General features: G+C 44.9%; 6 protein-coding genes across 10 annotated transcripts; 2 read left to right on the top strand and 4 right to left on the bottom strand.

Moving 5' to 3' along the window:
* Positions 1–855: 855 nt before the first annotated feature.
* On the bottom strand, positions 856–14,296 carry RABGGTB (Rab geranylgeranyltransferase subunit beta). Of its 2 annotated transcripts, none has more exons than XM_080622448.1 (9): positions 14,285–14,296; positions 13,683–13,790; positions 12,442–12,639; positions 10,216–10,321; positions 8,860–8,912; positions 8,630–8,740; positions 6,874–6,999; positions 5,866–6,015; positions 856–2,971 (listed from the first exon to the last, which is right to left on the bottom strand). In XM_080622448.1, the coding sequence occupies exons 1-9, from the start codon at positions 14,285–14,287 to the stop codon at positions 2,831–2,833; spliced, it is 996 nt and encodes a 331-aa protein (XP_080478574.1). In that variant the 5' UTR covers positions 14,288–14,296; the 3' UTR covers positions 856–2,830. The 2 variants fall into 2 exon arrangements, with proteins under 2 accessions (XP_080478574.1, XP_080478575.1); XM_080622449.1 differs by having other exon boundaries at positions 14,147–14,291.
* A 2,001-nt stretch (positions 14,297–16,297) lies between these two features.
* On the bottom strand, positions 16,298–30,390 carry ACADM (acyl-CoA dehydrogenase medium chain). Of its 2 annotated transcripts, none has more exons than XM_080623831.1 (12): positions 30,355–30,390; positions 26,900–26,999; positions 26,031–26,128; positions 25,853–25,922; positions 23,501–23,601; positions 23,334–23,414; positions 22,331–22,461; positions 21,127–21,235; positions 20,191–20,331; positions 20,017–20,112; positions 19,158–19,406; positions 16,298–16,737 (listed from the first exon to the last, which is right to left on the bottom strand). In XM_080623831.1, the coding sequence occupies exons 1-12, from the start codon at positions 30,376–30,378 to the stop codon at positions 16,666–16,668; spliced, it is 1,272 nt and encodes a 423-aa protein (XP_080479957.1). In that variant the 5' UTR covers positions 30,379–30,390; the 3' UTR covers positions 16,298–16,665. The 2 variants fall into 2 exon arrangements, with proteins under 2 accessions (XP_080479957.1, XP_080479958.1); XM_080623832.1 differs by having other exon boundaries at positions 16,298–19,053.
* A 14,812-nt stretch (positions 30,391–45,202) lies between these two features.
* On the top strand, positions 45,203–139,370 carry SLC44A5 (solute carrier family 44 member 5; the record flags this gene model as incomplete). Its single annotated transcript, XM_080624062.1, has 22 exons — positions 45,203–45,239; positions 92,642–92,690; positions 102,923–102,996; positions 107,496–107,580; positions 110,626–110,710; positions 113,442–113,570; positions 114,344–114,404; positions 116,004–116,127; positions 118,491–118,574; positions 120,835–120,947; positions 121,384–121,515; positions 123,886–123,985; positions 127,150–127,242; positions 128,168–128,255; positions 129,491–129,753; positions 130,985–131,079; positions 131,461–131,564; positions 132,808–132,881; positions 134,646–134,716; positions 136,559–136,647; positions 137,185–137,269; positions 139,258–139,370. The coding sequence occupies 22 exons, from the start codon at positions 45,203–45,205 to the stop codon at positions 139,368–139,370; spliced, it is 2,148 nt and encodes a 715-aa protein (XP_080480188.1).
* Positions 139,371–156,176: 16,806 nt separating this feature from the next.
* LHX8 (LIM homeobox 8) lies at positions 156,177–165,906 on the bottom strand (the record flags this gene model as incomplete). Its single annotated transcript, XM_080622933.1, has 8 exons — positions 156,177–156,253; positions 157,060–157,243; positions 158,211–158,306; positions 160,498–160,601; positions 161,051–161,271; positions 162,724–162,845; positions 165,504–165,662; positions 165,826–165,906. 8 exons carry the CDS (start codon positions 165,904–165,906, stop codon positions 156,177–156,179), a joined length of 1,044 nt encoding a protein of 347 aa, XP_080479059.1.
* Positions 165,907–235,570: 69,664 nt separating this feature from the next.
* TYW3 (tRNA-yW synthesizing protein 3 homolog) lies at positions 235,571–242,337 on the bottom strand. Of its 3 annotated transcripts, none has more exons than XM_080623578.1 (6): positions 242,161–242,337; positions 241,905–241,985; positions 237,930–238,028; positions 237,102–237,173; positions 236,691–236,824; positions 235,571–235,845 (listed from the first exon to the last, which is right to left on the bottom strand). In XM_080623578.1, exons 1-6 carry the CDS (start codon positions 242,332–242,334, stop codon positions 235,626–235,628), a joined length of 780 nt encoding a protein of 259 aa, XP_080479704.1. In that variant the 5' UTR covers positions 242,335–242,337; the 3' UTR covers positions 235,571–235,625. The 3 variants fall into 3 exon arrangements, with proteins under 3 accessions (XP_080479704.1, XP_080479703.1, XP_080479705.1); XM_080623577.1 differs by having other exon boundaries at positions 241,905–242,058; XM_080623579.1 differs by having other exon boundaries at positions 235,843–235,979; positions 241,905–242,058.
* Positions 242,338–242,600: 263 nt separating this feature from the next.
* CRYZ (crystallin zeta) lies at positions 242,601–250,735 on the top strand. Its single transcript, XM_080623725.1, has 9 exons — positions 242,601–242,654; positions 244,440–244,564; positions 244,896–245,048; positions 246,207–246,370; positions 247,135–247,186; positions 247,871–248,020; positions 248,436–248,537; positions 248,624–248,719; positions 249,336–250,735. Exons 2-9 carry the CDS (start codon positions 244,454–244,456, stop codon positions 249,495–249,497), a joined length of 990 nt encoding a protein of 329 aa, XP_080479851.1. The 5' UTR covers positions 242,601–242,654; positions 244,440–244,453; the 3' UTR covers positions 249,498–250,735.
* Positions 250,736–287,060: the final 36,325 nt, after the last annotated feature.

Genomic DNA, 287,060 nt, shown 5'->3' on the forward strand with positions numbered 1-287,060 from the left:
TAGCCAAAGAGGTATTCCATACCACAGCATGTCATGGCCACTATATGAACTGGGGGCAATTACCTGGACAGGTTAGATCACTGCTCAGGTCAGGCTGGGTATCGGTTGGCGGGTGGTGAGCGGTTGTATTCTCTCCCCTTATTATTTCCCTTATTATTATTGGTGGTAGCAGCAGTGATTTGTGTTATACCTTAGTTACTGGACTGTTCTTATCTCAACCCGTGGGAGTTCCATTCTTTCGATTCTCCTCCCCATCACTCCGGGAGCAGGGGGAGGAAGGGGGGGAGTGAGAGAGCGGCTGCGTGGTTCTGGGTTGCCAGCTGGGCTTAAACCACGACACCTTTCCATCAATTCAGAGTGCATTCAGACTCCTGCAGCTGGTATTAGACCTTTCTGCTCTTCTCTGACAGAAATCCAAGCATATGACAAGAAAGGCAGAAACAAAAGCAAAGTCCATCTTCCACCTTCCTTCCTTCTGTATGGTCACAGATCACAAGGCTGAATTGTCTTAACCAAGTTGGTGGTGAGCCTTAAGAAAACTGAGAAAAATCATCTTTGGAATAAAGCACATACCTCTGAACTTGGACCATGTTCTTAAAGGCAACAGAATGGCTGTTGATCCCTCTTCCCTCCTCATTTTCTTTGAATAAGCATATCTACAGCCACACAATTTTATGTACCCAGATTATTCACTCAGATTATTCTCTCACGAATTCTCATACAGTATCTTGCAATATTTATTGCTGGGAATACTGGCTATGCTACAGTACTTAAGTACTGATATAACGTTGGGATCTTTCCATATGAATATTTCCATGGGAAAAAAAAAAAAAGGTTATGAAAGTACGTATTTCTGAAAGCCTTTAATAAAGGACCAGTAACCAAGGACTGAAAACAGCTGATTAATTACTGCAAAGTTAGCTACATAAGCTCAGAAAAGAAAAATCTTATTATTATTTTTAACAAAATAGAGGTAGACAGTAACAATGGATTTCGCACCAAAATGACATAAGACATAACCCAGACACACCGGGAAACTGATTTTTTCACTGGACATTTAACAGAAAACATGACTTTCTTTGTGTAAGAAAAATTGTGATGACTTCTGCAAATACAGTGTTTTAAAGAACTGATGTAAAGAATCGAAGAATATTCTTAAGAAGGCAGTTTGTGCACATACTCACCTCTTTTTTAACCTACAACCTTTTAAGATCTTTACAAGTAACAGCTGACTTAGGAAATGAAGTTGACCAGACCTTCTTCAGAAAAAAAACTCCCATATATTAACCGGATTTCAACCTACAGTTAAATGTTCTACACTGCCATGCAGTGTCACCCACATACTAATTTTCAGGGTGTCTCAGTCTATACTGGACTAGAAATTCTGAAGATGATTCTATTCTGTCTACACAACATGGAAAAATGGCAAATTCCTATGTACTGAACAATGTTTCATTAGATGAAAAGAAGTGGCACTTGCAAAAGTAACCTGGAATAAGAAAAAAATAACTTAAAATTTTCTGTTACACCTTATAGTTGGATAAAACCTGATCAGTGTTCTCACTCCCTCAAGCTCAACACAAAGCCTACTGTAACTTTTTGTCAAACCTTGAGAAGGAAATTAATTCATCAGGCAACTGGACAGTTTAAGACGAGCAGGGTTCTTACCTTATCTAAAAAAGCCTGTAGAGAAAACTTAAAACATTTATTAGAAATACTTCAGCATTCAAATGCACATTCTCTCTTTGAAATTCTCTACAAGTAAAGGTCTACCAAAAAGTCCAGTTATACCTTACACTCTACTAACATGAACAGGCTGGATAAAACTAACCAGATGGCTTTTAGAAGTGTCTGAAACAAATGTAGACCTTAAGTACAGACAGTAGCAAAGACTTTCTCCCCTTCACAATTACCATTTATTATGTATTTCACTCTTAGCCAGGATGTGAGGAATGTAAATTAAAAGGCAATTTTAGGGCTTCTGTGAAGACAAAGAGGACTTAATCCTTCAGAGAACAAGTATTTTCCATGCCTAGTTTTATTCTCATTACACCATTATCAAGTGCTGGCAATTACTGTCTTAAAAGCTACAAAAACAGGATTTCAACTCAGCAACAAATTTAGCATCAACTCTATATTCAGTTAGAAGTTACTGTCCTATAGACCTTCTCTAGAATGCTTAATGTTAGCAAATTTCACTACAGATACTCAAGGTATGCTCTATCTCAAATATCAGAGAAATTCTGCCTAAGGGACTCATCAATAAGTGAAGATATTTATATGCTTAATGGAACAATAATTTTTGTTTTCACTGGAATCAATTACTATCAGAAGAAAAACTTGCTTCTCAGTATATAAAAGTGATGGCAAATGTGAACAGGAACAATCACATACACAAGTGCACAGCAGTAAGTGCATGGCTTAAGTAGGGTTTTGTTTGCAGGTTGGGTTGTTTTTTTTTTTCATACTCTTTTAAAGTGCTTTCTGTGATCCACCATCAAAACACGCTTGTTGAAGGACAGATGTGAGCATGGTTGATATCACAAGAACACAAAAATTAAACATTCACGATACTGCTTTGACTTAGATACACATTGGAAGTGTTTCTACATCTCTTATATACAACCAAGGAACATGTTACACTCAGATTATTAGAAGCAGCCTGTTCTGATACATTTTACGAAGTGACACAGCCAACAGTAAAGCTATTGCTTTACTTTTGCAATGTAAACATCTCAAAGAAGAATATGCTAACAGTTTCAGAGATGAGATTACTTAAATCAGTAGAACCAAAGCAAGTGGGCATATCAACCTTTTGTGTCTATGAGGCTTAGTTCAGAAGCTCAGGCTGTACATTTATTCTTTGAAGGACATCTTCTGGCATACAAAAGACAGGATTGACTGCCTTGATTTGTTCTTCTCCTAATAAAGATAGTCCAGCAATTCCAAATAGGGTGTGAAATGGATCCACCTAGGGAAAAAGGAAAAGAGTTTGTGTCTGTTTCCAAATATGTTCATGTCCAAATGTTCATTCATATAAGCTTTTCATTTGTATGGAATGAAGCTTCTGTTTGCTAGGAAGAGACTGAAAATCCCCATGGCTGAAGGAGACAATGCAACTGAATAAAACTTTCATTTGTGCTGACAGGCAAGACAGCTTCCACAGCATGTATTTACAATACTATGATTTACTCAGAGATGCTTGCCAATTGTCTCTTAACACAATTTTCAACTCTGAATTTGGCAGGAAGCACTCGTTTGCCTCCATTACCATTAAATGTCACAGGGTAGCAGAAGCAAAGAAGAGATTTTAAAAGTAAGTTTGATCATCTCTAAGTATCACTTCCATAAATTCCCCATTTGCTCTTCAGCAACCTTATAATGGTCTTCAGCTCCTTAATCGTCTCTGAATACAGAGCTGTGCTGAAAAATCTTCAAAGGGGAGAAGCAACCTACTGGAAGGAAAAAATACAAGAAAAAACCCAGAAGAGACAGGAGCAGTGATCTGGTATCCAAGTATTCCTTCACTGTACAAAACTTCCCTAAAAGCACCTATCACCACATAACTGCAGCAGATTATGAAGTCTCATTACAAGCATCCTGTCAATGGAGTTAATCAGCCATTCTACAAAAACCTATGCAAAAGTCCCTGTGCTGTCTGGTGCAGCATACATCCTGTTTGCTTTAGTGGAACTTCTGGATCTTGCTGCAAAGGTTCTATACTGCAGTAAACTAAGCCAAATTACCATGCTGCAGCCATATACAGGATTCTCAACCACTGATCACAGCCTAGAAGGTTCAAACTACACTACCACAGCAAGTCTTGCTCCTCAATGGTTTGGCAACCACATGATTGCTGCAGTCAAAGCTTAGACTTATACATACTTGCTCCTTCCCAGAACTGAGTATATGGCCATTAGAGGAGGGGTAAAATAAATAAGCAGCAAAATAATAATAATGAACAGTACACTTTAGGAATGGCAAGACAGATGGACAGGCCCAGAAGGGGAGATGGTCCCCAATGGGAAGCGTGCAAGTGAAGTCACAGATTCAATCTGCTGATGAACAATATGTGTGTTCAGGGAAACTGAAATTCCTAGAAGATACATCTACTGCCATCTGCTCCTTTCTGCGGTCTTCTTTGAAGCAAGTAACAAGGAAACACCTGCCGAATGACAACCAAGAGCTAATAAGCACAGCTACAGAAGTTATTGTGAATTAGCTGCTTGGAACTTGAAAAAAAAAATTAAAAAAATGACAGAGCTGTCTTCTGTGAAGTGGTTCAAAACCTGCAGTACAATCACAACATCAAATCAAGACTGGAGCCTAGAACTAATTAAAAACAAAACTAAAAAAACACCAAACCAAAACCCCCACCACACTAACCCCCCCAAATAAACAAACAAACACCCCCATCCTAACCAAAACAAACATCCTCAAACAAACCAACCCCACCCCACAAGCCTCCAAAACAATGGGTCTGTTAGGAATGAGTTTTTACAGGAATGAATCAAAAACCTGTAGGTGTCAACATTTCTATGGCAGCACCCATTTGAACAATGGATAACAGGTAAAAATAATATGAAATGACCACTAACATAACACACAAAAACTCTCCCAATGGTGCCTGCATTAGATATGGAGGAAAGGCTCTGCAAAGTTGCTCTTCTAGCAAGACAAAAGTAGTTCAATAGCTCAAATTTAATCTTGAAGCCAGAAAAGCATAAAGATTTTAAGTGTCACGCTTCTCAGGGAGAATTCTGAAAAAGGAAAAAAGTCTTTCTGTGAGCTCTTTAGAAATACAAAAGCCTTCCAATTTTAAGAACACCAAAATACTTTCCAAATGACAGATCAGAATAAGGAGATTTCTCCCCCTCCCCCAAGTGGAAATAATTTATCAGCTTGCAAAGAAACAGAAAGCTACTTCAGTTTTTAAGGCATTTGTGAAGAAAGGAGAAGACATGGTCAGCTGCAATAAAATGAGCAATAAAACGAGGTCCCCTTTGTGACCTTTGACAAATAAGCAGCCAAGTGCTTTATAGAAATTGCACTTAAGTCTCAGAATACTTTTAATTTTATCTGTCCAGCATCCTTGAAAGATAAGGAAAATGGCTTTATTTGCCATTTTACCTGGGCAATCTCCATTATTTCTTCTTGAAACCAGAGAGCACAGATCAGCTAAACCATAACTGCTCTCTGAAAAAAGCAGAAAATTTGTGCCAACACGTTCTTCATAATGTTATCACAAAAGCTTATTGCTTCCTAGACAAATGCCAGTGAGAGGCAGTTGCTGGGCTGGCACAGAACAAAAGTTAACATATAAGGATTCTTAATAAAAACTTACAGCTCATTTAGATCAGGCAAAACCATGAAGAGAGTCGAGGACTACTTCACCTGCACTGGACTCTAGGTTGCATATCGTTTTACAGAACAAATCAAACCCCTAAAACTCCACACATCCCCCCTGCCAAAAACAAAAAAAATCCAAAAACCAAACAAACAAACCAAACCAACCAACCAAAAAAACCCAACAAAACACCAGACACAGTACTTTTACAGAGATCTTCCAAGTGGTCTTGTGAGAAACAATTTGTGCAGTATGTGTTATGAGAACCAAGTCAGAATTTGTAAGGAAGGGCAACTGACTTCAGTGGGGAGTATCACAGTGCAGGTGCGATATAAAATATGTGCTGCCCAAGCAAGCCTTCAAAAGCAACTCTACCCTAATCTTTCCTTCAAAGCAAACTGCAGGCTCTGCAGAATGCTTACACCTGGATTACAAGTTGAGTTACACTCAAATGAGAAAATTTACCTTCCCAGTTGGAATTTTCAGTTAAGTGTCTCATGTAGTAAAGGGTTATTTACCATATCTCCTGGTCTGTCAGCAAATCCTCCAGTCTCCTCATCCTGGCAAGCCAAAATAAAGCAGCGCAGCTTCTCTCTGTCAATCCAATGTAATCTACCAATCATCTTCAGAGATGCTAGCACCCACCATGAATAACATACATCAGGTAACTGGCAAGCAGAGAAGCAGATTATTATTTGATTTTGTTTTAAGCATGACACTGCAAATTTTATTGGCAATTCTTCAAATTACTAAGTGTGCTGTCACAATAATGTTGCAGAGAAACAACACTTGAAGAGCTTACTTCGACTAAAAGACAAGAAAGTTCCTGGATGCAGTCTCTTTTCAGAGGACTTTCCTTTTTCAGGAAGGGAAAGTCTCTCAAACTTCTTTTCTTCAGGAAACAAAACCACAAGCATGTGATTTTGAAGTGCTCTACACCTTCTGTGGGAGAGGCTAGAAAACCACAGCCCCTTTTTCAGGAGTAGGAAGTACAAAGAACTTCATATCAATTACTTTTTGGTTGTTTGGTTTTGTTTTTTTCCATGGTGAGGGGGGAGGCAATGGACGGGGAAGGGGTTGGACAGAGCAGGGGAAGCATTTTTAATTGGTTATCTATTTATCAGTTGAGATTATTCGAGGTCACACAATTCCCTAGTGTGATGAAGAACACTATTATACCCAGGATCTACATCCAGGAAAACAGTAATTTTTGCACAAATTCTACAGAAGAGATCGTTCCTGATGTCAGAAAACATTAAAGCCCTGATTTAACAGGATACTGGTTAAAGTAGTCAGCAAGACACACTTCCATACGTGTACATTCCTAACCTGAGTACTCAGACTAAGCGTAACTAAGGACTGCATGACAGATGTTAGTGACAAAATTAAGAGGCAAAATGAAGTCCTGACTTCTTTGAAAGTTTATTAAATATTTCATAGAAGTCATGATGTTTTCCAGAAGTACTTCACTTTAGAAAAAATAATCTCTACTGAGGTTTGAGCCAACAAAAAAAGCCACCTAATACCTTCTCTGGTCGTCCGTTGAGACCCCCGGAAGGTAACTGACGTTCACAAAGCCACCAACCCAGCAAGTCAACATTTATTTGATGCAACTGGTCTGTTATAGCCAGGAATCCTGTGCAACAATAGATCTAAAATTACAGACATAAATTGGTTGTGTATTTAAAGACTATAGTTAGCAGACTAAATGCAGGAAGATCTCAAAGCAGGAGTACAGTCATGCAAACAATACAAAATAAGCACACATTTTAACTTTTGGTCTTACTTTTCCATTAGACAAGTACGTTATTGATACTGTTGCATTGTATAAAAGTACCAGCTATACGATGTAATTACAGAACAGTAAGATTTTACTAATACAAGAAATTAATGCATTTGGAGAAAAATTCTAAAAGATCAGGCAGAACCCTCCAGTTTTATTTTAAAAAAATGGACTCTGAAGCCAGAGAAGCCAAACCGATTTTTGCAGGCAGGATATGGCCTATATGAAAATTCTGCATCCAGCATGTGGTTTATTCCTGTATGTGCCTCTTACCCAACGGCTTGCGGGCAGCAAACTAAAGACCAACCACATTCTCTAGAAACAGGTTAACCCTGACCTTTAACTATCCTGACAATCTCACATATATCTAGCCATGTCAGGCTTGCTGCCAATGTGCCATGTAACATATGTGCATTGATAAATCCGTGTTTACTTTTTTCTGGGAAATAACATTTACAGTGCAACAGCATACAAGGAAGTTGTGAATGCTCCATCCCTGGTGGTGTTCAAGGCCAGGCTGGACAGAGCCTTGGGTGACATGGTGTAGTGTGAGGTGCCCCTGCCCATGGCAGGGGGGTTGGAACTGGATGATCTTCAGGTCCTTTCCAACCCTAACTATTCTATGGTTCTATGATACTCTGGTCACCTTTCATGAAGTCACTAGGAAAGCAGCCAAAGCACAAACCACAAGAGACCAAAACCTCAACTGAAGACTGCTCATAATCACCTTTTCCTAATTGAAACACACACCCAAAATGACAACAACGAAAAACAACAACAAAAGCACACATCAACAGGGATGTGCCTATCCGAGAACAGTAAAAAAGTAAATGTTATATTCCCAGAAAACTTTTGAACTACTGTGCAGGCAAACGAGTTGCGCTTTACAGCACTTCAAGGACTATGTGAATATGCACAACAGATCTAATCCTTCCTGGAAACGCCAGCTGCGAAGAGAGTGCGTTCAGCTACTTAACCTGACTTCCTTGAACAGCAGAACACAGTCCAGCCATCTAGACCATATAGGCAACCCTGTATCAGTTGTTTTGAGTTTATTTTTCCCCCTCCCCTTGAGAAGGTTCACATCTCATTTTTATTTGAGTTCAGCAGCTGGTAAGTGTCAAACATAATACACAACAATTGACCTTTATGTTTCATGATTTGTGGCACAGTGTACAACATCTCTATTAATACCAATTTCAAATTCTCTAAAAAAATCCTTATGCTAACTATTTCAAAATCACTACGTGAAGACTGAAATACAGTCCTCTAGGTTGTTCTCTTATGAAATTCATCACACACACACACTGTAATGTCCCAAATCTCTCAGATTTATCTAGCTATTTGCTTGTTTATTTTAACTAAAGTACTAGAATCAGGCATTTTGGAAACAAGAAAGGTTTATCAGTTGACATCTTTGATAGATACTGTAAAGAAATGCTGAAGGCAGTATGTGATGCTTGCAATTTTAAAACATTTCCATATGAAGCAAAACTCACCTGTCCTGCATGTGATTCGGAACCTGGTCTACAACCAAATCCTCCATCAAAGTTCATACAGGACAAAACAAATTCTACTGCTTTTCCCACATCAATAGCATCCAGCCTTCCCTGCAAGTCAGAAAAGCAACTAATGCACTTTATATACGATCAGGCTCGTTATGTTCAGAAACTTCAGCAGTACCAAACAGAAGATTTTGCACTTGTGCACATAATGATTTAGGACTTACCAGAAGTGCAAGAGTTGCTGCAGCACAGAATGAGAATCTTGTATCTATTTCTCCTAGAAAGCAGGGGTAGGGAATGAAATAAGAGTATTTTTATTAACAACAACAAAAATACATTTAAAACACCACTAAAAGCATGGAACAGTATGTTAAAGTACTACGTTTTACACAGGACAAAAATCAGCCAAAACCTACTATTGTACTATTTCCTTTTCCAGCCCATGAATTATTCCTCACTAATTTAGAAAGTGTACATTAAAACTGTTTTGTTTACTGCACATAAAAGCAAACAGTTTATAATGAGCTGGTGTACAGTCAGATATCCAAATCAATTCAACTAGTGGTAATTTACAAATAACTACATAATTTTAGAGTTTCTGAAGTGTAGATAATCACAGAGCAGTAGACTCAAAAATACTCGGACATGACTCTTCATCTGCCTTAAATCCAGGCAGAAGTAGAAGCCACTTTTGTTTTTAGAGTAAGACTGATAAAAGTTGCATACATAATCTGGAAACTAAATCAGAAAGGCAACATCTATAGCAGAATGATTGCTCAGGAAGTCCATACCGATGTAACTCTCCTCACACAAACTCCAAGCAATTAATACTTGAAGTCAAAATTTAAAATTGAACCCATCCACAATCAATTTTTTTTTTTGGTTAAACTGATACAAGACTTTTCTTCTTCATCAATTTACAGGCTGATAAATACAAAACAAACCTTTGCTGTTCTGTCCTACATCAGGTACCACATTCCTTCAGTTGCACTGTTAACTTCCTTTCAGAAATAACAATCCATTGTGCATTCGCTATGTTTCAGTACTTTAATTTTATTCAAATGTAAGCGTTCCATGGGGTATTTTCCATGGGACTAAATATTTATGCTACAGTGTAAAAATATCATCTTTGCTCAGAAAGAATTTATGTGCAGAAGCAAAATCAGTATTAAGAGAAGTTCATTAGTACAAACCCAATTTTTCTCACTCCCATATAGTGAAAGACGCTTTCACAGCTGACATGCATAAAGATTACAACTGACTGCCATTAAATAACATGCAATTTTATATCCTTTATGAAGTAGCTTATCTGGTGTATCAAAGCACTGTCAAGTTACAAATGCTCAAAAGTTTTCTTCTTTCAGAGCTGGCCACTTTTAATACAAGAATAAACCTGAAGTTTAGAATGTTTATGAAAGGAATGAAATATATCTCTGCACTTCACAAAATCTCCTTTTTCATAACTCAGAAATAAGTGTTCACATACAAAACATAAGCAAAAAGACCATCCAAGGAAACATAAGCTCACAGACTTAATACGTGTCAACCAAGCCACTAAATTTTAAAGATCTAAAAGTTACCCCATTTGTCTCCAGCAAATGATCCATCCTCTTTTTGCAAGCTCTGTATATATTCAACAATTTTATTTACATCAACAACATGCAGACTATCATATAAGATAAGAATCTGGGGAAAAAAAAAAAAAAAGACACAGTAACAGTCAGAGGCCAAAATTTAAAAAAAAATCTATTTATTTAAAAAACCCTAAAAATCCTGGATTTATAAAAGACTTCAGTTAACTGTGAATGCTACCTGATAAGGTTTATTAAAGTAAAATGTCATTCACTGCAGTTCATCTATCTCTGTCTAGAAACTATTAAGACACTCTTACTGTTAAGAAACACTTGAGTGCAAATACAGGCAATTCAAGCTGAACTCTTTTGTGCTACTCTTTCGCAGTAACTTAAGTATGAACAATATGAGTAGACACTGACTGTACAGTCAATATATTCTGGGAAAAAAACAGATGTCATAGGGAATATAAAGTTCACTGAGCTAGCACTGATCTGAGCCAGTAAATCCATACGACAAAGCAATACTGTTTCTGAGCCCCAGCCAGCTTCCTGGTTTTACTCATAACTTGCATAATATGTAATGAGAGTAATTAAGAATTTATTGTAAATAGTGTAATAGAAAGAACAGTTTAAACTAAGCAGTATTACAGCGCCAAGCCTGAAAAATACCAACAAGCATGACTTCGAACACCCAGAGTTAGCTGGAATCTTCCAATTGTTAGCTAAAATTTAAGTCTTAAGGAAACGAAAAAAAAAAGAACATACAACTCCAATAGAAAACATATAATCATAGCATACTCCTTAAAAAGCAAATCTGAACAATTTACTATTAATAGTCATCAAAGGAAGATGTGACATGACTCTTTACACATTCTAGGTATGTTTGTTCGCTAAGAACATGCATTATCATTAAGACATGGTGTTTTAATGAACAAAAGTGTTACATCAGCACTTGCTAACACTTCTCAACTTTGCACAACTACAGCTGCATTCAGTTAGAACGAAAACATCCTCTAGTAACATCAAGTATTTACTTAAGAACAAACATCTCTAACAATCTCAGACTGTACCTGCTTCTTATATTGCATTAGAATTTGTGAATGGAATTTGACTTGGCAGTTTGGAACAGCTCAGATGTCACAGCCTAAAGAAACTTTAGTTTCTGGTTCTCACAGTACTCGAGTAATTCTAGAGCTAAACTGGTGATAAATACCAACTTCAGAAAAGATAATACATGCCAGCACTTGTCACTAACCCAAGAAAAGAGCACTCTTCTGTCCTACCTAAGGCTTTCAAATCAAACACCTTAAATCCAACACACTTTCTTCCTAAAACAGGAGATCTTATTTATTTTTAACACCATTTAAATATTTCTTCCGTAGGACTGGACCAGAGAGAAGTTATGCAGCAATAAAACAACAGTTCAGAAACATCTGAACCTTTTTGGTATTTTTTTCCACAACATGAGTTTTCATGAGAAGAACAAAAGCAAAACAAACAAACAAAAACCCATAACAAAACAAACAAGAGGAGAGCGAGAAATTAAATCTACAGTGGAGATGATTGCAGTAAAAAAAAAGTAGGTTGAGAATTACTCTTTCTCAGGGAAAGAGTACACACCATACAAATAGAATGCTCAGGAGACTGGTATCATTTTTAAGTTATACACAAAAAAGCAGATTCGCGGAACACCACAAGAATCAAGTACTACAGTGGGGTTTTTTGTACAGTACTAACATCTAAACACACTATGCATACTAACATCTATACACCATGTATAATTATTATACATACTACATAGTTTAGATATATAATTATTTGTTAATACATTATAATATCAATCATAATCTACAGTAATGCAAATGTGAAAAAATAAAATCCAAAACTTTACTCTTATTCTGGTCACACTTATCTATAAAGATTTTATAAAATCTAAATTTTATCTATCAAAAGCTCGAGCAAAGCCTGTAGCTAAGAAGTATTTAAAAACAACTGCAGTAAAATTATCAAGAATGCGTTAAATTATCATTAAGAAACAGCCTTCCAAAATCTGACCATTTTGTAGGAAACAATACAGCCAAATGCTAAAGCTTTTTCTGTTTGATTTTTTTTTTTTTTAAGGAACTGAAATGGTTTTTCCATTGGCATCCCACCGGACCTGGTTCGTCAGTCTGCAATCATCAAAAGTAGTAAATGCAATGGTTTCTTGTAAAATTACCCAGTTACGTTTACCTGGACAGCACTGAGGGTATAGAGAAGATGAGGATCATGACCTATGCTGGCACTTATTCCACCACATTCATGTTGACATGATTCGATGAATTCCAGAATTTCTTCTTTATTCATTCGGTGCAGCTGCCCCATGAGATCCATTGCTGTCAGCCCCCAGTAAACACCACTCATCCTCAAATACTCCGACATACAGTATTCCTAAGTAGTGCATTATTTTAGTTCTTCATCAGATAAGCACATAATCAGTAGAGAACAATGAAAATACTACAGACTGTAAATGTTAACTAGTGTATGCCAACCATCTTTCATCCCATTAACAACTTACTACATAGCAGCCCCTCACACATACTCTGCAGATAATGCATTTGTGCACATACACACGCATACATACAGGCACATGTATGTGCATGTATCTACATGTACTACATTCCCTTCCTCCCCTGTATTGTCTAGTTCAAAGTATCAAGCTCAGTATCAAATTAAAAAGCATACAAGTAGTTTAGCACCAGCTCAGTTATTACCTTGGCATTCGAACTACCACTCAAATTACCACTCCAGCTAGTCTCAAAAATAACAAACCTATCATATAATGAAGCCTACTGCCAAGTGCCAAAACTGCCACAATCTCAAGTTGCACTAGGAAATGAAATTTCATGCTGAATTCTCTTCCACCCATCACATCACCCGCACCACCCACAAACATTGTTTTCTACTTTCTGAGCACAAGAACAATCATAAGCAATAGTGCTTAGAGTTCTTTTGTGGACAGTAAAGGTAACCACGTGTTTTCTTCAGACACAAGCACTTACTGACATCTTTCATCTGCTGGGACTGGAATACTGTGTGGGCCTGATAGCCCAAGGCTATAAAACTGTTGCTTGTTAAAGTGTTTCTCAAACACAGGAAGCATAGGGCAGTACTGTGGTGGGATTCAGCATGCTGTCCCATCAAAAGAGCAACGTGTAAATGTAGCTATAGTCCTTGTGCATTCTAGCAGGTGAAGATGCAACAAGCAGCTCATTTCTCAGGTCTCAGAGTAATTCTAGAGCTAAACTGATAATCTTCAAATTTACACTCAGATAATACATGCCAAAACTCATCACAGACCTCCAGATATAAACAAAGACGTCCTTCTTTTGTACTTGGGATTGTAGAGCGAGAATGAACTGGCTTGTGAACAAGTAAATGGGGGTATTATGACTATTAACATCACAGCTGTACTGACACGAGTCGATACCTACATAATCATCTTTCTTTGTTCCATATGAAGCTATATAGTCCGCGTGTTTCTCCGACAGCAACGTGCTTGGGGCATCGGGTTTTATCACAACATCCTTTTGGGGTGTTCCCTGTAAGAAGTACCAACAAAACGCCGGTTGTGCGTTCAGCTCAGGCTGTGGCACCTCGGCGTAATTCAGCCGCCACCAGGACACCGACAAACCGACACGTCTCTGTTGTGAACACGGGCTGACCCCGTACCCCCAGCGTTCCCTTCCCAGTCGGGCTACGGCCACCGTCGCCTTCCCTAGCGAACACAGCGAGCGGAACCCTCCCGTAAAGCTTAGCGGAACCGCCCTTCTCCAGGAAGAACCCGAAACACCGGGAACCGCGGAGCCCTTCTCCACCGCCAAGGGGCCGGACCGGGTCACCACGCCGCCATCCCCGGGCCAGGCCCGCTCTGGCCCCGCAGCGCCAAGAACCACACCTGGGGCCGCCCCCAGCCCGTCAAGCGAAGCGGACTGCTGCTGGAAGCCTGCGCTTCACGCGGAGGCGAAGGCGCGGGCTCGGCCTACCCACCAGCCCCGGTCTAATCCCTCTCGCCGGCGCACGCAGCGATACCCACCATCTTCGCCGCCTGCACCGGAAGGAGTGTGGCGCTGCGGGGCGGAGCAAGAGGGGGCGGAGGCGGCAGGGCCTCGCTATGGCTGCTCCAGGGCTACCCGAAGGCAGCTGCGGTTACGCCGCGAGACCGCGCCAGGCGAGGCGGGAGCCCGAGGTATCGCCAGCGGGGCCTGCCGGGCTGAGCGGAGCCTAAAGCAACCTGTGCTGCCCAGCCGCCATCGCCTCCCGGTGCGTGGTCCTACCGCGGGCGGCTGCGCTCCCAACCGAGGAGAGGAGGGACCGGTCGGGTCGTTCGGGTCTGCCTCCTCTGGGCCGCGCTGCTCGGCTGACGCCCGTCCCGCTCGGCGCCGGGAGCCGCGGGAGAGGCCACCCTGGGGCCTCGGGGGCGCACGAGCAGTTTTGCACAACTAAGGGTCACCTGGAGACGGGAGAAGAGGGTGAATTTACATACACTTGACTCCAGCTGCGCGCTTTCCTGTGTCGCAGCCCATTTAGACATAGGTCCGGTTTTGTGACCTCAGTTCCCAAATCCCAAGATTTTAGCTACAGAGAAGGCAGAGATAACTTTACTTCAAAACCACCCTTTGCTACCTGATTAAAACTGCACAGGATGATTATGTGTTGATGGCCAACACCTGATGCTGCCAGGTGTTCCCCCAGAGAGCTGTGCCAGGCAGGAGCACCCCTGCAATTCCATAAGGAAGTATGATGTGCAATGCTTGCTTGCAAAGAACAGTCAAAATTAAGGTCTATTTTTACATATATCAAATACTTAGAAAGGATGTTGCATCATCAGTCTTCCTGCAGGTAAGGAAGTTGGTTTATAGCGATTAATCACTTTACTTAATGAACTAATTTCCTAGGTGGCCTACCTGAGAAATAAGCATTGCAAAACTGATAGCAGCGTGGACGCAGGTACTTGTATTGCCCTTCACTGCATTCAGGTGATGGATGAAAGACCACGGTGAGGCAAGGACAAGTTGGTGAGACATTGCAAAGAATTCATAGGATGATTGCAGTTTGAAGGGACTTCTTGAGACTGTTGAGTGTGACCCACCTGCCCAAGCAGGGTCAGCTAGATCAGGCTGTCCAGGACTGTCTCCAGGTGAACTCAACAGACAGAGACTCCACCAGCTCTGCCTGTGTGTGACATCTCTCACAATAAAAAAATAAATTAAAAAAAAGCACATTTTCTCGTGTTGCAGAGGAATATCCTGTGTTTTAATTTTTGCCCTCTGCCTCTTATCAGGTCCGTGAGCACTACTGAGGAGAGCCTGGCTCCTTGCTGTTTGTTGCATCCCATCAGGTATCTATGCACATATGTAAAACTACCCCGAGCCTTCTCTCATCCACCCTGGAGAGTCTCGGCCTCTCCCTGCATGACAGATGCCCCAGTCCCTTAACCATCTTTGTGGCCCTGTGCTGAGCTCCCTCTAGTTAAGTCTATGTTTCCTGTAGTGGGGAGCATAGAACTGGATGCAGTACTGCAGGTAGGGCATCACAAATGCCAAGTAATCTGTTCTACAAGTCCGGGGGATGTCCATCCTGCCAGCACTGCCACGACAATCTATCCAAGGTTTAAAAAAAGTACATCTTGCAACATTTCCTTCTTCTCAGCTGTTCTTCAGTTACACACTGATGGAAAGGAATCGTAGGTTTAAATACACTTGATTTGAAATAAACAGAATTGCGTAAGACGGTCTGAAGGAAAGCTACACGTGTTCGCTTGAAGTGACTTATCCTAATTGAACATATACTTGCTTAAGGAGTGTAGAGTAGTGCCAAAGGCCACATTCTCTCTGGCTGGTATTGTTACTACTGGAGAATGTTGAAATCCTCAGAGCAGACACAGTGCAGATAACAGCAATGCCAGCTTTCACCCTGCTGAGCTTGGGGTGGTGCTCAGCTGCTGTGGGCTGTAACCTAGTGGGAACTGGACTGCTTTTAACATCTTTATGACACTGGACAACTTACCCAAAATACTGTTTAAGTGATGAACAAAAAACAACCACACTACTCTTAAAAAAATATTTATTAGAATGCAGCAATGACTGTCCGAAGTAACATTCTGATCATCTAATTTTACAGCAAGGAAGCATTGTGAGGTTCTCATTCCTTGCCCATTTGATATTTCAACAACCAATCATTTTGGAATTCAGAATGTTTAGAAAACATCAGCTTTGGTAGTCAGGAGTGCAGTGAGGGACTGAACAGAGAGAATATAAGTAGTGCTTAATAACACAGAGAATAAAAAGATTTTGAAGGCAAGTGTGTTTTTTTTTTAATCCAGGCCTCTTTAGTTCTATTGAGAAATGCACTAAAATCTTCTTCCACGAGAACACAGAACACTGCAGTGGCACCAGACACACTTTATACGTTTCTTTAAGCCTTAAACTTGCCAACATGTTCACGAGCTATAATCATCCTTTGAATCTGAGCAGTTCCCTCATAAATCTGAAACGAAGAAATAATATTAGCTGATGATTTTTTACAAGGTTTTAACACACCTACACTTTTAAACCTTCAGGGCACTAATCCAGCGTGGATTAGGATGTACAGAAAGACAGAGAAAGCTGAGAAAATTTCAGTGCGACAGAGCACCTTAAGTGGGCTAAATGGAATAAATTACATACAAGATCATGTGAGACAGTCTTTTTTCTCTCAGTTGCTCTCACCTAAACTCACTACGGTTCTCGTGAAAATAGACATGGCAGGTGAAGAAGGATGAAGAAAATTGCTTAGGTGAGGCAGAAAATGTATAATTTAGTTTTTTACAAAACAAGATTTAGAACACCAGGTGGAGCGGAGGAGATGACTTGTGCTGAAGTGTTGTATTTTCTTTGACTGGCCTTTCAAGTTCATACCAAATGTTCTCTTTGATCCATCCATTTATTTCCATTGCTTCTTGTTAACTGGTACTCTCCCTCATACAGTTTTATTTGGGTTTTGTTTTGTTGTTTAGGGTTGGTCAAAGATAGACAACAAAGCATATATGAAGCTGTAATGCCAGAGGAGGCAAAATGCTCCCCAGGCATACTGCAATGTAATGCAAGGGCTGAGACAACACAGTTCAGGGCTTTAAATGTTTCAGCTCCCAGTTCTGCCAGAACCTGATTTGGCAAATTGCTCAAATTCATGCAAATTCCATTTCTCATCTACTTAGATTAATCTTCCCCAGAACCTTCCAAAGCTTTTTGAAAATAAAGATACTATAATCTGTGTTCACATTAGTTTTTTGATTCAGAAGAATCTGTTCACTCCCAAAGTGAATTCTCTGACTGCTGCTGCTCACCACGTGTTGATCCAGTTCATAGAACAGGCTGTGTTCTGTGGATACTAGGTACCTTTGTAGCAAACTGAAGTGGCAGCTCTGCTTTCTGTGTATACCAAATACCCACCAATCCCTCATTAAGACCTAACGTCCAAGCCTACAACTGAGCCTTTACAGTTACATGCATGCTGGTGACATATAGTCCGAGACCAGACAGGCTTGCTATGAACACAGCCTGTCCAGACTGCTGACAGTGTAGCTGCTGAGGCCTCAGCACCTATTCCTGCAGTCTACTCATCTACTCCTATAGCACTTAATGACTTGCAGATGAACACAGCCATGGGACTCATGTAAAGACATCAAAACTCACAATCTTCTTAAGTAAGGTTTTGGTTTATAAGCCGATAAAAAATAGTTTCATAGAATCATAGCATCATAGAATAGTTAGGGTTGGAAAGGACCTTAAGATCATCCAGTTCCAACCCCCCTGCCATGGGCAGGGACACCTCACACTAAACCATATCACCCAAGGCCTCATCCAACCTGGCCTTGAACACCGCCAAGGATGGAGCATTCACAACCTCCCTGGGCAACCCATTCCAGCGCCTCACCACCCTCAAAGTAAAGAATTTCTTCCTTAGATCCAATCTAAACTTCCCTTGTTTTAAGTTTGAACCCGTTACCCCTTGTCCTGTCACTACAGTCCCTCATGAATAGTCCATCCCCAGCATCCTTGTAGAATCATTGACAATTAAAGAAGGGAAGCTTTCCAAATTTGAGTAAGGAAACTAAGATTTTCTACCAGAGTAGTGAAGATTTGTAGCAAGACAAACCTAGAGCAGAGTAAGGACATGTAAAAATGTTACCAGTAAACACAGTGTTAGGATTGTGTGATACTGAAGGAGATCAAATATATAGAAAAAAAGTTGGAAACCCAAGGTTTTGTACATGAAACATTGCCAAAAGCACATACCACCTGGAATCGGGCAGCAATACAGTAAAGCACAGTGAAGTGCAAGGTATAATCAAGAGACACAGACGAAATAATTGTAAAGCCAACAACTTACGAGGAAAAAGGTGAAGAAGTTGCTTTAGTGTTCAGGCAGAGAGGAAAGCTGAACTACAAGGCAGGCACCAATCCAGGATACATACGTAAGGTCAGAAGATTTCCATCACTTTAGGTTTTTAAGAACAGCATTAGATGTAAACTATCTCGACTGCCAGAACACCAAAGACAGTGTTGGTATTCTGATTGCTCTTTTCTACTACTTTTTGGGGTTTTTTCCCTTAAAAATTCAAAAGCTTCAAAATTAAGAATCCAAGAATTTCAAAGAATTACCTCACTGGGAAAAAAATAAAAATAGAAAAACCATAATGTATTTCTCTTACCTGAGCTGAGTTTTGATCCAGTGCAGTGACTCCTGTGTGCAAGAATTTGCCTGATTTGAATGAATCTTTCTTTAAATTGAAGGGTCACTGCTTTCATTTGAAACTTTCTTCTGTTTTGAATATGCATATATTGTGATTTGAAATAACGGCCATTACTCTATTTTATATGAAATGTATGCATTACTATAAAGGTCACATCCTCTGTTTTACTTACCTGGTAGATTTTAGCATCTCTCATCAGTTTTTCTACAGGATATTCAGTATTAAATCCATTTCCTCCAAAAATTTGTACTGCATCTGTAGCTACTTGGTTTGCAATGTCACCAGCAAATGCCTTTGCAATAGAAGCGTAGTAGGTATTCCTACGACCAACATCAACTTCCCAAGCAGCTCTCTGGTAAGCCATCCTAGCCAGTTCCACTTTCATTGCCATTTCAGCAAGCAAGAAAGACACTGCTTGGTGCTGTAAACAATGAAATAAACCAGGTTAACACTGCCTGCTTAACACCCCAAGAAAAACATAATCCTAATACAGTGATCTCTTCAACAAACTCAGTAAATTGTACTACACTTCTACAGAATATGGATCAGGCTCTCAGCATTGTATGTTCAATTAGACTTTTAAGTTTTTAATTCTCAAATCCATTTAGTCATAGGGATTAAATACTGAATTATGAGGTTGTTCTTTACTATTTATGAGATTGGCATTTACCTTGCTTTTTATTCATATTTCTTTAAAACCGGTAAGCAGTGTGATAGACAGTATATTCTATTAGTATTAATGTTGTATGTCATTCCATGTACCTTAAGAGTTTTTTCCCTTTCCTGAAAATCACGGTTTATTAGTGTTGAAGACCTTAAGTATGTCCTGTACATGAGTTTCAGGTTTTTGGGCAAAGTTTAGTTTCTGCTTTTACTATAATCACTGATAAATTATGGAAAGTTACCACACAGCTAAGTTTACTGAAATGGTTCTGGGCTATATACTCAGAAACCCTAAAATGGCAGAGATACCATATAAAAATTAATAAAACAAAGCTTCTACTTATACTCCGCAGCCCCCCCTCACTTACTTCAACAATTGGTTTTCCAAACGTTTTTCTCTCCAAAGTGTATTTAGTAGCTTCATCAAGTGCTCTTTTTGCTAATCCAACAGCACCAGCTGCTACCTGAGTTGAAAACAGCACAGACTAAAAAAATCAGGGATTCCTGCTATACTTTATAATTAAGTTATTTCTGATACTTACACATGGTCTGGTCTTATCAAAAGCTCCCATTGCTATTTTAAAGCCAGCTCCTTCAGCTATTAGTACATTTTCTTTTGGGACTCTCACATCTTCAAAGACAATACCTCTTGTATCAGAGCAGCGTTGACCCATATTAATTTCCTGAAATGGGAAATTTATAGAGGTACAAATAAATTGGATTATGCAAAGGAACAATACGCTTTGTTTTTCCCAAAACACTTCATCCAAAAATTACCCTATACATGACAAATACTAGTTTTGCACTTGCAGACCAGCATGCCCTTAACTTGTCTAAGATGAGCAAGTTACCTTCTCCTTATATGTAAACAGTCTGTAGCTGTCATCAGTCTTGTTGTCTTTCTCTAGTTCACCATATCCTTTGAGATGGGAGCGAGAAAAGTAAAGAATCTAATATGCAGGCAGTACAGGGGTACTACAGGTAAATAGACAAGCTTTTCAAGTCTTTGGATTCCTTTCCTAATGTCCAACATCCAATTTTGCTTACTACAAAAAAACCAGTACTTTTTAAAGAGAAATGGCACTACTGTCTCCAAGGCCTCTTCGTCAACCATCAGTAACTAAAATTAAAGCTCACTTGGCTAAAGCTGTCAAACTTGCTTCTTATTCTTTCGGGGCATACTACTTCTCATTTATTGGCACTTGTCAGTAAAATAGTTCTCAAAGATTCTTTTGCAGCTGTTCAAAGTCATCTTGCTTTAGACAGTTCTGAATAATCCCTTATCTGAATTAATAACTTTATAATTGTGTCTTATAAATAGTTCCTGTATATTGTGAAACTGAAAAGACTGTTGTACATGAGTATATAAAATGCGCAGTTGCATAACAGCCTTTTTTTCTTTAATGGTAATTTGTTGCATTATCAGTTTAGAACTGAATGTAATTCCTGGCTTGTCAAACGAGAGATACAGTCTTCACCTTTCTTCCAACTTGGATTCCAGGGCTATCTGCTTCCACAATGAATCCAGTAAAGGCTTTGCTTGCAGGAACTTTTGGATCTGGATTGGTACGAGCTAGCAAAAAATACCTAGTGTAAAACAAAGAAGAGGGATGCAGTTTATCCTCACAATTAACAACCAGATACTTTTCTAGCTAACATTTTAAATGTTTTTGTGTGCATCTCTATGATATAATAAATTCTATCTGTAAGTTAAAAATTCCTTTTTCTTGTCCCCTGCAAAAATAAACAGAGAGCGTGAGGAAGTTTCAGAGAATCAACATTTCATAAAATTTAATAAAATTACTTCAGATAAACATGCAAAGATTCTCCACCTTTTCCATGTACTGTAAGTCTTTGTGATATTATCAGCTTCACGAATAGTACAAAATAAACCTATTCACAGCACATACATAAAAATTAATGTTTTGGAAATATGTTCTTACATGCAAAATATTATCACCTAATTTCAAAGATCTTAATTTTATTCTTCTAAGTGTAGGTTGTAAATAAGTATTTCTCTTAGAAATTAAACAGTTGTAAATCACATACATGGTGTTCAGTACTGTCAAAAGACATCCGGTAGATTGCCTTTGATAGATCTGCCTTGAACAAGGAAATAACTAACTAGAAAATTCAGCTTTTGGATAAACGTATAAAGTTTTTTACTTGAATTAAGAAGAATTTATGTGCTGTGGATCAGCATGATGTGAGACATAACCAAAGAGGTTTATACTGTAAAGCACGCTCCATACGCACCACAGCAATAATGCTTCCAGCTTCACTAGAAGTGAGAGGTGTTTTGAGTAGAATCACTGATCTCAGTCACCATAACTATAAAGCAATGTGGCCAGCAATATGAGCCTCTTGAGTACTTTGCAAGTTAAATCAAACTGGTGCTGTCCTGCCCTGAAGAAAAAGCAGAACTGATTTCCTTTGACAGCAGAAAGATTCAAGAAGCCTTTTTGAGTGAGGAGTTGTCATATCAAGCCTCATTTTCCTTTTTAGGCTTTGCACAGCGCTGAGACTACATTCTTGTATCCTACACAGATAAACTGGTCAGAGATTAAAGCGTGTGTGTTGAAACACAACAAAGATTTAGATTTCTAACAAATCTTTAAAGAACTTAACTTTGAGGGTGGAAAGCCACTATATAACATAAACACGAGTTAACAGTTAACACACCAGTTTGCTTTCCCACCGTTTGTGATCCACATCTTCTGACCATTAATAACATATTCATCTCCTTTCTTCTCAGCCTTTGTTTTTATACCAGCCACATCGGAGCCTGCTCCAGGCTCTGTTACACAGTAAGCCTAAAAGAAAATATGCAAAATCTTGAGGAATGAAAGTTCTGTTTTTAGGCAACCACAACCTATTGAAGGCTACATTCATCCTGCTGATCTGTAAAAGGTTTAAGTGAACTGCATGGTAAACCCCAAAATATACTACTACTACTACTATGACGACGACTACTACTACTACTACTATTACTACTAGTAATACCCACAAACCAACCCAACTACTCAAAAACACCCAACAGCTAGATTCTTCACTAGAATCTGAACATATATGGGTTAGTTTTCTTTATAAATCCATAATAATACATAAAATTATCTTTTAATCAAACAATCATTCTCTCATTACTTCCTCAGGCTTTACAAACTGATGTGAAAGATGAGGATCTTTGAAATGTGAAAATAAGGGCACTGAGTAACATTTTATGTTTACTGTGTCCTCCATGAGGCTTAATTGTTCACATTTTAATGCACTGCACATGAATGTTTACTTCTTTCTATGTAACAAGTACTGCTTATATAATATTTAATATCACATATAGTTTAATTCCCACGTAAGCTAAGTTTCTCTTTATACAAACCTTGCATTTTTCTTAAAATGTCTACATATGCTCTCAAAAGGGAAATAAAAGGCATTAACTTTTTGTAAGTGACTTAGGATGGGTGTAATTTGCCAAGTTATAACTTCTATGTGAGTATTTAATGTACCTCATTAGCTATTCCCTGACTTTCAGTAAATGCCACCATTTATTTACAAACAAACATAGGCCAAGTTTTAAGTTGTGAGTTTTCTGGGAGAAAAAATAAAGAAAAAAAAAAATAAAAATAAAAAAGAGGTAATACTATTAATCTGGTTTAGGAACATTCTACAAGGATGCAGTTATACTTACACACATCATTGGTTCCTCTGTCATTCTTCCTAAGTACTTTTTCTGCTGCTGCTCATTTCCTGCAATGATTACTGGCATTTGCTGAAAGAAAATACTTAGACCATTAATCCCTCTTTTTAAAACACAGAGATTCTAGTTTAAAGAACATAAGAAAAGGCAGAACTTACCCCCAGGGAATTTGCTTCAATGGCAGTCTGAACCCCTGTACATCCATAAGCTAACTCTTCCGTAATAAGGCATGCTTCAAAACTGCCAAGGCCAAGACCACCTACATTGAAGGTGAAGTTGAAATACTTCATTTATTAAAATGGGTTTAAATTGTAACATATTAGTGATTTACACAAATTAATTAACAACAACACATTCCCCCACATTCATCTGCTTGTGTACCACGCTTGGCAAGCCACTCTCACACAAGCTTTTTAAAAAAAGTTTTGTCAGAAGAGTAACGTGATTTGAAAATTAGGAATTACAGTTGCAGGGTTACTGTGTGATTCATGTGGGACAAGGTGCACAAAGTGGTAAGAATATATCACTCCAAGTTTTTTACTACTTTACATTTGAGAATTAAAAGAGTTCTCAGGAAGCAGAAAAAGGGCTCCTGAGCTACCACTCAGGAAAGCACAGCACTTAGGGGAAAGCAAAAAGAAAAGTGTCCATAGTAGTCAAACAACCAGCTCAGTAATCAGTTTATGACAGGAGCCAACACTTTGGGAAGTAAATACAAATACAATAACAATGCAACTTTACTTCCTTAAAATTATTTTCCTGAGCCTTCAGCTGACTTCCTCAGCCAAAGAGATGCCTCTTTTTGGCATCTTTGTTATACTTAACCCTTGACAGATATTTCTTGTGTGAATTTGCCCAGTCTCTTTTTGAATCTGTATAAAATTTTAGCATCAATATCATCTGGGACAATGAGTTTCCCAAACTAACTACACACTGCATGTAGAACCATCTTCTTTCATTTATTTTAACCCTGCCATCTGCTGACTTAATTTGATGCCTTCTAATTATACTGAAAGGGACAGTGAATTATTAATCTCTTTTCACACTCTCCATGACACTGACATTTTAGTCATTTCTCATATAGAAGCTACATCTCACACAGAATATGCATCTTTTATAATCTTTGTCATCCTTTTAGGAACCTTTTCCATTTCCACAATACTCTTCTAAGATAGAAGGATCTGACTACATAATGAATTAGAGGCAAGTGCAATTTAGATTCAGGCAGCAGCATAATTATGTCAGCTGCTTTTTCCCTCATTCCCTTAAAGGTCCCTTCTGACCTTAAATTTTACAGTTCTGACCACTTCTGAGCATTATGCTGACATTCACGTAATCACATATTATAAACCCCTAAATATCTTTTTTGAAAGGCGGTAACTAGTTCAGAAGATACTGTTTCTCTATGAAGTTCAGATCACTTCTTTCCCTTCGCATGTGCATCCCTCCTCCTTTTCTGAATTGCATTTGCAATTTTAACAGTTGCTCAGTTTCATGACCTTCTCCTGCACCTCTCATCTTTTCTACACTGAATAACTTAGTATGATCAATTAACTCTATCACCTCAGTATTGACCCCCTTTTACAGTTTATTTATAGACATTCCAAGTAGCACAAGACTCAGCAAGGCTATGCTGCTAATTTTTCCACTATGAAACCTGATGATTTTTAAAACTCATTTTGGAAGTTCAAGCATTCTGTATCAACCAGGCAAGGCATCCCCTTGTTCACACACTTACTAGCTACTTCAGAGAACTCCAGTGATTTTACGAGGCATGATTTCCTTTCACAAAACCCCTTCTCTAGCATACCATGTTTATCTCTTGTCTACTATTTCTGTACTTCACCTTACGTACTCTTAATTTCCATGGTGTATGAGGCTCACTAGTATGTATTTTCCCAGATCTCCCTTGGAGACTTTTTAAAGCAATGGTGTCCAATTTGCTCCTTGTAATTTTTCATTTAATAATCAGGTGATTATACTGCAGTAGTTCAGCTATTTCAGCCTTTAGTTTCTCTAGAATTTGTGGCTGAATAAATCCAGTTCTCACAACTGTTCCTTTTGTCTCTTTGTTCCTTAACCTCCATGGTTACTCACATTCATAAACACTGCCAAAGCACTGCTGTACTGCACCTATTCGAAACTGAAAAAATGTCCTTCTGGAATAAACTCTCTAATTGCTCCAGCCTGTGTCAGAGACTAGAACAAAATATGACCTTCTAATTTCTCTGCCTAATCAGCTGACACAGTGCACCAGGAGAACATTAGGCACTTGTAATCACGTTAGAAAAATCTGGTTGTAAATTACTAAATCATAATCCGTCTAATTTATCTCCTGATTACATCCACACCTAGCAACACTTGTATGTGTCAACCTGCCTACTGATTAAATTTAGATTATCCAAGTAGGCAACTGTTTGTTTTATACAGAACCTATAATTACACACATAAATCTCATCTAATGCCTTTTCTTTGTTTCATTTTACACATTAAAAAGAATGTTTACTTACCACAGCTTTCTGGTATGTGTGAATTTATAAGACCAAGTTCCCAAGCCCGTTTTATAAGTGGAAGAGGATACTGAAATAGACGTAAAAATCACCTTCTGATTCACCACAATCAACATCTTAATTTTTATGCAGGTTAAGATAAAAGTCTACTTTTCCCCTTACACTAAGGTAGACTTACCTCTCCAGTTCTGTCATATTGTGCAGCAACTGGAATAATTTCCTCCAGAGCAAATTTACGTGCAGTAGCTTGGAACTCTTTCTGTTCATCAGTAAGTTCTATTTAAAAACCAAACAAAGGTCATAAATTCTCTACTATTTTTAATTCTGCCAGTTGCCAGACTATGAGGAAAAAGAAAACAAGAGTGTCCTTCCATGACAACCCAAACCACCACTTCTTGGGCTTCTCAAGGAAGCAAAAAAGCTTGGCTTCCCCATCTTCCTGGGAGAAAACCTCCACTGTTCTCTCATCAACACCTACAACACACTCACTCCGCATGAAATTATCCACAAAATACTGAAAATGGAGTAGAGAGGACTGTGTAAAATAAAATGTATTACCAAAAGAAAGAAGAAGAATGCTGTACTCATTAAATGGAGGAAGAGGAGGTAGATGCTGCCCAAAGATCCTGGCTATTCAGTTTCAAACATCTAGCTGCTGACCCATTAAATTTGCTTTACGTCTATAGCATGCCAAGACGAGGATGAATTTCCTTAACATTTCTTTGCAACTATGTTCAACTATGACAATGTTTAGTTACTTTAACATTGTAATATTCAAAGCTAAGACACTTTGGCAATAAAAAAGCTTAAACCAGACATGAGTCTGAAGAAGAAAATCTTACAAACATTATGCACATACCCGACTTGCCTGAGCTGAGAAGAAAGTAATTTTGGTTTTCAAACTTTTTTTTTTTTAAAGAATAGAAATGTATTTCAAATGAACACCTTGACTTTTAATTCATGTTAAACTGCAATATATTATTTTTTCTTTTACCTCTGCAATTTGCCCTTAATTGCTGTATTTCTTTCAAAAACTGCAATGCTTACCGAAGCTAAAGCCAGCTCCAGGTTTGCCTATATGTGTACTTTGAGCAGGTTTGCTAGAATGTGACCTCCATCCATGCCCTGCAATGGTCTGAAGTATCTGCTAAAGAGGAAAAGAACACAGGTTGTCAGGTTTTTACAGCTCCAGTCCCCTAAAGCTACCAGCCTGACTGCAGCACAATTTTAAATGTAGAATCCCTCTGTAGAAACAACATCACATCAAGTAGAATACAATTACTGCAGTGATAAAAAATTCTTGGCTACCCTCAAGTTTTGTTCCTGTGGCAAGCAGAGCACACATGAACTTACAGCTATTCCAGGAATCCCAGGTTTTAACAGCACTGAGGTGAGCGAACTGCTGTATCCATTTGCGAGTGTTGCACAACTAATTATTTAAAAATAATTAAGTGCAATTAAAATTTATGTTCACAGAGACATAGCAATATCTATCATTTATACACACTCATCAAACCTGATTTTCTTGACCAGTAGTGAATATTTGATCTATCCAATGTTTACCATCTACATGCAGATTTAGTAAGACTTCAAAAACAACCTATTAACCAAGATCTATAAGCATACTTTGATAACATTCCAGACTCATGTCTGCTTTCTGTTACTAAACTGCTTCCGCAGACACTTAGTGATTATTTCACTCCAAATAGGACAGAACTCAGCAGAATATCTGAGGTTGGTTATTTTTTCCTAATACCACAGATTTATTGTTTTTTCAGTGTGTTTGCTTTGGGTTTGGTTCTGTTTGTTTGAGTTTGGTGGATTTTGGTTTTGGTGGTGGGTTTTTGTTGGTTGGTTTGTTTGGGTTTTTTTTAATTTAGTACCCACAAATATTCCTGCTACAGCTACTTTCAGAATGCCTTAATTCTGTGCAAAAATATGTCTCAATTTGATTTTAAATAGTTGTTTTACCCTCTTTCATCCTTCAGTAGCTCTGAATCTCCGAAATGTTTGGACAAAAAGTGAAAAATATTCAATTGAATAAATTTCTAGAAGGACCCAAATCAATACTGTGCGAAACCAAACCAGCCTAAACACGGAGAAAAGCCTTGTTCTTGATTTTACTATCTGCAAATGTAGGTGGGAGCGGGAGGGGAAGCGTTATCAGACCAGTCACTTATTATGTAACATTTAAAAAAAAAATCAGTGCAAAAAAAGTACAGAAATTTTCCTGGCAGATGTAGAAGAAAGGACATTCCAAAAGTTACACAGCTGGCGAGGCAACAAGTAGCTTCAAAATAAAGTTGTGGTAGACAAACATGCTTTTAAAAATAAGAATGCAACACAGAGATGGTTACAAAGTCACATCACAAGACCCGGGAGAACACAGGCAATAGTAGGTGTCAACACAGCATAGAAAGTATTTCCAGAGGATACTGACAACATGTATAAATCTGAAAGGTGAAGAAATGCAGAAAGACCACTGCCAGGCACAGGAGCTGGGGAGGACATGGCTGGATATAGACTGTCAAGTCAGTTTGTTAATAGTTCAGTACAGCATTTTCCACTAGGCAATGTATTATTCAGTTCAAGTTTTCACAAGCCACAGACACTGCAAAATGGTATCTTCTTAACTTCTGTGTTACTACTGCCAGTCCTACACAGAAAAACAAACCAAGTAAGATCAACTAACATTTATCTTGAAAAACCTCAACCCTTCAGAATGTGTTATACCTTAATTCATCTGGAAAAAGACAAGATGAGGTTGAAAAAAAGCCAGATGATTCTAATAGGGTTTATTTTCCTTCCTTTCTTTTCCTTCCTTTTCTTTTCCTTCCCTTCCCCTTCTGTTCAGGAACAGCCTTTGACAGACTCATATATAGCTTTTCCATCAAAAATGTTCCACCTGCACCAGAAAAAGTACTGAATGCAAAGTAATGCTAAGTGACACACTACATGAAAGAAGCTGTCAAATTTATACTAGAGAACTTATGTCTATTGCGGGTTGTGTACCAGAGTAGTATGCAAGCCAACACTGAAGGCTGCTCTGGAAAAAATGAACACTCCCCCCACAAACAGAAATAGGAATTGGTCAGGTGGGATTCATACCTGGAAGTTGCATAAATGATCAAGTGACAAAGGATCACAGCTTGCTACATGTAAGAATTTGGATGCCCATCTACCTACTCTCTCAAGTTTCCTATTGGCTGACTCAAAGGAACAGTGAGATTCAGTAACAAGCTACTGCCAATGATGCTCCAATGCAACGTCTGCTGCATTTGCATGCACTATTCTGTAAACTGTCACAATTAGAAATATTATCATTAGAATGGCAAGACTAACACTGAAATAACCTGCTCTCAGGAAAAGGGCATGACACGGATACACATGGAAGTGATACATATTATTGCCTTAATACTTAAACAGCTACAGAACCTATCTGAAAAGCTGCACATCACAGAAGAAGATGGACAAGCAGCTAACCTTGACTCTGCATCAGGACAAAAATGAAGACAGTTGTCAAGAGCAGTTTGTTGCTGGGGTACTGTGTCAGCAGGCTGAACTAGAAATACCCATGCCCTATGATGGGCATTAATAACTGCCCGTTCCCCCTGCCTAACGCATGGGTTATGATCTGTGAAACACTGGCTGGCTGCAGATGAAACTTCTTCCTCCACGGACCCTGTCAGAGCAGCACCCTGAGGCACACCGTGGCTGCTTCCAGGCAGCTATGGCAACATGCCCTTCCACTAGGTCAGTGAGTGAGTGCCTCTGGAAGGCGGGATGCCAGAGGAACGCCTGGAAATGCTATAGACAAGGTACTGTTTTGGTTTCTGTTCAAGGTACGAACTTTGAATAACTGTTGCTTTCTAGTTTGACGCTAGGACGTCACAGCTGGCTCAGCACAGCAGAACATTAGCTCAGAAAAACAACTACGGTACTTCACACACACTTTCAAGAAGCAGCACAGGCAATGCTGGTCGGTGAACTGCTCTGTATAAACACCCCGAGCTATGAGCCCCGATGTGCTGGAGCGGTCTCCACTGGGAAACAGGGGCCGCACAAGTACCCGCGGCTTTCCCGCAGTCTCATCGCACGACCTTTGACACACAAAGCGGCCCGCGGTTGTGCAACAGCTCCGCAGCAGGCGGGCGGCACCGGGCCGACAACGGGGATTCGCCCAAGACCTCGCCGGTAATCAGGAGTAGCGAGTGGCCATCGGCTCCGCGCGGCCCTACCCTCCGGGGTAGCCGTCGGCTCCCAGCTCTTACCGACAGGACGGGGCGGCCGCGGCAGCGGAAGCCGGGCCTGCCCCGCTCCGGTCACCCTCCCTCCATGGCCCTGGGGCCGCCGGAGCTTTCTGCCTTGGGGCCGCCGGAGCTTTCTGCCTTTGCTCCGCGGAGCCTCCTCGCCCCGCGGCCCTTCCCCGCCACCGCAACGCCCCGCCCCACGTCCCGGGCCCGGGCCCAGGCCCCGGCCCCGGCCCCAGCCCGGCCGCTCACCCGGGTGCCCCGCAGCGCAGACATCTTGGCGGGAGTGCCGGCGGCCAGGGAGACTCTGGCCGAGCCCGGAGAGGCGGGGCGCTGGGGCAGCGGGGCGGTGCCGCGCGAGCTGCCCGTTACGCCGAGGTGGGGCCCGGAGGGGTTTAACACCCGCGAGGGTCGCCCCGCGCCGCTGCAGAGAATCTGGGCCAGCCGCTGTCCTGGCTCCGCGGTGAGCAAGAGGCGGGAGAAGCGGCAAAGCGCGCTCTGGGGCTCGGAGTAAGCAGGCAAGGCTGCGCGGCTCGGCGAATGGCTGTTGCCTCCCGTCCACCTGCAGAGAACTTCATTCAATACGTTTGCTGCTTGCTCCCAAGCCAGGGGAAGGCCCTGACTGTTGATGCCGCCGAGGTAGCGCTGCTGCTCCGCAGATACCCACTCAGCGCCCGCTCATACCGGGAAAGGAGGTTTGGCTAAGGCTTGGCCAGTACGCTTTTCGTATAGCGACTCTTTTGGGATGTCTCCAGCCCCGCACAACTTTCCTTCCCTTTCCCCCCGCCCCCGTAGAAGAAAAACCGCCGTGACCCGTTGTGTTTTTACAAGAGAGGCATTGAGGTGCTGGAGCCGGAGACGGCCCAGAGAAGGGCAACGGGGCTGGTGCAGGGCCTGAAGCACAAGTATGATGGGGAACGGCTGAGGGACTGGAGCGAGGTTTAGTCTGGAGAAGAGAAAGCTCAGGGGGGACCTTACCGCTCCCTACAACTGCCTGACAGGAGGATGGAGCCAGGAGGGGCTGGGCTCTGCTCTCAAGGAACAAGGGATGGGACAAGAGGAAACGGCCTCAAGCTGAACCAGGGCAGGTTTAGATGGAGCTGAGGAACAATTCCTTCCCCAAAGGGTGCTCAGGCATTGGAACAGGCTGCCCAGGGCAGGGCTGCAGTCACCGTCCCTGCAAGTGTTCGCACACCGTGGAGACGAGGCCTCGGTGCCATGGGTTAGTGGTGGCTGTGACAGTGTTGGGGTGATGGTTGGACTGGATGAGCTTAAAGGTCTTTTCCAACCTGTTGATTCTAGGATTTTAATACCATTCTTAATTTGAGGTCTCATAGCGATGTGTACTGTGTTGATAGTTTTGTAAAATACACTTATAAATGCTCTCAATTCTGGCCACATGCTAAAGCAGAAGCTTTTATTTTATACATTATGTGCACTGCACAAAATATATTCTTTTGAATATGATTTTTCAATGTCATAAAGCAGTGTTATTTAAGGGTTTATTAAAACAACTCTTTAAAGACAAATAGCCACTTCGATTTGTCTGTGAATGACTTTTTTATGGCAAGAGATTTTAACAGAATTACCAAAACATAAAGCAATTTCCTGGAAGCTGGATTTTGGATATCATTTAATTTTGCGTAACAATTCAAAGTAAGATGTCCCAAATACTTTTAGGACAGTTATTGACTTGGTATGTTTAGTTCTTCATTGCTTGGTTTGTTTCTGACAGTTGAGAGTACTGATTTTGTATTTAGTACCAAAGAATTGCTTAAGTAGGATGCTAACTGTGTAAGAGCTATTTCTTATCTACGACGGCTGATTAAAAAGAAGCTGATGATAGTGTTGTGTAGGCTTTATCCTGGCATGACTCCAGGTGTTCACCTAACTCAGTCACAGGCTGGTGATTAACTTCAATACCAGTAGATTCCTCACTCCCCACCCTGCCCTGTACTGTAAAGGTAGTTGAGTAAAAGACAGAAGCATAATTTATAACTTTGTTACCCAAGTATTTAATGAAGAATTTTGTATGTTCTTCCTGTTGTAAATCTGGTTTCAAGTACATCATACCACTGGATTGTATGGCTGCAGGGCTTTTAAATATCAAGTCTGCATTTTGTGTTCTATTTTATATAGGGCTCTGTTCTGTAGGTCATGTTTCTGATTATGGTGTGGAAGTTTAATTACTGAGCAGTCCATTTTCTGTTGATAAATTGTTTGGTTTGTGTATACATAGTATCTGTATTCCTCAGCTGATTTATCATCACAACAGCCCTTGTTGTGACGAGGTATAGGGGAAAATATTAATCTCATTTTAATGTTGTAAAAGTTTAATTTTAGGTATGCAGCATGTATTCTAACGAGGATTACACACACACAGAATTCTAAAGATGGGTTGCTGGGTTCAGAATCTGTATGAAAAGCTGGTGTCACAGGTAGTATGACTGAGTCAAGTGCTGGGGAAGGGGGGCATCGTTCCATCCCAACACCCAGTCAGTTGCCACCACCTATAATGAATGCTTGGAGATATTCCAGCCGCTCCAGCCAATGAGCTGGCTTCATTTGGAGCTCGGCACAGATGCCTCTGTACAAACACCCGTAGCATGGGGAGCAAACGAGGAATTAGAGATGTGTGCACAACTACGGGGTATGATATAGTAGGCATCACAGAAACATGGTGGGATGGCTCCTATGACTGGAGTGTTGGATTGGAAGGTTACAGGCTCTTTAGAAAAGACAGGCCTGGCAGATAGGGAGGGGGAGTTGCTATTTATGTTAGGGATAGGCTAAAGAGTATGGAACTCTTGTCTGGGGACGGGTGAGCAGTCGACAGACAGTTTGTGAGTCAGGGTTAAAGGGAGAACAGTGATGGGAGACATTACTGTGGGGATCTGTTACAGACTGCCTGATCAAGAGGAATCTGCCTATGAAGCGGTCTACAGATAGGAAAAGCCTCACGCTTGCAGGCCCTTCTTCTCATGGGGAACTTCAACCACCCTGATATCTGTTGGAGTGACGGTATAGCCCGGCACAGGCAATCCAGGAGGTTCCTTGATTGTGTGGAAGACAACTTCCTTCTGCAAGTAATAGAGGAGCCGACAAGGAGAGGTGCCATGCTTGACCTCATACTCACCAACAGGAAAGGGCTGGTTGGAAATGTGATGCTCCAGGGCAGCCTTGGATGCAGCAATCATGAGATGGTCGAATTCAAGATCCTCAGGACAGTGAGAAGAGCGTGCAGCAAGCTCACTGCCCTGGACTTCAAGAGAGCAGACTTTGGCCTCTTCAGGCACCTGCTTAGTAAGGTTCCATGGAATATAGCCGTAGAGGGCCCAAGACTGTTGGTTGTTATTCAAGGATCACCTGCTCCAAGATCAGGAGTGTTGCATCCCAACTAGAAGGAAGTGCAGCAGGAGGGCCAGGAGACCTCCTTGTATGGATAAGGAGCTTCTGAGGAAACTTTGAGGGGAAAAAAGAGGCTTATAGAAGGTGGAAGCAAGGACAGGCAGCCTGGGAAGAATACAGGGATGTTGTCCGGGAAGCTAGGGACCAGGTTAGGAAAGCTAAGGCCCAGTTAGAATTAAATTTGGCTAGGGATGTGAAAGATAACAGGAAGAGATTCTATAGTTACACTGCAAATAAAAGGCAGACTGAGGACAGCGTGGGCCCCCTCCGGAAGCTATCGGGAGAACTGGCTACCCTGGATTTGGAGAAGACTGAGGTTCTTAATGACTTCTTTGCCTCAGTCTTCACTGGCAAAGGCTCTGATCGCACCACCCAAGTCTTGGAAAGCAGACGCAGGGGCTGTGAGAATGAAGACCCTAGGCCCACTGTAGGAGAGGATCTGGTTCGAGACCATCTTAAAAACCTAAACGTGCACAAGTCTATGGGACCTGGTGAAATCCATCCATGGGTCCTGAAGGAGCTGGCGGATGAAGTTGCTAAGCCAGTGGCCATCATATTTGAAAAATCATGGCAGTCAGGTGCAGTTCCCGATGACTGGAAGAAGAGAAGTATAACTTCCATTTTCAAGAAGGGGAAAATGGATGACCCGGGGAATTACAGACCAGTCAGTCTCACCTATGTGCCTGGCAAACTCTTGGAGCAGATTCTCCTGGAAGGCATGCTAAGGCACATGAAAAACAAGGAGGTGGTTGGTGAGAGCCAGCATGGCTTCACTAAGGCAAAATCCTGCCTGACCAATTTGGTGGCCTTCTATGATGGGGCTACGAAACTGATGGACAGGGGCAGAGCAGTTGACATCATCTTCCTGGACTTGTGCAAAGCGTTTGACACTGTCCCACATGACATCCTTGTCTCTACATTGGAGAGACATCAATTTGATGGGTGGACCACTCGGTGGATAAAGAACTGGTTGGATGGCCGCACGCAAAGAGTTGTGGTCAATGGCTCGATGTCCGGCTGGAGACCGGTAACAAGTGGTGTCCCTCAGGGATGGGTGTTGGGACTGGTCTTGTTCAACATCTTTGTCGGTGACATGGACAGTGGGATTGAGTGTGCCCTCAGCAAGTTTGCCGATGACACCAAGCTGTGTGGTTCGGTTGATACGCCGGAGGGAAGGGATGCCATCCAGAGGGACTTCGACACGCTTGTGAGGTGGGCTGATGCCAACCTTATGAAGTTTAACCATGCCAAGAGCAGCCCTGCGGAGAAGGACTTGTGGGTGCTGGTCGATGAAAAAATGAACATGAGCCGGCAATGTGCGCTCGCAGCCCAGAAAGCAACCGTATCCTGGGCTGCATCCAGAGGAGTGTGACCAGCAGGTCGCAGGAGGAGATCCTGCCCCTCTACTCTGCTCTCGTGAGACCTCACTTGGAGTATTGTGTGCAGTTCTGGTGTCCTCAACATAAAAAGGACATGGAACTGTTGGAACAAGTCCAGAGGAGGCCACGATTATGATCAGGGGACTGGAGCACCTCCTGTATGAAGACAGGCTGAGAAAGTTGGGGCTGTTCAGCCTGGAGAAGAGAAGGCTGCGTGGAGACCTCATAGCAGCCTTCCAGTATCTGAAGGGGGCCTACAAGGATGCTGGGGATGGACTCTTCATCAAGGACTGACAGGACCAGGGGTAATGTGTTCAAACTTAAAACAAGGGAAGTTTAGATTGGATCTAAGGAAGAAATTCTTTACTGTGAGGGTGGTGAAGCACTGGAATGGGTTGCCCAGGGAAGCTGTGAATGCTCCATCCGTGGTGGTGTTCAAGGCCAGGTTGGATGAGGCCTTGGGTGACATGGTTTAGTGTGAGGCGTCCCTGCCCATGGCAGGGGGGTTGGAACTGGATGACCTTAAGGTCCTTTCCAACCCTAACTATTCTGTGTTTCTATGATTCTATGAATACCTGTAAGGATGTTAGACACTGAGCATATTTGCTAGCTGCAGGAAGAGATTTAAATACTGTGGTGCTCAGACTTGAGGCCTTATTTCTAGATGCCTTTGAGATTAGGATCTGTAACCTTTCAGTAAGTAAATAAGCTCTTTTTTGCACTGTGGTGAAGAGATGACTTGGAATGGGGCTGAGGACATCTGTAAAGCTGAGAGACTGAATAAATCAGTCCACTGAGGGAATATTGACATTAGGAAGTAATGCAGACCAATACTGTTGGGTTTATAGTGTGAAATGCTTGTATTCAAGATGTTATAAGTTTTTTGTAGGATTTTTGCTTTGAGCTAGACAAAATACCCACTAGTGAGTTGTTGGGGCACATTAGGTGCACTCCTAGATCAGGTCTTCGAGATAGTTTAATCCAAAATTCAGGTAATATGCTTTGAAATCTTTCTGTGATTGAAATAATGTTCAGTAAGTGGGAAAAATTGGGAGATTCCCCTCAGAACTACACTCTTTACCTGAACTGTTTGTGTAGATGGAACCTGGGAAGATAGTTATCTGAAGCTGTCCAGCTGAGGAAAATGAGCCAGGAACGAACTGGAACATTTGCTGTTCTCCAGGCTTACCTTGCACTAGAAGTACCTTTGCATGTGAAGTTTGCTGCTTGCCTCTGAAGACAGGTGTCTATGTACTTTCTGGATGCAAGCCTCTCTATTAAAAAGCTCATAACTATCTGTTATCTCCTGCAGTTTTGTAGAGGTTAAAGAAAGAAGAAGGGAAAGAGTGCATGGAGCCAAGATTGGTATTCAAGGGCATTTCTGCTAATTGACAGGAGAAACTGCAATAAGGTACTAGAACCAAGTCTTGATTAAGGTCAGTAGTTAACGCAGCTAATGAAGCCATACCCTTGCTCACATTTCTTCACTCCCTTCAGTCATTTTTGCACTACCTCTCTTCACATTTCCTTGGGTAGATGAATGAGATTTTTTTTTGACAATGTCTTGCCAACAGAGCTTTTATCAAGCTAGTCAGGACAGAAAATTAAAAGCACAGGTGACCTCCACCCAGTGGTCCATGTCTGGGAAGAAAGGGGTATGAAAGATGGCAAGGTTCTCTGTCAAAGCCTGAACCACTTCAGCTTTGAGGCTCAGAGTTATTTACGTAAGGAGTGACAATAGATCAAAGTTCCTGTTAAGTGTATCCGGCATTTTTAGCCTTTCTCAGAGAAGGAAGAAATACAGCATCTGTATTTTTATCTTCTCAAAACTTTAGTACTCTGTCACATTTCTTACTCCTCTGATCACTTTTACTACAGTAAAAATTGTGTAATGCACCGTTTATTGCATTAACCTATAGTATTCTTTTATACTAACCACCAGAATACATGACGTTTATTGCTGAAATGTATATATTAGCAAGTAAATACAGTAAGAATATTACTTTAGAGAATACAGCTCATTCTTTAAAGTTATTATCTGTATTTGAGGCTGAAGTGTTACTTTTTTTTAATAGTTGTTATAAATGGTTTAGTTTATTTTTGTAATTGCTAACAACAAACTATTTTAACATTTGCTAATGAACTTTCATTTTGAAAATGGAGAGCAACTTGAATTTTCTACAGTGATCTATGTAATGCAAGTTACTGAAGCTACTGCAGTAAATGTGCCTTGTAAAATTTCGTGTGTAGGTCCTGAATTCATGTTCTACAGAGTAGAATCCTTTTCAGTGTGGTCCAATGTGAGAAGCATGGCAACTTCTTCTTCATAAACTGCTGAAATACTTTTTGTTTTTCTTTGATCCCTCCTACAATAGTAATTTGAAACATCTTACACCAAATACTTTTTTCTTAAACTTCTGTTACAAGCTTATGTAAATTTTGTAGTTTGTCTTTTTGGGTTTGGGGTTTTTTTTGGGTTGTTTTTTTTGGGGGTTGGGGTTTTTTTTGGTTGGTTGTTTTGTTGGGGTTTTTTTAGCTTTTTTAAGGTTTTTAAAGCAATAAATGTAGCTGGGAAAGGGGGAAAAACAAAAAAAAAAAAGAAAGATGCCTATATGGGAAGCTTTGAATTACCTAAAAAGGAAGATAATATGATGTTTGAATTAAAACATCTTCAAGTATATTTTTAGCTTGTTTGATTCCTGCATATCACAAACATAATTTCAAATTTTCAATCTTTTTCATTACAAAGCCATATCTGCTCAAAGTCTTGGAGGCTTTTATTTTGACTATTATATGTAAACATATCAAGTATTTTCTCTTTAAATGGACTATAAATAAAAAGAAGGCATGGGTATACAGAGCCTGAGAACAAATAAAAACCGTTCAGTTGCATCTTGTAATGATTTTGGCCTCTGAAGACACAAAAGGTCAGCGGAGAGCTCAGAAGGTGGCTTTTGAACCATGCCTTAAAGATCACCTGTCCTATCTTTTTCAAAGTATGTTGAAATTTCGTTTAGAATTTTTCAGGACTAACTACTTTACCCAAACAGCGATGGCTTTCACTTGTGTGAAATAGAAACAAGTTCGTCATTAAAAAGATAAAGTGAGGTAAGGCCTGTCTGTGTGGGAAAAAAAAGAAGAGTCTAGGCCATTTTAGCACTAAATCAATTATAATTATCGTATTGAAATATGCTGCAGCAGGCACTTTAGCAGCTAAAAATATCTTGAGGCTATGTGGTTTGGTACATTTCTCCTTGTTGAATCATATATTAATAAATGCCCAGTTGCAATCTCCTAAACGTATTTACGCTTGTATGTTACATACTAGAGCAGTCAAATAATTAAAAAGGTTTTGCCGAAGCAGTGTGTGTGTCTCTGGCAAACCCCCTCTGATGTAACGGCAAGTTCCACATAAGCAGAGCTTTAATGGCACAGTGACAGGAGGGGGCGCCGCAGACAGACCTTTGTGGGCTGGATTTTAATAAACATTTGTATCACAAAATGTCAGTTGTCACTATGCAAGGCCATACCAATGCTAACATTTAATGACATATAAGAACTTAACCATGTAAATGGGTATCGATGTAAGGTACAGTATAGACATTAATTTTATAGTAAAACCTATATAATTATTTTTAGCAAGTGCAGCAAATGACAAAATGCAAAGTAAGTTCTGTCTTAAATGACAAGAGTTCAATTTCCATACCAACTGACAGAACTTGTGCCCACATACTGAATACAGAATTCAATGATCACAGAATCTCAGCCACTTTGGTTGGAAGGGACCTTAAAGCTCACCCAGTTCCAATCCCCTGCCAAGGGCATGGGCACCTTCCGTTAGAGCAGCTTGCTCCAACCCCTGTCCAACCTGGCCTTGAACACTGCCAGGGATGGTTCAGTCACAGCTTCTCTGGGCACCCTGTGCCAGCGCCTCAGCACCCTCACAGTGAAGAGCTTCTTCCTTATATCTAACCTGATTAAGATAGGTATAAGTTTGAACCCATTGCCCCTTGTCCTATCATTACAGTCCCTGATGAAGAGTCCCTCTCCAGCATCCTTGTAGCCCCCTTCAGACACTGGAAAGCTGCTATGAGGTCTCCACGCAGCCTTCTCTTCTCCAGGCTGAACAGCCCCAACTTTCTCAACCTGTCTTCATAAAGGAGGTGCTCCAGCCCCTGATCATCCTCGTGGCCTCCTCTGGACTTGCTCTAACAGCTTCATGTCCCTCTTGTTTGGGGACACTAGAACTGCAATGAAGAATGCTTAGGGAAGGCATCAAGATCATAGCTTTTATCAATAATATAGTGATTTCCTCTCGCCTTTCCCTTTTCCCCTTTTCCCATCCCTTTCCCTTTCCCTTTCCCTTTTCCTTTCCCTTTCCCTTTTCCTTTCCCCTTCCCTTTGCCTTTCACCTCCCCTTTCCCCTCCCTTTTCCCCTTCCCTTTCCCATTCCCCTTCCCTTTCCCTTTTCCTTTCCCTTTCCCTTTTCCTTTCCCCTTCCCTTTGCCTTTCACCTCCCCTTTCCCCTCCCTTTTCCCCTTCCCTTTCCCTTTCCCCTTTCCCTTTTTCCTTTCCCCTTTCCCTTTCCCCTTTCCTTTTCTCTTTCCCCTTTCCCTTCCTCTTTCCGCTCTCCTCTGCTCCCCCCCCTCCCCTTCTCTTCCCTCTTTTTCCCCAATTTTTTTTCTACCCTCTAAAAATTTTCCAGTTTAGGAGTTTCCTGAGCTGGAGGTGATGCTCTTGTATTTCATAATGCTTCATGGATGTCTCTTCCATTAACTTGACCAGCTGCTTTTTGAATGTTTTGGGAACCACAGCTTAGTTTCTTACATTACGAAGAAACACTTCGGGTTGCTTGTTTTCTATCTGCCATCTACTACATTCATTTGTGTTCCTACTGCTTGAATTGGAAGAGGCACTGGACCATCAGTCCCTAACCATCCTCTTTGTGTCAGTGATTTAAAAGAAAAATGTTTTGATATCCCCATAACTATTTCTTTTCCAAGCTGAATAAGCCTCTTTGGGTACTCTCTACAATGTCATTGTTTTGTGGCAAAATAATCAGAATCATAAAGTGGCTCATGTTCTTGCATAAACATGAGAGTATTAGTTCTGTTCTCCTTTTCTGTTACTTTCTTTTTTTCTGATACTTTTTGGGGTTCTTTACTACCTCTGAATACTGAAATGAAAATTTTCGTATATTATCCATAATAACAAAATACAATTCCTGGGTTGTAATGGTCAACTCAAAGCTCATATTTGTGTATGAGTGTTTTTCTGCACCCCTTGTCTGTATCGTTTTACATTTATCTACCTGACCTTATCTGTAATTATTTCAGTCCCACAAACATTGGCAGCAAAATTTCCCACTCCAGTGTTCCTCTCATTTATCAGATGACTGGTGAGTACCTGGAACAGCAACGATCCTGGCACATTAGTCTTTGAGATTCCCAGGGGGACCCCATCACTGTAACACAGTATTGTTTAGTCTTGATTTTTTTCTGAAAGATTTCTGTAAAGGGGTGTGGAAGTGTCTGCCCCTTTGGGGGTATCTGGTCAAGAACCTTCTCAAGGCAAAATGGGAGAAGAAGAACAGGAGGAAGCCATAAACAAGAACATAAAGAGACACAGACACGACTGACAAATGGTAAGGTAGGCAGAGATGACATATAAACCCGCTCAGTCGCACTAATGGATATAGGGACATTTATTTCAGTAGGACTATCTGACCAAGTTTCTTGTCAAATGGCATAGCAAGAAAAAGTGGGAAGCTATAACCAAAACATGGAGACACAAACTTGACAGGCAAACACAACACTGACAAAGACAAGAAACAAACTGGCTCTCAATAAACTATAGGCAAGCTGAGACTTTGCAACTGATGAGGATGAAAACCTGAGGGTCCAGAATGTTGGAAAGGGATCCCTGGAGCTATGAAAACTAATGAAGGAATGTGCAGGGGAAGGGCATCTGGAGGAGCAAAGGAGGAATAGGCAGAATGGGGCATAAAAGGGACCATGGACGTGCACATGTGCTCGTGCATCTGGAGAGCCTTGTGTGTGTGCCTGCACCAGTGATCTGTCTCTGCCAGCCCAAGAGGAGCTTCCAGTTCTTGTGTGTGATGTGGGTCCTGTGTGTAGATACCATTGAAAGCAATGCTTCACCTGTGGAAGTGCCTGTGACTGGCCAAGTCAGTGTCCTGTGCGGGTCACTAGGACATGTGCTCACCTTTGCTGCTGGCCTGCACATGAGAAGGTACTATCTCTTCCTGGACAGGTACACTGGGTCCCCAGGCACAGGCCTGAGCTCCAGCAGCCAGGCAGGGGTCCTGGGCTGGAGCTGCAAGTGGTGACAGCCACTCCTAACATCCCTTAACATTTTTTAGCCATAAAAAGCCGCCTTCTTTTCTCTCTATGGTGGCTCAATTTATTTAAGACTTTTTGATGAGGCACCTTGTTTTCAAAAATGTTTTCAGAAATCCAAACAACCTGAAGACCAGCTGTATTCCCGCACCTTCACACCTGCTGACTCGCTGGGATATCTCCGGTAGTTCTGTGAGCCCTGACTTCTCTTTACAAAAAACATACTTCCCAATATATCATATATTCCAAACCTGTCTGCGTGATTGTAGCTTCCTGTTTGCAGCATGCAGAGGGGAGGTTTATCAGTCTGCACTTTTCTGGATTTTCATCAGAAACATGTTCAAAAATTTCAAAAATGTCTATCGCCCTCAAGCCTGTATGTGCATAGGAGGCTTAAGGGGAATACCAGATCTGCCCTGCATATGCTCTTCCTTCTCTTGACTTTTAAAAAGAGGATTATTTTTAGTGTCCGCACTTCTTGCAAATTAACGCTCAAACTCTTTTTTGGCCTGCCTTAGTGTGCTTTCACATTTAACCTGCCAACTTGTGTCATCCTTTATAATTTACTCATTTGAACACAGCTTTAACTTACCAAATGATTCCTCCAACTGCCCTTTTCATTCTGCCTGGACATGCTGGCTTCCTTTCACCATTTCTCAGGCCCTTCAGAAAAACATGAATATGCAAAGATGCTATGTCTCGAAGCGGTGTCTTTACATAGCCTTCTATCTACCAGAAATACTCTAACTCATGTATTTTTAGCACTATTCTAACCTATTAAATTCTTATTAGCAAGTTCTTTCTTTCTTAGTGTATTCCTTGGTTCTGATGGTTAGAACCAAGTCAAAAGATACTTCTTATCCTGGAGGATTCCACACTAACTTCTTAATATTATGTATGATTTTATTCTTTTAAAAAATCTAAGAATCCTAATTTTATATTGGCCTATAAACACTAGTGAAAAGAAAAACAAATTTGCTTGAGTGCATGTGAGGCTTTTCTCTCCCTAGAACTTAGAAGTGCTGAGTAAGTAAAAGCTCATTTCTGGTTGTTAGCCATAGCCCATATATATGCAGAACATATATGTTCTGTTATATATAACGCATATAACATATGCATATGTTCTATATAGCATATATGTTAAATATAACATATGTTGCATACAATATATAATATAAATACTGTATTACATAGTATGTATAATACTATATAAACGCAAAAATATATACACACACAATAGAGGCAACATATAGTGTATGCTGTATGTTATATATGCTACTTACGATATATGATAGATATATATATAGTTTATATATGTATTGGTAGGACTGGCTATATAAACTCTATTACGTATGGCTTTTATTGTTTAGTTTGTTGAGATTCCAATGTCCGTTCTTGAAAGTAGGCTGTATGCAGATACTGCTCTGCACCAAGGGAACGGAGTAGTACTGAGCTGTGGAATAGTCCTGATGCTTCCCTGAGAATTCGGCTTCAGCTCTCACCAGCAAATCCCATCCTGCCCTGCTGTAAGGTTGCAGTGCCTCATCAGAATGAGCCAGAAGACATTAACCCACCACCCTGCTGCTTACAGAGCTGTCCTATGCAGCTTTTCTCCTGTTTGACTCAGTCTCTAACACAAGAAGCTCTTCTTTCTGTAGGTAAGATTGTCTGAATTGTCATCAACACTGAGATGAAATAAGGTTTTCTTTAGATAGTGTCCTGGGTTCAGCAGCAGCAGTCAGTTTTTCTCCTTCTTAGTAGCTGGTGCAGTGCTGTGGTTTTGACTTTCGGCCTGGGAATAATACTGATAAAGCCGATGTTTTCAGTTACTGGTCAGAATGTTTACCCTGACCAAGGACTTTGTGAGTCTCATGCTCTGCCAGGGAGGAGGAGAAGCTGGGAGGAAGCAGGGACAGGACACCTGATCCAAACTAGCCAAAGAGGTATTCCATACCACAGCACGTCATGCCCAGGATGTAGAACGGAGAGTTTCTGGAAGGGCTGGATCACTGCAGGGTGGGGGTGAGGTACCGGTCGGTGAGCGGCTGTATTCTCTTCCTTGTTATTTCCTTTATCATTATTATTATTGGTGGTAGCAGTAGTGATTTGTGTTATACCTTAGTTATTAAACTGTTCTTATCTCAACCAGTGGGAGATGGATTCTTTTGATTCTCCTCCCCGTCCCTCCAGGAGCGGAGGGAAGAAAGGTGTTGGGGGGGGGAAGTAGACTGCGTGGTTCTAATTTACGGCCTGGGCTTAAACCACGACAATAGCAAAGTATGTCATGCCTTTGATACAGGAGGTGTTTGCTCTTTGGATCTTTTTCCCAGAACAATGACAGGTATCTTGGGTAGCTAGAGCATGGAAATGGCTTAAGAGGGTAGGTGGACTAGGTTTAGGAAAGAACTCCGGTTTACCTTTGTGGACCACCATGGATGCGCAGAATGCATTAACCTCTGCCTGGGTAGTATTCTGATTAAATGGGGTAGCTGGAAGAAGCAACTACTCATTTTAAAAGTTATAGAGACAAATAAATCCTCCCAATTGAATGCAGAAGGGCAATAACTTCCCCCAGTACTTCCAGTACTAGCAGACAAAGCTGCATATGTGAACTTAAGTAAGTATGAGAGCAGTTGGTCTGAACTGAGACCTCTGCGGGAATGGATAAGGTGTGACATGTGCCTGGTTTGGTTTCCTTAAACCCAGCAAAGGCAGCTGGCTCTGCAAAACCTGGTGTTGCACTGACTGGATGAGGCACACACCCTCACTGCCTCTGATGTATGTGTGATTGGTTCATGTTTCAGTACCAGCATATTAACATCTTTCATGATCTATGCATATTAATTTAGTCATAAATAAAATACTTGCCAACTTTTGAAAGGTTACCTTTATTTGCAAGACTTGGAGTACCTTTCTCTCAAATTGCTCCTGTGTAAATATGTAAATGATGGCCTACATCTTCTGTTAAGAATTACAAGGGGTTAGTTCGAATTTTTTTTTCAATACAAGATTTTGCATCTTGTGTTGGACTTTCTGATGTTTCCCCAACAACGGACTAAGAGATGAATCACAGTACAACATCTGAATATAGTGTCCTTTTGCTGCAGCAGTGATTTGGGCCGTCACTGTCAGCAAGCAGACTAACTGCACCCCACTGGGAGGCGGATGACAACTCAAGTTTATAGCCAGCATCTGTATTTGTCAGCACCGAACGTGTACTTTGGCGAGATCATGGGAATGCCCCTACCAAGCCTGGACCAAAGTGTTGCCGTTCCTCCTGGTGAAGGGGGGGACGGAAATCCAGCTCTGTTGGGGGGATCCGGAGTGCTTTGCCAGCCGAGCAGCCCCCGGGCCCTTCACCGCAGCGGAGCTCGGCTCGGCTCGGCTCAGCACGGGCGGCCCGGACAGCTCCGCCGGCGGCGGGGCCCGGCCGGGTGGCGAAGGGCTTCGGGACCGGCTGCCTGCTCCCGACCAGCCGCAGAGCCTCGGGGCGCGGGCGGGGACGGAGAGAAAGTTCCCCCTGACGGAGTCACGGAACCGGGGCCGCTCCGGCTGCTGGCGGTCACGTTCCGAGGGGCAGCGACCGGAATGGAGGCGTCCCCGTCGCGGAGCCCGCCAGGCACGGTACGGCGCCCGCCGCCGGCAGCTGCCGGCGTTGTGTCCCGTGCCGACCCGCGCCCGTCCCGTCCCGTCCCCCTCCCCGCCCCCGGCGCGATCCCGCTGCCCCCTCCCACACCCCACAGCTCGGGCACCGCCCCCGTGGGCTTGGCGCAGGCGTCAGCTGCGGAGCCGCCGGGACGGGCAGGTCAGCGCGGGCGGTGTTCTGAGCCGAGCCGAGCGGAGCCTGCCCGGCTGCTGCCGCCTCTCATGCCTTCACGGCAACAAAAGGAGCTCTGAGCGGCGGGCGACGGCGCCGGGCCCCTCGTCGTGCCGGCGCGGGGGCACCAGGAGACGATGGCCAGGAAAGGAGAAGCCTCCGCGCCTCTCTACGGTGAGCGCCCGGCGCGGGGGCAAGGCGGGACGGGTGACGGTGACGGCGGGCGGGGGCCGCGGGCCCCAGTGCCTCGCTCCGGCCTGGTTGCGCTGTGGATCCAGCCGGAGCTCGCCGGCGGCAGAGTTTGTGTCCCTCAGCGGCTGCTGGGGAGTGGTGGGCGCAGGGACCCCTAGCAGGCGGGAGCTCCTACAGCCCGGGACGGCCGGGAGAGGAGGGAGCCAGCGGCAAAGGGATGGGGGCGGGCATGGCGAGGACCTTCGCCAGCCCCGCGGCCTCGGGAGCAGGTACGTTGCGGCCGCTTTGTCCGAGCCGTGAGGCGGAGAGGGCTGCGGGGCCCGACGCCGGGAGGGAGGGCAGGAGGGGAGGCCGCCGGGCGGCAGGTGCACGGCGGCGGCAGGGCCGTGCCGGCCGTTAGTCGCGCGAGGGGTTCGGCGGGGCCAGGCCAGGCCGCAGCGGCCGTTGTGCAGGGCGGGGGCCGTGCCGCGGTGCTCGCGGGGTGCACGGCTGCGCGCACCGGGGTCCCTGCTCCCCGGCTGGGTCCAGGGAAGGTCACCGGGGCAGGGCTTCATCTCGGCGGGCGCTCCGTGGAAGCCGGTGCGCTTGCGGCACCGGGCACGGGGCTTGCGGAGCTCCCGGCCGTGTGTGAAGGTGTCGGTACAAAACCGATTTGCTCTTGCAGCGTGCGCGAGATTTCCATGGCAAAGCAAACCTGCGGAGTGAGCAGCCCTCCGGGAGCAGGGGAGCCAGGGAAGGAGGGAACGAGGCAGCTCCTCTGGGCGTTTCGGGGACCCTGGTAACCGGCCCGGTGACACGCGGGCGAGACTGCTCGGCAGAGCAGCCTCTGCCTTTTGGTGCCACGGGCACGCACTGTGCTGTGTTTACAGCTCGTGGAAAACTGTGTTTTATAATTCACCTCTGTGGTTTGAGCCTTGGTCTGGCTAAAGGGAAATTCACAGTTTGGCTTCCTCACGAAAAGGGAAAAGGGAAAAAATGCCTTCAGGGGCAAGCCATAAAGAAAGTGGGGTGTTTCAAAGGTGAAATCTAAACAGGTGAGTCTGTGGTGGTTTAACTTCAGAGAGAACCTGTGCCTACCCCTGTGGAATTCAAATGGGTTTGCAGGTTACTGCAGAGGCAGTAGGCCTTGGACCACAGAAACTCATGGTCTGATGATAGAAGGAGGCATGGAAGGATCCTCCTGAAAGAAGAGCAGGAACACAGGATTCAGGAAGGGAAAATACATTTTGAATAGAGTTCACTCAGTACTGTGTATGCTTCCAGACTTGCCATTTGTAAGTATGGACGCTCTAGTAAGAAAGTCGTGGCAGGAAGTACCTAGTGTTGTAACATCATAATACAATTATTTTTGGACTTCATTTTTCAAAGCATGCTACTTGGGTAAGAAAGGGTGATCCTCTATTTATCCAACTTAAGGGAGGAGGATGATGTGTCTGGAATGTAGCTGACTAGGATTCCTGCTGTTCTGTAGCATCAGTGTGTTTACTTCTCTTTATCTCGTTTGCACTTGTGGATTTTGTTTGTGGTAGCATGTGTTGTGTTACTACATCTCAAGCACTTGCTCTGGTCTTGTACTAGAAGGCAGAGTTTGAATTCAGTTTTTTTTTCCCTATTAGATCACATAATGGTAAGGACTTACAGAAGGGAAGTACAGCATTTCCAAATTCAGCATACGTAATGAGGTTTTCCTTTCCTTACTCGCTTGCTGTTATTCTCCTGACTCTTGACTGTTGTTTCTGCCAGTAATTGGTTATTTATTAGCACACAGGTGTATTTTTCTGAGGTGTGTTAAACTTTTCTTCTTGGAATCTGAAGGATTCCTCAGAGGTTCAGCATTTATAAGTTACAAAGGCAAATTCTTCTCCAGAGTTTTGGTCTTTTAACTTGTGGCATCAGTCTGGTTTTTCAGAAGAGATGAGTCAAGCCCATGGCTGACGAAAGGCTCTGTGAACAGTTTTGTAACTACCTCAGATTTCCCTGTGAGTACCAAGTATCCCATTGGATGACTGTTCCTTGCGAGTTGGACTGTGCTGGCAGCCGGACATAGTGGACGGGGTGACTGACTGCTTGAGTGATCTGGCTCTGAGGAAGGTTTTGGTAAGCTCATAGCATTTGGAGGTAAACCCTCTCAGTTTTAGTTCCTCTGTCTGCATGCATGTGTGAGAAGGATCATAAATTCATCTTTGAAAACAAGCTTTTGGGTGTTTCCTGAGGTTTGGTCTTTATCAGGATGGCTGTAGGCTGGATCCAGGACTTGCATCAGGTTTTTCCTTAACATAGGTAAAATAGGAAGATTTTGTCAAGAGCAATGACATTTACTTTATTGAGGCTTCTCTCTTTAGCAGGGGACTTCCAAATGAGAAAAACCAAAGCTCTTTCTCAACCGTAAAGTTGCCACTGAAGCTAAGGGGGCAAAGTAATTATTTCTTTTTCTCATTATAGCTGATTATGTGAGAGATGTTTTTTTTTTTTAACCAACGTAGTGTTTTCATTCATGTAGCTGCAATACTGAGGACTGTCATGTGACTGTTGAAATAAATGGTAAATTTCCTTTTGACTTCATTGCAGAATCAGGCTGTTAGCAGTAATTGTACCATAAGCAATTTTCTATAGCAGTGAACCACAGTCCAGTTGTTAGATTACAAATCGCCGAAGTCCAAACGGGTGATGATGTTGTCTTTAAAGAAAGCTTTTATCACTATTTTAAGAAACATTATTACATATATACAAGTGCCACATTTTATTACTTTCAACTCAAATTTAGCTAGCTTACTTTTTTTTTTTATTTGCATATTTAGGTCCTCTGTAGGAAGAGCTGCTTTCTTGTGATTTCTTCTGCCAGTAGTGGGTGCAACCAAAACTTGAATCTATAACTGGGATTCTTAATCACTCCTGTGAAGTGATCATGTCACTTATTTATTTTACTAAAATGAATTCTCATTGTTTATTTTCTCAAGATGGGGAGGTTCTTCTGTTTTCCTTGGAAGGGCTTTTGATGAACTGTGAAACTTCCCATCAAGACATGTTATTTCTTTTAACTTGGCCTGTGTTTCCCAGTCGTAATTTCATCCAGTTACACATATGTACCATGCAGGAAGGACATCCTCCATCCAAAGAGAATGGGCTGTTCAGCCATAGCCGTGCTGTATGATGTGGAGGCTATTTGCTGCAGGTAAAGCCTCCTTGGCTCCTGCTGGTAAATCCTTGCCTATCGTATTAGGTAATTTATGAGGTTCAAATTTCATACCAGTGGGGTACATTTATAGGGGATGACTTGGACTTATAAAGCTAGCCATATTCTAAGTTTTTGCAAGGGGTCTTCAACAGCTGATGGATGAAATGCAAACAACAGCTCAGTTAAATTTACACACATCTGCTTTGGTACAACAGTAAGTGCTTACTTTATTAATATAAGTAGCTGAGTTGGATTCAGTGTATCTTCTTAAAATATGAACAGGACTGCATACCAGAAACAGTTAGGTCAGCAAGTGAATAGCCAATAAACCCAGTAGGATTTAATCAATACAAATTGCATATCTAGTGGTCTGGTACTTCTTTATATGTCTTGAGCCAAATTAATTAATACAGTTTTTAGTCCAATTAAGATTTTAGAGTATGTGAAAGCATTCACGCTTTGATTTGTCATCCTTTAGAGCTATGAGTATTGTACTTCTTTTAGCTTATTGACTTAAGCTGAGCCGTTCTTGGGAGTGAGGTATTGCTCAGCCATGAACAAGGATGATGCAATAAGAGCATCTTTATGTAAGAAGATTAACTGTTATGCATAGCTGTGCACTGTTCAGTGATTATTTATTGCTGAGTGATATGACTGTCACTGACCATTACCCAAAAAGAAATAGTTCAGTAAGCTAGGTTTCTTTGTGACCACATACGTTTTTAACCAGCAGAATGTTAATGCATAGTTGAAGGGAAATTCTCTCTGCTACCATACAATTTAGCACTAAAATGAAATCTAACATTCATAGAGTCCTCTGTCAGATGGATTGGATCAGTTTCTATGTGATACAAATTTTCTTTGGGATACAAAGGAAAGTGTGATTGTGTAATGGAATTGTCAAGCAGATGATGATAAAGCTCAGCCTCCCTGCTTTTAGTAGAACTTCCTGTGTTACCGAAACAAGGCTTTACATACATGTACCATAACTTCATAGTTTTGTCAGAGTTGGTGAATCCTTCTGCTTAGGAATACATTGAAATTTCTCTGCATCAGGGTGCCAAGAGCACAAATAAGTCATTGTTGCCCTGACCAGTCTCTGTTTGGGCTTCCACCCCTGTCATCTGACCAAGGGGTCCATATAAGCTCAGGCTGGTGCCTTTCATTCCCCTGGGTGTGTGCACCTAGGGGTGTCTGTCCCTTGTCCTGTTTCTGAGGTACTACATGGAATCCCTGGGTGGACCTGGCCTGCTGTCCTTTCCTGCCTGGTGAGCACTGAGCTGTCGGTAGGACATGTTGCTGTTGCTGCTTTGTATGCCTGTCTCTGGTGCAACAGGTGTGACGACATTGTAAAGCCTGTGCTTTAGGCATCCTGGAGTCCAGACTTGCCTTCCCTTAGTCCTGCTCTTGCTGTTCCTTGGCACTCTGGAGTCTGTCTCCACATCGTTTTGCCTTCTCAATATGACTGTCAAACACTAAAAAAAGTTGATCCTTTTTGGATTAATTGACATTTTGTGCATTTACCACAAAGCAGTTGTTTTCACAACTCAAGTTGATAAAAAGAAATTAAAGAAACCTCTTTATATCAAATGCGGTGACACTAACGGTTGTGTGAAAGTGAGACTTGGCGCTTTTCTCATGCCTCTTTGACATGTTTATGCTCTGGTGTGCTGGCAGTTACATATCCTCAGGTATTCCATCTCTTTCCAAACTTCTCTCACTTTCAAAATCAGGTTCAGTCTTACATGTAAAATAAAGCCAAAATGAAATGTAGTTCTGCCTGTTTTTCTCTCATGTGCACACTTGTTTATATATCTGCAGAAGCCCAGTGGAAATCTCAAAGACAGGAGAGGAGGCTGACAAACAGACAGTACCTTGAACTTGTCCGGCTGCAGCTGCACAAGCAGCTTGGATGTCTGGTGGTCCTGGCAAATGAAAAAAATGCTCCAGCTTTTTAGTAGTTTCTTCCCTCAAGACCAAGCCAGCTTCCTGCCTTTGGTCCCCAGGCAATCCAGGTTTTTTGTGCTAAGGACTTCCAATCCCTTCTCCACTTGCATTCCCCCAAGCCATAGCTTATCTGCGCTCCCAGCCTTTCATGGCAAAACAACAAGTCTTAGGCTTTAGAGAGCACCTTAGGTTGCTGGGGGTTGGAGTTTTGTTTGCTTTTTAGTACCTATGTCGTTGATGCTGTTTTGCTGCTTTTAAAACAGTATTGCGAGAGATGAAAGAAACAAGGTCCTCAATATTTTTGCATGTTGAATCATAGAATCATATAACAGTTAGGGTTGGAAAGGACCTCAAGATCATCCAGTTCCAACCCCCCTGCCATGGGCAGGGACACCTCACACTAAACCATGCCACCCAAGGCTTCAGCCAACCTGGCCTTGAACACCACCACGGATGGAGCATTCACAGCTTCCCTGGGCAACCCATTCCAGTGCCTCACCACCCTCACAGTAAAGAATTTCTTCCTTAGATCCAATCTAAACTTCCCCTGTTTAAGTTTGAACCCGTTACCCCTTGTCCTGTCACTACAGTCCCTGATGAAGAGTCCCTCCCCAGCATCCTTGTAGGCCCCCTTCAGATACTGGAAGGCTGCTCTGAGGTCTCCACGCAGCCTTCTCTTCTCCAGGCTGAACAGCCCCAACTTTCTCAGCCTGTCTTCATACGGGAGGTGCTCCAGCCCCTGATCATCCTCGTGGCCTCCTCTGGACTTGTTCCAACAGTTCCATGTCCTTTTTATGTTGAGGACACCAGAACTGCACACAATGCTCCAAGTGAGGTCTCACGAGAGCAGAGTAGAGGGGCAGGATTTCCTCCTGCGACCTGCTGGTCACGCTCCTTTTGATGCAGCCCAGGATACGGTTGGCTTTCTGGACCACGAATGTGGTCTTTATGCCACAAAATGTATCTCTGGTATAGTAGCAAATTTCAGGCCTAGTTAACCAGAACTTGCTCGGAAGCCAGAGCTTTGAAGCATATTCCAGGACTTGCTTGGCTTCTTTGCTGTGGTTGGGCTTCTGCCTGCTGTCCACCATCTAGGACTTCTCACAGGCTTTGACAGGAAGGGTGCACTCCTGTGCTTGGGAAGGAAGGTGTGTACTTACAGACACATGAAGTTATTTCTTACCAGCATCAGTACAAATTAAAAAATATGGTTTTTTTTCTCCAACCTCTGCAGACCTTTGATGTTTAGTAGAAATTCTTAAAGACATCCCTCTAAATTGGTAGATGCATTTGTGGTGGTGTTTGTTTTTTCCTGTGTAGCTTCTCTTTGGCATACTGTTTTTCATAATGTTATTGGAACAATAAAATAGAGTATCAATATAAGTATTTTCATGCTTACATTGCCTGGGTAGAGTGTCATCTCAAATCTGGTGTAGCAAATTTGTCAGAGTTTCTCAATGTACACCAGTGAAGCTGAGACAGTTTTTATAATTATTTGGTTTCTTAGGGGTGAGTGAAGGGACAAGAAATCAGGAAAAGTTGGTGTCTTATATTGCAGTTGAGCTGTAGTAGGAGAATTTAGCATCTGTGCTGAGCTGAAAATCTTGTTTGTGGGCAAATGGGAAATACATCTTATATATACAACCAAGAATTTTATTGTTAGAATAATTAGGATTTTAACAGTCTAACCCAGTGATCTTTATTGGTTCAAATCTAGTTATTACAGAAGAAAAAAGAATACCTCTATACAGAAAAATTCTTGAAACCAGTTCCAGTTAAATGGAGATAAAATTGTTACATTGGTGATTCTTAGTTTCTATCCCCTTTCTCTCTTGTCTAGTGACACAAGGTTTGTCCTTTTGTCTGTTACAGTAACACCTACCCAGCACCAGCCTGAAGCCACTAACTTTAGGACCTGGAGCAGTGGTGGAAGGTTCATCCTTCCATCCTTCCATCACTGCTCCAGGTCCTGAGGTTGGCAGCTTCAGTCTGGTGCTGGGTGGGTGTTACTGTGAGTTGTCAGCATCTGGAGGCCCTTGCCAGGAGGAGTATGGTGTTGATATGGATGTTTTCTTCCTCGCTCTAGGATCCACTTCAGGACCTTTTTATGTTTGTTAACACACTTGTGTACCTTGCTCTTCACTGGCCTACAGCTTCAAATTACATCCAAACTCACTATATATGATGTTTTACATAGGTTAAATACTTGCTCTTTGTTCTCTTTTGTTATCCTTGAAAAGCAGCATTTTCCAACTGCAGCGCTGTATTTCTTAACTGTTCATTGTGAGCTGTTTGTAGTCATAGGGACTCCAGACCTATGCCTGTGCCTTGTCTTTTGTCATTTGATGCCTGTATGCTTTATCTTATGCCTACACTTCTCAAGGTCCTGTATTTTTCTACACTGCATCCTTATGTAAGAGACATAAATATCTTGCTCTGCACAGACTAATTAGGTGTTTCTATTACCTGTAAAACCATGGTCACACCACAGCGTGATAAGCAAAAATGAAACAAATTAGTCATAATCATCTGGTCAGAAAGAGAATTGCTGTTGTAGTTAATCAAAAGCAAACCTGGAGGTGATTCAGTAAATTTAGTAACTGATTTTCACTTGGATGTGAAAAAACTGGTTTGCTGTGCACTCACTCCTGAAGTGCAGAAACACATAACGTTCACAGTTGGTTAATTGTGTTTTCTATTTGTCTTGTCTGTTACCAGTACCTGCCTCGGAGGCAGTCAGATTTAAGAAATCTGCTAGTGTGAGTACATCATTTTTCATCACCCATCTGGGTGTTGTGTCAAGGAAACAGTGTCTTGCTAATTACTCTTAGCCTAATGCCATAGTACGGAAACACCTAGCAGGATAACATAAAGTAAGCTAATTTAGAGCTCTTAAAGCACGTAAACATAAGAGCTTTCCTGTGAGGTTAGGAGCAAAGTGTGTTTGAAATACGACTGCTTTGTTTAATACAATGAAGATAAACACATCCCTAAATTTGTTAACCACCTTGTTTTGTTACAGTGAAGGCTAACCAAAACATGATGGTTGTGCATTGTACAACATATATGCAAGCCTGGGCATTTATGTTTTTGCATGTAGTCTCTTCCTGCTGAACTTGTACTGATTCCTTTGGGAATTTGAAGAAGCTCTTTCATTTGAGGAAGCAGCGCAGAAGTACCCAAGAAAATCCTGGAAGAAGACAAACAGAATAACCTGTCACAGTTCCTTCCAACTTTATTTTCTGTGATCACTTATCTGGGAGGTGGCTGAGTCTCAGCAAGTTTGAGAGCCAGAAGACTCAATAAAAAGCAGCGTTTGGGATGCCTCTATCCCTGTTACCTTTTGCAGTGTTTTTAGCAGCCTCTGGTCAAGTGTCCACTGGACACAGTGGACAGCGTTTGGCCTAGGGTCAATTGTTGCTTAAAAATTCATTCCTTGTTTCCTCTTGGATAAAGGAAGTAGTAGGCAAGGTAGGTTCATAATACTCATTGGACTGTGCTGACTTAGATGAACTAATGGGATCTCCGTCAGGTGGTCTGATACAGAAGGCATAAACTCCATGAAGGTGGTGCGAAAGCAGTGGCAAGCTTAATAAGTAATTACTGGGAAAAAATAGCTTTATTGTATACTTATATTTTAATTTTGCTAGGATGACAAGAAATAAATGTATGGCAGCCACTAGAGTTAGATGAATGTCTTAGACATCCAAATTTTCTTAGGCAGCCCATCCATCCCTGCAGTACCTGATTGTAATTTTAGACTACAGACCTCCACAACTTCAGCTTGGTCCTAATGTTTTCATTTTTTCTTTTCTTATATTTCCCTCCCCTTCCCCCCCCATGTTGTTCAGTCAGAATTCATTGTTGCCAAGCTTTTGTGGTCCTGAAATTCCAGTCTCTGGAATTCACCTTTATCTAGGTATAGGTACAAATGCCTTTATACATGTCATTCTCAATAATAACTGAGCTGTAATCCATATGAAACATCAGGTGTTTGGGGTTTTTTCAAATCATGTTACTCTGCAGGCGCACTTCACAGCACCTGGGCTGCTATGAGCACCCATAAATAAAAGTAGCCAGGAGGAAATCTCTCCAGCTTGTGGGATAATGTGTATAGCTTCCCATTGATGTAGAAATTCAGTGCTGTCCACATGCACCTACAAATGATGGGGAATTTTTACAGGCAGGGATGGGATGCCTTTGATCCTTCCTTCTAAGGAAGGAAAGGCTACACAGCAATGTTTGCACATTTCCAACCTCTATCCACATAAGTGAAATCGTCCTTTCCCTCCTAGGTTATGCTAAAGAGACTTCCAGTAACCGACTGTCCTCCTTAAGTGCTGGACTCAATCAAAGCTCCTTCATTGTACTAAAACCTGAAACCCTGCCTTTGATTGGCCTCTGACAGCTGCCTAGACAAGGAAGTTTGGCCCAAAGCGGACCTCTCCCTGAAGAGAACCAGTGACTGAGGTTCTCACAAAATGTCTGGTGGGTTACTTGTCCATCAGGAAGTCCCATGTTTGTACCTGTTTCTTAATCCAGGAGATAATCAGTTAAAATATATGGTCTAGCGTGTGCTTTTGGTGTTGTGAGGATGGGAACCTGCTTCTGCCTTATGAGCATGTGTAAGCAGAAAAAGGAGGTCTAACACACAAGTGGGTCAGGATTCTGCTTAATATCTCTTCTGCACAGCTGATGATATGTAGAAGAAAGTAAGTTTCTTTTTCAGGTTAACGGATTCCTGCTGGCCAATTGCATGCAGAGCATCTAGACTCATACAAACTGATGTGCCATGAAAACTGGTAGCTGAATTAGTGTCCTTCATAATCAATGTACTTTGAAATAAATGAATATGCTGAATAATAGCCCTGGTACTTATTTAAGATTTGTTGTACTGGATGTTACAGTAAAACTAATTGTTGTCTTCATCACTTCTATTTTTCTGCAGGAGTTTGAATGTCTTGGACGTGATCAGGTTGCTAAAAACCAGCTGACTAACAGTTTAGCAAAATACAGTACTTATTTTTAGATTTTTTTCCCCCAGCAGAATGATGAATAGTTCCTATGCTGTTGCTTTGCTCTGACAAAAGGCAATGAGCTGTATCTGTGAATACCCCTTTTTGTTGGTTTCAGTACAATGCAAGAGCTGTGCTAACATCTAGACAACTGCTATAAACAGGAAAATGATAATAAGTGCTGGGTGCCTGTAACCAGTGCTCTTGAACTCTTGTAATATTTACCCCCATAAGTAATCTAAAGGTTTGAGTGGGATTTGTGAGATAATAAAATGCTTATATACATACAGAATCATAGAATCATAGAATAGTTAGGGTTGGAAAGGACCTTAGGATCATCTAGCTCTAATCCCCCCTGTATTTAGGAAAATAGGTATATAATACGAAGATACATATATATATATATATATATATATTTCCTTGCTAGCATTTTTCTAGCAGCTGTCCAGGTCTCTACAGCCCCCAGACAAAACAGCAATAACAGAATTGTTATAGCTATTAATACCTAATTTCATTTGGAAAGCACGTATGTGCATGCATTGTATTTCTATTTATGTGGATCATTGTGAGTAGACCCTTCCTAATTCATGCTGGTGGGCTCTTCACAAATGACTAAGAGTTGTGACAAGAGGAATGAAACACTTGTCAGCATCTTGCCACAGGCTGGAGATGAGCCACCGCTTTGGGACCAGTCCCCCAGTCTGAAGGAGAATGTCTATCTCCACAGCTGTTTTGAAGCTTATTTTGTGATTGTAGAGAAAATAGTAAAATGAGCTTACCTACTGGAAACTGCTGGCTTTTTCTTTTGATCCCTCCATAATGAAAGGTTTCCCATTCAATTCAGGGAATCAAAAAATCTGTAAGTAGTGAATGAGTTAGTTTGGGGTACTGAAAAACAAAACAGGAAAAAATGGAAGTTTCTTAACAAAACCAGCCCAACCCCAAAACAAGTTAATCTGTAACTGAGGATAGTAAACAACTAAACAAACAAACCCACTAGAATTCTGGGCCATAAGCTGTCAATGAAGTTGTATATTACAACTGGAAAAGTGGCTTTGCAAGCAGAAGGAAATAAACCCCTCGGCTGCTAAGAGCTCCCTCTCATGTGCACCGTAACCACTGCCAGAAAAGATACACGATAAAACCTATGGCTGTTGTGTATTTATGCTCTATCTCACACAAAGGTGTAAGGAAAATACAATAAGAAAGGACAACACAGTAAAGAAGCGGTTTTGTTTCTTCCTGGATGATGACTTCCATTTGTTGACAATAGCAACTGCTTGTAACAAAGGTGTGTTTGCAGGTCAAGATGAGAGCTTTTATCCATGCAAGTACTAAAGTGGAGTTAATACATTTCCTCTGACACTGTCAGAACATGCTAGCACTTGGTGTAATGTCCAAGTATAAACACGAGCCTTAGGAAACTTCTGCAGCCTCCTGGAGCAATCTTAAGGTGATGCTGGAATTGAGCTAGGATAGGGGCTTACAGAAACGCTGGAGCTAGTTCATATCCCCTCCTGCTTTACTTGCCTATCTCACAAAGTACACGGATTGGGAGGAAATCACCCTTGTCCTTATAGATGACTTTAACTTCCCAGGTGTCAGCTGAGAGATCATACAGTGGACACAAACAGGCTCATGTAGTTCCTGGAGCATACTGGAGGGAACTTCTTGGTGCAGGTACTAAGGGAGCTGACTAGGAAAAGTGCCTTCCTAGATCTGTTGTTTGTAAAGAGAGAGCGGCTCATGGCCCATGTGGTGTTTGGTGGTTGGCTTGGTCTCAGTGACCATGAAGTAGTTGTTTCAAATTCTTGGTGACAGGAGAAAAACTGCCAGCAAAACTTCTTCCCTGAGCATGGGAAGAGCAAACTCGGGGCTGCAGAAGGAGCTGGTTAGTCAGGTCCCCTGGGAGTCTGCTTCTGAAGGTAGTGGGTGCTGATTGATTTTTAAAGCCATCTCTTAAGAGTGCAGGAGCAGACAACTCTAAAGCGTGGGAAGGCAAGCAAGAGGTAGAGGGCTGGCTTGACTGAGCAGGGATCTTCTAGAACTTAAGTGGAAAAGTGTACAGTCATTGGGAGCAAGGACAGGTGACATGGGAGGACTACAGGGACACTGTGCAGCACTTTAGGGGAAAAACTAGTGCAGCCAGAGCTTGATTAGGATCTCTCTATGTTCTACCTGTCTTTCTGTTACAAAATAGTAATTTTGCTAGGAAGCACTGCTTTAGTCGATCACTTGTGCCTTAATTGTTTTCTTTTGTTTTAGAGGAATTTTGTGAATTTTCCTCCCCATCCTGACTGTTCTGGTTTCAACACTACAGATCTGACCTACAGCAAAGTGAAAGTGAGTGAGAGGACGTTTTCTTCTGTGATACATTTGCATTTCATGTCACCATCAGAAATTTTAATTTTTTTAAAGATAATTTCAGGTGACCAAACTATAATCATATTTAGAATATAAGTTTCCAATCAGGATGAATTTGTACTTGACTTCCAGCTGTGAATTCTCTCTAATGCATGATTTTTCCCTGTAAGGAAAATTGCCATTTTCTTTTCATAGAATCATAGAATGGTTTGGGTTGGAAAGGACCTTAAGATCGTCCAGTTCCAACCCCCCTACCAGGGACACCACACACTAAACCATGTCACCTAAGACTCCGTCGAGTCTGGCCTTGAACACTGCCAGGGATGGAGCATGCACAACCTCTCTGGGCAACTTGTTCCAGGGCCTCACTGCCATCACTTCTTCCATATATCTAACTATATCTAAAGAACTTCTTCCATATATCTAACCTGAAGTTTCCCTGTTTAAGTTTGAACCTGTTATCTCTTGTCCTATCACTACAGTCCCTGATTAAGAGTCCCTCTCCAGCATCCTTGTAGCTCCCTTCAGACACTGGAAGCTGCTCTGAGGTCTCCACGCAGCTTCCCTTCTCCAGGGTGAACAGCCCCAGTGTTCTCAGCCTGTCTTTGTACGGGAGGTGCTCCAGCCTCTGATCATCCTCGTAGCCTACCCTGGACTTCTTCCGCAAAACCTCAGTAGTGATAAACAGTGATCAGCAAGTTGTTGGAGGTGATTTTGTTCATTTGTTTTGTGGCTTTCTGGAACTAGGTGGAAAGCACATCACAGCAGATTGTCTGTACAGCTGAAAGTCAGTTGCAAGTCTTTTCCAAGTCTTCGGGTGCATTAAAATGCTAAATCTGTAATAATTACTTTGGCTGTGAGAAAATCTTCCCCTGAAAGCCCCGAGTATGAGGCATGTTGTCATGGACTTTCACGTTAGGAAAAGATCAGGATATATTTAACAGGTAAAGGAAGCCTCTAATTTTCATCAGTTAAGTTTTAATGACTCATGTGTTGCTCAAGACAGGAAAATAGTAGAATGTGTGAAAAGAAGCTGACAACTTCAGCACCATTTTTTCCAGTCACTTTTCTTTAGTGAGTATCCACCCAAAGCAATTGCAAATGCAACTGTACAGACACAGCTCTGACAAAGTATTACAGTACCCCAGAAATAATAGGTCTTAATACCTAATGATCAGAACTCGGTTTGGCTGGATGCACTTACTTCTGGCGATGCGCTTTGCAGAACAACTGAAACACTTCTAACACTGGCAATATGAGTAGGATGGAATGTGAATCATGGGATAGATTTTCACTTGAATTCTCTAGTGAGTGGGAAGTATTTGAAGAAAATGCCATCTCTTCTTTTATTTTTCTTTAAGTCTGAATGGCAGCATTTATTCATATGATGGTTTTTATGTGTATTGTAAAAACACACAATTGCTTCAGTGTTCCAGCACGAGCTGGATAATGACTAAAGTAGGGCTTAGCGGGATACGTATCAAGATCATAGTGAAGGAAATGGGGACCATGTCTTGACATGAAAGAATTGGCAACACATAGCTAAAAACATGTTGCAAGATGATAAAGGTCACTGGGAAGCTGACTTCACTTTTGTTTTTCCAGATCTGAGTGCAGCAGTCCACAGCTATAAGAGATTTTTCTCCTTTTTTTTAGTCTCTAGTGAAGCAGGAACACTGGGGATAGTGATTGGTACGTCTAAAAAGCCTGGGATTGGAAAACATTGGCCTCCATCCTTAGAATAGAATAGTAACTTGTAACGGCCTTCTGGCATGTGATCTTAGAAAGTCTGTCTTCTGTGTCCCAGTAGTCCCAGCTTGTCATGTTTAATCTATATTGATTTTCTGAGTTATTATAGAAGCTCTGATTAGGTTTAGTGATTGAGATCTCATATACAAGGTGCTCCAAGAGGGAAACCGTTTGTTACCCTTCGTTTTGTCTGTTAATAATAGGAAAATACATGGTTGTGATTCAGGTAATATTTTTTTTTTCCTTCAAGCAAGTTTGTTATTGCGTTTCCTAAAGCATTCAGAATATAGATGTATTATCATCTTAGACAGCGTTTTGCAGTACATGCTCATTATCTATATGGTTCTGTGAAGAAATCATATGGGCCTTACTGTGTGCTTTTGTAAGAATTCAGGAATCATTTCATTAAAGTATTATTCAGAAGTCAAAACCAAGTAGTAACATATTATAACTATCAAATTCTCACTTTACACAGTTTACTAGGGTTATAATTTGACTTACTTGGATTCAGTTGATGGGAATGTGCTGTTCAGTTAGAAAATGCTTAGGTGCTTTAGGAGAAATTATTGCTGATGCTTAAAAATGAAGTTGTATTAGGGCTTGCAAAGAATTGTATCTTGAAAGCGAGCTTGGATTTGATCTTCCTTCCTTCCAGCTCACACCATTCTTAATTAAAATACTGCTATGCTTTACATTCAGAATTCTGACATAATGCCCTTACATTGCCTACTAAATGTAACTTGTGGTAGATTTGAGTTTAGTGAAGAACATATGGAGAAGCCTGCTGCTGTTGTCAGAGACCTGATCGGTTTGTAAACTGTTCTCCACCCTCGCACCCCTGTATCCCTGAACCCCCTGCCTGCCTGATGGGGTGTTTCCAGTTCCACTTGCTTTGAAGTTCTCCCAGCTTTCTGCTTTTGGCTTTTTTTTTCTTTTTTACTCCTCCAGAGCAATTTTTGTTCCCATGACTTGAGCTCCAGGAATTCCAGTTTAGATGAAGACCCGGGATCTGGTGGTGTATCTTTTAGTGAGTTGTTCTGCAAAGTCAGAAAGAGCAGTATTGTTTTTCCCAGGGGGGGAAAAAGGGGAATTGCAGACAGTCAGAACGTGTAATGACGCAGCGCAGTAATACCCTGATGACTTCCTTGCGTAAGGCAGCAGCTTCAGTGTCACAGTGACTGTGCAGGAAACTTGCTCAAGCATTGGAACCTTCCCGCAGTTAAAGTAATTGTAGTTTCCTCAGATTAAATTGTATTTCCTACTTCCAAGTCATTACCTGCTTTATGGTCTATTTAGCAAAGAACTATACTGTCCCTTCCTGTAGTCTTATCCTGGTCTTGATGTCAATTCAGCAGAATTTTTCTAGCTTTTTGATAATGTTGACTGCAATTTAACATTTATTCACTATGAGAGGAATAATTGCGTGAGATTCAAATGAAAAATTAAAATTTATATAAACTTGCCTTCTCCCGCGAAATGATTCAGGCAAATTGCATTTCTAGATAAACACTAAAAATTGCTGATCATTCAGAATTTTTCCTTCTCTATGAATATAAGGTAAAGCAATGGGTAAATTATAGCAGAGACAGAAATGTGATATCGGCTGAAGCATCAGTGGAACTAGGTGATACTCACTTTCCTGCATCTTCAGGACTACTTCCAAAGGGTAGTACGCCAAAGTGTGATTCCTCTTTCTTGGAAGGAGCACAGGTCCTCTGGACAAGCTGGTTTTATCCTGTTCTCTGCATTTTTTTTCTATACTGCATCTCAGAAAATAGGTATTTCTGATAAATTTTGCTACTGCTGCAGAAATGTTTTGTCTCATCTGGTCCCTAGAAGTGTGAGGAAGAGATTTCTGGCAAAATATATCAGGGTTATGCTTCAGTGATCCATGTGCTTTAATAAGGCACTCTAATGTGAAAAGGATGTCAAAGGAAAGCTCAAAAGAAACATTGAAGTGAACTGGTAAACGTGTCCTCAAAGGCTGGTTATGCAGACCTCGACTGAGCATAGGGGAAGCATAACCTCAGTCTCCCCTCAGTCTCCTTTAAGGTCTGCCTGTCCTGTTTCCAGGAATGGGAAAACCACCTTGGTAACAGGCAGTTTCACCAGGATTCCTATACTGTTAAAGTGTTGTGAGCAGCTGAGGACAGTGTGGAAGGAAAAGAGAAAAATCAAATGATGCGGAACAGAGAAAGAACATTAAAAAGTAAAAAGAAATCATTCAAAGATAATGTATGGTTGCCAAAGGCAATAGCAATAATCGAGATCTTAAAGTCCAATATGATGAATCAAACAGTAAAAAAAAAAAAAAAATAGTAATGATATGGCCTAAGAAATAACCAAAGGTATTGCAAGAAAGCTGAGGGGACAAAAACAAAGAGAAATTAAGTACTCACAGAACCACAGACCGGCTGAGGTTGGAAGAGGCCTCTGTACATCACCTGCTCCAGCCCCCTGCTCAGGCAGGGCTACCCAGAGCTGGTAGCCCAGAGCCATGTCTGGCTGAGCAGCCCCAGCTCCCCTGCCCTCTTCTCGTAGCAGAGATGCTCCGAGTCCTGCAGCACCTGGGTGGCCCCTCGCTGGGCTCTCTGCAGTGTGGAGATTTGGGAATTCGACAGCCAGTGTGCATTTAAGATGCCGTGTGGCAAATAAGGTTTAGGTACCAAGCCCTGAATTTCAAATCACAATTAACTGTATGCTGAAAGGAAAGTATATACTTAAAATTAAGCCCACTTTTAAATGCTTTCCTGAATGAGGCCATATATAAGAGGAGCGAAGAAATATTACAGTGGATGGAATGTGAATATCATGATGTATCTACTAAGAGACCCAGTTTTACTTACACAAAGAAGAGGTTGGATAAAGTCTGAAAGGTAACATTAATGCTAACATTTATTAATATTTGAGATCTTGTCATTTTAGTATTAACTGTATATATTTGCAGGGTCTGTCGCAGCCTTTGGCTTACTTGATCTGTGCCCTCGATGCATGTATACCCTTATAACATATTAACAAAAAAAATGTTGGGCTTTTTGATTAGTAATTCTTATTTTGTGAAGTGTCACTTCTAGATGCAACCAGATGGATTTACTGGAATAGGCCATGTCTTATAAGCTGAGGCATCTGACTGAAGCAACAAGTGATGGGCAAAGTGACTTCTGTTTAACAGGACTTTTAACTTGATAAATTCAGTGACTGGTCTACTAGGAGACTTCATAACATGTAGAGCTCACTGGCAGTATAAACTCACATACAGGGGATTTTGCTAAAGCATAGGTTTAATGCCTCTAAAAAATAACAAATAATATATAGTCAAATGTGCAACCCCAGTGTTGCCTATAATCTCAATGTTATGTGTGATTGTGAATGTGTTGAATGTGAATGAATGTGAAAATGTATAAAGAAAAACATAAATCAGTGGAGAAGAAAATAGTTCAAATATGAGCAATGAGTTACAGTTACCATAGAAAAAGTGCTCTCTCTTAGCAGCTTCGCAGAATTAGTAAGTGACAGATAGAGCAGATGTTCTCTCTTTGTTTCTCCATGTTTATATTTGTAGTTCTAAATTGAAACAGTGTTTGAATAGAGTTTGAACACATTTTGGAAATAGAAATCAAATTCTGTCATATCAGAGTCTCAGTAAAAAAGAATAAATGTTTTAGGGGAGTGTGTATTGATTGTCTTTAAAACATACCAAACAAATCCCAAAAATACATTTTTGCGCAGTAATTAGTCTTGAAACTGGATGAAAATATAAGCCAACATCCACTGCCCTACAAAAGTTCTGGCAGCAAGCATGTAGCCTCAATGGCAACAGAAGAATCTAGGGAAGCAGAAAAGAATATGGTGTTACCGTTGTCTTCAGAGTTACCCTCATGACCAAATGGTTGCAGAATTAGGTCCGTGATACAACAGATGTAGCGATATGTCTGTGTATTTCTATCAGAATTGGCCCATAACATTCATCCATTGATCTCCAACCTCGCTTACACAACCTCTGTACTTAGGCTGTGGTGCTGTGATTCATGCTTGTGTGCTCCTGCCTTCTCTTGTGCCATGGCACATCTTGGTGGGGCCCTGCAGTGAAGCTGAGCCACATGCTTTACTTGGAGGTGGTTTTCAGTCTTGTCAGAACTGGGCTGTTACCATCAACCTGCAAAAAAGCTGCTGTTGGCACAAGGGAGAGGACCAAGCTCTTGAGTTTCAACCAGTCCTTAAGCTGACCAGCCAGGTGCTTTACTTAATCTTGAAAAGCAAATCATGTGCTGAGGAGTACAATACAGAATTTCAAGCTGCTCAACTCTTCCTCTTGTGAGGAAAAATGGAGCTACAGCTTTGGAGTTTGTTTTCTCAGGTTGAAAAGTTTTGTGGGTTTGGTTTTGTTTGTGGTTTTGTTTTGTTTTTGTACAGTTTAGTTTATCGATTAACTAATAGTCTGCAAATATTAAGGGGATCTTCATTCAAGTTGGAATTTGCCCTGCATGTGTTTGTTGTGATTTACTATCTTAATACTTAAGAAGCAAACACATTTATTTACCATTTCTGTCAATACTTATGGCTCATTTTCTTTAACCCCTCATTTCAGACATAAAATGCAATGTCTCAGTGACTGGCCTGTCACCCCTCGTTTCAAAGCACCCCATGCTTTGAATGCAGGTATAATTACTGTGCTGCACCCACAAGTGGTCTGTTTCCTGAAAGAAGAACACCACAGGGCAAATGTGTGGTACGGTCCTTTCTAACACATTTAAACGAAGGCAATTTCTCTGAATTCTCTGAACATACGAAGTGTATGTTGTCTTATGAGTTTGGTGAGGTGTCAAATAAGTTACCTAAACCCAGGCAGATAAGCTGCAAATATTTGTAACAAAAATTCAATTTGGCTGAGTGTGGGATACTTTTATAGCTGGCTGACAAGAAATAGTAGGACTAGGATATGTCTGGATTGCTGTTGTGATTCAGAATTCATGGAACTTAATTGTGAGCTTACACCACTTGGAGCTGTTTTGCAAAGATCTCAGAAGAGCTTTCTGCTGCCTGTAAGATGTCAGCAAAGGGGGTCCCATGTGGGGATGCTCTGGCTGAAGACTAAGGAAAGTCCTGAATGAAGTGCCCTCGTTTAGGGTCAATTGGCATAGTCTAGACAAGAGCCCGAATCACTAGGTTGTAGGCTAGGCTGGATAGTAATTGTTTCTCCATTCTCAGGCAGGGCATGAGGCAGAATGCAAAGCAGGATTCATGGCAATAAAACCTCATGGGAGCATGATGAAGACCCAAGTGGGAAAGTTATTAGCACGAGGACCTGAATTCAAGTCTCTGCAGTAGAATTATCGGGTGGGGGTGTGTTGTTATTATTATTTTCATTTGTTTGGCTTGGCTGTGAGCTGTTCCATATAAAGTCATCGCTCTCACAGACTGGAAACCGAGCCTTCCCCAGCAAGCATGTGTATCTCTCTACCAGTCCCATTTTCCCATTGGCTTACTATGATCTCACAACCTTTGCATTACTGTCCGTGTAGTGATCTGCTTGTAACGAGATCCTTCAAGTCTACCTAGTTTCTTTTTTTTAGGCCTCTAATTCAGTTTATAGACCTCTCACTTCACCAGCTTATTCTGGATTACTACAGTGGAGAAAACCTCTTTGAAAATAGTAAAAGGCCAGTCAGGAAGCTTCTGATTCTTATCTTTGGCATCTTTTTTGCTTGCATAATGTCTGCTGCTTAAAACATTATATAAACTCAGACTTCTGCTATTTTCAGTGCAAAAGCTTATAGCTTTTCATGGAATCGCTGCTGTGTGTAGTGATCGCAGCACGAATTCAAGTTGCTCTTTAAGAACTCCATCTGTCTTTAAAAAAAAAAAAATTGAAGACAGAATTTCAATGCGGTAGAGGGAGATGAAGTTTCTGAGGCTCCTATCCTGTGGAACTGATGGAGAAACCTGTCCTTTTAACTGAGGGAGTTATAAAGGATTTGCAAATGTAACTGTAGAATACTTAATAAATGCACATATAAACAGTGTTCACATTAACAATATGTGTTAGAAAATACATTCGTGCCCATGGGAAGACTAATATCTATACCTCTGAAGTCCAGATGCTATGGTGACGTGTGCTGGTATTCAGTGTTGAAGTTTAGAGCTACGTACTTCCAGCTTGCTGATGAGCGGGTGCTTCAAGCTGAAGCCGTAACACCACCATTGGCACTCAAATGTGTCTGCAACCCAGAGCCTCATGAAAGAGCACATCTCCATCAGCGCAGTTTCCATTACTCCTGTGAAGTGGATAACTGTGAGGTGTTGAACTTTAAGTTCACGACTCTTCTTTTAAAAAGCGCTGGCTATGAAATGACAGGATTTATGTAAACGTGTGAGTATAAAAGGATATTTACGTTATTTAGTCTTTGTAGCTGTGGTGATCCTAGCTGGAAGGCCATAGGACATCAAGGAGCTAGTAATGCCCTGACAGCTCACCTTTTCAGACCCTGTTCTTGCTGTGCTGTGTGAATAGCTTCAGTCTCCAGGCCTGTGATGTGCAGCACGTGTCCTCCAGCTGCAGGGTGGTCTTGGCTGGCTGGTTGGAATGAAGGAGCAACCACCTGCATGGCTGTGGCTTTATCTTAGACTGAAGCAGCATGTTCAATATGAACATCGTTTTGTTTGACGGTAGAGATGATAGATAGAGTTGTTTTCTTCCAAGAAAATCCTCAAAGACCCTTACAGACCAAAATGCTGGTGAACTTCTCCACAGATGACAGCGTGCTGTGCTCTGATCTGAGGTCTGTGGCCAACGCTGTGCAGCTCAAGGTTCCTGGCATGTGAAGGAACATCTTGCTATCCTCTTTTTCCTTCTAGTTTTAGTGCCAGTAAATGGTATTTTAATCACTATCAGCAGTATTATAATTTTCTTGTCTGTTTGTTATTAACAGATTGTACTTGTTAATAATACAAAATGGCTTATCAGCTTGTCTGGGATACCAAGGACTTTCTTTGCTGGTTTTGAAGAAGCATATAGTGTTAGTGTCTTGATTGACTATAAACATTCTTTTTTGCCTTCTGTAGCTCATAAGAGCTTAGTTGGAACCAGTTCTGCAATGCTGCATGTTAAAAATAAAAACCAACAAAACACCTTAATGGAAATTAAACACAGTATTTCAAAATGTTGCACCAGGTTCCTAGAGAAAATCACTAGTTTAATCCCAGGATTATATGCAACACCTCATTCATTTGGACCTCCAACTTAATTTCAGTTTTGAGACTTTTCTATAATGATGTGTAGTAGCTTAGTAGACAACAGAAATGTCTGAAGAGGGTGCTGGCTGTTGCAACATTCTCATTTTACTTAAGCATTAGTTACATCTGTCAGTGATGTTGCATTAGTTCTTAAAACACATGTTACTGTGGTTTTGTAACATCTGGTTTTTGCTCTATATGCTTCTTTGAGCTGGTAAACAGCCTGTGTAAGAAAAGTATTGGTGTTATTTGTGGGTAGCCAGGGTCTGGTGGCCGGAAGATACCGCGCTGTACGGAAAGATAGGGCCCCTCTCCTGATAGCCAATAGCGTTTAGTTTATGATGTAAGCAGATGGAAGTGACTTTATAAACCCAAGCTATATAATGCCATGTCATTAAGCAATAAATGCCATTTGCCGTCCACCACATTGGTGTCTGCGAGCTAATGGTCCAGTCGGCCAGGGGTGGGCCGTTGCACCGTTCCTGAACCAGGTCGCCACGCCCTCTAGAGGCAACAGTTATTCACGCAAAGTGGCAGTGAACCCACCTCCGTTTTTGACAATACACTTTTTAATACAAAACCTGAGAAAGTCTGTGATCACTATTTCTCTTGAGAAAGGAATTTTTTTTTTTGCAGTCTGTTCATGTGTCACCACAGAAGCCTAATGAAGCCTATGGGAGCTGCATAGAACAAACCAAGCAAGTCAGGACACAGATCCATTTCAGCTAAACAAACTAAAAACTGTAGCAAGTCAAGTGAAGTTACTGATTTACTGTGCGTTTATACTATTTTATTTAGACCAGAATATGGCTGATACTCTTGTAAAATTAGAAATGGAATTAAATTGCTGAGTATGAAGGTCCTCTCAGACTTGACTTTTGATATAATCTCAAAACTTGGTCATGTGCTAGTTGAAACAAAGGTGTTGACATGCCTAATAATGGAAGCAATATCTTCAGAAGTCTTGTTTCTAAAACAGAATTAAGCCTCTCTGTTGGTCTGACTACTCTCAGAATTCCCTCTTGTTATAACAGTTCTTGTTGAACACCAAGATTCTCACAATGTTGTAACATTTATCCTAACAGTGAGGAAATAAGGTAGAGGTTCAGAAGATGATTGGAAATGTTGTTCTCCACCTTTAGACAGAAATGTGAACAAACCTGATGAAGTTTCATTGATAATTTCAATCTTTATTTCACTGAGATACTCTCTTGAATATTTGTTAGTCTTTGCACTTTCTTAAGGAACTCAGCTTTGGCCTCTCCTCTGCGGAACTCAACAGGAATTTCCGTGATAGAATTAGAGTGACCCCAAAAGCTTTTGAAAATGAAACTAGATAATATACCATTGGCTTTAGAATCACAACTGTCGAATTCATAATGCTGAATTGCACACAGGAAAGGAATGAAGTCAAAATGAGTCATTCTTTTCTTGTATCATAAACAGTCCTTTCTTGACATGTCCTTTCATTAATCTCTTTGCCAACACAGGGCTATTTCTACAGAATAGCTCTCTCTTTTCAAATTAGTTTCTGATTATCTTACCTAATTTGCAACAGTGTTTGTTTAGCTCTTTCCAGCTATTTTCTGTGATAGGCTGCCAAGCAGAATGTCTCTTGTGGCAAAATATCTTAGGGAACATGAAGAGCTGCTTTTGTTTTAATGGAGGATGGTACAACGTAAAGGACACCAATTCAGAGGATATTAGGCTGATGCTACTGCTCACTGAGATATTTAATTAGTACAGAGAGGTGTGGGGGTTTTCTGGTTTGGGTTTTCTTTCTTTTGAATTAACCAATTGGACCTTTTAAAATGTGTTTCTTACACTGCAGTGTTTTTCTTCTTTTCATGATGTGCAATGGACTGTTGCAGGATAATTTTTTAAAATACTTTTATGTGACATTATCCCACTGACATTTTTCAGATTTTATATTAATTGAAAAAGAATATCCTGAAGGAAACGTATTCTTCAACAACCTGTATAATCTCTTGTTCTTCCTCCTGTATCTTTCTCTATATGTTACTGATAAACATCCTTGAAATTCATATTCTTGATTCAACTGATGTAATGGTTGTTTCATTTATAACATACAGGCAGTTTGTAAAGATCACTACAATTAGTAATTAAATTTTTAAATTTAAGTAGTGGAATTTTCAAGAGGAAAATATAAAGCTTAAAAAAAAATAATCTGTGAGTGGAAGCTGTATTAACTGTTGAAAGAACCGTACTTGCACAAGTCCATGGGACCTGATGGAATCCATCCATGGGTCCTGAAAGAGCTGGCGGATGAAGTTGCTAAGCCAGTGGCCATCATATTTGAAAAATCACGGCAGTCAGGTGAAGTTCCTGATGACTGGAAGAAGGGAAATATAACCCCCATTTTCAAGAAGGGGAAAATGGATGACCCGGGGAATTACAGACCAGTCAGTCTCACCTCTGTGCCTGGCAAACTCTTGGAGCAGATTCTCCTGGAAGGCATGCTAAGGCACATGAAAAACAAGGAGGTGGTTGGTGAGAGCCAGCATGGCTTCACTAAGGCAAAATCCTGCCTGACCAATTTGGTGGCCTTCTATGATGGGGCTACGAAACTGATGGACAGGGGCAGAGCAGTTGACATCATCTTCCTGGACTTGTGCAAAGCGTTTGACACTGTCCCACATGACATCCTTGTCTCTACATTGGAGAGACATCAATTTGATGGGTGGACCACTCGGTGGAAAAAGAACTGGCTGGATGTCTGCACGCAAAGAGTTGTGGTCAATGGCTCAATGTCCGGCTGGAGACCGGTAACGAGTGGTGTCCCTCAGGGATGGGTGTTGGGACTGGTCTTGTTCAACATCTTTGTCGGTGACACGGACAGTGGGATTGAGTGTGCCCTCAGCAAGTTTGCTGATGGCACCAAGCTGTGTGGTTCGGTTGATACGCCGGAGGGAAGGGATGCCATCCAGAGGGACTTCGACACGCTTGTGAGGTGGGCTGATGCCAACCTTATGAAGTTTAACCATGCCAAGTGCCAGGTCCTACACCTGGGTCGGAGCAATCCCAGGCACAGCTTGGGGGTGTTGGTGGAGGAGAAAATCAACATGAGCCGGCTTCAGTGTGCGCTCGCAGCCCAGAAAGCAACCGTATCCTGGGCTGCATCCAGAGGAGTGTGACCAGCAGGTCAAAGGAGGTGATCCTGCCCCTCTACTCTGCTCTCGTGAGACCTCACTTGGATTATTGCGTGCAGTTCTGGTGTCCTCAACATAAAAAGGACATGGAGCTGTTGGAACAAGTCCAGAGGAGGCCACGAGGATGATCAGGGGCTGGAGCACCTCCCGTATGAAGACAGGCTGAGAAAGTTGGGGCTGTTCAGCCTGGAGAAGAGAAGGCTGCGTGGAGACCTCAGAGCAGCCTTCCAGTATCTGAAGGGGGCCTGCAAGGATGCTGGAGAGGGACTCTTCCTTAGGGACTGTAGTGATAGGACCAGGGTAATGGGTTCAAACTTAAACAGGGGAAGTTTAGATTGGATCTAAGGAAGAAATTCTTTACTGAGAGGGTGGTGAGGCCCTGGAACAGGTTGCCCAGAGAAGTGGTAAATGCTCCATCCTTGGCGGTGTTCAAGGCCAGGTTGGACAGAGCCTTGGGTGGCATGGTTTAGTGTGAGGTGTCCCTGCCCATGGCAGGGGGATGGAACTGGATGATCTTAAGGTCCTTTCCATCCCAAACTATTCTATGAATCTATGAACTCCACACGATGTTTTTGATGAGGTTAAAGCAGTTAATGTCATAGGCTTATAGTTACTTTGACCAGTGGTCTGGTGAAATGCCCAATTACCTTTTCTGGTTTTCCATCTCCCTCAACCTGTTTAATCAAAGCAATACCTTTTCCTAAAAGTTCCACATCTTTTGTATCTTTATATCTTTGGGCTATAACACAGCGACTAGCGTGGATTTTCAGAAGAGAAAGAATTGAATTAAAGTGAAACTCAGGGTTTTCAACAGCAGACATGGATCAGACGTATAAAGACTGGAATGTTATCATGCAATAACACATGGACACATGTCGCCCTGGAGTGTTAAAATGTTGCATTTCAGAGTTGTATGGAGAAAATCCTTCCAATTACAATTTTAAATTTCTCCATATGTTTGCTTATAGGCACACACAAATAAATTGTAGGTAAAATGCAATCATTGCAAAATTACTCATTAATAGTGTTGGGGTTTTTTTGTTGTTTTTTTTTTTTTTTGCTTCTCCAGAGATTTGGAATATCTAGTGAGTGCTGGTGATAGATGAATGGATTTCACATTTGTATGTAGCATAGGACAGATAAAGTGTCTTTCTCCTCATTTTCTTTTTTTGAAGAGATGAGTGTGTTAACAGAATGCTAAGGAAAAAGAAGGGTATAAGCGTGTGGTGTGAAATCTTCCCTTCACACACTGACAGTTTAGTTTTGCGATACCTTTTGTTCATACCAACCAGAGGCTCATCAGAATGAATACTGTGGTGTGGTGGTTCACTGCAGAAAGCAAATTCAGACTGCAGACCATGAAATTTATGTTGATGCACAATTCCCTCAAGGTCTCAAGAGCTTAGATTAATATACATGGGTAATGCATTCTGTAACTAATTTAAACATGGCCATGAAGAGAGTGCTGTGACCTGCCCTGTCTGCAAGAAATTGTGTCCTGAGTGTGTTCTACCAGTGTACCACTGGGACAGAATAGAACTCTACATGGCACCAGTAGCAGTTACTAGCCACAGAAACTTGCCTTACTGCTATAGACTTCCATGTAAGAAAGCATGTTAGCAGCACCTTCATGGCTGAATGATAGGCTTATGTGCTTTGCAGCACTTGGCAAGAGTCAAACACCGGACTGTAGTTCAGTGTCCTGGGTTCAGCAGTAGCAGTCATTTTTCTCCTTGTTAGTAGCTGGTGCAGTGCTGTGGTTTTGACTTTCAGCTTGGGAACAGTGCTGATAACACCGATGTTTTTAGTTACTGCTCAGTAATGTTTACTCTGACCAAGGACTTTGTGAGTCTCATGCTCTGCCAGGGAGGAGGAGAAGCCGGGATGAAGCAGAGACAGGACACCTGACCCAAACTAGCCAAAGAGGTATTCTATACCACAGCACGTCATGGCCAGGATGTAAAACTGGGGGCAGTTACCCGGAAGGGCTAGATCGCTGCTCGGGTCGGGCTGGGTATCGGTTGGCGAGCGGTTGTATTCTCTCCCCTTATTGTTTCCCTTATCATTATTATTATATATAATATAGTCATATATATATATAATATATATATATAATATATATATAATATATATATGTATAATAGAGTCAGTCAGCTGATCGGAGCTAGCACTGCTAGAGCCGGAGCCGGCACGCTTCAGAGACCACGAGGTTCAGAAGAGATTAGGAAAATCAGAGGGGATATCGCAGAGACATCGCAATTCCCGACAGCTCCCGATCCCAGAAGCCCCAGCAGCCCTTGCGAGAGAGCGGCTGACGTGGCAGGGGGCGTTCCCGTGGTAACGGCGGCCGCACCCCTGCCCCTCACCTTGAAAAAGCCTTTGGGAGGGCAGCGACCGGTCGCTGCCCACCAGGTGCAGGGAGGAACAAGCAGGTCGTGTTGCGGACCCTGTTGCTGGTGTCCCAGACTGCTGACCAATATGGTTGCCTCCAGAAGGAGAGCTTGCAGTAAGGAGACTGTAGAAACTCAGAGACCCCATCCCAAACCGTGGCTGTTCAGGTCTCTGGCTGCAGGGAGTGCCAGAGCCTGCTGCTGCTGAGGGAGGGAGGCCAGCATTCCACCTGTGTGAGGTGTGAGCAGGTAGAAGATCTGCTTAGATTGGTGGCAGAACTTAAGGAGGAGGTCGAGATGCTGAGGACCATCAGGGAGTGTGAAAGGGAGATCGACTGGTGGAGTAACTCCCTGGCGTGCCAGCAGGAACGGTTCCAGGGAGATACCTCCCAAAAGGGGATGGACCCCCTGCCCTCTCAAACAGAGGGGGATGACCCGAGACAGCCCCTGCCCTGTAGCTGTCGCGCAGAGGTAAGGGACCAAAAAGACGATGAGGGCTGGAAGCAAGTTCCAGTTCGGAACCGTGGGCAACCTTCCTCCCTTCCTGCCCTGCTTCCCCAGGTGCCCCTCCGTAATAGGTTTGAGGCCCTGGATCTTGATGGAGAGGTAGGTGAGGATGTGATGCAAGGCCAGAATACAAGGTCACATAGGAAAAGGCGGTCGACTTCGCACCTCAAGACTGCCTCTGACAAGAAAGAAAGAAAGGTCATTGTTGTAGGCGATTCCCTTCTGAGAGGAACAGAGGGCCCGATATGCAGAGTTGACCCTCGTCATAGGGAAGTGTGTAGTCTGCCTGGAGCCCGGATCAGGGATATCACCAGGGCGCTCCCCAACCTGGTGCACCCGACAGACTACTACCCGCTGCTGGTCTTCCAGACAGGTGAGGGGGAAGCTGCTTCCCGCAGTCTGAGGGGGATGAAGAAAGACTACAGGGCCTTGGGGCGGATGGTGAAAGAGTCTGGGGCTCAAGTGATCTTCTCCTCAGTTCTTCCATCTTCCAGTGATGATGTGGGACGGAATGGGAAAATTCAGTCCATAAACAATTGGCTACGAGACTGGTGCTTTAGGCAGGGCTTTGGGTTCTTTGATAACAGCTGGTTTTATAAGGCTCCAGTCCGGATGATGGCACGTGGGAAAGGTTTAACTCACAGAGGCAAAAGGATGCTGGGGTATGAATTAGCAGGGCTCATTTGGAGAGCTTTAAACTAGATTTGAAGGGGGATGGGGTTGTAACTGGGCTTGCCCCCGCGGGGCAGCACTCTAGGATTGAAGAAGACTGGGAGGCCTCCTATAATGCTAGGGTGAAATCGGTGAGCTCAGCTCCCTCCTTGAAATGCCTGTACACCAATGCACGCAGCATGGGAAATAAGCAGGAGGAGTTGGAGACCTGTGTTAAGTCAGGAGATTATGATCTGGTGGCAATTACAGAGACGTGGTGGGACAGCTCACATGACTGGAATATAGTCATGGAGGGCTATGTACTTTTCAGGAAAGACAGGCCAGCCAGGCGGGGTGGTGGGGTTGCTCTTTATGTGAGAGAGCAGCTGCAATGTCCTGAGTTCTGTCCAGGGACAGGGGACGAGCGAGTCGAGAGTCTGTGGGTGAGAATTAAGGGGCAGGCTGGCAGGGGTGATACTGTTGTGGGTGTCTGTTACAGGCCACCAGATCAGGGTGAGGAAGTTGACGAGGCCTTCTACAGGCAGCTGAGAGCGGCCTCAGTCACAGGCCGTGGTCGTCGTGGGGGATTTTAATTTCCCTGATGTTTGCTGGAAGGACTACTCAGCAACCCAGGCACAGTCCAGGAGGTTCCTCCAGTGTATGGATGATAACTTCCTCATCCAAATGGTGGATGAGCCAACCAGGAGAGGAGCCCTGCTGGATCTCATCCTCACTAACAAGGAGGGTCTGGTCGAAGCAGTAAAGGTTGAGGGCTGCCTTCGTTGCAGCGACCATGAGATGGTGGAATTCAGGATCTTGTGTGGTAGGACCAGTACAATAGCAAGTAGAATTGCAACCCTGGACTTTAGCAGGGCAAACTTTGGCCTTTTCAAGCAATTGCTAGGGGAAATCCCATGGGCAAGGCTGCTTGAAGGTAAAGGGGCCCAAGATAGTTGGTTGACATTCAAGAATTGCTTATTCCGAGCTCAAGAGCAGAGCATCCCGACACGTAGGAAGTCAAGGAAGAGGGCCAGGAGACCTGCGTGGCTAAATAAGGAACTGCTGGGTATGCTCAAGTGGAAGAGGAGGGTTTACAGGTCATGGAAGGAGGGGCTGGCCACTCGGGAGGAATATAAGGCTGCTGCTAGAGGATGTAGGAAGGCAGCTAGGATGGCTAAGGCCTCCTTAGAATTAAATCTGGCGAGAGGGGTCAAGGACAGCAGAAAGAGCTTTTTCAAATACATGGCTGATAAAACTAACACCAGAGGCAAGGTTGGCCCACTGGTGAACGGGATGGGTGCCCTGGTGACAAAAGATACAGAGATGGCAGAGTTATTGAACGCCTTCTTTGTCTCTGTCTACTCTGCCGGAGGCAGTTCTGAAGAGCCCTGTACTCCTGAGACCTCAGATGAAGTCAGGTCACTGGAGCAGTTTGCCTTAGTCGACGAGGAATGGGTTAGGGACCAGTTGAGCAATCTGGACATCCATAAATCCATGGGTCCAGATGGGATGCACCCACGGGTGCTGAGGGAACTGGCGGAAGTCATTGCTGGACCACTCTCCATCATCTTTACCAAGTCTTGGGAAACGGGAGAGGTGCCTGAGGACTGGAGGAAAGCAAATGTCACTCCAGTCTTCAAAAAGGGCAAGAAGGAGGACCCGGGTAACTATAGACCGGTCAGCCTCACCTCCATCCCTGGGAAAGTGATGGAGCACCTTATCCTTGATGCCATCTTAAGGCACGTCAAGGATAAGAGGGTTATGAGGGGCAGTCAACATGGCTTTACCAAGGGGAAGTCATGCTTGACCAACCTCATAGCCTTTTATGAGGAAATAACACGGTGGATGGATGATGGCAGAGCAGTGGATGTGGTCTACCTTGACTTCAGCAAAGCATTTGACACAGTCTCCCACAGCATCCTCATAGCTAAACTGTGGAAGTGTGGTCTGGATGATCAGGTAGTGAGGTGAACTGCAAACTGGCTGAAGGAGAGAAGCCAGAGAGTTGTAGTCTATGGGGCGGAGTCCAGTTGGAGGCCTGTATCTAGTGGAGTGCCTCAAGGGTCAGTACTGGGACCAGTATTATTTAATATATTCATCAATGATTTAGATGAGGGAATTGAGTGTACTGTCAGCAAGTTTGCTGATGACACTAAGCTGGGAGGAGTGGCTGACACACCAGAAGGCTGTGCTGCCATCCAGCGGGACCTGGACAGGCTGGAGAGTTGGGCAGGGAGAAACTTGATGAAATATAACAAGGGAAAGTGTAGAGTCCTGCATCTGGGCAGGAACAACCCCAGGTTCCAATATAGGTTGGGGAATGACCTGTTAGAGAGCAGTGTAGGGGAGAGGGACCTGGGGGTCCTAGTGGATGGCAGGATGACCATGAGCCAACACTGCGCCCTTGTGGCCAAGAAGGCCAATGGCATCCTGGGGTGTATTAGAAGGGGGGTGGTCAGTAGGTCGAGAGAGGTCCTCCTTCCCCTCTACTCTGCCCTGGAGAGACCGCACCTGGAATATTGTGTTCAGTTCTGGGCCCCTCAGTTCAAGAAGGACAGGGACCTGCTGGAGAGAGTCCAGCGCAGGGCAACTAAGATGATGAAGGGAGTGGAGCATCTCCCTTATGAGGAAAGGCTGAGGGAGCTGGGTCTCTATAGTTTGGAGAAGAGGAGACTGAGGGGTGACCTTATTAGTGTATATAAATATATAAAGGGGGAGTGTCACGAGGATGGAGCCAGGCTCTTCTCAGTGGCAAACAATGATAGGACAAGGGGTAATGGGTATAAACCGGAACACAAGAGGTTCCACTTAAACTTGAGAAGAAACTTCTTCTCAGTGAGGGTGACAGAACACTGGAACAGGCTGCCCAGGGAGGTTGTGGAGTCTCCTCTGGAGACATTCAAAACCCGCCTGGACACATTCCTGTGTAACCTTATCTAGGTGTTCCTGCTCTGGCAGGGGGATTGGACTAGATGATCTTTTGAGGTCCCTTCCAATCTCTAACATACTGTGATACTGTGATACTGTGATTATTGGTGGTAGCAGAAGTGGTTTGTGTTATACCTTAGTTACTGGACTGTTCTTATCTCAACCTATGGGAGTTACACTCTTTCGACTCTCCTCCCCATCCCTTCTGGAGCATGGGGAGGAAGAAGATGGAGCGGAAGTCTTGACTGTACTTTTCAGTGCCATATACCTCTAATAGAAAAATGAACTGCAGCGGATTCAGCAGCAAAATGTAACACTAAAGGCTCAACTTTCAGGATTTACTTTGCTTAAAATTCCTACAATTTCACAGTTTTCACAGGATGTTACAACTTTGTCCCAGTAGTCTTTTATAAGAGCAGGAACTCTTGTTTCCAGTTATAATCTATGCACTTACTAATATTTACCAAATATAAGATACCAATTTATAGGAATACATTGGAGATTAAACTAGAGACTAGCTTTTAGGCATCTAGGCCTAATATTAATCATTTTAAGCTGAGAAAATAGTACCAGAACTTACAGTCAGCAAGTTCTTATATCCATTATGCTCTTACTGCTTACTGTTCTTAGAATGTTAAGGGACATCTGTGGTGCATAAAGCTGAGCCTGAAACTGTAAAAGTGCTCCTTTCTCTGTGACACTAAAGAAGATGAGGCAAGTTTCACTTCTGGGGCTGGGAGGGAATTTTCTGATCTCTCAGTGGAGCAGAACAAATCCTTATTTTTATGGCTTTCATCTTTTATGTTTTTGCAGGTCTAAGAAACACTTTCTCAGGGTTGCTGAGATTGATACGTGCTCTGAGAATCTCCACAAACCATATGTTACCTCCTACTTTGGTTTTGGTTTCTTCTACATGAGTTACTTGTCTGTTAAACACACACGTGAAATATTTGTGTCACAGTGGGCTGGGATTTTCTTTTTTTTTTCTTTTTTTTTTTATTTCTTTTCCCCAGGAGCTGGAGTCCACTTTTCATGTCATTTGTGTATGAACTGGGAGCAGTAGCCTGAAGCTGCTACAAAGCCTATAAGAGTACCTCTTCCCATTTAGGTAACAGGGATGATCTGAACCAGCATCTACATTTGACAAAATGCCCAGATACTGAACAGTCTCTTCTTAAGATGCTACTAAGGCCCATGTTAACATTGCTATAATGAAAACAGACGTTGGGCTGAGTTAGCATTGAGTAGCCTTTCTTTTGAACAATGTTGTTTAGACTGTAGAAAGCATTGTAGAAATGTTCCTATGTGTTTTATCTTTTGTAATCACCTCTTCACTAATTCCACATACCTTATGGCTGGTCCACATGTAATGATTCTTATGTATGGGTTTTACTCCTATAATAATTTCAGACTAGACTGAGCATTCAGGACTTACTTATGCCATTGTGTCCATGAGTTATATTCTGGACATTGAATCCAGAATTATATTCTTCACCCCGTTTGGTTCTAAGTTGATACACCATCAGCAATAGAAAATGTGTTCCTAATTGCTTCACAAACTGGGAAATCTGCAAACCTGTTATAATAAACTGGGTCTTACACATTTAGCACATCATGCGTTTTGTTAATGAAATGGAGGGGGAAATCTGAGCCAGCTTTATGTGCTTAGAAAGTAACTTGGCACCTGCTTATGCAGGAACAGGTTGTTTCATAGAAAGACTTTTCTCATAATGCACAGTGCTCTCTCTCTACAGAGGATTGGGGATGCACATCTGTAGAATATGGTTGCAAGTTAGCCTGTGTACAGGTTAAAGAGTTTTGCCTAGCTGTCTAACCAATCTGAAGATTTTCATATTTAATCTTCTTACATTCAAAATCATTCAGACAATTTTCAGATGATGATTCAAGTAGTATTTGTTGTTTTTATTGTGGCACTGATGATTAGATGCACGGTGACATTTTCTGCATTAGTGTAACAGTATCTCATTAATTGTGTATGTCGGAAATGCTGACAAGTTTGTTTTAGGAACAAAACCCTTTAACTAATGTTGGATTACTTAATTACAAACAGTCTTATTAGCAAGGAATAGAACCTGGCTCAGTGCATGCAGACCAACTTAGCTTAACATGTTGTGCTTTTTGGGGTCAATAGAGACAAAAAACATCAGTAGTCACAGTCCACTTCTTTTGTCTAAGAACACATTTGGCTTTATTTAAATTCAAGCTTTTGATTCCAGAGGATTTTTTTATGAAGGCAAAATAAAGAATATAGTGGAAGTCTGTTTTTTATTAATAAAAGCAGAAAGAACTTGGAAAGAAGGTTCACTTCTGACCATTTCTGAGCAACTGTAAGGGATTGATTTGCTCAGATAAATTCTTAAAATCTTCCTGTGTTATTGTTGCGTGAATATATTCACTGTTCCAGATACACAGAGCCATTGTTAACACCGGTAAGACTGGGGAGCGCATCCTAGAGTAAATGGCAGCAGTCTCAGAAACGAAGGCAGAATAAATGAAAATGTGGCTGCCTATTAAAATACTGCATCTAATTAACATAATCTTACAAACTCCACTTGTAACTGTATATCTAACGGTTCAAAAACAGCCATGGAGAGCTGGTGCTTTGTTCATTATACCAGACAGTGTGCCGTACATAGACTGCTTTCAGAAAGGCAGGCATTCATCATAATGCATCTTATGTGCAGTGTTATACAGACATAAATTTTAACCTCTGTTAAAGCAGCAGTAGTCACAAGTCACAAATCTCCATCTGAATGGTTTTCTTTATATCATTTTTATATCATTCTTAGCATTTTTTTTGCATTCTTCTTCTTTCCTTTTTTTTTTCCTTTTTTGTCCTAAGAATATCTCTAAAAGGTGTGTGTGTCTGTACAGAGAACACAGTGAATGAGCAAGTGTCTAATGATAAGGTTTTTTCATCTTATCTGTGAGCCACTCATTTTCTGGACAAATCTGTTGTTTGCCTAATATAATCAGTCTAAAGCATAACTGGCTATTTTTGTATTCAAATATCATACCAGCTCAGTACCCAAGTGCAGAAATCATTCATGCAATTAGGCAGTTAGGCTTTCACACGAAACTGTGTGCACATGGTTCAAAAAAACCCTTTGGAAGGGAAAATAAAACATTTTGTAGCTTTTGGAAATGCTTTAAACTATCAGCATACTTGTGGTATGTTGAACTGTCCAGACTAATGCAGTGTAATTTATCATATGCTGCTCTGCATACACGTTTTGATGATATTTTAGGAATGTTTGCGTAAAACAGCCCTTCAGATCTTCCTGGAGGATATTCTCTTAAGAGAAAATACCAATGTTAAATATGCTTGAGTTTCTGATACATTGCCTTTGAGGAAAATTAAGTGGCCACTCTTCATGTGCATCGTCTTGTGGTCAGGGCAGGGTTTGCTCTGGGGGGCTGGGGCTGTCCCCAGACACTCAGGCGAGGCCGGCATGGCCAGGGACCAGGAGTGAACCCAGGACTGAGAGGGTGACTATTTGTATATGCTGTTGAAAAACAAGGGCTGAGAGACAGGAGTTTGTGGAGTGAATCATGACGGCTGGGTTGAAATTTCAGAAATTACTGTAATTTCCTAATGTTATTCAAGACGGTGGAACCATGGGTATGCTGCTGTCAGTAGATTACACCCTGATAGCATTTCTCTTGTTCTGAGCTGACCAAAACTACAAAGATCTTATTCAAATGCTTCTACTCACATAGAAGGAAAACATAATTCGTAATGCTACTTCAAATACTCTGTTTACATCTCAAAGAAACTTTGATTTCCCTGCCCATGGCAGGGGGGTTGGAACTAGATGATCTTAAGGTCTTTTCCAACCCCCTAACTATTCTATGATTCTATGATTTTGCTAAATAAGTTTTAACTTGAAGGTACTGTATAGATACAAGAGTTATTTTCTAGTGGATACTTGATAGTATAAAAATACAATAGGGAATACGAGCCGATTTTGAATTAGTATTTTATCTCAGTTCTTAAGGGAATGTCTGTGAATTGTCTCCATTTTGAAGTCATTAATCACATAGGACCAAGCTTCCATCTCATAGAAAGTTGCAGTCATTATCAAAGGTCAGAGTCCACTGGAGTGCTAAACATTTAGTGGAATAAATTTTGTTAGTCCTAAAAACATATTGTAGAGGAGTATGAATAGTGTAAATTTTCCCTTGTTACAACTTGTTCTAGAGCTGAAAGTTATCTTACATATTTGATGCCTTCCTTTTGATGTCAGTATCAGGCTTATTTAGTCTGTAGTAATAGTGATGGGGTTTTTATTGTTCTTATCTCAGAAACCCAGAAGATTGTTTTCAAATTCCTATGTTCACCTACAGGAATACAGTTCCTCCTAAAAGTGGGGTCCTAGTTGTAAAAGTGAACTTGCCAGTAGCTGAATGTGCTCAGCAGGCACGTTGCCAGAGGGCTGCTGAAATGGGAGAGTAGTACACATGTACCACACTAGGAGCAGGGTAGCACACATATACTGCACCAGGACCAGGGTAGCACACATGTACCGCACCAGGAGCACCAGAACCAGGGTAGCACACGTAGCACACTAGGAGCAGGGTAGCACACATATACCACACCAGGAGCAGGGTAGCACACATATACCGCACCAGGACCAGGGTAGCACACATGTACCGCACCAGGACCACCAGGACTAGGGTAGCACACATAGCACACTAGGAGCTGGACAGTACACACTAAGAGTGGAGTCTCAAAGGCATGAAGAGCCAAACAGTGGAGGTAAAACTGAGGCAACTGTCTTTAAAATTTGGACACTTGATATATTGTTTTCAAGGCAAGAGCTTCATTTTAAAATGTTAAATAAAAAGGAGGAGGGGTAGAAAGGATGGAACTTTGTCATACTGTTTTGCTTCATGAGAACTAGGTAAGTAATCATGACTAAAAATTTAAACATTAGTTACATTTGAAGTTGTGGAACAACATGAGACATGTGGTAGGTATGTACATTTTATGTTGGATGTTCTAACAACATGTTACATTAGGGTTCCTGATGTCTAATTTTCACAGAGAATGGTAGCTCACTAGACAAACTCAGCTAACCAAAACTAGGCAAACTGCCCACTCCTAGTTTAAATCAGCAGCCTTTGGAAGAGGCCTGGTATACAGAGGAGGACAGATCTTCAAAACCATGCGTTGCTGTTAAGGCTTTGATTATTGTGGTTTCAAGATGGCTTTTGTGAGTTAGACACTGGTTTATTCAGAAAGTTGTGGGTTTGACTGTCCCCTTGCTTGCAAAGTTACTGGATTCATTTATACAAATAAAACATATTTGTGTATGGCATATAGATGATGTACACAGTCCAGAATAATCCAGCTTTTGTTTTCCTTCACCTGACATTTTTGTATCTCAAAAATGTGTATAATTGTACTTCCTTTCCCAGTAGAAACAGTGCAGTGGTTTGTTTATTAATGGTAAATGCTGATGGATAATACCCTCCTTCTGAGCTTATGAAGGTATTATTTCAGTGTTATTTTAATGACTTACAGAAAAGGTCTTAGATGGTATGGTATCTGCATGCAGCGTTTTACAGCATAGGACAAACTAGAAAAGGTTGCAGTGGTGTGTAAGGGTGTGTAAAGAGTCTGGGGCTAGAGACTCGGCTAGGAGAAAAAAATACTTGGCTGAGGTCTGTTGTCCCTGATCAACTGGAGTAAAGCAGCCTAGAAAGGGAAACCTCTGGTGTTTTCTCGTCCTGGATAGGAAGCATCTGATTATTTCAAACCACCACTTTTTCCAGTTAAACCATCTTCAAAGACTATATTTCTGAATATAGTCTTCATATAGAAGAAAAGATGATGTTTTTTTCTAAAGCATGAGAGTATGTTTCAAGACCAAGTACCCTTCCTAGATGGATTAATAAGTTAAAATGTTGGGAAAATGAGATGTTTAATAAAACAGTTACATCAAGCATGACTGTGTGATAACAGCTTGCTTTTCTCTAGAGTTCACCCAGTCTTCTGGGCCCAATCCCTGTCTGACGAAACGTCTCACGGGCTCATAGAATAGTTGAGGTTGCACTCGTCCTACCACACTTGATCCATTTCGGAAGCATTTTGGTGTCTGTGGCTTTGCTTGGAAATTCCAGAAGAAATTGTGGCTGCAATATCCCAGAACAAGAATAAGAACTGGAAGCTGGGAGGCAAAAGAACAGACAGTATGTAATCTCCAAAGAATAATTTTGGGGAACAGCTAATAAGCCCACAGGAATGGAAGCCTTAATGGAGCTGTGTAGGTGATGCAAACTGCCAGCAAACTTGCTGTTTGATCTTTAGGGAAGTGTGAAACCTCCCCTAGCTCTTAACATTCTTGATCATATGCTAGAATTGCAGTTTAGTGATGAATTCAGTTGTAGTATACTAACCCTATATGTTTTCAATCACCTTTCTGTGTATAGTTGTTTGACAACAGGTGTATTTCAAAATCTGCCCAACCGCCAGTGTTATCACTGGTAACAGGAGAATGTTAGCTGTGGACCTTTGAAACATGATCATACCATGCTGGTCAAAGGATTTCAGTGTTCTATCTAATGTTAAGTGAACATGGCAACATGTTGATTGTACAGGCATGCTCTCAGGAAAAGAAACATTGCACAATTCTTGGACAGACTGATAGTCAGCTGGTGTATGATGTGTTGTCACTCACTTTGTCTTGTGGCTGTGACATGGAGAACATGCTTCCACAGATACATGGCTAATTAGGACAATGCAGTAACATTCTTTTTAAAACCTGTGATTCTTGGAGCCTAGTTCAGTGCTTGGTTTTCTTACCATCCTGGAAAATAAGGTCAGCCTTCTCCGCTGGAGTGTCACAGGCCTCAGGATTTCCAGGCAAGTTTCTTTATGATATGCACATACATAGTGCCTGTGGCCTGGACTCTGCATCATGGGTAAAAAGGTCACAGAATGCATAGTACTTCAGTCTTGAAACTTCCTTCAACCCTTGTCTTTCACTGTGTTGTATTTTCTGTCCTTTTCTTTTGTCATGTCCCTCAGTGAGACTATGGAGGTGACACTTGATTTATGAGTGGTGCTGGATGCTCTCAGCTCCACTGTAGTCAGTGGCAGTCATTTTTGAAACTCAGACCAAGTGTGGATGGGAAGCTGTGACTTACCTGTGAAGATGTGTCCTTGCAGCTGCTTAAAGGAAAGGACACTTAGGTGATGAGGTGACCCATTTGTCTCACCTGCCACCTCCTCTTCCCCTCTAAATTCTTTCAAGTCATGAGCCAGTGTCAGTAATACAAAGGCAGTACTGGCTGCAAATATCATTTGGGTTTCAGCACTTTGCCTAGCTCGTGAGCATGCCCTGCATGACCACTGTCTCCCTAGTCAGCCCCTTGAACATCCAGAGTGGTGGCTGTCCACAGACAAATAACGTGAGCACAGTGGTCAGCCAGTGATTGCAATGTCATTCAGAAGTACTTATTGCATATGCTTTTGCCTTTCCAGAAAAACGGAATGTTAGTGGAAAGATGGAGGAGAACTGCAGGAGGAAAGGAATGCGTGGCCATGGAAATGAACTGGAAGAATTGTGTGGGGGTGGTTAGAGAATGTACAAGACTACATTGCAACTAGTCTTGTTTGTTCTGCTGTTGAACCACAACCTTTTTTTCCCCTTTTATTTCGGAAAATTCCAGAGAGGGAATGAATTTACACTAGTCTAATGCAGAGGCAAGTATATAGCACCATGAAGGGTTGTTCCCTTGGCTGTGTAGCTTATTGGAGGATTTACTGCACTGTACATTAATACAAATATGCCTGTCCTGGCTGCTGTTTGTTACTGCAGTTCCTGTTCTTTGAGTTGATCAAAACCCTCTTGCAGAATAATTTGCTTTGAAATCTGGATGATTGCCATATGATAGAGCAGGTGCTTTTTCTTTACTTTGACTAACTTTCCTTTTGCATTATTATTACCACTGCAGTGCCAGTCACCAGTTAGATCTTTTTAAAACCTACATTCTGGGAATTTCTGGTAAGATGAATGGTAAGTGTAGTGTTGGCATCTGGCAGAAAATAACCTGACTTCTGTGTCATAGCATAGTAAGAATCATAGAATAGTTAGGGTTGGAAAGGACCTTAAGATCATCCAGTTCCAACCCCCCTGCTATGGGCAGGGACACCTCACACTAAACCATGGCACCCAAATTTTGATTAAACCATTTAAAGGAAGGAAAAAATAATTCTTTTCATATTGTAAAGAAAGAACGTACTGATCTGGCTGTGTATTAAATATTGGAGTAGGGACAGGTTTAGTGTGAGGTGTCCCTGCCCATGGCAGGGGGGTTGGAACTAGATGATCTCGAGGTCCTTTCCAACCCTAACTATTCTATGGTTCTATGATTCTATGATTCTTGGTTGGATCCTTGGACCCACTGTGAACTATGGAACATCTACATAATTGTGTCCTTTCTGACAGTACCTCTGACAGCACGTGGTGCCTTTCTGTTCATGCCTAAGGGAGTGTCTGCAGCCTGCTGTTCCTCAGCGTGGTTCTGAATTTAGATCTCGTTCATCTTCAGTTGGAGTGCTCTATTTGTTCAGTGGGAGACAGGCACCATCGTCTCTTCTGGCATGTGGTTTTAGGGAAAGAATGCCTCATTTGGTTTTTTTTTGATAGAATCTCCAGAGAAGGGGGCAGGGATGTGTATTTTGCCCAGAATCAGGTACACAAGAGCCTGTAGAGAACTGAGCTGAAGTTGCACTTATTTATTCAATGTTTTCCTACTGGCTAGTTAATCAGCCCTTGCCCCAGCGTGCTGGATACTGCTATCCTCTTCTGATAGATTTCTATTTCACTGTTAGATGCCCGAAGTAAGACAGAGCTGTGGGTTGCACTGTAAGAACCCAGAGTACCTGTTTAGCCCTGACTTTAATCACCTAATATTGCTATTTCTTACGTTATTGTCCCCAGTCACTTCTACTTGTACTATTTTGTTCAACCTAAATTAATGTTTCACATGCAAATATTTTACTGAGTTTTTGGATATTTATTTTATTAATTTGTAATGCTGAAGGTACCAGAGCTCATATGCACATGTGGCCATGTGAAGGACAGCCAAGGGGATCTCTCCTGGCATGCAAGGTTTCCAACAAACATGGTATTCATAATCTAGCCTGTGATTTAGTATAAGATCAAGACATTAAAACTCTAGTACAATTCTTAAATGTAGTAATATTGCTGACTCACATTTTGATGTCTGGCATCCATTCACTGAGACTTTTACACTGAATTCTCAACTTTTAAAAGATATTCACATTTAATTGCTCTGGTAGAAATCTGTCAGTGTGAATCATAGAATCATAGAATAGTTAGGGTTGGAAAGGACCTTAAGATCATGCAGTTCCAACCCCCCTGCCATGGGCAGGGACACCCCACACTAAACCACGGCACCCAAGGCCTCATCCAACCTGGCCTTGAACACTGCCACGGATGGAGCATTCACAACCTCCCTGGGCAACCCATTCCAGTGCCTCACCACCCTCTCAGTAAAGAATTTCTTCCTTAGATCCAATCTAAACTTCCCCTGTTTCAGTTTGAACCCGTTACCCCTTGTCCTGTCACTACAGTCCCTGATGAAGAGTCCATCCCCAGCATCCTTGTAGGCCCTCTTCAGATACTGGAAGGCTGCTATGAGGTCTCCACGCAGCCTTCTCTTCTCCAGGCTGAACAGCCCCAACTTTCTCAGCCTATCTTCATACAGGAGGTGCTCCAGTCCCCTGATCGTCCTCGTGGCCTCCTCTGGACTTGTTCCAACAGCTCCATGTCCTTTTTATGTCGAGGACACCAGAACTGCACGCAATAATCCAAGTGAGGTCTCACGAGCGCAGAGTAGAGGGGCAGGATCACCTCCATGACCTGCTGGTCACACTCCTCTTGATGCAGCCCAGGATACAGTTGGCTTTCTGGGCTGCGAGCGCACACTGCAGCCGGCTCATGTTGATTTTCTCATCGACCAGCACCCCCAAGTCCTTCTCTGCAGGGCTGCTCTGAATCTCTTCTCTGCCCAACCTGTAGCTGTGCCTGGGATTGCTCCGACCCAGGTGTCGGACCTTGCTCTTGGCATGGTTAAACTTCATAAGGTTGGCATCAGCCCACCTCACAAGCGTGTCGAGGTCCCTCTGGATGGCATCCCTTCCCTCCGGCGTATCAACCGAACCACACAGCTTGGTGTCATCGGCAAACTTGCTGAGGGCGCACTCAATCCCACTGTCCGTGTCACCGACAAAGATGTTGAACAAGACTGGTCCCAACACTGATCCCTGAGGGACACCACCCGTTACTGGTCTCCAGCCAGACATCGAGCCATTGACCACAACTCTTTGCGTGCAGACATCCAGCCAGTTCTTTATCCACCAAACGAAAATATCCACTGAAAATAAAAACTCCACAGCCCCAAGTCAGGTTAAGTTTGTTGTCTTTGAGGTTTAAAAATGGAATTCAGGGTGAGTTGAAGTCATCTCCTCATTAGCTTTTCTGGCTGAAGCAGCAGAAAACAGGGAGACTCATACTCTACAATGAAAGAAATTTCAAAGGCAGCTACTGTTTAGTATGATTTATTACACAGGAGAGGAATCATAAATGTGCTTCTATTATAATTGGAATTTATGTGTGTGTCAGTGTATGATCTCGTAACAAACAAGTTCTACCTAAATCTTCCAATGAGAAAAGAAAACCTGTGTGTGCCTGTAGAACAGGTACAGAGCTTATTGGAAGAGCTGTTTTTATACTGATGTCAACCTTTTGAATTCATATACTGCTAGACATTTGAGTCCTACAGTAAGAATGCATTACTTTATATTACTAGGATCATTAGGCTGTTTCTGTATAAGGAACTTTACATGTGATTTACAATGTTGCTTAAGATTGCCTAAAAAAACCAAAGTAATCTTTAAGTGAAATAAAATGGACTGCTACTAAACAGCAGTACATCTCAAAACAGTCATTTGAATTCTCTGCAAAATGAGACAGTAGCCTTGCAAAGGCTAGGCTTTCAGATGGTACAAGAAGACTCTGCTTCTGAAAGGGGTAGATGAATTGAGCAAGAACTTGTGTTATTTTGGTTTTTCCTACTCCTACCCACAAAAGGCAGGCAGAAGTGTCTGAATTTTCATATGATTTTTTAGAGAAACATCAAATAGGATGAATCTCGCTCAATCCTGACACACCCCGAGCATTTCCTAGCGACCCAATTTGTTGGTCTGTGCTCTTGTATCTTTGAGTATTGCTCAGATTGATACACTTGTCCTAAAGGAGTCATTACTGTTGCTGAGGCATTATTATTGGAATACTATGGATTACTTGAAGGTACCGATTTACTCCAGCAGAGGGAAGCAGCACATACACATACAGCTCCAACACCTTTCCAGTAAAAGTTACTGGTTAGTAGAAGACCATGCCATTTCTAGGCACGGGCACGTGCAATAGTTGACCAAACACCAAGAAAGAAACCTGATGAAACTGGTAGTTATTAAAGCAGAAAGAGCATTTTATTAGAGTTGGGTGATACACTGCTGGCCAAATGCCATGTTAGTTAGCGTACATCTGTGCTTAGCACTGTTCAAGGCCTTCTGTTACTGTGCTATATCAGGATTCTTTGAAGCAGCCTTTGACAGAGGTGCAAACTTGAGTAGGAGCGCAGTGCCATCAGTCACTTGGCTTCCCTGCTTTTCTTTGTATTTGTCTACGGATAGCAGGAAGTCTAGTGAAGTATGAGAGTTCAGTCAAGGGTTAATATTTTAATAAATTATGAATATTAAAATGAAATATATATATATTAATAAGGCATCCTCATGTTATTTTTACCATCAGTTGCCAATAGTGGTTGTACTAAATATCTCACCTGATAAACATTTAAACATAGCTGTTATGTTCTGTAATAGCAAAATGGGCTGTGGCTTCATGTCACAGACATCATTTGTGAACTGTAATAGGAGATCATTCTTCTTTGTGCTTGTGTACTACACAGTGACAGGGTTAACTTAAAAACGTTACTTCTGTTGTTCCTGCATGTAGTTCAGCCCTGTCTTGTAAAGCTACTGTAGGAATGCATATACATGTGTATGTGTTTCTCATTACAGAATTCTACTATAGGTGTTTTGGTCATCTTCTATAGAGAACAGAGGTTTCCTGCTGGTCAGGATGGCCACACAGGGATTCTGTTCCTTTGTGTCTTAAAGGAGAGGTTGGTTGCTTTTCCTTTTTTCTTTTTTTTTAATGGCTTCAGGCTTTCAGATTCACATTCTGTGATGCCATGTAGTTCCTTTCACCATGTAAGCGTTACAGTATCAAAAGTAACAATGCTAAGACTTTCTAACACCAACTCCGCTGTTCTGCACTTTCGTGTTGTGTAGAATTGCAAAATGTAAATTTTACTAAGAAAATAAGTTAGTAAATTAGGACTCCTCCTACAGAGAAATGTTCCACTTGACAGGAACAAAAGTTTATTTACACAGACAGCGTACACTTTAGACTAGAACATGTCAGAGTAAATCTTACTTTCCCTACTTGCATGGCTGTATTTTGGGGCAGCTTGTCGCATGTGTACAGGAAGAAAGATGTGGCCAGCTGTGACGTGTGAAGACTTTTCTCTTGCAGCAGCACAGTCTACAAAAGCACAATAAGTACCAACTGTGATACCTTATTCCCAGCAAAACATCAGTGGTTTTTTTCGGTTGTATTGACTTCTATAGGATTATTTTACAAATGCTATTCAGGTGCACACGTTTCCCTTTCTGCTTATACCCTGTACGTTGTACAAGCTGATAAGAGTCATTCCTCCTCATTCACGCTATCAGACTGGCTTGCAGAAGGTAGGCAAGGCACTGAATGGTAACTTCCTGCTCACAGCCAGTCTTACCTACGCTGGGACTTGCCATTCTCATTGGAGAGTCCCTGACACTCAGCTTTATTTTAAAATCTATTTAAATAGTATTTTGATGTATCTGTGCTTGCTGGGGGCAGTGTGCTAACAGCACAGGAGCCTGCGGGCAGTATCTTCCAAAAGATAGCTTGCTACAGTCATCCAGATACAGCAACATGGATAGAGATGAGGAGAACTACTATGGAAAACACGGTAATTCATCTGCTTTCTTACAACAGTTTATAAGTGCCTGGTCTAAGTCTCACTTATTTCAACTGTGTTATTTTGATTTAGTTTAATGGGCTTGGATCCAGTCCCACATGGTTTTCTGTAACTTCTTCAGTTATTAGCAATATCCTATTTTTTTCCAGCATGGTATTTGCAAGTTTATTCAGATCACAGATCAAAGGTAAACTTTCCATATATACATTGCTAATTTTTGTTTGAGATAAGTAATTTAGATTTGCTTTTTAAAATTATTATAGTGATGAAGTGCAACAACTAAATTCATATGCTGTTTGGAGTCGGGATTGGAAAATGAAATATTTTGTGAAATATTTCTTATAATGATATTATAATTAAATGTATAAATGTCTCCTGTTATAAGTCAGCCTGTGAAATAGACCCCTCATCTCCAAAGAGTGAATGTAATCTCTTTTTTTTAATCATAGCAAAAAAATAAGTCGTTATCCCACAGAAATGCTTTCTTCTTTGTGCTTACCAAACTCCTATGGCTCAGAATTTGCTTTCTAAATACATTTGGGCTTTTATGGCAAAGGAAGTGACTTGCTTTTACCAGGAGTTATGTAAATACTAATAACATCAGTTATTAATATTCCCACCTAATTGCCACCTCACCCCCAAATTGGTAATTAAGTAGGGAATATGAGAATGTCACAGTGATGCTACAGACTGCTTCTGTCAGGGGATTTTAGTGTCTTTTTAACTCAGCATAGAGTTATAATCTCATAGCACCCCTCCTCTTGCCTGATGAAGATGAAAGTCTCTATCTGAATCAGGGCTCCTTTTCTGGAGTGTTTTGGGTTCATTTTCTTGCCTGTTAGTTAGTGGATGTTAGTTTTCATTGTAGCAGTATTGTGGAGTTCACCTACTATGCTTGAATATGCTCCATAAATACGTGTATCTTTTCATGTGCATTTTCTTTGTTCCATTTCATAAGCATGCAGGCATGACATAAATAACAAAACTTGAGCTATTTACAATTTACTCTGTTAATAATGATCATATGGAGAGGAAGACACTTGCGGAAACACATTGCATCTGGCCCAGATGATTACATTATAGAACTATTCTATTTGATGGAGATATCCTGGATATTCAAGAGAATATCAACAAGCTTTCTCAGTACGACACAGACTGACTTGAGAAACATCTATAAGCAGAATCTAAGTGTATGGCTTCCCTGCTGAAAGCCTATCATGGTTTTGAAAATCTGGCTGCTTGCTGTGAATGGAGTTTGTCACTTTCATCAGTTTACAAAAATCCCGTTTGAATTTTTAAATCGTTCATCAAAATCCCTTTGGTTCTGCCCCCAGAAATATTTTAACACTTGTCACCTGCACAGCTTCAAAGTGTTCATTCTACTTCATTGTTGAAACCATCAAGGAAATACTGAATAGCTTTGGCGGACAGGTTCCTCTGGTCATGGGAGCAAGCTGACTACTAACATTGAGGAATGTGGACTTGGGGTCTCAATAGATGGCTCAGTGGAAGTAGACTGTAAGAAAGAATTATTAGGCATGGACTGAGATCAAACAGAAAAAGTCATTTTATGATTCTATAAATCACAGCCAATATTTGTGTTGAATATCCCATGCAGTTCTGGCCCTTCCCTTTCCAGTGCTATCTAGTGGCACTGGAAAAGGTACAGAAAAGGAACAGAAGTATGACTAAAAGTATAGAATGGCTTACTTGCGAGAAATGAGTGAAGAGAAGACAAGTAAAGAGGAATAACCTGTACAATATTTAGCTTTCCCAGTCTCTCCTGTGTTAAAATGCATTTGTTTTAGGAGCTTGGTAAGGTGGACCTAAACACCTCAGATGAAGGGCAAATAGAATTTTATTATCTGCTCTGTTTATTGTACTGGCCTGTGTGTATTTTGATAAGGTTTTTCTGATAGAAACCAAGAACAAAGTTTGGTATTTAGTTAATAAGTAAGTTCTGCTTTTGAGTATTTGCTGAATTCTTCTCTAGTTGAAGAAATATTTTTTCTGTGGGCAGGGGAAAGCTTAGGCTGGTTACACCCTTCAATACCAGGTATATTCAGAGGAGGAGATCCTTAAGGAGGCAGTGAGAAGGCACTCTGAAACATTAATTTGTATTGTATTGACATTTGAATGAAGAAGTAATTTTTCATTGCACAAAGTTTGTTTCAGTAAATCTCTATTGCTACTGAACTTGGAAAAAAACCCATGAAACTGAACAGTTAGCTTCAAAAGGAAAAATCCCAACCCTGGTTTGTTGGATGAAGGATGAAGTTGCTTCTCTCTCTTCATACAGCAGCTTTAAAGTTGCAAATTTAAATTCTGTGATAAATTTGTGTTAACTCTTTCCTAAGTGAAATCATGCTGTAATTCACTGTCTTCAAGTCCATTTGGAGCACACAGTGGTGGGTTGGTATTTGGCAGTTTCTTAATATAGTTTGGTAAGGAATATTACTAGAATATAAGCCAGAGCAGTTACACTACCAAGCAGAGCTGCGTAGAGAGAGCAAGGTCAGCCCAGAATTTCTGCAGTCTCCAGCCATGCTTCATCATCTCATAATCCCAGTGCAAAAAGGGCAAACCTGCAGCTCTGTGTGTATGTAGTCCTGCAACCAAAGCAGTGTGAAGTGCAAATAACTCTGCAAGGCTGTAAGTAGAACATTAGATACTGGTATGACTCGAAACTCTTTTAAATCAAAACCAGAAGGGTTTAGCCTGCAGCTCCAGAGAGGTAGATTCACTTTCTGCCAAACACACTTAATGTGACTGCAAGATATAATCCTTATCTCTCAAATATCAGCAACTTTCTACTGTGAGCACTGTGCAGAGGTATATTGATAGAATGTACGTTGAGGTAATTTATTGTGTGGGAAATGTGAGGCCCACAAAGTTTTTAAGATAGAAGAAACAAAGCTTTGATCTCATCTACAAAAAGTAGGTCATTGTATTGGTGGATTACTGATATTGCCTACTTGAAATGATTTTAACAGAACTGATTAAATAGGAATATATGGAAGATGTTCTTCAAAGATTGCTGCTAACATCTCCCTCTCTATAGATCTTATTTTAAATAAGGACATATTTTTATACTCTTTTATTTTAAATGCAGGTGAACCAAGGAAATTTGACCCAAAGTTCAGAGGACCTATCCATAACAGGTAAATAGCTTAACTCATTCATTTAATACTTTCAGTTTTGCAGTGAATGGGGTAAATAACTTTGTTAACAAAACTTGTGAAACTAATTCTGCAAATCTTTTAAATCCAGAAGACAATCCTTACCACCTAGGGGGATGTGTGATTACTGGGGAATATTTAACTGTATGCTCTTTAGTTCTTTCTATTTGAATACCAATTCTGTACACTTCATTCTGTCTAGTACCTGCTGAATTACATTGTGATGACATAAGTGGGAACATTTGAGGTGTTGTCATGTTCTGAGCTGCAAGACTGTGTGATGCACTCTGGTTTCATACAGCACAGGACTGGAACCCTCACACACTGTTCTGCAGCCGGTTTTCCTGCTTCCAAAGTCACCTCATTAAGGGACTGCCCTAGTTCTCTCCAGAGCATGTGCTGGGTGTGCACCATTCCTTTTGTACCCGAGCTGGCAAGCGGGGTAAATCCCTGGCAGACAATGGGTAGTGCTTGGACAGTGGCAGGAGCACTGCCAGTGATGGGGCTGACTGCTGGAGCCACCCAGCCCGGAAACCCTTGCTGGAGTGGACAGCTATTATGTGTGTGGAGAGTCTCTCTGGTGAGTGAGACTACCTATGGTGCTGTGGGCTGCAGAGCTGGATCCTAAGATACTGCAATTTAATGGTATTTTTGAGCAGTCTATTACTGTGTGTGAGGAGTGGTGAAGCTCTGGTGCTGGTGTGCCAGGAGGACTCCTCTCGTTTTTACTGTTACTGTGTGATACCATTGGTAAAAACTGGTTTTGCACTGTGGGTTGCTGTTACAGCTGTGTGGTTGCTGTGACAGCTTCTGCAATTCCAGGTGTGTGTATACTATATGTGCGATTCTAACTGTACATTCCACAGTAGCTTCTTAAAAAACAACCAAATGACTACAGTGCAACACCACTATACCACGTATGTTCAGTGCATTTTATAATGCTTTGGTGAGATAGTATGATTGGAAGCAACGTAACAAAGATCAGTTCCCTAAATGTGAAGGGTATGACTTTATTGTACAGCAGGCCGTAAGGCAGTGATAGCTGCATTGGTTCTTACTGAGTATCTTTGCAATGAGGTGCACTTGAATTTAGATTCAACATACTATTTCTGCAAGATACCCAAATGACTTTCCAAAATTCCATCCCTGAAGATATGGTATATGATGTATTCATATCTCTGGCAGTGTTCAAGGCCAGGCTGGATGGGGCATGGAGCAGCCTGATCTAGTGAAAGGCGTCCCTGCCCGTGGCATGGAAGTTGCAACTGGCTGATCTTGGAAGGTCCCTTCCAACCCAAGCCATTCTGTGATTCTGTGACTTGCCTGACCTTCTGGGGTCATCAGTGCATGATGCATTTTTGGAGGTCCTGCAGAGTAGAAATGATGTTTTGAAGTTGGCGAGCACCAAGCTATTCCCCAAACCACTAAAAGCCTGAAAAACTGTGGAATTGAAAGCCAAGTCTTAATAATGGTGTTTTAATGTCCAATAAGAATGGATCACTCCCACAATTTTTGTCAGATGCATTCTTTGCAAGGAGATTCAGTTATCTGAACTTGTTTGTTTGTTTGTGTTATAAAACAGAGCTGTTGCCAGTGGTTATATGTTGAACAATGGCGGGTAAGAGGAGTTATCAGCAAGGCAATGTGTATAGTGCTTTGCTGGTACCATCATTCTCAAGGAGGTTGTTTGTGGAGTTTGGTATATTTAATGCAAATATCTTTTTATTAAAAACAATTAAAATGCAATGTCCATGGTGTTGATTGACTCTAAGCCAACCAGCTCATGAAAATCCAAAATGATGTTATCAAGATGATGTCTTTGGTATGACTACATCCTGCAGTTCTTTCAGGTTTTTCCATTCTCGTTCTGCACCATTCAGGACTATCTGCCTCTGTTCTCCGTAGAAATGTTCGTGTACAGTGAAATATGCGTTGAAAATGTGGATTGTGTCTAACCTAAAAGTAGCTCTGAAACATACTTCTTTGTTACAAAGCCTCCTAGCAGAACCATCTGGATTGACTTCACTCCATAGTGGGTGGTGCAGATAAAAGCATGTCTGTTACCACTTTGAAGGTTCAGTAGTTTACAAGTGAAATTGCTCAGAAAGCATCTAAGAAATCATGGGCAACTTCTCAGAGCATCTTTGTCTGTCTTGTATGAGAGAACTGCAGCTTTATAGTACCCTCATTTGAACACACGCACACTGTTCTTGTCTATGCAACATGTATTTCTTCTTTTCCTTTCTGAAAGCTAATAATTTTAGAAATAAATGAAAACGTTTGTTTAGAGAACGTCCTTATGATACTGCCAGTATCATGATACTGCACTGTGTACAGCAATGAATTTAAGTGATAGTTTAGGAATGTTATTAAGCATTCACCTATGTGCATTTCTACCAGAAAATGCTTGTAAGGAGGTTTGTATATTGCATCCACCCTGTGAGCAGTAGCTCAGCCTTTTCTCAACTCAGAATTATGCAGCAGGATTCCTGTAGACAAATTCCTTGAGGAAAAGACAAACTCCTGGTGTTCTTGTCAGTCTGAGCTGGAGGCATGCACCTTCCTCACACCAGATCTGATGATCAGCTTAACTGAATGCACACAAGACAAAATCTAGCACATCATATTTTAAGTCTAAGCTATCTCTGATTCCTCAAAGGCAGAAATTTCCTCCAAGCCATCTGTCCCTGCCCCAAGAGGTTCACCCCTTGGAGTGGAGTGAGTTGGGCACCTCTCCGTTACCGGATGTATGGACACTTGTCTGGTGTCACAACCCTAAAGCTAGCTAGCTGTCTGTCTGTCTCTCCCATTGGCACTGAAATGATCTCTCATACTGGACTTCAGGCAGATTTGTCACGTGAGAGGAGGGCTCTGTTGCATGGTCTCAGTGTTTCATGCCAATGCCAGGCAAAGGGGGAATGCTATGGAGAAGGCTTGCCATTAATAAGAAATCTAGAGAGAGTGTGTTATGCTTCTGTAAGAATAAAAAAGCATTTCTTCCAGCAACATCATCATAAGATATCTTACATATGTTTGTGGATAAATCAGTCAGGTACCATCATACAGGGGGGAAACAAGCTTCTCCTTTTTCCTAGTGCAGTGATACTATGAGTATGAAGTCAACTGTCTTCCTCCACTTAGATTTTCCCTAAATTTCAGCAAAGGAATTTATAGAGTCAATACAATCGTGGCATCTTTTTCTAAACTGCTTTGGCAAAATCAAATGAGTAAATCATGCTTCTGACTTACCTCCAATTTTGTGGAGTTTGTCTTAACTCTTTCCCTTGTCCCTTGTTATTTTTCTCCCTCTTCTATGTATTCTTCTCTTGGCCTTTTCTCGTCTTCCTCTTGCTGGTTAGACACACTGTAGATTTGTTTTTCTTGTTATATTTTACGAACTCCTGACACCTCCTGGGCTATCTTTAATTTTTCAACATCTTTCTAGAAATTCAGTGTTCTTGTTAAGATGAAGATCACCTTTTTCTCTGTGATTAGAAAATATCGTTAGTGGGTTCTCAGGTGAATTGAATACCAGTAAGTGACCATAAGCATTGAGTTATCTTTAGGAGTTTGGAAAAAACCTAATAAAAATTGCTGACTGTAACTAGCAATACAAACTTCACTTTCTCGTAAATACAAGTGTGTCACTTATAGATGTCTCCATGCACATCGCTTGATACTGTGGTCAATATTGAAATAATAAACAAATTTTGACCTTTAAATTATCCTTTATGCTTTTTAGACTAAATAGCCTGCTAAAGATGAAAGTCTGCTGTAGATAAATGCTGGTAGAATATAACATTACTTCTCTTGCTGCTGGTATTTTATTGGTCCGTCTATGTTCCATTGCGTGGTGTTGTCTGTATCAACATAACGTGCCACGTACTCACTAATATGTATGGGGAAGCCTACATTTTATTTTGAATTCTTGTTTGATGTTCCTGGATTGGGGCATTCCGTGTCTACAGATGTTGAGCATTTCCAGATATTGAAATCTGGGTGTTCTAGAGCTAAACAATACTTGATAAAGCACTGTACCTGTAACTAAGACATCTCAACTTAGTAAGTCCATGCAAGTCAGTGCAGATCAATCATACTCATTAAGAAAATGCAGAATTCAAGTTGACAGAAAACAGCTTGTGGTGAAAACTTGCATAAATACCTTTTTCCATGTGTTTTGGCCTTCTCGGTAGAAGTAGCAATTCTGGGGGGATTTGAAAGGAACTTTCTCTGCAGATATTTAGTTTATGGGCACCCTGCACATTTATTCAGCTGTGCAGGATGATGCCTTCAGTGCCACTGTGCTGATAGAAATGCCCATTTGTACAGCAGATTTTGTTTCTCAGTTCAGCCCCAGTGGAGAAAGGGGTCTTCAGAGCTATTAAAGGCGTTGGGTTGCACAGTGTAACACCACCTTGACACAGCGTGGTTTAGGGAAGTCTCAGGACACAAGCTGTCAGTCAAGCAGGGAAGAGGAATTCAGAAGCAAGGACACTAGTGGTCACCTTAATGTGTCAGCAGAGTTGAAAGTGATAACCTGAAACTCACACTGTGGACATCTTGAGCCTTGTTTTCTCTGCAGATGGACAGTGCCAGGCTCAGGGCTATTTGTAGGTGCTAATATCTGCTCGTGCTGCTTCCCTAATGAATGTCGTAGTTTCTTACTAGTGCAGCATCTTGAGCGAAATTGCACTTGTGACAGATTGGGCATGAAACTGCCGAACAGAGAGAGGTTCTAGACAGTCATTAACAATGAAATGCATGAACTGTCAATGAATAAATGGCTTTTAGGCACTAATCTGTGTGGACAATTTTATCTTTGCATTCATTTATTTGCTGGGATGCCATGCACAAAGTATTCTTTGTGTGCGCTGCCACATGTAACCCGGCAAGAGAAGCCAAGGAGCGTGACCAGCAGGTCAAAGGAAGTGATCCTGCCCCTCTACTCTGCTCTCGTGAGACCTCACTTGGAACATTGTGTGCAGTTCTGGTGTCCTCGACATAAAAAGGACATGGAGCTGTTGGAACAAGTCCAGAGGAGGCCACGAGGATGATCAGGGGACTGGAGCACCTCCTGTATGAAGACAGGCTGAGAAAGTTGGGGCTGTTCAGCCTGGAGAAGAGAAGGCTGCGTGGAGACCTCATAGCAGCTTCCAGTATCTGAAGGGGGCCTACAAGGATGCTGGGGAGGGACTCTTCATTAGGGACTGTAGTGACAGGACAAGGGGTAACGGGTTAAAACTTAAACAGGGGAAGTTCAGCTTAGATGTAAGGAAGAAGTTCTTTACTGTGAGGGTGGTGAGGCACTGCAGTGGGTTGCCCAGAGAAGTAAATGCTCCATCCCTGGTGGTATTCAAGGCCAGGTTGGATGAGGCCTTGGGTGACATGGTTTAGTGTGAGGTGTCCCTGCCCATGGCAGGGGGATGGAACTGGATGATCTTAAGGTCTTTTCCAACCCTAACTATTCTATGATTCTATGGTATGTTTCTGAGAGATGGTGGAAAGCAAAGGAGGCTCCATAAATTAAGCTAAATGACAGCAGTAAGCAGTAAAATGTGATGCAGGAGGCTGAACCATGCACTTAACCAAATGAAGGGCTTTCATGACATCACCTGAAAATGATGAATTGGATGGTTTTATCAGCAGTTTATTTCTGTCTTCAAACACAGACTCACTGTGGTTTGGCTCAGATTATGGAATTTGGTTATCTCAGAAGTACCAAGACCCATCACAATTTCCAATATTGCCCGTTAGCAAAAGCACTTTGAATGTTTTCATCATCTCTGCCATAAGAAATGTGAAATGTTTTTTATCATTAATCTTTGAATGTTTACACATCATTATTACAGAAAAGTTTGATCACACTATCTGTAAGCAAGATCCTAGAGCCCATATGATGAGCAGTATTCTCGGTTCCTATTCTCATAATCCTGTTTTCATTAATCCATCTTCCTTGGGGTTCAGTTTAACAGTTCAGTCTCCCGAATAATTTTACCCTGCCTCATTAGCCTGAAACAAAGTGAAAAAGCAGATTTGCCGTAACAGGCCACCTTCTTAGTTTGGAAAAAAGAATATAAAATCTATTTTTAGTCGAAGTATGGCTGGAGAATTTCTGATTAGGTTTCAGTAGTAAGCATGGGCTTCCAGTATTTCCTGTTTTGAAGCAATTCCCATCATTCCAGTTCCTGCACCTCTGGAAACTGCCAGAATCTTCACGGTATAACCTTGTGTCTTTACAAAATTATCCTGATTTATTCATTTAGGTTGTTTTACATTTTTCTTCCTCTCCTGTGGAGCCCTTGGTCTATGAGGTAGTACTATGATCTCACTGAAAGTGAGCTCCTTGAGCTGACAACAGAGTTCAACAGAGCCAGGGTCTCACCCATATAGTATCTTGTAAAATAAGCCATTATTTCACGTGAACAACATTTAGTCTTGTGAACTGTTTCACATTTTTCTTAAGCCACCCAAAAGAGGATTTATGTACTTCTCATATAATTTAAAATACCAATATAACAGCAATACTTTTGTGCTTTACGCAGAACTGAGGATCCTGTGTTCTGGTAAAGCGTTGGTGGATACTTGTTTGTGATGGCTCTGAAAACCCTTAAAAGGGAGCTTTAGCACAAATGGTGTAACCTCTAATTACATTTAGTATCATAAAATGAGACCTATGAGAATTGGACTGGCAGAGGTCTTTGAGACTATAGGAGTTGTAATTAAAGTCTTTTGTGGTGCCATATTTCTCCTGAGACATCTTGAATTAAATATCGTACCTCTTAGAAATGGCTCTGATGGGGCGAGAGCCAAGCTTGAGTTGCTGAGGTGAGCAGCTCGAGAGAGGACGCCTTCAACACCTGAGCCGGGGGGAGATCAGCGTCCAGGAGCCTCAACTCCGAGCGGCAACAGCCACCGAGGGAGCCTCAGGTCCTCGCCAGGCCTTGCCCAGCAGCCGGCAGCTCCGCTGAGGCGAGCAGGGACTCACAGGGGGCGGAGCCAGGAGGAGCGGCACCAGCCCTGAGGGGTTAAAAACGTGCCCCAGGGAGGGCGAGCGAGCAGGAGTGCGGCGAACAAGGCGGGTGGAGGCAGTTCGCGCGGGCAGGCGAGCGGGATGGTGATCACGCACCGTGTGACCAGGGCCCGCTCTGGGAGCTCTGCTCTGGCTGCCCTGGCGGTGGCCAGCGTAGGCACCCAGACAGAGCCGATGAGAGGGGAGGCTGCAGCGCAGAGCTCGTAGTGTAGAGAGTGCCTGCACTGGTCTCCTGAGGGGAGGGTGCGCAATGGGCAGAGCTGCACTCGGTGCGCTTTGGTGGAGGTCCTGCTGCAGCAGGGGCTGAGCTGCGGGATGCTGTTAGTAGGCTGCAGGATGTCAGCAGCTGAGAGGAAGCAGCACTGCTTGCTCCAGGCCCAACCTGTGCAGGGGCCTCAAGCATCACTGTAGCTCATGGAGGAAAGAAGGAGGCCATTAACCCAGGAAGCTGGGAAACAGTAACGAAGAAAACCAACAAAAAAAGAAGGAAGAGGACAATTAAAAGCAAGGGGCTTCCTCCTAAGTCTGTTATCCTCACGCAGAACCGCTTTGCTGTCCTGCAGGGGGCTAAGGAGGAAACGCACTCGCACCAGAAACAACCAGGTGGTGCACTGGTAAGGAAGATCTCTACTGGTGCTGCTAGGAAAAAGAGACGGGTCGTAGTGGTAGGGGACTCTACTTTGAAAGGGACAGAGGCACTCATCTGTCAGCCGGACCCTTCTCAAGGAAGGTGTCTTGCCTACCAGGAGCTCGGATCAGGGATGTTGCAGAGAGGCTGCCTGCTCTAGTAAGCCCCACTGACTATTACCCAGTTCTAGTGATCCATGTGGGGGCTAGTGATATAGATAGCAGTAGGCTGGAGAACATAAAGAAGGACTACAGAGCCCTGGGAGAGGTGGTTAGGGGCTCTTTAGCTCAGATTGTCTTTTCATCAATTCTCCAGGATACACAGAGGAGGACCTTAAAAGAGCTAAGAGGATTGGCCAGGTTAATAAATGGTTAGAACAGTGGTGCCACAGTCAGGGATTTGGGTATTTAGAACATGGGACTCGATTTGGGAGGCCAGGTTTGCTGGGGGCTGGTGGAGCTGGTCTGACAATGAAGGGGAAGAGCTGTTTTGGTAGGAGGCTTGCCAGGCTGGTAAAGGAACCTTTAAACTAGATGTGCTGGGGAAGGGGGCATTGTTTCATCCCAACACACCCAGTCAGATGCCAGCACCTACAATAAATGCTCAGAGCGATGCAGAGATATTCCAGCCACTCCAGCCAATGAGCCAGCTTCATTTGAAGCTTGGCTCAGATGCCTCTATACAAACGCCCGTAGCATGGGGAACAAACAAGAAGAATTAGAGATGTGTGCATGTCTATGGGGGTATGATATAGTAGGCATCACAGAAACATGGTGGGATGGCTCCTACAACTGGAGTGTTGGAATGGAAGGTTACAGGCTCTTTAGAAAAGACAGGCCTGGCAGATGGGGAGGGGGAGTTGCTATTTATGTTAGGGATAGGCTAAAGAGTATGGAACTCTGTCTGGGAACAGGTGAGCAGTCAATTAATATGCTCTTTTCCATGTCCTTTTTATGTTGAGGAAACCAGAACTGCACACAATGCTCCAAGTGAGGTCTCACGAGAGCAGAGGGGCAGGATCACCTCCTTCGACCTGCTGGTCACGCTCCTCTTGATGCAGCCCAGGATACGGTTGCTTTCTGGGCTGCGAGCGCACACTGCAGCCGGCTCATGTTCATTTCTCATCGACCAACACCCCCAAGTCCTTCTCTGCAGGGCTGCTCTGAATCTCTTCTCTGCCCAACCTGTAGCTGTGCCTGGGATTGCTCCGACCCAGGTGTCGGACCTTGCACTTGGCATGGTTAAACTTCATAAGGTTGGCATCAGCCCACCTCACAAACGTGTCGAAGTCCCTCTGGATGGCATCCCTTCCCTCCGGCGTATCAACCGAACCACACAGCTTGGTGCCATCAGCAAACTTGCTGAGGGCACACTCAATCCCACTGTTTGAATTGGAGTTTGGATTCTAAGGTTTCTTTTACGGTGAAATTCAGCCTCTTGCATGGAGTCGCAAGCAGAGATGAACAGCAGCACTCTTGTAACCTTCAGGTTGTACAAGGCATTCTTCACCAAAGCTGTGTCAGACAAGCAGGATATGGTAAATAACAACAGTGACTGAAATCTTTCAGATAAGGAGGTTCTGGGCGGCACGCGCTTTTAGACGTAATTCACTCCTTTGTTAATTAAACCCTGGTGAGACCTGTTCAGCTGCAACTGTTTCTTAAGCAGTGAAGCCTGCAGAAGCCTGTGAGGTGGCAGTGGTTTTGCTTCCACACATCTTTAGAAACCAGGGCTTGTGAAGTTGGCTTCACCCAGCAGAGTCCTTGGAGTGTATACTGACCTCCTCCTGCTTGCCTGGGAGCATCGTACTTCATGTTAATTACAGTCCTGGAGCTGCTCTGATTGAGGTCAGACACTGAAGAAAGATAAGTCTCAGCAGTCACACCTCCACTCCTCTGCCTGCATGACCTTAATATGCAGAGCAATAAGTCAAAGACAGTAATTTAACTGAATATTCACAGTTTACTCGTTGGCTCAGTTTTCAGACAGGAGAGTGTTGTTCTTTGTTTCTCTGTAAAAGAAGTTATGACTCTCCATGGTTTGCTAGGGATTTTTGTCCTCTCTGTAGAACTTTATTTTGGTTGCATTAAATGAGGTCAAACAGCTGAGTTGCAATCTTGTGCAGAGATTAGGGGTAGTTGCAGATAGGCCTTTTTTTCATTTCATGCCGTTATGTTTCCATTCATAAGCTACCTTTACAATACAGGTGAGTTGTGCTGAATCTTTCTTTCATCACATTGTCTGCAATATCTGATACCAGTGTTAGGGCAGATGTCCTGTAGGAGCTTCTACCATACATGATCTCATAGATTCAGTGTTGTAAGGTATTGTTTTAAGAATGTTTAAATCTGTTGTTCAGTATGTTCTTATTGCTGTCTACAGCATGAAGGGCATACACAGTTACTTGCTTACACCTCAAATGTGATCTTGTAAGACTTGCGCTTAGTGCAGATGCGGACATCTTCTTCAGGTGTTAAAACACCCTGTGACGTGCAGTGTTCTCAAAGGGTTCTACTAGACACCTTGTTTTTAAAAAGTGTTTCTTTCTGTTCCTAGGCACTGTACAGACATCGTGTGCTGTGTGATCTTCATAGTCGTCATTCTGGGTTACATTGCATTAGGAGTTGTGGGTAAGTACAGCAGGTGCAGTGCTGCCAGTTCCTTAGTATCTGTCCTCTCAGACATCGTGGTTATGGTGATGTGAGACAATGAAGTGGTATTATTCCCTCCTCTGCACATGCAGTGGTTTCCTGCTGGACACAGGGCATCTGAGCAGCCTTCTCTTGCAAACCTTATGAAATGCTGCTGACAGCTAGATCCTGGAACCAGATATTGAATTTGTAGCTGGTTACTTTCTCTACCTTTCTTACAGAGAAGATGTGAACTTTCAATCTAGAAATATTTAGTCCAGCTCGAGATCCACATGGTCCCTGCTTTTCATCTTTCCTTGTACTGTGCTTCAGCTATTCTTTTTCCTCTAATTTATTTCTAAGTAAAAGATGAGATCAGCTTTGGCCCAGTTCAGGGGCCAGCCATGTACAAAATACGTGAGAGTCAACGAAGTTCACATTAAGAGAAAATAGATTCTGAATCAATTCTTACTCAATAATTATGCTTTATTATAGAAAGGAAAAGTAGATTTCTATTATTTCTTGAAAATGTGTGAATGCTGCTTTGGATCCCTGTTGAATTTGGCTTGAGAAGTAAGCAATAAACGCAGCTTCATCACACAACTGCTATGGCTGAAAATCTGAGTCAAAATTTGCCCTCAGTAATGTGTGTATAGCTCACATGTGTGTTTTTGTAGAAAGCAGTGGAATATTTGGTGTTTCTGTGGGCTGGGATGTAGTCTGAGTAAAAGGTAACCAACTCTCCTTGAAAGATGAAACTGAATTGATTTTTGCTACTGGCTGTGCTTAGTTCTGCTTCAGTGGTGGCTGCTGTTGAGTGACTGTACTGAATAGAAGTTGTTACTCTATGATTTACTTTCTCATTCTTTTAACTTTACAGATGAGCTAATAGTGCTAATTTAACATTCCATGTCATTTTTCCTTCCTGTCAAACTGACTTAACTTTCACATATATTCCAGAGACATTAGGCTTATCCAGGTGATACTTTATAAATGTTTAGCATCTTAATTTAAGATTATTTTAATTCAGCAAAGTGCATGTAAAAGGCAGCAAATAAGGTATCCTGGAAAAAAGCCTCACATCAAAGGACAGATTAATTTAAACTAATGACTCTTGCTGTATTACTCTGATACAACAAGGGATGCTTCTACAATACCAGTGTTAGGCACATGGATTTACAAATTCTGTATCACGTATTCTGTTACCTTTTTCAATTGTGTTGTGTTAAAAAGCTGTAAGAACAATTTGGCAGGTCAGTTTCTTCATACACTAAAACATGTAAAATATACCCTTAAGGGAAACAAAATAAGAAAAGACTGGCCTTTCAGAAATACACAGGAGAGGGAATGAGACAGAATGTATAACCAGATAGATTTGCATTTTTTTTTTATCACAAGATGCCATTGCTCTACTCACATTTTCTCCTCGACACAGAGCTTTGCAGTCTTTACAGCCACTGACATAGCCCACAAAGCACAGAAAAAGGAGTGCATCAGGCAGGCATTGAGTGACAGACATTGGCTGTTTTTGATACTGTCCATGTGTGTTGGCTCCACATAACTGCAGGCCTTCGGAAAACGCTATTCTAGTGTCATAGAACATCATGTTGCCACTCTGAGGGCTGAGTCAACTGTGCAATATGGTTCAGCTGTTCTTTAGTTTTCGCCCAGGTGTTTGTTCCAGGACTCAGGCTGCAGCCTCATGAGCATCAGAGCACGTTGGAATCAGGATTGTATGTGGCTGGATTCCTTTTCGTTTAGTCACCAGCGGTGCAGCACAACATGCAGAACGTGATGCTGCTCCGTCAGGCTATTTCTTGCAACAACCTCCTTTTCAGTGAGAACTGCTGAATTCTGACTAGAAATTGTTTATTTGTCACCTGTATTCTTTCACTGTTATTGCTGAAAGTTTGCAAGGAAGGCAACAGAGGATTAAGTTTATTAATCTCGATGTTAGCCCCTGGCACAGGCAATGAAAGCAGCTGTGTATTTTTTCTTCTATGGGTCATTTTCCTTCTCTTTCTGCTGCAGAGTTAATGAAATGCTAAATATATATGTTGTAAATCAGACACAATTAGTTTTCATTTTGCTTTGGAATTTAGCTGAGAGATGACTTCCTCCATCCCCCAGCTGATCCCAGTGATGGAATTTCACAAAGTATGCTAAATCTGCTGTTCAAAAAGCAGACTCTTTTTCATACTGTTTTATTGAAAACATGACTGAAGCCTTAGGCACACGGGAGAACTACTGCCAAGGACAGCTTTAGACAATCTGATAATGGCAAAGCAGGTATGGTTTGCAGTCTCCTAATTTCTACTAGTAATTGAGAAAAAACACTGCAAAAGATGAGTGGTTAAATTTGAGACCGAGGATTCATACAAACCCAGCAAAACCAAGGGAACCTTTTGAAATACTTGAGCAGACTTTGCATTAGAACTGAAAAGAGAGTGAGGAGAATGCTCTGCTCTGCCCATTCAATGAGCTGAACTTTGTTCTTGTTGGCTGTGTTAGTCCACCCAAGCAGACTGGAGGAAGTAAGCCTGGCTCATGTGGGCCCTTCCTAAGGAAAGATCCTTAATAAGACTGCGATAGCCAAAAAAAATAATCAGTTCCACCACCATTATGTTGCAGCATTTATCTCCTTTCTCCCAGGTTTGTCTGAGGAGTGAAAAAGAATTCTAGGTTTAATATGAAAGGGATATTGTTGGCAGTAGCAACAACTTCTGGATTACAGAAGCAAAGTCATATTAAAGCAGAAAGAAAAACTCCCTCTTGTCAGTCATGATGGAATAGAGTGCACATGGCAGAACATAGAGACTTTGCAGTCACCAGAGAGCCTTCTACTTTCTAATATCATGTGCACACATGAGTTATCAGCTGACTGTAAGAATTCCTAAGACAGAGTTGATGCCTCCTAAATGTTCCTGTTAAGCAGCACTACTGAAACAGGCCAGTGGGGGCTAACAAATGAAAAAGGGAGTGGTGCTTAACACTGTACACCACAGTTATTCTGAAATGCATCTGATTGGAAAGTTCAGAAAGTGTTTGATACCAAGAAGCAGGTTGATTTCCAGACTCCAAAGCACAGGAAAACTAACGTAGGTTAAAAGAACTGGCAGATTCATTTTAGTAACCTGAAAGTGTTCAGGTGAAAGGCAGCATTACAGATTCTGTCAGTGTTTGCAAGTCATTGAAGATGCTGTGTATCTGTCCTGAGCGTTTCAATAAATTTACACTCCGCTGCTCTGAGATCTTACATAGGTTCTGTCTCTACTGCACATGTCGTTGTTAAGCGCTGTTGTTCTTACCAAAGTGACCTTGAGGAAAATGACAGTTGCACAAATGACTAAATATAATGTCACAAAGTTGAGAGAAAATGGGATAATTACAGAGAAGCAAGTTCAAGGTGGTTTGCATAGATCAAAGCCTCAAGTGTATGCTAAGTGAGCTCCTGACATTTAGTATATAGTGTGGATGGGGAACATTGGGATTGGAAGCTTTGTAATGCTTGTAATCTTTCACACATAATACAAGCACAAGGAGGTGTTTGGGAGAAGATCCAATTTCTAACAGCTCTTTAGCAACCTGATTTTAGGGTGTCATCTCAGGGTAGTGATAGGGAATTCTATTCTGGTATTACATCTTCCTTTCAGATGATACTTAAAAATAAATGCAAGTTCCATTCCTTGGGGTCAGATAAGCAGTTAGTCAGGAGAGTTCAAAGGTTGGACTTCAGCTAGTCATGAAGGAAGCTGAGTCAGGTCTGCACACTACAGCTTAGGAATGGTGATAGTAGTAGTGACAGCTGGTGTGTGCTTGATCCGTAAGAGGAAGTCATGGTGCAGGTGGAAATAGCTTGGAGAAGAAATCCTGCTTCAAAGTGAAGAAAAGTTTAAAAGTTCAATATAAACCCCTTCCCATTCAGTACCATGGTTGTGGCTAGTCCATAGAATACACAAGTTGCCAGATGCAGACCTAATAACTGAAAAATGGGAAAGTGGCTAAGTGAGAGGTCAGGAAATGTTTTAATGTACAAAGTGAGTTTTTTTCCGTTCATTGTGCAAATGGAGTCCATTAGATTTGGTCACACCTTGTGTGTATCCATCACACCCCCACTTAATCCCATTAATTTCAATGCCATTGAAATGCTGTCCACACTCAGATTTGTCTACATAGTTAAGTCCTCTTCTTTCTCCTTTTGATAACCATCAGTTTTTAAGTCCATTATGCCATATTTTGGATACAGTCCTGATACACATGCCCTGAAGGTAAAAAGTGAACTGGTTTGCTTTCTTCCTGGTTTATCCATATCTTAGTTCAGTTTAGTTTGGTTTATGTTTTGGAGTTTCATTAGGAACTCTACAAATCAATACTCTTCAGTGGTGATCAACAGAGATTAAATGGTACATTAGAAGTGATACATATTCATGCTGGTCTGCTTCAACTATTAACTGTGTGCACTTGAATAACATGCTAAAAGATGATGTGTATGTTTACAGCTTGGGTGCACGGCGACCCCAGGAAAGTGATTTATCCAACTGACAGCTACGGGCAGTTCTGCGGTCAGAAAGACACCCCCAATGAGTGAGTAGTTGATGCATTCACATACCTCTATTACTCATGCAGTGTGAATAAGGTGTGAGGTTTCAAGTTTCTCTATCTGCTGGGGCTTCTCTTGGGAAGCTGAAGAAACAGTGACACTCTTACTGTATTTTTATACCACATAAAGGTCAGAAATAGATGAGTTGCTCGGTGCATGTGTAGATCCAAATTATTACTAGAATGCAGTTGTTTTCATCATTCAGAGAATCTTTTTGGTATAGGATCAACATAGCTTAAAGATGGCATCACTAACTACATAGCAAGTATTAGCTGGCAGAGCTTTTAACTATCCAAGTTTGGATAGTTAATTATTTTATTCACCTTGGAGCAAGAGTAGTCCTAAAGCATCATTGCCTGGTTCTTAGTTTTTCTCAACATGCACCAAATAACAGAAAAGACCATCAGGAGAAGCTCTTGGGGCTTTTTTTCTGGTGTTTACCCAGTGCCAGTAGAGAAGAGAATGAGGGGCCTGGGAGGCAGGCAGCTGTAAGCAAACCTTCCCTGGAATACCTGCCAAGCAGCTTGCTTTGCTTGTCTCTGTTTCCCAGTGGTTTTAAATCCTGAATTGTGAGAGTTAAATGAATCCGTTGATCTCAACAGAGCATGTCTGCATGGAAATAGCTGCTCAGGAAGGAAAGATGTCGCATTGATGTTTCCTCTGAAAAATCTAAGTGCTTTATGAAACAGAATTGTAAAGACAGTTTGTTTTTTTCCCCCTCTAATTCTCACTTTTAAAAAGTATTAGACACCCTTTATGCCCTTGTAAAGAAGGTCGAGGCTCTGCAGGAAGCAAACCAGAAGCTAATGTTTGGTAACAGCTCTTTGCTGCTTCTCTGTTTTCCCATTTAGTTTTCTAATGGGGAAAAACCATGAGGAAGCTGCTGTCCAAAGGGCATTGAGAAGGGAAGGAGCAGGAGATGGGGAGTGCAACAGAGGCAGAGCTAGGACTTCATATCCTCACAAGTTTTTGTTAGAGAGGAAACAGACTAAATGGTGTAAGAAGACCTGTTCCACCCTCTGAGATTCTTCTCAGCAGTTTTTGGAGAGGCCAACTTCCTGAAGAGGAAAAACTAGGAGCAAAAGTTGTTGTGTTGTGTGTTCCCCTCACTGCACCCCTTCTCTGCTCCCCTTCTCACTACCAATTTGCCCTTGTGTCCTAAGGTCAGTACGAAGCAGTGGGCAAGTGGGTTTGGGAGCCTCAGACACACAGTGTCCGTGTACTGTGTGGTGTGTAGCCAGATGTGCATCTCTGTTATCATCCACTCCCATTCCTTCTTCTGCTTTGTTGCACTCCCATTCCTTTTTTCTCTGTTAATCAAGACTTTCCTTTGGTTATTTTTTACAATGTGATTTCCAGTTCCTATCCACAAATGTCCCTCCATATATATGATTGCTGGAGAATAAATACAGCTGCTAGAACTGCATATTGGCACTTACTGGCCACATTGAGGAGTTTCTTATAAAAATATAAGCCAAAAGACACATAACGCAACCTGCTGGGAAAGCAGGAGTGTTCAGTGGCAGTAGGCCAGGAGGCCTCTCTGAACAAGTCCCTCTAGTCCCTAAAAAGTGGAGGTGTGGGATGTGCTCATCATGCCTTCACCAATGCCATTGTCAGGTTTTTCTGCTGCCCTGAAAGTGAGCACTGTGAAGGGCTAACCCAGGACTATGGTTTTCCTGAGTCCCTAAGGCCTTAATCTGAGACGCTTTCCTTGGAAAGTGATCACAGTCTGTGTGTTTTTGAGTCTTGTGCTTGGAACAAGCATTCACAGCAATCTCATTGAGGAGCAGAAAAGAGAAGCTAAAAACCAAGCCAGCACTCACAGCTCATGCAAAAACCCATTTGGACTCCAGTGAATTTCTTGCAGTCAAGTTAATTCTACCTTGTGCTGTCATGCAAGTCTTAGGCCTCTTTGTGCCTACATGTAATCCATCCATTAATCTCCATGTAATCTGTAATCTTGTTTTGCCTCCTGCAGGGCACAGTGTAATCATGGAATACAGCATAATTTCATTATAAAGAACACAGACCTAGTTCTCAGTGGCTGTTTTCTTATGTCACACACATATTTAAACTTTCTTTCCTGCTGTTAAAACCAGCAAGTGGCTAAGTCCTAAGGAGAAAAGTGATTCCATTAATGGCTTCAAGCAGCTCATGGATTATGAGCACTGTCAAGGAGCTGTTGAAGAGCGATGGCATTTCAGTCCAAAAGTTTGCTCTGTGGATTTTCAGAAATCACAGCTAATGTTAGTGAAACTGGTTTTGCCAGGATGCGTGGTTTGTTACCAGTGCACCTCAGAACGTACCTTGGTGAAAACAATTTAACCATGTAAAATGTCAGGCAGTTGAGCTAATCCCAGTTTTAAAGGGAGCTTGAATGTGCAGTGAAATTCCAGAAGCTGTAAAGTGTGAGGATTCTGGGGTGCAGAGTCCTCAGACTGTCCCTTCTTTGCATCACAGGAGGTTTATCAGGGTTATGAGCTGATGCTATTACTATCATTCTGGTTCCTGGCCAGCTGCTTTCGGGTTTCAGCCGTAAAAAGCTTTTGATTGATTTTGGTGCCACCTTCTGATCAGGCAGAAATAGGCAGCTTTCACAGTGTAGCGTTTGCCGGTAGTGATTTTGCACGCAGTGCACACACAGTATGTTCAGTGCAAGCAGAGGGACCACAGAGGTTTTGCAGGGGTATTTTACAGACCTCACTTCTCAGAGGCAGGACTAGAGATGCCTGTAACGGTGCCTGGGTTGTTTCAGCTTAAAACAGTGCTGTGAAAAAGCCTTCTCAAAAGTTAGCATTCTTTAGCTCACATAGTTCTTTAGACCAAATGCTTCTGGTTTTGGCGCTGTCTTGACATGAAACACCCAGGGTTTGCTTGGGATTTTTTTGGGGGGTTTTTTTGCTTTGTATTTGCAGTATGACCAATCACAATAATAGAATTTAAATACCAATATGTGCTGTCAGGCTTTGAATGGTAGGATGTGCAAGCACCCATAATTATAATATTACTTATGTCCACTTCCATAGGAACAAGACCATTTTGTTTTACTTCAACATTCTGAAGTGTGCCAGCCCCGTGGTGTTAATAAACCTACAGTGCCCTACAACACAGGTGAGTGAAATACAAAGATAACATATTTTTCCTGCCTCTTAGTCATGGTGCTTAAGAAATAGATACATTTGTTTGATTTAAAAATTCATATCCTTCAAAATGTAACATGGTTGGTTTATAGATGACCTGTAGCACACCTTCTCTGTAGCCTATGGTGGTCAGAAAAAATAAACAGAAATGCAGAAGACTGAGTATTTTGGATAAGGGTTGACAAAAAAAAGGTCTGTTTAGCTGAATGCAGCAATTTGTAACTTACGAATTCATCACAAGCAGATGATGAGTAGTAATCAGTGCATGCAGAAAATACTTCTGATTGACATCTAGGGTTTTCCAAAGTAGACATGTTCAAGAAGATGTGCATCTCCCCAGTGACAGAAGTATCTGGGTATGGTGAGAGCCTGTGGCACTTTGAAAAGTGAAGATCTTGAAAGCTTGTTCTTGCCTTGTGCCACAATTCGTACTCCCTTGGCTGTGCTACATCATCTTGTGAAGTTATGAAATAAACCCAGGCACTGAGCTTGTGTGGGTTAACATCATCCTCCTGATGTTTTTTACATGAGACCATTTCACTGACCTGCTTTGTTGAACAATTGCACAGTTATGCTCATCTGTTCCATCTTTTAAGGCAACAACTTATGGCATGGGGTAGGTCAGAGGACTTAGGTGAAGGGCTGCTCTGATCCAGCTTTGCTGCCAAAGTATTTGTACTGTGTAACTAAGCTGCAGGTGACCGAGTATGGTCTTGGCCATCTTGACAGTACTCAGTGAGGTTCAGTATTAATTTGGATGAGGGTTGTTACATGGTCACCAATTTACTGATTCTGAATGTTAATTGTCTTTATTTAACTATCATTTAAAAATGCTTCCCATTTCAGCTTGCCCTTACTCCTGATCCCTGTCCTTGATAGATGTTTCTGGCCTATCAGTTAGTGTGACCATATGGACTATTTGACACAGCTGAAGAGATGGAAATCTCCAGCAAAGAATAGCAAAAGCCCTCTTAACACTGACCAGCTGCTGTTGGAATGGAAACTTTCTCTGTCAGCAGCAGGTTTGCTCCAGGTATCCCAGTCTGTTCACATACAGACACTGACACTGTTACTCTGCAGTCTTTAGACTGTTACTGGAACAGTGCAGCCTGTTGAGAAATCCTGAGGTCATTGTGTGGGATGTGACTGGGGCTGTGGGCAAGTTGGCAGTGGTCATGAATCGAGTAAGGTGAAATACTTGTTGAAGGAGGGTTTGGGAGAGCAGAGTAGTTATTTTGTTTATTTCCAAACATACAATATCTCCAAAGCAGAGAATGGTTTTGGTTGTTTGCTCCTGCAGATGATTAACTCTCTGGTCTCTTGTGAAAACGCTCATTTGATAATTCCTCTTTTGAACTGCAAGCAAGGTCTTTCATTCCTGTCCCATTCATATCAAACAGCAGGAGGAAAAAAACCAAGAACTGGTATGGGAAGAGCTTCAGTTCTTGTGTAAGACACTGATTTGCAAACTGTTATTGCAGTTCACTGGATCCATAGACAGCGTGTTTCGTTGCCTGTTTCATAGGTGGGAAGCCGAGGTTAGAGTAAAGTGTATACTTGTTAGTTACCTGTTGTCCCAGCAAGACAAAACTCTTCTTTGTTCCTTGGCCTGTGGGTAGTGTGCAAGACTATAGCACTCGTGTAGAAAGACCTCTTGCAGCATCCGCCCTGTTCTGAGGATTAGTACAAGATCTTTTCACAAAAGTCCCTCAGGTGAATCATGTATGATGGAATCCCTTGAGGTGAAGCAAAGCTTCCTGCATGATGTCCTCTGGTACTTGGATAGCAGATCTTTGCAAAGGATGTTTGGTTAGCACAGCTCTGGAAACAGTGAACAGCCTTCTGGAAAAGGCTGAAACTTGCTAAACAGATGGACTTCAGACTATGCGGGAGTGTTTAGGAGCACTGAGGAGTCAGACCATACACTTGCATGGTTCCAGAGCCTAGCAGAGTCTTCAGGAGCAATGGAGCAACTGCTTCTCCATTCCATGAATCCTAACTTCTGAGTGGACGCTTCCATCAAACTGCAGTCCTTGCCTCATTTCTCACATAAATCTGATTTATAATGGCTGTACCTCAAGTGCTGAGAATTTATGTACACCCTTCCTGCTTTGTAACTGGGGGAGATTCATCATTAGTCAGTAGTAAAGTCACTTCTGAGTGATTGACACAAAACCACAGAGCTGTGTTTGACTGAAGAGACTGCATAGAAGGGTTGAACAATTTTAGCTGCACGAGGCCTTTTCTGAGTAAAGTTTTCCTTACAAATGTGCCAGAAGGACATGAGGTGTGAACTGTGAAAGCAGAGACTGTACTGCCTCACACAGGACATGGCTGCTGAGGGGAGCAGAGGAGGACCTGACAGATGTTTTTTTCCTGCTGTTAAAAAACAGTTGGGTTTTTTCCCCAGCAAACTGGAAGCTCTGCAGATCCACCGGAATGTGTGGAGCCAATGGATGTACAGGCAGTGCTAGATGTGCCGGGGAAAGGGAGAGACTTTGAAAGTATTTACTGAAGAGTTTGAGAAGTACTCGCCTAGGAAATCAGGAGTGCATTGTGTCCCTTTCCAAATGCTGCAGTAAACATTACTGAAGGCAATTCCATAAAACAGGGCACTTTTACAGGTGGCCTTTTTTCTTGCTTTTTGATTGCACTCACTTTCTTACCCTTCTCTATCCTCAGTGTGTCTTCTTTTCTTGCAGCTTTGTGTCTCAAAGTGCCCAGACAGGTTTGTGACCTACATTGATGTTCAGGCTTCCTACAGATACAAACCCGATCAGTGGAATTACTTCAAGCAGTTCTGCAAACCTGGTTTTAACAGTCCTCGCAAGGTCTGTATGTATCAGGAGGTGATGGACTACTTTATTTTTTCTTCAAGCAATGTGTAATGCGCATGATTTTACTGAGCTACAGCAAGCTTTGAATTATTCTGATTTCACCATATAAGGAGTTGTCCCATACATGTGCTTTGACAGTGATTTGATCACGGATGGTCTTGTATGCACATCAAATCCCTAACTATTTAAGTAATTACTGTTTGCGTAAAGAGTATCTGCAGCTACCCATGTGGTTGTGGTACTGTGGCAAGTATCCTTTAGTACTTAAGTACTTCACAGCAGTAGAGCAGAGTGTCTCAAACCAGTTCTTAAGGCTCTTGAGTTATGTAGAGCTCCTCAGTAATTCAGCTAGGAAGTCTGTCTTTCATGGAACTGATTTTGTACTCAAACGTACTGTGTTATTTCTCCAATCTCTAAACCACCTTGCAATTCAACTGTGTTAGTTGTGTTAAATTCTTACTCTTCTTTAAGATAAAAGTAAGGGGGAGGCAAAGAAACACTCGCCCAGTCATTACTGCCTCACCTGCTGATCCAAAGTGAAGAGGTCTTTTCTTTTTTGTCACTAGAAAAGTAAAGAATAGTCTTTTCCCAAATCACACTGAGAGGTTGGATTCTCACATCATGAATGTGTCTTGCAGCTCCACCAGTCAAGGTTGGGGAGGAGGCTACAGAGTCCAGTTTGGGGCACTTTTTCAGAGTGGATGAGAAACAAACCCCACATAGTTATTCTGCTATGTATTGAGCATTCCTGTTTTTCCCCTTTTTAGTCTGTTGCCCAAGTCCTACGTGATGAAGACTGTCCTTCGATGATCATTCCAAGCAGGCCTTGTGAGTGGTTCTATTTCTTACACACATCTTAGCAGATTGTAAGTGTTCACATGAAAGCACAGCTCCAGTCTGAAAAGTGTTTTGTGGCAAGATCACAAGGAGCTGACTGTTACCTGACAGTGGCATCTCTTCAGTTTTAAACATTTTGAAAGTATAAAGATTTAGTATTATTTTTCCTAGAGTGCTATCCATGGACACTTGGAGTGTGATTGGGTCAAACTGAGCTCTTTCTTGCTCTTGAATCATCACTGCCAAGAAATGCTTTACAGCACAAACTGTGCTTTCCAAAACATGTGAGCACCCAAGCCAAGGTGTTGGCATGAAGGAAATGCCACGACTGTAGGCAAGCTCATCTGGGCAGCTGTTGAAGTTCAGGTGGTACTTGAGCCCAGTTACAGCGCAGCTTGCTTTTCAGCGCTGGCTATGCAGGGAGGCAGAGGAATTAAGGGGACAGAAAGCTGGTTTTGTTACTGTGGTCAGCAGGTGTTTCTGAGTAGACAAGCACAGGTCTCAGAGCTCAAAAGTGTCCCTGACCTAGAAGCTCGTGCGAATAAGGAACTGCTGTTTATTTTTCCATGCTTTAAATAAGAGATTGTGTAAGCCAGGCACTGGCTGTCAGAAAGAGAAAATAATGGATGAAATGATAAAAAACTAAAAATCTGTATGAAAAATGATGTACTGACCCAAAAGACAGAAAATCATTTGCAAAGAAGCTATTGTCTTCTTTTAGACTACAACAAGAGGTGAAGATTCGAGAGGGAGGAAAAGAGACATGTTAGTTAATTATTTCCTGAAAATAACTGATGGGGGGGTAGGTATTCCAGGCTGAATATTGAGCCCAGACATCAGTGCTTATTGGAACCTGATATGGACAGTGCAGAACCGTTAGCTAAAGGTGAAGTACAGCTGTGTAGGAGCTGCTCTTCCCTTTGGAATGAAAACAAGGACTTAGTGCAGCAAAGAGCAGGGCAACATAAATAAGTATGTAAACATCTGCCCTTGTCTCTCTCTTTTATAATCTCCTTCTACCTCTGTCTAACCAATAGTTTCTGTCTTTTTTCCATTGCTTCCTTTCCAAGAATGTCTAGTGATAGTGTCTGGTGCTGGAGCTCACCGAGCATGAGGAACTGACACTTGCTGTTATGTATTGTTTTGGGTGCTAATAACATTCGTGACCAGTCATGTTGAGTCTGTCCTCGGGGGCTGGTTTATTACCATGAAATTACATATTTGAGAAGCCACAGTTTTTGCAGGCTGCCCAGATACTGACAGAGAGTAAGTTATGCATTTATTACAAATTTTTAAACTGCTACTGATACTACTGTTGTTACTCAGTAGCACCTAGAATCTCCGGTTGAAAGCTGTGTTCCCACTGTGCCTGAGCTGAGACAAAAAGTCCCAGAGCATAAAAATCCTAATTTTGAATAGAATGGCTCTTGCAAGAGTTCTCAAAGTCAACATTCCATTAGATAATCAGCTGAAAAGCAATTGATCTTGACTCTGAAATTGTTTAAATATGTCACAAAAGACAAGCAACAAAAGTGGAGCTCATTTGATGTGAGGTGTAACATTTCTGCTTTCTTTTGGTATTTTGAATAGTTCTGAAGAGATGCTTCCCAGACTTCTCCACAAAGAATGGTGTGCTAACCGTGGCAAATCAGACTACATTTAAAGACGGAAGAGGGAAAACAAGAAATGTAACCGATCTCAGGGAAGCTGCAAAGTAAGTTTTACCCTTCTTAAGTGCTTGCGTGTTGGATTCTGAGACTGTGAAATAATTTAGGAATTGAAAAAAAAAAAAGATCAGAATCTGTTGCAGCAAATGGCTGAGGGTACCCAGACAAGACTTGCTGGTAGATGATTTCTGTGCCTGAGCACTTTCGAAGTTCCAGTAGGCAAAACCTGCACTGTGGTATGCAGAATGAGCAAGGAGCCAAAAGCTTTAGTGTGCCTCAGAATGACTGTCAGTTTTTAAAACATTCTACTTGGTTTTCCTAGCAAAAGTTAGTACCAAGGAAAGTTAAAGGAGGTTCATATTGAAGTCCTCATGCAGCAGGACTCGGGCCAGCCAGTAATGGCCTCAGCTCTGCCTTCCTACAACGGCCTTTCTACTACCATGGACTGTCCTAGTACTTTGGCATCTCATCTCATCAGCGTGCTCCTGTTTTTAGCACATGTCTGAAGGTCCAAAGGCAATGTCCTGGGCTCTGATGCCAGACAGCACCTCCCTTGCAGGTGGACAGCAAGCATCTCCAGTCCTGGGTAGCAACCAGGATGGGAGAAAGCAGCTGCAGTAGCCTCTCTTTTCCAGCTGCTCTCCATCCTCAGCCTGTCTGGAGCACAGGGATACCTTTTCTTATCTCTAGATCTGAGGCTACCACATTCTAGCACCTTACCAGCAGCGGTAACACCCACACCTTACAAAGTTTCCTCCTTCTGGCATCTATGACTACATTGTTTGTTCTTTGATAAGATGATTCTTCATTTCTTCTAATGTTAGGAGAATATTAATATGGGCAAGCACTTTGCAGGATAGGAAAACAACTCCAAGAAGTCCTCCTTTTGCTTCACTGAGCTGTTTTTTGCTTCTCTGCTATTAGCAGTTCTGGAGTGACAACTGTTTGGCTCTTGATACACTGTAGATCTGAATAGTGTACACTTGTGACATAATGGTCAGTTCTATCTGATGACAGTGAGTACTCACAAAGCTTTTTTAATAAGTCTTTTTCAGGAGCAGTAGAGACATTTTTACAGTTGTTTTGATTTGGGATAATCAAACTGCTCACCCGTCCCCAGACAGAGTTCCATACTCTCCAGCCTCTAAATTGGGGAGACATCAATTTGATGGGTGGACCACTCGGTGGATAAAGAACTGGCTGGATGGCCGCACGCAAAGAGTTGTGGTCAATGGCTCCATGTCCGGCTGGAGACCGGTAACGAGTGGTGTCCCTCAGGGATCAGTGTTGGGACCGGTCTTGTTCAAAATCTTTGTCGGTGACACGGACAGTGGGATTGAGTGCGCCCTCAGCAAGTTTGCCAATGGCACCAAGCTGTGTGGTTCGGTTGATACGCCGGAGGGAAGGGATGCCATCCAGAGGGACTTCGACACGCTTGTGAGGTGGGCTGATGCCAACCTTATGAAGTTTAACCATGCCAAGTGCCAGGTCCTACACCTGGGTCGGAGCAATCCCAGGCACAGCTACAGGTTGGGCAGAGAAGAGATTCAGAGCAGCCCTGCAGAGAAGGACTTGGGGGTGCTGGTCGATGAGAAAATCAACATGAGCCGGCTGCAGTGTGCGCTCGCAGCCCAGAAAGCCAACTGTATCCTGGGCTGCATCAAGAGGAGTGTGACCAGCAGGTCATGGAGGTGATCCTGCCCCTCTACTCTGCGCTCGTGAGACCTCACTTGGAGCATTGTGTGCAGTTCTGGTGTCCTCGACATAAAAAGGACATGGAGCTGTTGGAACAAGTCCAGAGGAGGCCACGAGGACGATCAGGGGACTGGAGCACCTCCTGTATGGAGACAGGCTGAGAAAGTTGGGGCTGTTCAGTCTGGAGAAGAGAAGGCTGCGTGGAGACCTCATAGCAGCTTCCAGTATCTGAAGAGGGCCTACAAGGATGCTGGGGAGGGACTCTTCATCAGGGACTGTAGTGACAGTACAAGGGGTAACGGGTTCAAACTTAAACAGGGGAAGTTTAGATTGGATCTAAGGAAGAAATTCTTTACTGAGAGGGTGGTGAGGCACTGGAATGTGTTGCCCAGGGAGATTGTGAATGCTCCGTCCTTGGCGGTGTTCAAGGCCAGGTTGGATGAGGCCTTGGGTGACATGGTTTAGTGTGAGGTGTCCCTGCCCATGGCAGGGGGGTTGGAACGAGATGATCTCAAGGTCCTTTCCAACCCTAACTATTCTATGATTCTATAATGATGGTTGATGTTGGCTTGGTTATGGAACTGGAGCTGGAGGATAGTAATATACTCACCACTAGCACAGATATTTCAAATTTCTTCACTGTGCCCATTTGTTGTTTAAATACATCTTGCTTTTCTATCTAAAGCAACCTTTTCTCTGGTTTGTCTTTTCTCAGTGGCATCAATAATGTCCTGGATGCAAGATCAATTGGAGTAAAAATTTTTGAAGACTATGCCATTTCTTGGTACTGGATTTTAATGTAAGATTCTAATGGATATTTTTAATTTTTTCCAAACTCACTTTGGAGTGTGTACGGAATTGAAAAATAGATCATGCACGTGTTTGTTACCAAACCTAGTTTTAAACTCTGCCATAATGTTGTTATGATTCTGTACCTCAGGTAAGGATAGCACAGCATACATGCATACAGTATGGTCTGGAGTAGCTTTTTAATATCCTACCAAGCAGAAACCCAAGAGGTGCTGTCTTCTGTTGCAGGACCCATCAGTGTGGTAATTCCAAACCTAAAAAATCTTAATTAAGAGTCTTTCAAACTCTCATTTAGCAGTTGCTAAATGTCATGAGTATCTATATAAAACACATCCCAATTTCCAAATTGGTACTAGCAATATGTAGTTAAATTCATTATAATATATAAATCCAGTATAACTCCATAAATCCAGTGCATCAGGCAAAGCAACTTAAAGAACAAAAAATACTGAGCAGAGTTAGCTTTATCTTGCAACTATTACTCAGTAATCAGCAATTAGTAAAAATGCAGCACCAAAACAAAAGAAGTAGCTATTTTGCTGAAGCAAAAACCTAAGTGTGTGTGCATAAATGGCCGTTCTCTCTAGATCCCTTACTGAAATCAGGCTTGTAGTGCAGATTCTTTCAAAGGAGATACTGCTCAACAGATGGGCTGGAGAGAGAATTGACCATTTTTTGAAGAGAGTTTCTCAATGCTGAAGCCAGTTTCCACATTTCAAAGGGAATACTTTTATAAGGACTTGTGGTTACTTTTAAAGTAATTGAATAGAATTTTCTTCACACTTTTCACCAAATGACAGCATGCGTCAAGTGGTTGCTGGACAAACATATTAAAGTGCCAGAGTTTGGGTGATGACAGTGAAGGCCTAATGGTGAAAGGAGGCAGGATTAGAAATCAAATATGGAATTGCTCTGTTCTTTTTATCATACTCCCAAGGAACTGCTGCTTTCAAGGCTTAGTTTAAGGGAACCACTCTATTAAGGACAGTTGTTACCGTGTATTCATTCAGTTTTGGTGTTACTAGGACTCATGTAAATCTAAAGCTAACTGTAGATAAAGGTAACGTAACTGCTTTAAAGACCAGAGTCAGGAGCGCCAAAACAACAGCTTTTTTTTTTTTTTTTTTTTTTTGAGGAATACATTCTGAATTTCAAACAAGCCATTCAGAAAGGGAAAACACATCGTGCTGGGAAGCCTTTAAAGGGCTAGGACTCAAGACCAGTTTACAAAGGTTTAACTAAATAAACAGATGTTCTTTTTCTTGTCCCTCTGCTCATCTGGCTTAGTTTGCCCAAAACATCCGGTTTTGATTGTCTGTGGTCAGGCTGACCCATTTTTTATCTTTAGTCATTGGCTGAATAAACTGGGAACATTGAGAAGAGAAGTTCCTGACCACAGGCAAGAAAAGGGTTTCATTGCTTTTGATTCTGTTCTAATACAAAATTCTGATGTAACACCTCAAAATTCTTGAGAAATGAAATGTTCTGTGAAGCACTGAGCTGGATCTTTGTTGGATGGAACCATTGCTCACACTGCTTTATTCGCATTGCTTTAGAAGGCCCCCCTGAGTAAAAAGGCCTTTTGCAGTCGTTTTTTCCTTTCTGACTTGCTTTCTGGGTGTGAAATGAAAGCAAATATTTCCTTGCCACAGACTTGATAAATACACTGGAGATGTCTTTCCTAGGGGTCCCACTGATGGCTCTTAAGAGGTTCTTTTTATGCATCACTATGCCCTGATCATTTTCTTCTCCAATGGGTAGAAAGAGTCACAGGTTTTCCTCCTAAAATGAATTTTTTTTTTTCTAGGAAAGCTCCTCAAATGTTTCTTTCCTAATATTGTTTCTTTGCAAGCAGGGATTTAAAATGGAGGACATAAACCAGGAACCTACACACACACAAGTATTTCTCCTGTTTAACTTTCTGTGCTGTAGACTAGGCCATGGCCTGGAAAAGGCAGTGAGTTGGTCAACCAGTCTACATGACCGAACCAGACCTGTACTGGTCCCATTCAGACACCCTGAGAACTTAGTGTGCGCAAATATAGCTATCTGTGTCCTGTGAGACCGTCATATATAATCTGTCTGTTTCTAACAGCAGAGAGCCATGAGGAAATATTTCATAAGGAAGATCTTGAAATACATTTTTACAAACCATTCTCCTACATGAGATGAAATGACCTTCATTTGGAATAACAGGCACGCAAGAGTCTCACACTGGTTTTCCCTGTTTGTGTTTCTTGTCTTTCTAGTGGGCTGTTCATTGCAATGATTGTGAGTCTGCTCTTCCTTGTGTTATTGAGGTTCACAGCTGGGGTTCTCTTCTGGATTTTCATCTTTGGCGTGATTGGAATTATAGGTTATGGTAGGTGTAATCCTCCAGCCTGTGAGGCTTTTTATTTTTCCTTATTGCTTAGTTTTGGGCAAGGAAAGTAAGTGATTACATCAATTAAAGGCTATAGCTGAGAGAATTAGTGCCTAGGTTCAGACACAGTTAAGTGAGAAGGGCTTAAATGGCAGTGAAATTTAGTAAGAATCCAGCTGTGCTGATACTTAGAACCAGATGTAGCAACCTGAACTATCTAATGATGGTGTGCTTAGTCCGCATTCACTTGTACTCATCTTTATTTTCTATAGATGTGATGTTATAGCTGACTAGTCTCGCAGTAATGCGTGTTTGGGTTTTGTTTGTCTGATGTGCTGAGGAGAAAACACTTCACTTGTCAAAGATTTAGAACAACCCCAACCTTGTCTTTGCACTTTTCAGAAACACTCATTTGATATTGATTGTTTTCTAACAGGCATCTGGCATTGTTACTGGGAGTACGACCGTCTTAAAGGAATACCTGGATCTGACCTCACTGTTTATGACATTGGATTCCAGACAGACTTCAGAGTATACCTGCAGCTGAGGCAAACATGGTTAGCATTTAGTAAGTGCCCTTTGAACTTGATATCTGTTAATGGATGTTCAGGAGATTCAGTCACTGTTTCACTACAGTTTCTGCCTCGTTAAATCTCGTCCTTTACGTATGTTGTTCATAGAAGTAAGCAGAATTCTCTTTCTTCGTATAGTACAAAAATCTACTTTTTCTGCAAGGCTACTAGTGTATTTGTAAGGGACCATAATGCAGTTGCACTAGTGATGAGAGTGAAAAACGCTTGTGTTACTAGCCATCTACTTCCTGTGTGTTCAGCCTTCACAATGGAGAAGCAGAAGGCAATAACGTAAGTCCTGATGAAGATAAGGAGGGGCATTTTTCTTTCTCAGTGTGTTTATGCCCCCTCCTTGAGGGCCCCAGAACTGACATTAAAAGCTCTATGCATCTTTTGTAGACCTGTTTACATTTAGGTCGCTGAATTTTCTTGGAGGCTGACCTGAGGCTGTGGAATGAACCATCACAAATGTCATCACTTCTGGTTTTCTAAAGTGGTTTGCTGCTTTCTCTTAAAAGGGCAGTATATTTAAAACAATCCTACTGCAACAAGACAGCCTGCAGCATGCATATCCCTCCCAAGGGAAGGAGGGACACAAAAGAGAGCAAATACCTGTTAAATACTACTTGCACTGCTGTTACTGCTCTATTATCAGGCACACAGACACTAACTGATGATGTGCCTAAACATAACCTAAAACACTGCCTCTCCTAATTGGTAGCTAAATTAACAGAGCAGTAGTTTACTGCTTAAATCTCCTTTCTCTGCTTTATGTCTTCATATAACTGTTTTGGATCATTTTGCTCATGAGCATCTTCTGCATATTGTTGAGGCAGAGCTTTTTAGCATGCTGGCTGTAGAGAATATTAGGATTTTATTAAGTCTTTCGTTGTAACTCCCCTGCCTGATTCTTAGCAGCCAATGTACAGTTTATCCAGAGGTCAGTGTCACTTTCAGATGAGTAAATTGAGGTACTCAGGAATGAAATTACTTTTCCAAAGTCACCCAGCAAATCAGTTAAATGTCCTTGAAGAAAATATAGGTCCTCCTAGTCCTAGTCTACAACTCATCATGGACTGACATTGCTTTCCTTTTTCACAATGCTTGGGACAAGCTACATTAACTTGACAGAGCTGAACTGGATTGAGCCCAGCTTCAAAGAAACCTGCCTATGTATTCCTTCAAGGAGAACCATATCAAAAATAGGTGCTGAAATGTGTGTAACAAAAACTTTGTTCTGAAGAAAGTCTGTGGCTCTGAGCACCACAGAGGTCACTTGCCATGTGCAGTTCTGATGGCTAGGGGTGCTGATAGTACTTGGGGTTGCAATTGAATATCATCTCTGACTATCTGGGTCTGGATTCTGAGACTGTGTCAGATCTGTGGGACCTGAAGCCAATTCCCCTGTCCCTGTGCAAACCTCCAGACATGCTATGGCTGAGGGATACCGTCCCTTTGTCTTCCTCTCCCTCCGCAAAACTTCTTGATTTCAGCTGGAGGGGACAGGACCTGCTGCGTGTAACCGTCCACCACTGCTGGGCTGGTTTAAATGTTGTCTAACCCTCTGAGGCACCCGGCATTAACGGATGTGTCTCAGGGTCAGAGAAGGTGTGCTTCAGGCGTTTAAGACTGCCTTCTGGAGGTGGAGTCCAGAGAATTCTTTTACTTCCTATTGCAGCAGTAGGATTTGAACTGACACAAATAGAAATCAGACAGAAGCCGACTCTTTAAACAAGATCTGGGTTATGAATCAAACACTGCTCACAACTAAGAGAGGAAATGTTCCAGGACATGGTGCTCTCAGTTCTCTAACCTTAGAGCAAGTTGTGTGATTCCAGCAGCACAACTGGAAGGTGAAAATCATTTGGCCAAATCTGTACTGTCTTAGCCTCTTTGTTTCTTTTGACTCTAATGAGGGGAAAGGAGCTCACAACAAGCTGATGCGCAGGCAAGCCTATTGATTTAAGTTCATCTACATGTTATAGGAGAGTGTGTCTCAGAAAACTGCACTCTTCAGGAAATGTTGACTCTTCATCTCCTTTTCATTTATTGTATCGAAATACTACAGATGAGCAGCATTAGAGTATAAACATGCAAAATGCTTGGTACAAAAAGCAGCATTTGTTAAGGGTGAATTGTCAGGGTCCTGCCCATTCTGACAAACTCTGGGCATGTACAATATCCCCCCCCAAAGCTATGAAATGGGATTGAAGATTTGCAGCTGCAGTGAGAGAAAGAAATTGCTGCTCTAGCAGGGAATTCTATGGAGTTCATGAGCAATAGTGCATAACACAGGGGAGGGAGTGAATTACAGAGACAGCCTATTGGTTCGGTTCTTGATAAATCTAACCTTTGTTTGTTTCCAGTGATACTACTTTGTGGTGTTGAGGTCATAATCATACTGATGCTGATCTTCCTAAGGAATCGGATCCGGATCGCCATTGCACTCTTGAAGGAAGGCAGTAGGTATGTTTGCTGCAGGTTTGGGAAGATATTTTGAATTTTATTAAACGCTCTCTGGGGTCTACTCTTCTTGAGTCTCATCTTGCACTACCAAGGGCAGGAAGTTGGGGTTGAAGTACAACACTTGGATTTGTCCAGCCATACAGATAGTATAAAGAACGCCAGTTCTCTGTTACTGAGGTTGTGCTTATAAGAGCTTTCTCTTTTGCAGTAAGACATTTCTTATCTCCCAGCTCCCTGCCTTAAGAGTACATACGCTGTTAGCAGGACCATGTATCCTCAGTGCAAGGAGGTGTGTGCCAAGTGTGGGACACTGTTAATAGGAGCCTAAGACCTATAGCTGCCAGCTTTGCTCTGGCATTGGATTGTCTCCAGAGAGACATACACTAGTGGTAGAGGAGTGGTGTTGTTTTGGCTGGGGTTTTTAATTTAGGAAAGACTGGATCCTTATGGCTTCAATCTTTCCCAACCTTTTGTCTGGACATGCATAAATCTGCAGAGAGAAAAGGAGAATTCCATGACCAGACATTGTAATATGATGTAGTCCAAGCCTGTTCTTTTCAGCTCTGAGTAGAGAGGAAAGCAGAGCAGGATGTGAAAGTTGAAGGCCTGGGAGGCCTCTTGATTTTGTGTTTTCTGAAATCTGGATAGGCTTCATTCACAGTGATTCCTGGTTTATCCAGTGCCAACTCTTAGTTCTGGTTTGCGTTTGGTTTGGGTTTGTTTTAATGGGAATATAAGAAAGGAGAAATAGACTTACCACACCCCTGGATTTCATTGCAAATAGGCTAAGATCTCATGGGCCTCAGAAGTAGGGCTCTGTTAGAGCACATGGAGGAGTTAGCTCTGAGTTTATCTGTGTGCACTTGCTTGTAGTTTTCTGCCCTCTCTGTTGACATTATGGTTCTCAGGAGTCAGGGTTTAGGATTTTTGTAGTGGGATTAGGAAATACTGAAGTTCTGCATTCAGCCAGGTACCTGTTTCCTGTCTTCTGCTACTGTGCAGTTCATAGAATCATGGAATCATAGAATAGTTAGGGTTGGAAAGGACCTTAAGATCATCTAGTTCCAACCCCCCTGCCACGGGCAGGGACACCTCACACTAAACCATGTCACCCAAGGCTCTGTCCAACCTGGCCTTGAACACTGCCAGGGATGGAGCATTCACAGCTTCCCTGGGCAACCCATTCCAGTGCCTCACCACTCTCACAGTAAAGAATTTCTTCCTTATATCCAATCTAAACTTCCCCTGTTTAAGTTTGAACCTGTTACCCCTTGTCCTGTCACTACAGTCCCTGATGAAGAGTCCATCTCCAGCATCCTTGTAGGCCCCCTTCAGATACTGGAAGGCTGCTCTGAGGTCTCCAAGCAGCCTTCTCTTCTCCAGGCTGAACAGCCCCAACTTTCTCAGCCTATCTTCATACAGGAGGTGAAGCAATGTTCAAGCTATGCAATGTTCAAGCATAGCAATTAATTTTGGCAGCATTGAATTATCCTCTTTAGTTCCTGTTCAATACAATCCAGGAACACTTTTAACTCTCTGAAACACTTTTGTTCACAGCCTTGAGAGGTAGAAGGATTTCAGGAAGTTCATAAACTTCCTGCTAGGAAGTGATAACATTCTGTAGTTTTTCAGCAGGATGGAAAGGTCACTTGAGGGTGATGGTTTTACTCTCATGCATAACGCGTGAGGTGAAGCTCTGTGTGCAATTACTGTAAACCTAACAGCCCATGCTGTGTATTTGGGAACATGCAAAACAAGCTGCTAACGACTGGAAATCAAATTCCATTTTTCAATACCTTTTAACTACTCTTTCAAAAATACTACAATTGTCTTGAAATCCATAGGTACAAACAGTTAACAGTCGTTATTCCATCCATGGTGTCAGTGGAAACCAAGAGGCCTCCCATGAGCTGCTGCACACTGCTAGCATGTAGTGACTGTTTCTCCTGTGTGCCTCTTACTGGACTTCTGCATCTCTAGACTCAGACAGAAATCGGTGTGTTGCTCTTCACCTCCTGATTGCACACAAGGGTTCCCTTGTGCTCTCCCCAGCATTTACTAGTTTAGCAGCAGGAACTGGGTAACTTTGTCTGCTTTTAGATTTTGGAAACTGCCTCTTGCCAAACGCATAGCATCAGAAATGCCACAAGTCAATCCTGTAGGAAATACTAAGAGACAAAAAGGCTTGTGGTAAGCTTACAGGGTCACTGGAAAGACAATTTAGAGTAACAGGAAGAGGTAGGTGGCCAGAATGTGAAGAGAACCAACCTGTAATCTTGAGTGAACAAACCCCTGCTCTCTGAAATCCCATCCCATGAGACAGCCCAGCTGGAGGTGCTCACCTCTGAGGTTGCTGTGGCAGGTTTACTCAGCGGGGCTGTATCCACTCGCTTGCAGAGAGGAGTCCCTGGAGGAGTAGGGGCCGGCATGCTCCAGTTGCTGCTCAGCAGTTGCATTCTAACAAGAACTATTAGCAGAATGTCAGCCTCTAGAACATCAGCCTTGATGTTAAAAGGAGCTCTCTAAGCTGCCAACAGTGAAAGGCCGTTCTTCTTTCTGCCTGCCAACAGCCAAAGGCAGGCACCATTCATTTAGGGCACGTGCAATGAAAGTCTCGTAGTCACAGGAAGGTGTTAGCATGTCCTGGCATTACAAAGACAAACTAAATGTCCCTGCCCCAAAATAGTTAGTACTTAAGGCAGGAAAGGGGCTGGGAACAGAGTGCTCAAATGCAAAGTAGCAAGAGGTAATTTCAGGTGTGTAGGAGCTGAGGAACAACATACAAACTGAGCAGGGTGGGACAAGGAAATAAAGGGTCATTACTGCAGCAAGAAGATGTGATTGAAATGGGTTTGTGGCCTGGGAAGTGCTGGGTCTGTGAAGCAGTAATGGAGAAGGAGGAAGCAGAAGACAGGCTGGAACATGGCAAATTGCTAATGTTGATTGTAGTGCTGGTGATCAAAGTGGAGTGGTAGAAATGCCGAAGTGAAGATATAAAGACATCTGAAGAAAGAACCCCCAGTATTCTGAGATCCCAGCTCTAGATTATGCTACCACTATCAGCAAGTAGCTCAGAGTAAAAAGGATAATGCTCCAAGAGGAGTGATAAAAAGCTTGTTTCTTAAATTGCTGCAGCTTACTGACATGTTTTGTTTCTTTCATAGGGCTATTGGCTACATAATGTCTACGTTGTTCTATCCGATCGTCACCTTCATACTCATTGCAATTTGTATTTCCTACTGGGCTGTGACAGCTGTGTATCCTTCTGTCTGTGTACCTCTCTAGAGGAACAGTCTTCTGGTGTACAAGACCAGATAATTCTCTGCTGTTTCACCCTCAGCGTTAAAAGGGCTATTTGGTCACTTGGCACTTGCTGCGCCTGTACAGTCTTCCTCACTGGGCATTTGCATGTGACCTACCAACTGGACAGTGAATTCAGTTTCATTAGAAAGAACTGGACTAAACCCATGCCAAGGCAGAGGATCATACAAGCTCTTTTATACTACATAAGGTTGGCTTCAAGGGGTGAAAAAGAAACCTCAGCAAAGAGTGAATATGCCCTTTCTTGGCTGTATGCTCTATGGAGCTGACGTTAATGGTCACTTATTTAGCTTGGGTGGGCTCCACATGTGTTTTGTAGAGAAAAATGTGGGAAAGGAGTGAGAGAACATAGAGCGCCCCAAGTCCTCAAAGTTGCCTGAAAGGAGCCACTGTCTGTTCCTGGAAAGGCAAGGCTTTGGCAAGGTGTCAGAAAGGGGACAGTTGCTTTCTGGAAACTAATTGTTCTTTCTCATGCAAAGAGGGTCAGTTATTGCTGTACAGGACAGTGTTGATTTATCCTTATGCTCTGTGCCTACTGCCACCAAAATCCAAGCTCTCAAAGAACTGCATAATGTGCCCTGTCAGAGGTGGATGTGCAGGAGAGACTGGATCAGCTTTCAAGGTTATTCCCCTTGCCCATTCTGGCCATGGTATACAGCTCTGGGATGAAGTCTGCCTTAGTTCTGTAAGTAATGAAAGTATTCAGTCTTGTCTGTGACCCTTCATATGCATCTCTGCATAGCAAGAGCAGTTTTTCTGTGACCAGCACAAGTGTTTTAGAGCTCGTGGTTACCCACTGCAGACTCCTGAGTTGCTCCAAGCCCACAGTTCTGTGATTCCTCCTTAAAATACCTCATTCAGTTTTCTGGCTACATCAGGAGAACCTGTGTATAAAGTAATGGCTAATCAAACACTGTGCAAGTATGCAAACCTGACTTGTGACCCAGAGGTAGGTGTTACAAGTACTTACCTGTAGTGACAGCTATACTAATTGTATTTCTTAATTGCTATTAAATGCAGTGTGGGAAAATGTGCCTATCTTAGCTAATGATTCCTCGTGTTAAATCTGAAAATAGTGCTTCATGTTCAGCGAAGACTCCTTTGTTCAAAGCAATTTAGAGATATAAAGCAGTTTTTTTGCTGAAGTGTGCTGTGAGCAGGTGAGTATCAACCAGTCTCATTTACTCACGGATGGGAAAGGAGGACACAGAAATACAGGTTTATTTGGAAAAGTGTTCCTGAGTTCATGAGGATTTCTATTTTTGTGATTCTCAAAAGGCAATGGAAGAATTTGATAGCTGTGCCTCAGACTTGCCCAAAGACAGCCAAGTTTCAAAGCAGAGGCTTGGCTGCTTTTGGCACAGTGGTGGCCTTTATGAAGCTCCAGAAATACTTGTCTTTTGACTTGAGTGTGGGGTTGAATTGAAGTGTTTCTTGAAAACTAGAAATATTTATCAGATGTTCTGTCAGGGTTATTTTTAGGTGTTTAAATGTCAATGTACTGCTCTGCTTAGGTACATCCCAGACAATTCCCCACCATCCTGCTACCCGAACACTAAAAAAGAAAGGAATTAGGAATTGACTGGTTTTATTTAACACCCAAACTGAGCAAATACATGAATTGAACAACAGAACTAGGGAAGAGTAATTTGATGTAAAGACTACTCCTGGTTTAATACCATGAGATAGGTAAGGGTATGCTTACCTATGTCTTACCTTACAGAAGGTAAGCTCTGGGACTTCTGCAGCTTGTACAGAGTGGCATAGCTCAGTTGATTTCAGTTCGGTCGTGGTGATTTACACAAGCGCCAGATTTGGCCTCTGGTTTTCAAATATTCTTTTTTCCTTGCTATTACTTTTTATGTGAGCAGCTTTTCTTTAATGAAACTCAAGCATTTGTGTATCTTAAAAGTATATTTCTGACATTCAAATTCCACATCTGTACGTTTCAGGGTTAGGGTAAACAGCCCTGTTTGCCAACTGTATAGTTAAAAACCTGCATAAGACATTAATATAAATCCTTATGTAGGTAAACAGGTTGCACAGTACTGGAGTGTAGTGCTTAATGATCTAATGAGACATCAAGCAGAATGATGTGATTTGTATTCAGCTGCTAAATTTCAGAGCCTGTGAACACAGAATTCAGTGCTTATCACTGTGTTGTTTATTTTTCTTCCTGTACAGACTTTTAACACAACCAATGTCACTAAGTTGTGTCCAGGTGCTCAGTGTACTTTTGCTTTTTATGGAGGAGAAAGCCTGTACCATAAGTACATCTTCATCTTCCAGTTAGCCAATGCCTTTGTCTTTCTCTGGCTGGTGAACTTTGCAATTGCATTGGGTCAGTGTACCCTTGCTGGTGCCTTTGCTTCCTATTACTGGGCCTCTCGAAAACCAGCTGATATTCCACTATGGCCACTCTTCTCCTCATTCGGACGAGCAATACGGTAAGACTGTGGGGCTGGACGTGAGCCCTCTCAAATATCCAGGAAGTGCATGTTTTATGTGTAGGGAAGCCAGACTTGGAATATTTGAGGAAAGTGATGAGTCAGCACTGTGCTTTCCTCTCGGTGGGCAGCCACATCCCACCCAACCGCTCGCTCCCTCCACACAGTGAGACAGGGGAGAGAATCAGAAAGGTGAGAGTGTGAGAATGCATGGGCTGAGATACAGAGCATTCAATAGGTAAAGCAGAGCTGTGTGCACGAGCAAAGCACAAGGCAGAATCCATTCACCACTTCCCACTGGCAGACAGGTGTTTGGCCATCCCCAGGGCAAGCACCATCACTCCAAATGTGTGTCGTCCCCCCCCCGCTTCCTTCTTCTTTCCCCAGCTGTTACTGTTTAGCACACCATATGGTGTGGGATATCCCTTTGGTCAGCTGAGGTCAGCTATCCTGATTGTGTCATAGAATCATATAGAATTGCAGAATCATGGAACGGTTTGGGTTGGAAGGGACCTTAAAGCTCATCCGGTTCCAACCCCCTGCCACGGGCAGGGACACCTTCCACTAGAGCAGGTTGCTCCAAGCTAGCCTTGGGACACTCCAGGGATAGGACATGGCAGGGGTGAGTTTGTCCCCTCCAGACTCCTCGTGCACCCCAAGCGTGCTTGCTGGGGTGAGGAGCAGGAAAGGCCTTGATGCTGTGTAAGCACTGCTCAGCAGTGGCTAAAACATCCCTTTGTTATCGACACTTGTTTTCATCACAAGTCCAAAACATAGTATTGTACAAGCTACTATGAAGAAATCTAATTCTTTTCCATCCAAACCCAGTCCAGTCAGGAAAATGTAGTTGTTAGGAGGAGGCTGAATCCTATAGCCCAACAGCAGCAAGGCTGCTGCAGCTCCATGCCCCCAGCTCCAGCCAAGTACAAGGCTGAGCAGATATTCCCAGTAGGCACACACACCCAAATACATGTATGCAACACATGCATACACAGCTGGCCACACAGACAGACACAGCACTCAAACACCAAAAGCACTGATGGCTGCATCCTGTTCCTCTCTCTTGTGGATCATTAGTAGTGAACATTAGTGGTCCATTAGTATGTGTAATTCCCACTAATGGGCCTTCCTTCAGTTATAATTTTATTTCTATGCATACACACATGCACATACATGTATAACTGTAAATATGCACATATCTGCAATATAACAGTCATTTATTTTGTTTTAGATACCATACAGGTTCGCTGGCATTTGGAGCCTTAATTCTTGCGATTGTCCAGCTTATTAGAGTAATACTGGAGTACTTGGATCACAAACTGAAAGGTGAGATTTATGAATCTACCCTAGCTTATCAAGGCCTCCTCTGGTAAATCCCTTCCTTCCTCTCTCAAGATATTTTTTCATCAATGAAAAGAGAGCTTTAGCTGTTGTAGTTGCATTTGAAGCCAGTGAATTTATGCTGATTTTCTCAAATTGAGGCTGTGTCCTTGGGAACCTAATGCAAAGTTTGTGTGGGGGATGTGGATCTGCTCTAATTGAAAGCTACTGAGCTAAATTTGGTCGAGAAAGAGAGTCTGTACCTAGAAGAAAAGAAGTAATGTTTCTGCTTTTGTCATAATGTAAGATTTTCTTATGAATACCTTTCCATGTTCTGAGACTGACACTTCAGGAGCTCTGTGTATGATGTACTCTCCTCTTTTACAGGTACACAGAACTCCTTCACTAGATTTCTGCTCTGCTGCCTCAAATGCTGTTTCTGGTGTTTGGAAAAATTCTTAAAATTTATAAACAGAAATGCCTACATTATGGTATGTGCTGTCTCTGCAGGTGGTCTCCCTGTCTGGGGCACTAAAATACCCTAGCCACTCCTAATGGCTCAGCAGCCAGCAGTACTAGAATCTGCTGAAAAAGTAATGGGATTTATAAGAGTTGTCAGGAATGCATGTGGTCCTACCATGGAAAAGATTTTTTGTTTTCCCTGAGTCTAAACAGCTTCTTTTCATGCCTGTCCTTGTCCATCACCCTCACCCCCCAAAGCAGGTGGGAGGAGATGGCATAACTGGTTAACTCCCCATCTGAGTCAGCAATTGAAATCCTGATTTCAACAGGAATATGAGCTCATTTCATGTGGCATGTTGATGACACTTCTGTTTGGAGGCAGTGTTTGTATAAGGCATGTGATATCTGTACTTCTTCCTGGGAGTTAAAAGCACAAATCCTACCAGCAGCAGTAGTGCTATTTCTCTAAAATAACCCTTCTTAGCTTCCAGAAGAGAACTTCCAGATTTTCATCTAAATAAACACACACAGATGTCAGCCTAGGATGCTCTGACTGGAAGCAATTTCATTGTTTGAATGGTACAGTCCCAGCTTGTTATCTCAAAAGAGGTGGCTGGAATGTGTCCATTATAACCCATGTTCATGCAATTGGTGTTAGAAAAAAATGCCATCTGAAAGAGGAAGTATTCTTGTTGACTATCTTGTTTACAGTTGGTAAACTGAATGCACTGAGAGCTGTTTTAGTGTATCCTACCCTGGCAGATGCTATTCCAGGAAGAAGAAAAGGTTTTGTTCCTGAATAACTTTAGCTGCTTTACTTTATGCTGATGTAAATCCACTTTGATACTGTATTGCTGCTTCTTACTAAGTGAGAGCAGCGTCAGGTCCAAGGAGAGACCTACAGGAGTCAACTCACTTCTGCTCTACAAGTGCCTGTGCTTTCCACTGACTATAAATCTAGTGCAGGTAGCAAGCAATGTGAGAATCCCTCAGCAACTACCTTATTTGCTCGACTTGGCAAACTTAGTACTGCGTCTACTGCCTGCCAGATCACTGGGGTGGCACACTCATCACCAGTTCATTTGAAGGGGAAAGATGGATAATACTCTGTCCCAACCTGGTGGAAACATTGAGAGGTAGCGGGTGACCGGGGGAAGTGCCTTATGTTCACCTGAGCCTCAGTGCATGTACCAGAACCGTGCTCTGGAAGATTCTGGCACACAAGGGGGGATCCTCATTATTTGAATACTGAACAGCCACTACTTTTTGCAGATTGCCATCTATGGTAAAAACTTCTGCACCTCAGCGAAGGAAGCATTCTTTCTGCTCATGCGGAATGTGGTGAGGTAAGGGGCCGCCCCCCCAGGACTTGGAATGTCGGGAATTTCCTACTGTCATGCTCTAAAGACAGACTTCTGTCCTCTCCCATTATTGTAAGATGCTTCTGTTCTCAGACATGGCCAGCAGGCTCTCCAGCACCGCAACCTGTGCAAAGCTGATGGAATCCAACGGTTTTGTTGTGATTTGCTGTTTCAAATTCATAAGCATCCAGTATAGATTCCTCCAAGGAACCAATGGAGCCCTTGATAGGAGACCTGCAGATATACAGGAATGAGGTGCTCATCATCTGCCATATGTGTGTTTCTAGAGCTTTGGCCCACTCACTATCTGTGAAAAAGGAAAGCAGAAATACTTGAGTCTTCAGAGTGAACCAGAAAGCTTATGAGGTGTCAGGGAGTGGAAGAAAAGAGAGAGTACTTTGCTTTCCAAACCAGTATTTGTAACATACCCACATCTCCCCTAGTGCTGGGAACTTCCCTGGCCCTTTTCCCTACTATGAAGACTGCTGCCAAGCTCCCTGTTCTCATCAGTACTTTTCCTCATTGCCCCTGGCTCTTCCTGTACTACTGTGAGATCAGAAAATAGCGGAAGAGTAACTTAAGAGCAGGTCATGTTGATACAATAGCAGACAGCCTGATTGCCAAGCAAGAAACACAATAAAACTGGTTAGGTGATTTAAATTAAGTGAAGGACTGGGAGGTGGAGATGAATGGAGAGAGAGACTGAAATAGGAAAATGAAAATCATGCTTAAGAAAGAAGAGCGAAGAATTGGAGATGGGAGAATGGAGTGCATTCACTCCATTACCCCGCAGTAATAGTGGCACAGTGGTGCCCACGCCTGTGCAGTAGAGCAGAGAAGCTGCCTTCATTTGCTTTCCTAACATCACCTCACTGCCGTTTGTGGTTTTGCTCTTAATCATTAAGAGCAATAGCTAAAAGCCAGGCATGTACTTTTCGTTGTTTCAAACTGAGATGTTTTTGTCTTGTGTATTTTGCTAATTTTGAATTCTGACAGGTTAATGATGATTTACTCTCTTTAATATTCCTTAGCATTCATCTTTCATGGTAGTCAGTGCTGTGCATTACCATATCCATAGCCTTCAGGCTGATGATACAAAGCTCATTTTCCATCCCATTATTTACATGCAGTTTCTGGTAAGACAGGCTTGAAGTATTTCGAGCAGGAACTCCCTGCTATTGCTTTCAGTGAGGGCTGCAGGTTTACTGCAGCTCTGCTGTCTACCTTAATTCATCCACTGGTGATTGTCTCTCTGCTTTGAGGCCTCCTGCCGTTAGTGTTGTACCATGATATCTTAAAATAGTGGATTTGGCATGGTATGGGGTCGTGAAATGTGGCCAGATGGGACAAAGAAGACCTACAAGCATTGCTCTTTTTTCTCGGTGTGTATTTTGCCTCTTCTAGGCTGGTTTATCTGTGACCCTATAAGAAAGGCTGAAATAAACATAATTTGATGTTTTGTTTTGTTTTTTAACCATCAAGAGCAGTGAATGGTCTTCAACTGCAGAATCAATATTGCTGTATTAACTCACCAAGAGGCTCAGTGCTGCTTTGCTTCCTAGGATCAGGCTGTGACAAAGCCCATCTCAGTGTTGCATTTCTGTGTGGTTATATTGTCAGCTCATGAAACCAGCAGAAGACACCTTCTTGTTCAAATTTGTCAATTATCTGTAGATAAACTATAGCTGTAAGGAGAAATAATATAAGTGTCTGGATGGTGATTGTGTATTATTTGTCCTTTGCTGACAGAGTTGCCGTTCTGGACAAAGTTACAGACTTCCTTTTATTCCTGGGGAAAATCCTCGTTGCTGGTGGTGTAGGTAAGCTAATGGGTTTTTTCCAATGTTCTGTGTTCTGGTACCTACAAGCACGCCATGTTTATATGTGCTTAGCTGACAGCTAGAGGTTCTCATGGGTCTTACTATTTGGGAAGCTTTCTGATGTTTGTGGGGCTTGCAGGATTGAACTAAAATGATTCTTTTCTTTTTTTCCCCCTCTCCCTCTGCCCTGTGTGCTGTTGGCAGCATCTTTTCCATAACTGGAGGAGGCGGGGCAGGTCTGCAGGAGATGGGCCTGAAGCTCTTTTGTATTCAAACTCATTATAGAATCATAGGATCATAGAATAGTTACGGTTGGAAAGGACTTTAAGATCATTTAGTTCCAGCCCCCCTGCCATGGGCAGGGACACCTCACACTAAACCTTTATAGCTATAAGCTATAGTAAAAGAATATTTCTAGCATCCTTATAGGGGTTTCTTAATTATCAGTAAATATAAAAATACGTTATTCATGCTTTTCTGTGACAGAAAAGTGATTTTATTTTTTAAATGGAACACTCTCAGAAGTGGTGTTGATGTGTTCCCTCACTGCTTTCGCAATTGTCACAGCTGCTTCAATCATTATTTTACAAATAACCACATTTTGTATTCTGTATATGTCATGGTTTAAGCCAGTCGGAAAGTCAGCCACGCAGTTTCTACTCCCCCCCCACCAGAGGGATGGGGAGGAGAATTGGAAGAATGTAACTCCCACGAGTTGAGATAAAACCAGTCCAGTAACTAAGGTATAACACAAATCACTACTGCTATCACCAGTAATAATAATAATAAGAGAAATAACAAGGGAAGAGAATACGATACCGCCCGCCGGGAATGAACCCGACAGAAAAGAGGACGTGCCCTTCCAGGGCACTCCCAGTTACATCCTGGGCATGACGTGCTGTGGTATGGAATACCTCTTTGGCTAGTTTGGGCCAGGTGTCCTGTCCCTGCTTCCTCCCAGCTTCTCCTCCTCCCTGGCAGAGCATGAGACTCACAAAGTCCTTGGTCAGGGTAAATATTCTGACGAGCAACTGAAAATATCAGTTTTGTCAGTATTATTCCCAGGCCGAAAGTCAAAACCACAGCGCTGCACCAGCTACTAAGAAGGAGAAAAATTGACTGCTGCTGCTGAACCCAGGACAGTATACTAAAAAAGAAAAAATGCTAACAAAGTCTATTTTAATCAAAAAATGAAGATTAGTCCCAAAATCAGATCTAAGATACTTTGTCATTACTCTAGCCTGACTTTCAGCTGGGGTAGCAAATTTGATTTGAAACATGTTCTCCAAAATGTAAGCCATGAAATAGTGAAATTAATTCGTGTCTTTGTCGTCTTCAGGAATAAACTCTTTGGGTAATCTCTGTTACAGGTGCATTGGTTTGTTCTAAACCTCTTGTGCTTATCACTAGCACTGCCATTTCTACATTTAATCTGAAGTATTTCAGTATTTCTTCAAGCAATAAATGTTAAAGCAGCAGTTTTTTGCTCAATCTTTTTTATTTGACAAAAGATCCACCCATTGGTCCTTGGTATCCCATGTCATCGTCTTGTTTATCATCATGTATTAATTATGCTATTAAATCCAGTAGAATGATGAAACAAAACAATTCATTAAAATCTCTCTGGGCCCATGAATATCTTTATGGTAATTTATTCATTTGCATATCTCTTCTGTCAGAATGCAGATCCAGGAGATAATTGGTGTTGAGGAATTTACTGGTTGCAAGCTTGTATTTAAACCGACCTTGGTTCTGTTGTCTGTTTGTTTTATCTCATCCACTCTTTAGTCTTAGGAAATCAGAGTCAGTATAGGAATCAGTGATCTTTTCTGCTTCTTGCAGGTGTTCTTGCGTTCTTTTTCTTCACACAGAAGATACCAGTCATTGCACAGGAAGCACCAACGTTAAATTACTACTGGGTACCGTTGTTGGTAAGGCAACTACCTACTCTCCTGACCATTGAGAGCAATTTGAGGTGTCCAGACTACTCAGGGAATAGTCTGGTAGTAGCTCCTGTTGTCACTCTCAGTGGCATACTCTCCACTGAGGTGAGGATTGAGCTGCAAAGGCTGGTGGTGGGGCACCAATATCAGTGTGACTTCTAGTGGAAGGGACTTGTGATGCGGCTCTTTCTCCTTTTGTAGCCACACTAGGTTCTGGGACATCTCCAGGATGAGGGTTCTTTAGAATAAACTTGAAAGACTTCAGAATATCCTTGGCCTATATTCTCTTTGGGGGTTGAAATAGCTGCAATTTGGCAGCTGGAAAGCCAGCAGCTACTGCATGTTAAAATATAGTGCCTTGAGCCTGTGATCCCTTTCCGCGGAAGTAGTGACCTTTGGTAGAATTACGGAGGTGCCATTAAATCTTCCTAAATTTGCTTAGCAGACTAGGCTTCTGACTTGTGTTACCACTGCCACACTGATGCTAAACTGAATTTGAGGGTTTATTGTGTTGGTTTTTTGTAGACAGTCATTATTGGCTCCTACCTAGTTGCACACGGGTTCTTCAGCGTCTATGCAATGTGTGTTGACACGCTTTTCCTCTGCTTTTGTAAGTACCACGGTTTCTTTCACTAATACCTGCAAGTGACGGGAAGAGTAGAAAACTATCTTATCCATTCCTTACAGAATTCTGGTGACATGCTGTCAGACTGTGAAAAACAAACTGCTTTTCAGACTGGCTCCTTGATGTGCAGAGGTGTTTCAGTGTTCAGTTTTAATTAGTTTAAGTAATGGAAGGTAGCTGTCTGGCTCTTGGGGATATCTGGCTTTTGTTTTTCAGTTGTTCCTTAACTTTCATTAACAGTTTTTTTCTGGGTGCTTTGTAAAGAGCCCTTTACAGCAATGATTTACTCAAACCTTTTGTCAATAACAAAGTTATTCTTCAGTATACATGTTTATAGAATCATAGAATACTTACGGTATATATGTTTCTTTCAACATAACAGCCCTGAACAAAGTATTATGCTGAAATGTCTTCAAATTTGTGTAAAATACCATTTAACAAACTATCTGACCCTTGGACCCACCAGTGGCAAGCCATCTTGGGCACTCTCAGAGGGACTGCTGCTGTTCAGTGTGTCCAGTCAGAGAATAGTAAAGTCACAAAAAAAATCTGTCTCAGATTAGGATATGACTATAAGAGGATGTACTTATTACAAAATACATTCAATTTCCTAGATTTATAGAATTAAATAAGGATATAATTTTCCTGTAATCAAAGTCATTCTAGTAGGCCCGAGTTGAAGTTGCATGGTAGTGATTGCTCTTGCAACTGGTGAATTACTTGATAATGCTAAGGTGATACTGATCCCCTTAGCATTGGTCATAGGCTTGACTATAGTCATAGCCTTAATCTAGCACATGCATAGTGGATCACTGAGGCAAGATAAACATGGTAATACTGGTCCTCCTTTTACCATAGCATGAGGTCTTTCTTTCCTTTAAACACTCACCTTCTTAACCTTGCTTCCTGAGGAACTAAGGTTAGCAGTGATTCTGGAAATACTGGGTGGCCAAAGAATCACAGGAACAAAATCAGTCAGAAAACTGAAAGTTAATGTCTAGTTGAGAGGTATTTATCTTGAGTTATGGACTTTGGTTCTAAACAAACATAATCACAGGCAGACATAGCACTAATAACACTCCATAAGTTACTGCTGTTATGTAGAGTGAAATGGAAATTGATCAAACTAATTAAATGTAGAAAGTTTGTTGGTGCACCCAAATATTAGCAGTTTTCTTTTTAATTCATTCCAAAGCCACAGGGTATATACTGCCTTGGAGATAACTGAAGATTTGCTTCCTCTAACCTCTTTGGCTAGCCCTTATATGTAGTGCTCTATCTCTGGCCTCAGCAAGGTTGCACTTGCAATGACTGTGCTTCCCTGCACACTCCCTCCAGATTGCTCATCAGTGTGAAATAGTTCACTGGTCTGTGACTACTGCATGGCACAAACACCGGGCTGAACCCAGTTTAGTCACGGCCTTCTTCCCTTTCCCTGGAAGAAAAAAAGCAGTATGTCTGCCTCATTATTTAAAATTCATGTTCTGGTTTGCTTCACATGCAGTAATTCAGTAATGGATAGCCGGAGATCATATAGAATATTGTGCACTTGTGGCATCAGGTTTTCAGAAGAACTTTATCTTAGGTAGTGAAAAAGGGTCCAGTTTTAAGAAGTGCTTAGATCGTCAGCTCTCGTTGGGGCAAAATTTCAAGCAAGAAATGCCAGGCAGTATAGGTGGGAATTCTCAGAAACATTCAAGCCAAACCAAAGACCTGGGGAATAAACTGCAATATTGCCGTCATTTAAAAATGGCTAGATGTTTGCATCTCTGCTTTGTGTAAAACCTCTTCTGGTTTTAGCGAATAGAAATTTGTTAGTGTCCTTTGGCAACTTAACAGTACAGCTGAACTGCCTTGACTGAGACTGGTTTTAATATTGGGTCTTCTTCTGCTTTCTCTTTTCTTCAATTCTGGATGTGTGTGTGGTTGAACTGCTGTTTGCTCTTCTGGCTGCTTTTGATGTGTAAATTCAGGTGAAGACCTGGAAAGAAATGATGGATCTACAGCAAAACCCTACTTCATGTCAGCTAGCCTTCATCGAATTCTAGGGAAGAAGGAGCTAAGCCCTAAGAAGGCAGTGGGATAACATACACTAAACTGCAACATCAAGACAGTGTCACTTTTAAGCAAAACTTGTATAAAGTAGGCAAAAGTAAAAACTGTAAATGATGCTTCTGGTTAATGGGTGATTCTTTTTTCCTTTTGCTTATATCTAAAAAAACTGAGCAACATTGGTAACATTTAACTAGTTTAAGTGCTTAAACTAACAGCTGTGAAAACAGGCCACGTTTTAGTTTATAGAGTGCCTATGAAAAGGAAAATGTAAATTTGAAGCTTTTTTAAGTCTATACTGATGTTTTAATAACTTTTGTAACACAAGTTGCTGCCTTAGATGACAGCAGTTTTGATAACATTTCTTTTTGTAAGTGTATATTTGTAAAAGAAATTCAGGCAATTTTTTGAAAGCACTAACATAACCTAATCAGCCATAAAAGATTGTTTGAGACTCTCTAGTTACCTAGGAGATGGTACTAAATTTGTAAATATGGTGCTATGATTGTATTTTTTTGTACAAGCTGGTTCACAGCTATTTAAACTGTGATTATACATGCATTAATGATTCCCTACACTGAAAAACGTAGTGATATTTTAATCACATCCACATCTGCGTCTTTTATGAAATGATGGTACCCTGCAGGTCCCAAAGAAGGTGGTCAGAGGAGACTATACCTGGTCCTGCTTAAAGTGAGGTTTTCTGTGAGTTGTGCTTGAAAGATGATATAATCAAGAGGAGATCCCACTGCACTGGATTTGTGGTTTCACAAAAGAAGTTTCATCTGGTACAAGATGGTGAATGTATCATTTTTAGCTGATGTGTGAGAGAGATGCACTTAACATCCCCCTCTCTGATTGTGTTCTGCGTTATGAGGAGCTGAGTTGCACTGAAAGGAAAACCAAATGCAGTCTTTTTTAACTTGGAAGAAAGCCTTGGCTGCAGTTGTGCAAGGAATTCTGTTGCCACTGCCTAGCACAGAAAGGCTCCTTAATAAGACATTGCAGTGACCGTGCGTGTCCTGAGGGCCACCAGGCCTGCTCCTTCAGCAGGTCTCTGGGCTCTCAGGTGCTCACACAGAAATGTGTTAACACATTGAACTCGATTCTTCTCATGATGCAGCATGAATTATTTAGATACTGAAACATGCTCCAAAAGATTTAGTTTGCTTTTTGATTATTAAATTTGCCCGGTCATTAGAACAAAATCCATTGGTAGAAAGCACATTAATATTCTGTTCCATTTAATGACCCTCCCATTAGTAGAAGTGTCACTGGGGTTAGTAGCAGCTCTGCTCATGGAAGAAGTCTTACACTGGAGTGCTTCTCAAGTCCTTTACTGCCATGAGCTGAGCTGAAAAGGTTTTAATTTATTGGTCTCATGGGTGCCCAAGGACCCAGCCATGCTGATCCTGCCCCTAGTTTTCATGGATTCCACCATAGTGGGTAAGATATTCCATTACTGTCTGCTTGCAGGTGGCATGTGCCATGCCTCTGCCAGACCTCTTACAGGAGTTCAGCACTTGACATACTTTCCTAGCACCAGGAGTCAGTTGGTGTCACAAAGGGAAAGGCAAATTCTTTTCCAGATGATTGGAATGCAAATTTCTGGGGAAAATTTCCTGATGATCCACATCCCAAAGTGATTTTGCTCTCTAACAACTCATGGCTCCAGTTCATGATAACTAAGCACTACAGAGGCAGAAATACTGTCCCTGATGTTGCCGGTCTGGGGTCTTGCTGATGCATGGTGGGTACCACCCCTGTGCTGCTGTCACAGGCACAGTAGGGTCTCAAAACCTGGTGAGCTGATGTTCAAGCACAGGGTACTACTCACGTGCATTCCCTGTGATTGGGTTGGCACTGCAGCACTTTCCCTGGAGCAGAAATGAGGGGTCTGGTTTAGGATTCAAGTAATGTAAAGGTGTAAAGTTTTAAATGGAACCACTGGTTGTGGGCACCTTGAGATTTTTGAGAACCCCTCTTAGATAGCTGACAGTAGCCTAGAGTAAACCTGACTTTTGGAAAGGGCTGAGGAACCTGCCTTCAGAAAAACACAGGCTTCCAACTATGAAGTTTTGCATCATCATCATCATTCCTTTCTTCTTATGTGCATGGTGTTGAATATCCAACACCTCCCTCATCATTCTAATCTCTTCCAAGAATGCAGTCAGTAGCCTTCTGGGGTCTGTGTCACCATTCTGTGGCTGAAGGAGCGGCTGGTCTGATCACAGCCCATCTGCTAAACCTTTACTTTGAATTTTATTTTTCCAATAGCACTGTGTGGTTAGTTTGCATTAAGGAATCTATATTTCTATTGGACTTGAGTGTCTTACTGGGAGCTCAGCCGAAAAAGTGTGTTTCTGAACACAGTGTGGTTTTTTATCATATGAATGTAACCATAGAGTTTATTAGGAATAAACCATAATAGACATAGTAGACAGTCATTTGACTAGAAGACTTTTGTAACAAGCCTATGCATTTACTAAAGGAATTTCTAAAAGTGAAAGTTTTAAATTGTATTATTATTTATATACAGTAAATATATATATGTATAAATTTGCTTCACTCACTATTTTGTGAAATTATTTAGAATGTGATCATCATTTCTGAGAAAACTTAAAAGCCATTTTCTTAATGATATAATTATGAGAACTGTGACAATACAGAGCAATACCATGTAGATTTTGTAATCACTAGATTCAATAAATAAATCAGAATGATTTAATACTAAGATTGGCTTTAAAAAAATAAATTGTTATTAATGAATTAAGTAGAAATTAATGCAAGTAGTTACTTGGGAAAGAATGACATAAAATATTTTAAGACTAACTTATAATGGTTCCTAGCTCATCCTGTGTGCCAGAGTCTGCAGGCTTGCACCACAGAGGAGGTCCTAGTGGTGACGTTCATGGATCTGGACATGTCCTTTGTTGCTTTATTTAGTGTAAAATTGAAAATTCCATCCCTCACTTCAGAGAGTGGAATCTGTAGTAACTGTGTCTGTAACACAGTGAATTATGTCCTGTGTGCTTTGCTCTGAGCCCATGGTAGTTGGTGACGATGTGTCCACCTATCCCATGAGGCACAGCCCCGTGGCACATGTGGCAGATGTGACACACGTGGCAGGCGTGGCACACGCTGGTGGGCGTCTGGTGCTGACAGTGCAGGAGAGGTGATGCTGGGACCAAACGCGTGGCAGAAGCCCATTGTGCTGCTGCTGGCAAAGGGCCTGGCAGGTCCTGGTCCTTCCTGGCCCCGGGAGAAGCTTTGAGAAGGCAGAAAGCCCCATTTATGGACCCCACGAGCAAGCAGAACATAGAAACCAAGAGACAGTAGAAAGCACCTGCTATCACATCCCTGCAGTCATGTTTGGTTTAGTTCTGGTTGGGTTCATTGTGCCTCCCTAGGATGTGTTAATGGATGGCTTTCATTTACACGTTTTATACCAAAGGTTTAATGTCAAGCCTTCAAATTTTGTAAAAAAGGGGAAAAAACAGAAAAAAAGTAACCCCAGAAACAAAACAAAGAAATGAGAAAGATGGCATCATTTCTTATGCTGAGGTGTTTTTTAACAAATAGTATGCAGCAGCGGATTCTCGGGTGTCTCAAGGATGCCGAATGATCTCTTGGACACTACTGTTTAGAAGGATGCGATACTGTAAAGTTGCATGTTCTGCTGTAGAACAGGAAAAAGATTTTGGCAGGTGCAGTGTCAAGCTGGTTCTGGACAGTCAGTAAGTGTTCTTCTGCAAGCGGTTGTCAGAGGAGTGATGGGGAAGAACAGCCTGGCTCTCCTGGGTGACGTGTAATGTCTATCTCCTTTGGGCCTCTTGCTCAGCCTGGACAGCCGTGTCGTCTCAAAGTGCCTTACAGGCTGTCACTTCACCTGGCTTCTATTCTGAAGTTTATTCGCACCATGTAGACTACAGAACAGCAAAGGATTGGTAAGGAAGGGCGTGCTCTCCTTATTTCCAGTTAACTGATACTCAGCGAACTGTGGGAGAGCTGTTGGTTGTGTCTGGCTGCAGGATGCAGCTCCCGCAGTGTGGTGAAGACATGGACTGTGTGGTCCTGGAGGAAACCCGTCATGGCCATGGTCAAATAATCCAATAAAACCAATGCAAGATGTTCTGGTTTCAGTAGTACAGTCGTTTATAGCTTTAATTTATGGCATGGTGAACTCCTGAGCTGGGAATACCGGTTCTGCTTTGGGTTCCAGCGCCCATACCATTGTACCTGTTGCTGCGGGGAGAGCTGGGCTTGAGTACTGAGAGCAGGAGGGGAGAAGCTGGTGCGTCTGGTGCGTCTGTTTGCCATACGCATAAAGCCCATCCTCCACGTTGAGACTGACCATTTTCTATTCTAGAAATGTTTATAAATTATGCTAAATTTTTAAACTTTTGATACAGGTGATGATTTTGCGGTGATGTTAATTTGTACTGCGCTGTGATCCAATTGGAAAGAGAACTGTTTATTCCTGTTCCCGTAACACTGGTGCTACTGACACTGTCTGTTACTCTGCTGCAGAGCATCCACATGTATTTCTCTCAAACACCGGCTTGTAAAATCTTGGAAAAGGCTGTTTAAGAAGCGGGATGGAGGTCACTGTCTCGTTGATGTGATTGTTAAATCGTCACCTTGACAAAACCAAACTGACACGAGCACGACAGTTTGAGCTGTAAACGCTGTTGCTTCTGCTGTGGAGAAACGGGCCTGCGCTGCTGCAAGTACCTTTGCTAACAGGAGCGTGTCCCTTTGTTGTTCACTGTTTTCAGCTCTTGGGGATTGTTCTAATAAAGGTTTGGATATAAACACGCGTCCCTCTGTGCTGCGGGGAACCGCGGGCGGGCGCTGCCGGGGACCGGGCTGGAGGAGGAGGGGCCGGAGCGGGCGCGGGCGGGTCAGGTCGGTAGAGCCGGGCCGGGCCGGGCGGTTCGGTGCCGCTGCCCGTGCCCGCAGTGAAGGCCCCGCTCTGCGGTGTGGGGACGGGGCTGGCCCCGCGGCGCAGCGGGAAGCGCTGGCGCTCCCCAGCGGGAGGATCCTGGTCGTCCCACGCGCAGAGGGCTGGGTCGGCACGGGTCTGCCTGGGTCTGTTTGAACAGTGCAATAATAAAACATGGGGGAGGGCGGGGACCTGTTTTGAGATCTCCTCACGCCAAACGAGGGGTGTCTGAAATCAGCCACATTCACAGAATCCCAGCCTGGTTTGTGTTCAAGGGACCTTAAAGCTCCTCCAGTTCCAGCCCCTGCCACGGGCAGGGACACCTTCCACTAGAGCAGCTTGCTCCAAGCCCCTGTGTCCAGCCTGGCTGTAGAAATCTCTTTTGGGGTTTAGGAAACTCACCTCTTTCTCTCCTTGTGTTCAACGTGAGCTCAGCAGAGCTGCTGTTGCACACCACAGGCTGACTTCACATGCTTCTCTTGCAGGGGACATGCCGCTGGTGGTGTTGCAATCGCAGATGGAGCTGTAGCAGGCTAGAGGCCAGGGCCTGCTGTAACAAGTAGGGAAATAGAGCAGGAGCTGCCTGCAGCATGTGGGTCTGGCAGATGGGGAAAAACCATACCAAACCAACAACCCCCCAGAACCCCAAAACCAACCAAACAACAACCACCAACCAAACCTGTGCAAAAACTTCTCAGCACTGAGGATGGATCTCAGCAGAGGAGCAGGGAGATCCATCTCTGCAAAGGCATTACCAGAGCGGTTATTTGGAGGCAGGACAAAGGGAGTATTTGGGCTGGAGGTCAACAGCTAAGGCATGCAGTGTAAGTTGTTCCGTGTGTGGGAGCCCTGCCTGAGGATGCTCCTGGCATCCGGCAGTGGCTGCAGTGAAACCTGCAGGTAATGTTCTTGTCCCAGCACAGAAAGGCTGATGCTGCCCCTGTCGGCCGGGCAAAAGGGCTCAGCCTGGAGGGTTTAGATGCGAGCAAGGCTGGTTCAAACTAAACACTGGAAGGTGAATGGTAAATGGGATCTTCAGAGGGATACTGGTCTTGTTTTAAGGTGAGGCTGATTGAGGCCATGCCACCAGGAAGGGGCAGAAGTCTGGCAGAGAACTGTCGCTTGGAAGAGCTAAAAGGCGCTGCAGTTCTACAGCACATTTCATGAAAGCACTTTTGTCTTCTTTTTTTTCACATTTGATCAGGCACAGATTTGGCAGACGCTGCCTGCGTGCTTTTGTTCTGTAGGGCACCACTGGAAAGCTCAGTCCTGATCATGGCAATAAACAACAGTAATAGCAAAGCACTGCCCGTGTTAAAGCCTAGTATCAGGGGTTGAATTCAGGGGATGATGTGTGGCCCTTCCAAATCTGTCATTGTGTACCCGGACACTGGAAGAGACATTTGTAATATAGAAGTTATTGTAAGGGGATTTTGGAGCATAGAGAACCTTTACTATGTGTATCATATGTACATAGTTATTTTAATTAAATGTGGATTATTTTTTTAAGCTACATCAGTACCTGCTCTTAACACACATGGCCTGTTGGAGCTGACTGCTGCTATTCATTATATTGTTCTTCAGAACATCAGGCTTACTAGCAAAATTCCTTTCTTGCCTCCTTTTAAATATGTTTTCAGACTGATGTGTTTTATATCTCACATGGTTTTCCTGCCATCCCTATTACTTTTAAATCTAACGCTTGGCTGCATGCCATAGAACCTTTAATCCAGCCCCAGATGAGTTCTGGGGAGGAGAGGACACCTTGCATCCCAAATGGTGCTGCAGTGGTGCTGGGACAGAGCAGTGGTGCGGCCTGTCTGAAGAAGGAAGCTATGAGGTAACTGACCTGCGCTAGTGAAACAGACCCTGGCCATAAATACAGGATGAAGATGTTTCTGCTTGTGTGTGCGGTGTTTGATGTGTACTGCTGGCTGTGTCCTTGCTGCTTCACTTTGCACATGAACGTTACTGTTGGTGCATTTTCTCCTGGGACCTGGCATGCTGCTCTGCAGATCCGCTCATCTGCAGATGGCTTGGGGAGGGAAAGGAAGGGATTGTTTTATACAGAGCTTCAGAATGTAGTTTCTGGTTGCCGTCACTTTCAGCACATCTGACCAACTCAATTTCCTGTCTTGAATCAACTTTCATTTCATTAAGTCCCAAGTTTTCATTTCTGTTGGTTGTCTGGTGAGATATTTTCATTCTGGAGTCTGAAAGAGCCCAAGTTTGGAAAGGAATCAGTGTGGTCTCAGGAGAAGGCTGTGTGCTCACATACTGCTCCAAATGATCATGTCAAAAGTGGGGTTTGTAGTTTGGTTTTATTTCTTTTCTTTGTTTTTTTAGTTTGTGCGTTCCAGTTCCTTACAGCAATACGAAGTACTTGAACAGCATCATCACATTGGTATGGTTAACTCATGATTAATCACAGTCTAACATTGGGGTCACTGGAGCTTTAACAAGTCAATGTTATATGTTTGAGTTTAATATTTGGTGGCTTTTGTGACCAGTGGTGACCACTCTGCCTGAACTTATGTCATGACCAGAAACACGTAACTCAATGTGCAGAATGTTTTAGCATCCTCGCCCACTGCCAAGATGCCTGTACAAATTCCTGCAGAGACACTGAAGATCAGATGTGTGTTGAAAGGTAACGCTTCTGTGAATTAAACTGTGCACAACATACACACATGTATTTTTTTGTGTTTTAAAATCGTATTTTGGGTATGTGCCCGTATCCATGTTACAGGAATGACAGTATTTCTGCTGATCGTTTCTGAAAGTAGTAAAAAACGTGGTTGTCAGTTGTTCCTGCGTTCAGTGAATTACAGTTTACATCCTATTTAAATGATACATTTACAGTTAGCTTTCTCAGATAACCTGCTAGCTCATATAAAAACCCAAGCATTTCCTTGTGTGATTTTTTCAATGGTGTAAATGGTGTAGCTGCCTTTCAAATGCAATACCTTATTTTTAAGACAAGGAAATGTGTAACTTTTATCTACTGGTGCCCTGTTACTTGTTCTAAGCTCCCTGTGTTTCGGCAATGAACTTTATTTGCAGGAGGTCTGGAGTAGGAGACAGCTTTCTCCCGTGAGGTCAGCTTGGGAAGTAACACTGTGGTGCAGTTTATGATGGCTGCTGTTGTAGGATATCACTGGGGGGGGGAGGGGGGGAATCCTGGTGGGATGGAGGGGGGCTTTAAGAGACAAACAATCACAAACGGAAAACCCGCAGGCCAGAGATGTCGGCAAGAGCTGATGCAGAGCTCTGTGTGTGCCCAGCAGGGAAAAGCTCTCTGTGAGCAGGGTGGGGAGAGTTGTGCGAGGGGAGGAATGTGCAGGTTTCAGGCAGAGCAGGAAGGTGCGAGGTCTTTTCGCAGGGTTTCTGTTCCTTGCTGCTTCTTCGTTTGTGTGGGGAAAAGAGAAATTAGCGAGAGGAGAAGAGCAAAGATGAGCACTGGAAGGGAGACAAATGATGGATGGAGAGTCAAACACTTGATTGTGGTGAGGCCACCGGTGCTGCTGCCCCTGGTGATGATCAGAGGCTGTAGAGCTCATGGCTCTCACATCGCACTTCAAGAGTCAGTTCTTACTGCCTTATTTTTTTTTCTAGCCTAAGGGCTGCACAGCTGTGGGGAACAGATGAAGTGAGCATGCTTTAAAGCACAAACCAAATGGAAAGAGAAAACACACATATATAAAATGTTGATTTTTTAAAGCATTTTTTTGAAGAAAGACTGGTCTGAGCTGTACCCTGAATTTTTTTTTTCCCTGATGATAGATTTTACAATGGTCAATTCCTGTTTGCGGGTACATCCTGGTACAGTCCCTTCTGAGGATGTAAATACCCTCTTACAACAGTGATGTGCTGGTAAGCTTTTTGTCATCTTAATATCTGCATGAATAATTGCTTCCACATAAGAACATTATGTACTGAGATCAGAGCAGTCACCATGGGAGCACAGCTGTGCTGGAGCAGGTAGCACAACACAAAGAGGCAAAGCCTTTGTTCTGTTGGGTGCTTCAAAAGCAAGTTCCCAGAAGTTGCTTTTTTGCAAACAGAGAAGTCACCAAAACCTTCTGCACATTTCCATTAATATAAAATGAGAAGGAAAATGAATGGGAGCAGGAAAATGTGCATCTTTATAGTGCAGTGTTTAAAGTGGATTTTTTGGGATTTGGAGGGGAGGCCTTTTTCTTGCAGTAGTATTGTTTCCATATTAGTTTTGTTCTGTTTTGAGCCACTTTATCAAGGTTGCTCTATACAGATTTTTTTTTCACTGTTTGCTTTGCTGAGTTCAAGCCTTTCAAACTGATAGAGCAGAACGTTTGCTGACCAGGATACTTGCAGGGGAAGCCCATGGGGTGTGACTGGTCTGCAGGCAGTGCCAGACATAGCTTAGGGAGTATTATTTTTCTCCCCTAGCCCTAGTCCTCTTCCTGAAGTAAGCTGCCATTCTCTCATGCTGAAAGTACCTCTCATATCAGTGGACTGACTATGGGTGTCCTCATCAGATCATCTAGAGTTTCTAACGAGAAGGGAAGGAGAGGCAGTCTGGGCGAAGGTACTGTGATGCTCCAGCAGCCTGGTGAGAGAAGGATGCTAAAGCTGAGACAACTTATGTTGTATCACCTCATTTGATGACAGCAAGACAGCAGGTCAGGCGTCAGCACTGATTCTAAAATCACTGTCATACCTTTCATCTCAGGGGAGTATATTTGGAAAATAGAGGGTACACTGCACAGACTTATGTTGCTAGCAAAAAACCTAACTGCCAGACACTTTATCCCTCAAATCCAGGATGTTCTGAACAGACAAAGAATGGATTTTCATTCTAGAGCCAGTTTTCAGTTGAAACCTCCTGACCTTACAACCCTTACTGCTCCGAAGCTGTATGGCTTGGCTGGACTCGCAGGTATATTAACAAGTATGTGCTCTCCTTGATGCACCTCTGGGGAAGAGCACGTACTGTGCTTCCAGATGATGTCCTTACACACTGAGCTCTATTTGTAAAATGCTTAGAAACTATATGGACATTATTGGAGCAGCTTAGAACAAAGAATTAAGCCCCTGAGCTTCTAAGCATGAGCTCAGAAGGAGAGTTACTACCTTTGTTGTGAACACTCTGGTGTTTTGGATGCCTGTGGTTTTGTAACAATGCCTTAAAAAGCATGAGAGAATTAAGCACGGTCTCAGAAGGTATATCCAACACTTCTCTCAAACAGTGAAGATGTCACATACCTTCTTCATCTCCCCCCTGAACTATCAAAATACCAACTGAGAAAAAACACATCCAGATAAAGGTGTCTGCATCGGCATCCTGACTGGGCTAAGAAACAGCAGAGCAGTGTGAAACCACCTGTGTATCCACCAACAGAATCATGCTCTGTTTACCTTACACTTTATTCTGCCTGCGTAGGAGAAGATGAAAACTTTTTTCTCAGATATGCTAGGCATTAGGTATGGAACAACAATACTCAATAACATCTTCATGCAGGAAAGTTTGGAAAGTAGCTCTGAAAAAGCTGGGATTTGTATGTTCTGTAATCACCTCATATTCTGGCTTACCATAATAACTTTCTGTCAGTAAGAAGGCTGAATGCTGCAGCAGAGCAGTGCAATACAAAGTTAGCTTCGTTTTAGCATTGCTAATGGTCTGTCGTGTGCTGGCAGAGCAGTAAGTGTCCCACTGCTGCTGGCTGGTGGCAGTACAGCTCAGTGGGAATTGCTGTCAGCTGGAGAAGTCTCCTGTGTGACTGCAGCAGCCATGGTGCTTCAGCTTAGTGCATGAGAGCAAATTCTTGGTAGTCCAGAAGCAAGGTATTGAGGCAGCTTTGTCATAAACAACAAATATAGTAAAAACAAGTGTTACATGTAGACAAAGCTATTGGAAAAGCCAAATGAACCAAAGAAGAGGCTTTTTGCAAGAGATCAGTCCAGAGGCTAAATGGGGTTTCACTCTACGTTGCTGCTGGCATCCATCCACATCAAGAGTCACCAGTGCTGGATTGTCATTACAGCACAGCTGTATTGGGTTGCATCAAAATGCTCCTGCACCTAGAAATATCAAACAGATTGTACATTCTAGGTCAGAGCAGTTTCTTCTGCTGCTAGTTGGTTAGAGGACACACTGGTAAACCAGCTCAGTTGCTCTGCTTGCCTTAGAAGGATCTCTGCTTGAGTCAAAACAGTCATCCATAAACTGAGAGCAAAGCACCGTATCCCTTTCTACACCTAAAAATAAGCAGGGATATATTTATTTCAGCTGGTTCCTTGGGAATACTTACTTTGCTCTTCTCAGGAAGGAGCCGCACAAGGAGAATGTGAAGGAGAGAACGCCATGGAGGAGGATGGACTTGTACCAGGTGGGTTTGGTGTACCTACCCAGGGAAGATGTTACACATTGAAAAAGCTCCGCTGCTAAGAAATTAATTTTATTTTATGTTTCAATTCTTTGGCATCCATTTCTCAAAAGAGCAGATTTTAAACTATTTGATTCTGGGAGTTTAAGTTTGCCTAAATCAGGATCAAGGATCGAATATAAAACTGCCAGCCCTAAAGAGAATGAGAACAACCAAGTGTTGACAATGAGCCAGGTGGAGATAATGATGACTGCCAGGCTGGAGAGCAAATGCAGATCAAAATTAAGTTTTTTTTCTTTTGGAGACTGCTCATGATGTGTAATTTCTTTAAAACAGAATGCAAAAAATGTTTGGTAGGGGGTTATTTTAGCATATATGGAAGAGCTAAGAATGACTCAGTAAGGCTTTCTTTGAACTGCATTTTATAGCGTAAACTCCCACTGGAGGGAAAACCAACTCTCATACATTTGTGTTGCAGTTATTACTTTTTTTTAAATTTTATTTTATTTTTTTATTTAATTACAATTACCAGACCTACTGGGAAAAAAATCTGTAAATAATCTTAAAGCAGTAGTCTTGTAAGAAATGTGGACCTCCAGCGTGTGGGATTGTGTTGTTCTAAGTGACACAATCCCAAACACACCTGCTTTTCCAGATTTAGGTGGTTGATGAAAGCACACAGTAAGTACCTGCAGCATTCCTGTTTCTTTTAACCACCAGGGACAGAGAGGCTGCATGAATGAACCTGGTTTCGAACATGTTCTGGACTCAGCATTTCTTAATAGGGTGAGCATTAGTTACAGCCTTACCTATAACTGAAAAGGCATCCTCTTACACCTTAAAGGAAAAACTATTCTGCTCAAAACCGGGCAGCTACATAGGACAACAGGAGGTCACTCTCTGGAATGGATATTAGAATTGCATTCCATTACTGTGCATTAAACCCAGGTTAAAGTACTGCAGTAGGTACCCACTACAGTACCTTGTTCTCTCGTGTTCTACTGAAGAACACGTGAAAAAGAGTTATCAGATTGGTATGTTTTCATTTTAAAAAGAAACAGGAGAGTTAAAGTGTGCAAACATACACTCCAGTGTAAATCGATTGATAAACAGCTTAGACGCAGCCTGTGCTTTGTTACTGATCTTGTACTATCTTTTTCTGTCCCTAGATGTCCCTGTGCTGGAGACTCAGCCACGCAGACCTGAACTGGGTTTTCTGGAGTGCGCTCAACCGGTTCAGGATTTTTCTGCTCTTTGTTTAAACTAATGATAATTTTTGTTTCATTTTTGAGAACTCGTGCTTGTCATGCTGGTGGTGACTCGTGTGGCAAGTCTGAGGGCTTCGGTTTCAATTGTAGAATGAGTAGGAGTTCAGAGTCAACTGCCAACAACAGCAATACACAGAATGCAACTGACAGAGGTTAAATATTTGGACTTGCAAATCTTTCTCTGCTGCAGGTGCACACACTTTTCTCAGAAGCTGTCTAGGGAGTACGTGTGGAGGAGCTGCATATTTGGACTTTAAATGTGTGTTACTGTAATGATGAAAGCTACGGTGAAATCAGCGGTACAGAATCCAGTAAACTCATAGCCAGGGTTGGCTATGGGCACTTCTGCACAGGGCCAGCAGAGTGGTGGCCTTTGGGGAGCTTCTAACTTGGTATTCATGTCACTAGCAGAGAACGGGGGTGACAACCTCAGTGATTACAGCAGGTCACAGGTGGCTGGACAAAAAGCAGGAGGCAGAAGGCATGCAACTTCCACTTTAATAATACATATGTCCATCATAAACCAGCTGCCATTCTGAACTAAGAAGAGAATCAAGTTTATGTGTCAGAGACTACTGAGACTTCTGAATCAGTAATGATTTTAAGTGCAACTTAATTTAAAAACAAGACAAGAAAAAGGGAGACAAAAGCACAGATTTTTGTGTCAAATATTTCTGGAAATAGCATCTTTTATGAAGAGACCAACCCTTGTACATCGATGTGACTACCCATCCTTATTACATCACTAACCTTGCATGTCCTAAGGAGTGGTGTATTGCAAGATGGAAATACAGGGTTCAAGAAGGCAATGACATACATCAGAGCTGAGCTGTAAAATTTCATAGGCAGGGGCAGGGGGAAAGACAAGAATCATCAATCTCTTCAGAAATGAAAGCTATTCATGACAGTTATCTGTACCTACAAAAAAGAATTAATAAAGGAAAGGTGGAAGTACAATAAGATCAGCTTGCCTAAACTTTAAGCAATTCTTCAACTCCATATGTAGTCATAGAAGGGATGCAGAAAGTCATTATGGTTACTATAATGCAAGTGTAAAAAACAACTTCTGGCCAAAAAGCCAACTCATGAAATCAGACAGCGTTACCCAATGTCAGCAAGGGCAATGGGTACATTTATTAATAAATGTAATCAGGAGTGAGGCTAGTGCTGATCTGTTATCCAGAGTCAGAATTATAGCCAGGGAACACCACAAGTCCAGACTAGACCCTCACCTGTGTCAGTTTTGACCAAAAAAAAACCCCAGACAAACAGAAATCTCTGGTCAGGTCCAATCTAATTGCCTCCTTGGAGAGCTGAACCAGGCAGCAACCTCCCCACATCATTAACTCTTATTTCCGGGGGACACCAGGGTAGATGCTGTAGGAATAGATTGTTTCTTCACTTTGCAAACTGATGTACTAGCAGCTTCTAGTAATAAACAGAGATCATTTAGAGATTCTGTGTGACCATGCACTAGGCAAGACACTTTTCATCTCTGTTTCTCCCTCCTCCTCCAGCAGGTTGAATATAATACATTTTAAGTTTTATTTCACGGTGCAATTACTTGTTCCAACACATTACGTGAGCCAGCCCCAACTTGCATTGGTTAGGTCAGGGAAGGAAGGGGAAGAGGAGTGGAAGTTGATAGCCGGCCTTCTCACAGGACATTTGAGACACAACTGTAACTTTTATAGTGATATTTCTTCCTTTGATAACCTCTTGATGCAAAATATGTTTCGAATCTTTAGTTCCATTTTGGATTTCTTAAGATATGTAGCATTGAAACTATTAGCAAGTGTCATATGGTCATCCTATAATGTAGGCTAAATGCTTTGGCATCAGAAAACATATTACAAAGTTCCCTGCAAAAGCATCTGCAGAGCACTAGGCAGAGCTCCATCTCTTTCTCTGTTCAAGATCCCTTAAGCAAGATGTTAGGATGAATTATTTCATACACTAATTTCATACATCAATTTTAAATTGAACCTGTGCAGTCTAAAAGGCACTGACTGAGCATAGTACATATTCCTGCTGGAGCTATAGCTGCATTCTCTTTCTGTGAAGATAGCCCACTCATTTCCTCAGCACTGCAGTGTCCAGGTTAGGCTTTAAACAGCAACAAGACCAGATCCTCTGATGGAGCTTCTTATTTTCTACTCTACACTTACAAATAGCTGCTCAGTCTTTCGTAGTAGCAAATGAATTCTCCTACTTCTTATTTTCATAGGGAAATGGGAAAATTGCTCCCTATTTACCTTAATCCTGCACTGAACAGAAGAGGGTTTCATAAATAAGACCAGACTTACTTTGTTTCAGGCAACTTAAAGCTGCTTAGTCCCTCAGAATGAATAATCACTTTTCTTTAAAAGGGACTTGACACAAGGCAGGTTGCATTTTAAATTACCAAGTTATGTTTGGATCTAAATTAACATTATTTAGCATTTAAGTGGTAAAACTTCAGCAGTAAGGTTGTCCTACTTGTATAACAGACCCAACAAATGAACAAAAACCAGTCTGTGCTGGTACACATGGAGTTTTGTACCGTGCAGCTGTATGGAGCTAGCTTAGGTACTGAAAACAACATACTGGATCCAGCATCCCACACAGAGTATTGCACTAGGAAGTTATGTACATTAGAATAAAATGCAAAGCCAGGCAAGTTCCACAACACCCTGTCTGTGGTGTTCTGTGACACAACTGTGACAGGATAATATCAGCCTAAACAAATCACTGTGTCAGTGCAAATAGACTGCTTCTGCTAACTCAGATTAGCTCAGACATCTGTGAGCAGCACTTGAAACAGTGCCAACATTTAAGTTATGGAACTTGAGTAATTCCGAGCTTGAAGTTATGCTCTCAAAAGCCATTATCTTTCCATGGTAGCAGGTAGACTACTGCCTTTTCCACACTGAAATGATTTCACCAGGACAGTTAAGAAGTTTCACAGAATAGAGACACTAACTCATAGCTTGGAGAGCAAAATAGGACACGGACATGCACACGCACACCTTCAAAGTACAATTTCCTTCTGATGCAAGTAAAGTTTAGGTGTATAGATGTTATCTACCAGTCTTAAATCCTTGAAGGAAACTAGTCTGTGAAGGCAAAAATCAGTGGAATTGCCAGAATGCACTAGCCTTTGTCCATTGAATCAGTGTATCAAAGCATGCTTTGCAACTGAGTCTTAGCACATCAACATTTAAAACACAGTAGACATTTGTGCACTTGACTGAATTCCAGTCTCTGTTCCTATGCAGTTTGACACAGGTCAGTTCAAATACTGAACTAGAATTTACTTTACAAATACAGACTCTAAGTATTGCATATTACATACACAGGAGAAAACCACTGAAGAAAGCAGAAGATGAAGTAGTAAAAATTCAAACTGTTAAAGCAGAGGTGAATGTAATTCTCCACTTGCTGACTTGAATCACAATTAAATGTCCTATATGCATCTATCCTATACATCCACCCTTTCCCTCACCCTGCAGCTGCACACCTGTAGGAGCAGCACTGTTTTCTGTATACTTACTTAAAAGATGTGTCTGGGTCTGTTTCAAGACCCATCTAAGCCCATTTTTAAAAAATAGGATTCTTTTCAGGAGAGATATGAACACTCCTGAAAATCCACTGTAGTGCACCTAAAGCGTTACCAGGGACCTTCTCTTTAAGTGGAAGATTTAAGTTCAGCACTTCGAGAGGACCCGGGTGAAGCCATGGACACACAGCACCACTCTTGCTTGGCATGCTACAGCAGAAACTTTATTCAGTTCATTTGGAAAATATTTGCAACCAAAATTTATTTTTGTAAACTCACAGAAATAAGCTTTAACATAGAGGCTGTTACAACTCAAATACAGGTAATACTTTCAGCAATAACTTACAGATACAAACTAATGATAAACTACAATTTCACAGAGAATTGTAAACATTTTGCACAATTGTCAGTCCTTTCTTTTAGGCAAAGTGCTCTTTTGATGGCAAATAAATTAACACACACATAACTAGAGTGGACTACTTCCAGACAATACAAAAAGGTGTTGAATAAGGCTTGTAAACAATGTAATAGTTATTTATGCAGAATCCATAAAAGTGTCTTGCAGGCTAAATATACTTACATACCTGGGCAGCAAAACTGATCTCGAAAATGCTTTAGATGTTAAATAAAAAGTTAATATTAATATCTTCCAATGGTACTTTTAATACTCAATAAATGACTTAAGGTTACACCCTTAATAGTTTATATCCCTGACAGAAAGGAGTTAGGTGTGACTTAGTGGCAGTTGTGTCATTGAGTGGGGTAGTAGAGGCTGGAGTCCAAGAGCTGTCGGAGAATGAGCTACAAAACCAGAAATATTTACTGGTCAGCTTCAGGGGACGTACAAAAAGATCAGTAGCAAGTAATTCCCATTGGGCAGAAACAGTCCTCTGGTCCCAAGCACTGCAGTGTACTCTCTGTCCCAGCCCAGCATCCACACAGAGCTGACCTTACACCCTGCTCTAGAGGGAAATAAGCTCAGACGACACGTGCAGCTCGGAGCCCAGTTTTCCCAAACCTTCACAGTCCTTCCTAATCACAAATACGAGCCAAAGCTGTTGACTTGCTGGGCCATAAAGACATGCAATGACTGAAACATACTTTTGACCTCTGGGCTACCCCTCCCCATGTGTCACTGTGAGGGAAGCCAAAGTTTTTGGTGAAGTTGCTGGATTGAATGTACCTACAGTCCTTGGGGTAAGAGCCAGGGAGTGGGTTGCCTCAAAATTACCTATTATTAGAAACCTGGCACAGATGCTTAAAAAAAAGTGTTTGGTTACTTATTACTAATATTCATAGGCTGGAGGAAGCACAAGGAATGGTCTTCACACCCAGATCTTTAGCTCTGCTTTTACAGTGAAGGACCACTGCTCAAAGAGGCACACTTCTCAATGAGGTGTAGATAGCAAGTAGTAGTAACATACAGAATCATAGAATGGTTTGGGTTGGAAGACACCTTAAAGATAATCCAGTTCCAACCCCCTGCCAGGGGCAGGGACATACTAGGAATTAAAAATCCTGTAAGTTTCCTTAATCAGTACCTGATAAACTGCTCTTGCTACAGTCACTAATGATTTTACTTGGGTATGTGATGTTGTTGTACCTACCATCCATATAGCTGTGTAGAGCAGTTAACATCGTTCCATCCTGGGGTACGTATGCAGAATACGCCATTTCTTCTAACATGGGTGGAGACAGCCTGGAGGGCTGAACTGCTGTGACAGGAGCAGTAGATGAATGATTAGGACTAACATGTTTCTTATGGCGTGCTCTACAATTCTGAAACCACACCTGAAAAGGCGAAAAAATTTACACCATGTTGACAGACAGCATTCTGTTTCAACATTAGCATAAGAAAAACACCAGAGTTCCAACTTCAGCTGAACTCAGTTAGTTAATTGGGTCTTTGACATGGCCTGACAGCGCAAATGAAGAAACATCCATTCAAAGCCTGCAGGGTGCCTCAAATAAGTGTGGTCAAACCAGGGAAGCTCCAGCAGTGACCAGCACCCCCAAAGAGCAGGGCTGCACAGGGCACAGCCAGCACTGTCCCTCAGCACATGGCTGACCATGCCGTGACTGTTCACAGGATTCACTTTCCTCTTTGCATTGAAGAGTGTACAAAATTCCTTTTTTTGCTGCCAGGTACCTTGGTTTTGGCAGCAAAACTGTCAATCTTTCAGGCCAGAACAAGCCGAGGGAACTGCAAACTTACTTTTTACATAAACACATAAATATATAATCTATACAATATAAAAATTCATATCTATGATGAAAGAGCATGCTTATACGGTTTGCTGAAAGGCATCGTCAAGCAAAGATTCAAAGTTTGGTTTTGCCCCTGTTTTGGATGGCATGGGTGTATACTTTAACTTTGCTTTCTAAAACAGGTCACTTGATACTCCCTTGATCCTGAGTGCCATTTTCTCAGATTGCAGCTCTTAAGAACAGGCTATTAAAGTAAAAAAATCTGTATTTATAAGACTTTAGTGCAATTTCTTTACCATTTAGGCTGAGAAGTTTCTTCCTGGAAGATTATTAATAGTCTACACAACATGCAAGAGGAATACAAGAAGCTTTCCAAATTCACGGGTTTATTCTAGACCTATTCCTGACTAAGGATGTTGTCTAAAGTTATGTGAAAACTGCTAGATTAGGTCATTTTCCATCTCAGGGTAACTACACAGAGAAAGTTGTTATTAAGCATTTCCAAAGAATGAGTACCAGCCTTTGTCATTCAGTGCCTTAGCACAGTTACCTGTATAACGCGCCTGCTCAAGCCTGTCCTTTCTGCCAGTTTCTGAAGTGTTTGTGCATCTGGATTGTTGTCCTGAGCAAACTGTGCTTGCATAACCTGAAACAGCAAGATAAGAGATGGCAGGTTTGTGTGCGCAGCACTGAGAGCAGCATTAGGGACTCTGCAAAGACCGAGGTCCTGCTCCTTGCCTATAATCACTACTCCCTGACAGTCCCAAATACAATTAAGGAAAAAAAAAAAACAAAACCAAAACAATAGAACCCCCCCCCCAATCCCTTTATTATGCTCAATTATGCTGCACCGTTTACCAGGAACAGAGTAAATTCTGCTTGGCAGTAGTGAAACATGCAGGGGGTGCTGAGTGAGGGTGGCATTAAAAGGACTGAGAGAAAATTCACTGCAGAGAAATTTGAACATCCCTGGTAATGTCTATAGCAGCAGACCACAGCACAAGGAGGGGATTTTGATTCACCTCTCTGAACGTGTTAATCGCTACCTGCATCTTGTGTTACACGGAACAACTTAACCCTCTTTGCAGCTGCACAGAGGGCAGACCTGGAAGTTGCTTGTGCCTCCTTCACCTTTAACCAATCCAAGGAACGCAGCGGCTGCCCCTTGCCTGCCTGCACTATGTGGCTGTTCGATTACACTTATCTTTCACGGGAAGCTGCTGTCAACACTTGGCATTAGGATATGAATGACTTTTTTTTAGGCAGTAGATGTCACCTTGGCTTCACCGTGGACAGTTGCAGAGCCTGGGAGAGGTAACTTTGTTTAAGGAAATAAGGCCCCATGGGTTTCTGAAAGTTATCTCCAGCAGCTCAGTAAACAGTAGCTTCTCATTTCTGCATTTTGACCCTTGATAGCCTGCAAATGTTGTCTGGCTGCTTCTGTGAAGATTCCAACTACTTCTCTCCATTTAGAAGCACCAAAACTATAGTATTTACTTGCCTACTGTGCCATACAAAGACATCAAAAAGCATGGACATCCTTTGGTACAAGTACTTCACGAGGTGTGTTACTACACGCTGCCAACCCTGACAGTCACTTATCCTTCAAATGCTTCCCTTGCTGGAAGTCTTACACCAGCATCAAGGTCAGGTACAGAGAGATGCTGAGCAAATAGCAAGTGTCATTAAATAACAAGAGGCCTTGAGAACTCAAGCAGCTGATGAAGTAGGTCAGAATCTGTTTAAAAAACAGGAAAAGGGGGGAATATGGAAGTTTGAGTGACTGTAAATGGGAAGAAGCTTTGAAAATGGTTCCTATGCTGATGGCTGTGCCTATCTCCCCTTCAGCAACTGCTGGAAAAGAAAGTTTCCTTTTGCAGAAGTTCAAGTTTGATGCCCAGAACCCTCGTCAGATTATTGCCAACATGCTTGTTTGCAATAATTCTGTCTCCAGTCACGGCTGAAATAGCAAAGCAAGCTTTGAACAGCCACATGCCATGTAATACAGCACTGCTTAAATGCCTCGCACCTCAACTTTAGTTTTTCTCAAGTGTTTTCACCACAAACAGAAGGAGGACAGGCAAACAAAACAGAGGTCAAACTGAGACAGTAGAAAACAAATGCTGTAGCAGCCACGTGTGACCAGAAATTCAGATGTGTTATAAACTGAAAGCACGGACATGTAGCTAGGATTAGGTAGAGAACAGCTTCCTTCCCGCTGCAGGCTGAAACCTCTAAATCTGGTCTCACCAGTACCCCTCTCATGGGGAGCTGGCTCTAGTCATGGCAGTTTTCCCTAGAAAGCTCATTTAAGTGAAGTGGTGATCCAGAGGCTGAAATAACTCATGTCTGAGGCAGTCCAGAGCTAACTCCTGCCAAGGGAGCAACAAGACAAGAAGCCTTGAAAGCAGAGCATTACAACAAAGTCCAACCTTCCACCCTGTTAACATCTTGAAGTTATACACAGAACCCATCCTCAGTACGGCTTCTCACATTATAGAATTCTAAAAATCTTTTGTCTTTATTATATGTAGCCATGTAAATGCCTGATTAAATAGATTTCATCAAGCAATCAAAACAGAACCACCTTTTTGTTTCCACTCTGCAGAATTACTGGCTGCCCCCAGGGAAATAAAAAGTTTGAAGAGTAACTATTTCATATTAAACTACTGAAGCTAACAAACAATTCCAGAAACATGCTGTGTCTTGATAGTTTATGAAAGAGTTTAAAGCATGCAAATTTTTTCTTTCCCCTCATATGCATCTAATTTCCTATCAGTTCAGCACCTATGTCCTGCAAAAACCTGAGCTATGCAAGCCTTTAGCACTGCCTCTACCTGGAGCTGATCTGCTGTGAAGCTGGTCCGAGCTCTTTTTGCTGGTTTTGGATGATTCACATCTTGTTCTGTTAGTAGTGCTCCTTCCACACTAATCCCATTACCTGAAGCATCAAAAGGAAAACACCACTGTTTGCTAAACATTCAAAACAATGTTATTTGTAACTCAGACTGTTCTGCAGTGACAGCATTTGACCAACTGAACTTCAGCTTTAAAAAAGCCATATGCCGTTCAGCATATGTCTGGCGTCATTACCCATTACAGCCCAAATCACTCCCAAGTGGGGAAGGATCCAGCACAGTACTTTATCGAGTTGATACACTCTTGCTTTCTTTTCCTTAGGATAGAAAACAAGTTACACAAACTAAAAAAAAAAAAAAATTAAAAAAATTAAAACATCAAATAACTTGCACATTATTTTAATTCAAGAACCTGCGCTTCCAGCCTCAGCAAAGGCAGGTAATTACCTCTTCCTAAGGAAGATGAAGTGAACCCCAACAGTTTAATTAAACTAAACCACAAACACAGTTCTTAACAAAAGCAGCACGTTACCATTTTCAACTTCTCTTTTCAGGTTGTCCAACATGCAGTCGTAATGTACTCTGCACAGGACTTTCTCCTCGACCAAAGCAAACTCCTCTCCTGTAGAAAGCTGCCTCTTACAGGAGAAGCAGGCGAAGCACGCCAAGTGGTAGACGTTGCCTTTAGCCCTGCGGACCCAGTCAGTAGCATGGATGTGCCTCCCGCAGCGGGAGCAGCGGGTCCCATACCGCCTGGAAAACAGAGGCCACCACAGGGTGAGGGCAAAGGCACCGACTGTGCAGGCAGGAAGGATGCTCTGGGAGGACGACCTGGATGTGGCAGCGCAGCTGAGACCCACAGCAGGCAGGCTGGCCACAAGGATGGGGGACACTGTAGTTGTGTCTTACCTGGGAAACAAAAGTAAATCCATGAGTTTTATCTGATTGCTTAACGCAAGACTATACTGGACTACAAAAGTTAATATTTTCATAAGCCAAAAGGAAAACGGGAAAATCATCATAAACTTCTACATGAATTCACAACTCTTCATCCTTTCTTTTATAATTGCTCTTTTAAAAGCTGTAAGTGGGAGATGGAAGCAGCTGACACCATGTTCAAAAGTCTCCCAATTATTCAAGTACATTTCACATTGCTCTAGTGGTAATCTGAACTGTTATATTTAGCTACACCATCCCTCACTAATCACTCAGTCCCCTTCAGCAGAAGGGGGAAAACCAGTGTCTTCACAGTTATTTCCTTAATTACCACCACATTATTAGCTTAAAAGAAATTCAAATATCTGCAAGGATTTACATTACTACAGTAGAATATTTCTCTTCAAAGAGGAAACCATCAACCAAGGGATGTTGATTATTTAGATAAGAATTTGTCCTTATGATTCTGCAAAAATTCTCTTTGCCTTTCCAGAGCTGGCAGCATTCAGCCTGCCCCCTCCCTCTCCTTCAGTGGCAAAACTGACAAGCTGAACACAATCCTTTCACCACACAGGTGAGGATCCCATCAACACTTTGGCACGGGGCAGTGCCACTGATCACACCAAAATTAACAGCACTTTTTTTTTTTTTTGCTTTCTGGACTGAAGATTTTTGTATCACAAGTACTTCCAATGCAACACAAATAAGTACTGTCCTTCCTTACAGGATTAGACCTTAATTGTGAAGAACACCTTATGTTCCAAATCAAATGGATCATAAAGGTATAACCGCTGAAAGCTCCTGTTAAAGATCATGGGATTTATTCTGGGTTGGTTGTGTAGGTTCATGGGATACCCCGATTCTCATACCAGCAAAGTGCTAGTCCAGGCAGAATATCATCTCAACTGTACCTCATATTCTCCATCAGTATTACCAAAGGATGATTCTTCACACATACAATACCTTTACAACTTACTATGGTGTGAATTCTGATTCCCTGCCCCCCCATGCATAAAGAAGTAAATGATTGTATAAATGCAGTAGCTGTGCAGTGGATGGGTAGAGGGGGAGACTTCATGGGTCACTGCATTAGACAAACTTGGAGTCTCCCAAGTCCCTCTCCAAGGAATGGCAGTTGAACTACTGAAAATAAACCTAGAAAAGACAACCCAAAGAGCCTCAACATGCGTTTTAGTTGCAGCTTAAGCAAAAAAATAACGAGCAAGCGTAATGTGTTACGGAATAAAATGATAATCCTGTGTGGCATACCTGAAATAGTCGAGTTTGCAGTAGATATCTTTATCTTTGATGTAGCAGCTCGTGTGCCTTCCTAGGGATGTCCTGCAGACGCTGCAGGAGAGGCAGCGCACATGCCAGCAGAGGTCATTCACCTGCAAAACAGAACAATCACCCTCTAGGTCGGTGCTGCCAACCTTGGGTTTCAGCATCACAGAACCCGGTTTTCCATCTGTACTGACAAAGCCAAAACAATCACGTGTGCCGCGATTCACAGGACATTACTCTTCAAAGCAAAGCATCTTCTTCATAGCAGAGCTTGTGCATTGAAGGATAATTAATGCGATGGGGTCTTCCGAATAAGCTTTCATGGTTTTGCAATTAAAAGCACCAGAGGAGAAAGCAAGAGATCAGAGTTCCACTTAGGCATTTTATGCCCGGTTCTGTTTTCATAGCATTGGAGTAACAGAGCACGTCTTGGCCTCACATGACCTCAGGAAGGCAGCAAACTCACATACTTCTATTTTCCAGCCTGTCAAAGTCCTGCTGAACAAAGAGCAAACCTTGCAGAGGGATCTGAAACTTTAAAAGACCAGTATTGAAGGGCAGTGTGTGTTTGGTGGGTAAGTCTGACAAAGGGAAACACATCACAAGCCACATCTTCATTTGCCAGGTTTCTGTTAAAGCAAAGTGAGTAAACAAAGCCAGAGTCTCAAAATACCAGCAGATGCTTTAACAGCAAGTTCAACAGCTCTTTATCATCAATATCTATGAAACTGGACACAGCCCTGGGAAGCAGCACAAATCAGCAGATCTGAAAGCTCACATTTAATTTTTTGGTAAATAAATTATGTGCATTTATTTTAATTTTTCCCATGAAGAGAACTCTTGGTCCTGCAGACACTGTGCTTCACACAGCAGCTAAATAACTTAAATCATTTGAGAATCTGAGACTCCCAGTGACCACAGAAAGTAAGTAACAACCCTCTCGATAATCCCATGCTGCAAATTCTCTAAACCAAACAATGACTAAGTCAGATTTATTTTTTTTTATTTTCTGAGCCAATTTCTGGTCTCACACCAAACAGCCCATAGATTGCCTAGGGCAAAGCAGCAGATTTGAGATAATCCAGGATGTGCCTTTCATCAGACTCTGCCAGACAAATCACAGCGAAAGCTCGACACTAACTCCAGCACTTGTGTGCTGGAGTCGCTCGTTTCAGTCATCCTCCAGGTTATAACGTTATGTTTTGCAGTTGCCCAACGCTCTCCCTCACTGGCAACGTCTCCCCGTCTGCTGACAGATTTACACTACAGTATAATGTGAAACTGTTGACAACGGCTGTCACCAAACCCATCCTCCCAGAGGAGCTGCTCCGAGGCTGGCCCCGGGCAGCTTCACCAGCCAGGCCGGGCCTGCTCCCCATTTCTATGCAGCCGTTCCAACCACGACCGAGGGCCCACGCCAGGAACCCCAGTGCAGCACAAGACATCCAGGCACAGAGAACTCATCTCTGCCTCTCCTCCGGAGGCCAGCACTCTTCTACAGAATAGGACATCAGCTGTGCCCTCTGCCATCGCCATCTACATTCTCTGATTAATTTACAAAGTGGAAGATGCACTCTGATGGTCAGCAGGAAACCACCAGCACAGACTGTTTCCCTCTCTGCCCATGCAGGAAGCAGTAACAGCTAGTTCAAACTTCAGGCTAAATCATTTAGAAGTCTTTTGCTCCAAGCAACATGTCTGCAGTTGCTCACTCAAGCGACATCAACGGCGGACAAACGAGCTCCCGGCATATCACAGGAGTGAAAAGGCTAGAACGCAGCTGGGGTATGCTCCGCTGCACCCACTCCTTGCAGAGGTAGCTGGGATTGACCAAGCAGGACCCCACACCTGCACCCACCGGGTTTTAAATGAGCACCAACCTGCATACGCCTTTCTTTGACCTCCTCACCCTAAGCAAACCATCTAGTAATAACATCAGGATGTTTTCAACGGTGACAACGACTTTCACTTTGCAGGATACACAACGGCTTTACTCAAGGCTGCACCTAATGGAACGAAGCGACTTCCAGCAGTTTGCCTGATCTCACTTTTGAAAATGAAACGGCAAAAATCCGATCCAGGATAATTTTAATGGCTGTAGAACAGGAGGAAAATAGCCGCCTCACAGCTACATTGACACAGTTTATTTAAAGACACATGGTTTTGCTTGGTTTTAAATTATCTTAGTCCCGAACACTAAGGCTGGCAAAACTACTCTGCAGTCACACAGCTTGCTTCCTTTTCACAGGCATTACCACAATCATCTTTTTACCTCTACTTTTCTCAAGGCTCACTTTGTTGCTCTGAGCTTCAGGACACCACCCTGGCGAGTTTATTTTAGCTAATATCAAACAGGTCGCGCCGCCACCGCTTCACCAGGAGCGTTAAGGCACGGCCGGGAAGCGATCCCTGGCTCTCACCCACAGCTTTTCTCCCCGCTCTCCCCTGCAGCACGTCAAGAAAACACGGTCCCAGCACCGAAGAACGTTACCTGAGGAACGAGCAGAAACCTGACTCTGCCCCAAGGCCCAAATCCCGCAGGCAAACGTGCGACCGGGCTCGCCATCAGACCCGCTCCAGTCGAGGAACGTGCAGTCCCGGGCGGCAAGATTAGCAAGGCCTGGCGGCACCGGGAGCTCGGACCGCGGGCCGGGAGCGGGCAAACGTCCGCGGGGCTCCCGGGCCGGGCGGCGCCGTGCGAGCGGCTGGGCCGCCGGGTCACGTCGGTGAGGAAACAGTGGCAGAGCCGCCCGCTCCGCTCTTACCTTGAGCAGGTATTTGTCCACGATCTCCAGACCACAGCTGCTGCACACGCACTTGCTGGGGGTACAGCCGGAGCCCGAGGCCATCGACTGCGGCGAGGAGGAGGGCGAGAGGGCGGTAGAGGAAGAGCAGGAGTCCTCGTCAGCCACTGCGGGGCTCGCCTGCGGAAAACCGCGGTCAGCGCCCGGACGAAGCGGGAGCTCCGCTCCGGTACCTGCGGGGCCCCGCCGGGGAGGGAGGCGGTGGGAACCAGAGCTTCTCCGCGGGGCCACCGCCCCATCCCGGGCACCGGCCCCGCACTCGCTTCGCACCGCCATCACGCACCTTCTCCTCGGGGCCGCCGAGCGCGGGCAGGTCCTTGTCCTCCAGCCTGCAGACGAACATCGGGTCGCTCTTCCAATACATGGCACGGCCCTACCGCATACCAGCCCCGCGGCGGCTCCGGGACCCCGCGCCCGGGCTCTGCTCTCAGTGCCTGCCAGAAAAAAGTTTTGTTTTCAAGGGGGAGGGCCCGGCGGCGCGGACCTGCCTGCTCTGGCCTCACCTCCTGCGCTAAACCCGCCTTCCAGCGCGGCGGGACCGCGCCGGGCTTCAGGCGGGGTGAGAGGCGGCGGCGGTAACGGAAAAACCCAGAGGATCCCCTCTAGCCCCCCCGTTTGCCTTCATCCTCTGCCACCGCTCCCCCCAAAGGCAGACTCGCGTTACAGCGCTGTGCTAACGGAGGAGGCTTAACCCGGCGGGGAGCGGAGCAAGGATCAACGGGAAAGGTTTTTCCATCTTGCAAAGCTCCAAAGTCTGAACGTTTCCCTGTAGCTTTAAACTCACATCTCCTAAACCTGCCGCTCCCACCGGCGCCTCTCGGGTCCCTCCATAAAGCCTCCCTCGTTACCCCAAACAGGTAACACCTGAGTGGCCGGAGGCCAGGCTCACGCCCCAGGACCGCGGGTGTTGCTCGCCAACTCCCGCGCCCTCGGTCCCACCGCGGACAGTAGGTGTCGGCAGCTCCCAGAGCACGGAACCGGCCCGTCGGCGGTCCTGAGCTTTGTACGTGACAAACCTTCCCCGCAGCCCCGCTCAGCCCGAGCACCGCTGCTGCTCTCGGGACATGTCGGGAGAACAAAGCAGCCACAGCCCCGTCGGGCGCAGGTGAGGTGAATAATGCGGTGTCTGCTTCTCGGCACGTATTTAACCAGCCAGGTGGCTTTAATTAAACTTGTGTTTCCATCTTCCCCCGTCTCTTTGTTTCAGCTCCGCCTGACGATCTATGGGAGACATGCTGCAGAGCCCCAGTAAGTAGAGAGACTTGCTGTGTGCTGAAAGATGCGATAGGTTTGGTGAAGGGGATTCCGCTGCTGGGAAGCGGTGTGAAAGGAGAAGCCTCGTGTTCTCTCTCCCCCCAGAACTGTCTTTTCAAATCCCAGGACACGATCTTGTAGGACCGTAACTGAGCGGCGGTCCGGAATGTCCCCGTTTGTCCAGCACTAGAACCGATCTAATCCCGAACAGAATTCCCCTTAAATTCAGCCCTAATGCCCCCAACAGCCGCTGCTACAGCGAGGCGAGCAGCGGTTTGGGATTTTTGGCCCTGACAAGACTCAGAGCAGTGCGACCGGCACGGCGTGGCGGGGGAAGTGGGGCTGCGGCCGAGCACCGAGCGTCCGCGGGACGCCGCCGCTCCCGTGCTGGCCCGGAGGCGGCTTTTGGGCGTCTCCACGTCGTGTCACTTCCCCTTCCCCTTCCCCTTTCCCTCTCCCTCGACGGCAGCGAGGCCGGAGCAGCCCCGCGGCGCGACGTCCCGCAGATCCCGGGCCTGCCCGCCCCGCTGGGCTGCGCTCAGAGGCAAACACCCTCTGGGACACTCGCTCCCGGCCCGGTGCCGCGTCCAGCAGGGAGCCCGCGGGATTGTCCCCGCGCGACCGCCCGTCTGTGAGCACCGAGGTACGACACGGGAGCTACTGTTTGCCTCGGCGGAGGGCGGAAAACGAGCAGCTGGAGGAAAGGTAGGGGAGAGTTCCGAAAGGGGCTGCCGAGAAGGGAACGGGCCGGACCAGCCGCGGAGAGCCCACGGTAAGCTCGGGGTGCGACGAGGCTGTTGCAGCAGCGTTGAGTTTCTTGGTCGTCGGGTTTTTTTGCACGCTGTCAACGAGAAGACAGTGTTGCTGCGCGCTACGCGGCGGGGTGCGCTTTAGACTCCTGTAAAATATCTCCCTGTCGGTGTGCGAACATCTTCGGTCTCGAAAAGTAGGAGCCGGCCCTGGCGGTCCAAGCGTCGCTCCCCACGGCGGCTGCGAGCCAGCTGCGGTAGCTCATAAGCGGTGATGGAGGCCGGTCCGTGGTGCTCACCCCTTCGGAGACTGGCTCCGAGGTGCGTTCGTCCCGGGGGTGCGCGGAGCTGGTCAGGCAACAGAGCCCGGGCACTGAAGCGGCCCGAGGCAGTTTCGCGAGAGGTGAGCGGTTTCGCCGACCTTGTTGGAGAGAGCCGTTGTTCCCTAAACGAGGTCAGAATAGAGATAGTACGTGCAGGGTGGACGTGGAAAGGGCATGGGCTTGGTTATCCGGGCTCCGCCCGTGAGCGCTTTTACCATCTCTCTCTCCAACGTCCCGTCTGAATTTCATCATTTTACTTACACGCCCTCGATGTTTTAGTGAGTGTTCACAGCACCTTTTTATTTAGGAGATGAAGACACGCAGGCTTTAGGGAGTTCCGGATTTCTGCCGTCTCTCCTCTCCCCGCGGTTCCGGTGCTGCTCCGGTCCTGCCGCTCTTCTCCCCGCGGTTCTCGGCATAAAGAGACGGGAGGGGACGGGAACCTGCCGAGGGAGCAGGTAGCTCCCGGGCACTTCTGTCGAGGCTGGGAGCGGAGAGAGGGACTCCCGTGGGACCCTCCGACGGTGTAGGGGGGTGGGATAGACGGTACACTGCGTCTGATTGTGATTCCTCTCCCTCGCAAGTAATGGGAGGACGTGTGTGTGTATGCGTGTGGGAGTGCTAATGAGCTTGCACATAGAAGAGGCAAATATCTGACGGTAAGGCGCGGCACGAAGGAAACAGTGGACTCGGACAGTGAGGGTTGCTTTAACGAGAGGGTGTTGCCCTGTGGACCGCTTCATCAGAGACCGCACCGCGAGTGCGTGCGGCTGGTGCTCCTCTCTGGAACTTGCTCTAACGAAACTGGTTCTCCCGTTAAAACATAATCTGCTGAGAAATTAAAAACGGCACCGTGGTAAGCCCACGGAAACGAGCACCGGGCCGTGGTGAGTCGGGCCGCCGTCCGCGGCTGGTACCGTCGGACATGGCCGTAGCAGCCGCTCCCAGCCCCGTGGCCTTCCCTCCACCGTGCCCTGCCTTGTGAGCCCGCTCTGCGACTGTCCTGGCGCCGTGATTCCGGCGGGACAATCCTTGAGTTTGCTGGTGGCGGGGCCCCGGTGCCTGCCGCGAGCCCGCCCCGCTGGTGTCCCGGTGCCCGCCTCGCCTTCCCCAGCCTCACCTCCGGCTCGTCGGCCTTCGTGCTCCCCAGCTGGGCTGGGGAGAGTTGGGGTCGGGGGAGGCTGCACCGGCCCCCTGCTTCCCCTTTGGGCAGCCGCGGGACCAACAGCGGTCTGGCAGAAGCCGCGGAGCGGAGAGCAAGGTCCCGCAGCCGCTGCGGAATGGAGCTCGGCTCCCTGCCGCTGGCTTCCCGCCGCTGTCTCAGCAGCTTCGCACGCGTACTGTGCTATTCGCACACCTGCCAGCATCCAAAGGTTTTCCAGCTGCGGACCGCAGCGTCCCGGGCCGGGCCGCTGGGGGGTCGTGCCTGGTGGGCTGCGGAAGGCGGGTGAGGAGATCCCGCCAGCTCTCTCTGTGAGTCCGCATCCGCACCGGCTCCAGAGGCTGGGAAAAGCGGCAGGGTCTGCACTAGCCCCGACTCCGAGGTTAGGGGCTGGTTTAACGTGGAGTGAACGAACCCGTCTCTTACCAATGACTCGTTTTCCAAATCAGTGCAGCAAACTTTCCGCTGGCCAGGCTGTCTGCCGCCGGTTTGGGGGTCCGGGATCTCCCAAAGTTGCGCGCATGTGGCTTCTGTTGATGGCTGTTCCAGTGAGGAGCTCCGTGTTGTTTAATTGTGGGTGACCGATCACTCAGAGGGAAAAATTTCTATTTCCTAACCGGATTCCCGAGCAGCGGCTCCCGCACCAGCGGCCACAGCTCGAGGCGATTTGCCTTTTTCTTTTTTCCATTTTTTTTTTTTTTTTTTTTCCCCTACAGGAAACCCCCCGGGGCCGGTGGGGGGCGGGGAGCAGAGGACAAGAAGGGGGTTAGTGGGATGCAGCCCTGCATCTTTTCAGAGCACTGGCCCTTGCACTGCAGGAGAAAGTTCAGGAGTAATTTCGGCACCCCAGTGTGTAACTGCAATAATTTCGCATCATTTTCTCAGATCCACTTATTTCACCTCTCGGTCCCTGCACTAGGAGCAGACTATCTGGGTGAAGTCTGTGAGTGTTCGGGTTAAGCTGATGTGCTCCTGAGATCGCGGTGAACGCTTTACCTAGAAGTTGACTTTTTAAGCGTCCGTGTTGGTTATGTCTCGCCCTCATTCAGCCGGAGAAAGTGCTGGGGAAGGAGGAAATTAAAACAGCGATCATATTATAAAAAACAGCATTATGCCCTTAACGTTCTAGAGGGCAAAACCAAAATGGAAACCATCGTGAGTTGTTTATAAATACAGAGCTACAAAGCTCGCTGCATGTTTTCAGTTGTAAGGATGTCCTGTTCTCCGTGAGCACTGTAAAAGGGCCTGAAAGGTTTCCTTGAGCTATCGTATCTGCCCGCCTAATTCCTTTCACTTCTGTTTATGCGATGAATAAACACTGTTCTGGCAGGAGAGTGGGCCTGTCGGATGGAAACGTGTGTGCGGCGGGAGGAGGGGGCCCGATGGGACGCGAGAGCTCGGAGGGTTTTCAGCTCCTCCGGCCCCCGACGGGGGCCGGGACCCCGCTGGGGTGAAGTACCGCGGGACTCACCGCCTCTCCGGTCGGGCGAAGCAGCCGGGCGGCTCCCCACCCGCAGCCAGCCCTGCTGCCTCGGTCTCGCTCTGCCGGGGCAGAGCATCCCGGCTGCCGGGCGCTCCGGCTTTTGCCGCGGCTCTCCCCGCAGGACGCGATGAGGCCCGGAGGCCGCTGCGCCGGGACCCTGGGCAGGTGCTGTGGAAACCCTCAACTTTCCCGGCTTCCTGCGCAGAGCCTGCTTCGCGGTGCCCCGCTCCGGGTATGGGCGCGGTCACCGTGTCCGCGGTGCTGCGCTCAACCTCCGCGCCGTCCTCCTGGCACCGGGAGCGGTTCGACGGGCGGCTCGGGCATCCACCGCTGGGGGCTGCGCTGGGGACCCCCCGCAGGCTCCGTTCCGACCGGTGGACGCCCGGCCCCTCGCCTCGCCGGTGATGCCCCCCCGAAGGGAGTGGGGTCCGAGCTGTCACCGGACCCGGGGCAAATGCAAATGACGGGCAGCAGACGGGGTCACTCCGGGCTGTGCCGCCGCTCCTCGGCTGGAGTCGCGCCTCCGAAAGCCCAGCACGACCCGCCTGGGGCAGGCGCAGGAAGTCACCTCTTCCGACGGATGCAAACTGCCCTCCACCCCCCAGCAGAGCAAATGCTTTTCAAAGAAAAGTCATATTCACTACCTGGAGATCAAATCCCGCCTTTTTCCACCGCCCGAGGCCACGCTCTGGGTGCAGGATCTGCTCCTTGGTCCTGTCTTCTCACACAGAAATCACGCACGGAGTTCACCTCAGCCTTTTGAAAAGCGCTCGCTTCTGCTTGAAATTTGTTCAGGGGTTTTTAAGTGGCCGGGTTGCGGTGTTTCAACCGCAGACACGTTCAGGGGACTTCTTAAGTAGTGCTGAGCTCAGTGAAAATTGGGAATCGAGGAGGTGTGCAACCTCTGGCACTTGAATACCGTTGTCTCCCTAAGCACTAGTCACTGGTGAACGTTTTGGCTGTTACACAGAGATAGGGATGACTTTGGTTGACACTTCTCAGAGGCAGTGAGTGCTTCATCACATGCTCAGTGGTGGGACGTTCTTTTGGTGCAGCAGAAAGAGGACTGTTCTTTGCAGTGTAAATTAAAGGGCAGATTCAATCTGGTTTAAGAAGTGAGCTTCCAAACACTTCCCCAGCTGATGAATGACTTCGCGTGCTGATGCCATGTTCAGTACGTGTATTAAAATGAGAATGTCTTTTAAAACCTGAGTGCTCCCTGGCTGGAGATGTTTTGTTCGTAGGTGGACAGGTTGGGGAAGGGAGTTCATGAGAAAAGGTGATTTGCTCATAGCAGACCTGAAAATGCTAGAAACAGATCTGCTACTCACAGGTTACAATTGCCAAAATGTTTGCATGTGTTTACACATAAACCAAGACACAGTTTTGTGAGTGGTGTGTATGCAGTGTTACCGTAATCCTCTGAAACAAAATACATTCCTTTTGGAAGTGCAGGGGCTGCAGGTGTTCAGTGCAGTGTTTTAAGTAAAAGAAAGGAATCATATTCCTCTTTATGTTTATCATTTTTACACTGATAAGACTACAGTAACTCTTGACTGAAACTCATGGAACTGAGTGGGGAAATTTTACCTGGTGCTAGAGTTATGCTGCTCCAGAGGAGGATGAAGTGCCCAGATGGCATGTGCTTCTGCCCAGGCATCTGACTTACTGAGTTTGGTGCTTGAAAGCAGCCCAGTACCTCTGGGCAGGGGACAAGGTGGGGGAAATGTCGTGTTAGTTCAACAGAGCTCTCTTTGTCCACCTGCTTGTTCGGAGGAGCTTCCTGAGATTAACTCATCTGTTCCCATGTGGAAGCACTGGTAGGGATTCAAAATTATCTGTGATCACACTGTGGCATTAGGAAAAATAGCCTAGGGGTATTTTGGCTGTAACTGTTGGGGATCCAGATCCAGTCCTATTGCTGATATGGTCAGCAGCATCCCTGGCTGTTGTGTCTCTGCTTTTGAAGGGCAGCAAGGCAGAGTTTCACTGACCACAGTTCAAAAAGAGCTGGGCTGGTTCAGCCTGGAGAAGAGAAGGCTCCTGAAGGGGAGACCTTAGAGCAGCTGCAGTGCCTAAAGGGGCTGCAGGAAACCTGGAGAGGGGCTTGGGGCAAGGGCCTGTAGAGACAGACCAAGGGGAATGGCTTCAACCTGCCAGAGGGGAGACTGAGATGAGCTCTTAGGCAGAAGCTCTTCCCTGTGAGGGTGCTGAGGCGCTGGCACAGGGTGCCCAGAGCAGCTGTGGCTGCCCCATCCCTGGCAGTGTTCAAGGCCAGGTTGGACACAGGGGCTTGGAGCAAGCTGCTATAGTGGAAGGTGTCCCTTCCCGTGGCAGGGGTTGGAACTGGGTGAGATTTAAGGTCCTTTCCAACCAAAACCATGCTGGAATTCTAAAAGAAAAAAAAGAGAAAATTAAGAGAAGAGCTGGATCATGCCAGCACATCAGCACATTGAACAGCTGAACTCTGATGCCTGAACATATTGGAGTTGTCTTGCTCACCTCAGTGCTCTACACAAACCCCTTGTTCCCTCTGTGGGCTCAAGAGCTATCGGACTCTCTATATGATACTTTCAATCCTCTTTGTACTCCACAACAACAGTCTGACAGATGATGATTTTTATTGCTGGTGATCTTACAATAATCATCTGTTCATTGCTTCGGCATGGGATTGCATGAAGGAGGAGAGTGACAGAGGAAAGATTTTAAAGGCAAGTGTTTGTGTTTACTGTCTGATGTTTTGCTGTTCCTTAGTACCGTCTGAATGTTGGTGCTTGACCAGGAGAAAAATTACTTACCTAGCTTTCAGGGACAGAGGGCTTAATGGAATGAAAGAAAACCTAGAGTTCAGTGGAGTGCTGACTTGCCATCAGGGTTAAACAGCCTGTAATACTGGTTCTGTTCTGCTGTGCTACAAATACCCAAGCATGTAGATGTCAGCAGCCTGCCCTGATGGCATCGAGGAGCAGGTTTACCAGCTGAGGAACCTGATGGGCTCAGCACATTGTGCTAAAGAGCCACAAAATTCATATTGCCCCACTTCAAAGCTCCAAAGGGCTCCAGCATGTGATGCCCCATCAGGCTGGAGGCCAGGACTTTGGTAAGCAGAAAGATGACTCCCTGAGAGCCCCTGGGCCTTGTGCGTGCCAAGGGTCTGTTTGGTTTTGCCTCCTACATGGCTGCAAGCAGTGTGGGAAACACATCCCCTCTCCATCCTGTCTGACTGTTTGTGCTCTGCAGTAAGTTTTGCTGTTTCCACATCTACTTTGCACTGTTGTTTTGGGAACCTGCGTTTTTCTGTAAGACAAGATCATAGTGTGCTCAGAAATGGAGATTGTGTTTATTCTGTCTTCGCTGCATTCCATTTGGTGTATCTGCAGTTCATGCCAGTGTTTTTTTGGGGGGGTCATACTGGTGGCTGGTCATGCCCCACGTTCTCATGGAGGAACAGGCCAGGACATATGATGCTGCTTTGTGTCTGAATGTTGTCCTGGGTTCAGCAGTAGCAGTCATTTTTCCTCCTTCTTAGTAGCTGTTGCAGCACTGTGTTTTTGACTTTCAGCCTGGGAACAAAGCTGATAACACTGATGTTTAGACTGACCAAGGACTTTGTGAGTCTCATGCTCTGCCAGGGAGGAGGAGAAGCTGGGAAGAAGCAGGGACAGGACACCTGACCAAAACTAGCCAAAGAGGTATTCCATACCACAGCACGTCATGCCCAGGATATAGAACTGAGAGTTCCGGGAAGGGCTGGATCACTGCAGGGTGGGGGTGAGGTACCGGATGGTGAGCGGTTGTATTCTCTTCCTTGTTATTTCCTTTATCATTATTACTATTAGTGGTAGCAGTAGTGATTTGTGTTATACCTTAGTTATTAAACTGTTCTTATCTCAAGCAGTGGGAGTTGCATTCTTTTGATTTTCCTCCCCGTCCCTCCAGAAGCGGAGGGAAGAAAGGTGTGTGTGGGGGAAGTAGACTGCGTGGTTCTGATTTACAGCCTGGGCTTAAACCACGACAATGTTGGTGTTAAATGGGATATGCAGGATCCCACAGCAAGTATTTCAGACAGCTAAATTTCTGCAGAGGGACAAGAGGAGAACGTATGGATTCTATTCAGTGCTAGAAGCTATGAATGTGCTATTCAGCCATGATATGTATGACTAGATGATATATAAAAGAAGAATGGAGTCTCACCAGACAGCAATTACACCTAAAGACCAAAGGTGTTGCTGTAAAGGACTCCTTCCCATCATGATGATAAATGAGCTGATAAAATGTGACTGCCTGTCTAACCACAAATAAATCTTCTGCAGCAGGCAAAGGCACTTGCTAGGACTCATACTAGGACTCAATGCTGCTTGACTGGACATGGAGTTATGGACAGACAAGATACCTTCTTCACTGCCTGCTGCTCTGCGTAGTTAAGAGCTCTTCCTTCAATGTTTCCTCATTTATGTTGTCATTGGCCATCTGAAGAGTTTGAGATTGACACTGGCTGCATCCCTGGTGCCTCTCAGTGAGGCAACGTTTGCTCTGTGGTGCTCAGCTAAGTCCTTAGTGACATGGGTTAGTGGTGGCCTTGGCAGTGCTGGGGAATGGTTGGACTTGATGATCTTAAAGCTCTTTTCCAACCTCGTTGATTCTACAATTGTAACTGTGCCAAGGCTGACCTGACCGGTGCTATCACATCACCCACAGCTCCATCAGGACTGTTGCGGTGGGGATGTGGTACCTCTCCCGCATGGCTGCTCATGCTGCAGCTGTGTCCATCCCACACAGCGGCAGTGCCCTGCGGTACGCGGTGAGATCCAGCTCTTCACAGCATGAACCCATCCCCGCAGCACCTCTCTGCTCTGCACACAGCAACACTCTCCTTGTTGTCTCCTGGGTGTGTGTTTGAAGACCCTCCTCCAGCAGGGTCTGTGTGCCACATGTATGGTCGTTATCTGGGCATACACAATGCCTTAGCTGGAAAGGCATGTCTCGGTTCTGGGGAGGTGCTTACAAGCGAGCAAAGCAGGCTGCTTTGGAGTGAGGTGCCCTGCAGAAGTGTCTGTACCAACAAGGAGATGTCAGCACAGCTTAACAAACCGTTGCTATCTTTTTCTTTAACAAGTGTCAGACCTTCCTTTTCCATAGACTAATGTCTTTCTGTGAATTGAACATTGTAGCTAAAGTTTCCTTGCACTAATCATTCCAAATAGGAGATCCATGTAACCATTGTGCACAGTCCCAATACTGCTGAGCAAGTTCCTAACTAGAAACCTTAAGCAGTAGTGAAGGCATTTACCTTGGAGTCAGTAGGGGCTGTGTGCTCCACACCTTTTGGCTCACACCAAATAAAAAGCTTTCATTTCATAGAGTCACAGAACGCTTTGAATCAGAAAGGACCTTAAGATCATCTAGTTCCAACCCCCTGCCATGATTTGTCTCATTTTCATCCATATGTGGCAATTCATGGTTAGGATTTAAAGAGAGGACTTAAAATTACTTAATTGTGTTTTATGTGCTTTTTATTTGGCACTGCAAGCAAAATAAATTAGAATGGGATTCATTCATTCGAAGTTGTTGGTACTTTCAGAGAATAGTTATACACTGGCAACAGAAAGTACATAATTTTGAAGATCAGTTGAGATCAGATGCTCCCATGGTGTATTGATTAGGGTTTATATTAGTAGTTAGCAAGGCACGCATTAAGATGTGCAAGGAGGTGTCATTCAGCTTGGTCCAGCAGAGAGAAGGGCTCAGCAGAACCATCTGATCCAGTGTCCTCCTATACTGGGGACCCATGGCTGTATCAGTGCAGGGTTTGTCTGTTCACAATGGTCTTTGTATCATTTTAAATGCTAGGTAATATCCAGGCAAAGGCACACGCTCATGGATCTAATGCAAAGTGGTTTAAAGATCGTGATTAGGAATGAAGAAGGAAACAGAATTAGACCAGCTCGGAGTACAGAAGAGATGCTTTAAATATGTTCTACATAACATATGCTTCCTTCCATTTAAATTCCCAAATAAAAATAGTTATTTTAGGGAAGCACTGAAAGAGTAATGGATCCAGTTAAGGGGTGTAGTGTCTTCCTCTGCCAATGGGATACTGGAGTAAAGGCTGTTTTAAGGTTACATGGGCACAGTTCGCAGTATTAATAAGCGGTTTGGGAACAGAGGATGTGAACACACACCCCTATCAGAGCAGGTTGCACAGCCAATTTGTCACTGCCCATTCAGCGCAGCCCTGCAGTCTAGAACCAAGGCTTCCAGCAGCCTCATACAAGAGTTCAACAGGCTGTGATGTGCAGCTGACAAAGAGCCATTCAGACCCCCTGGCCTCACCCTGGGCTCACCCTGTTCAGGGTGAAGACAAAGAATTGACTGACTTCACTGGGGAGAGGCCAGGACATTCTCTAAGCCAGCAGGTCCCTGTAAACAGCTCGCGGTGCGTCCAGCAGTGGTTGCTGCCATCTCACTCGCCTCCTACGTGGGTGTTTCAGGGTGGGAGATCTAGCACGATATCTGGTTCCAGAGTCTGAATGGAAAATGTGCTTTAACACCCAAGGCGCAATGTGGCTGTGTTGCTGGAGGAGCTCCGCAGTGTGCTGCGGTGCATGGGAGCTGTGCCAGGATGGGCTGGAAGAGGTTCTGGAAGTAGCTGGAGCTGAGAGTGCTGGTTGCTGTGGTGGGGCACGAGCACCCTGTGCTGGGATTTCCTGTGGTGCCGGTGTGCGTAAGGCAGCAGGGAGCCACAACGTGGCCCATGGACCCGCGCCTTTCACAAATGGCGTATATGATACTGCAGCACAGCTCTGTGTGCATGCTGCTTCTACAGCACGTGAGTGTGCTTGTTTTGCAGAGAAATGATGCCTGTTTTACTCGGCTGAGCAGACTTAGCCTCTGGGATATTTTGAAGCTCTTTGACTTGCTCTGTACACAGCCGACTGGTTTTGAATTAAACCATCCCTCCCAGATCCGAATCGCAGTGGTACGATTTGCTGCCTTTTCAGATAGTTTGTACTCTTAGCTTTGTCTTTCATTTCTAAGAAAGGCCACCTTAGACAAATGGTTAAGTTCATGTAACGTGTTACAGCTTTGGGTACTAAGGCTACTTGTATAGTTAGAGATGACAAAGGTGGAAAGCTCTGTTTAGAAATCAGGTTGCAGCACCGCTTGTGTAACAACGCTGTGATCCTTACCCTGTCACAGTGCCCACTGCTTCAGCCTGAGTAGGCCACAAGATTGGTCTTCTCTTTGCAGATTCTAAGCTTCTCATGGAAGTAAGCAAAGGAATGGTTATGCTGATACTTTAGATATGCTGAGTAAAAAAGTATAATCCATAAATACAGGTAAATGCTTTGAAGTGCAGCAGTGCAGCTACAGGACCTGGAATTTTGGGGTGAAATTTATGACTTCAGCCTTTCCTTCTGGAACAGTTTTTATTTTAATTTTCTTCTACATTCCCTGGGACCTCAAATCCGATAAAGAACATAAGAAGTGAAGGGTCTGATTTACAAACTCAAAACACTTCATTGAAATGTAGATCTTGCATTTTATGGACAACATCAGTTTCAAAACTTGGAAAAAAGTAGGTAGAAATACAAGGTTGTGTTTTAGTGGAAATGATTTTTCCTTCAACTTTATTTCAAAACTAACATTCCTCGAAAGTGACATACTTTTCCAAAAATTGTTTCTCTTCTGACAAGATGGTATTTTCTGAGATACATGTGCTCCTCAGAAGCATTCTGACTGGTGCTGGGGTGAAGTCATAGCTGGTTTTTGTTTCAACATGAAGCTCAGTTTCTTTGATCAGAGTGCCCCATCCCTGGCAGTGTTCAAGGCCAGATTGGATGGGCCTTGGAGCAACCTTCTCTAGTGGAAGGTGTCCCTGCCCATGGCAGGGTTTTGGAACTGGATGAGCTTTAAGCTCCCTTCCAACACAAACCATGCCATGATTCTGGGATTCTACAACTCCCACATTTTCTGCAGCTCTGTGACCCATGTGCAGGGAAGCAGCTGATCCGCAGCGCCTGGCAGCCAGGGAGCTCGTGTGGGATGGATCGGTGGGCACTGGGGTGTGTGTGGTTGAGCAGGGATGAGGTGGTTGGCAGTGGTCACAGGGCTGGCAGTGCCACGGACTGCTCATCAACCAGCAGCTCTGTGTCCCAGTGCCACAAGCAACTTTCTTCAGACCTTCAGATGAATGAGGAGGGGAAAGCTGGGTGCTAAATCCATGTACACCTCAGGTGCCTTGCCTGGATAACAGTGTTTGGTTTTGGCAGATGGTGCTGTCCTTTGGTGGAGAGCTGTTGAGGACTATTCCACCACTGCCCACAGAGTACTTGGAAAGCCTCTACTTTTAGGCATTATTGGTCTTGATCCAAAGCCCATGGAAATATCTTTAACAGCTTCTGGAACAAGCCCTTATGGAAATAAAATGTCTTATTTATTAGCTTTCTTGATACAGTGAAGGAAAGTTGTGCAAATGCCTCCAAATTATGGGCTCTTGAGCATCAACCTGCCACATTCTTTGATGTAATTTTGTCTTTTTGTTTTGTTGTTGTTTTTTCCCAGGGGATGGGTGTGCTTTTGGAAGGACAGATGAGTTTTGCCTTGAAAGTGAGAAGTCAGGCTTTAAGAACTAACATGTACCCTGAGAGTTTTCAGTGTGTGTGCCATGAGAGATGCTCCCCCACTCAGACAAAGTCAGCCTATGGTGGTCCTTCCTGCAGAAAGAGCCCCTCAGGCCATAATGAGTTTAGTCTGCAGGATTTCCTCTTCCGGTGACATTATCAGGAGAAATTACCCTGTGCCATTACCTGTGGCCAATGAAGGTTGACAGGCCTCCCCCTGCGCTCCTCTCCGGGCTCTGCACGACTCCCTGACACAGGGAGGGATTGTCTGGACTTGGCTCTTTGAAGTTTCCCTCACCTCCACTTCCACCTCACTGCAATTTCAGCGCTGTGGCCCCTGTCCGTGGGGTGCTGCCATGGTTATCACATCTGGGTGCCATGGGAGCTGGGGGGCGCATGCAGGGGGCCCCAGAACCCCTCCTGCCCAGCCCCTGGTAGCTAGGGCTGCCCACTGGGAGCAGGTCTGCAAGCTGGAGGTATGCAGTGCGATTGTTTCTTAGGTGATGCTTGACTCCAAAGATGTTTGAAGAAAGACTCAGACAAGCCTAAATGTGTGCTAGCTTGTTTGGTGGCAAAAAATTGTCCTAACCATACTGTGTGATGCTGATTTAAATCTTTGATGAATGAGGGTTGAATTTGGAAGCAGCTAAGCAAGCCTGATGCTTGCTGTGCATTGTGTGTTTATTGTGCACAGCTCCTCGATATCTTATAAACTTTCCCACAAAATCAGACAACACCCTTCATAAAAGAATTGGTTTTCCAGTGATCATGAAAAGCAGTTTGTGTGGCATCAGTGAGAACTACAGCCAAACATGGCTTTATCACCCAGTCTTTTCCTTTCCCCCTGACTTTACTTTTAAACCTTCATTGCATGGCTGTATCATTGATCTTGAACATTTTGGACACCTCAGGAGTGTTTTGTGTCCAGGACTCTGCTGGCTTCAGTTTATATCATTCGATTACATCTACAGCCAGACATTGTTCAGTGACTCAGAATGGTTTTGGTTTACATCCACTTTATCATTCTGTGTCTCCTATAGAATTACTGTACACAGAAATTCAGCCTTGGTCTGTACAACTAGATAAAGAAATATAGCTCTGCACATGAGCTGCAGGGGCACTGTAAATGCCGCAGCCTTGTTTAAGACTGCCTACCCAGCAGCAAACGAGGAAGCCTTTTAGCAAGATGGGGTGTCTCAGTTCCTGTTTGATCATTTTGGGTAGCAAGAGGTGATGTCCTGCGGCATCAGCCCTGGGAGGGTGGAACTGGCTTCAGGAAAATGTCACGTTTCATGCCTGGTGGCTTCAATGCTGCAATCACAGAGACTGCAGGGAGGGCTCCTGGGAGAAAGGAGCCTTGTTCTGCTTGGAGGGTACCTGGAGAAACATTGCTCCCTCTGGTTGGAATTTCATCCCCTCTCCTTTCACTCTCCAGGGGGTATGCTCTGCAGAGAAGGATTTGCCATGGTTGTTAGCAGCAGTAGGTCCTGGTATTGCTGTCTTCTCCAGACAAAAAGCTGGATTCCTGGGAAACTTTCTGTGGCTGTGCTGGAAAAGCACCACCCTCCCCGAGCCCCATCTGCAGGGAGGTGACTTGGCAGAGCTCCCTGGCTTTAACATGGGTAAGGGAGGATGCAGGGGGGAATTCCTGCTCTTTGTGGCGCATTTCTCTCCATGGATGCTGTCTCTCTAGGGGAACAAAGGGCTGTTCCTGCTCCCAGGTGAGGCAGCAAGCATTAAACTCTGACTGGGGGATCTGCTGTGGATTTGCATTGCTATCGCTGCTTCTGATCCTACAGCTTTTCCGGGGCTTCATTAACCCGGTTACTTGATTCACAGCTTGGAGAATTGGTTTGGTTTTCTGTAACTGGGAGGCCTCCATGTAAAGCTTGATCTTGGTGTAATTGTCAGTCAGTTTTGTAATTTTATTGGGCCTCAAAGTATTCTGTAGCTGGAGGAAGTGCTCTGTGTAAAGCTCACGGCTTCATCTGGTAGTGATTTGTCATTTACCATGTTTTGGGCTTGTTGCCAGCTCAGCTGTTGCCAAATGAAATGAAGACAAGGGAATAAAATGATTATCAAGAAAAGGCCTAGAAATGTTGCAAATGAAATAAATGAAGAATAGCTTAAAACTAAGACAAGGATATATATAATCAATCACAGAAATCATGAGGGCAGGCATGAAGGGAGTTCAGGTTTCCCCTATACGCGAGTCCTTTTCACACCGAGAACGTTTTGATATTATCTGTGATCAAGTGGACCACCAAGACAGGATTTCCTGTGAATAAGACCATACTTATCTCTGTTTTGTGTAGCTTTGGGTGGGGTATCTATTATTAGAGTTAAAAAGCCTGTTACTATCATGCATTCACTCTGTGGTGGGACAGGAAGGAACATCAGCAGGCAAGAAGGGCCCCCCAGCTCTCTCTGCATTCAGCAGATACTGGTCTATTTGCACGGAGCTGCTGCTGTCTGGAGGTCCCTGGAAATTTCAGAAGCAATGTGTATAGCCTGGGAGCTAACTGGTGTCCCTTACCTATGGGACAGGTGGAAGAACTTTTCCAAATGCACTGCCCAAATCCATAACCATTCTGAAAACCAGTCCTGTGCTCCAGTTAAATGGAAGTTTTGAAGGGCTGAGCATTACAGGTGAAAAATGTGTATTGCGTGCACCAACCTCCAATGATCCTATCTAGTTTGTGTAAGGAGTTGCATAAGTTTGCTTTTAGTTTGTGTAAGTTTAGTTTTAGTTTGTGTAAGGAGTTGCTTCTTTACTCTTCCAGTACTGGGTTTCGGTTTAATATGCACATCAAGGCAGCAGCTGTGACTTTATGCTGTGGAAAAATAAAAGGCGAAAACATAAGGGTGATTCAACAAATACAGTATCTGAATACCAGGCACTTCAAGGGCTTGTCAAGTGTTTTGGAGACAGTTCCACAGCTCTGTCAGCAGCCAGCAGTGAAGGGAATTTCCCATAACTTCTAATATGCTCCTAATTTAATGATTTTTATTCTCAGCTACATGAGGCAAGTCAGTAACATTTAATGGAGGCAGAAACAGAGGTGAAGGGAGATGAATGACTTGCATAAGGCCCTACAGGTTGCCCAGCAGCATGTCCTGCTGCGGACGCACGTGGGTGTGTGCTGTGAGGATGCTCTCTTGTTAGCTCCATGATGGGAAGATCACTCTGAGCTCCGCCCAGGCAAGAAGGGGCGTTGCAGTGCAGAGGGGCCATGCCAGCACTGGCTCAGGAAGGCACTGGGACATCCTTCAGCTGCTCACTGGGCTGGGCTGGGGGTCAGGCAAGCTGGGGCAGAGCAGCTCCCACGTTCATTCATGCTGGTGCAGTAGTCAGAGTTGAGGGATGAGGTCTGGCCCACAGCAAGAGCAGCAGCACTGTGATCTTAGTCATGGCACGTAACGTGCAGATGTGGATCCCTTACAGCCATTTTAACCTTCTGGTAGAAAGAAGTTGAACAAAGCAGCAGCTGTTTAGTAAACTTGCACTTCTTCAGGCTCCAACTCTGCTTATGAAGTCCCAGTTTTCTCAGTCCAGATATCTTCTCCATTAATGAACTGCAAGGACTGCATTTGCTCTTCTTTATCCAGTGTTCTTTTCATGGTTATCCTTCCCATGGTTGCTACTGCTACTTTCATCCCTTAGTCTCCCTTCCAAATCCACTCTTCCTCCTCTTGCCTTTAATTTTAATCCTGCTTTGAGATGCATATTGCCTTAGCTATTTTTCCCCTGCTGTGCTAAATTGGTCCTTGAGGAAGGCAATGCCTTCCATCATCACATATCATTGCTGATTTCCCCTTACAGAAAGGAATGGCTTCTGTCGAGGGGGTCCTGGCCTTGATGACAGGTGGCTTGATGACTGTTATGGTTGTAGTCTTCAAATACATGAACAAGAGAAATTCTCTTGTCTTGTGGTCTTTTTATTCTTTCTTGGAGATACACTGGTACACTAAGGAAAAGGAACTTAAATCAAGCTGGCAGTGACTTCTTTGTGATACCAGCATGCTGGAACACAGCTCTGTCTTATTCAGAGGGCAGGACACTGTTGCTCTTGATATGAGATGCACCCCTACACCACCAGCTGTTCTCCTCACCCAGAGCCTTAGCTGATGTTGAATACGTGTATGCTTTCAGTGGCGGTGAGCAAGTGAGGCTGTATCTTTTTTATGTAACTGAAGAAGCTATTAAATAGTGAGCCTAATGGAGGACTAAGATCAGGGAAATGTGAAATTTTATTTCAGTCTTTGAGATTGACTTCCTTGGGAGTAATGTATACAGTGCTGTGTACAAACCTAAGTTGGGAAGTGTTAATGTGAACAGGAACCTGTAGGGACAGCGTACACTTAAAGAAATGGCTGTTTATTGTGCTTGAACTTTTGGTTACTGAAAGACAGGATCCATTTAGAAAAGGAGATGGGGAAAGGAAGACTGCTGAGATGCTAAATAGGCACAGGAAGGCAATGATAATTTAGAAGTGGATTTGTATTCTGTGCCTGTAGAGCAGTGATGTATATGCTTTTTGATATTTGGGAAATGTGAAATTCCTTTCCATGCTGTGCTTTAATGCAAGTGTGGATCCAGCTTTCCTAACCATGAAAACAGAGATGGTCAGCACATTGAAAACTCTTTCCTATTTTGGTCACTTGTCTTATTTCCAATCGAGGTCATTTGCATTGGGTGAAGCCTGGAAATGTGATGCACTTAATGGCAACTGTTTGAGCAGTTTAGAAGACCTCTGGAGTTCAGGCTTTGAAATTAATTTTAGTGTGTCTTAGTGCATTATCTGAGGCTGTGTAAGCCCAGTTTGCTCTACACTGGGGTCCATCACGATTGTTGCTGTTTAATGCCAGTGGGTGCAATGTGGGACACACGGTGGGACGAGGGGAGTGTGAGAATGCATGGGCTGAGATACAGAGCATTTAATAGGTAAAGCAGAGCTGTGTGCACAAACAAAGCACAATGAGGAGTCCATTCACCACTTCCCATTGGGCAGGTGCTCAGCCATCCCCAGGGCAGCACGGCTCCATCACTAAGGAAAAGGAACTTAAACTGAGCTGTCAGTGGTTTTTTTGTGATATCAGCATGCTGGTGTAATGGTGACTTGGGAGGACAAACACCATCACTCCAAACGTCCCCCTTTTCCTCCTCCATCCTCCAGCTGTTATTGCTGAGCATGACACCATATGGTGTGGAATATCCCTTGAGTCAGTTGGCGTCCCCTGTCCTGGCTGTGTCCCTCCACCAACTCCTTGTACACCCCCAGTCTGCTCGCTGGTGGGGTGATGTGAGGAGCAGAACAGGCCTTGATGCTATGCGAGCACTGCTCAATGATAACTAACACATCCTTGTGTGATCAATGCTGTTTTCATCACAAATCCATAACACAGTCCCATACAAGCTACTATGAAGAAAACTAACTCCAGCCCATCCAAAGACAGTAGAATGATGGCTCAAAAGTCAAAGTTAGAAAGAAGAGTTAACGGGAAGTTAAGATGCCAGAAGGAAAAAGATGTGTAGTGATCTCATCCAAAAGTACCAGTTGCACCTTGCTGAAAGACTGAAGTGTTCTCAGTTTGCACCCTGGTTCTCTCAAGTAGGGTCTGGCCAGTTAACAGCAAATACACAGTTTCTGAAGGGAAGGTGCATTTGCCTTTTTCTTTATTTGTTACTGACATTTAGTGTACATGTCAGCTACTGAGGTTCTTGTTGTAGCTTGGCTGGAAAGCTTCAGAACTGAAGGTAAATGATGTGGGGGCTGGCTAGTCTTCATCTGCTGTCCTATGAGATGTTCAAACCTGCTCTGCTTTCAAAGTGTCTCTGCTTTGAGCAAAGGTTGCCAGATTGCCTTCTAGGGTTCTTTCCAACTTGAACTATTCTATAGTTTGTGATAAGAACTTCAGAAACAAGTCTGACTCATTAATTTACCCTCTCCAGGTATTTCTCCAGCGCACCCTTGCTTGCTACTGCATTTCTGGGAGAATACCTCATTTTGATTAACTGCCTGGAAAGATTCTGATTATTTAATGATATGCTTATGACTAATTCATGCTCCCTCCAGATGAGTGAGTCAGGCTCCAGGCTCGCCAGCTATGAGTTACGCACCCAATCTGAAAAGTCATTTTCATTTATTTTCTTAATCTGAACTGCCGGATTTATCCCATATTTTTGTCTTCTAAAGACCAATAAGAATGCCATTTCCAGCCTCTCATAGCAGAATAATGGAAATGTGCTCTGGAAACAGGAAAAACAGAAAGAAAACATTTACATTTCCAAACAAAATATCCATCTAAGCAGGTAATCGCTTTGAGAAGGGCAGAGGGAATGTTCCGAGCTGACAGCAGCCCATCAAGTCATACGAGCAGTAGGAATATGGCACAAGGTTTTTCACTGCACTGTGATCAGTTAATAGAGCAAATGCAAGTGAAATGGGCTCCCAGGAATACTTTTTTGGCACAGCAGAGTTTTTTCATTATAACAAACCATCTCATTGCTATTTTCACACGATTATGTGTTTGAGAGGGGCCTCTGGATATTGCCCAGAGCAACCCCACCACTCAGCAGGGTCAGCTGCACCCAGCTAAGCTGTGCATATCTCCACAGATGGAGAGTCCACAGCCTCTCTGGGCAACATCTGACAGTGTTTGACCACCCTCAGTGTGAAAAAGCTCCATCCTCATGTTCAGATAGAGCTTAGAATCAGAGAATCCCAGACTGGTTTGTGTTGAAGGAACCTTAAAGTTCATCCATGTCCAACCCCCTGCCACAGGCAGGAACACCTTCCACTAGCTTCCCATGTGCTGTTTGCGCCCATTGCTTCTTGTCCTGTCAGTGGGCTGCCTCTTCTTCCTCCCCTTTCATCAGGTGTTTGTACACACGGAGAAGACTCTCCAAGCCCTCTCTTCCCTAGACTGAAAAGTCCCAGTTATCTCAGACTGTCCTCATTTTCCAGCCTAGGAAACCAGTTCCCAATGCTTCTCCCCCAGCACTGCCAGCAGCAGTCACCCAGCTCACCTGCCTTGGGTATATTCAGGACATGCGGGGCCACAGTCCTACCTCAGCTTTCCAGGTTTTACCTGCAAGTGTGATAGTCATGGGTAAGCTGTTCCAGACTGAATCCAGGATGTGATCCAGCTGGTGTTCTGTTGTAGTGAGCTGGGAGGGCAGAGGGCTGAGATCAATCAGTACATGGAGCATCTGTGGGCACAGGGGCATTCTCTTTATGTATAAAACCAGTTGTGAATTAGAACTGATTAGAAAAAAGAAGAGCCACAAAAATGAGATTCTTTCTGATGACAGGATCAACTTCTATTAAACTATCCCCAGTTTAGAGTTTGCTGCCTTCAGAGGCAAAAAGCACTCTTGATTTAAAACAAACCAATAAATCTCCCTTTTTTCCTGTTTGCTTATGCCACTATTCCCACTATGTAATCTGAGCATAAAGGAAAGCACGCTGCTAAACTTTCTGAAGCCTTCATTTAGCATTTGCACGAAGAACTTTAAAAGAAATAATACAAACAAGTTGGATGTATATAAGGAGTCTTGGAAGATTATATCACAGATAAGGAAAATGCTTAGGATTTTCTTTTTGTATGTGTAATGCCTTTGCAACCTACTTGCAACATTATTCCCTGCATGAGGGCCCCCTAATTATTTCATCATGCAGCAGGAAATTCTGGTAGGTCATATATAAACAGCCCGAGGCAGAGACCTCTTCATCAGATAGAGCGTGACATCTGACATCTGTGCAGCCTGCCATTCGCATGCCACAATTAGCCAGGCAGCCCAAACACTAACAAACGCAGGAGCAACTGGGAGCATGGGGCTAACTGGCAATGGCAAAGGTCTCCCCTAATCCAAAGCTACAACTCTGCATCCTTTCCTTTTCCAGATGGCCACATCCCACCGCTCACATGGGGAGCCCACAGCAGGCTCGGTCACGGTGAGGTGCTGGCTGGTGGGGTGGGATCCTCACCCTGCTGTGCACAGAGGTTCTTCCCGAGGATGGGGTGATGCATGAGCCTCTTTGGGCCTCTTGGTTCACACAGTGCCTCTCAGGCAGAGCTGGGCCCTGCTGCTGCTGTTCCATAGCCAGGCTGGCACATGGTCGCTGCCTTGGCCACGCTCGCTCTGGTGCCATGCTCAGAGCTCCTGCTGGCATCATGCACCCGTAGCAAAGGCACCGGTTCCCCGGGAGCTGCGATGCTATGGCGGGAGCACCTGGAGGTGGGAGACAGCTCCAGTCAGGGGGCTGCGATTGACTGGGGCTCTGCACCAGGCATGGTCCGTGACTGCTCGGGTTTTGTCATTGTACATCTATGGTTCCTCCACAAACAGGCAGATGATTTTTCCCTAAATGAGCAATGGTCGGTGGTGTTCCCTTGGTATAAAAAATGACTTCTTGGGGAAATCGTTGCAAGCAGCAGTCTGGGGAGGAGTTTGGGAAGTATATGGAAAGGATGTGCCAGCCATCACCATTGCCCTTTGGAGCTTCCTACCTGGAATTCCCTACACCTCCACATGCCCCTTCCTGTGCTGGCTGGCCCAAGCCATGCTATTTGTGCAGGAGAAGTGCAACAGCATTGCTAGCTCTGACACTTGGTTTGTTCATCTGCCTTTCCTGGATGAGTGATAGACTGCATGAAAAACAAAGGAAAATTCTCTGAAGGAAAGTTGTAAGGAAACAGCAGTTCCCTTGTGTGACATGTATTTTTCCCCCCAGTGTATATTTCCACTGTCTTCAAATATACAACTCTATTTCATTATTATTGTTATTGTTCAGACTATTGGATTCTCTTTCTGTATGTCTTGGCTGTTTCAAATCAAATAAGAAATTTTTTTCAACGTATTTTTTTGACTTCCGCTTTAACCTTAAGCCCAATCCTAGAAAAGAAATCTCTTCAGCATTTTTCTGCACTCTGTCCAAACATACTCGCACAGGAAAATGTTCTTTCCATTACTGCGTTTAAGAACATGATAAATTCCAGCAGTTTTCAGAAATTGAGGATAGCAACAGTATTTAAGGACAGACTTTTAGTGTTAATACTGGACTACTGAGGCTTAAGCTCTGCAGCACCTCTCACTACAAAATCTTCTTCAGGTAAACAATTCACAATCAGTCTGTGCTTGCATTTCGGTCATTCAGTAATGCCAAGGATTTCCTGGGAAATCAATGGTTTTCTTCCTCTTGGGTAAGTGACTGAATCAGGTGAAGTTTGTCTGCTGAAATCAGCGATGTTAAAATCAAAGCGTGTCACTGGCTGACAGAGTTTCCAGCCTTCCTGTGCTGTATTCTGTGGCACTTCTTACATTAGTTACATTTGTAATCAGATAATTCCTCGTTAACCCTTTTATCTACTCCAACCTCCAGTCATTTATCACATCCGCAGGGTCTGCAGCATGCAGGCTGTGGGAAGACGTTACTATTCTGTTCTCTGTGATCTACACCACTGAAGGCAGCCCGCACCCGCAGCTGCAGCAGTCACCTTGGCATTCTCTGTGAGTTCTGCAGGCTTTATTTTTAGAAGCTACTTGAGGGTTATTCTTATGATTCCCCCTGGCTTGCGGTGTCAGCTCATGAGAGGCAATGGGGAAGCTACTGTATAACCCCCCATAGCCTCAGAGCAATTATTGCTGATCCTGTAAAGTGACTCCTCTGCTCCTGTCACAAAGGGCAAAAGGGCTTCTTGGTTTGGGGGTGCAACGTTACCCTCACAGCGCCTTTCACAGGCCTGCTCATGATCCAGGTAGGGATGTAATTTGGGGTCTGCCCAAGTCAGGCTTCAATAAACACATTTACAATGTAAGAAGCACAGGTTAGGTCGGGATAACTGCTTCTTCTGCCTCTCCTTTGTACTGATCGATACATTCCAGATACAGTGCATCACAAAATACCATCATATCATACACACGGAGGAATATTTGTCTCCAAAGTCCTGCAGTCTGTAGTGTTTTTAGGTGAATGGAACAAGTCCAGAGGAGGCCACAAGGATAATCAGGGGACTGGAGCACCTCCCGTATGGAGACAGGCTGAGAAAGTTGGGGCTGTTCAGCCTGGAGAAGAGAAGGCTGCGTGGAGACCTCAGAGCAGCTTCCAGTATCTGAAGGGGGCCTACAAGGATGCTGGGGAGGGACTCTTCATCAGGGACTGTAGTGACAGGACAAGGGGTAACGGGTTCAAACTGAAACAGGGGAAGTTTAGATTGGATCTAAGGAAGAAATTGTTTACTGAGAGGGTGGTGAGGCACTGGAATGGGTTGCCCAGGGAGGTTGTGAATGCTCCATCCTTGGTGGTGTTCAAGGCCAGGTTGGATGAGGCCTTGGGTGACATGGTTTAGTGTGGGGTGTCCCTGCCCATGGCAGGGGGGTTGGAACTGGATGATCTTAAGGTCCTTTCCCACCCTAACTATTCTATGATTCTATGATTTTATTCTGGCAGTAATTCCCCAGCAGTTTTCTCTAATTTACAGCAGTTTTCTGTAATTCTCCAGTAATTTCTTTCTGCTGCTGATCCTGCTCTGGGTCCATGAAGCCTCCTCCTGAGGTCCTGCCTGCCCCTGCAAGCATTAAACTAGCCACCAGCCACTTCACAAGGGTTTTTCATTGCTGGGCCTGGTCTTTGCTTGGTTACAAGTGCAAGAGCATTGGACAGCCCTGCTCCTGCCAACTCTGTCCTGTGCTTGCTTCTCCTTGTGCCATGGCTGAGAAACTGGCCTGGAGAGTGGGGAAGGCAGGCAGGGGATGGCTGCGGTGGCCGCATCTGTGGACATCACAGAATCCCAGCCTGGTTTGTGTTGGAAGGGACCTTAAAGCCCATCCAGCTCCAACCCCTGCCACGGGCAGGGACCCCTTCCACTGGAGCAGCTTGCTCCAAGCCCCTGTGTCCAACCTGGCCTTGAACACTGCCAGGGATGGGGCAGCCACAGCTTCTCTGGGCACCCTGTGCCAGCGCCTCAGCACCCTCACAGGGAAGAGCTTCTGCCTAAGAGCTCATCTCAGTCTCCCCTCTGGCAGGTTCAAGCCATTCCCCTTGGCCTGTCCCTACAGGCCCTTGTCCCAAGCCCCTCTCCAGGTTTCCTGGAGCCCCTTTAGGCACTGGAGCTGCTCTAAGGTCTCCCCTTCAGGAGCCTTCTCTTCTCCAGGCTGCCCCAGCCCAGCTCTCTCAGCCTGGCTCCAGGGCAGAGCTGCTCCAGCCCTCGCAGCATCTCCACGGCCTCCTCTGGCCTCGCTCCAACAGCTCCACGTCCCTCTTGTGCTGCTGCCCCAGAGCTGGATCAGGACTGCAGGGGGGGTGCAGCAGAGGGAATCAGTGGCCACGCTCCTTCTGATGCAGCCCCGGTCATGGCTGGTTTCTGGGAAGTACAGAAAGAACAAGTGACTGTGGGAGACCCGGGCTTCCCTAGGGAGAGCCACGAGTGCCTGACAAGCCGTGAGGTTGGGCAGGGTGAGCTGAGCTCCCTGCCTGAGGACGTGGGGAGAAGTTGAGCAATGCAGAGCTCAGAGCTGGCACCTCAGGACACAGTGCCAAGGGTGGAACAGCCCATTGAAAACCACAGCCCAGGGCAGCGCTGTCATCCGGAAACGGCTGCAGGCTGCGTCTGGGCAGGACTGGGTAGGTGCTTGGGGAAAAGCATGGCAGTGGTGGGGATGGGTGAGAGAGCGCTGGGGCACAGCAGGGACCGGGAGAGCGGTGGCCTGGGGGCTGCTGTGACTCATGGGGACTGGAGCTAAATCATTCTTCTCGGAGCTGCTCATGTGAGGGTGTGAAGCTGTTTGGCTGTAGTGGCTGGATGTCGGGCGGTGGGCAGAGGAACTGCAGCAGGACCCGCTGCCACCTGGGGAAGGTTCAAGAAATTGTCCAAAAGCCCCTGATTTCTAATGTGCTGCATCCATCTTTAGACTCATCACCGCAGTTACACTGGGAGTTCAACACACAATAGATCTCAGAGGCTCTCCATAGGAGTGAGTTTCCCTGGACGTGGTGCTGACTTGTGCTTTAGCTGGGTACAGGGTTTCACTGATGTTCTGTGATCTCTCCCCCATGTGAAGCCTCAGATGCTGGAGGCAGGCTCCTGTTGCACTTTCTCCACCAATAAGAATATCAGTAAGATCCTTTTGCTATTCGGCCACCAGTTTTCATCAAGAAGTTGGGAGAAGGCTCTTTATTCCTCTGTCAGAGCCAGCTGAGATTGGTGGAGGGTCACAGGCTGACTGGGGGGGACTGGCAGAGACTGTGCGTGCATGAAGACACAGCTGTACTTTGCCAGTTGGCCTCACATGTTAGGGAACCAAGCTGAAGAGTCGGTCCATTTTCCTGGGTAACTCAGGAACAGAGGGAAGACTTTCCATTTCCTGGAGCAGGAGAGACTCAGGAGACACGGCCAGTGCTAAAACTGTTGCTCCCTGCCTGGTGTTTCAGGTCCTTCCGGGTGCCTTCCGACAAACAGGTCACACATGCGGGGGATGTTTTAGGGTGGCTTCTGCTGCTGCTTGTGCTGGGTGCCTGAGGGACCTTCCCACACAAGGGAACAGGCTTTTGGTGGGCTCGAAGAAGAATTGTGGCTCTGGCTATAGCTAAGCAAATAGCACACAGCTTTATGCAAGGGAAATAATAGACCTGGGGTAGGTGTGGACATAGAAAGCTTTGAGAGGATGAGGACTCATCTGCGGTATCGATGGAGATGAGAGGGGTATTGATATAGATGGGAGAACTGCTGTTGAGGCCTTCCAAGCTGGGTGATGCGTTTGAAAACAGAGAGCAGCATCGTGTCTGAATTGGCTGTGCTGACATTCATAACATGACATGACACAATTCATGACATGAATTGGGCTGGAGGACATTCCCAGGAGAGCACTGGCACAGCAGTGAAAAGCAGCTCTGTGCAACTGTGCAGGGTACCCTTGCAGGCCTTTTGAACTGTCCTTAGCCGCTGTTTGCAGGTAGGTTACACGTTCTTGCAGTTCTGTCACGGTGATTGACTGATAATTGTTTCTATTCTTAATTTTGCTGGGAAATGCTGGGCTGGGAAATCAGAGTGAATTAACTGGAAACATGATTGTTGCTCATGGTGGGCTCTATAAGCCACTTAGAATTGAAACACTGGATGTGATAGGCCTGTGGTGTACAAGGTGATTACTTAAAGAACTCCATGGGGCTCGGAGGTCTGTACAAGTGGCTTCTCAGGCATCTACTGGGACTGAGCCAGACTGTGCTGGAGGCAGAAAACCAGGCAGAGGTGTCTGTGGATGGGGATTGCTAAGGGAGGAGCACGTTACCAGTCACCAGCCTGGAGCTGTGGCGGTCTCCGTGCAGCCTGGGGCACAAGAAGGGTGACATCCCATCTGGCAAGGCAGAAGGGCCCTGGACTTTCCATGCTGGGAAAGGATTTCTCAGGCACAGAATGATTTCCATGAGCTGCCCAGGAGGTCAGAATGTGTGTGCTCTGGGGCAGGTTTTGTAGGTTGCTGGGAGGCAGAAATCATGGAAGTGCTACAGCAAATTCAGTACTGCAGGTTTGGAGCCTGAGCTGGGGAATTTTTGGCTTTTTGAGTTGGTTTTTTTTTTTTTGATCATGCAATGCTTGTGCCCCTCTTCTGTCCTCAGCTCTGAGAGCATGAGAACATCGATATATCTTTCAGTACGCTGGGCTGAACTGGTGACTGTGGGAGAGCTTTGCTTTTCCCGTCACAAAACCTCAATTGGTTCCTTGGTGCATGTGTTCCTGTTAACTTACTGACAAGTGGACACTAGTGCTCAGGAAGTGCTCTAAGAGTTTTCTAGCTACATTGCCCTTTCATCCTGTGGAGCTGTGCTGCTTGGTGCCCAAGGCCCTTTGCTGCCAACACGGATTGCTGATGGGTGATGGCTAAGGTTGTGAAGCCCCTGCATCCCAGAGAAACATCTGGATCTCTGGTACTGTGGCTACAAGAATGGTGGGCTTGTGAGCAAGCTGGTGTCACTGCATCTTTAGAGGCTGTGGGATCGTCTGTTAGCCTAATTCATCAACTTGGCTTATATCAGCAAGAAGTAGTCGAGCTCTGAGATAATTATATGGATATATGAGAGTCACCACACATCCCATTCCAGATAAGCTGAATAAACAGACTGTAACTGATTCCTGCCCCTTTTGCTCTCTTGCTCCTGCAGCTCACCTGACAGCACTGGATGTGGCATGTGGTCTGCTGGGAATGCACCCACACTGCGGTGCTGGGCATTGCTCTATCTTGTATCTCCTTTCTACGAGGCAGGAATGTGGAAATCTGATGAAACTGAGACAGGCCTATCCAGCTCAATGATCGTTACAGCTTGATTCCAGTTTGGAAAGCCTCTCAGAAAGGTTCTTGCATGCATATTTCAGTAACACTGAAGCCTATGGGATTCAAGCTCCCATTATTAAATCCTGGCCTGATTACTGCTCCGTTCAGCACATGCTTGGGGCGTTTCAGAGCTGGCAATTGGGCCACATGTTTGATACATGTGATTATTTATCAAGAAAGCCAAGCTTACTCTCATCTGGGGCTTCTGCCTCCATTCTGGGCTCAGGGAGAGTTCTCCTTCACAAGGCAGCACGAACTTTAATGAAACATCACTGGTTCTTAAAGCACACAGGGGACTGGAGCACCTCCCGTATGGAGACAGGCTGAGAAAGTTGGGGCTGTTCAGCCTGGAGAAGAGAAGGCTGCGTGGAGACCTCAGAGCAGCTTCCAGTATCTGAAGGGGGCCTACAAAGATGCTGGGGAGGGACTCTTCATCAGGGACTGTAGTGACAGGACAAGGGGTAACGGGTTCAAACTGAAACAGGGGAAGTTTAGATTGGATCTAAGGAAGAAATTGTTTACTGAGAGGGTGGTGAGGCACTGGAATGGGTTGCCCAGGGAGGTTGTGAATGCTCCATCCATGGCGGTGTTCAAGGCCAGGTTGGATGAGGCCTTGGGTGACATGGTTTAGTGTGAGGTGTCCCTGCCCATGGCAGGGGGTTTGGAACTGGATGGTCTTAAGGTCCTTTCCAACCCTAACTATTCTATGGTTCTATGATTCTAATTGGCTGTGTCTGAGACACAATTCTGAGCAAACTGTGTTGGGTTTCTGGGGAAAACAAAGATATTCCCCTCAGATGTTTGACCAGTGCCTTTGTGGCAGACCTGTGACTCCAGCAAGCAGCCAGTCTGTGGTCTTTCCCTAAGCAGAACCTTTCTGCATGTTGTCACCTTCACTCGCATCCCTTGGTATGCAGATTTGTTTCTGAAATCAGCTGTGTGAGTCTCTTGTATCGATTTCCTGCAAGTGTGGAAGTGTCAGGCAGAGGTGGCGTGACCTCCTTGGTTCCCTGCCACTAGCACGTGTTATTATTGGTTGTAAGAGTGAAACACTTGGCTTACATGAAGCCTTGGTTCATGTTATAGCAAATGTGGATGGTATGTTTTTGGACAGTGATACAATAGAGCAAAAAAGGATGATCAGTTGTCACTCTAATCTCTATAAACCTCTTAAATCCGGCATCCTATGAAATCCATGGCACCCTGTGGGGATGTGGTAGGTAATGCTCCAGACTGCAGCAGTCTGCATGGGAACAGGCTTTTGTCCAGCATCTGTGTGGGACCTCCTGGGAATGCTGAAGGCAGCAGTGGAGAGAGTGAGGGAGAAATCTGGTGTCATGGCCCCTGGGCGGCCCTGGCGACCGATCTCAGCCTGGGCCTGGTGCTGCTTACCTGTGCCTTTAAACCGTCCTCTAATAAAAGTTGAAATGTAATCACTGGTAATTATGTCATCAGCACCATCTGTTGGAAATAGTTGAGACTCAAGATGCTGAAGATTTGTGAGTAATTTTGTCGTTCTGCACCACAAAGTGTGTGCAGCGAATACCTCCTGTGGTTGTCTCAAAGACCTTAATCTTCTCCTCATATTTCTTCTCTAAATCTGAACCCAAGTCCTGCTGAAGAGGAATGAGAAATGTCTAGTCTTTAATAGGCATTACATACATTTATGCATAGAGAGAATTGCTACTGGAGATGGCACAGGAGGAGAACCGCTTTCCTATTTAAAAGATCTAAAGGTACATATGTTGAAGGTAAAACCTAAAATAAAAATCCTTGATACGGATGGGAATTTCATGAATGAATTTCTTTTCCTTTTTGCCTCTTTAATGAAGAACATAAGCAAAATTGCAGATTCAAACACTTTTGAGTACTGGGGCAGGCAGGGGGTTGATTAGAGTTCTCTAATTATAACTAATGACAGAAATAACATAGGCTCCTGTTTTGCCTTGGTGATGTAGGAATTGAGCCACCTGATACAAATACAGCATGTCTCCCCTTGTTTTCTTGTGGCAGGTGATACAAAACTAACTTAGTAAAACTGTGCTGCTGTCCAGGTTCTCAAGAGCCGGACACCTCAGTCTGTCTCCCAGCTCCTGGTCCTGTTCACCAGCTTCCTGGGGATGTGCAATGGTATCCAGCAGTGATGTAGCAGCAGGTATTTGGGATTAAAGCTGTTCCCGGTGTACTTGCTCTCACTGCAGCTTCAGCCTGCTGCTTGGCTGAGACCGACATCTTGCTTAAGAGTCTATGTAACTCCAGTTGCTCTGACATAGGCATTTTGAAGCTTCCATATGTTGTGTCGCATTAGCAGTTATAAGTAGACAGAATTCCTCCAACCGGAATTGGGAATGATGCTTCTGTGGTGCTGTTCTGAGAATCCTTGTGTGTATTTTCATATTGACTCAAACTTCAGTTTGTGTTTTTCCCCAGAGAAGCTCAGGCCAGGAAAAACTGTTTAAACATAGTCAGAACAAGATATTTTGAAATGCCTTCATTACCCCGCACCTTATCTGCTAAGCGTTCTCTCCAAGAACTCCAAGAATTCAATAAGCAGAGCTGTCAGGTCTTCTAGTGATGGAGGGACAAGGAGCCAGGGCTCTGCTCCCAGCTCATCCCTGGCAGGTACCTCATTCTGTTCAATGACTCCTTGTGTGTGGTGTCCACACGGTTTGGGGGCTGCTTTTATATAAGGGTTTGTATCACCAATACTGTTTAAAAACCTACCTCCTAATGCTGTTTGTTGTCTGCTGATGAACATATTCACTGAAACAAGGACCTCGTGCCCTGAAGCAAGATTCTAATGTGGAGGGAAACAAAAATGACAAGTATTTCTGTTAGGTATAATTCTCCAGCAATATTTCTGTAACTCAAATCCCCAGGTACCTGTCGGTGGAAGTAGAGAGGAGAAAAAGAGTCCTTGAACCTATGCCTGGCTCCAGGGGAGACCAGCCAGTGTGCATATGTACCAAGCTAAGGATGAAGCATAGCATAAGCTGTGAGATGAGGAAGAGCCACGGGGGGAGCAGAGCTCTGGCTCCGTGTCTTAGTGGCTGTTCCAGCACCATTACCCAAATCCCTCCTGCCACAGAGGGGCTGCAGAGGCAGACCCTGCACTGCCACCATGCCTTTGGCTTTCCTGAGCAGGATGCGGGGCATGGCTGTCCCCACTGAGCAACGGCTGGTGTTCCCCAGGTTGCCCTCATGGCCGCTGGTCACCAAGGGGTTGGTAAGGCTGCCTGGAGCCACGGCATTACAGAGAGCTGAGGAAGAGGTGTGGGTTTGTTTATTTAGCAGACCTTACAGCCATTTGGAAACTTGAGAGCAGCTCCAGTGCCTTAAAGGGCTACAGGAAACCTGGAGAGGGGCTTTGGACCAGGGCCTGTAGGGACAGGCCAAGGGGAATGGCTTTAACCTGCCAGAGGAGAGACTGAGATGAGCTCTTAGGCAGAAGCTCTTCCCTGTGAGGGTGCTGAGGCGCTGGCACAGGGTGCCCAGAGAAGCTGTGGCTGCCCCATCCCTGGCAGTGTTCAAGGCCAGGTTGGACACAGGGGCTTGGAGCAAGCTGCTCCAGTGGAAGGTGTCCCTGCCCGTGGCAGGGGTTGGAGCTGGAGGAGCTTTGAGGTCCCTTCCAACACAAACCAGCCTGTGATTATATGGTTCTATGATTCTATCTCAGTAGCCATTGCGAGAAGGGTGAGGGGGAATAGCAGGGCAGAAGAAAAGAAACAATCTGGCACACAGACCACAACTGGTTGATCTCTCTTTTAATTTATAAATTCCCCAGAGAATCACTTGTTTATTAAAATGTTAAAATCTATTGTCTCACACTTCCACTGGGCTAATCCCAGAATCTGCTAAAAAAATCCTTTCTTGCAGACTATCCTTTTTAAATCCTACTTTGTTTAAATAGGGTTCAGTTTTGAACTTGGTCAAATTCAACATTTAAACTTTGCATTCACGGGTCTGTGTGAATAGCGTGGCTTCACTCAAAATGAGAGTATCCATGCACACAAGCAGAGTATTCCTTAAACCTCAGGAGAAAATGAGTATGTGCAATGCATGTGGTTAAGTGTAACTGTGGAAGTAGCCCAAAAAACTCCTTTGTAAGACTCTTCTTTATGCTTTACTCCAGGACAGAAAGCAGCAGTCAGTGGTTTTCCTGACATTGCATGAGGAACAGAAATAACTTCAGGTTGCTGCACAAGAACAATCAGAACTTTCCAAGCTAATGAAGTGTCTGCCTTGCAAGTGATTTTCTTGGTTTACACATGCACGCGTTAAGGTCCATTCTAACCTCCCCTGCCTGTGGAGCTCAGGGGCTCGGGGTAGGCACAGGGCCCCTCACCGTGGTGCTCCGGAGGGCTCGGCTCCTCCAGGCAGGGAAGCACACAAGCTCCTGGGCTGTGCTCCCATGAGCAGGGCTCTGCTGCCCGGGGGGACAGGTTTGTGACAAGGAAAGCAGAATATGGGAGGACAAAGGCAAATAAGTGATGGAGAACCAAAACAGAAATGCAGTCTTTCAGAAGCTGATGATCTTGTCTCCTTTTTTTTTTTTTGCTGCTGTTTGCAGGCTGAATTAAGAAGAGCTGATTATCACACCAAACACAAGGGGCAGCCCTATAGTGACTGTATTGGAGGAAACACAGCTGTGTGTCACCTCTCGGGTATCACTGCAAGCTCTCACGTGTTTTCAGGCGCTGGTCATGTCTGCAGATGTGTCTGACCAGTGTGGGTCATATGCTGGGTGACTTTTCCAGCAGTAACTGTGTGTACCTCCCCTTCTAGGATAGTGGCTGCTAATTCAGCTTGCTGTCTGGCAGGGTGAATTCCAGGGTGTAGAAGTGCTGGTGTGGCCTGATGGCTGGCTGAAGGTGAAAGTTATCTGAATGGCCTCATTAGCTACAATTAGTGGGTATCTTGCAAAAGAAGGCAACCCTGGGGGCAGTCCGGTAGAGTAGGGGAGACACTGACAGCAGAGAAGGCATCTAAACTTGAGAGCAGTCTGATTCTTGCAGGAAACTTAAAACATGAAATGTACCTTTAATGTAATTCTTCAGTCTCTTTCACATTAAGACAATACAAAGTGCAGCTCACTTCTCACAGTCGGTAATGCTCTTGCTTATCCCTCACGTCCATATGATTTAGATAATAAGGGGTGTGGATGACTCTTGTTTTCAGGGAAATAGTTGTTTGGCTGTGTTTTGGTGTTTTTATAAAGTCCCCTGGATAGGGTCTCACAGTGGGATAGATTGCATTTCTGCTTCAGTGGTCAGAGGAACTCCCATTACTTTCATTAAAAATGATGCATTTATTAAGTTTCTACCAAATAGACATCTGTTAATGTATAACTTGTTTCAGAATTTATTTTCATAATTTATATTTGTTTATATTCTAAAATTTATATTTATTCCTGTTGTATTTGTAATTTATATTTATTTAAAGCAGCCCAACCTATTCGATAGACTGGTGCACCTTTGGGTCTTCTTGTAATGCAAAATATACATCAGTGACCTTGGGATAGAACCCGTTTCAGTCCTGGAGAGAGCCCTGCATTTAAATAAATGAGGCAACAGATGCATCTGGCTCAAACTACTTCTGTTTGCCACCACTGAATCAGTGTGTATCTGCAGTGCTTTCCCTGTCAGTGCATATCTGCAGTGCCTTCACTGTCTGTGTGTTCTTCCAATGCCTGTACTATGACCCTTTCACGGCGATGTCTGCACGCGTCAAAGCACAATGAGGTGTTTCCTCAATAGAGGAACTCTGCAAACAGAAGTAACCCTGCCAGGAAGCAGCTCCCTGGACCCAGGCCGTGTGTCCTGTGTGCACCCTGCTTCTGCTCTTGGTGCAGTGGCAATGCTGGCTGGTAGAGGCACCCACCCAGGCAGTGACACCCCGCATTCTCCCACCCACTGCCGCCTCTTCTAGAACCTGGTCTTGGGTCAGTGGTTCCCAGTGGCCAGAATAGCCAGTGGATTCACAGCAAGAGCCCGGGAGCGGCAACAGGAGCCATTGGCTTGGACTGGTGTGGTAGCAAATTCTCATCCCCTGGGGTCCCATGTGTGTGTGTTCATTTGCACACCAAGGACCCAGTAACTAGAAAGAACAAAGAAGGGTACTGTGTGTAGAAACCACACTGTGAGACAGAACAGTTTTGGGAAGGGATGATAAAAGGCTTTTCTGGGGTAGTGCAGTGTCTGCTGTATGCCCTCAGGGTTGGGTTTGCAAATGCAGAGAGATCTCTGCAATGTTCTTAGAGAGGTAAGTACTACCAGTGATTGTATCATGATGGGAGACTTTTAACCTTCCAGATACAGATTTGAGAGCAGATGCGACAGGGTCCAGATATTTCTGCTTGTGTTGGTCTCCACATTTCTTCGCATGTGGAAGAGCTTTGGCCTTTTTTTGAGTCTAAGGTGTGAAACCCACCCAGAATCTGCATGGCAGACTGAGACAAAATGCTGTGGGGAATGACTCCAGACTGAACTGGATAAATGCCTCAAAAGGGCACAGTGAATGAGTAAAGATCCCATAATGTAAAGAAAAAGTGTTAAGTGAACAGAAAAGCTGTGCCTTAGAGATAAAAAGTGCAACATAAAGTGGAGATTCCCCAGGACTATATGAGCTATATTTTTCTGAAGCAAAGTCAAAGTTTCTTCAATCAAGTCTGGACTTAGGCTGGAAAAAGAAATAAAAGGTAATTTAAATTATAATATAAATAATGTATATTTTTATATATTTTTAACATCATATTTTATATTTTAAATATATTGATCATAAACTGGTCCCATCATAAACTAACGCTTTGCCCAAGGTTCCCATATATTCTTTCAGCCTCATGGAGACATGCTGTGTGGCTTATGAGACAAAAGGATAGGGGAAAACGATCTGTGTTAGGGACAGACTGTGGTGGGTTGACCCCAGCCAGGAACTAAGCAACTCCCTGCCTCTTGCTTGCTCACCCCGCAGCAAGATGGAGGAAGAATCAGGAGGGGAAAAGCCATTAAAATCAGAGGGTGTTGATAAGTGAAGGGAGGAAAAAAATACCCAAACAAAAAGAAAGATGAAGTGATGCAAAGGCAATCGCTCACTGACCGCCTCCTCCAGCTGACTGGTGCCATGTGCTTTAGTGAAGCTGCTTGGTCAGGGCTGTACTGTGTGGCCATGTAACCCCCAGGCAGAAAGAGGAGCGGTGCAGAAGAGGTGGTTGGTGGCTGCTGGCTTCTCAACCAGACCAACAGAGCAGACATAGCTTTGCTGTGGGAAGGGTGATGAAAAGTGTGGAGGTAAATGACCAATGGGATAAAATACAGCATTAATTTAGCAGAGTCAGGCCATCCCAGACTGACGATCTTCTGCTTAAAGAATTCTGCTGCTTCTTTGTGGAGTCTCCATCCTTGGAGACACTAAAAGTCCAACTGGTCATGGGGCTGAGCAACCGGCTGTGGGTGGCCCTGCTGGAGGAGGGGATGGGACTAGATGATCTCCAGAGGTCCCCTCTGACCTCAGCCAGTCTGTGGTTGTGTGAGAAGGAGTATACTCAGGGCGAGAGAGTGATTGGGCTGGATGTGCTGACTATATCCCAAGTGCATTTGTACTCCAAGTCTGTATTGGGGCACTTTTGTGAAAGTGGAGCAAAGAATTAGCTAAAATAATTTGAAATTATTTGTTAAAAGTATTATTTTTTTTGGGGGGAGCATCTTTCTTACAATTTTTAACTCTGCTAAAGTGCAAGTTTACACAGGAAATAGACACAGTTCAGTTCTGGGGGTGTTACCACTGGATGGAAAATGAATTCTCAAGTGTTTGAAAAATGAGACATCTTCTCCGTGGGTTTTTCAGAGAAAACCCTGGAACGATTGAAGAAAAATGTCCAAAGAAAATGAAAACTTTGTCACTTTTTTGGTTTCCCTGTGCCAGGAAGGGAAAGCAGCCTTGGCCAGCTCAGGGCTCTGCTGCTGCCTGCCTGGCACAGGGCTGCCACACTGTGCCCTGAGCAGCAACGATTACAGGATTGTCCAGAACCAGATGGTGGCATTGAAGCCTAAATGACTCACAAGTGAAATGGTTTAGTCTTAAATTCCTCCCTGATGTTACTCCATCAAAGCCAATTAATTTGGCCTCCTGAGCCAGCATCCTCCTAAACTTTGCCAAACCTCTTTGGCTTGTTACTGTTGTTTGCAAATGGTTTTAGAACAAGCCCTCTTCCCATCCCCTCCAGACATGTGCTCAGCGAGCATGGCCCGCAGGCAGAGGCTTGTTAGTAAGGAAAGAGCTGTCCCCACCTAGGAATTTTCACTCAGCCTGAAGGTATCGTTCTGTTTTACCAGTGGATCTGGTAAAGCTGGAAGGTTTCTAGAGACAAATACCAACTTTTACCAATTTGAATTTGCTCCTTTTTGCTTGCATCAAGTTTTGCCAGCTGCCCCGAATGCTTTCTTTGGAGATGGGGAAGTGATGCTGACACCACTGTCTCTTCTTGGTTTGTTTTTTTTCCCTTAAGAAAATTTGCTGCTGAACATGTACCTGTCAGTGATTCGGATGTTTCAAAGAGTTCAGAATCACACTCTCTGAGGCTCACAAACATTTGGCAGCAAAACTGCTGCTGAGATGAAGGAGTGCCGGGTGGCTGCGCAAGGGACAGCCCAACAGGGTCCCTGCTCTCCCAGTCGCTGGTTCAGGTCTGGACCAGAGCAATGGTCACCAGCTGCTCTTTCTGGGGAGCATGGTGTGATACCCAGGGAGAGCCGAGTGCTGCAGAAGATGAGATGAGTGGAACCCCCACTTACGACCTCCCCTGCTGCTCAGATAATCTTCAGTCTCAGAGGCAAGGCCATGGGTTGGGAAACAAGTGGGCTGAGAGAAACCTGGGGAGGATTAGGCAAGTGTCAGAGTGGGGTTGGAAAGCTCTCCCTGCCAGCATCACACGTTAAATGTAATGTTTCCATTGTAGATGCTTGGGTAAGTATCAGTGTCCCATGGAGAGGGTGCTGTACAGCTTTGTCTTCCAGGCAGGGAGAGAAACAGAGAAACTGTTCTTTCCCCCCCATTCCTGCTTCCCACCCACAAGTAACTTAAGTGAATTTCCTGGAGTTTCTCCAGTTGAAAACTGGAGAGATAGGAGAGTCTTTGTTTAATGCAGCTCTTCAGAAATGCCATTTCTTGTGGCTTATGTCACCTTCCAGTGCCACATGAATCATCCTGTAATGTAGTAATACTGTATTGGTTGGAAGTATTTCTAATGCTGAAGTCAAAGTAAAGTGGAAGAGAATACAAACGGCAGAACACTCAGCTTGTCTGCAGCCAGGTGCAGGTGTGGGGTGAGGGTGTTTGTCCTTGGGCCCGGAGTTTCCTTCTACAGGACTCAGTCTGCCTGTCTTTAGGCACTTTAAGGAGCAGCAGTACCCTGCTAGGCATTTCAGATGCTCTTTCCCTCTGTTCCAGGAAGGAATATAAACCCACAGCACCGGTGCCGAAGCAAACAGCAGACCAAAGTGCTCTGGCAAGGAGTCACCCTTCCATCCAGAGAGCCAGGGCTCATGGTGGGGGGTCAGGTCTCTGCTGGCCTTGGTGCCCCTCCTGTCTTTCTGTAATGCAATGCTGCATTTCCCTTGTGGAGGGGGAGAATGCCGTTACATCTGGTAATGATGTTATTCTTATTGCATTCGTGTGTTGCACTGCTGTACAGACCTTGAACATATACATCCAGCCATCTGATCCAGCTTTTTTTTTACTATACACATTCACTTACTCTTCAGCTCTGAGGCATATTGACTTAATTCCCTCTGTTTTCTAATGCTGTGTGTGGTTTAATCACATCCCCAGGAAGAGGTGTAATTATTAAACCACAGGAAAGTTAATGACTGGTATTTGCTCTATAACATAACCCATTTTGGTGTCCAGGGTTTGGCATGTCACCCAATGGGAAAACCATCTTGGAGACATAATCCTCAAAGCACACATGATTTTCCAGTGATTTATGCAACTCTTTTTTTCACATACCAGTTAGAACAATAGGTTTGCTGGTTATTTTAGAAGCCTGTGTTTTCTTGATCAAGCTGTGTGGTGCTTATCGTGCTAAAAACTCTTCCCTGGCATTATCCCATGGTTTATATGGGGGATGGGCATTTCACCATATGCAAACTAGATTCTACATGAAATTTGCATTCTTGTGTTATGTTGCCTACAGTACTTGTCATTACACAAATGCATAATTCAGGGGTGTTAGTTAAATCAAGAGCTTCTAATGTACTTTGCTTATTATGTATAAAATCCCTAGGAAATTGGCTAACAATTGCTCACCATTTTCCTTATTGAAGGGATTTCCTGGCAGTCTGGCCATAGCGGTTGGTTATTAGCAGCTCTCTGTTTGTCTTATGAATTCTGCTTAACTAAAGATCCACTAAAATACATCAAACTTTATATTAGTCAAAATGGAAAAGGATAGAACCCATTAGAAAACAGCATTTATGCATTTGATTCATATTGTATTTAGAAATGATGATCTGGAATCAAATCTCTGCTTTTGTCTATGAGGTTCATTAAATGATATTAAAGATAGCTTAGAAACAGGGCCAGTTTGATCATCTTTGTTAGTCCCTACATGAAGTTTGGAAGCCAAACAAGACATCTGTGAGCCCAGGGCAGTGGTGGAGTCCCGATCTCTGGAGGGGTTTAGGAAATGTGTAGATATAGTACCCACTCTGAGCAATGTCACCCACTGTGAAATCAGTACATCAGGCAGCGCATGGACTTGATGTGCAGAGGATCAGGGGACAGTCAGGGTTTTGCTTTAGGGGTGAAGGAGACTCGTGCAGGAGTTGTGCTTTGTTTATTGTGTGTGAAGTCCTAAGGTGAAGAGGGAAGGGCACACCGTGATGGATAGCTTGTTCAGGGCATAATTGTATGACATCAGGGAAAACACCCATGGAATGAAGTGCTATTCTGTGTGAGTAAAAGTATCAGAACTGCAATGAGTGAACTTGAACAACCCTGCTTGTTTACAGGGGCTGGTTAACAGTTCTGGAAACGGAGGATTAACAATATTTTCCAGCGAAAACTACCATGGTTTGCTTTTCGTTTCATGGAGCCAAGTAAACCAGAATTCAGCTGTCAAATGACTCAGTGGCATGCTGATAGTTCTGTTTCTGGAGCATTTGTGAGAATTGTGTTCTTACTGTGTGTGAAATTCACTTTCTCCCTTTTTAAGATGTTTAGTCTGGGCTTTATATTGGACTGCTCATAAAAATTACAGAGCCTTTCAAGGAGTGGTTCTGGGTTCATGCACGAACTGGACACTAGTAGTGTTTTACTGCATTCACTTTATAGACTGTTTTCTGATTTCATACATTTTATTTCAAGAATGTCAGGACTGCCAATTTAAACTGGCCTTGAGGTCAAAAACAAGCTTTAAGCTTTTGCATAGGAATATACGGTCATTTGGGTATTGCAGGGGGTGTAGAGCCCTTCCACAGCACAGTGGCAAACCGTGTTTGGGGTGTATGGATTGTGCATGATCTGGAGATGAGAATCACGCTTTGAAATGAAATCCATCAGGCCGAATCACCTCCTCATCCCGGCAGCTCAGTGAGGACAGGCAAAGCATCCCCACCACCAGCAGGGTTCCCCCACACTTCGCGTTTAGGTGAATTGCATCAGTGAAGGTGACCCCCAAAGGAAGCACTCTTGACACCAGCGGGGGACGGAGGGACTATGCAGAGTCTTATCTCCAGACAATCAGATGATTTCTCGGTGAGAATGTGCATGGCACAGGGACCGTTTCCCTGTTTTGGGGGAGATGAAATCTAGGAATGTGCTTTTGTTTTTGTACACGTGGGGCTGAAAATAAAGGGGTGTCCCTGGGGAGCAGGAAGCAGTTGTTCAGTCAGAAAGTTTGAAACTTGTTTTTGAAGCAAGAGAACATATTGCGTTTTTTTTTCCCCACTCTATAAATAACTCTTGGCAGGCAGAAACAACCTTGATTGCATGAGATGAAGTAGAGCAACCAGCAGGCTCTACAGCAGAATAAATGGCACTGTGCCAAGAGCTTCATCAAATGAATAATAGCTTCCACTTGACAATCAGTAAAGTGCCTCTTCTCCTGTGGATTTAGTTTTTAATGATGATTAGAGAGGATGGGCCCCTAAAATTTCTCTGGTAGAAATGACCTCCTATTAATTTCTGTTACTTGCAATGCTGAATTTCAAAGCTATTTTACAGCTGCAAAACCAAAGGCACTGACATAAAGGAACTATTATCTTTGTAATTGTAGCAACAAGTACTAAATTTGTCATTGATTAAGAGAGACTTTTTAACTTTACGATCCTTCTGTTGGCTGTGCCCCTTACATAATGTTCTGAGCTTCCCAGATTGCTGTCCTTGCAAAGTGAAATGTTTGTTAAGAGTGTGAAAGAAAACCCTGTGGACCAGAAACCCCTCCTGTCCTACTGCCTTTTCCTAAGGTAATGCCTTCACATGTTTTTGATCTAACGTTGTGCCGATCATGGTGGGGAGTGAAGGGTGTGCTCCATGTGGCAGAGCCCTCCCTGCACGCATGTCTTGGGTGTGCTGTGGCGTGGGGTGCCGTGCACACAGCGAGAACAAATACCTAAATCCCAGTTGTTGTGTTCCCCGGGAACAAAGGGAACTTCCCTGCTCTGCTGAGCAGAGAAAGAGGGGATTTTAATGTAGGAGTTTAATTGCCTTGAAAACCTGCACGCACATCCCATGCCTCCTCTCCTTGGCTTTTGTTTCGTTTTGTTTAAAGCAAGGGTGTGGAAAAGAACTTTGTCAAATGCTGTTAGGGCCTCCATGAGGCTCATTGAACAGGGAGTTACAAGAAAGACTGATCAGTTCCTACGTCTTGATTAAAATGTAGAACCAAATTACAGCCTAGTCTACGCTTCTGTCCTTGGACTGCTGCTGGTTTGGGACAACACATGCTGCACAGTGTTTAATAACACAGCATAACCTTATGAAACTATAAACCACTTTTCACAATCACCTCAGTGTTTGGAATGTCCTGGAGGTGCCCATTCCCCTGCTCACAGGGAGCCAGGGAGGACTCCAGCACTATGGAAGTGGCTGTGCCGGTGGGGTGGGCTGCGCTGTGCCCGCTGCCCTCACCCTGGGAAGGACAGCTGAGGTGAGGAGCACCTTCCCAGCCCCAGCAGAGGAAATGTCCCTGGGGAGGCCGGACAACGGCTGCGCTCCCTGCAGGAAGCACAGAAAAAGGAGCTTTATCTATGGGGCTTGGAGCAAGCTGCTCTAGTGGAAGGTGTCCCTGCCCCTGGCAGGGCTTGGAACTGGAGGAGCTTTAAGGTCCCTTCAACCCAAACCAGGCTGGGATTCTGTGATGATGTGTTAATTAATGGTCTTATGGCATGAGGCTGTTACTCACTGAACAAAATAAGTGCTTGACGGAGGTAAAATAACCTTTCTGTTTCACATCCAGAGGGGGTTTCAGAGTGCTGCCTCCTGTGTACCACACTGGGATGGAGCATTAGCAGAAGATGACGAAAGGAGCATCGTGATGGGAAATTTTTGTCAGTGCAGGTACTCAGACGTGTTGCACAGGGGGATGTGGCTGCCTTGGCATGTCTGGCTTGACTACATCATCCCTCCAGGTTTGTCTGAACTGTGCTATTAGGAAGCTTTGACAGCTACTGATGGTACTTAGAAGGATGCTGCAGGGAAAAAATAATGAGAAAAGACCTTAGACCACCATCCAGATTTGTGGGTGTGCTGGCAGGATGTGAGGGACCACTGAAGTGAGAAAATGTGGAGAGTCAGTTGTAGCCACTTGCTATTTTTTAATATTTTGTTTCAAATCTCATTTTTTGGTTTATGTCCCATTTTTACTAAAAGTGATCACGATTTCTCAGTAAAAATCTGGCTTTGCGTAAAAATTTGGAACATTTCATCTCGACGATTGAAATTGGATTGAAACTGGGTCTTTTGATATCCATTCTGAATTGGATATTGAAGCTGGCAATTTGTCACCAGCCTTTTTCCCTACATAAAGCCCCAGTGTTGATGAATCAGAGTGTTTTTTAAATAAACATTTCTCTATAAGGTCTTGGCAAGCAATAGAGGCATCTAGAGCAGAGCATGTCAGCAGAGATAGGAATTTAGTTCTGGAACCAGTCATTCTATACATGTTCTGTGGGAGTTGGGCTTTTCTTCAGCTTTGCCGCTAGTGAGGACTATTCTAAAATCGTTTCTGTAGGTGCTCATTTTGTCTGTGTGTGCTGCCTGATGCTGCACTTTCTTGCCACATCAACAAAATAGAGTAGGAGCTTTGTGTCTGCAAGGTCAGCTTTGCGTGGCGTGAGCCCTGGCTGGTGCTTGCATGAAGGTGCTGTGGCTGTGATACCTGCAGTGGTGAAAGCACACAGCACTGCTGTGGACAGCCTGCTGGAGAGAACTTTCTACCCACAGCCTCAGAGACTTCCAAACACAGCCAGGCAGCTTGTAGGTTACCAGCGGTCACTGTAACCCAGATCCCATGGGATGCTCGGAGCAGTGTTCACTGGCATGAGTTGGCAATGACTGGACATGGTATCTTGGGAGCAGTGCCTCAGCCCTGCAGCAGCTCTGCGCCCTGGGTTGTAGACTGCCTCGCCCTAGCCTGTGCAATGGGATTACAGCCTGGTTTTAACCCTTTAGCTACTGGGACCTGCATTAAGCACGTGCACAATTGCACAATTGCACAATTGCATCCAGAAGCTGGATTTCATTTAGCAAGTGCCCTATCACTTAATCTGGAGCTCTCTCACAAATGATGTGTCATCAGCAAACAGCATTTAAATTATATTTCCATGTTATCAGACATCTACTCCAGGGCATTTCCACTGCAACTATTGGAGCTCTTATCAAGGTCTGGAGAATACAATAGAATATGCAATGCTGACAACACTGAATTGCTTTTGTGAGATGCCACTGCACTGCAGAAATTGTTTCCTGCTTTAAACTCAGGAGAATATGGTGTTGCCTTGGGCCACCCCACTGCTGTGGGGTAACTATGAGTAAATTCTTCTTTCCCTCAGTGACCTCTGTGACCAAGGTAACAGCAGGCAGCACTGAAACACTAACGTAACCTTGGTTTGTGGTTGAGGGGCTGGGGAGGAAAACAAAGGCAAAGAAGGGTTCAGAAAGATCAGGTAACACTGGTACGGACTTGTTTTCTCAACAGGCAGAGGCTTTGTAGCCTGTGTGTAGATCCGCAAGGTTCATACTCAAATGAGATGGTTGCAGGAAGAGTGCTTTTACAAAGTCCCTCCTAGTGATAAATGTCCATTGCATACCCATGCACCTGCAAGGAAATCCAGCATTTTATTTAGGAATTCATGGCCCATTTGCCCATTCCTTCATCTCAGAAGGACTTCCCAGTATTTCCAGTGGGGCTTCAGTGTGACTGCTGGTGCTGTTGGGACATGCTGGTGAGGTTGTGGCAACCCAGTCTTTGCGCTTTTATCCCAAATCAGAAATGCCTGGGCTATCTCAAAGGCACTAGTGCTGTCCATGGAGCTTTAAATTACTGTGCATCTGTGAAAGCCAATTAAGGTGGTGGATAGTACCCTACCAGGGATGCTGCCAAGACTCCAAGTCAAATTCAATCCAAATATGTTAAATTTGAGTTTATTGTTTCAAATTAATGGGTATAGCTTCAACTCAAGACAAAGGCAGGAGCTGAAACCAGGTAAATATGACTTTAAACCACACAGGAGTTTTCCTTGGGATTTCCACACCACTCCACACACACACACCCCCATTTAAGTTTAGTTTAATAAACCAATCAAAATACTCTGTAGGAATGATAAGCTTAAAAGTGTTTTATTCTGGTACTGTGTCTTGGATAATCTGGGGCAATCTGGAGGTCAGAAAGTGGTCAAAATAAGTTACTGCAGGTATTAGGAATAGCAATTAGCCTTAGGAACCAACCCCTTGGGAAATTCCTGTGATTTCATCTTGAGGAAACTAATTGGGCTCACTTGAAAAGCTTTGTCACAACCGTAGATGTATTTTGTGGGTGATCAAGTTTTAGAGAGAACTCATGATTTCCCACAAGAAATCTAACTCCTCTGTATGTCCTCATACTTTTTAGAATCAGTGAGAACAACTACAATTACTTTTCTAGAAGGTTCTTCTCTCTTCCAGTCTCAATTTTCTAGCACCTTAGAGAAGAAAAAGCAATCAGTCAGTCATCTCCAGGACATGTAAAGCCCTGAAGTGCTCTGAAATCGAAGCAGGCCAGAAGGAACCAAGAATCAAGCTTCCCACTTCAATCCTACAACAGCTTCCTCAGCTGGAAACAAACAGGCTCAGAGGCTTTGTAACACTGCGAGCTGTGGGCTGCTCTGTGTGTAACCAGAATGAGAGTCTTGATCATTTCAACACTTTCATTTTCTCTTAATGGGCAGAGTTTTTCTTTGCAGTAGGCACCAGATCTTGAAACAAATCAAAATTCAACCAAGTAAAACTAAAGACAGAACTGAGAAATGGAGAGCCAGATCTTCAGATGCTGTCAATCAGCTTATTTCACTGGTGGAGCTTTTGAGCTGAGGGAGGTGGACTCCGGTGTATCTATAACCCAGGGTGCCTACCTCTGCCAGTGAATTAGCTAGCAGTCTTCACTGAAATGAGCGCCAAATCATTTATGCATCTTCTTTGGCACCTCCACATCACTGTTGCAGAAGCATTTCAGATGTGGACTAAATCCTGGAGAACTGCCTTTGTGTTCCATGTGCCCTAAATGAGCAGTGTCTCCTTCCTGAGTGGCTGGAGGTGAATCCTGCCCTTGCTGCTGAAAAGGTGATGAGGATTTGGCTCCACTGAATAAATGGCAGCAAAGTACTTGTTAACTTCAGCAGACTTTTACTGAGGATGCAAATCTTCTTTTACAAGACTGCTCCTGAATCTTGGCTTCTCCAGTGTGGTGTTCCTGAAAAAGTGCCTAAAAAGATGCTTAGACTTCACTGATGATAGAGTCTAATCCTGGCTGTTTGCAAGTGATTACTTCTTGCTACAAGGCAATTGGTTAAAATATCCTAATAGCTTCCTGCAGTCAATATGAATTTGTCTTGAACTGGTGAACTGCAAAGCTGGAGTACCTAGCAAGTGGGGTGGAACAATGCTTAGTCCAATATTCCCAAGGAGCCCTGAGTAACAAAAGAACATATTCGGGGCTCAGCTTGGTCAACATGGGAGTAATAATAGATGCTCGTTGTGAAATTTAAGATAAGAGCTTGCTGCTCTTGCTCTTGCTGTGGTAACCAAAATGATTCTAATTCCCCAGTATCATCATTCTGATCTCACAGAATGGGAAAGCAGCACACACTGCAGCTTGAGACTCACCCGAGGAAAACAACGCTTCATTAGCTTCAAGAAAAGCTGCATTTCTCAGGAAATTTAAGCCCCCAAACAGCGATGTGGAGGCAATCTGGTATTTATCAGAGAACAAGGCCTCTTGTGGGGTGTGCGTTTGCCACCATGTACGGGGAAGAGCTGATTAATCCCTGACTGTCCACACCAGTGGGTGGGTCTCTGGAGGGTGCTCAGCCCCCCGATGCTGCTACATCCCTCATTTAATCCTTGTCTGCCCATGTTTTACTATGAATTTCAGTGAGAGGACAGCAGTGAGCTTTAGGAAGCCCTTCTTGCTATGGAAAGCTGCAACCACTTGAAGAGATGCCAAACGTAGGATAATGATTTGCCAATGAATTAGATGGCAGAGGTACCTTTGAGGAAACAATGCACAGCCAGGACCCTCATTGACACCAGGGCTGTAATGAGCTGAATTCTGCTGTGGCTGTGATGAGCTAGCACCTCTGTAGAGGCAGTGTAAGACCTACCAGTCACTGTAGCCTGGTAAGTAAGGCTGCCCAGACACTTGAGACGTCCCCTGCCTTTGCTCAGCCACACATATGTGTTGTTCAGGAGCAGCGATACTTTTCAGAAGAAGCAATACTTCATCTGTAGCAAAAAAACCTCTCTTTGATACAGATGAAGCTGATGTCTCCTGTCACCAGACACAGCTCCTCTTGCTCCTGGGTCTTCCCTTTGCCTCTCCCTGCGTGGTACCATCCCCTTGCTCAAGGAATCCTGGGCCACTGCAGTTTGTGATAGATGCACAATGAAAGTAACAATGTGTTGAAGTGACACTGCTGCTTGGAGCAAGCTGCTCTAGTGGAAGGTGTCCCTGCCCATGGCAGGGGTTGGAGCTGAATGAGCTGTAAGGTCCCTTCCAACAAAAACCATTCCATGACTCTGTGGTTCTATGGCTGCAGGGCGGGCTTAACCTCCTCTCTGCACAGGCAGTGATGTGTACTGGCGCAGCACCCTGGCGCAGCAGGATGGCTTGATGTTACCACTGCAGCCCCTGGGATGATAGAATCATAGAACAGAATCATAGAACAGTTAGGGTTGGAAAGGACCTTACAATCATTCAGTTCCAACCCCCCTGCCATGGGCAGGACACCTCACACTAAACCATGTCACCCAAGGCTCTGTTCAACCTGGCCTTGAACACTGCCAGGGATGGAGCATTCACAACCTCCCTGGGCAACCCATTCCAGTGCCTCACCACCCTCACAGTAAAGAACTTCTTCCTTAGATCCAATCTAAACTTCCCCTGTTTAAGTTTGAACCCCTGATGGCAGAGAGCTTGCAGCACGCTCCCTTCCCTGCTGGGAGCCAGAGAGTGCTTGTGTCCCTGTGCAACAAGGGAAGAGAAAAACCACGCAGTTATTTCCCAAGCCACTCAAATCGCTGCCCTAGCTTTGGCATTGATTCTTCAGCCAGGGCATAGGCTTCCCTCTTTACTTCAATGGGACTTTATCACATGTTTAAGGTTAAGCACATCCTTGAGTCCTTTCCTGGGTTAGGAACCATTGAAAACAGATGAAGTGTCTTGTATAAGGGTGTGCAAGCCAAAAGGATGATTTGCAAGACAACAGCTGAAAAGTTCTCCCAGTGCAAGAAGTTAGAGTGCAGTGAGGAGAGGAATGCTGCTTCCCACCTTGCTGTCCAGCTGATAGCTTCAGGCTTACTCAGCCAGCCTCTAGATTTGAAGGTGGTCAGCTTGCACACCCTGCACAGTGCTGGATGAATGGGTGCAGATGTCAGAGTGTCTTTTCTTTCAGTCACATTTGCCCATCACCACATTGTATTGATGTAATCTCCGAGTGGACCAAACCTATTTCATTGGTGAAGCTTTTGAGCTGAGGGAGGTGGACTCTGGCGCATCCCTTCACTAAGGATGCTTTTATGTAAATTTTCCTGCCTTTGAGGTTAATTGTATGCATTTGACCTTATCTTTTTTCTCTAGGCAGGGAAATACCCAGTGCAGCTCCAGCAGATTCTCAAGAAGACCACTGTCTGTCCTTCTGAACTGACAAGTTTGTGTGCTTATTAAACATAGCTGTTGTGGGCACCTTTATCTTTGCCCAGCAATGTGTGCAGAACCATGGAATGTCCTGAGCTGGAAGGTGCCTGTGGGGACCATTGAGTACAACTTCTCACTCCAGCAGCCTAAAAGTTAAACCATATATCTAAGAATGTGTCCAAAGATTTCTTAAACACTGACAGGCCTGGGGCCATGACCACTTCCCTGGGGAGCTGGTTCCAGTAACAGCAATATTTTACTTCGGGTGTTGATTTCAATGGAAGATAGATTGTAATGCAGCAAATCACTGCAGCAAAGCACTATCTAAGAAAGGCATTACTTAATTCTGCAGTTTATTTAACCCTTGTTTAACTCTGCAACATGCTTTATATGCACAAAAGGCATCTTTTATCAGTTTTGCTTGTGGAGAACATTTAAAGACAGGGAATGAAGAGCCATGTTTGTGTTAAAGACTGAGCCCCTGGAGAGCACTACTGACCCGGCCGCATTCCGCTCCCAGCGACAGGACAGTCTGCAGTGACGGTCTGGCCCTGAGAGCTGTCCTCTTCTGAGAAACGCTCAGCGCTCCTCCAGAACCCATCTGCGGGGAAGGCGGAAGAGGCTGTGCTGAGTCCTGGAACTCATCTCTGCTGGGCTCAGGTGTGCACTGCCCCTTCTGCACACAAACAAAACCTCTCAGAGCTAACTAATGAACTAACAGTAATCTACAAAATCACTGGTTTTTGTTATTGTAATTTGGAGGTACGCGATGTTCCATGTTGGTATTCTATAGGTAAGCTTGCAGCACCCAGGAGCATATAGCCTAATTCCTGGGGTTTAGAGCCAGTAGAAATAATTAGTGGTGATTGAGGATGACTCTCCTGTTCGGCTGTTAACATTAACTTTTAACACTGAAAAGCAAACAGGGGCTTGGCAGTCAAAAGTGCTGTATAAACTGAATTTTCCAGGCGATGCCATGATGAACAGCTCTGTTGTGACCTGCTGTTTATTGGGCTGGGTTTGCAATACCAAAGTATTTTGAAAAAATCATTTCCATATGAGTATTGCTGTGAGATTTTCCTTTCTGAACATATCTTCCTCAGTTTGTCATGGTTTTCACTGCCATGGAGCTATAAGGAGGAACCTATGTGTTTTCAATTGGTTGCCAGAATGCTCACATACTTAGACTGTGCAGTTAAAATTGATTTATTTTGTGGATATGAAGTTGTAGTTATAAAGTTTTATTGAATAGTCATCATTGGTAAAAAAAAACTCAGACACAGTGCAGAGACTGCATGCCTTTGAACCCATGGGCTTTGATCTGAGCGATGAAGCAGAGAGCCATCTTCTATCAGCTCAAGGAGAAGGGCCAAAGCATTCCGTTGCCAACCAGACAGGACATCTTGATTTCATACTGCAGTGGTGGAGGTGATAATGGATGTTAATGGGATATTATGAATAAGGTCAAAATCACCCTTTGCTTTTCTTGCCATGGTCCTTCTGTAGAAGGAGCTCTGTATGTCAGCCAGGATGCCACCACACCGTGTGTCAGAGTAAGTTGAGCTGACCATGGATTGTTACAGCTGGAGGGTACTTTTACACATTGCTGTGCCCCTGCTTCTCTGCTGTTTCTTGCTGGATGCACATGCTTTGGGCTCAGATCAGGTGTGAAGAACAGGCTTGTGTGTTGCCAACAAGCCAACAATGCTGGACATCAGCACTCAGCCTCCTGCTGTGGCGTGACTTCCCTGTGCTCTCAGGAAGGCAGTTCAGTCACTGTGCCTCAGTTCCTGTTCTGCAGGATGCACAACCTCGCTTCTTAGGGCTTTTACAGGGAAAAATGCAGCAAATAAGGTAAGATGTGCAGCTTCTCAGGGAACGTGAGGTGCTGCAGGAGTCCCGGCACCACGATCTGGCCTCCCCTGGGTCCCCTGGGTGTTTGCTGCTGCTGATGCCAGCAGGAGTCCACACTCACTCAGCGCAAAGGAAAGGTTCAGATTAACAACTGTGTATTCCTTATGCTCACATTCATCTGTCATCTTCACCCCATCTCCCAGCATGATTAAGTCATCCAGGAATGAGTTCAAAGGGCTGGGTTTGTAATTAAAATAGGAACACATGGCTGAGTTTTCTTTTACCTGCTGCAGAACATGGAGCAAGGGGACATGTAAGATGTGAATTGGATGTAAACTTCGAAGAGGAGCTGAGCAGTCACTTCAGTGATGCTGCCTGCAGCTTGCTCATCTGCTTTTGATGCAGCACTAGGGTTACCAGAGGGTTGTTGGCATCTCTGTGACTGCTGGCATCCTGGAGTCTGATGACATTTCCTTTCACTGTCTATTTCTCGTCCATTCATTGGCAAGAGTACACAATTTTTCAGTTTGTTTAAAGGAGTCCCAGTCATGTTTTTCTCTCGGATTCTTTCTCAAGGAATCCAAACTGAAAAGGACAGAGGCTGGACAGAGTTTTGGCTCCAGCTTTTGGCAGGTATTGAGTAAAAATATGGTGTGAAAAGTATAAGCTCCTGCTATTTACATCTGCAGTGAACAGCTGATGGCAATGGGCTGCAGAGCCAGGTTTGTTACTTCTGAGTGTCAGTTGCCTTTTGCAGCTCAAAACCCACAACTGTAAATGTCTGACTGTGGGTGTTTCTGGCTTAGGTGTTGTCTGTGGATGCACAGGTAGGCACCGAGTGAGCTTGGAGAAGAGGATAAGGATGAGATATCTGGTCCTGTGGTTGTTGTTAGAGTGTGTTTCATCCGATGCTTTGTGTGTATCACAGTCACCCTCTGAGATCATGAACATCATTTTATCAAGGGCCTGTAGGGACAGGCCAAGGGGAATGGCTTGAACCTGCCAGAGGGGAGACTGAGATGAGCTCTTAGGCAGAAGCTCTTCCCTGTGAGGGTGCTGAGGCGCTGGCACAGGGTGCCCAGAGAAGCTGTGGCTGCCCCATCCCTGGCAGTGTTCAAGGCCAGGTTGGACACAGGGGCTTGGAGCAAGCTGCTCCAGTGGAAGGGGTCCCTGCTCGTGGCAGGGGTTGGAGCTGGATGGACTTTAAGGTCCCTTCCGACACAAACCAGGCTGGGATTCTGTGACGATTCTATGATTAGCATGAGGACTTGCGTTAAAAGGGAAACTGTGTTGAAGATGGGCAAAATACAGCCCCCAAAAGTGGGGAATGAATTTAAAGTCGCACAGAGAACCTACAGGAAAGTGAAAAGCAGGAATGAAATGTCCAAGCCCTCGGCCTCAGCTATAATCACAAATCTGGTATACTCTCATTTGCTCGTATTGTCATCAGGAGCTGATTTATTAAAATCCTTAAGGGTCACAGTGCTCCCTATAGTAAGAACGAGACAATGCAATGGATTATTGTCTGCTGCACTGGCCATGATCTGATCTGTTTGTGTTAGCACTGGTGTTTATTTATATACCTAGGAAACTCTTTTTACAGTTTACTTTTGCTCGCTCCAGTCATCCATTCTCAGTCAAATAACTAAACCTTGATGTCCCACTGGAAACCACCATCTATCCTCAGTTTATTCAAAGAATGACCTCAGCATGAGGAGTGTTTTGGTTCAGATACCGAGCTCTGTCTCCATGGAAGTGCACCTTGCTCCAACCCTGACAGTGCTCCAGGCTCGGTTTAGTGGGGTTTTTAGCACTGGGATCTGGGAAGCTGGACAGGTGCACTCAGTTATGGTTTGTGGTGTTGTTTGTGGCACATGGACTGAAGGTGGAGGAAGGATTCGAAGCTCTCCTTGTCAGGGTCAGTAAGATCAATGGAACAAAAAGAAATGTTTATGCTTGTGAAATTCCATGTCTTGGTTTTGTCCTTAATCCTTTTTCTGGTTATGCAGGAAATGGTGTTTGTCCCCTCAGAAGGACCCCGTGCTCAGATAATGGGGACTCCTGGCGTGGGGGCTCCATCTTCATGATTTTTCTGCTTAAGAGTTATATAGGAGGTCTCCTCTTCTCTCACAAACATTTGTAAGCTCAGAGGAGACTGGAAGAGCTGTGGGCTCTGCCAAGTAGTTACCACAAGCCCAGGGATTAGTCCAAGGGCTGCTCCAGGCTGTGGAGCCTGAAAGACTCAGCTAAGATTTCGTTGTTTGTTAATTATTTTAGCCACAGCTTTCATGTTCATGTTCATATTCATGTTCAAGTTCATGTTCAAGTTCATGTTCATATTCATGTTCATTGCTAACAGCGGGTGACCTGTGTTCAAGGGCAGGGGGAGCTAATTCTACAGAGAACACAAGTGCTGCTTTCACCTGGTGTTTGGTGTCTGGTGCTGTGCTCTCCCTGGCCCAGGCTCACTCGGGTGTCCTTCCACTTGATGCTCATTTCCAGATGCTGATCTGTACCTGGTGCTGCTGCCTCCCCAGGGATGCCTGCGCTCTGGTACCTTGTACATGTGTTGGTCAGACTGTGCCATCGTTTCATCTTAAAGAAATTATCCTCATTAAATTCCTTTATAGAAAGGGAAGAATTAGTTTTCTCCTGTGCCTCGTCTTAGTACTGGCTTCCAACAAGCAGCCTTGGGGCCAGGAGCAGCCGGACAGGGAAGCACATAGCTGCACAGGAGCAGAACAGCCAGAGCAAACAGAACTGCATCACAAGGGCACCTCTCTCTGAACTGCAGTGCTGCCCTTGCTGAGTGTCGTGGTTTAAGCCCAGGCCGTAAATTAGAACCACACAGTCTACTTCCCCACACACACACTTTCTTCCCCCCGCTCCTGGAGGGATAGGGAGGAGAATACAACACCTCAGTGACTGATACCTCGCCCTCACCCTGCAGTGATCCAGGCCTTCCGGGGACTCTCAGTTACATTCCTGGCATGACATGCTGTGGTATGGAATACCTCTTTGGCTAGTTTGGGTCAGGGGTCTTGTCCCTGCTTCCTCCCGGCTTCCCCTCCTCCCTGGCAGAGCATGAGACTCACAAAGTCCTTGGTCAGGGTAAACATTCTGACCAGCAACTGAAAACATCGGTGTTATCAGCACTGTCCCCAGGCCAAAAGTCAAAACCACAGCGCTGCACCAGCTACTAAGAAGGAGAAAAAGTGACTGCTGCTGCTGAACCCAGGACACTGAGCCAATGCAGGTGCATCTGTGAAAGCTACTAGAGTTACCTTTGGGGCTAAACCCCATGAGAAGGGGCCCATCTGCCCTGCTCAGAGCAGTGTCTGCTTCCTCTACACATTCACAGTCCCTGCACTATGGCACTACCTGTGCAGGGAGCCCAGCGCCTTTGCCTTCTCCTAACCAATCTCTGTGATAAGGCTTTGATCGAGAAAGGCTCTGCTGCCTGCAGGCCCTGACCTGCCTGTGGCCACTGGGTCCCTCTGCCTGCAGGTGGTCACCTTTCCTTGCAGGGTGCCCCTTCCTTTGGAGCTGGACAAGTACTGGTGGGCACCTGCCTTGGATTTTGGTGCACTTCAAGGACTGTAAAGACCTGGCACAGCTGACCAGGGACAGGGGATTTTGGAGGTCAGCTCTCACTGTGTCTGTTCCCAAGCTAAGGAACACTGACTGAAGTTGTCTTCTGAGGTGGCAGGGTGAGAAGGCACGTATGAGACACACAGATCCCAGCACAAAGGCCTTGGGGAATTGTTTCTGGACAGGCAAAGTTGGGTCTGCAGTCTGAGCACATGGTGCAGAGGAGCCTGGGGTGGCTCATGGGCAGCACAAGGCAAGGGGACAGTGGTGAGCTGCGTACTGCTGGTGTAGCCTTTTGTGAAGTGACTAAAGGGCTGATGTGACTGCAGAACATAACCAATAAACTGCTTATGATGGTAAGGACAAGGAGGGAGCCGAAGTTCAGAACCAGGCATTTGAGGAGGGGCGTGGGAAGGGAATGGTGGGCTGGCCAGCCATTCCAGAGGATATCACTGTGGAACTTGGCAGTCTGTGAGGTTACTTGGCTGTGCCTTACTTTACAGTGTGCAACTCAACAGTGGTTACTGCTCAGAGGGGGAATTGCAGCTAATTTCTGGAGCAGACTCACATTCAGGTGTAATACTGGAAAGGCAAAACCATTTACACAGTTCTACCAGTGTGGTCATGGGTGCAGGCTGGAGTTCCTTCCTGTCAGGCTGCTGGCGTGGGAGCGCCCTGATCCTCAGGGCATGGTGATGGTCTGGTGCACTTTAAACCAAAGGGAAAGTTAGAGCTGTGGAAGTGGTTCAGTTATCATCACTGCAGCCCTCTGCTGCCACAGTGAGCGGCTCCTGGAGGCTCTGCACTGGCTCCTTCTCCAGCACAGCTGGGATAACCAGCAGGAAGGCAGCCGCGAGCCTCGGGCAGATCTCTGCCTCTCCACTCCAGTTTTCACATGGAGTAGCTACACTGCCCAGAGTCACAGCACAGCACTGCTGCCAGGACCCCTGCTTTCCTGGACATCATTCCTGCCCACGGTTAATAACATCGGGTTGTTTTGTTTAAAACTGCTACCAGTGCTCTCAGTGCGTGCAGGGACTCAGGTGTCTGGATTGCAGCATCAACAGCCTCGGCTGGCTTACTGCTGCAAATGAGCTGTAGTTACCAGAACCCAAACGGCTCCTTCTGCTTCTGCTCAGCTCTCTCCTGTGCTGCCTTTCTTGAAAATGAATCCACTGTCCTTGCCATGTTTCCTTAGAGCCCGTTCCTGAAGCTACTGCGGACTGGGGATGCTCACACAACTGCTCTGCTTATTAATTACAGCCAAATGACATAAGCTGCAGACAGTGGAGACAAAGAATGATGATCACCAAGCCAGTTTTCTTTCTTTCCAGCCATTTCTCTCTGTGAATATTAAGGATTAGGGACTTGACACTGAGACACCTTTGATGTGCAGTGGTAGAACTAGGACACAGCAAGGGTGTTTGTGGGAGTTTTAGCTCAGTTTTAGTGGTAGGCTTTATATCTACATATACCACTTTGATTGATTTACCTTTGTTGTTTGCCTCTTGATTTTGTTCTAAGCGTTTTGTTCCTTGCTACTTTCTGACCACAGAAAACACACGAGCCAGAACTCTTCCAGGACAGAAAGTTTGAACTCAGTACAAAGATTTCTTCTTGGAAAATGGTTGAAGAAATAGGTTTTACAGGGTGCCCTGAAGATCAACAGACCTGAGTCCCCATCAGTCAATGGCAGGAGGTAATTCCAGAGTCAGGGGCCTGAACACCTTCATCTTCTTTACCAGAGTAGTTAAATCCATGGCAATGAACAGTTAGATGGTATGGAAGTGTCAGGATCTCCTAATGCCTGTGCTGTGTAAGACTCTAATTAGATTAAAACAGTAAAGGATGAGGGAAGATGTTTAGGGGAACTAGGCTGAAATGAGTCTGCTATGGACATACTCACCTGAAGAAGCTGTGCTATTTAGGTTAACTCCAGTGAATGATAACTGTAGTGAGAGATCTACAGAGATACATTAGACAATGTCTGGTGCTTCAGGCTGTCTGAAATGTCTACCCTGATTTGTTTATTGGTTCCAGCTCTAAAACAGGGCAAGCCATTGGTGTGACTCTGAGTGCTCCTGCTATGGAGTAGCTGTACATCCCATTCCTGAACAACTCTGCATGACAAATGTTCCATGTTTGACTCTGCAGAGAGGCTGGAGAACTCCACAAGGATATGTTGTAGACCCCTGAATATTAGCAAAACTGGGAAAAGAAGGGGAATGCAGGAGGAAAGCACACATTCAAGGGGAGTGAGCTACAGTAGCAAAGCCCAAATTATTGAATGAGGGTTCATTACTATGTGCGGAGTGCCAGGTGCTTGAAGAGTGGGAGCAGGTTTCCTGTGGTAGGGGGTGTAATCACAATGATTTTATCACAGCTCGTAAAGGAGAATGTGACCCTTTAATGTCAGCAACTCAGAGGAAACAATCAGGTTGTGTGGTTCCTAGTGACACAGAGCTCCTGGTGCTGTCAGCAATTAAACCCAGTGCTGATTAATGTAAAACAGTATTTGTGATTTAAATGCCTGACAGTACCACACGGTTCAGTCGTTCAAGTGCCAGTGAAGACTGAACATCAAAGGTGACTTACCCAGAATGGCTCTTCACACACTGCAGCTTCTGTGCAACTCTCCTGGGAACCACAGAGTTGTAAGGGCTTTGTTTCCAGTCACATCTGTGCTTTCCTGTAAGACTGCAATGTGACAACAAGCTCTCCAGCACTTCTGCAAGTGTTTTACATTATGTTGGATGATAATAAACCAAAACATTTCTGGAACCTGTGCACATTGGTACGTTCTGGTAGCAAGGTGCCTCCATTCCTCCTATTCCACCAATAACGGAATTTCAGCAACCAGCTTTTAGTGATACCGGTAATTACCTGTGTCTGTAGGAAGCCAAATGAACAAGGATATGACACACAATCATAGACAGATGTGGTTAAGAACATCACAGATGTTACCTGGCTGGCTGAAGCACACATGCTCCTGTTCATGTTACTTTCTCAGCCCTGTGCAGGCAGCAGCTTTAAAGGCACTCGAGCAATGTGTTCATTAGATTACTTCAGTTAGCATCATAACCATGGACTCACTAGGACAATATCTGACCATTAAAAGGCGAGAGAATGGATCTCCCAAAGTCTCAAAAGGCAAGATTTGTGTTTGCTTATGTTCTAACTCCCTGTGGCTTGATCAGTTTGTTGTGATTAGTAACTTCTGTTCGTCTGATACCCTGAACCTTCCTGTTGAATACCTTTCCCTCTCTGATTCAGGGTTGCTAGTTCCCTTTTTAAAGCTCAAGTTAACTCCAGCTGCCATATTATGTTGGAAGTTCACTTAACTCCACACAAATAAGTGGTGACAGATTGATTCTCAGATCTCATTGCTTCACCTATTCTCCAGACTGACATTTTGCCAGTTATTCCCTGTTGTTCACCAGGGATTGTGGATGCTGCCAGAAGAGTTAGGGTATTTGGAGGTCAGAGCAAACAGTCTCATGCTTTGCCTACTATGTGTAATGCCAAAGTAAAATTATCCTGTTAAAGGAGTGTATTTTCATATGTTTTCATATTATTCTTATTGAATACTATATATTAAATGTGAGGTGCTGGCACAGGGTGCCCAGAGAAGCTGTGGCTGCCCCATCTCTGGCAGTGTTCAAGGCCAGGTTGGACACAGGGGCTAGGAGCAAGCTGCTCTAGTGGAAGGTGTCCCTGTCCGTGGAAGGTGTCCCTGTCCGTGGCAGGGGTTGGAACTGGAGGAGCTTTAAGGTCCCTTCCAACTCAAACTAGGCTGGGATCCTATGGAAAAGAGGGTCTGGCAGCCCTGGGGTCTATTCCCGGTGTCCCCTGATGCTCCTACACGCTGCCCAGTGTGGGACATAAAAGTTGTCTTGCAGCCAGACCCAAGAAGCTGAGATGTGGGGATTTTCCTGGGGAAGTGCCCAGAAGTCAGAGCTGCAGAACCTGCCCTGCCATTACCTTGGGCTGGCTCCAGAGAACCTATCAGCAAGATGGGTTTTGTTAAATGAAGGTTTGTGCTCTGTGCCAGACTGCAAAAGTATCTGCGTGGCGTGAGTCGTTCCCCCAGAAATAGTCCCTGAATGACCAAAAGCTCATTGCACTGTGTCAGGAGTAAAGTTTGGATGGGAAACAGAGTAGTTTTTTGGCTTCAGCAGATGAAGTGAACCCCTTGTGAAAAGAATTTGCAATTTCAAGTGGAAAATGTGGAAGGAGGGAAGAATGTATAAATAATGCCAAGAAACAGACTCACTTCTCTGGCACAAAATATGAAGGAGTCTTTCCAGCTGGTGGTGGGGACCCAAGAGCAATGCACGGGTCAGAAATCAGAACTGAGTTATCTTCTTGTTCCAGTCAGCGTGCGTGATTTTCAAGTAGATTTGAGGACCCAACAGTATGTTAAAAAATCCGTTTTGGGTGACAAGAGCGAGAACAAAAAGCAGATTCTAAGTTTGTCAGACACAAATATTCATGTTTCACTGGTGAAAACAAACAAAACGGGCAGTTCCTTTGAACTGGGCTGTAGGTGTATACAATGAGCTCATGGAGATCCAGGTGCAGCCATTAAGGGAACATTTGATATTGTGAAGTTCCTTCAACTTCAAATGCTGGTACTTTTAGAAAGTGTGTTATTTAATGTAAGTGTAAATATGAGGCACGAAAGGGAACTGGTTTTTATAGTTTGGAAAGTCATCCACTTTCTCAGCACTAAATACCATTAACCATTTCATGCCCTTTGCGCACAAGAAGAGGCTTTTAGCGATGTAGAACCTATGTCCTTATTCCTCTCTACACTACTGATACCTCTAACTGGGACAACATTGCCTGTCCTTAGCTTTACCAAACCTACGTTTGAACTGTGGCTGGCTGGCAGGGGGTCCTCTCAGGGACCCTAGGCGCTGTAACTGGGCAGACCTGGAAGCTGCAGGGAGCAGGACATGGCATCACACAAGGGTTGGGGTTGGGACAGTTTGTCTTGGTCAGGCGCTGGGGTTTGGTGTGGGGCACCCAGTACCCTCCCTGTAAGAAAAAGCTGATGGTTTGTGTTCATGAGAACTGGTCTTGGATGTGCAAATTGGTTCAGGCAAAGCAAAATATTAGTACAGTATAAATAAGGATGACAGGCCTCCTCCTGTGCTCCAGATTCACTTGTTTCAACACTGAAAAACAGGCATTCATATTATTTTCACTGTTTTGTCTCTTTTTTAGAATGTTTTCTGACTTTTAGCAGCCTCTAAAATTGATAAAGAGTTAAGGTAAAGAGTTAAGGCATTAAATGGTCTCCACTCATAACAGTGTTCAGTGTTGGGGACATCAGCAGTTTAATGTATTTGGAGAAGAAATTAAGTGATAGATAGGTTGTTGGTCAGCAAAACTTCAGACCTAGCTCTATTCTCTGCAGCTGTTTAGCCTGTGAAATGCGGACACCAAACCTGTTCAGGTTTTAAAGGCTGTGGCTTACACTTGTTTCTCAGTTTCTAGTATTAAAGACAACCTCTCACAAGTATTGCCTCAAGTTCTTGCGTTCTTGCCTTCACTACTGTGTCTAGATCCTGAAATGGATTGATCCTATCTGTTAAGTCTCTTCGTGCAGGACTAGAAATGAATTACCCCAGGTCAAGCTCTGTTTATGCAGTGGGCTGCTCCTGCAGAATTACTTTCTGGACTTAATAGCTTCCTTTTGGGTGACATTTCTGCCGGAGAGCAGACAAATTGGGCAGGGTCAGCGTGCAGAGCAGCTCCGAGTGCGGGAGGAAATTGCTGCGGATCCAGGCAATTGCGAGGGGCGGCCGGGCAGGCGGAGCACGGCCGGAGCCCTGCGGAGCTCGGGTTGCTGTGCTCTGCTCCGCTCCTGAGCGTGAGGAGTCAAACCGGTGAGCTAAGAGGGAATCACGCCAGCGGAGCTATCCCTTCGGCTTCGTGTTGGCGTGTTCTATGCTCCCCCAGCCCCTGGTCTTAAACCTGGCAATTACCTGCCCGTATCCACAGTGGTCACGTTTCCCTGCGGCTGTTCCATGGTGCAGCTTCCCTGCACCTTCCCTCCTGCTCATCCCTGAAACGCCTTTGGAGTCTTTGTCTTACAAATAGCTGGGGGCTGAAGCCTTGCGGCTGAGCCTGCTCTCATCATGGCACAGCAGCTGTGAATTTGAATTTGCTTCCTGATGTGTAATATAGGGGAACAGGGCTAAAGGACCTGATGCGATCCCATAAACTTGCTCTTGGTGATCCTGATGCTGTTCCATATGTGTTTGTATGCTTTACAGAGCACATTGTGCTATACAGAACACATTATTTGTATGGTTTATGTGTATAGATATATTCTATATATATAATATATATTATACATTATATATATTTTATATATATTTGTATTGTTTATATATATTATATATATAGGCATTATTTGTTTACATATATATAAAACCAAATAAATTAGAGTTTTATCTTGTATGAAACTTACAGTAAGGGAACAATTAGATGCTGAAACCCGGGCATCTTGCATATGTGCCTAAAAACTGAGCTGAAGCTTGACTCCGTGCCTGCCCCAGGACACTATGCTCATCGAGGTGACGGGTGAGCCTGTTTCACTGCTGCTTTGCTTGTTATTGCACCTTGGCTCCATTTAAAGTGGACATCCAAAGCCCCTTCGTGTGAAGGGGAACCTAAAACACAACTGCGTCATATTTAAAACAATGGAGTTACCTTTTCCCTCTGGAAATCCTTCTATTTGTTCTGTGTTCTATGAGAGGAAAAATAGAAAAGTCTCCCTTTAATTAAGCTCTTTATCCTTTGAAGTTATTTTGGATGTTTTTTTCACGTCGGTGATGTAATTTATGTAAATAATCATCTATCTATGAAAGGACTGTGTCTGTCAAAAGCTAAAATAAAAAACATCCGTCATTTTGAAGTGATTAACATTCTCCAGATGTTTAAATCATCGGATTTCAGGAGTTTCCCTTTGTTGTGATAATGATATAGTATCCAGAACTAGAATGTTTACTTTTTTGCATGGGTCAAACACAGATTTTTCACAATCCTATTAAAGCATGCAGTTTATTGTAATTGTATGTGCAGATGAAAGCATATGCAGTTATTATTATTTCCCTTAATTGTAAACTGCTGCTGGTAATTTTACTGTAAAGCTGAAACAAAAGGAGCGTACTTGAAAGGACCACCACTGCCCGCTGATGTAATCAATTTAGAGATGTCAAGTTTGTGCAGAGATGGTTATCCCTCCCCGTCAGAGCACCAGTGACATGCTGCCACCCTGCAGCGCGCTCCCCCCGTGTCCTGGGGGAGCTGCTCGGCCATACAGTAGATGTAGCTGATAATATTAAGTGACAGTTCTGAACCGCCCTGCTCAAATGTGTTCAGCTGGAGGCTTCAGGGAGGAAAGGAAACGTGCATTCCTCCCTAATGCGATGGACCTCGTGGCTGATCAAGAGAGCTTTGCTCGTCCTCTGCTGGCTGGCTCTTTGGAGTAACTGGAGCCACAGAGTCTTGCTGGAAGTTACGGGGGGTTATAGTCAGGGAGAATGGCTGTGTGTGTATGAAATGGATCATTTCCTTCCCCTCCTGTAGCCCTTGCAGAGCAACAGCCTTCAAGTCATAAACCTGGCTAACGTACGGCAGAAACTGTTACTACATTACCACTTACCCAGGGACTGCAGTGACAGGAAGGGGTGATGGGTTCAAACCGAAACAGGGGAGATTTAGGGTGGATATAAGGCAGAAGCTTTTCCCTGTGAGGATGCTGAGGCGCTGGCACAGGGTGCCCAGAGAAGCTGTGGCTGCCCCATCCCTGGCAGTGTTCAAGGCCAGGTTGGACACAGGGGCTTGGAGCAAGCTGCTCCAGTGGAAGGTGTCCCTGCCCGTGGCAGGGGTTGGAACTGGAGGAGCTTTGAGGTCCCTTCCAACCCAAACCATTCCATGATTCTGTGATTTTGTGTCATTTTTTCCTCTCCAGCTTTGTTACCTTGACTGCAATTGATGCATTAGCGCAACTTGCAAACCTAGCAATGAGCGGACTAAGCTTGCTGTTGGTTTCCTGAGCCCTTGCTCAAGCCGAAGGCCATGTCAGGAGCCTGGTAACACTCAAGACAACTCTGCAGTGCAGGGTCTGGGTCTCCATTCCCAGAGCTGCTCTGTCAGCTCAGTGGGCACAAGCAGCTCTTCAGTAAGGGTGGGCATGAGGACCAGGTTGAATTCCTCTCTCCTCCCAGTTACTCGTGCCCCCCCAGGAGCTGGAGCACTTTGGTATTTATGTAACGAATTATGCACATGCTCTTGTTACAGACCAGGTGAGCTGCTCACATGGGCACCTGCAACTGGGCCTGTTCATCTAAGGACAAGGGAAGTGGGTGGATGGGTTTGGTTCTTACCACTGGGATTGAATGGGAATAAAGCAATTCTCACCTGGAGAATTATGACAGTGATATATACCCAAATGGGGGATGGGTTAAAGGCTGTCTTCTGCCATTGTCCTACCTTGGTATTTTCACAGAGCAGTCCTGTGCAGGTCACATATGGACCCTTTCCCTACCACTGTCCTGCCACAGCCTTTGGGGAAGAAGCCTGTGGGTGCTCTGCAGGAACGTGCTGTAAACACAGCTTTAAGAAAGCAAATAATTTCTGTCACTGCATTTTGGCTTTCCTGGGCATTCCCTCTGAGTCTGACATGCTTTTTTCCCTGGATAATGCTGAAATAGTCTTCCCTTTTCTGAAATAATTTCTTTCTTTGAGTCTTCCATTGTCTAATTCACTTAAGTTGCTAATTGGGCTGAGACATGAGCTGCTTGTGCAGCTAGTTTTCGCTTGATATCCTGGACCCTCCAAAATGATGGCTTTGGAAAACAAATGACTGCTAAACAGGGAGTTACAGACCTCTGCTAAAACACCAGCTCTGCTGCATTTGCAGCCTCTAGCACCAGGAGATGTTAGTTCTGTTGGTTTTGCTCTTCCTGCCTTTACACACAGTAGCAAGTACCACCTTTCTACCACAGCATTACATTACATAGCACAGTCTGAGTACTGCTGTGCCAGGGCTTGTCTCACCATTGCAGTTGTGGATTTGGGATCATTTCAGTGCTAAACTGCTGGGTTTAGGGATATACCGGTGGATCATGGAAGTATGTTTTATTTGATCAGTTGACATTTCTGCCTGCAAATGCACAAAAACCATGGGAAGAGGTTGGAACCAGGTGATCTTTAAGTTCACTTCCAAACCCAAACCGTCCTGTGATTTTATGATTCTATAAATACAAGTTATTGGCTTGAATCTGCAAGCAATGCAAACAATGCTCAAGCCTCAAGCACCCAGACGCTAGTCAGTGCTTCGGGTTCACTTCAATCCTTGGAGCAAGTTGCTTCATCCCCATTCCTGATGTTAACTGCGGGTTTGTCCTGTCCGGATGACACTCAGCTTCAGCTGCCTCCTTCCAACTTCAGTCTGGAATTAAAGTTCACACAATGTTTCTTCCCACCCCCCCAAAAAAGGATGGAAAGGAAAAAAAAAAGAGAAAAGGAAAAGGTGAGGACAGAACGGGGTGGGGTGGGAGAGAGACAAACACAAAGTGCAGCTCACTTAAAATATCTCTGTTTGATGGAGGCTAAAAGGCGGCAGCTGTGCCAAAGTAGTGGACCCTGAATCACTGAGCAAAGAAGGAGCCGGGAGCGCTGTGATTGCGCCGTGTCGGCGTGAATGTGGCTGAGGCACAAATCAAGCAGGCTTAAAAAACAGGGGAAGGAAAAAAAAGACTCAATCAAGGCAATAATGGCTCCACTTCACAATCAGACAAGTGCTTGTACTTCAGAAATCCGACCATTTATGGCTGATTGCTAACCCCGGCCTCATTTCTAATCTAAAGGGCGAGTAATAATTTGGAAGAGGAATTATAACAACTTCCCAGCCATTTGGTAAATCGTCATTATTTTAAAGGGGTCTTGGGAGGCTGTTGCTGTTTGTCAGAGGTTTTTTTCCTGCTGCTGCTCTGCCACTTCCACCACACTGATTCTCACTGATGTCATTCCAGAAGGGAAGCAATGCACTTTGGAAAGGTGTTGGAAAGAAAAGCCCAGAGCGATGCTCTGATTGTGGGGCTTCGGTGTGATAGAAGTTTATAAGGAGGCACATGCAGAGGGATGGAAATGCTCTTCCCTTTGCTGCTTTGCCCAGAGCCCAGTGTCAGGATGGGTGCCTGTGGTGAGCACGGATGCTGCTCCCTCCCTGGGAACTCCTGCATGAATCGCCTCCAGTGGGAACATTCCTGCCCTAGAAACTTCTGGAACAGGAGGGTGAAGGGTGCATGGTGCTGCTCTGGGGTGCTGGGGCACTGAGCGGCTCACCACAGAGAGGTGGACCCATGGCATAACTGGTGCTCTGCTCTCCTCACCCTACCTGTGCTGCCTCGCTGCAAGCAGCAACATGAGAGACAACATCAAGTGTCCAAGGCCAGGTTGGACACAGGGGCTTGGAGCAACCCGCTCTAGAGGAAGGTATCCCTGCACATGGCAAGGGGTTGGAACTGGAGGAGCTTTAAGGTCCCTTCCAATCCAAACCAGTCTGGGTTTCTGTGATTAATGGTTTAACCCACAGGTCATCATGATGGGAAATGTGTTAACCTAGAACCCCAAACCTTGACTGCAGTTATTTGTGCTTGTTTTCCTGCCCCAAGCATGGAGACCTGCACACGTAAATATTTCAATCTATATATAAATATTTATTCCAATGTCTAATGCAAGTCTATTGTGATTTTCACAGTGTTTTCTAGGGAGAAAACACTGAAATGGAGGGTTCAGACAACATCCCTTCCCACTGGGAACTGGGAGAGCCACAGCTGCCCTGGGTCAGAACACGGGATTTTGCCTGATGTGTCTGTTCCAAATGACAAAACATTTAAAACCAGATGCAGAGCAAAATAACCAAGGGGGGGACTATGTGCAGCTTCACCCGGTTAGCTAATCCTGCTGAAGTCAAGACAGTGTTTTGATAATAGTGGGCACTAGGATCAAAATACTTCTTATCTTAGTGAATCGAGGATAAGACGGGATGCCATCACTTTCCCAGGGGAATGTGTTGTGTGCTGTGAAGGGGACGATCAGTGTGTTTTGGAGGACAGCAAAATTCCATTCAGTGCCTCAGGAGATAAACGCAGCGGCAGCCTCAGTGTGGTGTTATCTCCCCTGTTTCCGGGTGTGTTGTGGAGTATCTAGTGCCACAGTTATTTAAATCCATATTTTAAATACAATGGGAAGAGAGACTGATTCAGAAATTTCCAATGACCCCATGAAACCTGAACTACTCATTGCACGACAAAAAGAATAATGTTCAATTGGAGCAACAACTTGGAATGTGTTTTATTAAATGAAGTTCATTTAATATTACCCTGGAGTGCTGTGGATTTGAAAGCACATTCTTGAGTTTGACCTTTTCTATCTCAGCAACAGGAACGAGAAACCCTACTGTAATAGTGCACATCTGGGGGCAAGTTCTGATCCTCATAGAGTGCCCACGGTGTTCCTGCAGGTATTTTCCGAGCATGGCGTGTCCCTGGGTGCTGCCTGTCATTCCGAGGTGTAGACGGTGAGGGGAGAACAGCGGATCCTGCACAGGGCTCTGTGTAACACTTCTGTGTTTTGCTCTCCTGTCAGTGCTCTATTTGTTTCTGAGGTGAGCGTGTGTTCAGTGAAACAAAACCAGGGTCAGCCTCAGTGGAATCAAAGATAATTCTGTCTAAAATAGGAATGCAAAGTAAGGCAAACAGAAGATGATGTGCACAAACTCTGGGTGCCTTTCACCTGTAAATATTCCTCGGGCTTTGCCAGCAATGTTATGCACAAAAATTTACTTCAGCAGATTACAGAAGTGTTAACAAAAGATTCATTTATAAAACGACATTTTTTTTAATAAAATGTATAGCATTTATTTATGAAAGAATACTGCCGGTTTAACACCTATCCAGAACTGATCGCTTCTTAAGGGAATACTCCTTAGAAAGCAAAGGGATCCATTTACATATCTATTAGTGTGGTCATTCCAAGGAAAACAGGTTTTCCCAGTCCAGCTGTTTGGTATTTCAGGAGTTCAGATGGCTCCTACTGTGGGAGCAGCGTGGGTGAGACCAGCCACAAGCACTGACTTCGGGTCGGAGATGGTGGTGTGGGTGAAAGCCGCCGGGATGGACATCGGTAACGGTGGGGCTGCCCGGGACGGTAGCCGAGAAGCCGCGTGCTCGGGGCTGGGTGGCCCCGTGGTGCTGGGTGCTCCCCTCCCGAGCCCGATGCCGCACGGGAGCCAGGCTCAGCGCCCTGCCGGGGTCAGCGGCGCGGCTGGGCCCTGACACGGTACATGGGGCTCCGCATCCCGCCGGCACCGCAGCGGTTCAGCGGGATGCGCCAGGCGCAGCCGTGCCGGTTGTTTAGGGCTCGGTGAGTTACAAACCCCAGCAGCCTCCGTGTGCGGGTCCAGCGCCACCCCTGAGCCTGTTCGACGGAGAAACGTCGCGGGCATGTTCGGTACAAAAACGAGCCCCGCAAGCGCCACGGCTCCGTGCGGAGCCGCCCGCGCGCTGCCGGTGCCGTTTGTCACACACCCGCTGCAGCCGCCGCAGCGTTGCGACCTTCTCGCGGTACCGCGGCTCTGTTACTCCCGGCCGGGGACGGGAGGCGAGCTCCGGCCTGCGGCCCGCGGCGGGGCCGGACACCGGCGTGAGGCGGCCGAAGGAGCCCCGCGGAGGGTGCTCCCCGGCGCAGCTCTGAGCGCTCCGCCGGCGGCCGCGGCACGGAACGAAGCTTCCCGAGCCCGCGGCGGGAGCGGCGGGGCCCGGCGGGGCGAAGGGTTCGGCCGCTGCAGGAGCGGCTGCGAGCTCCGGGCGCTCTCCTTCGGAAACCTCATGACAGCAACGCACAACCTGGGTCCTGCCGCGCCTGAGGGGAGGAACGGTGCCCCTTCTGATAAGAACTCAGTTGGTTTTGACGGCAACGCTCCTCTTCCCACGGCGCCGCGCAGGAAAGGAAAACAAAATCAGACAAAAAAAAAAATTTTTTTTCCCCAAGTATAAAATTGACCAAAGCACCGTTTCTGCTCAGTTACACAAATAAACCGCATGCAGAAAGCAGAGTAAAACCTTGTGTGTAATTTCTGCATGGAACGTGGACGTTGCTCTCCAGTTTTAAAGTGGAGCTGAAGATGCTCTGACCCTGGTGTCTGAGTAGCTGCTGCCACACGAGAGCAGTGGGTGTGAGGCAGCGATTCCCACAGGCTGCACGTTCCTGGTGGTGAAGAAATTGCTCTGCAGCCGGGGGAATCTGGCATGCGAATATCATCCATTGGTTTTAAAGGCTCAAAGCTGCTCTCACGGGTTCTCTTAGAAAACACACCTTGTGCTGCACAGGTGTTAGTTTCATCTGCTGGTACATCAGGAGTTAAACCTTCTTGATATCACAGTATGTAAAGTCAAATTGACATAATATCGCAAAGTAATTGTGTATTTTCAGTAACCAAAAGTACCAGACCCCTTCTAAAACTCCCATGCGTGGCCTGTTTAACCGTAGAAAGGTATTTATAAGAATAAGACTCAATTTTATACAGTTTCACATTGTCAAGCGCACAGACTGGGGCACAATGAGGTGCAGCACGCACAGGAGCAGTCGTGGGGACTGACGAGCTCTCCCTATCCTATGGAGGGCTTTGACCCCAGCAGCTCCCACCGCAGTCTGATGGCGTTACTGCTCTGTTCTTGTGAACTGATTGAAGTGCTCCAGGCTCAGGGGAAGAAGATGTTCCAAGCAAGTGCTCGTGCTTGTGGCACACGCTGTGGTTTATACGCACAGACTTGTCTGGGTACCCCCACCCAGGGCCTGTGGGGCTGCTGTGTGCTGTTTGGAGCACGGCCGCTGGTGCTTGTGCTCCAGTCCGAGGAGTGAGGACCTGGAGTGACCTTCTGGTATGATGGTAATGTGATGGGTGGGAAAGACCATCCATCACCAGAGTGAACGATTGCAAAGGGAGTGAAATGGTGATTTTAAGCTTTCCAGTATTTTAACATAGAATCAGCTGGGTTGGAAAAGACCTTTAAGATCATCAAACAGCTAAAGCAAGTATGAAAACTGTGCAGAAAATATCGTTTTATGCCCAAACACACTTACAAAATGAAAAGCTTTGCCGGTTTTAGGAATCTTGTTGCTTATCCGTACTTCTTTCCCTGCTGTGAACCTCAGAGTTGCTCTTCCAGAGCTGCAGCCTCCTGTCGCATGAAGTCTTTTCTGTCTCTGGGGTGCCTGCAGCCAAGCGCTGTGTTGGAAGTGTAACAGAGTTAGTTATAGGGGCTGGAAATAGGAGCTGGGCCTTCGGGGGTGAGAAATCAGGAGAACCTTGTAAAACTGCTCTGTATTTTAATGACTGCAGTAACACGATTCCCTGATCACGGGGAATCACGGGCTGCTTGTTCTTGTTGTAGGGTCTTGTTTTGCTTTCCTGCATGAGGTCCGTGGCAGTGCTCAGTAATTGGAGTTTGCAGCTATGAAGTAATGAGGTGCAGTGCTCTGGGTCACCTTTCTGGGTCAACACTGTCAAAAAATCTCCCTGAATTTGGCATCATTTTAAAGAAGAATGTGGGATCATATCACACATCAGTTCCTGACAAACCCTATTTCTAGAGGACACAAATCCTGTACGTGCTGTCACACACTGTAAGGGTTTCGGATGTTATTGTAGAGCTTGGATTGCATTAAAAAAGAAAAAGGTAAAAGAAAAAAGCAGCTTCCCCCAAAAATGAAGTAGTTGCATTGAATACCCTTCCCTCCCAACACACGGTCCCTTGGAAGCATCCCAAAGTCCTGGTTTCTACACAGAACCAGTGTCCGTGATCCCTCTCCCACCTCACACGGGTGCATTCATGACCGTATGGACCTGGCCGTTATCCCAGTCTAAACTCTGATAGAGGCTGCTGGGCTCAAGAATATGGACTCTTTGGGCTGGGGCTGACGTCTGATGAAGCTCCTTCACATCTCAGCTTTTTCTGTGCTGAATTTTACCTTCCCTGTGTGTGGTGGAAGAGCAGAGCATTGCCAAGAGTGTGGCAACTGCTCACATTCACTGACAGCATCTACAGCCTCTTGCAGTCATGTCTAACAGAGCAGAGCCTCACAACATCAACCACCCAGCCTTCACTTGACACTGCGGCAAGTGCCAACTGTTCCACGGCCAGTGGTTTGCTGCCTGGTACCAGAACTTGCTGGGGCTGCTTTAAATGCAGGAGCCAGCTCAGGCTGTTCTCAGCCAGCTCTCTGAAATCCAGCCCCTGCCTTTAAAAGCAACAGCGGCCTCTTCTGCATGGAGCTGCCTGCTGGGTGGGGAGGAGGGGCCTGCGGGATGGTGGTACCCTGCCAGCAGGGATGGGGATGGGACAGGGACAGCCAGTGAGTCCCACCAGTAGGGATACGGATGGGGAGTGGGATGGGGGCAGCCAGCCATCAGCTCACCAGGGCTTTGCTGGGGTAGCTGGCCAGTGGGATCCACTCACCCCTCTGCAACGAATTAGACATTGCTGTTTGTGGTGGAAGTTTTGGGGCTCCGGTTGGAAGAAACCTGGTTGTGCTTCAGAAAGGAAAGGAAGGTCTATGAAAACTTGCTGTTGTGAAGGCCTGAAGCAAGTGCCTGCCCTGACTCTGCTCTGGTAACGCAGGGGCAGCCACATGCCCCAAGGACCCTTGGCTGCTCCTGCCTCCTGTAGCACAGGCTGTGGGACAGTTAGACTCAAATGCAGATCAGTCCACCTAAATACAAGAGGTTTGGGAACAGCGTATACAACACTGTTTCTTGTGGCCTTTCAACATCTTACGTACTTGGTCACCTCACAAGGAGATGCCCTCTAATCTTCCACATGTGCCATCAGTGTCTTGCCCCTCCATGAAGGAGGGAAATAGCAGAGCCTGCTCCTTCTGCCCTTTGCTCGACTGCAGTCTTCTTGCAGGGATGGAAATGTGTTGGCTGCTCACTTTCCCATGCCCCAGCCAGGTCCTGAGCCCTTTCAAGCCACCAGAAACAGAGTGAAAGCAAGTGCACGGGACTGTTCAAGCTGCAAGTCACTAACACAGACAAGAACACAAGAGGCTCAGGTTTATTGTTTCTGGCATGCCTGCTACTGGACACACAGTCCAATAGGTCTTCCAAAATCTGCTTAAAGCCCCCAATTACTTTTCCCTTTGCCTGCCACCTCGTGTGCTAAGTTTTCACAGTGGAGTTAAAATGCGCCCAGGATGTGGGCTCATGTAATAAAAACAATGACAGTTCTCTCCTCCTGTGAACTGGGGACTGCTGCACCAGAGACCACTTGCTTCAGGCAGGGCCTTGCTCTGCAGTGTTAGCCATCACTCTGCCACACAAGGCTGGGCTCAGAATTCCTTGTTCTAAGGTTTACAAGTTCACCATTTCCCCCTCAAAACACACTATGAGTAGGGAGTGCCTTTTCCAGTGGTCCCATACAGGAACACAGAGTATCCCACTGTTTCACACCTAACACTGCATGTCAGTGGTTCACAGTGGTATCAAAGCCCACGGCTGAACACTTGACTTTCTGCCCAAGGGCTGCAGCTGAAGCTGAGTGCTGGCCACGTAGGATCCATGTAAGTGAGGTCAGGAACTCTCAGCACATGGAGCAAAGAAAAATAACGTTGGCCACTGGCCAAGGGAAGCAGAACACGAGCACAGCAGGGCTGGGGCCTGAAGCAGTGAGGGGCAGGAGAATAGCATCAACTGTGCTGCCCGGTGCACTGCTCAGGAAGGATCCTGGATGCACCCACCATGGCCAGCACAGAGCAGCACACAGCTTCTGCTCTCCTCACCTCCACCGCACGTAATGCTCATCTGCTGACATGAGGCTTGGTGTGATCTGAGAGGGCCACCTGTACTGGCGCATGCTGCTCTGCAGGGGTCCTGCAGGGATTAAAAGCCTTCAAGGACAACCACCCAGTTTTCAGAGTTTCTCTGCTCTGCCAGATGACCTAAACCCAGGATTTTGAGGTGAAATGCTTCCACAGAGAACATGGCCAAACATGGCAGCAAACTGGTTATTTCTGTGATAACCGACAGAGTAAGAGACTGTTAGTTCAACAGTGCTGTTAAAAACCCCACAACACTCTAAGGTTTTGTTCTCTGTGCTTCTGTGGCATTAATCCTGTTCACAATTACGTTTCTTCCTGGTAAATGTCCATGAGGGTGTTACTACTTAGAACAGAGCAGTCTATATCTCTTACAAAGAGCATTACAATGATTATTCAGTTTGCCATTTGCTTTCAAATGCCTTAGTCTATACCATGAGTTCAGCAAAAATACCCAGATTGGTTTCTGTATCATCCGCAGGCTCTGGTTCTTCACTGTGGTCCTTTGGGGAGGTGTGTGCTTCTTGTTCCTGAATGGTCTTCCTCTTTCTCCTGCGAGTGTACACGGCGTGGTTCTTCCCCCTCTCCTCAGGTGAGGTGTCTGCACTGGAGGGAGCTTCCAAAGCCAACTCCAAGCATTTGTAGAATCTAGAAGCAAACAACTGTGTAGCTGTTACTTTTGTAGGTTTGCTCAGGATCTGCTCTGAGAAACTGATGCTTCTGTGCCATAATCAAAACACGCTGCGAGAAGAAAATCTTGAATTGCAATGTTCCAGCCAACACTGGAAGAAAAATCAGAACTGTCAGCACACGTCTTGTGGCCGCTCTTTGTAACGTGGTGTTAGAAATCAGCCAGTGGATGTGCTCATGTGCCATTAAGTCCCTGTTAATCTTACATAAACCATACACTGGGACCAGGATAAATGTCTGATGAATAATGGCATTAATGATCAGATGGACTGCTACTATCAGCAATTCCTTTTAACTTTAACAACAAGAGAGATCTCAAACCTATACACAATGAAACACTCGCTTAATTCGGTATCAAGGCCATACAAAACCAAACAGCTCTTAGTCTATGTAGGTGTCTCTCCTTTGAGTCCTCATGCTCTTTGGCTCTTCAGCTTGTTCTGTTCCATAGCTGGAGACAAATGCAAAGAGCCAAAGCGCCTGTAACCTTCCACCACCTTCCTGAATCACCAATTTGGAAACTATACAGAGGGTTTGCTGGATTAAAGTATGTGTTGCAATTTGAGTGCTTCTGAAACAGTTACTGTTAACAGAGCTGTTATCATTAGACAAAGTAATTTAAACTACTACTAGTCAGTAACAAACAGTCTGCAAACACATGGGGGTCACGGGTTTTTGCTGAAGTGGTTTAGTCAGAGCTCAGAAAATCAACAGACATTGTATTTGAGACTTTGGGAAGCTGTGTGGTTTGGTGGTTGGTTTTGTCTTTTCACACCTGACAGGACCAGTGTAATCTCACAAACCTGTCAATCCTCCGGGTGTTTTCTTCCATCTTCTGATTAGCAACGTCTATCAGAAATTCCATGTATTCCTCAGAGACCATCAATTTCCCCTTGTGGCTCAAGGGAACTTCCAAGCAGTGAGTGCTCCGGACGGCCTAAACACACACACAGAAGGAGTTATGTAGAGTAAAGGGTTCTATTTTATAAGGTCATTTAAACAATATGGGGAGTTCATTACAGAAAAGGGCCCACTTATCCACAGGATTGGTTAGTTTGCTGTCAACCAAAGCAGAAAGGTATTTCTTTGCTACAGCACACCCTGTGACAGCTGTCTGCCACTGCCCAGTTCACATCTTGCCTGGTATAAATCCAAGTTAACAGAAATGATATGATTTGGTTACATTCCTTACAGGGAAGTGGAAAAGTCCTTACCATCATGATTTTTCCTCCTCTGCCAACTGTAATACCAGAGTTCCTGAACCCCGAATTGACAGCCACTGAATGCTGCAGAACAAACAAATGCTTTAATCAGGTCTTGCACACTTTCACAAGAAGAAATAATTATGATGGGTTGCAATGCAACTTGCTATCTCAGCATCGCAAAAAACCTTATTCAATGCCATCTCCCCGTGAGTGCAATAAGTTACGCTGACATGTTTTTAAGATCAAACCCACACAAATCGTGGCTGCTCCTCCAAGAACCACAATCACTCCTGAGTGTGTAATCTTAATCCATCAGTGTAGATGGCACACGAGTGTCTCTCGGGAGCTCCACTGTTTCAGCACATGAAGAGCTGGGAACCACAGAGACATTCGTGCAAAGCTTTTATAGCTAGAAGTGCAGCAGCACTGTAAAATAAGCTAATCAGCTCCCTTCTATGTTAATGAAGGAACAAATCTATCAAGCATCACTCTCCAGAGTCGTTCTGGGGGAGCAGAAGGCAAAGGTACTGCTCAATTAGTTGAAACACTGGAGCCAAAATGCATGTAGAAGCCCCTCACTTTCAGCCAGCCAAAGCAACCCAGGCTCACTAGGGAAAATTTTGGAGTAATTTTGTTTTCTAGAAGTCCAGCAAAATCTCTGCTAAGTCTAAAGCTGTTTTCTTCATCAGCTTGCTTTTCCTACCCTAGTTATGAAATATACAGCACATCTGGGACTACTCTCGAGCGCTGAAGCTTACTCAGGAGCAAATACTTTTACGTTAACAGCCAGGAATAGCACAGAACAACAGTGCAAGGTTGTTACTGATGTAGTTTTACCAGAAGCTGAGCATCTTGCAGCTCTTGACATAGTACGTGAAGAACAAATGGTTCAAACTTGAGCACAACGTCATCAGTGGCTTTCTCTAGGGCTGTCATCTGGAAAAGACACCAAAATGTTTATATTAATACTGCAAGTGTGTGCTGTTACTACAGAGCAAAGAAGAAAATAACAGCTAGTCAGCGTGTGAAACAACCATTGAAAATGCAGCAAACAAGTCCAAGAGACCAGGTTTGTTCAGCTGCTTTTGATTTCTCACTGCTTGTAATATACAGAAATGTCAGGGATTTCCAGGACGCTCTTTGCTAAACTGATCAGGTTTGATAGATTTATCACAAGATAGACTCTAAAGACTTGGAAAAGCGCGTTTCCTTGTTTATTTTTTTGTACATTCAAACTAATGGATTTAGTCAGTCCAGCGTGGGAAGAGCACAGCCTTACTGCAACCAGGGGAAACCTGAGCAGGGGTTACTGTGGGCTTTTACAGATTACTTTTTTAAACTGTTCTTTAAACTCAGACATATTGAGTTTCTGGTACATTCCTCAGCATCAGAAAGCTTCCTGGGGGTCAGCAGATTAAACTCATGGCCTAACATACTTGATCACATTTTATTCCTAGTTTAAATAGCAATGCACAGCCTGCTCTGTAAGAGTTAGAAGGATAAAAAATGAATGAGAGATTGAAATTAGAGGCAGAAATTCACCAGACAAGGAAACAAATGAAGGAAGTAACTTCACAACTGTAACATTGAAGAGATCCCCTTCAGAGCCCTCAGCTCCCGGGAACACTGAGCTGCTAGTGGCAATCCTTCCAGGGTTTGAGAGTGTGCAGGCAGCTGGGTGACATCCCACACAGGTTACTATCACAATTTCTCTACTGTTCTATGCCATCTTTATGCAGAGAAATTTTAAGGCTGATATTCCTTTCTTCCCCTCAGAAAGGTCACTTTGAGGGAGTTATATTACTTATTTCATTGCATGATTCTTTAATCATAAGCACTATTCCCCCCACCCCCCCTTCTTGTTTGCCTTCACTTGCTTAATTCACAGCACTGAAACATGTGCTAAGTTAACCTGAGGAATTCCAGCTTCTCATTTCAGTTTTCTCGTACTTTGCTGTTTTGAATAGCCTCTCTCATCTCTCTTGTAAAATGAAAACATGCAATCAAACCCTCAGGAAATATAATCAAATTTATATGCTTTTTTAAGACAAGATGGCATAAAACTGCTGAGGTAACACTCTCTCCTTTAAACACGGAAAAGCATTTAAAAGGTTTGTAGGCAGCATCTCCTCCATAAATGTTCTCATTTTGAGTGGAAAGCAGGTCTCTGAATGGCCAAGTTTGTCATTTGTGTGCCAGATTTAAAAAATGCCCCGGTAACTGCAGCTGCTCTGGAGCTGAGGGGAACCAGGAACAGTCCACATCCCACGATGAGTGCCGTGCAGGAGTACCTGAGCCAGCCCCCGCAGCGCCTGCCTGCGCCTGGCAGCGAGCTGTGTTGATACAGAGCTCCACGGAGGAGCATGGTCAGACACTTGCTCACGCAGACCGGGGCTCACAGGGGCCGTGCGGTGCCTCCCCCTGGCACAAGGCAGCAGGACACAGGCACACGCAGCGGTGACGGTGCCCAGCATGGCAGGGACCTGCCACGGGCACCGCGATCCTGGCACGCGTGTTCCGTGGTCCCTTTTTCCCCATGTCCGAGAACTCAGTTCCAGCCCCTGAGCAACAGTGCCCTGCCTCAGCACCACCACCAGCAGCCGCGGCTGCAGCCCAGTCAGAGGCTTGTCCCCGATACACACGTTGTAACAGAGGGCACACTGTGAGCTGTGAGCAGTGTGTGTGATGGGGTGAGGGGGTTCTGGAGGGTTTCTGTCTCTGGAGTAATTCAGCAGACACTCCAGGGGCAGCTTTTCAGAGAGAACACAACTAAATCACACTGACTGAGATCTCTGTCTGCGGCACTGCTCTGAGCTGCTGCTGTACAGCACTTGCTTCCTCAAAAGGCTCATCAGCATTTTAGTAAAGGATTCTTATTACCTCATTGTGTCTAAACTATTAGTTTCCTGCAAACAAAATTTAATGGGGAACCACTGACAGCAATTACCTCACAGATGTACTCTGTCAAGGATGAGGCTTTTTCTCAGCAGTGGGAGGATAAAAGGATAAAAAAAATCCCAAACAAATATCCCGTGTTCATATTGTTAAGGTTAATATAGGCAGTGAGGTCAAATGAGCTGACAGCCAAAAAGCACAACGCACAGCACACAGCATCCTGACTTCCCTTCTCACTTCCTAAACACTGCACTAGCAAAGCTTTACTAGACATGAAAAGTAAATGACGTATTTACTTTCAAAGCTACTGTGTAGCTTCAATATTAATCCAAGGCATTTTTCTTACACTTGCAATTCATGCATTAAAAACAAAAATCCTCTCTACCTGCTAAGGGGAACAGGAAAACCCAGAGTGTTTCTTCTCATAAGTCAGCAGCAATCGACTCCGTCCTCCCCAGCCTCAGCTCTGCTGATGGCTATTTCACCAAACTCTGCTCTGCTACAAGAAACACTAACGAAGGCAAATACTGAGAGCACATTTCTCTGTGCACGCATGACAATGCATGCATCTGGCAAAGTGAGCTCTGCATTGGAAGAGAATTCTGACCTTGTAACTGCTGCTTTTTGGGACAAAGCTCAGAGATGTTTGCAAAGACAGGAACATTCTGAAAGCACACTAAAAAACCCCACTGTATATATACATATATATCTGTATATATACTTTTTTTTTTTTTGAGGGGGGGAATTTAAAGCTACTAAATTTAAAATGCAAAGTAAGAGTCACTGTTACTGTAGTTTCAGGTGTCTATAACTTAAAGGCCATCAACAGAGCAGGCTGGGCTGCAGGCAGGCTTAAATTCAAGACAGTTTCGATGGCTTGAAGACGTTAGTTATTCCATACACAATGAACATGCTCCCTGGCATGCTCCCCTGTGCACATTTACCTTTAATGGAAACAAAGGAACTTGGTTCTTCTGGAACTCCTGAGCAGAACAGCAAAGCAAGTGTCCCTTGCTTATGGACAGTTAGAGAGGACAACACTAAATATTTGCTAATCACAACTGACCCATCCTGAAAGAGGTTCAAACTGTTGGAGAATGAGATAAAGGGCACACTATCCTGCCTCTGTCCTGCAGGAATACTGCTGCTTGAGTAAGATTCATCCCAGATGCTGCCTGACAAAGAACTCTTGCCAGGCAAACACCTGGCTCCATACAGTGACTGCTAATTACCTGGTTATTAACAGGGAATAAATACATTTAGCCCAGCGTGGTCTGCACTCTCAGCACTGCCCAAAGCCCAGCAAGCATGCTACAAAAATTAAGCTTATTTTACTTTAGGATAGGAAGGCTTTTAAATCAAACCTAGTCTGCTGTTGATACCTTGCTGGCAATGCAGCAAGGAGGGAAAACAAAGAGCAGATAAAAAGATCAGAAGTGAAAAGTACAGTGTTATACTGACAGTAATCCTCCAGGGAAGGAAGAACATGCTTAGAAAAGCATCATTCCTGCTTACTCTGAATAAGGGCTTGGAAAAATAAGACTCACTGGATTAGAACTGGTTTTGGAAAGGCAGTCTCCTGCTACAGGAGCTACAGTAACCCTGATTTCTTGTTGAGCGAGTGATGGGGAGATCATGTGGCTGCAGACAGTAAGAAAGTATCAAAGTTTCCTATTAGCTGCATTTATATCTATGCTAAGAATTTGGTGTTGTGTTTAAAAGCATTCCATTCAAAGCAGGTTTTGAGTAGAACACCTGGAGAAAAGCTTATTTTGAGGTGACAGTGCAAATTCACCTCAGGAACAGCACCAACAAATCTAAGTTTCTTTCTATTTCACATGACTTGGACTGTTTCCCCACGTATTTTCCACAGCACCGGGAGCATCACTGAGTAAACACAAACTCGTGTCCTCTCACCACATCGTCCTTCGCGCACGTCTCGTGTGTCACCAGCAGCCACGCACAGTTTGTCTTCTGGATCCCGCAGCTCTGCGTGTCCTGGGGATGGAGAGAAGCGACAGAGTTGACCCGCGGGAGCTGCGCCGGGCTCTTGTGCAGCACAGACCGGCCCCTTCAGAGCAAACAACACCGGTGTCACACACCCGTCTGTCAACGCGCCCAGTGGTGCAGACCCGCCCGTGTCCGCCCCCCGCCGCGGGACCCCCGGGCTCACCGCGCCGCCGCTCTGCGCCAGGACCAGGCGGCCCGAGCAGGAGCTGGTGGTGCAGAACCGCGACCGCCCGTTGAGCAACTGCACGACGGCGGCGGCGCGCTCGTCCAGGCCGCCCTTCCTGCTGGCATCCGCCCGCGCCAGGCGCTGCGCCTTCCGCTGCACGAACGCCGCCATCGGCGGGGGCGGGGGCGGGGACGAGACCGGGACCGGGACCGGGACCGGGACCGGAGACCGGAACAGCCCCACCCCGCGAGGCCGACACGAGCCTCCGGGGGTCAAGCCGCACCACGCGAGAGGGAGGGCGGGCGGGGCCTGTAGCTGATTGGGTGTGCTCGGGGGTGGGGTCCGGCGGCGGGGCGGGGTCTTGATACGGTGGCGTATCAGAACCGGGCCCTGGTGATGACGAACGTACCCGGGGCGGGGCCTGGCGACGGGGTTGCGCTCGTGGGTACACCAGGGGCTGACGCTGTTCTGTGCCCGCGTCTGAGCAGCCGGTGAGCTCCGGGGGCAGGGTGGGGCCCCTCGTACCTGGTGCTGCCCCGGCTTGAGAAGAGCCAGGTTCCGCTTCCGGGCCGCCCCGGGCCAGGCCTGCCGGCGGCTGCTCTGAGAGGGGGAGGCCCCGGGCACCTCCGGGCCGCAGCGGCCGCGCTCTCTTGCCCCGCCCCTGCTGCCGGCGCTCGCAGGCGCCCGTCTCTGTTCGCTGCTCTTCAGCCCTAGCTGCCCGAGGCCCTCCCTGTCCTGGGGCGCCTCCCGCCCCCTCGCTGCTTTCCCGGTTCCTGCCGGGGACCCGTCTGGTGCTGCGCGTCCCGGGGAGCGCCGAGCCCGGGGGGAGGTGTCTGCGGCTCTCGACAAGCTCCAGCGCCGCTCATCCCCTGGCCCTGCTGCTCGCCCCCTCCCTCCTCCCGGCCTCTGCCGGTCGCGGCAGCCGAGGCCGCTGCAGCCTTCGCCCCGCTGCCATCCTTCCCACCTCCGGGGTGCGAGGGCTCCTCTCCTCCCCCGTCTTGGATCGCCCGTGCTGGGATGTGCCGGCGAGGCACTTGGGAGCCTCTGGGACGCTTGTGCTACCGCTGCCTCCCGGACAGGCACCGGCTTGCTTCCGGGGCTGTGGCCTTACTCATCAGTCATCGTGTAGGGTCACAGCAAGGCCTACAGGTCCAGTTGTTGGCCCAGCAGAATGGGAGCCTTTTCCTTTGGTTTGTTACTATGTACGGAAGTGACCAGAGCTTCAGGAGTTACTTCACAGTGTAGGTTCCCGTCATGTCCCCAGGGCAGTGTTAGTGTGTATCCTTGTGGCTGATACCCTCCCTGACTTGAACGGGTAATGGGAAGCCTTACAGAAGACTGTAACAGTCAGGAGAGAGCCAGCAGTGATTAAGTCAGGTACTTTTAAAAGCTGTAATCATCGCTGTGATAAAGCCTCGCTCTGGCTATAGCCAGGAGTTCTTCAGCTGGAGTTGGCCAAAAGCATGATCTCTCGGTGTCTTTGAGGTTCCTGTGTGCCTTGTGATCCCTGCTGTGTACCCTGTAGGATCGGATCCGTGGAGGCATTGTGTATAACTTCTCCTGTAGGAGGAGTAACCTGCTCGTGGTGTTTTGTGAGAATCCTTCATGTCTGCTATTGGAAAACACAGCTTCACATGTTGGTACATGGCATCGCTGCACTGGGGCAGGCAAGGCTGGGAGCTGCACTGTGGCAAAATCTGGCTGGAGTTAAGGACTGGGATCTCAGCTATCTGCTCTTTTGTTTTTTCCTGGCTGGTTTTAATGTCCTGTGGTGCCTTCTGTTTCTGACAGCTGATGAGGAGTGCTTTGTGTTGCCCTTTTATCACATGTAAGTTTAATATGAAGCAGGAGCAGTGACTGGCGCATCCCTGAGCTGCTGACCCTGTCATCAGCGTGCATCAGGATTGTGCCAGCATGGAACAGTAAAGTGTCACAGTTTTTCCCCAAAGCACTGTACATCTCTGCCCGTGTAATAGCAGTGCAGTGGTCACAGGAGCTGCTGTAGAAAGCCTTCTGTGGATAAATTATTTGCACGTGATTTTCTTCACATCCACAAAGTCCTGCAAATGGTAGAGGTGGTTTTCTGCCTTTTGCAATGTTCTGGGGGAAAAAAGCCAACCAAGCAAACACTACCCTGCCTACCCCCATTGAGATGAGTAGCGAGGGTCTGTTCAGCCAGGTGCTTAGCAGGTGGGAGTTGAATTTATTTGTTTTGAAGATGCAGAATGAATTATGAAAGCAATACAATATTATTGTGTCTTTTGTTTTTTCCCCAGGTACTTGGATCACTATGGCAGCCACAAGGAATGTGATGAGAGCTGTCAGAGTTCTTGAGTTTGGTGGCCCTGAGGTGCTTAAGCTCCAGTCAGATGTTCTAATTCCTGATCCAAAAGAAAATCAGGTAATAAGAGTTCTGTGAACTGAAGCAATGATATGGGATGATAATGGGTACACTCAGAAGAGAATGAACAACACACAACTTTTTATCCTGAATATGTATGGTTTGATCAGTGTATTTGTACTACCTGAGACATCACGTGTAACAAATATGGGGGTTTGCTGCTATATGGGCTATGTGTTCCACATGAAGGATTTCCTGAAAATAGCTTCAGTTCAGCACTGGATTTTTGCTGACTTTATTAAAGAATTCAATTAAAATACCACGATACTGTGCTGTGAATTGACATCCTGAATCCTTTCAATGGTTGCTCAAGAAGCATCTTTTCTTTCAGGTGTTAATTAAAGTCCATGCCTGTGGGGTAAATCCTGTTGAGACATATATTCGTTCTGGAAATTATGCCAGAAAACCAGCTCTGCCCTACACTCCTGGCTCAGATGTGGCTGGGGTGGTGGAAGGTGTTGGGGAGCATGTGACTGCATTCAAGGTATTTACCCATCGAGGTCTAACTCCCTGTTGTTTCATGTATCCTCTTGATGTGCTTGCTCCTGTTTTATTGTGTATGATCATGCAATCTACTGAGGGGGAAAATCACCTTTGTGGGCTGGTAAAAGTGAGCAGCGAGGTCATGCTGGCAGTCCAGTCTGCAGGGGGAACTGGAGGGAAGTCTTCAGTGCTGTAACCTCCCAGAGTTGAAAGGCCTCAGAAGAGCCTTGCTCTGCAGTTTGTCTGCTGGCAGCAGTAATTTCAGATGCACAAAAGTTGTGGTTCAGAACTGTTCTGTGGCATTGCAGAAGTTCACATTTTCATTGCCCTGTAAAATGGAGGAGACCAATGAGTGGGAAATGGTTAAAACACTTTGGTTCACTTTGTTATCCTGATGGAATCCACAGTTGTAATCCTGATGATGCCTGTGTTTTCTTGTTAAGTATACTTTTGTTTGAGGTAATGATTGCGTATGGAACTGCAACATTCTGATCAGTGTGTGCCCCAGGCAGACCCCCTGGAGAAGCTGTTAGCCATGCTCACTCTGTGCGTGCTCCCAATGCTTGGGAGCCAGCTGAGCTCTGTGCACCCCTCTGCAGGTAGTTAATAAACACCAGGTGTGCACAAACCAAACCCATACCCTTCACATGCTGCCTATCACTGAGATCAGCATCCAAACAGGAGAGAAATCAGAGCTCAGGGGGAGAATGCTGACGTGAGAACAGCAGCAATACTGAGTTTCCTCAGAGTATATTAAAAGTGTGTCTCTCTTTCCATGTTTAAACAAAAGCAATTGAGAAATGACTCTGTTATGTTTGTAAAAGCTTTCAAGGTTTTGATTTGGCATCTGTGGATGGTATTTTTTAATGTTCAACTTCATTAAAGTTAATATTAATGAAACAGTAAGTTTTTGTGTTACACTGTAGAGAGGGTTATAATTATGACACTTACATATAAGTATATGAAATGATATGGTTTGTGTTGCATTGATTGTAGGTACCCACACTTCTAAAAATCTTCTCTGTGACAAATGTAACTGGTTATTTTTAATAGGAGAGCTGTTAGAAATAGCCCAAACTTCTGTGAACTGGTTCTTAATGTGTATTAAGGGAAAAATAAGAAATGATTGATTTTCTGTTTTTTCTGCCCTTGTTTCTAGAAAGGTGACAGGGTTTTTACCATCGCTACAATCTCAGGAGGATACGCAGACTATGCAGTTGCTGCGGCTAATAAAGTCTTTCCTTTGTCGGATAAACTGGACTTTAGGCAAGGGGCAGCGATTGGAATACCCTACTTCACTGCTTACCGTGCTCTTTTCCAAAAGTAAGATGTCAGATCTACTTTTGTGCATTTTACTTTGGAGTTTAAAATATTGAAATTCATATTTTCATTGTCCTATGAAATGGGGGAAATCAATGAGTGGAAAATGTTTAAAACACCAGTTCCATTTGTTATCCTGATGGAATGGTCAGGTAACTGTTACCTAGAAGCTGTATTTTCCTGTTAAGTATTTCTTCTTGAGAGAACAGAGCTGGAGAGGCTTCTCTGACAAGTATCATGTAACAAAACATGTAACTTTTTCAGCGCTCATTGGTTTTTTAGCTAGGGAAGATAAACAGGAACTGTTCTAATTTCTTAATTGAACAGTGTGCTGTAAGGCAGAGCCACATCTTTCCTTCACCAGGGACTCTGCACAGCCTTGGCTGTTGCCCTAGACTAGTATAAGGAGTAAGAGCCTTCGGTGTCTGCTTGGTGAGAGCTTAGGACTGGAAACCTGGTTTGGTTTGACAGAACAGATGATTAGAACTAGTGGGGTTTGGTTTAAGATCTGTAACAGATGAAGATTTTGCACTGATGTTCAGCACCAGCCTGTTCCCTGCATGTTGACATTATTACTTACATTCATAAATGATGCAGCTTATTTTGCCTCCTCATTTTCCCAAAGAGGCTAATGATATCTGTTTAGCCATAACATATATTGGAAATAATGCTGTGTGCAAGGTGGGATTTGATGTCAGTATGTGCAGTCTGATAATGCAGGCCCCGTGCTGCAGTCACAATGCCAATATTTTCTCTTTTCCATACAGAGGCTGTGCCAAAGCAGGGGAAAGTGTGCTCGTGCATGGTGCGAGTGGGGGAGTAAGTATTTTGAGAAGAAGGCAAGTTATAAGAAGTGCTACTTTCTGTCCTGAAGCTGCTTTTGCCTGTAGTAGCGTGTATGGTCACATTTATATCAAGAAATGCAATAGCAAAATCAGGATTTTCTCTCAGATACACTAGCTACATTTTTATTAGAGCAAGCCATTATTCCGAAGAAGCATGAAAGTGCAGGAGTGGTTGTGTAAGGTCCCTGGCACAGCGGGCACACAGGAAGCTCGTCGCTGCAGTCAGAAGTTGGTCTGGAAGCTTTGTAACAAGTCGTGCTCAGGTGAAACGAAGAGCAGGAAGCTGTCATTTTAACATCTGTGCAAGTTTCAGGTTTCCTGTGCAATGTATAATGATGGTATCGTAGCAGGTGATTCCTTGGCTTTGTATCCAGTGTATGTGGCCCAGCCGTAACAGACAATGTTCCACATGGATTTATAGCAAATGCTAACAGCCACTAAAAAACCTCATAGTTTTGCTATGCCTCTGTAAATATACATTTGTTTTTTAAAGACTGGCTATTTTTAATATCCAAATCACTTACTATGGTTAAAACTTGTTACTAGGCCAACTTCTTAAATGGGTAAGTTCCAAATTGCTGGTAGAATCTATAAAACTTCATATGCTAAGAAAAAAAGACTGATTTTTTTGAAATGATTGTCTTTTGCTCTGCCTCAGGTGGGAATGGCAGCATGTCAGATTGCCAGAGCTTGTGGTTTAAAGGTTTTGGGTACAGCAGGAACCGAGGAAGGCATGAACATGGTCCTGAGGAATGGTGCTCAGCAGGCATTTAATCACAGAGAAGCCAATTACATTGATAAAATTAAGGTAAGCTTGTACCAGGGCTAGGTGGTGCTGCATGTGTGCTTCTTACTAACAAAATGTGAACAGTTGCTGGCAGAAGTTTTTTGAAGTAGATCTATATGGGTTCTACATACACACACACAGTAGTGTGCTGCCTCCTTCATTCCTGCACAACTTTTACAGGCTGGAAGAGCTGAGCTTTCTTCTCAGGCAGTGGCATTCAGAAACTTGCATTCCAGCACATTCCAGTGTGGTAGCATGTCATAATTCGGCATACCAGAGTATGCTGAAATTAAACTTGGCTGTCAGCCTTAGTACAAAGGCTGTATTCTCAATTCAAACACTAACCCATGAAGTGTGTGTTATCTGTAGCGTACGAGACAAACAGTGGCACCCAACACTAACTGGAGTGATTTAAATAACATCTGATGTCCTGCAGGAGTACACAGGGATGGGAGGAGTTGATATAATAATAGAAATGCTCTCCAACATCAATCTTGCCACTGACCTGCAACTGCTGAACTACGGAGGAAGGGTGATGGTGAGTGGGTTTCGTCCCTGACTTCAGTTTGTGGATCACAATTCAGCAGTTACAACTTGAACCATCTTTTAACTCATTTGTAACAGGTTGTGGGCTGTAGAGGTCCCATTGAAATAAATCCAAGAGACACTATGAGTAAGGAATCCAGCATAACTGGAGTTAGTCTTTTCCTTGCAACAGAGGTAAGAAACACTTTTGTTACACAGAATGTTTTGTTGGCTTATTCCAAGGCCTGCTTCTGGTTAAATCATGTGTAGGGATGAACTGATGGATATGGATTCTGTTCGTCTCGCATATATTACTACACTGTCATGTAAACTTGTAACACTGAAGAATAAAGAACCTGTGTTAGATAGTAAAAAACTCAGTTCATCCCAACTAAATAATCTGAAATGGGTTATTAAGATACTAATTGTCATGGTTTCTTTGTATAGTTTTCTAACCTAAAAGGATATGGAAGTCCAGAGATGGTTTCAGATACTGTTCAAATATTTGATTTAGAGTATGTTTAAAAAAATATATTTTATAACTGATGAGGCCTTGGGTGGCATAGTTTAGTGTGAGGTGTCCCTGCCCATGGCAGGGGGGTTGGAACTAGATGATCTTAAGGTGCTTTCCAACCCTAACTATTCTATGATTCTATGAAAGCAGAGTCACTGTAACTGGTTTGTTCATTCGTTTACATCTAGAGTTAATCTCAGAACATCACAAAATACTTTTGAGTTGTGAAATATGGTTTAACAAGTACTTCCCTGAAAAGTAAAGACCTTGTGGTAAATGCTGTTTTATTTCACACAGGAGGAGAAGCATGAGTGTGCAACAGCACTCCTTGATGGCATAGAAGCTGGCTGGTTGAAACCTGTTGTAGGCTCTGAATATCCACTGGAGAAAGTGGTGAAGGCCCATGAAGACATTATTCATGGTGGTGGTGCTCGGGGGAAGATGGTGCTCCTTCCATAGAATCTTTTTCCAGTTACGTTGTGGCTGTTCCAGCTGCACCTTTGGTTACCTGATTCATTCATGTTATATTACAAAGCATACTTTTGATCAGGTTTGGCAGTAACAGCAAATACTAATTTCCATTAATGACATTAATGATCAGTCTATTTTCTTCTTGTAATAAGCAAAGTTTCCTATACTTTAAAAAGTAATTTTTGTAGATTTTTTTTTTGGCTGATGTGGAAATAAAGGACTTCCTCCACTAGTGTGGCCTTGTGGGACAGAAGAGCCTCACATCTAAGGCAGGATTTGATATCCTGTTCTCTGTGGGTCAAGCAGATAAATGAATGTACATAATTAACTCTATGTATGTAGCTGCAACTCTGAAAATTCCTTAGCCACAAAATTTGTCGTCTTACTCATTTTTTGTCACATAATTTACATGGAATAAAAGCTTTTACTGCCAAAATAGTTCACTTTCCAGTTCAAAAGATGGGAAAAGAACCTCTCAAATATGAAGTCTTTGGAGCAGAGGCAGTTGTTGCTGCATCTGACTTCGTATCCAAGGTCAAAGCATCCCAGGTAACCCAAAGGGATGATGACTTCGGAGCTGCATACTAATAGCTGCTACTCTGCAGTAGCTATCCAACCCTGATTTGACTTTTGTCAAATTTAAAGTGCCCTGAATCCCTGGCTACAATGCAGAGACAGCAACTGCACAGGAGTCAGAAGTCATGTTGCTTCATAACTGAATGTGTTTACATGGTTGACTTGTTCCAAATACAAACCGATTAAGGAAGGGCAATTTCTTTGCTATATTGATGGTTCTTACCTAAGATCACATCTCAGTCTCTCCTCTGGCAGGTTGAAGCCATTCCACCTTGTCCAAAGGAGGCTGGCTTTAGGAGGCTGGAGGGTTTCTTGCAACCCCTTTAGGTACAGGAGCTGGTCTAAATTCTCCCCTTAGGGAGCCTTCTCTTCTCTGAGCTGAACCAGCCCACCTCTCTCAGCCTGGCTCCAGAGCAGAGGTAGCTGCTGAGTACATCAGCTTCATCCATGTTGGTTGTCACCAGCTCTTCTGTCTTATTTACGGGTGGTGGTACATTGCCTTTAATCTTCCTTCTCTGGCCAACATATCTGTAAAGGCTCTTGCCATTCTTTGCATCCCTCTCCAAATTCAGCTCCAGTTGTGCCTTAGCTTTTCTAATCCATCCCTACACATCTGGGCAGCATCCCCACATTCTTCCCTGGAGCTGTTCTTTGCCTGGCTTCATTTGTTATTTTCTGATTTGACAGACTGTGAGATAAATAATAAACATTGATTTTTTTTTAATTAATAACTGAGTGTAGATATTGATCTCTTCCTACATTTTAAAATGAATTCTAATGCTCGCGCTCACCCTCAGGTTAGCAGTTGATGGTAGGAAAGGCTGGTGTCAGCTCTGTTTCTGGTATCTGCCCTTCTGTTACACCTAGATCAGTGTTTTGGTTTTATTAAAGGCACTACCAAGATCTCATAAGGTTTCATCACTTCTTTAAGTTGGGAATTGAGGCTGAGGCCCAGGACAGGTGGTGTCCTGGAGGCGGTGTCCTGGAGGCAAATATTGTTGTGCAAATTATAGTGTGCTGGGGAGGAAATGAGTACAGATTTCAAGAGTATGAAATTGTGAGCAATAACTGGGCACATATCACAAGAGAGGAAAGGAGGTCTTTACAGTAGGGCTTGTGAAATGGATTCAGTTCATACTTAGGATGAAAGAGCAAGGTCTTGGTGTTGAACAGGGAAGGGATTATTTTTCTAATGCAGGGTTGAGTAACGTACAGTCCCTGTGGCAGTGCATCTCCTGTGTTTGAAATGAGCTTCTTGGGAGGCCACACCGAGTTCTAGATTCAGGTTTGCAACATCGGGCTCTTTCAGGGATGGGAAGTTCTGTCTTGGTGCCATGTTCATTTAGCTGGGACTGCTGCTCAGGCGGTAACTGAAACTTACAGGTAAACATTTCTTTTAATATACCATAGAGACACATCTTACATAGAGATATATATATATAGAGAGATACTTTTCCTGATGAGATATATATATATATACACACACTTTTTTTTTTTTTCCATTGCTATTAATCCTCTACAATCTAAGTATTTGTATTTCTGCTGGGGGTGGATGGTATTGAGATATTAAGCCTTTATTCTCATTACTGAACACAGGACTATGTGGGACAGGCTGTGCGATGCCCCAGTGGAGGGCAGCTGGTGTCCTTGTAGCTGCCCTTTCCATAGGAGCAGGGAGCTGCATTTCTGTGGAAGGCTGAGGAATGGTTCACCTGGACTAGGAGTGTGGGTCGGGAACGCCTTGGCTGGTGGTTCAGGTGAAGGTGTGATTGTTCCCGTTTGCTCAGGCAGAACGTGGGCTGAGGATGGGGTGGTCAGTGGAATCGGCCATTCCACTTGGGAACGCTGTGAGGAAAAACAAAACTTCTAATGTGAATGAAGTACAAAATTGCAGGTCAGGAGCAGTGGTTAACAGTGGGTATGACCATGGAGGTGATGATGTGCATATTAAAGTACAGATTTTCCTTAAGACAGACAATGTATAAAATATTTAATCATTTGAACTTGGCCGTAGGTCGGGGGTATTGTGTGGGTAAGAGGCTTACGTTGCCCAGCAGCTCCTTTACTGCTCGGTGCTGCCTCTGCATTGTGGCTGCTCAGCGCTGGAGCCCAGAGCAGCTTGTCTGCGCACCACGGGGGCTTGTTAGCGGAGGGTTTCTCACCGGAAGGTGTCGGGGTCGTTCTTCTGCTCTGGCTGCATCGCAGCTTCTCCGCAGCGGCAGCCAGAGGGACGCGGCAGCAGGGCGCGGGCCGCGTTGTGCAGTGTAACATTTAAAGTCCGGCTTTGATGCGCACAGAAACGGAAGGGGTCGTTTTAATACAACCAGCGGTGGACACAGGGTGCAGGAGGCGCGAGGGGGCTGCGGTGCTGCCTGCGGGCCGCGGCCGGAGCGCGGGGCGGTGTGGCGGCACTGCTGCAGGGATGGGAGGTGAGGTCCGGTCACTGCCGTGCTGCTGACGGCGAGGGCTCCGGTGGCCGGGTCCGGGCGCACCCTCGGTGCCCACCCGGCTGTGACGGGGGGGGGGGCGGTTGGGACGGACCCGCACGCGCCAGCCGTGCCCCGGCCCCGCCCCGCGCCACCGCCCCCGGAGGGGGAGCCCCGCCCCCCGTGTCCTAGCGACGGGGACGCGGCGGCTGCGGGACCCTCACCTGCCGCGAGCCGCGGCCTTCCCGAGCCGCCGGTGCCGCCGCCATGAGCGGCCCGCAGCCCGGGTGAGTGCGGCGGGCAGGGGCCGGGGCCGGGGCCGGGGCCGGGGCCGGGGCCGGGGCCGGGGCTGGGGCTGGGGCTGGGGCTGAGCGCGGCGCTGCAGTGCGGGGCATGGCGGGGGGTCACCGGTGACCGCAGGGCGGGCTGTCCGTGTGCTGCGGGAGCGGCGGGGCCCGGGCGCCCTGACCGCGGCCTGTGCGAGAGCGGGGGCACCGCGGAGCGACCCTCAGGAACCGGCCGCGGCTGTGCCCCGGCTCTGATCCCGCCTCGGGTCCGCGGGGATGAGTTCCAGAGCGTTCAGAGGTGGGAGTCGGGTCCGCGGGGATGAGTTCCAGAGCGTTCAGAGGTGGGAGTCAGGGGCACCGAGCATCCGCAGGGCTCCATCGCCGTGACACAGCCCATTCAACGGGCGGCGCTCCGGGTGAAGAAGCGGTGCTGGAGTGCGCCCGTGGCTCTGCAGCACAGCAGCAGCAGCACAGGAGCCCTCCAGCCCCGTGTGTGGGCAGCCTCAGGACTGGAACCTGCAGCGTGAATTGATTGTTTAAAAAGGTTTGAAAATGTGTGCGAAAATCTCTTCTATGAAAAAGATATGAAAATACCTTCTGTGAAGAGTTATGGGAGCCTCTTTTGTGAAGAAATCTGTAGAACTACAAACAAAATCCAAGCTTGCTCTTAGAAGACAGTCTCACTGTAGTCACCACGTAAAGCACTTCTGGACACTGGATAGTGTTAATCCGGTCTTTGGGAGACACGTGTGCTGTGGCTGATGCACAGATGTGCCAGGAATACTCCAGCCTGCACAGGCACAGAAGACAGTCACAGTGACAAGCTAACACTGACCTTGCAGCGGTCCCACTGCAGCCAGCCAGGGCCAATGGGCTCCTTCCTGCACATGTTCAAGCAGACACACAACGTGGTTTCAGGAGACCATGGCCTCTCCCTTCCTTAGTTATCACCGAGTAAAACCGTACACGTGATAAGGGTTCTCTAGGGTTGGAATGAGCCAACTGGTTATTAGACTCCAAACCCTCATCTAGATTCCAAGGCACCTGCGGACACCAGTGTTTGGCTCAGCAGCTGTGTTCTGGAGTGGCTCCTCACAAGCACAGTGGCAGTTGTTGAGGTTAATACATGTGGAAGCCAGAGCTGTGAAGTCCAGGGGTGGTGCAGGATTTGGGCTGAAGGGTGCAGTGAAGACAGCAGCAGTCCTCTGAATGACTGCACTGGTGAGTGGGTGACATGATCCCGTTCTCAGTGATGGAATTGAACCATCCCTTCATTCCTCGGCCCACGTTGGGCCATTCCCAGCCAGGATTCACAAAGTCCTTACCATCAGGGTTTAACGCCAAGTCCCAGTTCTACAGAAAACTACTTTTCCCTCTCTGGGGACCCTGGCAGGAGCTTATTTGGACATGGGCTATGGCTCATGGTGGCTGAAGAGCTTCCCTCTGGAGCCAACGGCAGTCAGGTGCCAGGTGCCTGGTAAGGCTCTATGTGGGGTCTTTGCTGCCAGAGCAGGGCTCTGCCCGGTGGGTGCAGGACTTGCTGTTGGTGCTGGGCAGCCTGTGCTTAGGTCTGTTCTGCTGAAGGCAGATGAGACCCCCTGGTTCATGTCCTCAGCATGAACTGCGCAAGGTTTCTGTGGCCCCCAACACAAGAGGGACGTGGAGCTGTTGGACGTGGAGCGAGTGCAGAGGAGGCCATGGAAATGCTGCGAGGACTGGAGCAGCTCTGCTCTGGAGCCAGGCTGAGAGAGCTGGGCTGGGGCAGCCTGGAGAAGAGAAGGCTCCTTAAGGGGAGACCTGAGAGCAGCTCCAGTGCCTAAAGGGGCTGCAGGAAACCTGGAGAGGGGCTTGGGACAAGGGCCTGTAGGGACAGGCCAAGGGGAATGGCTTTAACCTGCCAGAGGGGAGATTTGAGTTCTCCAGGCTGAACAAGCGTGTCTCTCAGCCTTTCCTCACGGGAGGGGTGCTCCAGCCCTCTGATCATTTCTGTGGCCTACCCTGGACCCTGTCCAACAGGTCCATGTCTTTTCTGGACCGAGGACTCCAGAGCTGGATGTGGTACTCCAAGTGGGGTCTCACCAGAGCAGAGGGCCAGAAGCCTCCAGAGGGACATGGGACAAGCCCATGTGTAGTGCCAATATGGCCAACTCCCAGAGTTCTTTCCAATGGGGTTTAATGGGTCTTAGTTCAGGCCCAGAACATTTCCTTGCTTCCTCCAATACCCATCTGAACTTTGAATTTCACTCAGCGTTTTTAAGAACCAGCCTGTTCATAATTCACATGAAAACAATGCATGTAAAGAGGCATCTTTGAATCTAAAGTTGCTGCATTGCTGTGCTCAGGTGGAACCTGCATTTCAACTAGTTATATGGTCTGTGAAGTATTAGATGGAAGGCAGTAAATGAAGAGGAACTGGGTTGAGTTTCTCGTTTGGCTCCATACGTGATTGATGGTGATACCATAAGTCAATACTTGGCACAGTTGATGTAATCTGGTTGTTTCAAATGCAAATGCAAAGAGTGGGTTAGAAAAGTGACGAAGAACAGTTGCTACAGCACCAGTGTTTAATCAACATGTGCCACGGGGTGAGCTGGACCGGTTGTGTAAGGTTTAATTTAGTGCTGGTAGGCAACCTGTGAGATTACTGTGGAGCCCCAGGCAGAATTCCTGCAAATCCATGACCCCTTCTATTTGTTTTTTAATTGTTCTTTCTTTCCTTGAGCACGCTTTTTGAATTACCCCATTGGAAGGTACGTAACAGAAGTACAGTGGCATTGAATGTAAAGCCAAAGGAAACCAGAGATCAGCCTCTTGTTGTGTGATTAAAACCTCATGCCTGGAGAGCCTGGGGTTCGGCTGAATGTGTCAGGCACCATGTGTCTGAGTGTCTACATTTCACAGATGTGAATGAATTTAGAGTGTCAAAAACTTGACCTCACTTACTGCCACTTTTGGACACTTTAGGTCAAAATGAAGTGTTCAAGGCCAGGCTGGAACGTGCTCTGGTGGAAGGTGTTCCTGCCCATGGCAGCGGGTTGGAACTGGATGGCCTTTAAAGTCCCTTCAACCCAAACTGTTCCATGACTCTGTGATTCTCTGGTATCTGGAGGTGCCTCCCAGCCCAAGTTATTCCTACAGGTCTCTGCAGGAGCCGCTGTGTCTATCACTGGTGCGGAAGGGCAGGATGGAGCACAGGCTGTGTGCTGGGGCAGGGTGCTGGTGTGCAGGGACACTGCTCTGGTGGTGCGCAGCACACTCAGGTATCCAGCAGGGCCCGTGCCAGGGAGCTGGTCTGTGCTGCTGGACTCAGCCAGGAATCGCGCTCCAGGACCCGTGTGGCACGATGGAGACCTGCCGAGGGTCAGCTTATTGCCAGTCTTGGAGGAGACCTCCAGGGCTGGGCTTTCGGCCCCCTGTGCCTCCGCAGTGGTCACTGTTTGATGCTAAGCTCCTGTATCTCCTGTAGAAATGGCTTGTTTCTGATATGAAACTTCCAGATGCATAAGATGTTGCTTTTACATAATGCAATGGGCATTTATCTGGCAAAACATTGAGATTCATCAAGGCAGCGTTTTGCGCAGCACACTTTTGTGTAGCTCTTTATAACTTAAGCAGATGTCATTTGGCTGTCAAGGGCTTTATATGCATCTGTATTGATTTTATTTCAGATATCTTGCAACCTACAACAGCCTTACAGACAAACACCTGGTTGGGTATTTCAACAACACCAGGATAAGACGGCACCTTCAGAGATCAGGACTGGTGAGACTGAAAAGTTCCCTTTTCTGAGGGAAAAAAAAGAAGAATAGAATAAGGAAAAGCATGATCTGTTTCTTCTACCATTGCACTGGTCAGACCACGGGTGGTTCTGTTGTTGGTTTGTTAGAGGGATGTGTTGTCACTGGTGACAGTTTGACCAGCCAGCCCAACACATGGCATTATGCTGTGCCAGACCAAAGCCACACGGTTACGTCAGGACTGGGGCTGGGTTTGTTCAATCAAAGCATTCCCAGTGCATCCTCACGCACTGCTGGCCAGGGCAGTGGTGCACAGGGCTGTCAGGACACCAGGGTCCCAGGGCCACCTGGGGTTGTGAAGCTGCTGGCATGTGGGTGCTGGTGGATGATGGCTGCACACTGGAAGTGATGTGCTAACAGTCAGTTTGGAGGCCATGCTCCATAGGATATCACACTAGGCTTCCACTGCACCTTCTGCAATGCAACCCGTATTGTGCTTATCTGTGGGAAGCTGTGAGCAGCTGCTGGCATGGACTGAAGATGCATTTAAATGCTGGAGAGCCTCCCGCTTCTGCTCAGCAAAGCAACTTCTGTAGGTTATGACATAAAGCACTGTATCACTGCATGGTTATGGGGATGTGGTAATCTTGTATTGCACATCCAGGCAGAAGAAGGTATTTCATGGAGAGGTTTGGATAAATTCAGAATGTTTTTATGGCTTTGCTCCATATTTCTTTCTGCTCGTTGGAGTTTGCCTCTGCAACACCTTTCCATTTGCAGATACACAGAATCATCTCGATTCTCTCAGGTTTGTTACACTGTGGAATCAATCTAAGCACCTTTGACTTTATTAGTTCTTTAAAGAGCTTCAGTGTTATTTTCCAAAAGTGCTTAATGGAAAGCTGAAGGGCTTGGTAAAGGTGAACTATTTCTAACAATAGTTGTGTACTTCTGGGTATGACAGTTCAGCACAGGCAGTGCAACCCCTGCACAGCAGGAAGACAGGCATTCAGTTCCCCTCCACTGACTCAGGCAATGGCCCATGAAGAGTAAGTTTGAGCCCTGCACTGCCAGGAAATATGCCTGCTGCTGCCACTCTCTTCATGTGCCTTCTGGGCTCCATGGGGTGGCAGAAGGCCCAGCTCTGGGCTGGGAGGTGAGGTCCAGCCCGCTGCAGAAGCAGAGGTGGTGTCTACCTGGGAAGAGAAAGCTGTCTTTGTGGGGAATTGCACCATGTTAAACACATGCTTTATTCTATCCTCTGCCTTTTAGTTACATTATATTTGTTTGTGGCAGATCTCAAGGAGTGGAAGAATAATACCTGAGAAAGAATACCGGCTAAATGCTCTGAGGAGGGATCACCAGAGATACGTACGGGAGTGCTTGGCTCGCGCCATATTTCACAAGGTCCTTGACATAGAGGTCTGTGTTTGCAGGGATGTGTCAGCCTCCACCTGCATCCCTGCTGACAGCCAGTGGCTGTTAATTCATACTGGACTGTTTGCCATAGCTGGGTCCTTGTGCTCCCCTGAAAGGCTCTTTCCTACTGGGAAAAAGGACAGTCTTTGTGCTTGATGTCCCCCACATGAAACCTTCACTGGCCTGTAACTATTAAACCACAGTGACGCTAGAACATACACTGTTCTGGCTCACTTAGTGTTGGTTGGCAGTCATCACATTATGGGATGATATTCACAGGGATCGTTCGCTTAAAAAATTCTAGTCCAAATGAAATAGTTGGGTAAGAGTTTTCCTGGATAAGACAGTTACGTATCTTAGCCATGTACAAAATTCAGCATATTCCTGTTATGTGTCAAGAATGGAGTTGGTCCCTACAACTTTACAAATGCTCAATTGTTCCATTGCCAATGTTAATATACCCAGGTGTAATGCAAATGCACTGAATCAGTAGTAGTTTTATAATAGGACTCAATGAGGATGATGACCAGGGAGCAGGCAGGTGATAAGCAGAACAGAAGCAAGTGTTTCTACCTTCATTTTCATCTCATAATACCCATTAATGAGATTTCTCTTTCTCTTACTTTGATAGCGCCATCATCAGCGGGAAATAAAGCAGCAACTTGAAAGTTCCGTGAGGAAGGAGAGGGTGCAGAAGGTCAAGGTAAGGCTTGAGTGCTCCTGAGTGCTGGTGGGACATGGTGTTCTTGTCCTGTGGTAAATAACAGCCACTGGTGAACGGGATGGGTGCCCTGGTGACAGAAGATACAGAGATGGCAGAATTATTGAATGCATTCTTTGTCTCTGTCTACTCTGCTGGAGGCAGTCCTGAAGAGCCCGGTACTCCTGAGACCTCAGATGAAGTCAGGTCAATAGAACAGTTTGCTTAGTCGATGAGGAATGGGTTAGAGACCAGTTGAGCAATCTGGACATCCATAAATCCATGGGTCCAGATGGGATGCACCCGCGGGTGCTGAGGGAACTGGCGGAAGTCATTGCTAGACCACTCTCCATCATCTTTACCAAGTCTTGGGAAATGGGAGGGGTGCCTGAGGACTGGAGGAAAGCAAATGTCACTCCAGTCTTCAAAAAGGGCAAGAAGGAGGACCTGGGTAACTATAGACCGGTCAGCCTCACCTCCATCCCTGGGAAAGTGATGGAGCACCTTATCCTTGATGCCATCTTAAGGCATGTCAAGGATAAGAGGGTTATGAGGGGCAGTCAACATGGCTTTACCAAGGGGAAGTCATGCTTGACCAACCTCATAGCCTTTTATGAGGAAATAACACGGTGGATGGATGATGGCAGAGCGGTGGATGTGGTCTACCTTGACTTCAGCAAAGCATTTGACACAGTCTCCCACAGCATCCTCATAGCTAAACTGAGGAAGTGTGGTCTGGATGATCAGGTAGTGAGGTGGACTGCAAACTGGCTGAAGGAGAGAAGCCAGAGAGTTGTAGTCTATGGGGCGGAGTCTAGTTGGAGGCCTGTATCTAGTGGAGTGCCTCAGGGGTCAGTATTGGGACCAGTATTATTTAATATATTCATCAATGATTTAGATGAGGGAATTGAGTGTACTGTCAGCAAGTTTGCTGATGACACTAAGCTGGGAGGAGTGGCTGACACGCCAGAAGGCTGTGCTGCCATCCAGCGAGCTCTGGACAGGCTGGAGAGTTGAGCAGGGAGAAACTTGATGAAATATAACAAGGGAAAGTGTAGAGTCCTGCATCTGGGCAGGAACAACCCCAGGTTCCAGTATAGGTTGGGGAACGACCTGTTAGAGAGCAGTGTAGGGGAGAGGGACCTGGGGGTCCTAGTGGATGGCAGGATGACCATGAGCCAACACTGTGCCCTTGTGGCCAAGAAGGCCAATGGCATCCTGGGGTGTATTAGAAGGGGGGTGGTCAGTAGGTCGAGAGAGGTCCTCCTTCCCCTCTACTCTGCCCTGGTGAGACCGCACCTGGAATATTGTGTTCAGTTCTGGGCCCCTCAGTTCAAGAAGGACAGGGACCTGCTGGAGAGAGTCCAGCGCAGGGCAACTAAGGTGATGAAGGGAGTGGAGCATCTCCCTTATGAGGAAAGGCTGAGGGAGCTGGGTCTCTATAGTTTGGAGAAGAGGAGACTGAGGGGTGACCTTATTAGTGTATATAAATATATAAAGGGGGAGTGTCACGAGGATGGAGCCAGGCTCTTCTCAATGGCAAACAATGATAGGACGAGGGGTAATGGGTACAAACTGGAACACAAGAGGTTCCACTTAAACTTGAGAAGAAACTTCTTCTCAGTGAGGGTGACGGAACACTGGAACAGGCTGCCCAGGGGGGTTGTGGAGTCTCCTTCTCTGGAGACATTCAAAACCCACCTGGACACATTCCTGTGTAACCTTATCTAGGTGTTCCTGCTCCGGCAGGGGGATTGGACTAGATGATCTTTTGAGGTCCCTTCCAATCTCTAACATACTGTGATACTGTGATACTGTGAGTCAGGCCAGAGATTCGCTGCGCCAAGTGTTCTATCCCTGATGTGAGTGGAAAAAGTGCAAGAACTGGGCAGAGGATGATCCTTCCTCTATCCAGCAGTTCAGGAACTTCCCTTCTTGTACCTAATTCCTTTTGAATCTACTTATTATTTGGTTCTGCAGTGTTCTTGGCTGTGGAATTTAATGATGAGTTGTATGAAATGGTACTCCCTTGCCTTTGTGCACAATTATTAGTGTATCTGCTGTCTGACAGTTCTGTTTGATGCTCCATTGTTCTCATTATGAAAAAAGTTAATAACTGTTCTCCTTTTCCAAGGCATGTGTGCTTTCACATACCATTTTCATATTCCTTCTCAGTTTTCCAAGCTGAAGGCCCTCAGCCTGTTGAATCTTTCATACATGAGCCTTTCCAGGCCTCTCATTACTGTGTCACTTTTTACCTTTTCTAGTTCTATTGTTTCTGTTTTGAAATGGGGAACCAGACCACGATGAATAATTCAAGACACGTGTCACAGTCCTGGTAATTCTAGACACAATGAACACTGAGCTCATGTTTTCAGTCCTTTGCCTCTCAACATGATATTTAGCAGAACCTGCACGTGAATAATGAAAAATGGCTTCAGAAGTCTTCACTTTGGTGTCATGTAGGTAGGGCTTCATTCTGTAGTTGGCAGAGGCCTGGAAATCCCACACAGGTCAATGGCTCTTCTCCCAAGTGACTGTATGAGTCACTTGGACTCATACGGGAGAATTTGTTCTCATCTTGGCTGAAATACACACAACACCTTATTTCTCTATCAGGAGCCTTCATGCATTGAGAAGAACGCATGGAGAACCGAGCTGCTGCTATGAGCACTTGAAAACCAATGTCAAATCTTAATTTTAAATAATACATTTCATTCATCAGGTAAAGAAAGGAAGAGATTTTAATGAAAGCCACTGGTGACTGTGGTAATTGCAAAGGCACTGACTGCACTGCTGCTGGTAGAGAGTCACTGCAGTGGAGGCAGCAATCAAGGCGCCCTGCCAAGGGGTGCTGGACTTGGATAACTTGGGAACATAAACCAAAACGTCCTTCCGTAAGAAGTGTGAGGGAGATGCCTGCAGATCCGTGATCTGTGTCTCTGCTGTGGTGCCACACTGGGAGCAGAAACCTGGCTGGAATTAGCAGTGTAACTTAATTCTCACCTCATACACTCAGTGAATTGGAATGAGTAGCTCATCTAAAATGAAAGGAGAAGAGCAGGTGACTGAGCAGGGGAGGAGGACAGGCAGAGCTATCTGTTTCCAGAAAGGCAGCCAGCTCAGTGTGGAGCTTTTGAGGAGAAAACGTAGGAAGGGGCAACAGCCAGAGCAAGGTAGTGGCAGATGCACTCATATTGAAAAGACCTTCACCCAAACCAAGAATTCAGAGATATACAGAAAAAGGTAGATGACTTGAGTCTAGGGGGATCAGCAGCTGGGGAGGGCTACAGGGAAATGGATTGGAGGAGATTTTTCTTCTCCTTTGTCTCTCTCTTCTTCTCCCCGTGATTTCCTTTCCCTCCTTAAGCAGGTATTGCATTGGGTTCAGACAAGCTGATCTCACAGCTCTCCATTTAAGGACAGACAGAAAGCAGCCTCAGACACTGCTGTTAGAGTACGTAGTACCTCAGAGATGTAAATTTCTGTTCTTTTAGATGGAGCAGTTCAGAAGATCAGTGGAAGGTGCCAACCCTATGCACTTCCCACATCCACCACTTGCTCCAAGATATCATTACGGGCTCCATCCTTTTGTGGCTGAAGAACCAGCTGGTCACTCACAACTGGTAAGTTTTCCCACTGCTCCATGTGCTATAGGTACACACAGTCGGAAGTATGCAGGTATACCTGGGGCATCTGTGCTTCTAGAGCACTGACTGCTCTGATTGTTCCAGATTAGGGCCTCGTTCTTCACCACTTGAGGCTGATTTGCTCTCTGCAAGATTGTGCCATTAAAGAGGAATCTCAAGAAGCAGATGTCGCAGGAATGGCACATCAGAACCATGGGAGAAAACAGCTTTGCTTTGTGATAAATCTGCTTTAACCTTTCTCTTTTTTCTGCCTTGCCACCCTAGGTCAGGCCAGTGTCAGTACTTCAGGTGTTGTCAATGAATGCTGGGCTGTGGGGCAGTTTACACATGGTGTAAGATCCTAAAAGCAGTGGGGTTCTTTCAGAAAACAAAGCTGAAGGGGTGAAGTAAGACTAAAGCTCACTCCAAAGCAAGGCCGTGCTTTGGAGCTCTGGCTCAGAAGCCTCTTGCTGTCTGTTAACAGGCAGAGAAGGGATGTTGATACACCCTTGAAATATAATGATACTGAAGTCTAAGGTGAAAGATACCGTTCGGTTTTAACTGGCTCTCCTTTCAATAATGATAATTGGTGCAGAATGAAGAGAGGTTTTCAATCCTGGCTGACCTTCCCCTCTCCATACAGAGGGCACCTAGACACTGTGATTACAGTGGTGGACATCCTCCTCCTCATCACCACTCCAAGGAGCCTGACTTTTCTAGGATGGTGAGTTAACTCAGCCAAACAGCATTTCAGTTATAGCATTTGAACTCGGTCTTCTGAAGGGTATACAAGGAAGAGATGAAATAAAAAAGCCAGAAAAATGCTGAATGTTGAACAAACCCAGGCATGCTGCGTCATGCATTCTGTCAGTGCCCATATGCTGAAGTCACCAAGACAGGCACACCACTACAGCTTCTATGAGTTCATTCTGTTTGCATCAGGGCTGCACTGTGAAGAGCCAGTAACAAACCCTGTATTTATGGCCAAGAGTTAATTTGGATGCTTCAGTTTCTGGGTGCTCGGAGATGTCTGAAGGGGTCTGGCTCTTTGGGGACAGCCTAGAAAAGGTCTGTTCCTGAAAGTATTTGAGAGCCACTCATCTCTTCCCAAGATCTTGATTGGTGCTTTCTTTGTTTTCCCTCTCAGCTGCTGCTCTGCACTGGAAACTCTGCACTGAGGTTTCATGGCTGTTTCCTTTTTCCTTTTCCAGACTTCCTGGAGACCCAATACAGCTCCAGGGAACATGCAGCACCCCCCTTGCCTCCAGCCGCTTCGCAACGGTGCTGCAGAGGGGTCTCTACCAAAGACTTCAAGCTCTAGCCACAGGTGCCACGTGCTGAAATGTGTCAAGCAGTTTGTCACCAGGGTGAGGCCACATTTCATTCTGAAAATGACCTAATGCTGGCGACAGCTTTATAATACTGCTTTGGTGCTGCAGTTCTGCTGCCAGCAGCATGCCTTCCCAATGGCAATCAGCTTTCATTTAAACCCTCCTTTTTAACCTCCCCTTAGTTTTCATGGCATTATCTTCCTGGCCTAATGCCCAGTGCTTGATCAGAGTGAGGAAAAATGTGGTGACTTCTTATTTTATAGCATAAAATCTCTGCATGCAGAATTTTCTCCCTCTACACAGACTTTCTGTTATGTAGAGAGGGAGGCACCTGATTAACACCAGTGACTCAGGAATATTTTCACACAGTCCTACAAGTTTTCATCCTCATCTACAGCTGCAAAGTAGGAAAAAGTCCTTTCCTTTTTTGCCATTCCTCCTCCTAAGGAAACTGGTGGGTCCAGAGAATGAGAGCTTGGTGGAGTAGCCAAGTGTGATCTCGATGTGCACACAGGTACTTTCAGCTGAGATTTGGCCTTGTCTTCTGTTCTAGAAAAACATTCTGTAGTTGGCTTTGTGTTAGGGGTTCTGTGGGACTGGAGGGTTTTGGAAGGGGCCTGTGACCTGGAGCCACTGACTGGCAGACATTGCATGGATAACTCCTTTCTGCCATGCATTTGCTCTGTGCTGTGATGATCATGATCCTTTCTCCAAGAATTTGCTGTCACTGTCTCTATGTACTCAAATTATGGGTGATTTAAACAGCTTCTTTTGTGCCCACTAGTGACAGGACAGCTGAGTCAGTCACAGATTGTGAAGGCGATGCAGAGCTCAGATACAGAGCATGCAGTGCTTACACCAGAGATGTCTTGCATTTCAGGTCCTCTGTTTGCATTTCGTCCTGAAGGAGGACTAAACCTCCACCACAAATGGGAAAGGGGCGTTTTGAACCACATTTTGTATAATTGATGCCAGATGATGTTGCTGGAAGATTCTGGCTGCCTTGGAGTTTGGGTGCTGAGAGAACACTGCAGTGCTGTGGAGTTGTGCATTCTTCTGCCTACTTGTGGGCAGGACTCTGCATGGTTACAAGCAGTACATGGTTTATGATGTTATATATATATATCATCATAGGATGATGTTATATATATATATATAAAATCATAGAATCATAGAATAGTTTGGGTTGGAAGGGACCTTCAAAGGTTATCTAGTACAACCTCCCTGCAATAAGCAGGGACATCTTCAATTAGATATATATCATATATATGAGGGTGACATTTTCAAGCTATCTGCATGTTGCCTTGCTAATTAGAAGGAAGGGTTTTAGCCCAGAAATGGTTTCATGAACAAAACTGCAGGCACCAAGTGAAAGAATTGTTCTAGAAGGATGTGTATTACTAAATGTAAAGAGCACTATGAGCATGGGTGGTGCACTGTGCTCGGTACCTGTTTAATCTGGGTAAATGTTTTGCAGCAGGAGAGGAGTGGATCAAGACTTCTGAATTCAGTGAAGTGTGTGACTGGTGTATCCCCATATCAACTCCCTGCCATCAACAACTATGTGATGCCAGTGCCACCTCCTCGCCTGCAAAAAAGGGGCCTAAATGCAGAGAGGAATGGGATGCCCAGAGAGAGACAATTTCATCTTGCCACTGCACCCAGTGATGCAGAGCAACTTCCAAAGAAGGTAAGTTATCTCTGACTGCTTTACTATTAATGTAGAGGCATATTACCTTCCTCGTTGGTGTATTTGCCCAATGCTGAAAAATGTGTGTAACTAGTATGCATAAATATTCACTGAATTTTTGAAAGGAAGACTATAGCTATTAAAATATCTAACTGCCACCCATCTCCGTCTACTAAAACATTTGGTGTTTTCATCAGTGGAGGAGTAAAACGGTGCTTGAACAAAAACCTGTAGGAACTCCTACTTAACCCTTCCATTTTAGTCAATCTGCTTCTGCTCTGACCATATCTGGTACCAGAACGTCAGAGGGATATAGGAAATGCGTTCCATGTATGAAAACTCCATCTGTTACACTGTATCTCCAGACAGTGCTGATTCCTGTAAAGGCAAATGTAGGAACCCAGGACTGGGAGGGATGACATGGGTCATTAAACGTGGTCCTGACATTTTGGGCAATTCACTGCAGTGGATTTTCAGTTCAAAACAGTTTCCTGCCCTTCAGCACGTTACAAACCACTTTCCAGTTGAAGCAGCCCAAGGCCTGTGCCGCAGATGGGAAGCCTCCTGTGTATGTGGCACATACTCCTCTGTGCTCACCTATGTCAGAGCTGGAGCCTGATGCACTCTCTGTTTCCTTCCTGCTGCAGCCCGCTGGAGGGTTCTCCAGGTCCCCGCTCCGCAGCAACGCCTGCGTTACCATGATCTTCCTGGGAAAAAGCGTGCATTTATCTCACGATGATGCTGATTGCAGGGATGAAATCAAAGTCTATCAGCAGCATTGTGGAGGAGAGAACCTCTGTGTCTACAAGGGCAGGCTGATGGAAGGAGGTAAGGATGGGCAATCAGACTGCTTGTATTGATGCTGGCAACATCCTTTTTTGGGGGCTAGAATATTGATGTGGTATCAAACTGATTTCAGCAGAGCTCAGTCAAGATCTGTGCTTCCAGGGTTTTTATACCATCTGCCTTCACACTACATCTGGATCTACTGTTTCATGATTGAAACTGAGGTTACTTTTTCAGATTCTGGTGGAAGGAATTTAGAGGACTGATTTAAAATGCTCTAGCTTAGAATAATTTTGTATAAAGATGTACTGTTAATAAAGTAATTATAGTATTGAACTGTCCTTAAAGAGGGGTTATCTGTTCCTGACTTACTATAATACATCCATGAATGTTGCTTACTATTCCACAAAGAAAAGTACATAGTGGGAGCCCAATTCCCATCTCTTCTATGTGAGTTCCATCACACCAGTAGAAGGTGAATTGTGTTCTGGGAAATTGGAAAGACGAAATGGCTGGGAGATTTTCACTTACAGAGAAGAGTGATTCCACAGACTGTACCCCTCATTCCAGCTACAGAATCCTCTGAGTCTGTGTTCGCACAATGAAAGTGTGGAAGATGGTCCATCGACGGGGCACCTCTGCTATGGAGACAGGAGAGAGAGCTAGTGGGAGCGGTCCCTGCCCATGGCACGGGATTGATGATGAGCTTTAAGGTCCCTTCCAACCCAAACCATTCCATGAGTTTATGGTTCTTTGAGGCCTGAACAATCTGTGCACAACGTGCACCCTCCTAAGGCAGGAGTTCACTTTTTTGAGGTGGGGGCTCTGGTGTCTGTTCTACTGTAGCAGTGAGTGGCCAAACTGGGGATGTATTTGCTTGTCCCAGGTGTGTCCAGCTTGGTTCTCTGGGTTGGAAAGAGACAAGGCTGTTGTGTAAGGAAGAGGCAGAGTTTTATCAACTACTTAGTGCAGCTGAGAACAGTATACCTGACCTCGGAGGGCTGGGTACTTTAGTAGTGGTGCAGGTGAGATACAACCATTGCAGTGCCGACAGTATGACAGAATCCCAGACTGGTTTGTGTCGAAAGGGAGCTTAAAGCTCATCCAGTTCCAGCCCCCTGCCATGAGCACAGACATCTTCCACTAGAGCAGCTTGCTCCAAGTAAGTACTTATAAGTACTTATCCATGTAAGTCCCAGTATAGCACAACCTTTTTCTCTGAACCCTTTCTGTGATTACAGAGACCTTTCAGTTCATCTCAAAGAGGCACCGTGGTTTCCCATTCAGCCTCACATTTTTTCTCAATGGGATACAAGTGGACAGGTTGAGCTGCTGCTGTGAGTACAAGCATCAGAAACGTTCCAGGCTGGGAGGCAGACATGGGTCCTTTGCGATTCTCCATGTGGAGGGAGCCTCCCCTTGCTACAGGTATGGAGATGAATGCACTTTCCTCACAAGGACTCAGCAGCCCAGTATTTAGAGAGTTTATTACTTGTTTCCTCTGGCTTTTTTCTATCTGGCACCTCAGAGCTCTGTAGAACCTGATCTCTTTCTCAGTGCTCCTTGAAAGCACAATGGAGCTTATCCCTCAGGGTCTCACAGCCCAGGATGCCATCAAAGCAGGCTGCCTCTGTGCAGTCACCCTGTAGAGCAGCAGAGCAGTGGGCAGGGGCTGCACTGGGTCTGTCAGCTTGCACAGCCTCAAGCCATTTTGTGCCATATTATTTTTGACTCCAGTCTAACCCTGAACATGATTTGTGTAAATGTATTACTTAGTATGTTCAAAGCAATGAAAACAACCTGAGTTCAGAACTGACACGGTGGCTCCAGAGCTCAGGAAATGCCCAAATCTCTGTTTCTGTCTGATTTCTGGAAAGATTTCTGAATTAATGTAGTCTCCAGAAATCGGATAATTTTCTCCTGAGCTGTCCCCATTTCCTGTCCCACCTCCTCTCTTAGTGATATCTCTGTTTTCCTGTCTCTTGTCTTGTCCAGCCAACCCTATCTGGTGACTAAAACCCACCTCCATTAACCACATTCTCCCTGTGCATGACAACTATTTTCACATGTTCAGATCAAATGCACTTGTATTTGTTTCTGCTTCAAATATGACACCACATCCACACATTAGATACCCACTCTGATTCTCAGCAAAGATCCCAGCTGATCTGCCCTGCTGGGTTCAGGCTTTGGTTCACAAAGAGGTGATGTCACAGCGATTTCGACACTGATGCTGTGGTCCTTGCACTGAGAGTTTTGTGCCGGACTAGGTCCAGCAGAGCACCATCAGTATCTTCCAGGTCTCTGAACAAAATACCAGGAATGAATAACTACAAGGTAGGACTCTCCAGAAATTGTCAGGTTTACATTTTATGCCCTCACTCAGAACTGAAACATTTCTGGACTGGTGACTGTGGGGTGTTTCACAGTAGTTCATAAACAGCTGGAATGTGAGCAGAGTTGCAAGCAGGGAAAGGAAAAAGGTTTTAAGACACAGTTGTCTGTGAAGAAGATATGATTTTCCAGAGAGACTTGTGATTAGCTACAGTGAAAGTTCCAGTTTCAGCTTCATCCTCTGTTTGCTGATTTGAGTCTCTGTACTACATACAGCATGATGTCCTGGCACCCATGGGTGCTGTAGGGTGGCTCTTGGTGTCTGCAGTTTAGGGACTCTAGTCTCTTGTATGAGCCTCCTAACTATAAGACACAAAGGCTGTCACTTCATTTTATATAGGAGGAGCAGTCTCAACAGCTCATCCAAAATGCTTTGTTTTCCAGCTATTTGGGTTGCTGTTAGGTAGGCAAAACAGAACAGAAACTGCAAATAACACAGTTTCAATCTCCCTCTTCCCCCGCAGGCATTAGACCTAGCAGACAAATAAAAAACCCCAAACACAGTCTTATCCACAAAACCTGAGTTCCCACTTTATGGGTATTACAGCAGGATCTGGGTCCAGCACACGTCTGACTTGGAGCTTGTCTGCCTTTCCCAGTGGTTCTGTCTTTATACTTGGTGTAGCTTGAAGTCAATGGACACTTTGACTTTAATCTGTTTATACTTCAGTTGTCTTCCCCTTCAAGAAGGGCTGCATCTGTTTTAGTGGAGCTCCTGAGGGTTTCAGAGTGCTTCTCCAAGCTGGTCGTTACCCCTGCTGTGTAAGGGGCAGTGCAGAGGCACAGAGGCACCAGGTTTCACTGTTGGTAGTGGCTGAGCAGTTCATTGCATCTGTTGCCCTCCCATCCCTCACAGAAAGGAAAGCGTGATAGTTCTTGTTTTTTTATAGGTGCATTATTGCAATGGGTCTGGACAAAGAGCCATCCCCTCCCAAGAGGAAGGTAAAGGAGGACCATGAGGAAAAGCATGTGGGTTTCTGGAGAGATGGAGCCTGTAGTGAGCCAAGCAAAAGCCGTGTTGAGCAGAAATCAAGAAGAAATTCAGTGTTAGTCATCCTGCCAAGTCATGAAGTAACTGTGGAAATTGCTGAGGGTGAAATGAAGACCAAACAGAAGTATGGAAAAGAAGAAATGAAAAAGCCAGCTGATCATGAGAGTGAGGGCGGTCAGGAAGACACCATTAAAAATGGTACAGTATTCCAAAACACAAGCAGGGGGTGACAGATGGGAGAGGGTGGCTCTGGAGAAGGCATGAGCCTGTGCGCCTCCAGCTTTGCCTGAGGCATCCTCTCTTAGGACGCCTCATGTGTGAGAAATGGGGTGATGCCCATGTCTGGGCAATGAAACTTGTGGGGTTCCTTCGGGCCAAGCACCAGGACGAGAGGGTTTTGCAGAGCCAGGAAGGTGGGTAAGGAGGGTCTGAGGGGATGAAACGGGAGCCTGAGGTGTGAGAAAACAGAAGGAACGTGGGGCACGGTGAGGGAGGAGATGGCAGCTGGTGGAGGACACGTGGAGCGGAAGGGAGCTGGGTGCGGGCAGGGCGGCGGCGGGGCTGGGTGAGCTCTGAAGGGAGACGGGACATCAGTGAATGGGGAGGGGACGGCGGCCACGGGGGCAGGAGGCGGAAGAGCCTCCTGCTGCGGGTGCGGATGGGCCGTGAAAGGAGGAGGCCGAGTGCTGGGGCAGAGCAGCAGCGTCAGCGCGATGGAGCTCCCGCTGGAACCCTTCAGTCTCCCTCCTGCCCGTGGGCAGGGGGCAGCGCCTTGTTCACCAGGGCTCCTCCAGCCCTTCCTCTCCCGCACTGCTCCAGGCACCACGGGCACGGCTCCAGCCTCCAGCAGCTCGTCCCTGTGCTCCAGCTCTGCAGCTCACCTCTCGCCTTCCCTGCTCCCCTTGCAGTGCTGCTGTGCAGCGTCCTCCTTACTCCCTGCGGATGTCTGTCATTAATCGAGCCTTTCTCCCTCAGGAGGTGGGCGTCTTTCTCATAGTTACCCCCTGAGGTCTCGCTCCCAACAGGGCAGCTGGAATCTCAATTGATTTTTAATACAGAGAATAAATGTTATTCCCGTAATTCTCATTGCCTGGGTAATGGTTTATTTGGCTGATTGGTTCTGCATCAGATACTCTTCATCTCTGTCCTCGACATTCTGTCACTCCAGTACTGAAAAGCTGTGACGGAGCAAGAGCAGTGAGCAATAAGCTCTGCACAGTGAGGCTGTGTGGGCAGAGGGACAGCCGGTGGCAGCACTGCAGCACTCCTGCGCTGTTGGGGTCCCTGCTGCGTGCAGTGAGCTGGTGGCGGCAGTGGCGATCGTGGGTTTCAATGGCATCAAACATCTCTGTGCACTGCAATAGCACAGCCTGGCCTGGGAGAGGAAGGGCTCTCAAGTGCAGGTGCATGGACAGCCGTTGTCTGTAGACCTGAGCGAAAGAAAGGTGTCTATCGGATGTCACACCTCACCAGGCCAGTAGCCTGGGATGAAACCCAAACCCGCTGATGTAAAACTGCCCTAAGCTTTGTCTGTACTTGGACTTCACCTGGGACCTGAAAAGTGTGTTAGAACAGTGTGATACAGGCTGTTCCTCTGCAGCACCCTTTGGCTGGATTTAATGAATTCATTTAGTTTGTAGGCCTTTTCTTTGCTAATTAACCATGTGAACCCATGTTCATCTTCCTGGACACTACAATATATTACCCTTCCCCAGCTTTCTCTACTGCTTGTATTCCTTTTTCAACACAAGTTTCTCTCCTGTAATGAGGCTGTCTTGCATTCTATTTCTGAGTTTGCCCAGCACTTAATTTTCCCAGCCCTTCCAGTGACTAATGAGTGTGTTTGTTTTGGGTTTAATGTACTAATCATACTTGGTGCATCATTCAGTAGCTTTGCTGCACTTTTGCTGCTCTACCTATGAAGAACATGATGCTTTTTTATGATAACTGCTCTTATGATTCCTGTCTGTGGTCTTAGATTTTCTCATGGCTTTAAAAGGGCTGAGCAAATGCAAAGGCAAAGGGGCATTAATGAAGTTCTGTCTGCTTGAAAAGAACTTTATTAGTTGTGAAGTTCTTTTCCTGTCTCACACTGTGATTCTTTTATTTTAGAGTATGATGAAGATTTTGAAGCAGATGAAGAAGTTAATGAAGAGGGACAGACCAATGATCAAATGAATGGGATGTCAAAGTCACCCTCGGATGATAAAAACCACCATTTAGACTATGAAAATGAGAACAAAACCTCATCACAGAAAGCACTGCAGGCCTCTGACAGTGAGGAAGATGAAAGTGATGGGTATTCTAACAGCAGCTCTGAGGATGATGAACAAGGTTAGTGTTTTTCATAATAAGGCTTGGAGAAGCTGACCTGATGTATATCCAGTACATCTGATGTTATACATAATACATATACATATACATATAATACATTGATGGGAAAACCCATGCAATTCCTATGGAGCTGGTAAAAGATAACTATTTTATCTCTTACTAATTCTACTTTCTCTCACTGACATACAGCCAAACCCAGTGGCAGGGTGCATATGTGCCAGCTCACAGAAGGCTTTGCTGAACTAGTTAGAAACGGAGATGGAGCCAGTCAGCAAATTAGCTCTAAACACTTGGGTGGGTGAGTGAGTGAGTACTGTTTCTCAAGGTGAATGGAAACACTACTTTCACATTTGCGATTGTGGGTGAGTTAAGCAGAGGTGATCCAGCTGCTTGTGACAAGGTTGCAGCTGCAAGAAAGATCCAGGCTTTTTACAGGAAGTACGAAATCCATCAGAGACTGAAATCAGGTTTGAAACATCCTGGTTTATAAAATCAGTCATTGCTGTGGTCTCAGAGAGTCTTGGTTTTTGTTCTCTCTGATAATCGGACACTGATCACTATGAACAGTCAGTGAGCTCTCTGCTTCCACTGTTGCTTTTGGAGAAAGGGGGCAGAGGAGCTGCCCTTACCTCATTATCCCTGCTGTGTTTGCTGAGGCTGTAGGAAGAGACAGGTAATGCTCTGACTTAGCATTTGGTATTTTGTGTAAGGAGCAGTTACCAAATAATGGGTGGGGAGCCAGGGGGGCTTTTAGAAGTCTAAACATGCCAGTACAGTAAGTAATGGGAGAGGCATGGATTAGGAGCTAGGGATACTGATGGAAGAGCCTTTATGTTATGTTGTGAATGGATCTGTTCTGTGCTTGGAGCTGTGTGACTGCTCCCCATGGGTGTAAAACACTGTCAACAAAAGGAGCAGTGCTTCCAACATTTATCTTCTTAGGACAGGAAGCCTGAAGGGAGCTACTCAGTCCTTATTTACTACTGGTGAAAGGTAGACTGTAACATCAGATATGGATGGTTTAAGGTCACTGCTAGCTTTGGGTGACATTTCAGATCATTAGAGCTTTGGATTTCTAGGGACTTTGCATTTACGTTTGAAGGTCAGGATGATCTTTTGTTCTGGATGAAGTGATTAATGTTCCAAGAGGTTTCTGTGCTTGGGGTGGTGGAAGTATTCAGAAACCAGTTGGTATCTAGTCCTTGGCGCTTGCACAGAATGTGTTACAGCCAGTAGAGAGTGGAACCCAAACTGGTGCAGGGTGTTTCCTTCTGAATAGTGTAGGAAAGGTTCATAATCTCCCAGAGGTCTGTTTCCTGTTACCTGGTGCCATCGAGTCCTCATCTAGTTTTACCCAGATTCTTTAAAGATAATAAAATTTTTGCGCTGTTTTCCTCTGGGCAGTGATACGTTGAACACAAATCCCGAGAGTTTCCATTCCTCTTTCCTATCTGTTGATCTTTTATATTTCCCCTTTGTAATGAAATCTTTCTTCTGTTGTTCTCTGCCACTGCCCAGAAGAGATGGAGAGATTGGCTAAAAAAGATGTGGGCTTTTCGCAATGGAGCTGTACCAATAAATCTATAAAAACTGAGGGTTCCTTGGTAATTCTGAGGACAAGAAGAGCTTTCTGTTTGGATGGAGGACCCTTGCTGTCTGGAAATAGTACACATGGAAATATTTCAAGCAACTTTCGTAGCAACTTCTAGTTCCATTTTTGGGGATATGAAAGGGCCTTGTAGGTCTCAACAGTGGAAGCTTTTCCTGGATGTTCATCATTAAAAAGGATTTTTCTTTGGCTCCTTTGGTTTTGGTTCTGCCTTTTTGCACAGCCTTCAGCAGTTCTTTTCCCTTCTTACGAGTGCTGCAAGACAGCACATCCCCTGCTGGAGCTGTCCTTTTCCTAAATCCCACAGAGTTTTTCTTTTATAACCAAATCCATAAACCTAACACCCACCTCTTCCCCACTCACCTGAATTGACTTCCCTGATGTGCCTCATTGTGACAGAGAAATTAATATCTTGTCTAGGAGAAACACCTGTACAGGACCTGCCTTCCTCAGCCCCTGAGTTTCCTGCTGCTGGAAGGGCAGTTCTCTGAGCGGGATCTTTAAGCTGTGGCTCTAAGATATCTTTGTGCAGCATGTTTTCTGAACGTGCTGTCCCGCATGGAATGTGGTATCTGGTGTATGGAGAGCACGTGAGCAGGAGCCACAGTTAGAGAAGGATTTCTCATAGAACCACAAACTGGTTTGGGTTGAAGGGAGGTTAAAACTCATCCAGGTCCATCCCATGCCTGGGCAGGGGCACCTTCCACCAGAGCAGGGAATTTAAAATGCAAATGGCAAAAGCCTTCCTCAGAGCCACGGAGGAGGCTGCTGGAAGGTGGTGGCTGCAAGGGGAAGCACTGTGGCACAGGTTGGATCCTGTGCTCTGGGAAGAGCTCAACAGGGTCCAAATTCTGCCTCTGGCTTTTGGGCAGCAGCGGGTGCCTGGGAAGGGTGTAAGAGCAGGGTGAGAGCCCTGTGCTGCTTCCCCAGCGTGTGTTCCCACCACTGTCATCAGCCCCACACCAGTCAAGGGTTGTCCCTTTTACTCATTAGTCCTAAATGGACTTTTCTTCCCTGAGTTGGACCAATCTCTGCTTGAACCCCTGTGAACTCCAGACGCCAGCAGTGCTTGTGGCAGCAGCTCTACCCTTCAGCTGAATGCTAGGTGAAAATTACTGCTTTTATTTTTTTCCTTTTTCCCACCTCAAATTTTCCATTTATGAATTTTGTAACCTGTTGGTTTTTAGAGGAGACAGTGAACTTCACCTCCAGTTCAGCTTGAATGGTTTGCATGTGATTTTGGAGATCTGTATGATACTCACTGAGATGACAGGAGGGCACTAAAGGACTGTTGCTATGAATTAAGTCTTTCATCAGATGGAGCTCAAGAACCTATTTGAAAACCTGTCTGAGTCATATTTTAGGGGTGCTTTTGGAGTGTATTTCTGTGTGATTGATGGAGCTAATCTGGTTCATTTCTGTTGTCAGAAAAAACATGTTAAATAGCTTTGACTTTAACCCTTTGATACATCTGGGCAATGTTCTTCTATTACCCTTACTGGGGTTTTGTCACAGTATCCTCAGATGGTGTGATTCAGAGGCTGATACCAGATGAGTGTCTGTTCCTTTGTGCACAGCAAAGGGAACTAGTGCCCAATGAATGCAGATGTAGTGACAAATGCTACACCAAAGTTCTGTTTGCTGTTTCTAGGTGGGAGGCCTGTGCACTCTCTCTCATCTGTCAGCACCCAGTACAGCAGTGAAGATGACTCTTGTGCTGAAACAATGAACGACCATGTTGAGGGCAAAGAGGAGCATAACGATGAAAGGGCATCTGATAACACAGCACATGAACAGTTTGGAAATGAGAATGGGGAGAATAAACTGCACAGAGTGGAGGAAAATCAGGAAACTTCAGTACTGGAAAAGGAAGGAATAGATGAAGCAGAAAAGGCAAAACCAGAAGATCTAACAGCAAGGGGAGACACTGAAATTTTTCATGAAAATACAACAGCAATACAGCATCAAAGTCCTGAAGTTAACAGGGAACTTGATCAGGCTGCGTCAGTCCAAAGTGACACAGGGGAAGATGAGGAGAAGAACACCAGTACTGGGACAGGTGATGGGGAGGAAGGCGTTCTAGTGCCTTTGGAAAGCAGTGTGACAGAAGTGGAGGACAGCAACAATGAGGCTCCTTGCAGTGACGAAGGAGGAGGTGAGTACAGTCCCTGGCACAACTGTAAGTGACTGATGCATGCAAGGGTTGCTGTGTTCACCTTTGTATTCTGCCATGGTGCAGCATGGGGAATGCCACTGCTGAACCTGTTTCAAGCTTCTGCAATGCTCTGTGCTGCTGTGAGCTAAAAAAACACCCAGAATGTCACCTGGGTTTATTGGTTCTTTTCTAGTGTTGCCAATGTAAGGCTTTGGCTGTTTGTTTTTACTCCAGTCATTTGGTTTCACATAGCATGCAGTCACTATGAAATCCAAACATAGAATCATAGAATAGTTAGGGTTGGAAAGGACCTTAAGATCATCCAGTTCCAACCCCCCTGCCATGGGCAGGGACACCTCACACTAAACCAGGTCACCCAAGGCCTCATCCAACCTGGCCTTGAACACAGCCAAGGATGGAGCACTCAGCCTCCCTGGGCAACCCATTCCAGTGCCTCACCACCCTCACAGTAAAGAATTTCTTCCTTAGATCCAATCTAAACTTCCCCTGTTTCAGTTTGAACCCATCACCCCTTGTCCTGTCACTACAGTCCCTGATGAAGAGTCCCTCCCCAGCATCCTTGTAGGCCCCCTTCAGATACTGGAAGTCTGCTCTGAGGTCTCCACACAGCCTTCTCTTCTCCAGGCTGAACAGCCCCAACTTTCTCAGCCTGTCTCCATACGGGAGGTGCTCCACTCCCCTGATCATTTCTTGCCTATAGGACAATCTGTGTGCCAGCTGGAGGCCAGTTTATAATGTCAAAATACTGGATTCAAAAATAACGCTAAAAATTACCCTGGGAATCTTGGTGCAGCAGATGAAGGTCAGAACTATGTCAGTTGATCCGTGGTTGTGCTGCTTCACTCTGGCATGGGCTTGTTGACAAGGAGTAAATCAATCAGTTGTGACACCACGTTTCTACTGTTGACAAAATGGGCATTGAGCAGTTTCAACCTTACCTTCCAGGGTAACTTCATGGGCAGTTAATAAGAGGTTGGCCACATGAGCAAGGTTTGCATTATCATAGCTGGGGAATAAGGAAAAATGTGAGCCTTGCTTTGCAATGCCATCCAGGTCACGGGGAAATGTCCTGGATACTGTTAAATCAGGCAGAACAGCATCTGCACTGGTGCTGACATAAGGGACAGCCACAGGCCGTGGTAGATGGAATTTCCAGTTGTCTTTCTGTGTGCTGGGTTTGCAGTGGAATGTAGAATGCTTTTCCTTTATGTCAGCAGCAGGTTTTGGCTCTGTTTCTATGGCTTCCTGTTTACAGCAGTGCATCCAAGGTAGCTGTGTGTGGAATAAACAGTTCGAAGGCTGGTGCTTAATGCTTGGCAAGTCCACTGCTGCTGGGTTACTTTGTCTTGTGCATTGCTCTTGCTTTGCTATGCAATCAGAATTGAGACAGTGACAGTAACACATTAGTCACTGAAGAGTGCTGAAGTCCTCAAAGAAGTTTGCTTCTGGAACACTTCTCTTCCCTTGTGGGAAGGAAACTTCAGTCTCAGCACCTTTGCCACTAGGCTCAGACGAGTTGGGTGAGGACTGCTGAAGGAGAAAGAACTTTAAAAACCTGGAGGACAGAGATTGTGCTGTAGTAGAAACCCAAGGAAAGACCTATCAGATGTGCCAGGCTGGTGATGTGGCGCTGAGCTAGCCCAAGAGAATAGTGTCGTTCTTTGGTAGCATGAATTCCTGCGTGCTCACATCAAGGTTCCATGGCTCTAGGTTTAAACAGAGATCCTCTATCACATACAGACAGTCTGAATGTAACAGAATTCACTTCTTGGTCAAGTCCTTCATCATCTCTGCTGCCAGGAGACTACCTGAGACTCAGGGACAGTGCAGATCAAGAGAGGACAAGAAAAATCATTGACTCATGACAGCTGCAGACAGGAACATCTCCCTAAGTTGCAGACAGATTTTTCCCTGTCTACATGAAGGTTGTCTAGGTAAATTTTATAGTAAATAAAGAATTGCCAAGAAACTGCGTGGAGAGCAGTGAAAGAAAAGATAACACACTTTGTGAGGTTATAATGGGCCTGCTAAAGAAATACTGTGAGGTAACAAAGGCAATATGGGAATCCTGGCTTATCGCAGGCACTTTGCACAGTTGCTGCTATGATAAAGATTCTAATGCAAAATGTAAGGAGATCTAATGAGGGTGCTGAGGCGCTGGCACAGGGTGCCCAGAGAAGCTGTGGCTGCCCCATCCCTGGCAGTGTTCAAGGCCAGGTTGGACACAGGGGCTTGGAGCAAGCTGCTCCAGTGGAAGGTGTCCCTGCCCGTGGACACAGGGGTTGGAGCTGGATGAGCTTTAAGCTCCCTTCCAACAACAATCCCCTTCCAGTCTGGGATTCTGTGATGCTAGGAAATGCCTGATGGTTACACCTCCCACTACTCCAGCCCTGCAACAGGCTGAGGTTAGAAGCCCCCAGAGACACCAGAGTCAAAAGAGCTCAGCCCTTTACTGGGAGCGCAGAACTGGTTCTCAGTCTGTTCTTGGGTGTCCCTGATTTTTTCACATAAATTTCCCTGTGGGACTGGTCATTCCCATCAGCCTGCATTGAGATGAGATGCGTACGGCGCTGTTCTGGCTTTGCCCCTGCGAGACCGACCCATCGTGCTCTGCTCGTGACAGGGTTTCTCACAGCCGGTGCTGTCATTAACAGTGCAGAACGAGTTCAGCAGAGAAAACTGCGTGCGGGAAGAAAGCAAAAGGTTCAAGGTGCTCCTCTGGGTGCTCCTCTGGACAGCGCCTGGGCAGGCCAGTGCCCAGTGTGACAGCTCTGTCAGGAGCATGGGCATAGCTGGAACAGCCCCTGCTGTGTGTGTTCTGGTCCTGCTGCGCTCCTTGTGACAAGGAACTCCTGATCCCAAGAGAGAAGTGCTGTGAGCAGTGCTCGTCACCCTGCTGCGGCCCTGAGCCCCAACCTGTCAGCTCCCGTCGGCAGAGGTTGCACAGGCAGTAACTGCAGAGCATGTGGCAGCCCTAGAGCCAGGGCAGTAAATGTGCACCGCACTTGGCAAAGCACCGGCTGAGAGGACATGCTGCCTATATCCTGCAGCAGGCAGCCAAGGGGTGTCCTGGAGCAGAAAGCTTCTTGTCTGCTCTGAATGACTGGAGCAGGATGGGCACGACTGCAGAGACCACGTCAGGATCCCAGGAGGAACCTTATGAACCTTCCTGCTCAGCTTCTATGGTTCCTTAGTGCTTCACCCCAGTGAAGTGTGAGATCAGGGAGTGAAGCTGCTGCTGCCCTTTGGGAGCTGTGGCCCACACAAATGGGTACTTGTGCTGCCTTGTGGACCCCAGGCTGAAGTGGTCGTTTGGAAATGTGCTCACAGTTCTGTTCAGAAAGGTGGTGCAGGCAGGGTGCTGATGGGGTAGCACCAATGGGTGTAAGCACGAAGTAGGAGGAACCACAGGAGGAGGAAGAAGAGAAAATTAACACAAAAGTGGGAAAAAGAAGAAAAATACCATAGACAAGGGTGGGTGGAAAACCAGAATCAGCAGTGTAGAAAGAAACAGCCCCATAGCAAAAAGCTGAGAGGTTGGGGAAAGGTGAGAGCACAGGGTGTGCATGGGAAAAGGGAGGCAGAGATGTGGGAAGAGAAGAGCGCTGGTTCTGGGAAGATCATTGGTGAAGATACTGAAAAGTGTCTGTGTTCTCACTGAGCCTGGAGAAGAACTTGTCTTCTAGAAACATCTGAAAACCAGAATGAGGAAGAAGTGCATAGATGCTGCATAGATGAAGCTGGCAAGTGTAGACCATGTCACCTACAGTAATAAGATCTGAAATGTTGTGATTGTCTCCTCTAAGACCTGAAGGCTGTGCTTGACTGAAGTCTCAAGTACAAACAGTTCGCTGAGTTTCTCCCTTTTGGACAAGGACTTTGTTGTTCCATATGTGGAACGTATGAGCACTGGCACCATCCTGGCAGCAACAGGGATTACACAGGTCTCACACCGACAGTCACAACACAAACCAAGGCAGGAGCTGTTGCAGAGATGCACCTAAAGGGCTGCAGTTCCTCATGGGCACAGCTGGCAGTAAAACCAAAAGCAAGGTCTGGGTTTAGGCTGCCAGTCAATGTCAGTAGCAAACTTGGAAGTGATCTGTGTGAGAGACTAAGCCAGTAATTGCAACAGGAAAGGAAAGATATAGAAAGCTGGTAGAACTTGGAGGGAGACACCTGGGTTGCTGGAGGGGAGAGCTCTTGGAGAGGTTTGGGAGGGATTGGACTGTGTACGTGGCTGGAACACTGCTCATAGAGAACTTGTTCAGTTTTTCTAGCTTGAAAGCCACTTGCATAATCATTCAGCAAGGCATAAGCAAGAGTGGGAGTGATGCATCTTAACAATAACGTTGAGCATGTGACTTGACTGTGAAGGGTCATTGCATGTACAGAGCACAATAATTCCCACTTAGCTGTAGCTAAGCAAAGTCTTTGGTCACTTATGTTAGTTTGAGGGATTGGGGAATCCTCAGAACTGCAGTTGGGAGCTTAATATAGAATTCTAAAACCATGTCCATAAGCCAATAATGATTTTATGTCTATAAACCAATGCTGTTGCTTGAGTCTTGACCCCCCTCAGAGCAAAGCAACCCCACTGTTTGTGAAGAGTTGTGCAAGATTGCTGCTCTGTGCTTCAGTGGAGCTCCTGCGTGGCTCTTCCCTTGGATTTGGAGTGATTGTCTCCTTTTGGGTTTAATCTTTTATTTAACTGTAATTACCTTCCTGCCAGTGAGGGTTCGCACCGCTCTGGTCGGGCCTGCCCCAGCATTCCAGCTCTGGAGTCAGGCTGAGATTGCTGAGTGGCTTCCACTCTCCTCTTGCTTTTTAACGGTTTCTCTTGCTTGCTCTCTTGTAACCCTCTGCTAGTTTTTGACGATTTCAAACCAGCCCAGGCAGAGATGGCAAAGGCAGTTGGAAATGATCACCATGTGAATTCCGAACCTGAGCCTGGTGATTCCCATGTGGATGAGGAAGAAGAACACATAACAAGTGCAGAGCATGGTGCCAGTGAAGGTGAGGTCAGCTCTCCACTGGGGACGCGAATTAAATCTTATTCATCTGAAGTCTCTTTATAGAAGTGTTTGCCTTTTGTTTTCGAGGTTACAGACCCTCCTTGTGCTCTTTTCTTACTTGTGTACAATGGGGTGATGCCTAGCTGCCTTCTGTACCCATTTATCATTAATGCTTTTTTCAGCAGTTATAATGGTCCTAGGTAAAGAATCCAGGCCATCGAAAAACTGGCTGCCAGTCAAGGGAACAGCTGTGGGAAGCAGGAATCCAGTGAGCTTCCCTTTGCTTCCAGCTGGCACAGGGCTGCCTTGGGAAAGGGAAGGACAAGAGTGGCAGACTTGGTCCCCAGGCTGTTCCCTATGTGTCTCCCAAACCCACCTCCCTCTTAGCAGTTGGCATAATTGTCAGGGAGGAAATTTCAGCTTGATCCTGATTCCCTCTGAGAACTTCCCTGGTCCAGCCACCCTGGCAGCTTACTGCTGCAGACAGCAGAGGCTTGCATGTTGTACATTAAAGCCGCCCTGCTGCAGTGAGCCACAGGGACAGGACATGGTAAGATTCCACTCCACAGTAGCAATGAGGCTGAAAAGAGCAGAAAACCAGAGGTTAAAACTGACTTCAGTCTGCTCTGACTGTTGCTCTTCTGTTCCCTTCCTCCATTCTCTAACAGGCGGAATAAATCATCTATATTGTTTTAAAGTGCTGGTTGTGCACTGTCTTCTATGTTGGTACATTCATCCAGTGTGTTCCAAGTGTTTTTCAGGCCAACTGGGAGCCTTTTAATCTTCTTGCTCTATGTAGTCCAAGAACACACAGGCTTTTAGGGTTTGTTGTCTTTCATCCAGGAGGTGTATGCACGAGGCTGAAGGTTCCTTCTCATCTCTGGTCTGTCAGTAATAGTTGTCCTCTCAGTAATTCTTTCTCTGATGAGATTGCTTCAGCTGGCAGCAAACAACTGTCTGTAACGTTCAATTTCCAAGTCCAGTGGTCTTTGTGTGTTGGTCTCCACGAAGATCCATGTTTCTGATGTACAGACCAGGGCAGAGAACATGTTGCTCCTGGACTTTGCCCTGTTTGAGAGAGGGTGGCTTGGGAAAGATATTGCTCCTTCCTCCTTGCAGTGGCACAAAACTTCTTGGCTCCTAAAGAATAGGAACCTGCCAGGTTTGTATGGAACATGGGTGCAGCAGTGCAGGGTGCTGGGGTGATGGCCAGGGACACATCCTGGAGCACTGGATTCCCAGAGGGTGGGAATCGATCCTGTGCTATTCCCCTGGTGTAATTAGAGCACCCATGGGCAGTTCCCTATTCTGCAGGAGCAGCTGAGGGCTCTTCCTGTGTGTGCCTATTTCACATGAGCAGTTTACACCTATTTCTGCATGTTTGAATGTCACTGCACCTGTAGCTCACACACCTGAGGTCTCAGAGAGGCGGGTCAGGGAGGAGAGCGCACAGGCAGGCCCACCAGAGCTGGAGGCTGGTCATACATTGATGTCTTTGCTTCAGTGAGGTGTGCCAGGTGCCAGAAGAGCAGCACTGGGAGCACAGCCAGAGCATGGTGGGTGATGAGAAGCAGCAAAGCAAGTTTTCTTCTCATCACCATGCCGATGTCACTTCATTGCTCGGGACAGATCACATCTTTAATGATAACCCCATAAACAGCCTTCACACTAACACAGTTCTCAGTAAAACTAATGTTTGATTGTTCCCTAATAGCACCAGATGCAGCCTCCTTGACCGAAGAAACAAGAACAACTGACGTACAGAAGGCAGCAAAACAAGTGCTACAAGACGGGCAGATGGAAGGGGAGAAACAAGCACTTGAGGAGGAAGAGTCTGTGGCTGAAGGAGGAGACGCTCTATCCAAAGAGGCAGAAGAAGTGTCGTGGGTGGGAGATCTGCTGCCCAAGGAGGACACCGTGGCTGTGCTGCTGATGGAGAGTCTGCTCGTGGTGCGGGAATCTGCACCTGAGGAGAGCACCGGGGCAGAAGGAGATCCCAAAGGACAGGAGACATGGAAGGGAGCGGAGTCTGGTGCAGAGGTGGCACCCGGGGAAGAGGAGGGTGTGAGGGAGGGGATGGGGAGCCTGGCAGCATGGGGAGGGCAGGAACCTGAGGCCATGCAGGGGGGAGGTTCTGCAGGTCAGGGTGCTGTGGAGGTGGTTGAGATGGTGTCTGAGGGTGTTCAGGGGGGAGGTTCTGCAGATCAGGGTGTTGTGAATGAGATGGTGTATGAGGCTGTGCAGGGGGGAGGTCCTGCAGTTGAGGGTGTTGTGACTGAGATGGTGTCTGAGGGTGTTCAAGAGGAAGGTTCTGCAGGTCAAGGTGTTGTGATTGAGATGGTGTCTGAGGGTGTTCTGGAGGGAGACTCTGCAGGTGAGGGTGTTGTGATTGAGATGCTGTCTGAGGGTGTTCAGGAGGAAGGTTCTGCAGGTGAGGGTGTTGTGATTGAGATGCTGTCTGAGGGTGTTCTGGAGGGAGACTCTGCAGGTGAGGGTGTTGTGATTGAGATGCTGTCTGAGGGTGTTCTGGAGGAAGGTTCTGCAGATCAGGGTGGTGTGATTGAGATGGTGTCTGAGACTGTTCAGGAGGAAGGTTCTGCAGATCAGGGTGGTGTGATTGAGATGGTGTGTGAGGGTGTTCTGGAGGGAGACTCTGCAGGTCACGGTGTTGTGATTGAGATGGTGTCTGAGGGTGTTCAGGAGGAAGGTTCTGCAGATCAGGGTGATATGATTGGGATGGTGTCTGAGACTGTTCAGGAGGAAGGTTCTGCAGGTCAGCATGTTGTGGTTGAGATGCTGTCTGAGGGTGTTCTGGAGGGAGACTCTGCAGGTCAGGGTGTTGTGATTGAGATGGTGTCTGAGGGTATTCAGGAGGAAGGTTCTGCAGATCAGGGTGATGTGATTGAGATGGTGTGTGAGGGTGTTCAGGAGGAAGGTTCTGCAGATCAGGGTGTTGTGATTGAGATGGTGTCTGAGAGTGTTCAGGAGGAAGGTTCTGCAGGTCAGGGTGTTGTGATTGAGATGGTGTCTGAGGGTATTCAGGAGGAAGGTTCTGCAGATCAGGGTGATATGATTGGGATGGTGTCTGAGAGTGTTCAGGAGGGAGACTATGCAGATCAGGTTGATGTGATTGAGATGGTGTCTGAGAGTGTTCTGGAGAGAGACTCTGCAGGTCAGGGTGTTGCTGTGAGTGAGGTGGTGAATGAGATCACACAGGAGGCAGGTTCTGCAGATCAGGGTGTTGTAATTGAGATGGTGTCTGAGGGTGTTCTGGAGGGAGACTTTGCAGGTGAGGGTGTTGTGATTGAGATGGTGTCTGAGGGTGTTCAGGAGGAAGGTTCTACAGGTCAGGGTGTTGTGATTGAGATGCTGTCTGAGGGTGTTCAGGAGGAAGGTTCTACAGGTCAGGGTGTTGTGATTGAGATGGTATCTGAGAGTGTTCAGGAGGGAGGCTCTGCAGGTCAGGGTGATGTTGTAAGTGGGGTGGTGAATGAGGTCACACAGGAGAGAGGTTCTGCAGATCAGGGTGTTGTGATTGAGATGGTGTCTGAGAGTGTTTTGGAGGGAGACTGTGCAGATCAGGTTGATGTGATTGAGACGTTGTCTGAGAGTGTTTTGGAGGGAGACTCTGCAGATCAGGGTGATGTGATTGAGATGGTGTGTGAGGGTGTTCAGGAGGGAGACTGTGCAGATCAGGGTGATGTGATTGAGATGGTGTGTGAGGGTGTTCAGGAGGGAGACTCTGCAGATCAGGTTGATGTGATTGAGATGGTGTCTGAGAGTGTTCTGGAGGGAGAATCTGCAGGTCAGGGTGTTGTTGTGAGTGAGGTGGTGAATGAGATCACACAGGAGGCAGGTTCTGCAGGTCACAGTGTTGTAATTGAGATGGTGTCTGAGGTCCCGCAGGAGGCAGATTCTGCAGGTGAGGGTGTTGTGATTGAGATGGTGTCTGAGGGTGTTCAGGAGGGAGATTCTGCAGGTGAGGGTGTTGTGATTGAGATGGTGTCTGAGGGTGATCAGGAGGAAGGTTCTGCAGGTCAGGGTGTTGTGATTGAGATGGTGTCTAAGGGTGTTCAGGAGGAAGGCTCTGCAGGTCAGGGTGTTGTGATTGAGATGGTATCTGAGTGTGTTCAGGAGGGAGGCTCTGTAGGTAAGGATGATGTTGTAAGTGGGGTGGTGAATGAGGTCACACAGGAGGGAGGTTCTGCAGATCAGGGTGTTGTTATTGAGGGTATTCAGGAGGGAGATTCTGCAGGTCAGGGTGTTGTGATTGAGATGCTGTCTGAGGGTGTTCAGGAGGGAGATTCTGCAGGTCAGGGTGTTGTGGTTGAGATGGTGTCTGAGGGTGTTCAGGAGGGAGGCTGTGCAGGTCAGGGTGTTGTGAGTGAGGTGGTGAATGAGGTCATGCAGAAGGCAGGTTCTGCAGGTCAGAGTGCTGTTGTGAATGAGGTGGTGAATGAGGTCCCGCAGGAGGCAGATTCTGCAGGTCAAGGTGTTGTGATTGAGATGGTGTGTGAGGGTGTTCAGGAGGAAGGTTCTGCAGGTCAGGGTGTTGTGATTGAGATGGTGTCTGACTGTGTTCAGGAGGGTGGCTCTGCAGTTCAGGGTGTTGTTGTGCGTGAGATGGTGAATGAGGTCCTGCAGGAGGCAGGTTCTGCAGGTCAGGGTGTTGTTGTGAGTGAGGTGGTGAATGAGGTCACGAAGGAGGCAGGTTCTGCAGGTCAGGGTGTTGTTGTGAATGAGTTGGTGTCTGAGGGTGTTCAGGAGGGAGGCTCTGCAGATCAGGGTGGTGTTGTGACTGAGGTGGTGAATGAGGTCACGCAGGAGGCAGGTTCTGCAGGTCAGGGTGTTCTGATTGAGATGGTGTCTGAGAGTGTTCAGGAGGCAGGTTCTGCAGGTCAGGGTGTTGTGGAGGAGGGTGGGATGGAGTCTGAGAGTATTCAGGAGGGAGGTTCTGCAGGTCAGGGTGGTGTTGTGACTGAGGTGGTGAATGAGGTCACGCAGGAGGCAGGTTCTGCAGGTCAGGGTGTTCTGATTGAGATGGTGTCTGAGAGTATTCAGGAGGGAGGTTCTGCAGGTCAGGGTGGCATTGTGATTGAGATGGTGTCTGAGGCTGTACAAAAGGGAGGTTTTGCAGGTCAGGGTGTTGTGGAGGAGGGTGAGATGATGTATGAGGCTGTGCAGGAGGAAGGTTTTGCATGTCAAGGTGGTGTTGTGAGTGAGATGATGTCTGAAACTGTGCAAGGGGAAGGTTCTGCACATCAGGGTTTTGTTGTGAGTCAGATGGTGCCTGAGGCTGTGCAGGAAGGAGGTTCTGCAGGTCAGGGTGTTGTTGAGAGTGAGAAAGTAGCTGAGACTATGCAGGAGGGAGGTTCTGCAGGTGAGGGTGTTGTGAGTGAGGTGGTGTCTGACGCCTTGCAGGACAGAGGTTCTGCAGGAAAGGGTGTTGTAGATGTGAGTGAGATGGTGTCTGATGCTGTGCAAGGGGGAGGTTCTGCAGGTCAGGGTGTTGTTGTGTGTGAGATGGTGTCTGAGGCCTTGCAGAACACAGGTTATGCAGGAAAGGGTGTTGTAGATGTGGCTGAGATGGTGTCTGAGGCTGTGCAGGACGTAGGTTCTGCAGGTCAGGGTGGTGTTGAGAGTGAGGTCATGTCTGAGGTCACGCAGGAGGGACATTCTCTAGGTCAGGGTGTTGTGTGTGAGACGGTGTCTGCGACTGTGCAAGGGGAAGGTTCTACAGGTCAGGTTCTTTTTGTGAGAGAGATTGTGTCTGAAGCTGTGCAGGAGGGAAGTTCTGCAGGTCAGGGTGTTGTTGTGAGTGAGGTCATGTCTGAGGTCATGCAGGAGGGACATTCTCCAGGTCAGGGTTTTCTTGTGAGTGAGATGGTGTCTGAGGCTGTGCAGGAGGGAGGTTCTGCACATCAGGGTTTTGTTGTGAATGAGATGGTGTCTGAAGCCTTGCAGGAGGGATGTTCTGCGGGAAAAGGTGTTGTAGATGTGAGTGAGATTGTGTCTGAGGCTGTGCAGGAGGGAGGTTCTGCAGGTCAGGGTGATGTTGTGAGTGAGATGGTGTCTGAGGCCTTGCAGGACGGAGGTTCTGCAGGTAAGGGTGTTGTAGATGTGAGTGAGATGGTGTCTGATGCTGTGCAAGGGAGAAGTTCTGCAGGTCAGGGTGTTGTTCTGAGTGAGAGGGTGTCTGAGGTAACGCAGGAGGGACATTCTCCAGGTCAGGGTATTGTTGTGAGTGAGATGGTTACGGAGGCTCTGAAGCAGGGAGATTCTACATGTCAGGGTGTTGTGGATGTAGGTGAGATTGTATCTGATGCCTTGCAGGGGGGAAGTTCTGCATGTCAGGGTGTAGTGGAGGTGGGTGAGATGGTGTCTGAGGCCATCCAGGAGGGAGGTTCTGCAGGTCAGAGAGTTGTTGTGAACGAGATGGTGTCTGAGGGTG

Source organism: Psittacula echo (genome assembly GCF_963264785.1).
Source record: "Psittacula echo genome assembly, chromosome: 7".
Classification (NCBI taxonomy): Eukaryota; Metazoa; Chordata; class Aves; order Psittaciformes; family Psittacidae; genus Psittacula; species Psittacula echo.

What these genes read in the sequence shown, in the direction of transcription:
- RABGGTB (XM_080622448.1), bottom strand. An exon ending in GAACAAAGAAAGATGATTAT is followed by an intron (nt 12,640 to 13,682) that starts GTAGGTATCGAC and finishes TGCACTACTTAG; the next exon opens with GAATACTGTATGTCGGAGTA. An exon ending in ATACCCTCAGTGCTGTCCAG is followed by an intron (nt 10,322 to 12,441) that starts GTAAACGTAACT and finishes TTTTTTCCCCAG; the next exon opens with ATTCTTATCTTATATGATAG.
- ACADM (XM_080623831.1), bottom strand. Translation starts at nt 30,378, where the DNA reads ATGTCTGCGCTGCGGGGCACCCGG. An exon ending in AATATGACAGAACTGGAGAG is followed by an intron (nt 25,923 to 26,030) that starts GTAAGTCTACCT and finishes CGTCTATTTCAG; the next exon opens with TATCCTCTTCCACTTATAAA. An exon ending in GAATCCAAGTTGGAAGAAAG is followed by an intron (nt 20,332 to 21,126) that starts GTGAAGACTGTA and finishes TTCCCATTTCAG; the next exon opens with GAAATTAATATGGGTCAACG.
- TYW3 (XM_080623577.1), bottom strand. Translation starts at nt 242,288, where the DNA reads ATGCCAGCAGGAAGGGCGGCCTGGACGAGCGCGCCGCCGCCGTCGTGC. An exon ending in CGTGCGCGAAGGACGATGTG is followed by an intron (nt 238,029 to 241,904) that starts GTGAGAGGACAC and finishes TGTCTTTTCCAG; the next exon opens with ATGACAGCCCTAGAGAAAGC. An exon ending in AACACCCGGAGGATTGACAG is followed by an intron (nt 235,846 to 236,690) that starts GTTTGTGAGATT and finishes GTTTGCTTCTAG; the next exon opens with ATTCTACAAATGCTTGGAGT.
- CRYZ (XM_080623725.1), top strand. Translation starts at nt 244,454, where the DNA reads ATGGCAGCCACAAGGAATGTGATGAGAGCTGTCAGAGTTCTTGAGTTT. An exon ending in CTGATCCAAAAGAAAATCAG is followed by an intron (nt 244,565 to 244,895) that starts GTAATAAGAGTT and finishes CTTTTCTTTCAG; the next exon opens with GTGTTAATTAAAGTCCATGC. An exon ending in ACTACGGAGGAAGGGTGATG is followed by an intron (nt 248,538 to 248,623) that starts GTGAGTGGGTTT and finishes CATTTGTAACAG; the next exon opens with GTTGTGGGCTGTAGAGGTCC.